This window comes from Ctenopharyngodon idella, chromosome 19 (genome assembly GCF_019924925.1).
Source record: "Ctenopharyngodon idella isolate HZGC_01 chromosome 19, HZGC01, whole genome shotgun sequence".
NCBI lineage: Eukaryota > Metazoa > Chordata > Actinopteri > Cypriniformes > Xenocyprididae > Ctenopharyngodon > Ctenopharyngodon idella.
The window spans coordinates 24718803-24947508 of NC_067238.1; the positions used below are offsets into that span (position 1 = coordinate 24718803).

The window sequence follows — 228706 nt, forward strand, 5'->3', positions numbered from 1 at the left end:
TGTTTTGATTTATTTATCCACCATAAACAGGCTTGAAATCCCTGGAAAATGCTCGATGAGAGAGAAATGAGCCTTCCACCCAATTCTTCTCCCTCATTACTGTTCTATTCATCCTCTCACTTCCAATGAGTATTGATTGGGCCACATTTGCCATGGAGTGTGCACCTTATGCTGACAGGCTGCCTGGTGTGTGTGTGTATTGGTTTGTGTTGGTGCATGAAGGATGTGTGTGTGAGTGAGTTTTGTGGCAGCTGTCAGCTGGTGTCTCCCCAGGATGAGCTCAGCACAGCACAACCCAACTCCAGGACCCTTTGACCCCTGCGTTCTCACCGGGGACCAATAACACGTCCCTTGATTTAGTGCAGGGAGGTTACATGGTACTTATGTTTAATAAGCAGCACACAGAGCTGGGCCTCCCCAGCAGGACTTTGGGGGTAATCACCTCATATCCATCTTAGGCTGGTTTGGGAAGCGAGGACACAGCCAATGAGAGCTCCTGTGGTGGAGGAAACAAGCTCTTTAGGTTATTGGATATTTTATGATTTTGGTAGAAGAAAGTTATTTATGGTCAATTATGGAAATGTGATTAATCCGATTTCATCATCCATTTCCATAAAAGAAGTCTCTTAGAAATAAGTGAGAATGTAATTTGAAGATTGTTTCCTTTAGAAATTGTGTTTGGCTTAATTGGAATTTTTTATGGAGCTGGAATTCGCTGTGTCCCTCTGGATACTGGGATTTATGGAGAAAAAAAACATGGTTCTGAGTTCTTACAACAAAAACTGTCAAACACAATCAGTACATCACACTTTCACTCTGAAATCATTCCCAATCAACTCTGCACTTGTTATCCTCGATATGACCCCTCTTTGCATGCCTCTTAATTTTGACTCTTATTCCAGTAATCATTTTGGTGATTTTTCAATTTAACATACGAATCACTTTTACAGTACTATGAAGATAATGCTTTTATGTGTGCATTTCTATGTGTGCTTTTGTTTATATGTATAGAGAGAAGGTGTTGAGATCCTGATACCTCATATTGTCAGCATTGCCCAAGTGTAATATTGCAGTTTCCTACAGAACTGTCCTAGCCAAGAGATACATATTTTGTCTGATTTATTATATTGTCTCGTTTTTCCTCCATTTTATGAGCACACCATCAGACCTAAGATACTCTCTTACAAACGCAAATATCAATCTTGAATAGATAGATAAATACAGATGGAGACATTTGGGAAGAAAGAGGTGTGGTTTTGTATAATGATAGCCTGACAAAGGTTCAAAGTGCTCTTTCAAAAATTGCAGTCAAGGCAACATTCAGAATTTTTCTGGGCAGATTTTTCTTTTTTTTATTTTAATTATTTGGGTTATATGAATTTTCAGTTCATTCCAATTTTCTTTTCAGTTCTAATTCTTTTTTGCTAAATTTAGGAATTTAGCTGGAATTTAAAAAGCGTTCTCCATTCATTTCGAAATGGTGCACAACTCTCCTACCGACAGCCTTAAAGGTTTACCCAAAAATGTAATTTCTGTCATTAATTACTCACCCTCAGGTTGTTCCACATCCATAAGACCTTCATTCTTCATCTTCAGAACACAAATTATATTTTTGATGAAATCTGAGAGTTTTTTTTTTTATTCCCCATAGAAAACAATGTAATTACCACATTCAAGGTCCAGAAAAGTAGTAAAGACATCGTTAAAATAGTCATCGTGTACTCAGTGGTTCAACCTTAATTATTGTTGTGCTGCTCACGTGAACAGCGTCAGTCAATACTGAGTCGCCGTTATGACGTAGAACCTGGAAGCGCTGAACTGCGTCTACAACGTAAACAGCGTAGGAAACTGACAGGAAAGAGTAGAAATTGTTGAATAAAGTCGTTATTTTTTTTCGTTTTTGCGCACAAAAAGTATTCTCGTCACTTTATAACATTAAGGTTAAACCACTGTAGTCACGTTGAGCATTTTAACGATGTCTTTACTACTTTTCTGGATCTTGAATGTGGTAATTACGTTGCTTTCTATGGGGGATAAAAAAAACTCGGATTTCATCAAAAATATCTTAATTTGTGTTCCGAAGATGAACAAAGGTCTTACAGGTTTGGAACGACATGAGGGTGAGTAATTAATGACAGAAATTTCAGTTTTGGGTGAACTAACCCTTTAACAACAGATAACTACATCTCCTGTTTTAATTTTATTTGCTATAATCAAAAAATATTTTACATATCTTTACTATTGACCACCCTGCTCTCTAGATATCAGCATAGACACTTAAAAAAAAAAAAAACCCATATTGCTCAACCACTAGTTTGTATTTAAGCCCAGTTGCATTAAATCAAATAAACTGCATTGATTGCCACAGGCTAATCAATGCTATGCATCATGCTTAAAACATTAACTCAAACAAGACTAAATCTGGCTTATAAGATGCTGGCTGACACATGTGTAAATACATGGCTGAGACAAGACAAAAGGCATATGCAGCCTTATTAAATGCCTCTTCAAATCCTGACAGGGCGCTGATGTTAAGAAACACCTGCTATCTGCTAAAACACATTACCAAACTCCACTATATATCATCATGAAGACTCCGGCTCCAATTATCAGATGCAAAACCCAGTAATAGCATTAATGAGCAAGATTTAATTGTGCTAGAATAGGATTTATTTGAAGAAATGTCTTGATTATGATAATCATTTTTAGTGTTATGATAAACCTTTTGTTTTTGCCTCAGAGTTTGCAAGAGAACCATTTTATACCTCACATATTCATTATTTGTTGTTTAATTTTGTTGTTTAATCCCAACTATCAAAAACTATGTTCTAAGAATGTTTTGCTATCGTTCACAAGTTATAAAAATGTTATTTTTGAATGTTCTCAGATGGTTTAAAATGTCCATTTTATTTTTTTTCTTGGTTATTCAAACGTTAAGAGAACATTCCATTTTATCATTTTACAAACAATATGTTTCATAATGTTAAGAGAACATTCAAAAGTAACTAGTATAACATTTAAAAAAAAAAAAAAAAAACATTAGATGAACATCCAACTAAAACGTTTCAGGACAAAAAAAAAAAAAAAAACATTCCATGAACAATGTATAAATGTTTTTGTTTAACATTTTGAGAACATTATTAAATATTAGACAACCTTTCCAAAAGGTTAGCCAAAGTTTTGAGATTCTGTTTTGGTTAGCATCAACATGTAGCTTTATATACAGTATTACTGATCAAATGGTAACACATGCCAGTATTGAAGTTGTTGTCCGGAAGGTGTTGTCAGATGCACAAACAGGCTTGTGTATCAGCTCTACTCGAATACACCCAATGTCACCTTTCGCTGAATCCCATGTCAGAGGGGCGGACGCTGGTATGAGGGGCTGTCATACACTGGACAGTTTTGTACCAGTCACCTTGTCTTTTCTTTCAGGAGCTAGTGAGCATTTCCTTTCTCCATGAGTGCCTGTGCTTGGCCTGAGGGAAGCCTAATGATCCTCTGTCTCTTCTGGTTTGTCATGTTGTCTACACCCCTCCCTATCTTCACCAGAAACCAAAGCTTTCCCTGCACCATTTCCAGCTGTAATGCTGCAAATTTGCCTGACCTCTCTGTGCCCTTGAAAAACAGGGCAGTTCAGTTTAGCAGATAATAGCACATTACATTAGAAAAGGCATTATTTATTAATGTCCTTCAAAAAGAATCAAACTGAAAACACAATTTCTATTTGTAATTATATTTTTGTAATATATCTTGAGAATAAAATGCCCCTAATTTCACTTTATTCCAAGTGAAAGACACTTTTTTAGATTTTCTTTTTCTTTTTTTTCCAGAGACAAAAGAATGGTAAATGGGTAAGTGCCTTGAATTGGCGTTGTTAGTCGAGCTCAAATATGCAGATTTAAATGCACTTATTACTTCCATTCTGCTCATTTCAACTGTCTGACTGCACTTAATTAAATCAGATTGATTAGACCTTTCCTAGACGTCCCCCACAATCAAGTAATTATGACAAATAGAGGAGTTGATACAAACTCCGGGTCTGAGGACTTCTTTCCTAGTAACGGAATGGTCCTGGTGTCAACTTGTGCCACTGCAGAGGAGACAGCCAGACAAGCACGTTACATTATGGAAATCTTGCAGTCGTTGTGGTCAGTTCACACAGAATGTGTTTTTGCATTCTCCTGCTCTACTTTTGCTTTGTTTTTTTTATGTAAACATGCTTTAGATTGATGTCTTTGACCGTTGTGTTCATGTAACGGACTAGCTACTGACGCTAGTGGCTTCTGTCTTTAGTTTCCTTGTTAGCGCACCCGCCTCCCACGCCGGAGACCCGGGTTTGAGGCCCGCACAGAGCAGGGAGTGTAGGACCCAAGTGGAGACATTGGTGCCGTGACCCGGATGGTAGTGAGGTTTAGGGGGGTGAGTGTAACGGAGGCCAGACAATAAGAGCTGTAAACCTCATTCCCCTGATCTCAAGAGGCGTGCTAGATACGGCGGTCTTTACCATCATTGTTGGCGCTCCTGCCTCCCATGCCGGCGAACTGGGTTGGAGGCCCACACAGAGCAGGGCGAGTAAGACCTGAGGGGTCACGCTCACTGCTCGCGTCTTTGCAGCATCTTGCGGATAGCCTAACAGTTAAAAAGGCACTCAAGTTAAAATGAGTTAAAGAGGCCCTATGATGCTTTTTAATGTTTTCCTTTACCTTTAGTATTTATCTGTTTGTACATGTATTAGATTTGCAGTTACAAGTTACAAAGCTCATAGTGTCCCACAAAAGGATTTATTCAATCTAACAGAGAACACTGCTCCAGACCTGCATAAAACGCCTCGAAGTCCAGATGTTACTTCCGCAAAAATCTGTCATAGTTTGAAATAATAGCATAATGCCCATCCAAAGGCATGTGCAAAGAAAAAAGGCAAGGGTTCAGTAAATTGTAGTGTTGTCACCATGTTGTGGTGTTAGTTCTGATTGATCTGCTTGATCATCTGCATTTTCAGAATCTGACTCAGGCCAAAACCAGCAACATTTTTTACTGTTTGTGTTTACATTTGCTTAAGAAGCCTTGGAAGCTTAAACTCATGATTATGATAAGTAACGTTACATTTCCGACACACGCCAGAGGTGTTCAGCCAATTATAATGCACTGGGTCAGATGGCCAATCAGAGCATTCTTGGCTTCTCGGAATGAGGGGTTTTGTAGAAACCAAAACTTAATCAGAGCATTTCAGACAGACTGGAAATAGAGGTGCTGCAATAATGTACAGTATGTGAAAAATAATGTTTTGTTCTGGTTTGTAATTGTTTTCCCATGTAAACATATGCAAGATGGGTGTCTGTGACTTGCTGATTTTTCAGCACCATTAATGCAGCCTTTTTAAGGCAACAGCACTAACTTTATTGCAGGTCTAAAGGTTTGGAATGAAGCTGCACTTTCACTGCAATGTGTAGTAACTGTTTTTCAGTGTAAACATATAGTAGTAACAATAGTATTCTAGATGGATAGGCTAGTCTTTGACTATTGTGCCACGAATCACTGCTTTTTTTGGTGTCTCATGCCAAGGTCACACTAGACTTGTGCATGCAAAGTTTCTTCAGGCACTGCAACGGACAAGATTTGACATCATGCTCTGAGGTGCCTTTTTTAAATCACAAATTTAACAAAGCAAATAACATTAAAAGTGCAGTGCTGTAAACCTGAATCTTTAAAATTTGTGTTCTTTTAATTCAGCTAAGAGGTCCTGCTGTAATGTATCAATATGCTATTAATCACACGTCTTCCTTTCATACCACTTTGCAGGTCTAAGTTCACCAAACTTGAACCTTCGCATGCGTTTCCGGTCTAACAATTACAGTCAATGCGTATGAATGGAAGTCATTGGAATGAAAAGTGTTGTTTGACTGTCTGTTTAAAGTTTAAAAAAAAAAAAAAAAAAAAAACTCAGTTGTTATAAAACAGTGAGATTAAATGGCAAGCAAATGGAGAATGACTAATCGTGCCTTTTAGAAGAGATCTCAAAAATGTGTCACTCAAATTTGCAGAGATAGCAAAGTAAAATGTAATGTATCTCAACAAACTCTTTGAAGATTAAATTATCTATTACATTTATTTCTATACTTTTATGTACTGTCATATGTCAACAACTCATTTCTTTCTATTTGTATCTTTCAATCCTTTATGAAAAAACGTCTACTTAAAGCATAACTCCATTAAGTCTCATTAGCTATGAAAGAGCAACACCTGAGCAATACATTCCTCTGGTGAGTTTGAAAACACTGTGTTATGAACCTCACGCATCCTACAATTCAGAATGTCTAGACAATGGTTCAGTTATTTTTATAACTGATACAAAATGTAAAATTTCTGTTATAAATTTACAGCTACTTTCGTGTAATCAGAATAAGGACTCAAGGGTCTGCTCAGTACTTCTGCTCAAGTACTTTTGATGCACACTGTTATTTTTTTGTGCAAAGAGGCTTTGAAGGACATTTATTGTCCTCGAAATAAAAAACGCCCTCTGTTCAGCATCCTTTAAATTTATGATTAAACGTCATTGTTGAGGACATTAACAGGGCATTTTGCAAGACAGAATAAAAGAAAGGATGGGTTGGCAAAAACCAGAGGGATAAAAAGTTCCCCCCTAGGAGCCGTTGAGTTAATATTGTTGCTGAAGTGTTTCGGCAGCTTTGATTGCAATTTTGAGAGGAAATTATCTCACTGGGGGGGTGGCATTGTCCAACTGTGAGTACTGTTCACATTAATACAATCTCTCTCTCTCTACTCGCTCTACGCTCCCTCTTTCTTTCTCGTGTTTTGTCCTAGTCAGACTCTGATAACATCCAGCTGGAGAAGCATGATGATGTGACTAAGTGTTGCATGCCTCGGATATTGACCGCATTCATAAATTGAGCTCTTTGTAGAAGCTCTCTCCTTATCTCCCTACTGCACAGCTCTCACTGCATGAAATGGCCTGATCCACCAGACCAGAGAATAAAAGCTATCTGATAAGAGTCCGAATGCTTTTCTATCAATTCATTCATCGTGTGAGGCAAAGCAATGTTTGCCTGCATTGTTTCACACACTCCACATGTGGTTGTATAGGTATGACCAGATGTGAGTTGTGTTTGCCTTGTCGTTTTAACCTTGGCCCTCAACAAACCCAAAAGGCCTCGCTCAACGAGAAGCACTTGATGATGTGAAGAGTTCATTTTTCAGTCTTTTCCGCCCTCCCCCATTGATTGGACAATAAGAAAATGATCGCTTTGTGAAAATGACTCTTTCAAAGTGGCATGGACACTTGGCATTCATATTCGTTTAATTACCGAGTGCATTATTACCTTCAGAGCATTTTCCACCCTTCTAACATAATGGCTTTTCACCGATTCTGATGACATTTCCTTTCATAGGCGGCTGCACCTCCATAAATTGCTCAGGCTGTCTTTGACAGCTCCAGTCTCTCTGCTCACATGCCTGATCAGACAAATCAGCCATGCCTTAATTGCGACACCATCGTACTGACACAACCTGTGCATGCCACACTACCAGTACAACTCACCTTTTTTCACAGCATTATCGCTCCATCTCTACCTGTTGTCTGCCTAGATCTCTTTGTCTCCTATTTTTTATTTCTTTTTGATTGGATGAATGCGATTTGTTTTTTTAAAGCAAAGTTGAGATGAATTAAACTTATAAATGTAGTCACAGTCCAAATAATACAATACCAAACATTTAAATGATGTATTTATAATATACTGTGATGCCGGGCATGTGTTTTCACTTCAATATGGAATACTATCTTAATATGCTGTGCAGGGTAACACTGTGTACTTCCTACTGTTTTAAAACTGGTTATGGAAACGGTAATCAAACAACATAACGTATATGTGGTATTAGAGTTGTCAAAAGTACCGACTTCGGTACCTATCGGTACTGAGATTTTAAAAATATGACGCTTTGAGCGCTGTTGAGCGGATTTGTAAACATCTCTGATTGGCCGTTGTGTTGACGCGCTTATCGGAGATGTCTGTGATTGGCTACAATGATCAACGCTCGGCAGCGTTCGAAAGCACACAGAAGTGTTTGAATTTGAAAGCAGGAGTGGGAGCGTTTGAAAGCAGGCGTCTATCAGCGGACTGGTCCGCGATAGACGCCTGCTTTCAAACGCTTCCGCGTGTATCTGTGTAAGTGCTTGGTGAAGAGCTTCATTGATGACTATTTACAACGTTTTTACAGCGTTGATCATTGTGGCCAATCACAGACATATCTGATGAGCCGTGAACACAATGGCCAATCAGAGGTGTTTACAAATCCGCTCAACAGTGCTCAAAGTGTCACATTTTTAAAACTTCAGTATCAACTAGACTAGGTACCGAAGTTGGTACTTTTGACAACTCTGTTTGGTATTAAAAGTTTTGCAGCCCATCCTCAACCTAACCACAGGCTCTACTCTTCACCACAATGGCAACCCTACAAAACTAACATAACAGAACTCCCTGTAAATCCCAACATAACACATCATTAAACACTAACTTATGTCTCTCTACGTTGATCTTGTGCAGAAACACACAAAAAAACACTTATTTTCAGCATTTATTTTCCTTATACAATCTGAGGCAAAGCATGCTGGGAATTAGAAATCTGCTGCGAATCAGTCATATTAAGTTCCGCTTACTACAATAAAATGTTGAGTTCACACAATTTTTTTTCTATTACGTACAATGAACTTTCATTATTTGAGTGAAACAAACTAATTTCATTTAATTAATTTCACTGTTCAGTTTTACAGTGAATATGTTTATCATTTGATTTCATTACACTGGGGGAAAATGGTAACCTAAAAATGGCAACATCTAAATTAACTGGTTTTATTCAAGTCAAAAATAGTATTTGATGTTACTGAATCAATCTAAATACATTAATTTATACCAACAAAAAATACATTTGTATGGTTTAAATACCAAGTTCTGTCATGAAACTCTAGATGGCACAGGCTGATGGGTCCTTAATGCAACCTGCTGACAATTACATTGTATACATGGCACGAGCTGATTGGTTCCTGTCGCATCTGCAGCCAGTGAGCTTGCTGCTCAGCATTTAAATAGTTGGTCAGTGTTTGCTGTAACAGTTTGCAGCGTGCTTTCAATCCCTCCACCTGTAAAGATCTTCTACGAGCAATTTCATATGCTATTTGTGCAGCAGCAGTACATGTTGTCAGTAGCAAGTCTCTGTACTTATATCAGCAGCACAGCAGATCTATTCCATGCTAAACTCTTCCGAGAGCTGTCATGATAGAAATCAAATTTAAAAAACAAACAAAAAGCAGCCATTTAGGTTAATAGTTACCACCTTTTACAGTGTACGGTGCTTGATTAATTCAGTAAGTGGTATCCAGTTATCATCTTGGAAATAAAAATGGTATTGGGTATTTTGTGTTTTTAATCCAAATTTTTTTTTTTTTACAATTAGCAATCTGGTTAAATTTGTTAGGATAAGTCAAGAAAGATGCTAGAATTCACAACTGATATTATTTCTGTTTCATGCATCACACTAGAAATTGACTGTCAGGTTGAGACGGACTGTTGAGGCATTGTGGGATACAGTATTACATGCAATAAAAAGTTGTATACTGCGCATTTGGACAAATGTAATAGGTTACCAATGTATTCTTTGCACACAGAAAATTTGCATATTGTGCAGAGTGTAGAAATTATATACTGCTGCAATAGTAAGTTATTCTTTTCTGGACATATACTCCAGTCTGTAGCATACAGTATCTTATCTGGAGTCCCTCTGCCCTCCTTTTCACCTGCTTTCAAATGCATTTCATACAAGTGGGGGGAAGGTAGAGAGTCCACAAATGTGAGCCATTTCCTCCATCAGACAGCAGACAGACGACAAAGGTCTGTGATGGGGTGGAGATGAAGCATTTGTAAAGGTTAAGCAATGATCCGTGACAAAAAAGCTCTTTTCTACATAGTTAAAGCCTGACATCAGATAATGGAAGGACAAGGACAGGGAGGAACATGCAGCTCGGGGAAGTGTCCTCATTTCTGAGAGCAAATTTAGCTTTTAATGTTAACATGAATTTTTTTTTCATTAAAAACAGGGTTTCTGTACAATTACACAGGCTGAACCCAATTTGCCAGTCGCTGTAATTAATGCAGTATTGATCAACTTCAATTGGCACTTTGATGTTATGTGCTCAGACGAGTTTGTTAGCCTGTATGCGTCAGTAATAGATTAAAACGCTAATGATATTGTGTTCAAAGAAGCAGACCAAAGCTGATCAAATATGCTATTATTCGAAGCAATTCACATTTACTAAAAAGGTTGCCGTGCATGTAAGCATACACATGCTTTTAATTGGAGTTTTTAATTAACTGTAGTTAAGACACTCATTTGATTTGTAGACATAGTTGCTCTCAGAATACTTGAAGCAATGCCAAGCTTAACTGGGTAAAGACATTCCCATTCAAATCAAACAAAAGTTAGAATCCTCCACAAATGGTAGTCATGGTTACCAGCAACCACTGTCTCTATTAGATATCCACTAAGGCCTCGCCAAGGTCATAGAAATAAACAAAGCTCTCACATAAAATGTTTGTGAACTCAGTGATGAAAAACTGCAGATAGCGGCGTTGACTTTTTTTATTAGCTGAATTCATAGCTGAAATTGTGTTTTTATGAACTCTTAGACATGGGTGTTCACGCTGTGTTTAAGTATTGAACAATTGCGGTTTTCATAAGTAGCGCTCATTCGGCACAGTCTGATATGGGTGGGTATCTGAGTGGTGCTGTGATGACCTTTCCGTTGTCACTTTTAGTGTTGTGACCTGACTGTACTCATTAAAACCAGTGTAACGGATCATTCCCCCTAATTGTTTTTGTTGACAAATTAGTCCTCAGACTCAAGGCTTCCACAGAGCCTGCAGCAGAGCTCCAGCTAATGAGAGATCCACTATACAATGTGTGTGTGTGACAGAAAGAGAGAGAGAAAGTGACAGATACAGAAAAAGAGACTTTCTTAGCTCTGTTCCAAAACCTAGAAAGTTGTCTCACTGTCAACATAGTCAGCTGTCTTCTATCAGGAAACATCTTAGGAGAGAGTTTGAGAGCACTGACTTGACTTTCAAAAGAGTTTGACATTAGCATGTTGCTAAGCTAACTGCATTTTTTAAAAACAGTGAATGCTCAGTAAAGACGAATTAAACTGATCAAAAAAAGACTGCAAAGACATTTATAATAATAACGAAAAAATGGTTTTCATGGTTTCCGCAAAATATTAAGTAGCAACTGTTTTCAACATTGATAATAATGATAAATATGATAACACTTTAGTGTACAATTCTCACTATTAACTAGTTGCTTATTAGCATGCATATTACTAGGATATTGTCTATTTATTAGTACCTATAAAGCACATATAAATGCCTTATTCTGTATGACTATATTCTACATCCCTTAAAGGAACACGCCACTATTTCTGAAAATAGGCTCATTTCCCAACTCCCCTAGAGTTAAACAGTTGAGTTTTACTGTTTTCGAATCCATTTAGCCAATCTCTGGGTCTGGTGGTAGCACTTTTAGCTACAGCTTAGCGTAGATCATTGAATCTGATTAGACTGTTAGTATCTCGCTCAAAAATGACCAAAGAGTTTCGATATTTTTCCTATTTAAAACTTGACTCTTCTGTAATAACATCATGTACTAAGGCCGACGGAAAATGAAAAGTTGTGATTTTCTAGGCCTATATGGCTAGGAACTATACTCTCATCCCAGTCTGTTCAGCCACACTTTCTTGCCTTTCACGTTCCAAAAGCTCATCTTCAGTGTATTCCGGTTCAAATAGATACAGTTCAGGATCTCCACCGAAGTAAATATCTTCTGAATCGTCTCTCACAAATGTTTCCATGGTTGCAAGGCACGCTCCCTGTGCAAGCAGGTGGTCACGTTGGTTATGTTGACGGAAGTTAGCCTATTTTCAGGCGCTGCATAATATCATTGCGCCTGCTGCAACCATGGTACGGCAGCAAAGTTCCTTGATTATTATGCCGTAATGAGAGTATAGTTCCTAGCCATATCGGCCTAGAAAATCGCAGCTTTTCATTTTCTGTCTTAGTACACAATGTAACTACAGAAGAGTCGAGTTTTAAATACACTGTAAACCCGAATAAGTTGGGCTAACTCAAAAAATTTGAGGTAATCAGTTACATCAAATTTTTTGAGTTATGATGTTTCCAATTTTAAGTAAGCAGAACTATCAAGTTTTGAATTGTAGTACTCATGCATGTTAATATCTCTTTTAGCTAACTCATACATTTTGATAGCAATTAACATAAAATAGTTAGTTAACTTTTTTATTTTGAGTTCTTGAAAATCAAATGAGTTATTTACTTCACTGTAAACCCTAAGAAAATACAAAAAAAAATGCCAACTTGCTAATTTGCTAACATGTTAACAATAGCATGGTGTATAGCACTTAGTGAATGAATACAGCAACTCATACCAAGCTGCATTCGCTACTTGTCACCATGATGGTAACTCTCCAAAACCCACATTAACAGAAACTCTTCTAAATTAGCATAACAAAACATTAATCATTACTAAATCTCCCTTACCATTAAGCTAAAAGTGCTACTGGGCTGAATGGATTCGAAAAAGGTAAAACTCAACTGTTTAACTCTAGGGGAGCTGGAAAATGAGCCTATTTTCAAAAATAATGGAGTGTTCCTTTAATCCTAATCCCTAAACTTAACAACTACCTTACTAACTATTAATAAGCAGTAATTAGGAGTTTATTGAGGCAAAAGTTGTAGTTAATGGTTAGTTAGTGAGAACTGGACCCTAATCTAAAGTGTGACCATAAATATTTTTTGAGCACCAAATCAGCATATTAGAATGATTTCTGAAGGATCATGTGACACTGAAGACTGGAGTATTGATGCTGAAAATTCAGCTTTGACATTACAGGAATAAATTAAAATTTAAAAATATATTAAAATAGAAAACAGCTATTTCAAATTGTAATAATATTTCACAATATTACTGTTCTTAAAGGGTTAGTTCACCCCAAAATGAAAATTCTGTCATTAATTACTGACCTTCAGAACACAAATGAAGATCTTTTTGATGATGGCAACTGAAACTTTGACACTTCAAACAGTTCATAAAGAGATCGGAAAACTAATCTATATGAATCGAGTGGTTTAGTCCAAATTTTCTGAAGAGACACGATCACTTTATATGATGAACAGATTTAATTTAGGCTTTTACTCGCATATAAACATTGATCACCGAACATAAGCAGAAGCTCAACCTAACCTGAATGACGGCGCACAAGAACAAACCTCCGGAAGCTCAAATGTGCTGTGTAACACACGAGAATGAACCTCATTGGTTACGCAGCACGTTTGAGCTTCCGGAAGAGGTTTTGGGGTGAACTAACCCTTTATTATTATTTTTAATCAAACGATTGGTGAGTATATAAGAAACTTTCATAAACATAAAAAAATCTTACAGTCTTCTGAAGAGAAGTGTGTATGCAATGCTGCATAATTAAGTTGCCTACCTTTTAGAACAGCTTTCACATATGTTGCCTTAAAATGCTGCCTCAGTAGGCGGCTAACTAGGTTTTCGAACAGAGCATCTGCGCCTGGTTTATTTTGCTGAAATAAACTGCAGTTTTTTTCTGTGCTTGACTAAAGGACAGTAATGATTATTTATTTGTGTAGGGTTGCTGTGCAGCTCTTGGGGTTCTCAAATCATTGGTATTCAAGACAGGAAGCTGTTTTTCTATCCTCCGCTCTGCTTCAACCTTGCCCTGACTCCACTACGCATGAAGTCACTCCATCTCTCTCTTTCTCTCTCTCTCTTGCATCCACCTGTTCCATGGTCCAGTGGAGGGCTGTGAATGCTATCAGGGGAGAGCGTGGTGCGGTGCAGCCTGCCTGGCTCTAGTCCATCACGGGTGCACTCAGGCTACTTTCCAAGCCCGCCAGAGCCGTGCCGCACCGTATCGGGGCCCAGCTGCAGACCCAACTGCCGCATTACAGCATGACGGATGGCTTCATATCAGGTGTTTAAACCGAGTGGCCGCTCCATCTGCTGAAGGATTTGGGAAGTCTGGAGTTCCTGTGTGATGAATGGTGAGAAGTGATGCTGCCAATCAGGCCTACCTTTGGCAGTGTCGCTCCTCTGCTGTCGGTCTTTCCTTTTCTCTTCTCTTTTCCTCAGCCAGAGACAGCTTTCTCCTCCCAAACAAAGTCTCTGTTTTCTTTGCTTCTCTTTTTCTGTTTCTCCTGTCTACCAGTGGAAAAAGTGCTCTGGCAAGTTTAAAGAGATAGTTCACCCAAAAATGAAAGTTCAGTCATCGTTTTCTCACCCTCATGTTGACCCAAACCTAAATGACTTTTCTTCCATGGAACACTTTTTGATGAATATCCTGGCTACTCTTTATAAAATAATGGAAATAAAAAAAATTTTAAAAAAAAAAATTATTGGTGGTTGATTCAGTTCACAAAATCTGTCTGAGTGATTTGTTCTTTGACTCAGTGGTTCAGATGCAATCGTTAAAAGCCTACTGAAAAATTATCGGAGAATAATGACTTGTAGTCTTTGCCTCACACAAAACTATCGTATGACTTCAGAACACTTGGAATATAACGCGCAATTCATTTGGGCTACTTTTTATGATACTTTAATGATATTTTTATGGTGCTTTTTTGAAGTTTGCCGGTCCCAGTCCTCGTTTACTTTCATTATATTGAGTGGCCAAGAGTGGCTATTTTTCAAAAATTCACCTTTAGTGTTCCATGGAAGAAAAGAAAGTCCAACGTGTTTGGAACCACATAAGGATGAATAAATAATGACAGTACTTTCAGTTTTGGGTGAACTACTCCATTAATTGTGTAGTGTGGGAAGTCTCTAGACTCGAGCGGTCAGATGTTCTCTACACATAAATCGTCTGCAGACTTCATTTGTTCCAATGGCTACTGTGCATAGCCACCATCACGTTAGAGTCAGCCAAGGCAAGTTCCGCCTAAAGACTTGTATTAAATTACATTTATGTTCTTAGCAGACACTTTCTTAGCAAAGCGACTTACAATGCTAGACTGGGAATCAGACTCATGGAGCCTTTAGAACCATGGAGGTCTATAATGCCTGGAGAGAGCTATCCATTGGTATTACCAATGCATCCCAAGGCTTTTCCCATTTTTGGACAATGCTAACTGTTGGACAGTGCCTAACCTTGAATCATAACACTTTATTTTAGGGTCTTTTAACTAGTACTTTATTAGCTTGCATATTACTAGAATATTGGCTGATTAATAGTACTTATTAAGCACATATTAATGCCTTTTTCTACATGACCTTATTCTACATTCTTAATCCTACCCAATACATACATAGTTCAGTCATGAAACTCTAGATGGTGCAGGCTGATGGGTCCTAACACAAGCTGATGATAAATACAGCATTAACTACTTGGCACAAGCTGATTGGCCCATGTCACTTCTGCAGCCAATGAGCTTGTTGCTCACACATTTAAATGGCTGGTTACATTCACTATAGCAGTTTGCAGCGCACTTCAGAGTTCCTCTAAAACCCTCAACCTTCCCCAGCTCCACCTGTATAGATCTGCTATGGGTTATTGATATATACTGTTTGTGCAGCAGCACTATGTCTTACTCGCAGCAGCGTATCGGCGTATGTATTGGCAGTAGCAAGTTCATGTACTTGCTCTTCAACAACAGCAATAATCTACAGGATCAGCAATTCAGCAGCAGCGCAGCAGATCTATTCCGCCAAGACCAAATACATTAACATTGTCATATTCATTACCGTGCTAAAAATCTTCCAAGAGTTGTCATGATTGAACTAAACTTAACAACTACCTTACTAACTTTTAATAAGCAGTAAATTAGGAGTTTATTAAGGGAAAAGTCATAGTTAATAGTGAATATGTGTTCCCCATACTAAAGTGTCACCCTTAAATACCTCTTTTTAAAACCCCTTTCCTCAAATCCCTGACTCCATTTTTGTATGTAACACCGACTTTTCATGTTCCAATCAATTGATGGATAAAGCCCTAAATTTTTTTCTCTCTTTAAATATCTTGTTCCATTCTCAAATATGTCAGATTATGGAATTAAAATGGTTTACAATGTTGGCTCCCAAGTTTTGTGTCTGTTGAGAACCTCATAACATTTTGCTTAATTTAGTTTATATGAATTATGGTAGGCCAAGCCTGTAAACACAAACTCAAAATACTCCCTTGTTAAAAACATATTTGTTAATATCCCTTTTCACTGAGGTGATTCCTGTATGTTGATATCTTCTCCCGATGCAAACAAACACTATTCCAAAAGCGGACCTTAGGTACCTTAAATCATGTTTGTCTAATGTGTCTAATGTTTGTGTGTGTTTGTGTAGCGGGTGTCCTCATATGTACTGTATGCCAGAGTGTTTATGCTTCCTCTTTCTGGCTTCTTAATTTCTCTGCTTCACAGACAGGCTTCTCCTGATGTGTGGGAAATCCATTTGACTGAGAGCACTTCCAGTTGTTGAAACAAGGCAGGTCTGGGCAAATCAATACACTGTCTTTCATTCTCATGCCATGACGACGGGGACGTATTTCATGGAGAGGAGTATAGAAAGACTGTGTGTGAGTGTGTATGTGTGTTTATACATCTGTGACTGACAGGCAGGGCAACGTTACACTTCATATATCTTGTCTGTCAACTTTTATTGCCGATGGGAGCTGGGCTGGTTGAAGGCACTAAGATGTGTTTTTCACATGTGTGCACTTCAAAAAGAACTGTACAGATCCCAGCGCCCAGAGGACGCCCCCAGATCCCCAAACTTAAGCATTGAGAGACTTGTATATCTGCTGCTTTGGACTGATCTGCCTTACGAGATACCTAAGAGCAGGACTGTACTGTATTGCTTCCCTCCATATTTTCATTTACACAAAGAGAGGTCTGTTGGTTGATTTATCTAAGGAACTGTCTGAGGGAATTTAAAATAAAAAACAAGAGGTAAATGTAAAGGCAAGTGTGATTTGTTGATTTGTGGAAAAAAAAGGAAGGTGTGAAACATCATCCAGTAATATACGGCCTTCTGACAAGAACTTGGTTGGAGAATTAGGTGAAGCTCTAGAGAACGGCCCGCTAATTACATTATCGCAGAGGTAGAAGCGCTTGTCAATTTCTTCCCACTTAGATTCTCCCCTTCACTCTCAGGAAAAGGGAGCTGCCAGACGGAATTTGAATTCAATAATATGCCAAGTGAACCGTGAGCCTGCCGTACAGATCCTGCACTCTCTGTTTGCAAGAAAAATCTTTTATGAAGTCATGACTTTTGCAGAAACAATTTTGTATCCGTAGAGTTAACTTGTGCATCCTTGTCAATGATAAATTTCATTTGCTTTGCAAAACATTGGACAGTGCAGTGCAAACTTTAAATGAGCGAAAATAGGACACAACAGTAAAGTGTGCACTTTCAGTTGATATTGACGTTATTTTCCATTAAGGATAATAGCAACTCCAACGGAGGATTAAACTGCATGAGGCACTCTGGAGTTTTAAACGTTTTAAAAATCCAATATTTCATCACTCCGCTTTTATTCTGTTATTTTGTTTTGTGCTCTTTATTGACTAAGATGATGCCTACATTTTTTAAAAATAAATATATTTTTTAAGGGTTCACAGCAGAAATGCTACATGGAGAAAATAATTTTAGGTCCTCTGAAATCTCTCAATCATCATTGTATTGCATTGCATTCTGTTGAAAACTACAGAGCTTTGATTATAAAACTAAGAATTTAAATATTATCTTACTAAGACATAGGCTGAAATTGGGAGATACAGAGTGACAACTGATATTTATATGCATTTTATGTTAGAAGTCTGTTTTACTACTGTTTTAATTTCATTGATCTACATTACAGGATATCAGAATTTCATCTTTTTTGCCCATATCAATCAGAAAAAAGATTCAAAAGAGCCCGCACACTCTACGTTTTGTTCACGTCTTGCTTTTTCTCAATGCCTAATGAAAAATACTCTGTACAGGAGCCATCTTAATATAAGAAGTCATATGGTTACATTGATTACATGATAAAATCACATGACAAACCAAACCAAGACAGAACAACATATAGGGCCAGATTTACTAAACGGGGCAAATTAGCGTGAGAGTGTAATTCCACAAATGCGCCGATGGGAGTGGCAAGTTTTGCGCGTGATCTACTGCTGACGCGCAAATTAAAGATCACAGACGCAGTCAAATCATTTATGTAATGACCAACGCAATCTACCAAGAGCAGTGCAAATTAGCGTTGGGTCACAAATTAGCAGAGCTGATGCTCATCAGGTGCGGGTCGAAACAGGCGCAACTTGTTACATGTAATATACGGATAACGTCTTCCTCTGGCATTCCAAAGAAATTATAGAAAATATTTTCTTCATTCTACGACACGCTCTCTGTTCTCTGCGGTGTCTCCTAGCAGCAGCAATTGCAGCAGTGTCACAAAATGGGTTAAGACAAGCTTTTTTCGGGCATTAAATAATGGCGCAAAAACCAGTAAATTGACTAGCGCAAACATTAGTAAATTGCATTGCGTGACTCATTTAAATACTCTCCTCCCATAAATTTTGCATCTGAAAAGGAAACTCCTACAAATGCATATGCAATAAGGTCAGCCGCAAAAACAACTTTTTTCAGCACTAATTTTGCACTGCTTGTCTTCAGTAAATCCTGACAGTAGTTTTTGAGGGTTTGCACTGGCACAAGCTGTTAGTAAATCTGGCCCATATTGTATTGTATATATTTGCAAGTATTTATTATTATTATTATTATTATTATTATTAATTATTGTTGATTATTTATTATAGTATATCATTTTGATCATTTTGGGACAAATTATGTTGACATTTTGAGTTATAAAATAGGTTGGTGATTATTGTTGTTTGGTTATTTTTGTCTTTCACAACATTTTTTCTTTTTACTTGTAATTTTTGGGAATACTTTATTGATTTTCGTCTTGTTTAAATATATATTGTATTGTGTACTGAGCTTATGTCATGCATTATGTATGTTGTTCTGTTGGTATATAGGTGCATTCACACCATGTTGTAATACCGATTTGGTTACACTTTATTTTAAGATGTTTTTGTTACACTGTAATTATACATTTAAGTACTGAGTAATATTAAGTAAGTACATGTACAGTACTTACTATAGGAATAGGGTTTGGTTTGAGGTTAATTTCATGTAATTATGCAGAATTTATAGTTATTACTATAGTAACTACATGTAACATATGTAACAATGACACTGTAAAATAAAGTGTTACCTGAGATTTCAATTACAGATAGGACTTTTCTGAGAGCTCCTAACTGTACCACGTGACCACTGTACCACCTGACTGCTGCAGATTCATTTAGGCGTTGATAGTGCTACCATAGAAACGCATAATTCCCAGTCCGAGGACGTGAACTGCTCCAAATAGAATGTATTGTGTTGTCATCTTGAGGCTATGGTAATTACAACATGGCATGAGTGCAGCATATCTTGGTTTGGTTTGCCATGTGATTTTAGCCATATGACTTTTTAGATGTGCTGAGTATTGTTCCTTAGGCATTGAGAAAGGTCACAACGTGACCGAAAGGTTTGCTGTTTTTTTGCAGTTTTCTCATTTTTAGAGTGTGCGAACTCTATTGATTCTTGTTCCTGTTTAGATTTTTGGTCTACGCACCTCACTTGGATGATTTTTTTGAGGCGCTGGTTATTCTTCAGTTGCCCATATCAATAACAACAATTGCACCAAATTGTAGATTTTTGTTCAGTTTATGTGTCTAATAAAAACAAATATGAGCTCCATATTCTCAAATATCATACTATATTAAAAAAAAGCCTGTCAAATATAATGCTCAACAAAAACACATATGCAAACTTTTTTTTTGTGATTTTTCTAAAGTTTCAGTAGTTTTTTTTTTTTTTTGACTATTATTTCATATGTCAGGCTTTACAGTGTTAATTCTCTTGCTGTTAAGGATGTGCATTATAAATGTGTGTTGCAACCATAAGGGGTCAAATGGAAGACAACTTCAAATTCAACTTCAATTTCATTTGTAAAAAAGTGTCTGCTAAATTAATTAGTAAATATAAATGAGTTGCACAATGTCAACGCGTCTTTTTTTACTGTTGTTTAGAGCTCCCAGACAGTGGCTTGATTCAGCGTGTTTGCATGCATGCTACAGGTGGCTGACCGGTAGGTGGGGAAATGCAGGAAGTCTGTGTGGCCGTTTGTGTGTGTCAGACCCAGCATGTTTTTCCCTCAGCAGAGGCGAGGTATCCTGTGTGTGTGCGGCCCGTCGCCTAGGGCGGCTAACTTTCAGGAACCCCAGCGGCAAAAACAGCACTGTGTGTTTCCTGGTCTCTTGTTCTGTTATCAGTGGACACGACACCCGCTCGTGCCCCTGCAGGTTTCCTAAACCACCATCCTTTTTGCCTCCGGTGTCAAGATGTTGCCCTGTGATTGCCACAAGAAGCTTTTCTCTAACGCACGCTGTGCACAAAAAAGATCGGATTGAGTCCTTGTGATAACAGAGGGTCGGGTCTGTTTGTGCTGATCTGACACAAGCGCGTTTCATTCAGCCGGCGGCTCGCAGGCTCCCAAATTGAGAGGCATCTCACCGAGTTGTCTTTGTCTGAGAGGAACAAAGGCTCAAACCTGCACATCATGAACTCTGGTGAGAGAAGCCTTGTCAGAATTCCAGACTTTTCATCATCTCTGAGAAACCGTAACTACTCAAATGAGAAAATAAATACCCAGAATTAAGCTCATTCTTTGCAATTACACGAATAAATCCTCATTTGAGCAACTGAAACAAGAGGAAAACATTGAGTACAAGACATCACATTTTGGGCTGTGACCAAGTTAATGGTAGCTGCCAGAATGATTACATAATCTTGTTGCAGAACCTTATTGTTAAATAAGCCCCTCTAGAATATACATATCACATTTGAAGCAAACAACGTATGGGTCGAGTTAGGGTTAAAAAACGAGATTTGAGAGAGAGTCTGCGACGCATTAACTTCATGAACGCCGTCTGTGTGAAAGAGGCTGTTATCATCGGGCTGTAAACGGCGCTTCTGCTTTTCCTGGCTCGGCGGGCCGAGATGAAGTCCAGATGGTCAGGGAAGTGTTTGCTCAAGGATGTAACCAAATATTCCAGATTGAGGGGGGACCAAATGTAAAAGTTGAAGAAGGGGTCATTGAAAAATTCATATTGATTGACAACAAATCTATCTTGTTTTTTTGGCTTGGGGAGATGTTCCATAGCCCTGTTTAAACCTGGTATTAAGATCTCGAATCTCGGGTGATCCAATCACAAGTGGTCAGCTGAGAAACATTGGCGTTTACACCTGGTACTAACATCTGTTTCCATGTCTCCTTTGAACACTTTCGTTTTGATTCATCACGTGGAGGAGTACCTGTACTGAGGAACATTTATTATTTAAGCCCAAAGTGTACTTCATTTTTTTACAAGTACCATTTGCGTACATTCAAACACATAGGCTCTCATAATATACTGCATTTGATAGGCAAATGCAGTCGTCACATGCGCATTAGAAAGTTTCATTGTTTAGTGTCTGCGCTATTTCTCTCCAAAAGTTGTAAATGATAAATGTCTTTGTACTCATTTAAACTAAAGTTATGAGTATCTATTCAGTATTGTTACTGTCTCCAGTAGATTGTTGTTGTTTTTGTTCTGTCTCTCTGTCTTCTGTTTCTTTTTTGACACCGAAACAATGGCCAGTATTACAAATTAGTGTACCAAATTTAAGGATTTTAAAAATAAAAATACACATGCATATGCATACACTAGCATATACATATAGCGTATACTGAAGTATACTGAAACTCATGACTAAATTTAAATCTCTATTTTTTGGAAGTTTCCACCTCAGAGTAAAAACAAGTAATTGCAATTTTATTTCCTCTACCTCTATTTCTCACATTTTTTTATTTTTTACTCTGAAGTGGAAATGGCTTCCGTAGTAGCCTATTTAGTGCTGTCCTAACAGATGTTTATACTAGGTGTAAACAGAGCCTATGGACCAGTGTTTGCCTGAAGACACAGCAAGCTGTGTGACAGAGAGACGACAACAAACCTTATCCATTATTATCCCATCCTTTTTTTTCCATATAATCTCGTTTGGCCCGCTCTATATGCTGTTTATCCCATAAACCTGTACATATTTATATTAATGCCTGTTGTGTCAGGTCCCACCCACCGCTAGAGAAAGCCCCGCCTACTCTGCACCTGGGTTTCCCGCCGAAGCTCGCCGACTAGAGGCAAAGTACCACAGCTTCTCCAAGCAGCCGGGCGAGCGATAGAGGCTCTTCGGAAGAAACCGTTTTCATCACTTCTTCGCTGTTCTCGAAATATTCCTGACTCTTGTCGCACACCAGGATCAAACGTTTTCGTGTGTTTCGTTGTTCATGTACTCGGACAGTTGAAGGAAAACGCCGCACTAAATGAGTTGAGCTCGAGACACACACAGCATCATCCGCTTGTCAGGTTGAGCTTCATCCGAGCCTCGAGCTCACTGCCCTTCAGCACACTGGAGCGTTTCTAGAGCTGTGCCCTGGAGTTTGACGGACACATTTTCTTCTTCGTCTTGGAAGTACACGTTTAGGACTGAGAAACATCACTAATATATCGACCGGAGTCGAGGACAGGAAATTAATTTTTCTTTCACAACGCCGTTACGCATGGTGGGAATTTCTACCTCTTTTCAGTGTAAGTCGCGCAGTTATCTTCATCTTTTTTTTCTCGTGATATCAGATGAATACTTACTACTAGTCTTTAGCCACTGTTATTAATTTTATTAGAATGTTTTATTGTGCATTTGGGTAAATGACAAGCACTTTATTATTTTTCTTTCACAGAAAATTGTATTAATATTCTGTTTTGCCTACATTGCTTAATTTAATATTGTTCACAACGTAAAGCGTGTATCACCAACAATAAATATTAATTTGCAGTTAATACAATTTCCTCTAAAAAGTTAAATGGTTAAATGTAATGGTTCACTGCTGTAAATCTTAACAAATTTGACGTTTAACAGGGTTTGACTGCGTTTAACTCTAATCGTAAACAATGAATAAACAACGCGCATACAAAGCGTTTTATCTCATGTTACGCGTATTAATTTCATCTAAATTTCATATAATGATAACATTTTTCTCACTTTTATTCTGTAACTAAAGGAACAGATTGTGTAAGAGGGGGGAAAAGGCTGTATTTGTCGCTGTAGATTGTAATACTGTATTAAGATTTTTCTCTGTCTACAATCTCACGTGCTCAGTAAATTCATTATCTTAGAGTTTATAGCCTTGCAAATCCAACACAACACTAGAGGTCTTTGTGTATGAATTTTAATGCAGCTTTTAGATTTATTATTCGTCATTTTCTTTTTCATAAGAATGTTTTTATAACAGGCATTTAACTTTATTTCTACAACAATTCATCATAACATCCATAATAATATATAAAGTCAACCAGTCAAACATTAACTGACCATCAGCATATCATCTGTTGACCGAATGCAATATCACCTCCGTCTATAAACACATTAAGGGTCTCTAATAAGCTTGAGGATTGTTTCTGGCCAGTCTGCGAGCTTCTCGCGCGCTGCAAATTCGATCAAATCAAATGTTTGATTACAAGCACAGGTAAACATCTGGTGTGAGACAGGCAGAAAATTGTGACAACCACAGTGGATTTAAAAATCTTGATGAATCAAGTGTGAGAAGACACGTTTGACAATTGGGATATCACTTTGGATTAAGAAGCTGCGTTAATTGTGATAGAACAATCAGTCAAACAGTGATATAATTTGAGAAGATTCATTTACAATTGTGATGTCGCATTTGACAAGTGTGATATCACATCGGATTAAGATAATGTGTTCAACAATTGTGATATTAAATTTATTGAACAGATCCATTGACAATTGTGATGTCACACAAAATTGACAAGATGTGTCTGACAATTGTGATATCACAGTTGATTGAGAAGCTGTATTGACAACTGTGACATCACAATGGATTGAGAAGATGCGCTTATCAATTGTGATTGAGCCAGCTTTTTAAAAGCTGCTCCCGTCACAATTGTCAAGCTCATCTTCTCAATCCATCGTGATGTGAATAGTCCACTCTCGGCGCTTAAGCTCTCTCTTGACTGAAGAGTTGAGTTTCTGAAGTTTAAGGCTTGGTGGTTAAAATGAAAATGAAATGGACGATTTTTTTCCATTGCTCTCAGGGGCAGTCCATGTGTGTATTTAAGGCAAAAAACAAAAAAGATGCTCTCTGATGAAAAATGTTCGTTCTCACAGCTCGTGTTGCTCATGCCACAGATTTATGCATTTTTTTAAACAATCCGAGTTGTCTTGTACACATTCTCATTGTTCTTGTTCAAGTAGATCTCAAGTAGATTGACATTTTATTTTCTGAAAGGCATCATATATATAATTGTGTATATATATATATATATATATATATATATATATAATGATTCAGAAAATGGAGGCATGATTTGGACATCACCTCATTAAAGTCATTGCCCTCTGTTCCTGTCAACATGAGATTCGAATAGGAGACCAAGGGACAGTGCAGGTAGTGAACATACCTTGATTAAAGGCAAACATGGCGTATGGTGGCTGGAGGTGAGAGTTCGGTAAGCGATAAGCACTGTGTGTGTGTGTGTGTGTGTGTGTTTGAAGCCAGCATTAGCAGGCAGCAACATCCTCTGGCTGAGGCCATCTGCACAGCCACCAGCCTGCCTGCCTCACACCTGTTCCCCTCTCCTCCACTCCCACTGGCCTCACACGGGTCAAACGCATGAAACCAGACACTGCCACAGCATAATGAAGAGATGACTCGGCTGCCCACACTAACACGCACAGCTGTGTGCGAGAGAGAGATATGGAAATACTCGTCCATTACTTTCGAATATATCTGGGAGATGTTTACTTGTATTGGTTTAAGCCTATATTTTATTTAATAAATATATTCTGAATGGATGATGCATCATGCATCACTAGAATTAATTAGCCATGCATTAAAAAATATTATCTTTTTTGTTTTGGTCGTGTTCATGAAAGACGAGCATTGCATGTTCCTCCACTGATAAATGTGCTTCTCATTTACCTTGAACACAGAGCAGCGTAAAAACATTTGTAGTTAAGTGCTTACTATGTATTTTAAATGACGAACAGCAGAGGTTCTGGCCGAAAGCCAAGCGTGTTATCATTGCAGTAACTCATTTCATTAGTGATGTCATTAACCCCATACATAAACTGGCAGACATTCTCACCAGACACTTGCACAAATACACAGCATGTCTCGTTGCTTCACAATTTCTCTTTCATGCGCATTTAAATCAAAAACACGCTCTTTGTGCGTAAGGATACAGAAACACACACTGTAAATTTTGCAGTGTGTGCAAAAAGGTCTAATCTGACAGACCATATAATTTCTCTGGATGAATAAAATTGTAATAACAAAAGAGAAGAAAAACGAGCAAGTTCAGTTACACGACATCAGCCAAGTGCATTATATGCGCTCTTAATGTTTCAGCTCTTAAGGGAAACATTCCAAAAATGCATTAGCGGTATTTCACTCACATCTCTTTCCATTGAGCTATATCATGTATGAGGCTCTTTATATTCATTGAGGGCTACTGTTGGACTTGCTGACACACTCAATCTTGCGCTGTAAATAAGCGATGTGAGTTGTTGGGATTTGTCAGAGGGGAGAAAGGCCCCTTATTTGCGAGGGCTGTAGATTTGACTCGACATGAGTCTCTGTGGAGAGCGGGCCATGAATGATTGAGGCCGCCACCATCTCCCAGAATCCATGCCTCGGATCGATAGGGGGCATAATGGCTACAAATTTTTCAACGAGGGGAATTTAGCGTGTGGTTATTGGATTTCATAAAGCATGAAAGTATAATGTGAGAGAAGAGGATGAGTGGTTTTTATTGTATGGTGGGGCTGGAGTGTACAATATAATGAGGCAATATAAAGTCAAGGGGGATGTGTAAGAATTTACATGGGGCTTTTTTACAAATCAAATTCATCCTAGATATTAATTTGTAAAAACGTATGGGATAAAAACAATCCAAGTTGGATTTAAATGTTTGCCCAACCTGCTGGGTAGTTTTATTTAACTCAACTATTGTTTAAAAATTACTGTATTGCGTGCTTAAAATAAACCCAAAATATGTTGGAAATTAACATTTATTAATAAGTTTAATGAATAATAATTAAACAATAAAGACTTATTAAATTGCTTATTAATAAATGTTCACTTTTTGATCATTATTGTTGCCTTTAGTAATTATGTGTCTGATTTTTAATTTCCAACCTATTTTGGGTTCATTTTAAGCCAGCCATATAGTAATTTTTAAACAGTTGGTTTAATTGAAACTGCCCTGCCCACGCAAACATTTAACCCAACATTTTTTTTAGAGTATATATATTGTATTTATAGTAAACTAAATGCATTTGTGGTGTCTTAAAGCAACAGAAGGATTCCTATAAAGTTGGATCTAAATGTGCAGTGATGGGGTCTATTTGAACCTGAGCCGTCTTTGTGGTCCAGACCAGGGTTAACTAAACAAACCACTGCTCCAGCTGACAGGTGTCCAGGCTGCCCAGCCTTGCTCACTATCTGTCTTCCTCTCTCATTCACTCTCTCACTCTCTCTCTGTTAATCCAAGATTCTCTTGCCAATTAACTTCTCTTTCTCTCCCTTCCTCTCTTATTCCAACACATACTCTTTTTCACTCACATCTATCAGCCGCACTCACACACATACACAAATGCAGTCACGCGCACCCTAAACTACCTCTCTGTCTTCTGTCTCTGTCTCTCTCTCGCTCTCTCTCTCTCCCCCTCTGTTTATTTTCCTGCCTCCATCTGGACCAGGCTGATATTGTAATCGCCCTAATGCACATTGCCTTCCCCTTAGACACACACACAATGTGCCATCCTGACAAGCCCCTTTATATTTCAGATAAGCCGGGGATGTGTGTTTAATGAATACAAAGCCGCGGTGTGTCGCCGTGCACTCTGCCAGAAGGTAATCTTATTGAATAGGTGCTTTTCAGCGATGCAGAAGACGATAGCGGTGCAGGAGTGAAGATGTAACCTGTTATCTCATGCCTCCTCTATTTTCCCGTCATAGAATTTACATTTAAAGATTAGCTGTAAAAGGGTAAAAGATTCAGGGTGGTGAAGGTGTCAGGATGGGTATGTGTGTGTGTCGAGTGGTGGGGGGGGGGAATGGAATGGTCGAAGGGAGCATGACTTTAGCAGAAAGGAGTGAAGGAGAAAAAACACAGGGTCTGTCGTACAGGCTGTATCTGGCCTGCGTTTCAGCCTTGCGGCATCGCTATCTCTCTCCAGACCGACTCTCTGCTCCCTGGGAACAGAGATTAGCACATTGTTATCTGTAATTGGGTTTTGTCTGTGGATTCAAGGGCTGCTTTTGCCAAGGAGAAGGTGAGAATGGCACATGACCAACATTACGCTTTGGCGTATCAGTGTAAATGCATGATTGATGGAGAATATGGACTGTGTAATGGCTTCATTAGGGTTTACTTCTTTTTATGAGGTAACAATTGCTAAGGGATGGACTCGGCTCTTGCTGAAAGTCTATAAAGCTCCTCCATAAAAAAGGGTGTTCGTCAGTGACAAACTGCTAAAGAGACATCAGAAAAATCCTTTTTGGTTATCCTTTTGCTTCTTTTACAGTTGCTAGGGTTGGGCGGTATGACCAAAGTCTTTCATGTAACATAATAAAGTAATTTTGCAGGAATTTCAACAAAAAAATGATTTATATATATTAATTAACCATGTCATAATGCATTTTATTAAATAATAAATCTTTATTATTATTTTTTTACAATGGCCGATACAGGAGTTGTCTTAGATTGACACCACCCAAAAGCAAAAACCTTTTCATTTGATCGATTCCATTGTACCTTTAATTACTTAACGAATGAGTGGCACTTCAACTTATTTGATTATTTTCCTTGATGCAAATCAAATGATTCTTAATAGTAATAGTAATTTTTACCGAAACCGGTTACTTTGTGTGCATGAAATAGAAGCTGGCACAGTCAAAATGTGTCATTAAAAAAGTGCTAAACATCACTGTTTTGGTCAATGATTTTGGCCCTTCAAAACTATTCAAAATGAAACAGATTTTTTTTTTTTTTCTGGCTGAATATTTTTGCTTTCCAAAAGATTCAAAACAGAAATACTAACATTATAAAAACAGATCATTCTGACTAAATCAGATCTGGGCTGTTGTGAATAAAAATATATTATGTCAGAAATACACCCAAATGAATGGGAATCAAATCGAAATTTGAATCAAACCAAATCTAATTGAATTTGGGAAATCTGTATCTATACCCAGCCCTACTTACAGCTATTACTGCATTCTCAGTTTACATGGAGCACAGATGCATTAAGGACTACCTTTTTTCTGAAATTTATGGGATCAGAGTGGGAATCTGTCAGCTGTATCTGTTCAGTCACTAATGTTTGATTCATGGGCCGCTCACGCCCATTAATTTTGATTTATGGATTCTGATATTTATTTATGAAAAGGGCACCCACTCGAGTGCCGCCTCTGTGGCCCAGTAAAGAGGAGTGTAATTAAGATTTGTTTTGAGCCTAGAGGCTCAACTCCTTCAAGAGCTATGGATCAATAGGCAGAGACAGTAGACCCCTGTGTGTTCACTACACATATTGACACGCTCAGTCAATTAGAGCTCCCGAGAAAAGGAGAGAGCAAGCGAGCAGAAAGACGGCGAGAACAAGATGGATCGGTAGAATTGTACTCAACGCTCGTACGGTCTGAATAAATGGAAAATAATGTAGTATGCAATTGTGTAACACAGTGATTTTCCAAAGCACACAATGCCATATGGTGTGCATTCATTATAACGTCTATAGATTCTTACACGGCTAGAGAAAATAACACCTGGTATTCAATAGCTTCTTCATAAACTGAGTATACAGACTATTTCAAAAAGCACTGGGGTGTGTGTGTGTTTTGTTGTCTTTGAATTAGTCCAAATTGTATTGAGGCTATAGTTTGGGCTTCCTGTTGTTGGCAGTTAGTGTCACAGACACTGTGGTGGGACAATAGCTCTGTGGTGTAGCACACTAGAAGATTGTGTTGTAGTTGAACGATCAGCAGGTGCCTTCGGGATAAACGCTCTGTGTCAATTATTTCTAGAAGAGGTGATTCATAAGACGGGGCTGAAGTGTAGAAGTAGAGGAAGACAGCGCATGGGGGAGCAGGTAAAGAGGAGCATGGGCCTGGGTGGATGAACCTCTTCGTTTTCAATGCGGCTTCGCATAAAAGAGTCATTTTGTTAAACGTCGTTGCATCTAAGCTTTTGTTATCCATGAATAGCGGGGGCACCCCTGGTGCATTAAAAGTGTTTGGAGCTGCAGAACAAATGGAGAATTGGGCTGAATTACTTGACATTATCTCCCCATGTTACCATCATCGCCATTGGAACGACTAAAGGAGCCGCTTTAACACAAAAGTCAAAATATACCAACATATGAACACTGAAGAAAAAGATGATAATGCATTGATTACTCAATCGCTTTTTTAAACATAATGCTTTTTTCCCCATGCTGAATTACGGCAGCTAAGACAGCACCAGTGGAAGTTTCCTGACAAACGTGCTTCATCTGATAAGACTCTTGTATGCAGACTTCATAGAAGCTGTGAAATGAGAATGAACCTTGTCTCAGATCCTGTTTATGGCCGTATGGATGTGAGTGTGTTTTTTTAAAACAGCTGGGAAGGAATTCACCCTGCCAGGAGCCATTCCTGGTCACTCAGGACTTCCGCCATTAGCAGCACGGCTCCACTGCACGCACATGACCACAGAATGAACCCACAGATGGGCACTGGTCTCAGCTGCCACAGACCTCCAACATGTCAGTCACATTTCAAACTCCTCTGAAATAAGATATTGAAGAAAATCATCAAAGCAGATCAAGTCGAGATAAATGAATTAGTCTTCATGGTTATGTGACTTGTGTGCTGTAGTTATGGAGGAGCGGTTCATTATGGATCAATAGGGTCTGAGTTGAGGGGATCGGGAGAGGAGAGCAGTGATCCGTGCCACTTCAGTTTGTGTGTCATTAATCTTTATGTGTGGGGCACAGCCTCTAAGGACCTGAGATTCTGCCTGCAAGTTTGAATTAATGATGCACCAATTAATTAATAAAATAATTTAATGTTATGGCTTATATTAGAATTCGGTATTATGTCTATAAATGAAAAGTAATGCATTAAATACTAAAATCAATCGTTATAAATGCTACAAGTGAATTTAGGCATCACAACATTATAATGCACAGTATGAAAAATTAATATTCGTTTTGCGCTTTGCTAACAATTACATTAAACGGTCTTGTTAAATTATTAATGTTAGAGATAGAGATAGAGATAAAGATTAACTTTAAGCGAGTGTTTTAAATTTAAATCTAAAAATAGACAAAATGAGCATGCACAATTAAATATCCAATATCGATTGATAAATTAAAAATCTCTAATCACCTACACTGTAAAAAGAATTGTTGGTTTAACTTAAAGTACGTTACCTGGTTGCCTTAAAATTTTGAGTTCATTGAAATTAAAAATTTGAGTTAATACAATGAAGGCAATTGGTATAATCAACAGAAACTCAAAATATTATGTTATCTGAACTACATTAATTATCTAAGTTGATTTGACAAAAGAAAAAATGTTATGATAACAAATCATGAAAATAATTTTTTACAGTGTAATAGCTGATAAGGTACTGATATATTATGTGCCCTTAATTTGTATTTAGGTGGACAATGATATTGACTATTATGATGCATTTGGATTTACAGTTGAAAAATGCCAACATAAAATCAACATTTCTTGGAATTGATTTTTTAATGAATATTCCTGGTTTAATGTGGCTTATCAGTGCATGTTATTCCAAAGGAATAATCTTTCATAAAAATGTAAAAACTTTACACCTTTTCAGGGACGATATTGCTTTCCTGCTGAAATCACCAAGGTCGTGCGGATTATTGAATAATGTTAACCAGAAGGCAAATAGCAATTTAGGCATTGTTTGAGTCCCGCTCAAAATTTTTTTTTGCAGTTTATTCTTTGATATTCTACACCACATATGTTGCAAATGCCATTTTATGTTGACTTTAAGACTTCTAATTGCATGAGTCCCGATGAAGTGGTGATTTTTTTGTATTTTTTCAGTTTGGCAGAAAGGTTTCTGAACAACGTATCCAAGCATATAAAGGGGTGCGTATGGATTGGAATGGCACTATGTGGTATTTCATTGCGCTGTGGTCTCTCTCTGATTTATTCCTTTCAAAATACATTTCAGCGCCAGTTTTTTAAATAGCCTCACGTTGCGGCGAGTGGCGCAGCTATGGCAAAATCAAGACCCCTTTCCGAAAGGGAAGGGGTCTCAAGGAGCAATAAAATGGCAGAGCGTATAAATCCATCTTGCCTTATAAGGTCAGAAATGTTTTAAGTTGTTTCAGGACAGTTGTGTGTGCCAGTAATTGTTCTCCCATCTGTCTTAATGTGTCTTTATCAACATCTGGTTTTGTAAGCTATACTTCAGTAACAAGTATCCGTTATGTGTCAAGGGTTCCCAGTCCTGCTAGCGCGATTAGCCTAGCCTTGACTACCGCTCTGAGTGCAGCTGCATATGATTGCCATTACTCCATACCATTGACAAAATGTAATAACTTTTCAGGGGAAAGATGTGTGCATGTGACTGTTTTTCTTCTTCTCTTCACTTTTTCCATAACTGTAAAGAATTATTTTGGTCTGGTTTTAATGTTCCCCCTGTGACTGGACAAATTACTGGCTCGCAGGACATTTAGGGCTGCATGAGTGAAACGTGAATGGCTCATCCCTCTAAGCACAGCCCTGTCTGCACCTCCCTGCATACCTTACCAACAGAGAAAGCAAGAGAGACGAGAAAAGAAGATGCGTCTGTAACAAACCCATCCCCTCCTCCGAAGCTCGGGGCTCAGAAACGTGCGCACACTTTGGCAGCGATGCAAAGATATGATCTTAATCTGCTATTTCCTCTTTGGCAGTATTAAATTGTCCACATAATAATTCACAGCTGCACTGGGATCAAATATAATGGTGCAGCTGTAATTTTATGTTCGCGAATTTTAACTGTTCTTTCTCTCTCACCGTCTCCCTTCAGCCCCTCCTCCTCCCGGCACCATATGGGAGATGCTGCTACAGTCATATGAAAGGGGTTTGTGCGTACGATATGGCACAGCGTTATATGCAGTTGAAGCCTCCTCGATGGTTAGATTGTGTTGCAGTTGTGCGCAGTGTAGCATGCCCTCTCAATAGAGGGATTAGGAGCTTGTCATGGTTTCATTCACCCTGAGACACTTAATTCCAAACATTTCCATCCTCCAGAGACCTAATCACATCTAGAATTTGCGTTGGCCAAGTTACGCTCTGAATGCTCACCCTTGTATAGCTACCTACAGCTATGCCTGCGGTATTTTTGTTAGCAGTAAGCAAAACAATATATTTTTAAGTTGACTACTAGTCAGAGGATTGTCTGAATGACTAGTTGAGTAATTGGTCTTAAAGAGTTGGTTCACCCAAAAATTTTAAATTCTGTCATCATTTACCCTCATGTCATTTCAAACCTCTATGACTTTCTTATTTTGAAATAAAAGATGCTAAAGATATTAAAACCAAAATTCAGCAAGGTCCAATCGTGTTATTTTAGTGTTATTTATATGCTACTGTTAAAGTATTTGTTCATATTTTTAGAGCTTTTGTCTTTTTTTTTTTTTTATTATTTTCTTATATTTCTATATAGCTTAAATGTATTTTTATTTCAGTTTTTGTTTAAGTAATTTTAGTATTTCAATGTAAACTTATTTCACTTACTGTTCATGTCATTTTTATATTGACACATTTTTCTGAATATTTTTTTTTTGTTCCAGAGAACAAAGTCACACAGGTTTAGAAGACTTGAGAGAGTAAATGATGACAGAATTTTCATTTTTGGATCAACTATCCCTTTAAAAAGTCCTTTACCGTTGGTTCTAGGTTCACCTGACCCGATCAAACATACTATGCAAACCATTTAAAGGGATAGTTTACCCAAAAAATGAAAATGATCCCATGATTTACTCACCCACAAGCCATCCTAGGTGTATATGACTATCTTCTTTCAGATGAACACAATTGGAGATATATTTAAAAATATCCTTGCTCCTCCAAGCTTTAAAATGGTTGTGAATGGGGGGCCACATTTTGAAGCCAAAAAAAATGCATCCATTCATAATAAAAATAATCCATATGACTCCAGGGGGTTAATAAAGCTCTTCTGAAGTGAAGCAATGTGTTTTTGTAAGAAAAATATCCTATTTAAAGCTTTATACATTAAAATAACTAAAATAACTTCCGGTGGACGACTGTACGTATACTGTGCAAGTCAACTTGCACCAAATGAGTAACCCGTGACGCGATGTATGATGAAGGATGTAGGAGTAGCGTAAGCTTAGAAGCCTCTCGCGGTTTAAACAAATAGGGCTGGGCAACAAACTCAAGCTCCTCTTCTCTTATATTGAAATCCTCCACTACCATTATAAAGCTTGAAGGAACAAGGATATTTTTAAATATATCTCTGTGTTCGTCTGAAAGAACATAGTCATATACACCTAGGAGGGTGATTAAATCATGGGATAATTTTCATTTTTGGGTGAACTAACTCTTTAAAGCACAGTTTATCTAACAGTTAAAGCACAGTATGCTAATGAAAGTACCACTGCTAAAATAACTAACAGAAAAAAGATAGACCTCCCAAATCGTTTAGTCAGTTGTTAGACAACTAATCGACCATTGTGATCCTTTCTTATTTTTAATACGGTGTCCAGATATATCCTGGGGTGATTCGCCACCATCATTGTGCACAGCATGGAAGCGTGGAAGATGGCACTCGTCACTGGTCCTTCTGGACACAGCCTCCCTGAGCACTTATTGCCAAAGAGATGATTTGTCATGCACGGCCTCAGGCTATTGCTTTTAATGACAGTGTAAACGGAAAAGTCGGCGGCTGATTAGAGAGCATGCACACACAGCATGCTTATTCAGATCTCACTTTTGGCTCCCGTCTGGTGCTCCCTGTCACTCCGCGCCAAACACGATTCTCTTAAAAGGCCCCTTGCATCAGCTGAGCGCTGGAGGCGCCTGTATGTGTGTGCGTATGCATTTGTGCGCAAGATGGATTAATGCTATAAACAGAGAGTTGGATTTATCTGCGATTGGCACCACGTTTTTCTCCACGCAGGATTTGGAGCCCGAAGAGGAGGAGAGAGAAGAGAATGCCTTTATTCAAAACAACTGTTTGTGAGTAATTAACATATGAAAGGAAGCTTACAGTCTGGCAAATCCCTGCACTTGTTTTCAATTATTTATCCACATTCTGGGAGGGGGGAAGGGGGTGATGGAGGTGGGTGTCGATCGTGGAGGGAGGGTGGTGGGTTATCTGGAGCCATGAAAAGAAAAGTGATTTTTTTCTCTCTCTAACACAACCAGAGGGCCTCTGGGAATATGCTATCAGACATGATGAGATGAAAATGGAGTTAAGCCAAAGAGTGGATTATGAGTCGATGATGAGTGGACAGTAAAATGGAATCAGAGTGGACTAGAATTCCAGAGCTACATGATTATTGGATACACCTTGACTCGTGCTTGCCGTCCCCCTGAGAGAACGAGGCATTGATCTGACAGAGTCGGACGCCGCCGAGCAAAACGGATGGGAAAGACAAGGGGCCGGGGCTACAACTGACCTCAGGACACAAGGAACAACAAAGATAAAGAGAAAAGGACTGGATGGAATAAAGTTTTCACAGGCATTTGTCAGGGTGGGGCCTTCCTGTGTTCAACGATGCCACAGGCTGGAGATTGATGGGAAGGGCTGCAGGCCAGGACTATATCAGCACCGAGCAGGACCAGTCTGGACGTGGCAGAGGAAACCAGAGGGAGGAGGAGATCAGGCAATCCTGTAAGAGACCAGAGAGAGAGAGAAGATTGAGAGTGGAGCTCAGAGCGATTGAACAGACGTAAAGTCACTGTGCCAGATGCCACAAACTAAAAAAGCAGGAAGAAGTGAGGGAGGAATGAAACAGGAGGAGATGGTCTGTACAGCGGCACATTCAGAAGCATCACATAGTATCATGTTTTAATGTGCAGATTTGATTCACTCTTGCAAGCTGTGCTTGTTCGCCCCTAATCACTAGCTTTATTTATGATGGGCTGTGGAATAATGTTATAATCAGATCGTCTCGTTTATGGATAACGCAGGCTGTAATGTTATACTTATACATTATACAGAGCAACATAACTTTACAGATTCATGTCTTTTTTATTAGTGTGATGGTGCAAACCAATGCAAAATGTTTCAGTAGAAATGTTGCATTTGTAGTAGGAGCATGTAGCTGGAGGCTATAGAGAGTTCGATTAACTCCTGCTGTCCTCATTCTCGCAGATCTTACTTGTTCAAAGACGTCTGCTTCTGTGCATGCCGTTCATTTCAGACTCTGACTTTGGAGTGCTTGACAGTGTTATTGATCTGCTCTCTGCATCTTGATCTCTTGAGTTTCAGCAGAGGGATTGTTTGAGTTTTTTTTTTTTTTTTTTCTAAAACACTTTTAATAGCACATAGTTGTGTTGATGTGGAAATGTGTTCACTACCCGCAATTCACATTGCACGTGTCTGTGTTTACTTCACTGCCCTAATGTTATGGATTTTTAGCTGTCTCCAGACTGAAAAATGACTTACTGAATTACTTGGCAAATCCCAGAATCACTGGAAATGTATATTTGATTAAACATATTAATAAAAAAAAATGTCTGTCTGTCACCAATGTTGATTTTTTTAAAATTTAAATAAGTATAAATAAAATAAATAATAAAATATAGTGTCCAGAGAGATATTGATATTTTTTATCATGATAAAGATAAATGTAATTTTATCATAACATAAAATATACACAAAATTAGAGAACATATTGTTACATTTTTTGTTTACATCAGTAATAATATTTGACAAGACAACATATTCTTTATGTATATATATGGCTGTTGGTAGATTTGGTAGGAAATATTACAATAAGAAAAAACATACTGTATATATTATAAATACTGTAAATTGCTGATATATTTTTTTCTGTCACTAAATTATTTGGGAACGAGAGTGTACACAACACAGTAAATATATGTTGTGTATAATTATATAGTGCTTTATATTTGTCAGGTAAGTCTAACAGTATTCAGGTACATAAATTGAATAATCAAATGTAAAATAACACTGCATAGTCTTCACTGTATAAATTAAATATAATTAATCTGTGTTAAAACTACAAAAGTGATTTTTCTCTTTGTGTTTTGTTGTTTGATTAACATTCATGACACAGAAAGTAGCAGGGGCTTCTGTCACTTTAAGACCGAATGCGCAGATCCAAAATAATGTTACACATCCGGTTTTCTTTCTCACTTGTTTAGTTCACCTAAGCCATAAGCAACTGTGTTTACGAGGATACTCAATGTTTTACGTGCATTGGATTACGTCCATTTAAGCATAAATAGACACGGAAGAGCATGGCATTCAGTGTTCACATGCATCTGTGCAGCTCTGTGTGTGTGTGTGTGCACAGAAAACAGCCGTACGTTCAGAATTGAGCTCTATTTTGCATTTTCATGAGCTCAAATGGTTTAAAGTCACTTAAATATTTAAACTGACAGGACCTAAAGCACGTTCAAATGATAAACTTTCATTGTATGATGGTCAAACTTTGCAGTTTATCTGAGAATCACATGGATTTTAAACCGTGGTGTCTGGTCCGTACGGATTAATGTTCCCTATACTTGACATCGCACATTGTGATATCAATGCTAAAACGATATATCGTGCAGCCCTAATATAAAGTGAGAAAAACTCTTTCCCTTTTTTCCCCTCTTTTAACAAAACTTATTATTTGCATTTCTTTATTCAGGTGGTGAGGCTCTTATGTCCCTGGCTTTTCTTGGCTGATAGAGGAATGTAAACCCTGAATTGAGTGAAGAAGTTGTTTAGCCCCCTCTCTCCTTCAATGCCTCTCCTCTCCCGTCTCAGGCTTCATGCCATCTGTGGGTTTGATTTAGTGGCTAAGAGGCTTTCTGAGCAATGGACAAGTGATGTTAATAGCACACATATGCCAGAGGACTGTTTTAGTTTTACGGCTCTGACATGAGACGGTTTTTATTCAAGCGAGGCCGAGCATAACTCATCCACTGCTGCGCTGGTCGCCATATATTTTAATAACAGCAATGAGTTTCTCTTTTTATGTCCTCTGTATCTGTTTCTTTTTTTCTCTTTCTAGTAGTGGTGGTGACTTTATTTAGCATGTACTACACACACAAAAGCACCTCTGCAGGTTGACAGGCTGCTCACCTCACAACATATCTGCAGTGCCCGTTGTCATGGCAACTGCAGCAGCGGGCTTCTGGCGGTACTTTGTGGTCAGAGGTGTGCTGAAGTAGAGCAGTGCTGACCAGAGGGATGCTCGGGGTCTGCCCAGGACACCCAGGGTCAGCGTGCCACAGAAATGCAGCTCTGTCTGTCCTCACCTAGCTGGGGCTAGTGAATATTTCATGAGGATGCTGGGAGTGTTTAATCCTAATCTGTGAGTATAGAGTGTGGACATTTATGAAACCCATTCCATACCTTGAACGTTAAAGTGACGTGTGAAGGCCATGTATGGTAACCCATACTCGGGATTTGTCCTCTGCATTTAACCCATCCAAGTTAGTGCACAAACATTGGGAGTAGTGAGTAGTGAAGTCATACACAGTGCAAACAACACACCCAGAGCAGTGGGCAGCCATTATGCTGTGGCGCACAGGGACCGATTGGTGGTTAGGTGCCTTGGGGGTCAAGAGTCATTTACTGGAATCGAACTAGCAACCTTTGAGTTATGAGTCAGACTCGCTAACCATTAGGCCACGTCTGCTCCTTGAGGGACTTAGTATTGTGTAGAAAACAGAAATAGAGAAAGACATGAGGGTGAGTAAGTGATGACAGAAGTTTCGTTTTTGGGTGAACTATCCCAAAGGGGAGGAGCATGTATAACTTTATGAATGACGAGCATTCGATTTTTGTAGAAATCTGTGTAGTTTCTGCCATTAATTTAATTGCTGGGTGTTCCTCAAGAAGGGCAAGAGTGTGACGGATAGCGGCAGCTTGTTGATGCCCCAGCCAGGGCTTGCGGAAGCCTGATAGCAGGACCAACCTCTCGACCAGGACAGTGGAGGTCAGGCCATGAGCTCGCCCGCCCTCAGGGCTTTCCGACTCTAATTACCTGAGGAGCAAAACATCCCGGCCTGCCGGTGGGGGAAGAGTGTGTGAACGTGGGATATCTGGGCCGCGCAGTCCCGCAGCAGCGACATCCTGCCCGGGAAGGCCGGGCCCTGTCCGTCCTGGTTCCTGACAGTGGGCTATCTCTGCCGGGCCCATGGTTCCTTCCATTCTAAAGGCCATTGTGTGGAGAAGGGCTGGGCCAGGAATGACTGGTTCCTGTTGGGCTCGATCTCTCGCTCAGCCAGCTCCGGTCCCACTGACAGATTCCTCTTGTTTTGTTTTGCTCTCTCTCTTTTTGTGTTAGTCACTCATGAGGATACTGAAAGTAATGTCAGAACTGAGAAGAGGCTGCATTGTGCTGTTTCTTTCCTCTTTCCACAATATGTTTGTATTACATAATCTAAACATAAGCTGGGACAGCTGGTATCCTCACTTTTGAAAAAGTTGACAAAAACGTTCTAAAGCCGAAACATCTTTTTTTTTCTCTTCAGCATTTGCTGGTGAATCTGTCAGTGCGCATCTGGACTCGCCTCTGAAAACCGAACGGCTCGTGATCAGGATTTAGAAATGAGACGTAGGTGTTTTTGTTCGTTACCTAAATGCAGAGCCAGACACAATGAATCTGTCACACTGTACGTGTTTGTGTGTGCGTGTATGTGTGAAAATGTAATATCTGAAGTATGTATTACTAGCACCACCTAGTGTGCAAACACTAAAGGATGTAGGCATCTCTATCTTCATGTCCCTCTCTCTGTTATTATACAGACAAAAGGTATTAATCTCCATTGCCCAATGAAACATGCTCTGTTTTCTGCAATGAGAAAGAGTGGCTCAGCTGTCAGACGGTGCCTGGACTGGGCTGAGAGTCTGGCTCAGGTCCGAATGAGGGGGCTGATTTGTTACTGACGACATGCTTTTCATGAATCAGCACATTTCTCTTTCTAGAGTGAGCCGCACATACAGATGATACTTGGACACATTATAAAGACTGGAAAGCAGGATCATTCTGCCGTCACTGGGGGTGAGGAGGGGGGGTCTCTTTGGACCTGGCGACAGTTGTTCAAATTGATTGGTGTGCACTGTGTGCCACAGTGATGCTGAAAAGGTGGAGTGGGAAAATCATGAATAGCTGTGGAACACAGATCTGGCCCCGGCCCTCAGCCACAGCTTGCTCTGGGACTCGGGGACAGCAGAACGGACAGATGGCTCAGGACTGGACACACACACACACACTTGCTTTTTCTCTTCTTTTTTCATGCAGACCCTCAACACTAAGGTGGCTAAGAAAGCTATAGTGCTTTCACGATACACACAGAAACCAATAGTGATGCACCAAAATTTTGTTTATTGCTTTTTGATTTTTATCATATAGTACCATTTAGGTTGACAGGAAAGGAGAGGGTTAATGGGATTGCTGCATAACATAGGTCATCCATTCATAATATTTCCTGCATTATATAGACAATTTATCTGTGGCTTTATATTAAAACAAGTGCGAATTGACAGCACAAGATCAACATTTCCAACCTGTTTGAGTCTTCATATTTGTAGCATCTGCATGAGATGAAACACATCTTAAATATAATGTTAGCTGAGTACTTTTTTTGCTGTGTTTGCTTCTTGTATCCAGTGTTTTGCTCCTGCAAGGAAATCTTCATGTGGTTTCTGCTGTCTGTTGTGGCTGAGAAACATTTACACTGTGATTCGTACCCTCAGCCGTGCCCTTTGGGGTTTCCTTTGAGAGACATACTGGCTGATCTAATGATCGTCTTTTTTTCCCACAGTTCCTCCCTTCTTCCTCTTCTTCTCTTTTTCTGTCTCATTGCAGCCTCTCCAGCTCAGCCACCCTGCGTATGAGCAGATCATCAGAGAGCTCTAATGACTTCCAGCTGTGTGGAAGATAAAGCCCTTTGGTTTGGGTCGAGAAGTAGACTATGTACCCAAAAAAAAAAAAAAACTAATTTGGGCCCTTTTTTCAGCGTCAGCGTACCACAAAAGACACGTTTCCCCCTGTGTAACCTGGCCTGCAGCACAGGTCAAGGGGCTGAGCATGTGGGGACACTGCATGTGTGCAACTCCGTCCTGCTTTCCCAGTTGGGACCTTTGCAGGAATAGACCCTGCTGTAGAGGTATCTGTTTGGTCACTGGCTTTTTATGAAACTCTTAAGCCCGTCACAAAAAAAATCTGGCACTATTGATTCTTGGAATGCGAAAGAAGTGGAATCCCTTGAGCTCACAGTTTCCTCATTTTGCATTGTCTCGTTCCTGCTCTTTCAGTCTGTTAATGCAGCCAACTCTTAAAGCAGGCCTTTATCAAGCTGGGCTGGAAATATATTCTCTTCCTACCGGCTCTGAAAGGGTTGTCAGATTGGTTTAAGGGGAGGGAGGGGACGGAAGGGACCCACAGAAAAGCTTGAATATTTAGTTTGCTACGTTGCCTCTCAAAAAAATCATAGATGTAGCGGATTTTGAGAAATTTACTCGTTTAGAGGCTAGGGGAATTGATGAATCTGGCTTTGTGCTGAGTGGACATGAAGGTGTGTAAGTGCTGACAAAAAGGAAGTCGAAAGGACATTTTCTCACACACCCTATTGCAGGATATAAATGTAGCAAAGTTTTGTTTTATACCTTGTGGTAAGTGATCATCCTAGAATTGTTCGATTATGTTTACATTTCCTGAAAGAGCTTTACGAAGTTTCAAAGCGTTTCTTTCAGTATAGCAGTGTAATTTTTTCTTATACCTTGTTCCACAATTTGCCTTTTATGACTTTGATAACTGCACTGCATTCTGCTTCAGTATTTATAGCTGCAGGAAAAAGCAAATGAGGAATTCTAGCATTGTTGGAGGTTTGGTAATGTTCGTAATTTACAAGTGAATGCAACCTCTGCCAATTAAAACAAATCAACTTTGTTTGACGCTGTGCCAGTAAGAATTTTCAGAAAAGTCATTCTCTTTTTTTGCTTGTGATTGAACATTTAAGGTACAATTATCCCTATTGTATTATTACCCATCTCTGTGAGACAGTTTGGGTGGTGAATCTCACTGCCATTGGCATTTTAATGTTTCTTCGCTAGTGCTGTTTATCTCAAAAGTCACATTCGGTCCAACCCCCACAGTGGAGAGACAAGTTGGAGGCCAATGCAGAGAGAGAAGATCCACCACTAAATGTGCAAGAAGAACAAATCTGTCTCTCCACCCCTCATCCTTTCCCCCCCTCTCTCTCTCTCTCCTGAGTGTTTCCTCCACATGGAGCTCATCTGCTGTTTAAGGCGGCTAGGAGAAATGCCTTCAAGCTGACAGGGGCTGAAAGCCCAGACATATGTTAATCACATGCAGTGATGGCAGTCTGGGAGGGGAGAGAGAGAAACGGCAAATCTGAGAAAGAGAGCAGAAAAAGAACGTGTGCGAGGGGTGGGGGGAGGGGGGAAGAGCGCCACTCTAGAGACTTAAAACACAGCAGTAGAGGCAGATGCATGCCTTTGTTTGGACTCTCCAAATTGATTTTTCTTGGTTCTAATGAGGTTGTTCCCGCCGTTGCTTGCAAAAAAAAAAATGGTGGAGGGGGCTGATTGATGCAGGCAGTATGCCGGCATTTTGGATGGATCTAAAGCATTTAAGCATCCACACAGTACATTTTTAGGTGGATGAATCAGGAGGTTGATATGTGAATCTGATCATCTGGACATCACAAACATGAGCAAACATGCTGTTCACCTCAGATCTATATTTTTCATCAGCTATGAATGTAGTAGTAAAATATGAAGTGAATCTGGTTAAGCAGAAGCAGATGTGAATGAAATCAGATTGGCCAGTTGACCAGAAGAGGGTTGTTTTTGTAAGACTGCACTTAATTCAGAGCATATGAGAGGACAGATTCACAGCACAAATCTATCTTTCTGTCTATCTTTGTGTGTATATATGTATTTGTCTGTCATTCAGTTGTTCTATCTATCTATCTATCTATCTATCTATCTATCTATCTTTCTATCTATCTATTTCTTCCAACCCTCTGGCTTGTGCCCCCCCCCCCCCGCTCTCTCATACGCGTGCTGTGTTTTGTGTGGCTGCCGCACATCAGTTGGGAGGGGTCAGCGGAGGAGGCGGAGAGCGCGTGTGTGCTCGCATTTGCGTGCGCTCTAGCTGTCATTGTCTCAGTCTGCGGGCTCAGGGAGCAAGCGTGTGCAGGATAGCGCGAGGCCCCAGCGGCCACACGTGCCCTCGTTAGTGCAGGGCATCCCTGGAAGCAGAGCAGAACGAGAGGCAGGTCTCCATCTGTCCCTCTAAGGCTCTGAAAGCAGGAGGACAAGCTGCTCGACTCTCCCGTTTGGACCTGGTGTACCGGCCCTGGGGTCCTGTGCCACCCCCGTACCCCTCGCAGAGCACAGAAAGACGCAAAGAGACTTTGGTTACAGGGAAGCTGGTAGAAATACCCTGGATTATTTGATAAGATCATCTTCATCATCTATGATGCCAGGTGAGATTGGGAAGCTTTGATTGTGTGTGGGAAATTGTGCATGTGCGTTTTGAATGTAAATATTTTGTAAAATTTAGAATTAGACTATTTAAGGCAGCTTTTACTGATGTTTTTACATTTGTTGACTGCTCTTGGAAGAAATAAATGTGCACTAACTTTATTCAGATGATGCTATTTTTTAATATTTTCATTACAATTAATGAATTGAGTTATTTGAGATCTTAACTGACAGAGTTTTTGATATACAGTTGATGACTTTTTTTGATTAGCTTAGATGAATAGTATGTCTGTCTGTGCAAGGGAAACAGGGCTCAATAAGTATTGTTCAGGTCAGTAATTCACATTTCTTTCTTGTTTTCATTTTATTTCACATTAAATATTAAGTTTTTGGTGCCAAATGTTTATAATATGCTGCAAATTCTGCCTTTATAATATAACTTCATGATAGCTAAATCCATCCAATCCTGGAAAATTATCATTAAAACACAACTTTTGTACTTTTTACAACCTTTTTTCAGTAAGGCTTCCAAGACTATAACAAAGTCATTCTCTATGTTAGCCTTATAACTTCACCTCGGTCACTGATTTAAATCAGCACAATTTGCAACATTTCATTTATCACAGAAAATCAAACGTTTAGTATGCATTACATGAAATCTCAAATACAAGCCCAAGAATTGTAAGGTGTATTACCAATACAGCAATGGCCTGACAGTACATCAGCTGGCCTTAATCTTTCTCACATCCTTCTTTTTTGAGCCCTGTTCAGGAAGATCAGAGATCTGCTATAGAAACAGTAAAATCACTGTACAGGAGCATGAAAGTGAAGAAAGCAGACTGAAAGAAAGAAAATGAGAGAGGAGAGTTTCAGAGGGCAGCTGGCATGCTGTGTGTGTGCAGGCTGCAGGGAGATCTCAGTGCTGCTCTTCACAGATGGTGTTGTGAGACAAGCTCTGTTGGCACTGCTGCTCTCCTGTGTGCCATGGCCACTACCTCTCTGCCAGCCAACCCGTCTGGTGCCCACCTCTCTGACTCCCCCTCTCCATGTACCCAGACTCAACTTCTCTTTCTGTTTGTGTCTAAACGTGCAAGTGTAACATTGTTGGCTGTGTATTTGGCTCAGTGCAACTGTGGTGGCGTTTCAAAGTGGAGTTTGAGTTAATATCATATTCCGATTTTTTCTATGGATGGTTGCATCTCTACATTTGTGCTTTATTTAGGAATGGTATATATGGAGCAAAGTGTCTCTTTCATGTTTTTTCTTACAGAACGACGTTGCAGATTTTCAAATGGGCACTTGAAACGTGTTTGTTAACATTGGCCTTTGTGTACAGTGTGTGTTTGTGAATTGTGTGTGCATGTGTAGAATTGTTCTGGGAAGCTCTGGAGGAAGCAGCTGTAAGCAGGCGCGTGTGCCAGGTCAGGGACACTTGAGCAGAACTGACACTGGGTTATTTCGGACACCCATCTGCACTGGAGCTACCGTTCCTCCAGGCCGCCGCCACGGACAATCTGTTCACTCGCTGGCAGAGTGCCAAACACAGTGCCGTCCATCTGTGGCAGGGACTGAAGCTCTCAGTGCTGAGCTGAGCTTGGCTCCTTCCTCTCCGCCTGTAGTTTTATAGCTTTTTTTGTTAGCGAGAGTGTTTTCGTACAGTGTGTTTATAACGCATGTTCTCAGTTTGCAATAATAAGCTACTGTAATGAGATAAAGGTCATTCTGTTGGGTAATATAGAAACTTTTAGATAGCTTTTTTGTTACCTACAGTGTTTTCGTACAGTATATGTTTAACATTTCTTAGTTTGCAGTATTTCATTTGCAAGTTATGCTACTTCAACAAGGAAAATTTTCATTTCCTTGTGAGTATGGAAAAAAAGGCTAAGCGCCTGTACCTTTGTTACTTTTGTTTTGTTTTTGTTTTTTTAGTTAGCAGCAGTTTTCGGATGATGCGTTTTGATAAGTTGAAAGTTTCTTGGGTAGTATAGAAACAAGGCTAAATGTCCATATTTTTTTTTGTAAGCTAAAGTGTTTTTCACCACAAAAAAGTGTTTTTAATGTTGTGGTGTTTTTAATATGCTTTAAGACAAACCATGTGCAAATTCATAAGTCAACACCATTGTTGAGTATTTTCTCTTTAAAACTGCAGTGAACTAAAGACAGTTTCAAAAACGCAGTTTGGAACCACTGGTGTCTGTGACGTCACAAACTACCTTGTAACCAATCACGTCAACATGCCGGCTAGCTTTAGCATATCATTAGCTGACCGCACAAGGGAGTCTCAAAAGTTCCCGGTATATTTTTCTGTTGAAAAATTGGGTAGATTTAGCAATATAGCGGGTGTATTACAATGTTATGATGAACTATATGCCTTTATCCACTGACGTTCTAAGTTGTTCAAAGCATTTATAAGGATATTAAGTTTTAGAAGGCAGCTGTCTGACTCATAGATGGCGAATGGAAACATGGTTTGTGTAACATTAGCAACACATTATTAGCTGTTTGATAACATAGTCAAGCAAAAGGCTAATCATATTAATTACCGTTATGTGTCAGACGTTGTAAAGAGCATACCATTGTGCAGCGTTTACCTCAGTAAGTTGACCAAGTGGATCTCTGAGCTCGTGCGAGTGAGTGGAGGCGGGGCTAATTAGTATATTCACAGATCTTTGTATACTAAATGAAGCAAGGGTGTAGAGCTACATTCAAGCTATTTTAAAGCATGAAGAGTTTTTTTACAGGGGAAAAAATGTTTAAATATGTCATTTTGGTGATCAAAGATGAGTTTTAAGGGATAAAATTTATTGACTTACAGGGGGACTTTAAACATACTTTCTTAGTATACAATATTTCACTTGAAATTAAAGCTACTCTAACATGATACAAATAGTTTTCTTTGTTAGTTTGGAAACAAGGCTAAGCGCCTGTACCTTTTATAGGTTTTTGTGCATTATGCTTCTGTAACTAAAAAAAAAAATTTACTTTCCTTAAAAATTACCTTCTTCGTTCAATATTTTGCTTGAGGGTTAATCTATTGCAATGAAAAGTCATTTTTTGTATGATAACAACAGTAAGTGCCTGTATTTTTCCGTTATTTTTCTATCTATTCTTTTGTTAGCCAGTGTTTTTAACGATAGATAGCACTTTCGCAATATATTGATGGTGCATTATGGTACTTTAACAAAAAAAAAGGTAATTCTCTTGAGCAGTATAGAAAAAGGCTCTCGTCCTGTAGCCTTGTATATTTTTTGTTAGAGACCGTGTTTTTGTAAATTTTTTGATGCACTTTATCAGTTTGCAATATTTTACTTGTGTTATGCTGCTGTAATGAGATAAAGGTTGTTCTCTTAGGTAATATGAAAACAAGTAGTATATTTTTTCCTCTAGCTTTGTTACTGTTTTGTTAGAGACACTGTTTTTGGTACAACATGTTTCCCATGCAGTTTCCCTATTCTTTTGGTTAGTATGGCAACAAGGCTTTTGACCCAAGTTTAAGCATTAAAGACAGCCTCTCTAGAGTGTATTTAGTCATTAAGAAGCCACTCAGTAATGGCAGCCAATCGGTTGAGAGGCAGTCATTGCCTGGAGCTACGCCTCAGTTCCTTGTACTGAAAGCCATTAGCAAACTGTGGCCAGTGCCACAATCATGCGCGCACACACACAGAAAAGCGCTCAGGGTGGAAGTGCCCTGACGTTAGGTCATACTCCACCATCTCCTGCGTCTCCTGCCTGCCAGATGTGACTCGAACAATTTTTAAGGTCTCATGGAGGGAAGGAGGAGGAGGGAGGGAGAGAGAGATAGAGAAAGAGACAGTGTGTGTATGTGTGCAGTAATTGGGCAGGGGGTGGGGGGGTAGTTGTTTTCTGAATCTGTTTCTACTTAGTAAATCTCCATCCAGGACTGCGTTTCATAAATTGTCGACATATTTTTCTGCGCAGCGGACTTAACTCACTCTAATTTTGAACACATGGCTTCTGTCATGTGATATTTTCAAAACACTTGCAGACAGAGGTCCCAGCAGAAATAAACCGTCATTCTGCCGCCAGGGTCTTTCTTTTTTCTCGCAATCGCCTCCCCCCCCCCCCCCTCCTCTATGCCTGTCAGTTATTCTTTTATCACGTAGCTGTGTTTTCAGTTAGCGAGAGCAATATATTATTAGCTCACATCTTTGAGTGTAGTAAAATAGCGTTTTGTTAATGTAAAACATGAGCCTCTTTATTATCTGTCGAAAATTGATTTGGCATCCACCGCCGTGGGCTCGACTCGTCCTAGCATCAGAGACTTTGCCACGCTTTTGTTGCCAAGCGTGGAGAGACGTCCGTTCATAGCTGCCACAGCCAGTGAGAATAAGTGGCTGAAATGAATAAAGTGAATAAGTGGATAAAGGCCTACAATTTGCAGGTTTGAGTGGTGCTGAGGGCAATGAGCAGAGTGCAGAGGTAATTGCAGTCTGCTTGAACTGCAAGAGAGGACGGGAGCTGTATACGGTTATGGATGAAACATCTGACGTGTGTTTCTTAGAATTTTGAGAACTTCCAGGGCTCTCTGTGGGAACCTCATGAAGTTCTCTGGGCTCTTTCAATCTAGACTTCTGTTAGGTTGTCAGTAGTTGCAGATTGTTGATCGATATGGGTTATTTGGTGGCCAATATGTTGCTGAGATATTCTTAATATTATTTAATGACAGCGTACTATTTAAGTTGCTGAAATGATATGGCCACTTAAATGACCAGTCAAAGCTTTGGACACATTTGATGTTTCTCATGATCTTAAAAACACTTTTAATCTTATGCTTCAATGTTTGAAATTAGTTTTGTTAGCAAATACATTTACATATTTACATATTTTCTTTACAAAACTAAAATTTGATTACATAGTTTTATAAAAAGTGTCATTTCATAGTTTCGATGACTTAACTCTTAATTCTAAAATGTGGCCGAACAGTGTTTCCCAAAGGAATATAAGGTTACAAATTTCTTGAACATTGCAATTATGTCTCCTAGATGATATTAAATGAAAAGCAAATGAAAACTTTCTGTCTTTTTCTTCTTTCTTAAAAATTAAAAACGTTAATAATCTTCTAAAAAAGATCTCAACAATGTCTCAAACTGTGCTCAGATTTGCCAAGATACCAAAGACTGATCTAATTTAATCACAGTAGAATCTAATAATGAGAAATGTTTGAGTTCATATTGAAATCTCTGCTTTTTCATCACAGTTTTGGTATCTTGACTAGCTATTGTTGAGATCTCTTCTGAATCTCTAGAGGATTATTAGGCTTTGTCTCTGGATTTAAAAAGTGTAAGGAAGAGACCAAGAAAGTCATTTGATAAAAAGTGTGAGGTCAAGTCTCAAACATTGTTCAGATTACACAAAAACTTTCAAAAACAAAATGTTGATAAGGCTGATTGTAAATTCTGGAACGGACACAAGGGGGAAGTACCACTTCTGTTAATCCACCAAGCAGGCACAGTTATAATCTCAAAATGGCCAAATACCAGTCAATATATATATTGGTCTATCACAAGTTTTGAATGTCTACTTTTTCTGGCCGTGTTACATTCTGTTTATGTGATGTTGTTTTCACCAAACAAACTTTTTTCAATGACAGAGTGTTGCTTGTGGACCAAGCACAAATCCCACGAGGACGTGTGTGACTTTAACCTACACGCTGCTAATGAGGGACACAGTGAAAAACACAGCAGTGTTGGTGGATAGCCAGTTAAAGCCATGTGTCTAGGTGCTGAGCCATATTGCATGTGCCATCTTTCTCTGTTTCTCTCTCTTTCTCCCCACTTTTCAGCTGGCATCTGCTCATGCCAGGAAGCTGAGTGAGTCATTGACTTGAGAGTTGGACGAGCTTCATACTAGCATTTGAGAGCACTAATCTCAGTATGAAAGGCCTTTTATTGAAAAATGCTCTAATTCTGCCTCTCTAGATAAGAAGTCAGTAAATAATTATTTACTGTTTGTTCAAAAGATTCTGAAAATTGCAGTTGTGCTCGTAGTGTAATTGCAAAACCTCCATTGTTCCTATTTCAATTATGATTGTCTGTTTGTAGATGAGGCACGAGAGGAGATTACAAGTGTTTTTTTTAGGCGAGTTCCCCTGTGAGGTCTTACACTCTCACAGCCTTTAAGGATTTATCCTTTTCCTCTCTTTTTTTAAAGTCTGGCAACAAGATACCACACAAATCTCTGCGATTTCAACGGATGCGTAACGGCAACCGTGAATCACTTTTATTGTTCCTCTACACTTGTTTTCCTCCTCTGCGCTTCATGCCAACGGGGCCTTATTTCAACAGATGGTTAAAACAGACGTTAAGATAAATCCATTTTGAAGAAGAGGACGAAAGGAAAAAAGAGTGACTTCCAATATAAAACGCTGCATCTGTTTTATTGGTCAGTCCTTTTTTTCCTTTGACGCAAGACCATATTTTGAAATGGATCAGCAGATGGCTCCCGGCCCTTCCTATTTACTGCAGAAATGCTCCAGGAACACATTATCTCACATTATAGCCACACTATAAAACTAACAGTGCCCACTCGTCAGTGTCCACTTAAGCCAGCACGACTGGCATCAAAGTGGGTAGCTATAGTGTGAAATCACTTTCTTTTAAAGGTTACTGCCATCGGTAACTGATGATGGCATTTATGGTGCGTTTAAGAGGAGGAATGATTCATACATCTGTTGTAATCCAGAAATAACATCTCGGTTGGGTGTGCTGAGGAATGAGCCCGACGGAAGAGTGCAATCTCTTTAAATATCGGAGTGCACAGGTTGCTGTGTGCTGCGGTTGGTGGTTGGGTGGGTTGGTAACTCTTGAGTGAGCACAGACTGATGCAGGTCCCATCAGTGCGCGTCATTTGATGGGATGGAATGGAACGTTGGCACACCACCTGCCGCCGGCCAAGTGGGGCTCAGGAAAACAACTGCGCCTGGGGAGAACCCTTGAAAAGTGAGGGCTCGGGGAGAGAGGGAACGAGATGGAGAGGAAGAAGGAGATCCATAGGGACAGGCTTTGTTGCAGGGAGAATGAGCAGAATAAGTGTTGGGAATGAGTTCCAGGAGGGTGGGGGCATCCATACATCTTCCTTGACAAGCCGGCAGGGTTTGATGGGCCACGCTCTGTGCGCCGTTCCATCTGGCGGAGATGATTGCATGGTGCATCGGCGTGCACAAGTTCATAATGTATTCATACCGACGCAACACGCTCTCCCAGTTCACCCTCGGCCTCAGATACCTGAGACGGCATCTGAATTCCAATTATCCAAAGAGTCGATGTTCTCTCTCTCTCTCTCATTCTCACCACATTACTGACTTCATTATCTTTAATGAACGGTGGCTCTAAAGCGCAGCAGCTGGTTGTAATGCCACCTTCGTCATCTCCTTTCAAGGTGCTATCTGTCCCGCGAGATGTCTCCTGTGAAAGATGCTCTCTATCTTTGCTTTCCTCACCTTGTGACCCTGATCTGATGAGCACGAGGCCACTAAAAGCAGCCTTCTTGTCAGCATTAGTATGCAGCTGATTGGTATCCTGTGGCTTTTGCACGTCATGTTTCACATTACTGGTCACACCTTGTCTCAGAGGAGAAAAAACAATTTTTCTATGGAGAGAAACCCTCCCTGAACTTCCTGCAAACACATAACAGGGGGGATTTATGCATTGCTGCAGGCACTACAGAAATATAAGGCTGAATCATCACAGCAGATTAGGTTTCACAAAGCTTCTAAACTAAGTCTCTAAGTGAATAAGCAAGTTTAGCTGGCATGTGGGAGGATGAATGTAGTTTCAGCTTTACCGTTTTCACAATGACACAAAAGCGGAGATGCACCTACATGATTATGATTTTAAATTCATAATGTGTTTGCACATGGGATGGGCTGCTTCAGAAACACCCTAGGGTTTCTAATACGCAACAAGGAAATGAATGAGATGATTCGTGACCTTCTTTTTCCTCACGTACTGGATGTGTACACAGATGTCTGTTTTACTCACCGTGGAATGAGCCGAACATTACCACTTGTGCAGTGAGTGATGTAAGAGACATGTAAGTCGAGCTATGTGCGTCAAACATATGATTTTTCTGTTTACGTTATCAGAAGAAAAGATCAAATACAGGGTGCATGTATGAAAGGAGCAGACTAAAAGGATGGATAAAAGATGTTTTTTTGAAGACTGATGTTGATTACAAATACGAAAGAATACGCTAGAATACGAAAGTACAGGCTTTAAATTAGCTTGAAGCTTAGAAATGTAATTTGTCACTGTCTGTTAGTTTAGTTTTGTATTTCTGTGTAATATTCTTTGTAGATTGTATAATTTTTAGGCTCAATGTCTAGGCTAGTTGTTTTTGACTCAAATAAGAAAAAGTAAAGAAAATTTGTAACCCATAATTCTATGTATACAGATGGGACCTATGTAGTGTCACTTGTTCAGGCATGTTTATTATTGTTATTATTCAATATAAATACTTGGAAAACCATTAAAGGATTAGTTCACTTCAGAAATCAAATTTCCTGATAATTTACTCACCCCCATGTCATCCAAGATGTCTTTCTTTCTTCAGTCAAAAAGAAATGAAGGTTTTTAAGGAAAACATACCAGGATTTTCAATGGCTACCAACGGGTTGAAGGTCCAAATTGCAGTTTTAGTGCAGCTTCAAAGGGCTCTACACAATACCAGACGAGGAATAAGGGTCTTATCTAGTGAAATGATCGGTCATTTTAAAAAAATAAATAAAAATTATATATTTTTTAACGACAAATGCTCATCTTGCACTAACTCTGTGATGCACCGCGCATTACGTAATCACGTTGGAAAGGTCACACGTGACTTAGACGGAAATACCGAGCAAGTGTTTTCAAAGAGAATATGCAACGACAAAGTCAAACGGCCTTTACACAAAAAAAAAAAAAAAAGTTAAAAACAATGTTAGACAATTTTGAAGTTGGATGAGAAAATGAGATGGAGTTTTTCGCCCTACCTCGGTACTTCCACCTACATGACCTTTCCAACGTGATTACGTAATGCGTGGCGCATCACAGAACAGTGCAAGACTACATTTATGGTTAAAAAGTATATAATTTTTTTTTTTTTTTTTGGAAAGTGACCAATTGTTTCGCTAGATAAGACCCTTATTCCTCACCTGGGATCGCGTAGAACCCTTTGAAGCTGCATTGAAACTGCAATTTGGACCTTCAATCCATTTGAAACTTCAACCCATTAGTAAATTTTAATTCTGAAGTAAACTAATTCTTTAAATAGCCGAGTTGCTCTTTTATTCACCTTCATAGAAGACTGTAGAAATTAACAGCATGCACAGCTGACTGTTTAGATCATAGAGGCGAACTGACTAACTGACCCTGAAGGATGTGACTCAGTTCTGCACCAAATCATGCTGGTCTTTAAAAGTGTTCTAATAAAAATAGTGTGAAAGTTTACGATTTCTCTTTGATTTCTGGTATTTGTTTGTGCATGCAAATTGGTGATTAAAGCACGAAGATATAAGGAGAGCAGCTAGGAGAGCCAGTCACGTCCTTGCAAGATATTCAGTGCCACTGTCAGGTCATGAAAAATGACCAGGCATGGAGTGAAGATGAGCGACTCTGTGCTTTCTAATGCTCAGTTTGGTGTGCCGTTTAATGGCGATCCATATTACTCGAGAGCTCTTTTGAAAAGCAATAAAAGACCTTGGCGAACAGGAAAATGGAAAGCACTTCATCGTCCTTCCTAGGAGCCACATTAAATCTCTTGCTGCATCAATATCCGTGGTGTCCTGCCTAATATTCATCTGTGCCGTTCGTCTGCCAATTTCCCGTTTTGAAAGGCCAGGTAACTGCCAAACAAATGCACTCTGTGCGTTAACTCTGCGCAGATTAACTTTATGAAATCAAGGCAGGATGGATGTGCACTCTGGTATGTTTTTAAGCCTGTTTAAAATGCAAAATTGCTTCTTTTCCACTCCAAGAGGGAACTCATTTGAATTGAGTTATGCATCTCTTTTTTTCCCACAGCATGTTTGTGCAGTCTACCACTTTTAGGTGGGTTTAATGCTGCTTTTGTACAATGCATTTTTATTGGCAATCCTGTTTGCTTTTACTAATAGGAGATAAAATATATATAAAAATTGTGCATATGTACCCTGCACTCCATATTATGTACTGTATATAACACCTAGATTTTATTCCAGTACTCTTAGTCTAATGGAAATAGTGAGATTATAATATAAATAGTAGAGAACCCTTCTATCAGAATGTTTTTTTTTTTTTTCGTTTTTTTTTTTCAGATGGGTTTTTACAGTCATTGATTGTACTTGATGTGGAATTCATCCATCCTGCCAGTATAAAAGTGAGATGTATTATGGTGATTTTATTTCACTCAAACGCTGGATGACGCACACTATGGAAGTGCAGTGCTTTTAAGTTGTCTGATGTGTAATATTCCAGCAGAAAATAGTGAAGGAAATATGAAACATAATGGATATGTTGTGCTACAGATCCTAATGGAGGACGTTCCACATTCACAACACTTTTTCACATTCAGAATCTTAGTGTCCATATCGACATGCTTGTGAACATGCACATGAAAGTGTGCACACAGATTACAGCCTATTCTCTACCTCCTATCATCCATTTCTGTTCGACAGGTAAGGATAGAGGATGAGGTTTAGACACCTCAGGGTTGTTTCTCTTTTCTCGATTCCCAATCCAATCCCAACTTTGACCCAGATGTTAATCCTCAATTACACATGCAGATCCACAAGCTGCTTTTTAGGTTGCCCTGGGCTGCTTCTGAGACCAAAGCCGAATAAAGACTTTCCTGTAGACCTTTTCCATCTTGGACAATTAATATAATTTTTCACAATTTCGTAGGATATTTTCCAATTATAACGATCTGACAGGCATATTGGTTTAGAAAAGCTTTCGCACCAGTGCTTGGGCTATTTTATTCATTTCAGACTTGTACTGTGGCTCTCATAAATTATAGTGCCTGGACTTGTCACGTTGTTAACATTTCAAGGTAATAACTAACCCCATACTGAGATTTTAATGTTGAATCGAACCACTTTGCTTTGCCTCATCCCTTTCACTGACTCAAGAATCTTTCGTTTCCATCATTGTGTTTTTGAATATCGTAGACCGAATGCAGAGTTGCCTTATTAGAAGTAATTGTCACTTTGACATTACCAGTTTTGGTTTATCTCAGTAGTCTGTCCATCATCTCTTCATTCTTTATATTATTTGCTTTTTTAAAATGTATTTATTTATTTATTTATTGACAATACAGATACAGAACTGTTAATCAGCACAGGTGTAGGAGTGGAATAAAGACCCCCGCTCATTATTCTGTCATAAACGTTTAGCTCAGGCTGGGATAGATGGATCTGTAAAACGCTTGAGCTTTGTTTTTAGCACGAGTGACTTTTTATCAATTGGGGAACGGATTGAGAGTGCAAAGAGAGCAAGAATGGGGCACATGTTTAGGTTCTGGTGCACACATACAGCCATAGAGGTGCCTATAGGGAATGGGAGCCATACAGAGCTGAAATTCCCACCCTTTTTTATCTCTTCTGCTTTAGAGCACCCACCTTTCTTTTTAGATCATTCTGCAGTGTGTACATGGCTAGCAAGACAATAGCTGATATCTCTAGTTGTGAAGCATGTTTAAAGGGAGGTATAGCCATTATCAATTGACTGTGTTTAATATTCTTCTGTGGAGTAAGGCGTGCTGAAAAGAGAGCGGTGAGAAAAAGAGAAGGGGAAAGACAGGAGCCCCTGCTGTTATCAGAGTTAAGGGGACACCCAGGACAGTTGTAATCAGGAAAGTCAAGCAACATTTCCCAGATGTAGGACGACTGCTCGCCCTGACACACAATGTTCCCACAGCTGGTACAACACGTACATGTCTGTCTATATGTAAGGAACAGAGAGAACAAGGGTGATGATGGGTCAGTACAGATGCTGATGTTGTAAAACAACTAAAATGAGAGTGACTTTGCTATCATAAGTCTGATAGATAGGCAGGCTTTTAAGGTGCACTGTTATAGCAGCTAAAGAACACCGTGACCCCAGCGTTAGTCATGACCTTCTGGAGTAAACAATGTCTAGATATCATGTTGTGCGCTGTCATATCTAGGATTTTGAATAACAAAAAAAGCATGCACATGCCCTAAAAAACATCACTGTTGCTGCAAAAAACTAAAAACTAAACCAAAAAAAAAAAAATAAATCAAAAGAGATGGTAGAGATGGAGACCTCTTCATCTCTAACAATGACCACTTTATCAAGAGAGAGAGATGCTGACCAGTCTTGTTAGATATTACCCACAATCAGCGTTCTATTTGTTAAATATTTTGCTTTTTAAAAACCTAAATATAAACTTCACATTTTAAGAAGCTATGAGCATACTAGAGCTATTTAAATTCTTAGGGACATGAATGATACTGCAAATCATGCGGTTTATTGAGGTCTACTATTGTTTTTTTAAACAGTCAGATTTTTTATTTTTGTTAACTAACTGACACAAAGTAAATTGAAGTTGAACCATGTAGCAATGCTCTAGAAACCACTCACAAATCCTAGTAACCACATAGCAACACGTGATAACCCCCAAGCACTGTGACTGCGAGTTTTGCACATGCAAGCAAATTAGCTTATTTCTATTATACTTAACCATAATCAAGTGTAGAATGGGTTTACTGACTATTTAATCTGGAGGAACAGGGTATTTTAGACATTACATGTCTGTTGAAGATGCTGGAGATCTCTGTGGGGTTCCTCCAGATTTCTGAAACATTTTAATGAGAGTATTGCCGGTGTCTTTGATCATTAGGGAAATGGTGATGACAGCTGGAATTTGACTGGTGTTACTATCTATGAACTCTCTAAAGGCGTGTACCGTGTATGTAGCTATGTGTGTATATCTTACAGGAGCTCAGGTGCTGTGGAGAGGCAGCTGTTGGGATATCACTGAGGTCTCACAAGAACTGTTCCACTTTTTCTTCTGCAGATCGTACTGAGAAGCGCTCCACCATGCCCGACTCACCTGCTGATGTGAAAACACAGTCCAGGTTAACTCCGCCCACCATGCCTCCTCCCCCCACCACACAGGGAGCTCCCAGGACCAGCTCCTTCACCCCAACTGCATGTGAGTACTCATTCACACTGTGTTTGACCTATTCATCAACACCACGACAGATGACCAATGTATCTGAATGGCACAAAAGTATAAAATATTCTCATAGCAAACCTTTCATACTGAATCCAATTCTGTTCTTTCTTGGAAAGTGTGGATACCTAAATAAACTTCCAGCATCCAAACTAACCAAGTCAGCCAAGCCAGATCATTGCAGTACGTTTTTTTTTTGCATTTGGTTTACAGAGATGCATTATTTCATTTTGAAATAATGATATTTGGACTTCCAATTCATCTTCCTGCATTTCACAGTTTGTGATGTGTCAGAATTGTTGGCTAGTTGGTTTAAAGGAGATGTTCTTACAGAAACTAATCAAATACTAAATAAGTTGTGTTTGTGTCCAGTGGAGAGAAGTACGGGAGCTTTGGAGTTCCTGTCATATGCATATGTTGAGTTTTGATCTGAGCTTTGGGTGCGTAAATTATTTAACAGCATTATTTTTACGGTTAGACCATATGCAACCGCTAGATCAGACATGATGTATACTAATCAAAACTTTGAGCGTGAGGTGAGAATTACCAGTATTTCTGCACTGCAATGTTATTCTTACAAATGTCAGAGAATATAAAGAATATGTAGTTTTGCATTCCCCTCATTACTGCCGTCATGAGTTCACATCGCCTTCTGACCTGCAGATTTTTGCGTCTGCCCGCTGGCTGATGCCACAAAGAGCATCACACATGGCAGCTCAGGGGAGCGCTGGAGTGGCTCACTATCAAAGCCGTCCGTGCCGCAGCCTCCCAGCACCATGTCAGTGTAATTGAGCAGTGGTGTGCTGTCAACAGCAGTAACACATTCCTCTCTCTGATGTTACATCCCTAAAAACAGATCAGTTGGACTCTGCAATTAGCGCTTATGAAAAAAGAGACAAAAAGCAAGCCGGGTCTGAAGCAATCCGGAGCCTTTTTAAAGGCAGACTCTAATTATACATTCTGAAGGTTTAACAAAGCAAGCGCTTTGATTTCCCCTCCATGTAATTGTTACCAGATGCAGCTCAAGTATCTCGTTTCTGTTCTGTTGGAGGGAGGCCAGGCAAACGAGGCTATCACGCAGCCTAATCTCATTAGAGAGACGTTGATTCCAAGCTGCATCCCTCCGCCGCGTATGTTTCTCATCGTGGCACGGGGGGCACTCGACCACATGTATTCTCCTCCTCTGGACTTAATATGTCTGATGTATGGAAGCAAGAACGCACGGCTTCCTTCTCAAAGCTGCCATGGCTGATTCAAAACAAATGTTCCACTGTCACAAGAGCCTCGTTCAAGCACCGTCAGTCACAGGCGTTCATACAAAGCCAGTGTCATTTTTGACAAAGGATCGTCTTGCAGCTTCTTTTTGAGGAATGTTCCTGGCAGTGTTTAATATGAATCTTTTGGGTTTAGATCGTTCAATATACTTGGGTTAAAAATAAATGCCAATGTTCTCTTTGTGGCGTGTAGAAATAATATGTTTCTGTTTTCCAGTAACGAATGGCACCAGTCACTCTCCTACTGCACTGAACGGAGCTCCATCTCCACCCAATGGCTTCAGCAATGGGCCTTCATCATCATCTTCATCCTCACTGGCCAATCAACAGCTGCCACCGGCCTGTGGCGCAAGGCAGCTCAGCAAGCTCAAACGCTTCCTCACGACACTGCAGCAGTTCGGCAATGATATCTCACCTGAGATAGGAGAACGAGTGCGTACGCTGGTGTTGGGGCTTGTGGTGAGTCTGCTATCACATATACTGTGTCACTTGGTGGCTAAAGTCAGCATGAAATGAAAATTCACCCAATCTATCATGTAAATGCATGGTATTAATCTTATTGTGAATGATTAATCTGTGCACAGTGTTGGGGAAAGTTACTTTTAAAAGCAATGCATTACAATATTGCGTTACTACCTAAAAAAGTAACTAATTGCATTACTTAGTTATTTTTTATGAAAAGTAATGTGTTACATTACTTTTGCGTTACTTTTCCTCAGCTGGGATGGGCTTGCTTGTTTGTTTTATAATAACCACTAAAAAAAAATTGGCAAATGTTAAGGCTCTTTCACACCAAAATTGAAATGAATAAGCCTCAGGCTGAAGGAAATACATATTTACACCTGTACAGTAGAAGGCGCAACTCAAACAAACCTTTCAGCTGTGCTGCCGTTCTGGATTAAAGAAGAATACAATACAGGAGAAGGAAGTTCAACGCTCTTATTTCTAAATCTAAAGTAATTTTTGCTTATTAGTATGGTTGAATTAGATCATTGAAGGTCAGCAGCAAGACATTGGTTAATAAAGTGAGATTAAATACATAAAGTATATTTGTGTAATCTAATGTAGTTAATTATTACAGGTTTGCATAAAATTCTGAGATTGCATTTCACTGTTTTTATTAATTTTGAGGAAAACTGAATGTTTTCGTGCAAGTGAGATGCATGTACACATTTAGTCTAGAACTATAAAAACCATCATGTTCACACAGCGCACACAACACCTCTGCACTTTATTTCTCTCAACCTGGGGACAGGAGAGCAGTCAGTCAATAAATGTGAAAAAGTAACTTGCGTTACTTATTTGAAAAAGTAACTTGGATATTTTGTTGTAAATTGAAAGAGTAATGTGTTACTGTACTAGTTACTTCTGATTACATAACTCAAGTTACTTGTAATGCGTTACCCTCAACACTGTCCATGCATTTGTTTTATTTTTTAGTTCTGATAATTTTTAATCAAAATGTTAAAACTCGATTTTACTGTGAAATGACAGACTTTTTTGTGGTGATGTATGCCGGACTTCTCCAATTATGGATCTTCCTTAAACCCTGTTTTTGAGGACAATACCCATATCTCAAAATCCAATCGGCTACCAATGAATTGAACCATGTCCTACACTTGTTTTCTTTTTCGATAAGCTGTTACACTCGGATGTACATCAAAAAACAGAAGAAAAGGTCTGCCGCTACTTCTGTTTCATCATTACCTTAATGATTTTCTAACAGTGTATTGTTTATATGACTAAAATTCTTTAACTAAAAAAAAAAAAAAAAAAAAGGTTGTCTCTGTCAGGATACTAGTGATTATTGTGTCTCCTGAAAAGTTCACAGATAGCTGAAAAGGATTTGTTTTGCTTTTTTGTCACCAAAAAGGTTTTGCCACCAAATTTTATTTGGCTTTTATCATAGAAAATAAAAGCTTGTCCAACACATCTGTTGCTAAGGATAGCAACATAACTGTGAAAAAGAAAGAAAAAAAAAACGATCCACTTGACAAGATGTGCACCATAAGCTGTACACAGCATTATTTTCATTAATATGTAGTTATGGAATAAACAATGGTGAAATAGCAGCCTGTACTAGAGGAGGGCTGCTTTAATTAGCCATTCCAAAGGAAAGCTCTTTTTTTCAGCGGGCATTTGTTTATTTTTCGCTATGTCTACATGCAGAGGCTTCCTTGTGTCCCCTTGGCTTCCATGGCTCTTTTTAATTCGCTCCCCACTCTGCCTTATTGAAAAGAGTGACACACTTAATTAGCGCCGCCGATGCTGGAGAAAAGCTCAGGAGGCTTTCTGGCTGTCAAAACAGGCCGCTGCAATCTGGCCGAACAGATGTAAGCCTAATGTAACAAAATTCAGGTCTGGGAAAAGAGAGGAGGAAAAAAAGCCTGTGTATTTTTCTCAAACGTACGACTCTCCGCCGTCCTTCCCATCTTTCCTTCCGCTACCTCTCTTGGAAATAACATCTAGAAAATTGAAAATAGTATCCAATCCGTTCTATCAGTCTGTTAAAAGATGATAGAGCTGAGAGCAGGAGAGATAGAAATTAGTCATTTCTCTTTTTTTACACTGCCAAGTTTAACAGGGGTGAGATATATGTCAGTTAGGTAGGGAACAAGACATATTTTTTTAAAGCCGCATATCTTCTGTGTGCGTTATGATGTTTATGCCATGTCTTATCTCGGAGAGCAAGCTGCCTGGTGTAATACTGCATCTGTAGTTGTGTTTGCTTACGTATTTGTGTGTGTTTGTTGATGCAATGATGATGCGGTCAACGCGTGCACATGTAAAAACCACCAGATCAAACTTCCCCATACAAGGCCTTTCACCACAGCCATCCATATGCCTCCCATTACAGTCTTCAAATCATTCAATCTTCAGCAGGATATAGTTTTGCCTCCAATAAGTAATATTATCACATAATGTTTTCCACATGTATTCATGCGTGCACCGTCTTTTTTCCTCTCTCCCTGCAGAACTCCACTCTAACCATTGAGGAATTCCACTCCAAACTGCAAGAAGCGACCAACTTCCCACTCCGACCTTTTGTCATCCCATTTCTGAAGGTATTGCACAAGCAAGCAATCTGGAAAACATTTAAACAACTGAGGCACAGATGTACATATTTCTCCCAGCTCTCGATTTTTTTTTCATCCCTCGCTTTTAAATGGCCTAAATGGATACATGTTTTCCTCATGAGCAAAGAGGCATCAGATTTCTTGGTCACTGGGACCTATTTTTTAGTTTCTCTTTGGAAATACTTGATGCGAACACACATTACTCAGTGTAACAGCTCCATACGAGACCGTCCCACAGCACAATGTCTCTTTTTATTCATACGTGTCGATGGACGCCCTTGTTCGACCGTTGCTTTTCTCACGCTGAATTTCTAAGGGCAGGGCACATCTGAAACCATTACCACAGTAAGACGATCTGTTGTCTGGGAGAATATCAACCTTTGCCCTCTCTGCCGCCCATTTGTCACTACAGCCCTTATTTCATTACAGTTAAATGTGTCTCTGGGCCTGTTTATGTTGGAGCACTTAACATGAACCGTTCAAATAAACACTCTGCATATTATTCTTTCGACTAAGGGAAGTATTTGAGTTACACATGACACATTTTTGTATCACATTATCATGTTCGAGATTAAAGTGATTGTAGCCTGCGGAGCGAATGTATAATTTGTTAATTTATGACATATGTAGCAAATAGACATCAGCGCTTGATAGAGATTAAATTCTCATGAGCTTTGATCCATATGGTGACTGCTGTATCCATCCACTCTCAATCGTTAGCCATTCGTTTTCATCTGCTAGTAAGTGACAGCTATTACGCACGACGCACCAACCTACCCTTTCCCCTCCCTCTTTGTCTAACCTTCACCCCCTCCCCCTGTTTCCCATCTTTCTCTCTTGCTCTGCTTTCCTCCATCTTCCTTTCCATAATAATAAAATAAGCGACCGGTGGAGATGGATCAAATCTGTGTTGTTTACTCCATTAGATGATGATGGAAAGGGGTCCGTCGGTTTGATGCTGCTGCCGTTCTCGCAGCGTGCCATTCGAAGGCATTTCATCTTGTCCACTGCTTGTCCTGGCTGGCTCTGTCATGCAGAAATTGGTCCCATTAGGGGTTGCGCCGGCCGCTGACGGATGCAGAGAAGCATACAGGGACACTTCCCTGACTCGCTCACTCTCACACAACTCCACGCCATATGGTTACTGTATCATCCAGTCAGGAGGGGTGGTATCAAAGAAGCAACTTGTGTTTTTTTTCTCGCTCCCTCTCTCCCTCTCGTCTAATTTTAGTGGTTTTCCTCAAAGGAGCCTTTAATGACAAATACCATATGGCTGTGGGAACAGGGGCTTTTATAAGTGTGCAGAAGCGCAGCTGCAACAATGTGCATTAGCAGCATTTTTTCATTAGGCTAATGTTGTCTAGCGACCCTCCCGTCAGAGTTGGGTTTTGCGGGGAAGTGTTTACAGGAAGGGCAGCGCGCATCACGCTAATGATGTAATCCGAATTTGACGCCAGCTGACGGCCTTTGTGCTGATGGCTTTTGTTTATGATTTCTCCAAATGGATTCCTCATCAGATAAATTTGTAATATTTAGCCGCCGCTTCGTTCAGCAGGCTTCATAAAGCCTGTAAGCACATGTGTTCCTCTGCGGCTCTGTGCCTCATTGCTCAGAGACGTACTCAGCGTGACATAGTCGGCGCTTCACCACATGCTAGCAGTGCAGAGGAAGTGAGGATTACATATACATGGCAAACTGCTTTGCGGCTTGTGTTTGATATGCTGGTTTCCAAATAGCTGTGTGCTAATGGACCACACAGGAGCTGGAGAACACACTCAGACATAATCGAAGCAAACGTCAAATCACTGCATGTTTATAAAGCTACAGGATTGTATTATGAAAAATACATGATGATAAAATTGTTTTTACCGCTATTATCCAAAATGCTTTTATACGGAGTTGCACACAACACAAATTAGACTGTTGTGTTAACGTTTTCTGATGAATAAGCTTTTCTCATTCATTGTCTGGAAATACATGGCAAATATGATTTTCTTCCTCATTATTTTGTCTTGTTAAATATCTAAACATTCTTTAAAATCAAGATGAATTAAGATAAAAGCAAAATGACATATGCAACCCTGCACAACAAAACTAGTCATAAGGGTCAATTTTTTTAAATTGAGATTTATACATCATCTGAAAGCTGAATAAGCTTTCCATTGATGTATGGTTTGTTAGGATAGGACAATATTTGTTTGAGATACAACTATTTGAAAATATGGAATCTAAGGGTGCAAAAAAAAAAAAAAATATTGAGAAAATCGCCTTTAAAGTTGTCCAAATGATGTCCTTAGCAATGCATATCCACTCACAAAAATTTGTGGTAGGAAATTTACTAAATATTTTAATGGAACATGATTTGTACATAATATCCTAATGATTTTTGGCATAAAAGAAAAATCGATAATTTTGACCCATACAATGTATTGTTGGCTATTGCTACAAATATACCCATGCAACTTATGACTGGTTTTGTGGCCCAGAGTCACATATTAGATCTTGTTTTCTTAAAAAATATATATACTTAAAAATTTGTTCACTTCATAATTCAAATTTCCTGATAATTTACTCAGCCCCATGTCATCCAGGATGTTTATGTCTTTCTTTCTTTAGTCAAAATGAAATTAAGGTTTTTGAGGAAAACATTCCAGGACTTTTCTCCATATAGTGGACTTCAACGGCTACCAACGAGTTGAAGGTCCAAATTGCAGTTTCAGTGCAGCTTCAAAGGGCTCTACACGATCCTAGCCGAGGAATAAGGTTCTTGTCTAGCGAAACAATAAAAAAAAAAAAAAAATTGTATATTTTTTGAACCACAAATGCTCGTCTTGCACTAGCTCTGCGATGCGCCACGCATTACGTAATCACGTTGGAAAGGTCACCCGTGACGTAGGCTGAAAAGTGTCGAGCAAGTGTTTACAAAGCGAACGTACAAAGGCTAAGTCAGACGGCCTTTATATATAACTAGGATGTCGGACAATTTTGAAGTTGGAGGAGAAAATGAGATGGAGTTTTTCACCCTACCGCAGTACTTCGGCCTACGTCACGCATGACCTTTCCAACGTGATTACGTAATGCGCGGCGCATCGCAGAGCAGTGCAAGACGAGCATTTGTGGTTAAAAAAAAGTATTCAGATTTTTATTTTTTTTTACAAAATGGCCAATTGTTTAGCTAGATAAGACCCTTATTCCTCGTCTAGGATTGTGTAGAACCGAAGCTGCATTGAAACTGCAATTTGGACCTTCAACCTGTTGGTAGCCATTGAAGTCCACTATATGGAGAAAAATCCTGAAATGTTTTCCTCAAAAACCATAATTTCTTTTCAACTGAAGAAAGAAAGACATAAACATCTTGGATGACATGGGGGTGAATAAATTATCTGGAAATTTGAATTCTGAAGTGAACTAATGGTTTAAAAATATCTCCCAATGGGGTAAAAAAAAAAAAAAGTTAATTTTTTAACCCAACTTTATATCATGTCATTTTACTCCTCAAGAAAATGTATCTTGGTATAAGAATGTTTCGATATTCATACTGGAAAGCGAGACAAAATACTGAGTAAGAAAACAATTTTTTACAGTGTTTTTTAAAGCCACTGTATATGAACTGTCACTAACTATGAGAACCTCCATTTAATGAAAGTCTAAGGTCACTTAGGGTCAAAGCAATTTCACTGCCTCTGGTAATTATCACCATAAACTACTAACAGACCATTACCTCATACAGCTGGCGACCAAGAGGTCCTTTATAAACAATCCCAATCATTATCTTCATTAAAATGAATCAAAATAACTTTTATTTATTTACATTTATTGCGTTTTACTTTTTTGATTTTTGGCATTTAATCTGTATCATGACCAATGGCTAAATTTTTTGCCATGCTTCCTTTAAAGTCTATGCTTTCATTGTGTTTCGTTCAATATTCAATCAACGCACTGCTCCTAATTTTAGCCATTACATCACTGAAAAGGCACACTGTGAGAGTACTCTGAAGAATATTCCAGAGCTGAAAAGATGTCTGATTATAGTCTTAGATCAGAGTCACAGGCCAGAAAGAAAGAAAGAAAGAAAACAGAAATGAAGAGAGCACAGAAAGAGAAAAAAAATAGACATCATCCTCCAACTAACACCTTGCGCTGTTTAGATGCTGCAATAGTCCAACTGTTGTTGGATGGGGATTCACAAAAACCTTTCATCTGCCGTGAAAATGCTCCTCAGTGTGTCTTTGAAGTGGCGAGGCCTCCAAGTGCTTTCGGAGAAAGCCAAGCCAGCTAGTAATCATGACGGAGATGCAGAGGAAATGAGACAGAAAGAAAGCAAACGTTGCCCCCCCACCTCCAAACCATCTGCTTTGAAGATGTCACTTTCTATGTTGACCATGATTGCTCATATCAAGGGCCCAGGGCACTAATGCATGTTTCAGGTCACAATAGAGTGCTGCTCGAAACGGCGTGAGAGTGTCTTTATTTTGGAAGAATGTACCTGTAATAATAATAATGAGTAAACAAAAAACGGTGTTTAGAGCCTCTGGCTGTGGACAGCTTCATAGTGCCACATCTGCTCAGCACAACCTGACCGCTATCTCCCCCTACAGGCCAACCTGCCACTACTGCAAAGGGAGTTGGTGCACTGTGCACGGCTGGCCAAGCAGAACCCGGCTCAGTATCTCGCCCAACATGAGCAGCTCCTGCTGGACACAAGCACCACATCACCCGTCGACTCTTCTGAACTCTTAATGGATGTCAACGAGAACGGCAAGAGAAGAACGCCTGACAGGTGAGCCAAACAGTAAATTGACATCATTATCAATTAGTTTTGTAGTTTTTTTAGACAGATACACTACATTTTCAATTGCCCCTACACAAAAAAAAACAAACATTTTATTTCCTTTGAGAGAAAAATACAATTTATATTTATATTTTTCTATAATTTACACAATTATAGAAAAAAAAATACTTTTTTAATGTAATATTACTGTATGTATTCTTTTATCAAAATTTACAGCAATCTAATTAATGTTTACAAGGCTAACAGAAGTCAGTCGGATAAGTGTGTTCAATTCATCACACAAAACCAGGTGTATAAGTTTCCAAGGAATAAAAACACAATCAAGTAAGTTGTAAAGATGATGCAAACTTTCTCATACTGGCTTCAGGTCAGTGGGCCTTTTCTTATTGTTGAGCCCAGATAACGAAACAAAGAGCTCATAGTAATTAAAATCTTTTTTAAAAGTTATCAAATATCGATACGTTTAATAGAGCATTTGTTTGGTAGTGAGTGGACTTTAGGCACCTAAATATATAGACTAGGAATACATGCTTGTAAAACAGCTGGAGGGATGTAGAAATGTTGCAGCAGGTTATGAGTGTCTATATTGTCATGCGTCATTTGGATTCTCATCCTTTAATGGAGCAGAACCTAGAGGAACCAGACACATCTGGAGAATGCAGATAGATTCTTTGGAGACTTCCTGTTGAGATGGACATGAGTAAGAATTAGCACTGTAAAACCAGAGCAAATCTACAGTCTGTGGACTGAGAGAAAAGCTATATAAATATAAAAGCTTTTATATATCAGTTCATTTCCAGGAGCTCAGAATTATTTCTTTTTCAGTGAAGAAACATCATTTTTAATATGCAATCTTTTATGAATACATATCAGCTCAGGTCCCCGTGGTTATTAGGGAAGAATATACAGCTCTCTATTTTTCTCTTTCTATCTTTTTTTTTTTTTTTTTAAATGTAATACCTGCATTTTTGCGTGAGCTCTAATGTATGGCTAGGTGAGCCTGGGGACATGGCTGATAACACATACAGATGAGACTCAGCTCAGATACGGCTGGCTAAGCGCTTCTGTTTCTGCTTAGCTCGGCTCGGCTCAACTCGACTCTCCACACTCAGAATGAGGAGGTGCAAGAGAGAGAGAAAGCAATATTGGAATTTGAAAGGGAGCTATGCTGTCCTTAATCACGGAGTACAATATACGGTCACTTCAGTCTGATTAATATCAAAGGAATCAGGAAACTACGGCTACAGAGAGGAGCGCACCCTACAATGCATTCTTAGTACGCTCTCCTCATTTAGAAGAGAAATGTGTGCCGAGACTTATTTGAATAAAATATTCCATTGTGCTGCACAACCCCTATATATTTGAAAAGCAAAAAAAAAAAAAAAAAAAAGGTGTTTCAAAATGAGGTTCAGATTCAGTTCACAGCTTTCAGTGATCCTCAAAACCTAATTTAAGACATTACCTGGGATTTTAAAATGCTTGCACGCAATGACTATCAGTGGGATCTTACTTGTACACTACTGTTAAAAAAAAAGTTGTGGGTTGGTAAGATTTTTTCAGGTTTTTAAAAGAAGTCCCTTTTGCTCACCAAAGCGGCATTTGTTTGATCAAAAATACAGTAAAACAGTAGTTTTATATTATTAGTAGTAATAATATAAAATAAAACAAATTACAATGTAAATAAATAAATTTAAAAAAAGAGATTTTAAAAAATGCATGTTTTGTGGATGGGAAAAAAAAGTAAGATGGAGAATTACGTGAAAATCACATACAGTGTCTGAATCAGAGACACAAGTCCATGAAGAATGGATAGAATTAGAATTGGTATTAAAATGTATGAGACTAGGGTAAAATAAAGGCAGCTGTGTTTTGGAGGTGTGGGTGGAGGAGAGAGTTTGCTTTGAGGAGCATATGGACGGTGATGGATGCACATTAGCAGCTCATAAAAGCAGCTCATTAGGAAGTTCAGTCTCTTTCAGAGGTAACCGAGGGACGACCGCCTCACAACACACACACAGTGACTCACACGAGTACCAGCATCTGCGAACACCTGGACCCGTGACACATGAAAGTGAAGGGCAGAGCAATGTGAAAGCCCCAGGGTTTAGGTGCGCAGAGTGAGTCCTGTAAGTGCACATCTCTTATGGTCCTCATGTGCTCTGTCAAGACCTCTTTTTATGGACAACAAAGTGCTCGACGGAGCCATAGTAGCTGCTTTTCTACTTAGCACATTAGATGACAGACTCTTACTGCCTCAGGAGCAGTTTCACATTCTCCCCTCGACCAACAACGAAGGAAAGTACATTACATGAACGAACACACTGTCCTCAGAAGACATCTCAATGTCAGACAGTGTCTCGTTGGAGTGGTTAAAAAAAAAACTAGTGAGTCAACATTCTCCCTGACATGGAAAGACAACCAGTTGTGTAGAAGAGGAAATAAAAAGTGTCTGTATGCCTAACTATCTATCTATTCTATCGTTTAACCTGTCTGTCTGTCTATCTATCTATCTATCTATCCATCCATCCATCCACCCACCCATCCATCCAGAGCCGGTCTTCCCTATACACAAAGTACACAAGTACCTCCGAACCACCAGGGGGCCCCCTTGCTCTCAAGAATGATTTAATGACTAGAGCTGTCTTTCAGTTTCGTTTTTGATTTTGGTTTCAAACGGTTGTGAAATCACGATTCTGCGTTCCTTTCCTTTAAAGTGGTGCACTGTCACCCTTACACCCAAATCAGTCAAATCATGTAACGTGTAAAAGCGTATTGAGCTGCGAAACAGACGCTGTTGAGCAATTTGATTTGTACAAAAAATTTACGGTTTTCAAATAAACCTCATTATAAAGGAACACCCCTTACCCCGCCCTAAACCCTACCCATCACTGGGGTTTAAACAGATCGTATGAAAGTGTACAAATGAGGTTGTACGAATTCACACAATTTAGCCACCAATTCAGCAAAATGTAAAATAGTTGCGAATTGCTGTGAGATTGTGTTGGGTTTTTATGAATGCACTGACAGGGGCCCCTGACAAAGTTTTACTTAGGGCCGCTAGAAGTCTAGGACTGGCTCTGTATCCATCCATCCATCCATCTACATTAGTGTAACCTCAGTGCAACACCTCTCCTTCCTTCCTGTCCTCACTCTGAAATCTTCTTTCTCATTCCAGAACCAAAGAGAACGGCTTTGAGCGGGAACCACTCCATCCCGAGCACCCCAACAAGAGGCCCTGCACTATCAGCCCTGGCCAGCGTTTCAGCCCCTCCAACGGGCTCTCCTACCAGCCCAACGGCCTGCCACACCCCACCCCACCCCCTCCACAGCACTACCGTCTGGACGACATGGCCATCGCACACCACTACAGAGATTCCTACCGCCACCCCAACCACCGCGAGCTCCGCGACCGCCCTCGGCCTCTGGGTAAGAGAGGGCAGATTACAGCAGCATCTGGGGACAGTCATTAATAAGAGCGTTACTGTGCTGTGAAAGATTGTTAGAGCCCGAGACATGCAATATAAGCCGCCTTCTCCACGGCTGCGGTCACCAGTGCCTCCAATCCCCAAACTTTGTGAATAATATATTCCATTTTGATGTAAGACCTCTATAAATTTGGAGGGTAAAAACAAGTTTCAAATAAAATGAGGCTCAAATTCAGTTTATGGTTTTTAATAGACCCCAATAATATAGAAAGTCATGAATAAAATGTCTTTCTTAGAGGAAAATGTGCACTTGATTAAACTGTAAATTAAATAAATAATAACAATAATAAAATAATGATAAGAGTACAGATGCAAAAACCGTCTGACGTGTTTTCTTTTAAATGAGCATTTTTTACCAGGCTACTATGTTTAGGTTCAGTAATTTCACTTTAATGGCAATGAAAAGGTTATTAGTCATTTATTGAAATGCCTTATTTTCAAAAATGTCACTTTAGTCAATTCATTGTTTTTTAACAATTTTGACTGTCTTTTGCTGCAAAACTCCATGTGTTGCTTTTTTTGCAAAAACCTCTAAGTCCAACTCTTTGGACAACAAGACATAGTAAAATGTCTGTTTCTGTCAGTTTTACAGTTTTACGAAATCCTGTCATTGCCACTGTAACGATGGACAAAACATGATAAAAACTTGCAGCTCTGCAATTGAAAGCCGGCTTATTACCACACCATTATTCATCTTGAAATCGTATGATTCGATTTGCGTCTTTTGATTGGTTCTTCTGTGGACTTAGAGGCTTTTGCTGACAAACGGAAATGCCGTTTAGCAGTTTCTGCCAACGAACCGGTATTTCTGAATGGGCTGACAATGGGATTTACGAATTTGAAGCGGACGTATTTGATGAACGTATACTATGTGCGGAGAGCATTCGCTTAATATCATTATCTCATTTTTGACGGAGGTGGAGTTTAGCGGCTTTTGCATCTGATCTCTTCATATATATATATATATGTAAATTTGAAAAAAATAAGAAATGTGCATTTATTATTTTAAATAAATTTTTCAAGTTAATTTAACACTAAAAGCAATATGAGCCCCATTCTCCAAGGCTGAGTTTGCCAATGCCTCAAATCCTCAAAAGTCCACTGCGTGCCGCTCAGACTCTTAGAAGTTAAACCAGGCGAGACTCAGTTGGATCAGGAACATAAACTCCTTTAAAAATGATTTGAGGTTTACATAAAGCCAACTCGCCATATCAGGTTTAAATGTGCTAAAAATACTCAAGCACGTTAGCCGGTGATATATGCACAAGATATGCATGAGCCTGGCAGCTCTGGTGCGGTGTGGAGAGAGGGAGAGAGCGTGCCCGCAGGCAGCACGGGAGAGCGGAGTGAGGGATGAGAGCGTGTGAGGAATGAAGAGTGTGTGAGCAATGGAGAATGTCAGGAAGAGGGTGAGCTATGGCTGTGAAACAGACGGGCACGACATGCCGCTGAGGGCAAGCAAGAGAAATGGAAAACCGAGGCCCAAATAGTAACACGTTTAACACTCGCTCTCTCTCTTTCTCTCGTTCTGTGTCAGGGATGCACGGCAGCACACGCCAGGAGGAAGTCATAGATCACAGGCTCACAGACAGAGAATGGGCAGAAGAGTGGAAGCACCTTGACCATGTAAGAAAAGTAATAACATTTTTTATTACTATCCAAAGTGTGTGTGTGTGAGAGAGAGTGAGAAAGAATACAGCACGAGAAGTGTGTTTGCTAGTACAATTCTGTGTATTTGCATGTTTTTTTGCTTTATTACAAAAGTGCTTCTCCTAGACAGCAATGACATTATATTGACCTCAAATGGTGATTTCAAAATGTGCAAGATACCAAAGTCTGGAATAAAAAGTCAGAGAATTTTAACATGAATGCAGACTTTTTTAAATGTTATTAAGATCAAAATTTTGTGAACGATTGCTTATTTGTGTCTAAAGAGTTTCAAGAGGAACAACTGAGACTGTTGTTATTTAAGTTGTTAAAAAAAAAAAAAAAAAAAAAAAAAAGAGCAACCTCAGAACATTAACTTTTTCTCAGGGGTTGGCATCAGTGTTTTAATGACTGTAAACATAGAGATATGTGAGTTAGTATTCAATGTAAGCCTTTTAACTTGATATTTTTATATCTAAATTTGACCAATTCTATTTAGAGGAGATGTTGTGTTGATAACACTCTGCCTGCATCTCCCCCACAGCTCCTGAACTGCATCATGGATATGGTGGAGAAGACACGTCGCTCACTGACGGTGTTGCGGAGGTGCCAGGAGGCCGACCGGGAGGAGCTCAACTACTGGATCCGTCGTTACAGTGATGCTGAAGACCTTAAGAAGACCAGCAGCTCCAGCAGCAGTCAGTCCAGACAGCAGAGCCCCGCCAGCCAAGAAAGCAATGCTTTAGGTAACACATATTCAGCACAAGATGTGTGTCTGTATCACCCAGAAAGCATCATTTCCTATTCAATTGACCTAGTCAGTTGTCTTGATGACAATATAATGATCTATCAGTTATTCTGACTGGGAAAAATTGAGTTCATTGTAAATGAGGTGTCCTTTGTTTTCTTTTTTACAGATATCCATAGGGAGCTCCTTCACAGGCCAGTATCTGGATATGTACCTGAAGAAATCTGGAAGAAAGCCGGTTAGCATGCTGTCTTTGTCGTTTTTTTAAACATGTACACATACTCATAAGCACAGGTGGAAAATCAAAGCTAAATTATTCACACAGAGCTCTTTCGTCTGTGATTTAAAAGCTCTCTGAAATTCAATCAGTCAGTCAGTTAGTTGTATGGAGAGTCAGGTGGGAACCTAGTCGGTGTCACACCAAACTCTGGTTGTTTTCCTGAGATCGAGGCTGTTCTTGAGAAAAATCAGGGGGAAAATGTAATGCACAACAAATGATGTACATAAAATTGCAGGTTAATCTCTTGGCAAAATATATACATAAATATATATTAAATAAATTGACCCATATTTATAAATAAATGAACAAATGATAAATAAAATATAATAAATTAATTCCTTTAATGCTTTTAAAAATGCTTTTTTTAAACAGAATTGTTTCTCTTTCATGCACATTTGAGATGACAATAAATATAGAAAAAAATATTATAATTTTATTTTAAAAAAATAACATTTTATTAAAAATTTACATTTAAAACCAACATTTAAAAAAAAAAATCTTCAGAAGCACAAATAACACTTGGAGTTTAGTAGGTCTTGGAGCTGTAGAGTGAGTTTTGAAATGTTTTTGCATTTTGTTTGACTCCTGTAATGTCCCTGAGTCGTGTGTTGGGCAGTTCAGTGATTGGCTTTCACTGGAAGCACCTCTACACATTCCAACAGTGATGTCAGATCATAAAGCTCTTTTATTGCTCTGGCTGAACAGGACACATAAGTGCTCCCAGCCTTTACAGCACTTCAGCACTCTTGCCATTAGCTGTGCAACAGGCTCTCAGCTCTCCACAGCACTCTGTTTTATCACAGCAGAGGAGCTGGTTAAAAGACGGATAAAGATATTAAAAGGCTTTGTTTAAAGAGCAGTTGATCTGTGTGAAATATGACAAGTGATGGATTCTGTAATAGCAGATTGTTTACCTTGGCTTCGGCTCGCTACTACACGACAGACGCATCTGCTAAAGCAGTTTGTGTTCACTGTGTGGTCTTACCAAAGGCTTTATAAAAGCAAACAAACCTTGCCACGAAAGTGACGTTACAAAAGACGTTCGTTTCAGCTAATACATTGCCTTTGCAACACAACGGCGGTAGTAACACCCTAAACAAATCACCGCAGATTGAAATTCCATCTGAATAGTCAAGTATAAATGCAGTAAAACATATCAGGGAATGTGGTGCATTTTCCGTGACCTCAGCCCATCAAGAGGACGACTCTGTGCACCAAACCACCATGGTTTTACAATTCAGTCCAGTCTTGATGAAAATGTCCCTGGCTCTATAATCCTTCATATTTAAGACTGGGGTCTGCACAACCACAGCCATCCATTTCTGCAAAACAAGAGACTGCAATGACAGTTTAGTCTATTAAAACTCCTTAAGAATAGTCTTTTTGTAAGCTATTGTACACCTCTAGTGATGGTTACACAACCCAAGCTAAAAGTGTTTAAGAGTCAGAACTGCCTTAAAGCGGTCTTCACAACTTGCCCCAGTGTAAGTGGTGAATGTCCTTTTTTTTTTTTTTTTTTTTTTTTTTAGAAAGACTGTGTACAGTAGGTGATGAATATTCAAACCCTTTTCTCGCACAGTGCCATATCCTGATCTGCATGGTCCTTTGGGGGCGCAATTGAAATGCATAATTTAAATATAAATTGCCCGATTTGCATATGCAATTAGTCAGGCTGCAGCCTTGAACAATGAAAACAAACAAACACAAAAAATCCCTAGTCTGCTCTTGAGATGAGTTTTCCAGCCAGAACTATTTACGGTTAATGGGATAACAATGTAAAAGTAGAGATAAAATGCAAGTTCAAGGAAATACATTTATACTTCAGAGGGAAAAATATCAAGGATTACCTGTAATCTGTCTTTTGCACTACAGTAGAGTCTTTGGTTTGAGGCTAAACAAAAGCATTTTATTATTGTTTATTTGTATTCAGCAAACACAGAGTCATCTGAGCACATTCAAATAAAAATTGATGTTTCTAATTAATCCCCAGATTAATCTCTCAGCTGCTTTTGAACAAAACAAACCAATAGGATCAATTAAACAATGTAAAAAATAGTTTTCCAAATGCACATTAATTAGCTGTTGAGTTACTTTGAATGAATAAAAAATGTCAGATACTATTGTTTTTAAATTAGAATTTGTATCTATTAATTTAAATTTTATATAAATATTTTAATAATTTAATTAAGAAAAAAAACATTTTGGCATAAGCTCTTTTGCTGAAATTTTTTAATGTGCATGAGACACATAACAGTTGTTTTTGCAACCATTTGTGCGGTTTTCAGTTGTTTTTTATATAAGCATGCCATAGACATAATCTTTGGCTGTGAGATGTTATGTCAACAGTTTAACATGTGCAGTTGTTACCTTAAAGCGTTAGTTTGCCCAAAAATGAAAATTCTGTCATTAATTACTCACCTTCATGTCATTCTAAACCCGTAAGACTTTCGTTCTTCTTCAGAACACAAATTACGATATTTTTGATGAAATCCGTGAGCCTTCTGGCCTCCGATAGACTGCAACACAATTACCACTTTCAAGGCCTAGAAAGGTAGTAAAGACATCGTTAAAATAGTCCATGTGACTACAGTGGTTCAACCTTAATGTTATGAAGGGACAAGAATACTTTTTGTGCACAAAAAACCCCAAAATAACTACTTTATTCAACAATTTCTTCTCTTCCCTGTCATTCTCCTACGCTGTTGATGTAGTGTAAACAGTGCAGCGCTTCCGGGTACTACGTCAGAATGCCGACTCATTATTGGCCGGCTTCTGCGTCAGCATCACATGCATGCGTTGTGCTGCTCACATGAACAGCGTCAGCCAATACTGAGCAGGCGTCTTTACGATGTCTTTACTACCTTTCTGGGACTTGAAAGTGGTAATTGTGTTGCAGTCTATCAGAGGCCAGAAGGCTCAGGGATTTCATCAAAAATATCTTAATTTGTGTTCCAAAGATGAACGAAGGTCTTACAGGTTTGGAACGACATGAGGGTGAGTAATTAATGACAGAATTTCCATTTTTGGGTGAACTAACCCCTTTAAAGAGCCATTTCTACCAGGTCTGACCCTTCAAATTTACTTGATGTAACACAATGTAGACAGGTTGATTAAGTCATATAAAATAATAATTGACTTCAATAAAACCAGTTAATTTCAATGTCAATGTTTTAGGTTACCTGTCACATTTTCTGCAGTTAGCAGAGCTGCAGAGTATATATGATCCATACATCGGTTATTCTTTCTGCACTATTTCTGTTGCTCTGCTATGGACACTTAAAAGCACTGTGCTCTTTCTTTCAGAAGAGGCTGTGAATGAGGTGAAGAGGCAGGCTATGTCTGAGCTGCAGAAAGCTGTGTCAGAGGCTGAGCGCAAGGCACATGAGATGATCAGCACAGAGCGAGCCAAGATGGAGCGCACGGTGGCCGAGGCCAAGAGGCAAGCGGCGGAGGACGCGCTGTCAGTCATCAACCAGCAGGAGGACTCTAGTGAGGTAACAGCTTGTACGCCTACCGCACATTGTTATTATATTAGTGAACAGCTGCATCGTTCACATACTGCACAATGATTCATTGGGATGGTAATATATTCCATAATTTATTATATTTTGCATTAGATATTATCTTGGGGATTTTCTTATATTTTATATGATTTGTACATGACTGATTTACTTGGTTGGGTAGTTTTATTTCCATGACTTACATTTGATCTCCTTAGTATGGAAATCTGTAGGAAAACATGGAGATCATATGAAAAGCACAGGGGGAAGAGAAAGTGTCCCAGATAATTCCTCATGCAAGCTGGTGTCACGCAGAGCCGAGGAATATAACATTGCATTTATCACCTCAGGCTGAGCGGTGCTTTTCCTCCACTAAATGAAACATGTGGACAGTTAAGGTGGTACTGATTTGGATGAGGGAAATTGGGAAGGGAGCGCCGAGTGTCTGTGCACAGCGGGGGTACGGCTCGTTTAATCAGTTAGCAGAGAAAGGCGGCACGCATCTGAGTTTAATTGTACGAGCCATGTTTATGCACGTCTCTCCGGAGGATTGCATCGGTAGCCGTTTATAACTCCAGCTTCTCGTCTCTGGGACACATTTGAGACTTTGTGATAATTGCTCTTATTTGGCCCGGAGACAAACACAACGAGGCCACAGTGGTAACCTGAGTTTCTGTGTGATCTTTGAGCGTTTTGTAGTTAACCTGTTACAAATGTGTCCTCACATAGCGCCATGTGGAACTGGGTAAAATGACTGCGTTTTTCCCCAGCTAGCTCATTATTTCCATGTTTTCAAAGCAGGGAGATCCAAAGAAAAATAAAGCAGAATTCTCTATTTACACTTAAATTCAAATGGGAAATGCTTGCTGCTAATGAGCCGAGACTTTCGCTCACTTTTCTCAAAGGTCTATGCATCTATTATTTCCTAATTGGGATAATACCCATGGAAAGAAGTGCACATTTTTTGAATGTATCAGAGCTTAAAGGGTTAGTTCACTCAAAAATGAAATTTCTGTCTTTAATTACTCACCCTTGTGTCGTTCCACACCCGCAAGACCTTTGTTCATCTTCGGAACACAAATTAAGATATTTTTGATGAAATCCAAGAGGTTTTTTTATCTTGCAGTGCAGAGCTTCCATGTTCTACGTCATAACGTCGACTCTGTATTGGCTGGCTCCTGTGTCAGCATCACACGAATGTGTCGTGCTGCTCACGTGAACAGCGTCGGCCAATACTTAGCCGGCGTTCGGACGTAAACACAGAAAAAGCACACAAAAAGTATTCTCGTCGCTTCATAACATTAAGGTTGAACCACTGTAGTCACGTTGACTATTTTAACGATGTCTTTACTACTTCTCTGGACCTTGAATGTGGTAATTACGTTGCTTTCTATTGGAGATAAAAAACCTCTCGAATTTCATCAAAAATATCTTAATTTGTGTTTCGAAAATGAACGAAGGTCTTGCGGGTTTGGAACGACATGAGGGTGAGTACTTAATGACTCATTTTTGGGTGAACTAACCCTTTAAACCTCCCTTCCCTCTCTTTCCCATGTAGAGCTGCTGGAATTGTGGGCGCAAGGCGAGCGAGACCTGCAGCGGCTGCAACACGGCGCGTTACTGCGGTTCCTTCTGCCAGCACAAGGACTGGGAAAAGCACCACCACGTATGTGGCCAGACTCTGCAGGCACAGCAGCAAAGCGAGACCCCCGCCACCGTCAGCTCCTCAGCCACCCCCAGCAGCGGAGCTGGCAGCCCAGCAGACACGCCGTCCGCCGCCACTCCCCGCTCGGCCACGCCCGGCACACCCTCCGCCATAGAGAACACGCCGCGCTAGAGTCAAAGCGGATCGTTCCTGATGCCTCAGCTGACTGGGGACTGACTCACCTGCCTCACTCGCTCCAAAATGCTAAAGCTAGCGCACTAACAAAGAAAGAAGACTGTACTTAGGGCGATCACCCACAGGAGGTCCATTTCGGGTCATATTGACTTGCCATGATAGAGAACGCAAAGATATTCTTTGTTTGAAATTCTCATTGTTCTTTATTGTTACTACAGCTATTATCAATTACTGTTGGTAATGTCCTTTATTGTTGTTGTGGCTCTCTTGCATTCTTGTAAATAAGAAGACAAATGGAGTAGACAGCCGGGACCTCTTGATGAGTATAATTGACCTCCCCTTCATTTTTTTTTTTTTTCTCCTTCGTTCTGTTCTCAAAGCTCTTTATCCAGTAGCTGGGATATGAAACTATTTGACCTCATTCAAAGACACTTTAAATGACAAAAACCAAGGAAATATTTCATAGCTGATGTAAGCAGAGACTCTGAATATTATTAGGACAGCGTTCCTTGTAAAGAAGACAACGAAACCTTGTTGAGAAAAAAACATGCCATGAAGGGCATCTGTGTCGGACGTGGTGGAGTAGACGGCGGACGGCGTTTCTGGCTCACGCGCTGAACTCTGCAGATGTGCAGCAGATTGTGAAGGAACGCAGATGTTCGTCCCTCTTCTGCAAGATAATATCCAGGTCAATGGTCTGAGAAATAAAAAGCTGTTTCACTGAGGAATGTAGGGGCGAGGAGGGCCCATGCTGGATGTTGAGTACCACACGGTGTAATGAAGGATGCGCTCTGAGCCCTGATCCCAAATGCACTTCATCAGCTCCCAAAACAGGACGTGACGTCATCAGCCAACCAGAGCAGGACTGTCAGAACCTCACTGTGACAGCCTCTGGGAAACAAAGGGCTGAGAAATTACCCATAAATCACTGGCTATTGGAACCAGTCCAGAGCCCTCTCCTGTCCTGCCTATCTCTAACCCCGCCATCAGTCCTCGTTCTGCTTCTTTTTGCCCTTCTAGATCTCATTGTGTTAAACACTTGTGTCCTGTGCCGTCTCCAATGGTTATTTATTGTACATGTGCTGGACAATTGTGACGACGCATTAATAGTTTAAACCAGAGTCACAACTTTTTAGTCTTTCTAGGAAGAACATATTTTCTCTTTTTTTCTCTCTCGCTCTCTCTCTCTCGCTCTCTCTTTCTCGCAAGCTGCTTTTCTATTTGTATGTGTTTGTGCTAGTCCCCTTGTAGTTCTTTAAGAAGAAAAAAACACTTTTCCCATTGTCCTCGAAAGACAAACGCTATCTCTCAGAGCTGCTACTTCAGTCTCATTCAGATGTTTTTTCTGAGAACTAGCATGTTACATGGAATGCTAACATAAATGTTTTTGTACATGGGAAGTACATAAATGTATTTGCACTGTCACGGTTTCTCTCGGCATGCTTCTTTTGGCAGTTTTTTTTCCATAGGGAGCCTCACTTCATAGGTTATCTTTGGAGTGCTTCGTTACATATCTGTGATTTTCATTTCTTGTTAAAAAAAATGAAGAAAAAAGTATGAAAAAAATGAGCAAAAATGAAAAAAAGACAAAACAGAAGTATCACAATCTGCTTTTGTTAACATTTTTTTCTAAACATTTTGCTTTGAATAGTTAAGGACAGTGCATGCACATGCATACTGAACGCTATGGTATATGTTGTTTTTGTTTTCTACAAAAAAAGAAGAAAAATGTACAAAAAAAGACACTAAGAAACTAACTTTCCAAATGCAGAGGTGAAAAACAGACAGCTTTAACACTGCAGAGCACCAGGATACACAGTATTACAAAAGAATTAACATGGAAGACAGCCAAAGACAGACATGAAGGACCAAAACCTGATTTTATCCAAGATTTAAACATGACAAAAGAGACTCACTCCAATGCATTCTTGTTTTCTCGACGTGTTTATCAGGGGAAGCCACATTGAGCAATGTTTCCATTCAAAAACCTTTAACTCTCCCCTGTCCCGAGCCAAGACCAGCCCTGTTCAGCTCGTAAGGAGGAGGAGACACTCAAAACCATGTAGCAGGTCCTAAGGAAAGAGGGTTTCACGCGTGGATGATTGAGCAATAACTGAAAAGTTGGATCCCATATCTAGATCCTCCAGGGCGAGGTTTTCACAACCATTGTCGTTCTTTTTCTTTTCGTATCATTCCACGAAACAGATCCGTTGTAAGAACGTCACCCCAAAAGGCTACCTGCCCGATTGAAGCGAAGCTCTTCTCATTCACGAACGGCGCATAACCAAACCTTCAAGTGTTTCAGCTCAAGATTAAAAGCCATGTGAGAAACTAAAACTAAACGAAACAACCTCGCCTATGGCTTAAGAGGAAGAGGGGTCTAAACGAGCACTTAGCTGCACTCTGATGACTCACGTCCCCCCAAACCATGGTGCTAAACGCTGTGCATTTGACCTCTTAGGAGGAGGGGCTGGCCCTGGACGTACTCCCGGCCTCCTCCGGCATGCTACGGTTAAATAATCCAAAAAACAACGGTGTAAGACACCTGTCCACATCTCCAGAGAACCTGCCAGCTAAGCTGTCTTGAAACACTAGTGTACTATTTTTGAAAAATACATACAGTTAGTGTAGTAACTTCGATCAGGGTGACCTGAATAAAATAAGCATTAAGAAACTCCTCCTTCCCACTCTAGTACGTCTGTTTTGCTACAACCTTTTTTCCTCGGTGGCAAAAAGTCTCACTCTACCTCTGACAGCACGTTAGGAGCACCAGTCGCCGAGCGGACACTGGTCTAGTCAAACCAAATGGGCACATGAGAACAGGACTTAAACCCAAAGTTAAAAGCTCATATAGCTGCAAACCATATCACTACTTGGTAACAATGCAGACCTCATGAGAAAAAAAAAAAACTTAATAAATAGAATACGTAAAATAAAAAAAAAAATTAAAAAAAATGTTATGTTCATTTTAAGTTTGTCACACGTACAAATCACTTTGAGTCAACTCGAAGTTAAAAAAAAAAAAAAGATTGCGGAGTGTTGACTCCATTTGATATACACTATAATTCAAAAAAGATGAGAAATGTGATATATTCCTATTGCCCTCCTCTTCTCCTGCACCCCTGTTTATGTCTTCTGTTGTGAGACACTTGGCCGCTCGTCAATGTCATTTAGGTTCGTGTTAATGAGGGATTCGCACCAAACGTGAGCGAAAAGTAACGGCTGGTGAATTTGCGCATGCCTTTTTTGCCAGGTGTTCTTACGTTTTTGTTTTTTTCTCCAGTTTGTAAAGTTAAACTTTGGGATAATAAAGGGACAGTGGAAACTTAGTGAAATGAATTGGTGGGGTGGGTTCAGGACGGGCAGTCATAGGGTTCTTCGAAAATCTTTATTGTGAAAAAAAAAAAAAACTCATGAAAGTTGTTGTGCAATACTTAACGGAAACATGAACCACAGGTTATAGGTGGGCTGGGAGGGTGTGGTCTCTCATCACACCATTTCAGTATACTCTAGGGTTTTTTAATCTACTATGTCAGAACTGTGGTTTCTTGTTTAATCTGTTTTCTTTATTTTATTCTCTCATTTTTGGGGGCTGTAGTAAATGGTCTGTCAGTCTGTGAATCTTTGCAGTATGATTCTGGTATTGTTGTACTCTTTACTGTGTAATAAATATGTTCATACCTGCATTGGAGGCTGTGGGTTAATTTTTGTCTTTGTTTAAAGTACTCTAAAATCAAAAGTACAGTACCTGTTGCATGTTACAGGACAGAATGCTTTCTGTTTGGATTCATCATTTACATTAACGTTTGTTAATTTAGCAATTTAGAAAATGAGAAATACAACAAAGTAGTTTGTCCTAAAGATGCAGTAACATGAGAAGTTCCAAGATTGTTCAAAGGAGTAGAGACTAGAATGTAAAAAATCATAAAAGTATAGAGATTTTTTTTTCATTATTTAACAACTTCTTTAATTAACATGAACTAAGAATGAACAATACTTTTACAGCATTTATTAATCTTAGTCAATGTTAATTTCAATATTCAAAATATTGTATTTGTTAACATTAATGCACTGTAAATTAACATGAACAATGAACAACTGGATTTTTATTAACTATTAACAAAGATTAATATGTTAGTTAATACATTGACTAATGTTAAATGAGACCTTATTGTGAAGTGTTATCTTTATTTTTTACATTCTTTAAAATGACAGGATTCACATAGTTATGTAAATCATAATTATGACATGAAAAGTCAAAGTTAAGATAGAAAATCATAATAATGATGAAAGTCTAAATTGACATACTAAAATCATTTTCAGAATTTCAGAATTAACTTTTGTCATCATTTTGACTGAATGTCATATTTGTTTTTGTCATAGTTGACCCTTCGCAAAGACCCACTTAGTTACTGTTGCTTTGTCCGACAAGCCATGGCGCTGTCACGTCACACAGAGTGAAAAATACATCGCAGAGTAAAGAGGACACTGACAACACGTCGACAGACAAGACAGAGCAGGTTACTTATGATATTAAACAAAGTCCCAGCTTTCGAATTGTGTATTTTTTTTTTTTTTAAGAAATTCGAACAATAAAAACCGTTTTGTGGCTCTGTAATGTGTCGTGACAGATTGCTGTAGCGCCTCAGCTCAAGCGGTTCGTGAACCGATCATCTCTTCCTACTAATTAATTTATAGCATCAAATAAACATGAATGAACATCAGAAGGAATGTTGTTTTAAACGCGGAAAGACATCAGTACACACCATTTTCCAAGTTCAAGTCCACCGAGTTTAATCTTCTAACTCCTGACTGCTTTTTCGGACAAAATGGTGGATTCGGCGTTATGATTGGTTAGATCGCTTGTCAATCAAACTCCCGGCGATCTTTTTGTATCATAATTGTCATAAATGTCATAATTATGACTTTTTATCTCATAATTTCACATTTTTTTCCTGTAATTATTTTTATGTCATAATTTTTTACTGCTTATCCTATAATTGTTTTTGTCACAACATTTACAACATTGAGTTTTTTCTCAATTTTGTCTTGTCATTGACTTTTTATATCTTATATCCATGTCTTAGTATCTCATCATTTTGGCTTTTTATTATAATTATGATTTTTTTTTATGTCAATTATGATTTACCAAATGATGTTTTATTAACAAAGTTCGGGAGGAGCACTTTCAAATGATCTATACAATTAACTCGTCATCAGCAATTACCATGTCTATCCTATCAGCATGAGAGGAAGCCTATAGTACATATATACACAGTCGACTCACCTACATTCCTCCACAATTTTCAGCATCCCTCCACCACGCCGACTCCTCACTCTTGGCTTTTCCTACCACAGCCAGGAATATGGGGGGAGTACTCTGGGTTCGGGCCAAATACCGAACTCGGAGCCCTCTCCTCGGACAGCACGCCAAATATGCATACCATTTATCAATCTGACTTATTTGTAAGTGTGAACTCGTGAAGCATGATTTGGAGTGACTGGAAAAGCCATGGTTATTGGTCAAAAGGTGTGGGAATTATAGACTTGTAAGCATTTCTAAACTCAAATGGCCTTTTTTACAAAAATGTGTCCAAAACTAAAGCTATACTGCAAGTAAGAGACGTACTGTTAAAGGTTGAGTAAATTGTGATTCGGTATGTATGTATACATGAACCAAGAAAAGCTTGAAGTAAAATTATGCTTTGAAAGGCCATTTTAAATGCCTGCTACACCCAACATAAGTAGCCTTGGGAACTGAAGAGTAAATGCTCTCTGAAGGGAAGCTATTAGTGTGGAAGGTCTGTATTTAAAGTGTCACTTAATTCCCATGTCCCCCATTTTACATTTTACCTAATGTTGAAATGTTAATATGTGCAATATTCAGCCCACTTTGTCCTGAAATGTGACAGCAACATTGACAAGGCAACACATTTAGTCCAGCAATTACCTTCGTCCTGGCCAAAAGGCTTTATAAATGCGTCCGCCCCCCCACGCCAAAATGAACCCTGGGATTCGGCGGTCGCTCAGCCGTTACAAAACCTTCAGAGAATCACACGACTCTTCCAAGAGGTCTACGCTTTTGTGAACCTCTTACGCCCCTTATCTGCTTTTATTACCATTTAAGAGATCATAAAGCTAAGGATAAGTTGAAACACTGTGATATTCCTGCCATTTACCACCTTTCGCGTTTCAACTCACGTTTTTTATCAAGTGGCGAGAATTGACAGACCCTCAATTAAGCAAGGTCTGGAGAACTGTTCTCCGCCGATAACAATACAAATGGATTCTCTCAAACAGAGAAAAACAGCTGTCTCTATTATTTGAATGCTTCACCTTTCCCCGCTCCATTAATTGGGTCTTTGATCACAGGCAGAGGTGCAGAGTGCCTGATAAGAAAAAGGTTATTAGTAAAGTAGCCCGGAGGACCAAGCCGCGGCCTAGCGCGGGCTGCGCGAGATGAGATAAGCCCATAATGCCCGTGTGTGCATGTGCTCGTGAGCGATAGGGCCTCCGTCTGCCCTCAAAACGCTCGTGCGAGGAAAAGAGCAATACTCTGACGAGCTAATGCAGGATATAAATTCGGCTTCCAGGGATGGAATGCAGGATTAAACTCCATAAAGAGTTCGCCTCTAAATGGTTTACATTTTTTGCCTCTAAATCAAACTGTGTCGCAGAATTTCACCGTGCTTTTTTGAACCCGATATGCGGCGAGGAATATTACTGTAGGCCTACAGTGACGGAGGAGAAAATAACGCTCTGCCTTTGAGAGTCGGGCGAGAGTGTCTCTTTGATATGCAGCCGAGCTAAATTTGAGGATTTAAATCTGATTTCATCTAAGCCTGTTTATAGTCGCATGTCCACGGATGAGGCACTGAGTGATTCGAAACACCTCATTGAGGAATCTTTGCGAAACTCTCTTGTAATAGGTTTTTTTTTGCTCCGCAACCACAGAGGAATACAACTAGGGGGTACGAGAGCATATTAGGCCTGTTATGGTGGGGGCAAAGTGACTCTGGAGAAAACATTTTTGATTAAATTACAGAACACAAGGTTATCTTTCTCCAGCACATGCCTCACTGCCCCGGGCCTGGATAATCTGTTAATACCATTCAAGCAAAATGACATTATTAAGGAAGTGGAGTACTGCATCTCCACCCAGGCCTGAATGATGCATGTAGTCGACCCTCCATCATCTTAGACAGAGGATGTGGGCTGTGATGGAGAGAGAGAGAGAGAGAGAGAGAGAGGCTGCCTGGCAGTGACAAAAGCACTGCTTAAATGTCAGCTAATGGTTCCACGGCACCCTGCTGATGAACAGGGCAAAAGAGAAAGAGAAAAAAGAACAGAAAGATATCTACCGTTTATCTCCAGGGGCCGAAGAGCTCAAGCCTATATTTATCCAGTGAAAAATAAAACAACACTGCTCTTTCTCACACCATCTTAAAACCTGCTACACCGAGAAAATGTGTAATCCATTATAGTTCTTGGTGGACTTATAAACTCTGGTTTCAAAAATGTGTAAATCTAGGATTTAGGTTGAGTAAATAAATTGTTAATCTAGGTTATAAATCTACTGGAAGATACGTGTACAGCAAAATCAAATAATTTCTTATTTTGGCGTCATAGATAGGCTATATAAATCTTTTTATTAATATGTAATTACAAAAATAATGTTGCATATCTGCTTGGTTACAAATATTCTTCCAAATATCTTTCTTTGTGTACTATATACTGAGAGAATTTCTGGAATATATTGAAATAAAAAAGAAACAGTAAATCAGTCTATGGTTACCCCATATGACGAAGCATGCTACTAATGGGGTGTTACATATGAAAACTTAACCCCACTGGTTCTACTAGCACTGCTCCGAGTACGAGGTGGGCATGCTATCAAGGATGCTAAAGACCACAGCCTCTAGTGTCAGTCGCAAGTGCACCTCGAGGCCAGAGTAGTGAGGTTTACTCGCACAGCTCTTTACTATCTGGCCTCTGTTACACTTACCCCTGTAAACCTCATTCCCATCCGGGTCACGGCACCAATGTAACTGGTCCTACTCGCACCCGCTCCAAGCAGGATTCGAACCAGCGTCACCAGCATGGGAGGCGTGCACTGACAAGGATGCCAAAGACCACAGCCTCTATCATCGGTCGCCAGTGCACCTCTTAAAGCTAGGGGAGTAAGGTTTACTCGCACAGCTCTTTACTAGCTGGCCTCCGTTACACTCACCCCCGTAAACCTCACTCCCATTTGGGTCACGGCACCAATGTAACCCCTCCGTAACCGCTCGCACCTCGAACTGGCGTTTACGGCATGGGAGGCGTGCGCGCTAACAAAGACACTGAAGGCCGCATCATCTGGTGCCAGTCTCAAATGCGCCTCTTGAGGGCAGGAGAGTGACGTTTACCTGCACAGCTTTTTACTAGTTGGCCTCTGTTATACTTACCCCCGTAAACCTCACTCCCATCGGGGTCACGGCACCAATGTAACTGGTCCTACTCGCACCCGCTCCAAGCAGGATTCGAACCAGCGTCACCGGAATGGGAGGCGTGCACTAACAAGGATGCCAAAGACCACAGCCTCTATCATCGGTCGCCAGTGCACCTCTTAAAGCTAGGGGAGTGAGGTTTACTTGCACAGCTCTTTACTAGCTGGCCTCCATTACACTCATCCCCCTAAACCTCACTTCCATCTGGGACACGGCAACAATTTAACCCCTCTGCAACCCTTCGCACCTCGAACTGGCGTTGAGGCCAGGGGAGTGAGGTTAACCTGCACAGCTCTTTACTAGCTGGCCTCCATTACAAAAACAACACATGAAGCAGTTCAGTATTTCTCAATTCCAGTCCTTGGGACCCACCTCCCAGAATGTTTTAGATGTCTCCCTATTTAACAACACTAACAAGCTGATTTGAGAAACACTGACCTAGATAGTGTGCATAAATGAGGACAGGTCAGGAGTGGAAACAGCGATGAGAATGAGATGAAACTAGAAATGCAGAGATTAGACAGCACAGGAGAATCACCTGCAGGCCCCCTGAAACTGAACCGGAGCTGGTTTGCGAGAAAAGTGCCGACATGCACACTGCCAGAAGCTCAGAGCTGTGGGTCTTACCCAGCTGAGATGACTGATGGCTAATGAGAGCAGAGTGAGGACCAGGCCGACTGCTACCCACTGTGTGTTTAAAGCGTGATTGATGCTTTTCATGGCTCCCGAGCCCCCTCTTCACAGGAACAGCTTGCTCTAAACACACAGGGCAGCACTTGCTGACTTAAATACAAACTTTGTGTTTACGAGAGCCAGCCTAGTGCACAATAAAACTTTAGGAGGCATATGGAACCCACAACTTTCAGACCTCACTGGATGTGCTCTGCATACTGTCAGTTGGCTAGGCTAGAAACTAATGAAGCTGTAAAACAGGCACGTGGCTCATCTTATGACCTTGACGAAGAATCAATGTAAAATGAAGAAATGTGTTGAGTTGAGGCCTTGGTAGTAATGTTTCGATCAATTTTGGGGCCGTTGAATCATCATAGTTCCCCACCAGGATTTTGGCACTAGAAACGTCTGAATTCATTGAGTGGGACTGTGTTATCCATCATTCTGCTAATATAGTCTTCCACAGAGGATTTCTCATGTGAGATATCACACCAACACGATCCAGGCTGCCATCCTCGGAATATTGCAGCCAGCTGATACATTTTGGTAATCTGTTTTGTAAACTGTTTTGAGAAACACTGCTAAAGAGATCTCAGCGGGCAAGTTTCAGAGTAAACAGAGATGCCATACACTGTGTTTTTCCAAGTGCTTATTATGTTGATAAATGGTTCCAAATAAATGTGACTTTCCGTTTGCCAGCAAGAGGCGATACAGCTGAGCAGCTGGGTCAGGTGCTGCCCGACATATGTGTCCTCCTCTTTTGGAGCCAAATGTAAGTTTTATTGTAATATCTGAAATAAGCATTATTTACTCCTCTAATTGATTTTAATTATATTTTTGATATGATTTTTATACAATTATTAAACGTAATTATTATTAAACGTGTACTTATTATACAAACAGTTAGTTCTGCGGCATTCCGACAGCGCTGAAGTGATTCTTTTTTGCAGGTTACATCTTTAAGGCTCGTTCACACCAAGAATGATAACTATATTAGCTCCCACAAAGCATCTACTGCTTTAAATGCTCGATATTTTTTACATTCGGGTGAATTCTAAATTGGCTGTCAATGTTTTTATCATTCATAAGCTGTAAAAAATTGTTCTGATATGATTCCTGTGTCTTTGCTGTTATAGCTTTGGTGTGAATTTTTACTATTCTCACAGAATTAGAATGATTATTGAAACTTTGTAGTTATAGTTATCATTAAAGTTATAGTAATGAAACTCAGAATTTCTTGAACTCTGTCATGGAAACTATGTACAAACCTTAATTAAACAATTTATTAACCAATTAAAAATAATTTATACCTGTATATTACGGAAAATGGATGGATGATTCAGCTGCGGACGCTATCTTCTGGCGAGACACTGGAATTTATTCGGCAAGACCCTCACAGTGCATTATGGGTATTCATAGCCATTGAGTGCACTCTATAACATCCACTATGGTTTCAGACACCACTACAAATGGCTGTTCTCTCAAATAGTGCCCTATTTAAGGGTATAGGGGGCGATTTCGAACACAGCCATAATGAATGTGTCATTGAATCATTCACCCAAACGATTCCTTCAAAAACAATGATTCATTCAGGAAAGAAACTGAAAAGTTAGTTACTCTATTTTAACGTTTTTGTTCATTGAACTATTATTGTTTAAAAGCAATATCACATTCGCAGTCGTGATGTTAGTTTTGTTTATAAAGAATCAAACAAACTTAAAGGAAAGCATCTTTATCTAAGTTATTACACTATTTCCTGTGAATGTGCAAGACTTCCAGTTCATTATCCACTATACAGTAGGTAAATAACTAATGTATAGAATAACAAAGTGAAGTAAATGGTAACCATATTAGTTCTACAAACCAGTGTGTTGATGATAAATAAAATAATATGATAACAAATACTAGTTTCAAGCAGCATTATGGACTGTTTTTGTACAGATATAAATAACTTGAAGTGGCTGACACTGGAATCTTCATACCGCTTCATATGTTTAAGGTGGACAGATTGTTGGGTTGAATTTGAGAGCAAGTCAACCACAAGTCTACTTCAAAAATAGAGTGAATTGGTCGGTCTTATATCCTCATTGGATCCTTACTCAAGTTTCCTCTCTGACACACACGACTGCACTGATCATTTAGGAAATGGAGGATGTGAGAAATTCAGTGTGGCGAAGCTGGTGATGTGCCTTTCATTCCACCAAATAAACAACCAGAGAGAGGTCATAAATCAGTGGGGCTCCGTCTGGCCTCCCCCACCCCCATCCTTCTCCCTACTGAACGCACAGAGTAACGGCATGAGGAGCGAAAGGAGGAGGGCAGCAAATGAGAAATATAGAGCAAAGGAAAGCTAACGTAGAAGAGAGAAAAAGCAAGAGAAGGATTGGAGGTGAATAAGTGCAGCTGACGGCCAGAGGAGTGACAGGACACACCTGAGCTCCTGCGCATGATTAATAGTGCTAGAGAGACACGCCGGTGTTAAGTACCCAGAGTTCCTGCGCAATTTATAGCTCCTGCCGCGCTCTCTCCCCGTCCTCATCTCTACCGTCCCCCCACCACGGTCTTCCCCAGCTGTTCCACACCTGGACGTGGGCCCGGGAGAGAGACGAGCCATCCATCTCTCACAGGCCACAGAGGGAGGGGTGAGGGAGCGTGAGCACCCAGCAGGTGCTCAATGGAGTTAGGATGGAGAGAAAGCATCAAAAACGCACAAAACAAAACAGCATTGCAGGTAAACGTTGTTCAGGTCTCATTGCGAAATGCAGCAATCACACATCTGCTACATTTGAAATTAGCAAGCTCTCAAAGTCGGCTTATCAGGCCCCCCAAATCATATTTCATGCTGACAAGTGTCATAGCTCAGATTCCTATGGAGTCTCCGGGAAGCGAATAAACCGCCTCCCTCAGTCACACTTTGATGAGATGTGATAAAAGTGGCCCCTGTTGGAATGGGAATCTGTATGGATGGCCGATGTTTCAAAATGTGGAATTGATTTTTCAGTAAATTAAATTTTTTATAGCGTTGAGACTTAAAAGGCACCTTATCTTCACATGGGAATCCCACCCAAGACCCTCAGATGATTTGAAATCACACTGAAATATGCATCTGGGCTCTGGGCCCTCTAAAAAAAAAAGGGGGGAAAAAGAATTAATTTCAAGCTGCAAGATCATCGAGAGCAGATGAGCAAGACATGTCAAGATTGGCACAGTGTCGCCCTATTCACACTCATCTTGATCAATCCGGTGGCAGCGATGACACCTCATGAGACAAACCCAGTCTCGCATGCCACAGTTATTTCATCTTCACCTTCACGAGCATAGATGGATGATTTCATCCTCCAAAACCTCAGAGGGCCAAAAACTACTGGATTTTTACATTTTCTAATGGAAATGTGAGTGGTACTGGTGCAGAACTCACTTGAACAATCCTAGAGTGGTTGCTTAGTGGCAGTGTTATAATTAAGCCAAAAGTATACTTTACTATACACAAGTACTATATGCGTACACGAGGGTCAGCATGTACGCGCACCGCCGGGTATGGAAGGCCAAACAGTTCAAAAACACTTGAATTTTAATGTCAACAACACACAAAATGTGTAATGAATGTGTATTTCATGCGTTTCTAACGTGTATTTCACATGTATTTAACACGTATTTCACATTAAATACGTGTTGTTTGCATGTGAAAAATCAGCATGTCAAATACACGCAAATAACATGTATTTAACGTGAAATACGTGTTAAATACATGTGAAATACACGTTAAATACACATGAAATACACATATTTTATGTGTTGTTGACATGTTAAAATTCATGTTTTTGAACCTTTTGGCCATCCATAGTCAGATTTTTTAACAGGTCGCACATGCACATTTTTTTTTGTTTGTTTGTTTTACAGTAATTAGTTTGTCCACAAGGTGGCAACCGTGCCCTGGGCGCATCGATTCACAAGGTAGTCGAAGAAAACCTGCATAAACAGAACAGACCGGAACGCATGCAAGCTACAGCGACAATGGAGGCTTATATAGACGACAGATTGTGCGAAGAGGTTAGAAAGTACCCTCATTTGTACGACTCTATCATGAAAGAATACAAATATATTTACATGGGTTGTAACTCGTGCCGAGAGATTGCTCAAAATTGCGTATGTGTCGAACGCCTGTGTATGCGTACGTATAAAAAAAAGTAAAGTATACCCAGGGCTTTAACTAAAACAACAAAATAATTAAAACATTTTCCTTAACTGAAATAAAAATACAACCTAGGTGAAATTGGAAAACTGGGACTAAACTAAAATACATTTTCAAATCTAAAATCTAAGACTCCAAATCTAACTAAAAAAAAAGTTTTTTAAAGTTTTAGTTTAGTTTGATACAGAATATTTTGTAAAGTTTTTAATTTTTAAAAATCATCTGCAGTAAACATAACAAAAACACTAGACAGCCCTGGGAAATTTAATGCTGCTAATTTAATTATAATTTAACACACTTTACTTTGGCAGCACAAAAATATTCAAACTTAAAAAAGAAAAGAAAATTATAAAACACTGAAAAAAAATAGAACTAATAACAACAGTTAAAATCAATGACAACCAAACAAAATTAAAAGGACAAACTGAAAATTAAATAGAAATAAAAAGAAAACAAGTATAGAACCCACCTGGTCTATATGGCTTTTTTGTGGGGAATTATAGGAACTACTGTATATAATTTTATTTCTTATTTTTTTATCATCTTTTTCATCATCGTCTGATTGGTTAGAAAAATTATTTAATACTTAAAGTTGCCATAAAATGTAAATTCACTATTTTATAAATGCATGCTATAGATATTATGGTAGCACTTTATGTTCCTGTACATATGTACTTATTAGTTATTACAATAACTGGGTAATAAGGTACTAACCCTCAACCTACCCCTAAACCTACTTACCTTATATTAACAAATACTTTCTTAGGTAAGTACACCTAAGTAAACTGTATCTTTTTTTTTCAATAATCCATTACTCTTGGATGTACATCACATTACTGAAGAAAAGATCTGTCTTATGTTTCATCGCAACTTTAATGTCAGGGATTGTGAAAATTGAATCATAATGTCTCATCTGCATGTTTAAGACATTGTAACAGATCACAAGCTGTATTCTCATTGGTGAGGAAGAAATGCAAAACATACTGTGGCATACTTAGTACATAGTACCTGTAGGCAGTGTAGGTCTGCAGCTGTATTCAGTATTTGCCCTACGGATACAAGATAAATGTGTGACACTAGCCCATGTAAATGAGACTCTATGTGCCAACTAACCCATGTTCCGTTCTCTCCCCTCGGGCGGATCGTAGCTGCACCCTCACATTCAATGTCATGCTTGCCTTAATCATGCAGATTTACTACCCTCTATAATTTCTTCAGCATTATACATCTTTGTTTTTCATACCCTGCACTTCCCTCCAGCAGTGATCGCTGGGCTCAGCAGTGAGATTTCCTCACCCTCTGTCCCAGCCATCCATCTACAATGACTGATGCCACCCAGATCTAAAACAAATGTTTGACCAAGCTGTTCCACTGTATTATTCAGCTGTGTGAAGAACCTGACACATTTGACATTACACATTTGCCCGTTTAATTATATAGATTCCAGATAAATATTTACAGACGGTCTTTTGTCTGTCTCAGCAAGAGTGATTTATTCTGATGTGCCGAGGAGGTTTCTGCCACCTTGACTGGCTTGAATACATCATGGATGGAACATGCTGGAATTTCCTTGTGCAGATTTTTCCTTTCCGCTGATCATTTGTGAGGCATACATCAAGTTGGCATTTCAAGACAGCTGTATGGAGATGATTAGAATAAGGATCATTTTTTAAATCAGGATTGTTCACACACTAAAACATGATTTGATTGGCTCTGCAGCATCTGATAAAAAGAAACACTTTCTGAACTTTTCTATTTACTCTTCCAGTAAATTTTAAAAATGGGGGGAAAAAATCAAGAAATGAATGGTATCACAAAGCTAGTTAGCCAGGTTTTTGGAAATATTCCAATAATTTGATCAATTCATAGATCTACTGTTGAGTAGTTTGTACAAAAATAAATAAATAAATAAATAAATAAATAAATAAATAAATAAAAATATTAATGAAATAAATACAAAATACTAATAAAAATAAATATATATATAAATAATTTATAAATATATAAATAATTTATCAGTATTTTAAGTCCTTAAAACAAAATAATAACCCATCATTTTAAAGGGTTAGTTCACCCAAAAATGAAAATTCTGTCATTAATTATTCCCCCTCATGTTGTTCCACACCCGTAAGACCTTTGTTCATCTTTGGAACACAAATTAAGATCTTTTTGATGAAATTTGAGAGCTTTCTGTCCCTCCAATGACAGTCCATGCAACTACCACTTTCAAGCCCTAGAAAGGTAAAGATATCATTAAAGTAATCCATGTGACTCCACCTCAATGTTATGAAGCGTCAGGACATAATTTACCATTTTATTTTAAAATATTAATCTCCAACGCGCGTTCACAAGAGCACCACAATGCATGTGTGTTGTGCTGACGTGAGAGTAGATTAATATTTTGTAAATAAGGTGGTAAATTAAAGCAATAAGCCCAGTGAAGCTGTGGTTTACAGTGAATTTATAACAGCTAAGGGGCGTTGTTGTGCGGAGTGGAGAGCCTAAAACCCCCTTAGCTGTTATAAATTCACTGTAAACCATGGCTTCAATGGGCTTTTTTGTTATGAACATAGGACTGACCTGAAGGAAATAAATCTGAATGCAGGTAATACACTCGGTCACTCGATATCTCTCTCACAATACTCTTCTATATAATGCAGTAAGCTTCAATGAACAAAATCAAATGAGAACAAACATGTTTATGTTGCTAAGAGTGGTTGCTAAGACAGACGCAGCAAAATACACACTTAGTGGCGCAGCGATATTTATGTATGATATTTAGCTCCATTGATTTGGCTCAACCAATCAGAATCAAGGACATTCACGTTGCTTTATAAAATTGAAGTTAAACCACTGGAGTCACATGGATTACTTTAATGATGACTTTACTACCTTTCTGGGGCTTGAAAATGGAAGTTGCGTGGACTGTCAATGGAGGGACAGGAAGCTTTCAGATTTCATTAAAAAGATCTTAATTTGTGTTCCGAAGATGAACGAATTCCTTACGGGTTTGGAACGACATGAGGGGGAGTAATTAATGATAGAATTTTTATTTTTGGGTGAACTAACCCTTTAAGATCTATTTTCATATAATATATCTTGAAGTCTGTCAAGTCTATGTTATTCCATTTTAAGCATATAACAAAATTTTGTGAGGTTTATGCTTATTTGAAAATGAACAATGAATTTTCAAAAAAAATTTAAACTGGTTTTAAGGATATTTAGATATTTTTACTGAAATACTGAATAAGTTTTTTTTTATTTTGCAGTGCAAGAGCTTTATCTGAAATAGCCTGCTGTAATCATAGACAAAACATGAGTATGCTCATTAATCACATCATAAGCTTTAGTATGCTGTTACTGTACATCAAAGAATGTATTCAATTATATTACGTGCTTTAGCTATTAAAGAAGGAACTTCAAAACCACTTCAATGGTGCTTAACCCTCCCCCATTCAGGACGTAATAATACAATAATTGTTCAAATGATTCATTAGTCAAAAAGTTTCCAATCAGTCCATGTCGGAGCAGTGACCTACTGGTGAGCAAGTCACATTGAGTCATGGTGCTCATGTGGGTGACATAAGTTTGGCACAGTTTGACATACCTTTGTTGTCCCCTATAATTTTAATCTGTTGAGGAGTAATAATTTAAAGTGACAAAAAGAACAAAAAGTATTGAAAAAAAGGTTCTGTCTTAGTCTATTCTAATGTGGTATGGTGTAATCATGAGAGATGTGGAATCATCAGCTCTCTTTAATATAATAGCCTCAATAATATCATCTAACCAGAATTTCTTTTTGCCACTAGTTCCTAACTAGACAGTCTGAATATCAGTCTCAATGGGTCACAGTCTTCATCGTCTCATTTTAGAAATGTTCCTTGCATTAACAGAGCGCTAGCATTAATGGGTGGGTTGAGGAGGTTGACTTAAGCCAGGTGCTTCAATTAGGCTGGCTGTTTTCCAGCACATACGGCTGCAGTGCCGTCCGTCACCAGCATTCGGAGCGCTTTCCCTTCCACAAACACACCTGCTGAAGCAAACTCAGCCTTTCCATATGCTGCACTAGACCAGCATCATAAGATCTAATAGATTCATAAGTATGCATATTCTATATTCAGATTTATTAAAAAAAATAAAAAAATAAAAAACAGTCCTGGTTATGACTGACATTGAATGAACTACTGTGCAGTAAGAGAAAAGGGAGATTGATATTGTCTTTAAAGATGCCATATTATGCCCTTTTACAAAGTCTTGATTTTGTTTTTGGGGTTATCTAGAATAGGTTTTCATGCTTAAAATACATTATTTTTCACATATTTGACATTGTTGCAGCACCTCTCTTCCCAGTCTGTCAGTAATGCTCTGTTAAGTTCCTGTCTCTATGAAGCCCCTCCTTCCAAAAAGCGCAATGTGCTCTGATTGGTTGGCTGGACCAGCGTGTTGTGATTGGTCAACTGCTTTGAGTGTATTTCAGAAATGTCACGCCCCTTACCATAACCATGAGTTTCAACACACTACTAATGCAACTCAACCAGACCTCGCCCCTTTTTTGGGGGGGCGGGAATTATTTAAATGAGGAATTCTGTACTACTATGTACGTTCCTGGAAGAAAACTCAAGACTACAATCGATGTGTTTCAGGGAGTTCAGACACAGAGAAATAGCAACCTGATCTCACAGCAATTCATATGTATTTTACGAGGTGGCTAATTCGTATGAATTCATACAATCTCACTCATAGGAATTCGTACGTTTTTTGCTAAATTGTCCATATTTTACGAGTTGCCAAATTCGTATGAATTCATACGAATGACCTACCCCATTAACCCCGCCCCTAAACCTACCCATCACTGGGGTTTGTACGAGTGATTGCTGTACGAATTCGTACGAATTAGCCACCTCGTAAAATACGTACAAATTGGCCGTGAGATAGCTTTGGATGTAGAGAACTCCCTATAATACGTCCCCTTTAATATATCCGTTATGCATGTAATGTCAAAATCCTGTTGTCATTTTAAGTCTAATCATGAGTGCACATATGAGCCAGACATATGGCAATGTGATAGGGTAAATGTAACATATGATGGGGCAATGACTGATGCTGTGGTGGAGAGTTACTGAAATAGAGAGCGAGAGAGAGAGATTAATGAATACAGCGGACATATTCCTCAAGGACGTTGCTCCTGTCCCTCCATATGAAACAGATGTTGTGCCGGTGGAGGTAGAATGCCACAGGCGTGGCATGTTCCAGAAAAATCCTGCGTGCAGATGCCTCTACCTGGGTCGCGCTGGTGTCAGCTGCCTCTCACATTGAGCATGCTCCTCGGGCCATGTGAACCATCAGGGAGTAATGGGGAAAACAGACCCATATTACTGAGACACAGACAGTAGACGGCACCTACACTGGGATGGTCAAGACATTATGCTGACTGGCAAAAATGACATACGACACTTCCACGAGCAAAGGAAACATTTATAACAAATGTAGTGCTATTTTTAAACAAATTTTAAAGGAACATTTCACTTATATAAGTGTAAAAGTCAACAGTGCAACCCATTTTACAGTATGTCATGTATCTTACAAAATGTGAAAGAATAAGGCTTTTAAGCTTCACAAGCATGAGGAGTGTAGGTCTATTGACAATGATTCTTTATATGAAAAATAATATAAATATGATGACAAGCAAAAATGATTAAATATAAATTTTTTCCCTTTGCATTGTTTTTGTGTGTGTGGACATCTTCGTGGATTTTTTGTTGTGTATTTTATTTTTTTTTTCTTTTGAACTTTTGAACTGTTTATTTGATATACTACAGGGCTGTTGAATACTCAAGTCTGATTGGTTAATGAATGTTCTAAGGCAGGGGTCTCCAAATTTGGTCCTGGAGGCAGTGTTGCCAAGTCCGCAGTTTTTCCGCGGAACTGGGGTACTTTAACACTGTTGCCAGCACGTTGAAGTCCACGGCAGGTTGAAGTGACCCCAAATAACATGATATTTAGCCCCTGGAATGCAAATTTTACCAGGGGAACCCCGCCAAAAACGCGTATTTTACCCCCCGAAATGCGATTGGGCTAGTTTTGAGAGTAGCAATTGGGTAGGTTTTGTTGTGAAAACCTGGCTGGCCACTGTCCTGCAGAGTTTAGCTCCAACTTGCCTCAACACACCCGCCTGGAAGTTTCTAGTATGCCTAATTAGACCTTGATGAGCTGGTTCAGGTGTTTAATTGGGGTTGGAGCTAAACTCTGCAGGACAGTGGCCCTCCAGGACCAAGTTTGGAGACCCCTGTTCTAAGGTGTGCAATTATTTTCTGGGAAATACATGGCTGAAGTAGTTCTAAAGTAGTTCGCCAAATGATTTCAGTTGTTTCAAAAGATCCTTACAGCCTACAACCACAAAAGAAACAAAACCCACAACGACACCAACCAAGCAAATTAATATAGTAAACAATAGGATAAAAATGACAAATTATTGTCATGGTTTTTACCACAAAATATGTTTTTTAATGTCCTGAAAGCGCTTACTCTCTCTCACCAAACGCACACACATACAGTACGGACTCACACATAAACTTCGCTTCACGTTGTGGCCACATTACCACCTCGGGTGTGCATTATTTTCGAATAATTCAACGGCGTGTCGTCAATTATTCCTTACATATTCTTCAGTAAAACTCCTTCAGTAAAAGTCCTCTCAGTGAATCTTGAACTTTAAGACTTTAAGAATCTGATTTGTAGTGTGGATAAACATACCTGATTTTTATATATATTTATTGCCATGGAACTTTTTGTTAGCTTTGACTTTAATGTGACATATTTCTAGGTGAAGGATATTCAAGGAGAGAGAAAAAATAGAACTCGGAGGACTACTTTCATCCTGAAACACCAGTGACATCCACCTTTGAGGAGGTCAAGTTCACGCTCAAGAGCATCATGACGTTCCCCAGCAGTAACACTTCTTTTTGAAATCGATTGTTATTTGCTGTTACCACTGTATAGTAGTTTATCACATTAATGTTAATAAGTATTAAATAACTAATGGCTCGCATGCCTAATGCCTATAGACAAGTGGTATTGATTAATATTATTTATTTGGGCTTAGGTGACTAAAAAATAACCAAAAAGTCATTATGCAAATGAAAGATTACAAAGACAACATTTTGAATTGTTTTGAATAATCTGCACTGAGAATTATGCACAATGTTTAAAAAAATTCAGTTTTGATCTCATATCTAGGCTACTTTAAATACCAAGATGGACTTACAGAAGAAAATCATCACCCTCAAATATCATCCTCAGTGTCTGTGCACACAATTTGCTGACCTTTTTTCCCTTTTCTTTTTCTTTCAACCAAGGCGCATCAAAGGATTGTTTGGTTCAGTGCATCCGCTGTAGTTTGTCTCAAATTACAAAACTTGAAAACCAACTTTCCGAGAAAAACAAAGCCTCTCAAAAGTATGAGAGGCCCAGGTTTATAATTCCCTATGGATAGTCTACAGTCATTATTGTGACTACTGAAACTCTCAAAGAGCACAAAACAAGATTAAAGCTTATTTGCTCTTTGAAGTTTTTTGCTTCTTCTGTGTTTTCTTGCTCTTAACAACATGAGGTGTTTTTACACTTGGAAAAAGGGCCGAATGACCCAAAACTGCCACAGCAAAAGGGCCTTTCTGTGGCGCTCCAGCTAATGAGGAGAGGGCCAATGATGGCATAGCCTCATCTTCACCTCAAAGCCTCTGCGCTTCACTCTGTCTAACACTTACTTTCATATGCTCTGAGCCAAGACAGAAAAACAAAGGCTTACATACATGGCTGGGATTCTTCTGTCTTTTTCTTTCTTTTAAGGAAATCAATATAGCCTACCAAAAGAAAAAATGTTGCTGTGGAATAATATGAAACATTTGATGCACATTTTCTTTAAACACCAAGCTCTGGCTTTGATTTGAGTACAATTATATCTGAGAATAAACGTGACAATCTTCACGTCAGACCTTCAGTCTTTTTGGACTAAAGCAGCCTGAAATATCCTATTGTCAGTGTTCCTGATTATTTTCTGGTTACATTTTGGCACATCTCCAGTCCTCCTCAGCCATTTTGTTTAGTGTATGGTATTTTCATCCTCTTAGATGCTTTCACAGGCTCTGCTTCAATGCTTTTCAATCCTGAGCGCTGTCGAGACGTTTACCAGAGAAACACAGTGCCCCCTAGTGGCGCCTAGAAGAAGTGTGACAGATTGATTGTGGAACCATCATGTTGACAACGCCTTGGTGCCATGCCAGCAGCTCAATAGGAGAGCCCTCATTCAGCATAAGATGCGAGACAATAGATTTCCCTGATTGGAGAGTGCTCTTCGTAGCTTGACAGTGGTTCACTGCGTGGTATTGAGTAGCTGTTTTTCCCCTTCTCAGAAGCAGTCCAATACACCAATCAATGATGCTAATTTTAATACTTGAACACAGAGGATAACAGGTCTGGTTGTAGGACTAAAAATCGACCCACACCAGTCATATTCAGAGGGGTAGGCCTATTCTCCCTAGAGATTTGACATATCAAAGAAATGAAAGACAAGTATTGATGTATAAAAGTAATGAATCATTTTAGAATGCCAAGAAATAAAATATATAAAGCCATCATTTTAAATGAGTGAAGATAAAACCTTATGACATTCAAATGATTTTTAAATAGCGTAAGGGTGAAGATTTGTCACAAGAATTATTTACATTTTCATATTGTCTCCGTTGTGACAAAGTGTGCTTATATGTAGAATTCAGAAACCCTTAGGGACACCGGTGGCCATTAAGTGAACTGCAGCCAGCAACGTATTGCTAGTGCTCTCACTCGTGCACGTGTATTGTTCAAGAGACTGACGCTGCTGAGAGCGACGTTTATGAATATGTAATGTGCTGCGTGCCTCTCAATAACAAAATAAACACACAACAAAGCGGTGAGAAATCAGCAGTTAAGAAAGCATCTGATCATACTAATGTGAATATGACCAAGCTCTGCAAATCGCCTTTATCATGTCGACAGAGGAGGTAATTAAAATGACTGTGTTATGATAGTTTGATTTTAAAGTAGGCCTATATTTGAGACTGTATATAGATCTGGCTATATGATTCTATAGTTTGAATTAATCCTTTTTCTTTGCATGACGCATTGGCACTATATAGAATAGCTCTTTCGGCATTGTTATATTATCATTTGTGTCATAGAACAAACATCACTTCCTTTTGATTTTCCCGGCAAAAACGTCCCGAGTCCTTCACGTTAAAATCACTCTACCAGGCTTATGCTGTCTTCACGTACTCTCGGAATTATCGTAAATACTTCCTAGGTAAAATATATATATCACATGAACGCCCTCAAGTCGAAACTTGAATGAGATAAGCTTATAATCATGACTTTAGAAGTGGGAATTATCACATTTCCTATAGCACGTGAAGGCAGCATAAGACAACCTATGGAGTCAGGGAAGGTCTTGTTTTTAAAGTTTCCTTACAAGATGTTCACACACTGGCAATAAAAAGTCGATTAATACATGAAAATTCTTGTAGCCCCTTTAGGTTTCTGAAAACAATACATTCAGGCTCAGCTCGCAAGTATTCTAACAAAGCATATGATTAATAAGCACTCTTTTTAACAAGGGCTGTTATATTTAATATACCATTAAAACCCCTTTTTGTGCTTTTCTGTGAGGCAAGGTGAGATAAAAAGAGTAAAAAAGATAAACAAATATATAATAGTCTCTTTTAACCCAATGCAATATTTCAATGCATATTCTTACAATTACAGGGTCCGATTTTCTCACCAGCACACAAGGACATTCAGGGGCATAAAGAGACCGGGCACGGGTAGGAGAGATGAGCAGGGATGCCTCGGGCAAAAGCACAATCAAAGCAATATCATTCCAGTTACTTGAGTGTTAGAGATTATGAAAGCAATATGGTGCAATGAAATCTTGTTTGGCTGATCTGCCAAAGTCCAAGGCGACAATAAAGCCCTCTGAATGGCATCTTATAAACAATTCATGTTGCATAAGCTCAATATAGTGACTGCAGGTAAATAAAGTAAATACATTATGCAACCTATTACTGCTGATTTTTAAGTGTGTAAAACCCTATTTTACATTATAAGTGATGCCTTGATGCATTACGCTGAAATCTCTGAAACGGGTCAAACGAAACCCAATTAAAGAGATCTAATCTGTAACGTAGCTACTGAAGCATTCTTAATGTGCGTATGTTTGTGTGTAAGGGCTTGATAGGAGCTTAAATAGTCTGACAAAGGAGAAATGTAATAAAGCTCCGGCTTTCCAATAGATCATCCTGAGTGAATTTGCCAACATTACTCTTCCCGTTTCAAGGCTAGTAAATTAAAATTTATGCACACCTACTTTATCTTCCTTTACGTTCCCCATGAGGTGGCAGGGAGATATTCTCACCATAGGCAATATTCCCTTTCAGTAATTATATCAGTGTAGACTTCCTAATTAACATATGGCATACATGTTCAGAGTGTAGAGGCATAATGCACTCAGTTCTCCACAGTGTCTCCCACTGTGTGATATTTTCTCCACTGACAGATATTCTGCATTGCTATTAATGTCAATCAAACACATTCTCTCTATTCAGGCAGCACAAATGCCCACAAATAGGGGATCGGGCACACCAGACGTGTCGTGACATTCCCACATCGTTGATGTATGAAAACAACAGTGGAGTGTTTGTGTGAAATGAGGTTAGCAAAACAAGAGGAAAGGCTGGGCTCTGTTTTAACAAAGTGGTCTGACAGAGGAGAGCTGCTCACGCACATATACACATCCGCAAACACACACACGCTGACACCAGACAGGGCCCGAGGCGGTCCTGCTGCTCCAGGACCCCAACATCTGCTCTCTGGAATAATGCATGTTTCATTTCAGATGCTCCCTCTCTTTCTAAAATGGAGCGGTGATCTGCCTGTAATGCAAAGGCCACAGATCATGCGGTAAACTCTGCTCTGGTAGCCTCGAAGCTGTCCTCGGGCACTCACAATCCAGCTACAGAGATGGAGGAGACTGGTGCACCATTTGTTTCCAGTGCACTGAGTAATGGCTGCCACTGGGCTCTGCCACAAAGGCAGACTGTTTCAGTCTAGACGCACAAAGAAATACACAGGCTGGTGTGCTTCCTAATGTACACACAAATGTAAATTAACACAAACAAATTAACAAAAAACCCTCTAGCCTATATGTATTTTTTAATCTTACAAAACGCACTATAAAAATATAATGTTGCACTGAGATTTATGAGTTCTCTCAGTAATTACCTTAATAATTGCCAAATGTCATTGCCATACAACAAATAATTAACATTATTCAAACAGTTTGTTCTGTCGAGTTGTGTTCACTGAGTGCTGATATACAGTCTAACAGCACTGGGACTTTTCACTCAGATACAGTTTGTCAGTCTGTGCATTAGTGATCAGGATTTTTTAGTGACTCTTTTTGCTGTTTACAATTTGTCACTTTCTTGGCATGATCGTGTACATTTCCAAAGGATTATAAATCATGACTCATGATAAGAAAAAGAAATATTGAAATATATATAAGATATATAATATTGTAATATTATTATAACAAGTAACAGTAAAAAGGCCTATTAAAATAAAGTGCTAAGTAATGAATAAAATAAGATAAAAATAAAACATATGTATATAATATAGAATAAACATTATGAATAAAAAATTCTTTAATATATGTACAATGGATCTTTGATTATACTGATCAAGGTTATACTGCAGCTAAAAATAAATTAAAGGGTCTTCCCAGAGTAACATCTGCATTTGATCCATTTTGAGAGTTTGAGAGTTTACAGAAGTGTTTCTCACCTTCCTTTTTATATTTACTTACCACAGTGAAGGAGAAAGTGTGCATCTATATCGACCGCACAATGTTTGCCTGTGTCTTGTCTTTCTCGTGTCAAGTGAGTGAGTCACTGAATCATTCACTCAAAATGATTTGTTCGAAGCACTGATTCATTCAGTATAAACACCACTGCGGTGTTACTCGGAACACAACATTTAATTCTGCTGTCGCTTCATTTGGAACTTATTTGGAAGAGCACAAATAGACGAGCTAAACAGAAATATGTTGTCTAACAAGTAAGTAAGTTGCTGTCACATTACCGAAATTTCGCAGGCAAGAAGGTCTATTGTCTATTGTGTCAGTGTAGCGATGTATGAGGTACCGTTCACACAGAAATAGCTTTCAAACCAAGGACCATGTTGGTCCAATTCCCGATTGAGTGGATTCCTATATAGACCTTATGCGCCAGAGAAACAAGCCATCTTTAGAATTCTGTTTGAATTTACGTTTTTGCGGTAGCTCTGTATATTCTATGGCTTCGCTGTCGAAGAGTAATTAGCTGGTTAAGTAGATTTACTTATTGCAGAGTTACAAAAAGTTATCATGAGCATTGTAATGTTTGAAGCGGATGTCATAAGAAATGTCAGTAGACTGGGATTTTAAAACGAACAATTCATTCATTAATCCGTAAGATCTTACCTTCATGCCGCGTCCCGTGGGGAAAAATCTGCATTTTTTGGCGGGATTCCCCAGGTAAAATTAGCATTCCAGGGGCTAAATATCACGTTACTGGGGTCGCTTCAAACCACGGTCATGTAAAACAACCCGCGGCAACACTGTTAAAGTAGCACAACGAGCTGAGCGCAGCGCTGAAAAGGGTAGATACAGTCTAAAGTAATGACTGGATTTCGCCAGCCAAAAATTTGCCTTACAACGGTAAATGTGATAGCACCTTTACTCAACTGTTCTATAAAATCAATATCACACTCAATTACTGTTCTGAATAGCATCATATCTGTGATTACATATGGCCTCGTGCCATGCATTTCAATAGCATCACTCTTGTTGTGATTCTGCGTAAACAGCATGAAAAAAGCAACAGCTAAACAATAATCTTTTAATGGTAACTGCTTAATTTATTCATGCATGTTGAGAGCCCGAAATCAAAAAAGAAATCAACAACATCCTTCAATATGAAATTGTTGGTTCAAACAACAATCTAAGACTAGTTGGGTTTACATTTGGGAGGAATATAGATGGTCTAACAAAGGTAGATTCACATTCAAGTCATTCACATTTTGAGTATTTGTGACTCCATCAACTTGCATGCTGGATCAAATGTAACTGATTTTTCATCAACGTGCCAAACCATGAAGAAAAGGTCTGATGATTTACAAAGACAGTTGAGATCGTAATACATGGGATAGTTCAGGAAGTGCTATATTGAGAGCCTTGTCTTTTGGTTGATTGATTTTGCTGACGTTTGAATACAATACAGTCTTATCATGGCCGAGCGGGCGGCTCTCCTGACAGCTTTCTGCTTGTTGGTGCATTTGCCTCCAAAGAAAGTAATTTAGTAACATCAGACTGAAACAGACTTGTTTACACTATCTCCTCTCCTCCTTTCACGGGGAGTCCATATACCATTTGTGAGGCGCATTAACGCCCGCCAAGTGCACAATCACTTGGAAATTGAGGCAACTGCTCTAGAATAATGGCTGAGCTTGACTGAGGGCTGTATAATAAATGACTGAGTCTCATGGCACTTTTCAGTGGACATCCACACAGTCACCATTAGTTTCCTAAGTGCACTTTTCCCCGCACTTCTAAATTGATTGAAACAAAATGTCACAATTATGCCCTGTAGCTCAAGCTTTAATTATTCATCAATTAGCGTTTTCTCCCCCCTTCTTTTTTTCTGAACTGATTTTTCATTCAGTTTGCAGAGATGTATGGTTCCCCTGCTGTTAACCAGTCCAAAGTCATTAGTTTCTGGCTTTGCAATTAAACCTGCTGCATTATTCATCAGGCCCAACTCGGTAGACTCTGCTCTGAGCTCAGGAGGCCTGCATGAGAAATTAATTTGGAGAAATGAAGTTTCCTCTCAGGTTAGAACAGATGCCATTGGCCCAAACAGAGGGTAGGTAAGGAGTGCATTCATTGTAGGGAATTATAATGGCAAGCATAAAGCCAGACTATAGAAAGGACAAAAATACTAATGGAAAAAATAGCAAAATTGGGCATAGCCTGTGGCAGAGTGCTTCAGATTACTTAAAAAATCAACTCGGGGAAATGTATAATGACTATCAATAGTCATATTGTGCACTTAAAGGATTAGTTCACTTCAGAATTTAAATTTCCTCATAATTTACTCACCCCCATGTCATCCAAGATGTTTATGTCTTTCTTTCTTCAGTCGAAAAGAAATTATGTTTTTTTAGGAAAACATTCCTGGATTTTTCTCCATATAGTGGACTTCAATGGCTGCCAACGGGTAGAAGGTCCAAATTGCAGTTTCAGTGCAGCTTCAAAGGCTCTACACGATCCCAGCCAAGGAATAAGGGTCTTATCTAGCGAAACGATCGGCCATTTTCTAAGATAATTAAAAAATATATACTTTTTAATCACAAATGCTTATCTTGCACTAGCTCTGCGATGCACCACGCATTACGTAATACGTTGGAAAGGTCACGCGTGACATAGCTGGGTCTGCCGGAAGCTGCATTTAAACTGCAATTTGGACCTTCAACCCGTTGTGCCCTGGTGAAGTCCACTATATGCAGAAAAATCCTGGAATGTTTTCCTCAAAAACCTTAATTCCTTTTCGACCGAAGAAAGAAAGACATAAACATCTTGGATGACATGGGGATGAGTAAATTATCAGGAAACTTTAATTCTGAAGTTTTTTTAAAATGTGAGGGTTAAGGAAAAAGAAGTGCATGGCATGTTAATCTAGTATAGAAGGATATCTATGTGCATTATTGTGAGATATTTACAAAAGAAATTGACTGGAATGATTCGCCTCAACAGATCTGACAGTCAGATCACAGAATGTCAGTGATCAAATGTTGCCATCTGCTGGTGTATTGCGAAAACATCAAATATTCATTCTATATAATAAACAGATATTTAGATCATGATCAGTCATGGGGTAAAATAAAAAGACATTTTTAATTTACAATCGTACAAGCCCATAGTATTGGTGGTCATCTCTGTTGAAGCAGTTGTAAGAGCACAGCAAAACTCTCACTGGAATAGACTGTGAGCTTTTCATCCCCATGTGCTGTTCAAAGACAAAAGAACAGATTCAGATTATATATTCTCTTGTACTTTTATTGACATGCAATGTGGATCATGCAGAAAAAAAAAGTAGAAGCAAGTAATATTTTGCCATTGTTGTTCTTGCTAATATTCAATTATCGGGGACACAAGTTTAATTGTGACCCTGTTAATCTGTTGATTCAAATAGCAAATGTCATTTATGCGCCTGATGCATATTAAATACATAAAATATATTAAAACTCCTCATCAAAAATCCGTCCAGCCAGTCTTTACTACGGCACCACTTTTTTGCATTTATTGCCACAGGCACTGAATGCTGAACACTGGTGTTATGGTAAAGTGATGCAGAATGAACCGATACCTTCTTGGTGTTGATGAACTGCACACACTCCAGCCAGGTGGTGAGGAAGGGTTGTGAGCACAGGACACACTGGCCCCACTGAGACAGCATGTCCTGCAGCTCTGGGTACATTGGCAGAGCTCTGGACACCACTGAGAACCTGTTTGTGCTCTCCTGGAGGATGAGTCTCGCTGAGAGTTCCTGAACACATTAAACTACAATCAGCACCCGTATGGAAAAGTTATGGTTAAAACTAACAATTTTTATTTCATTTATTGATTTTCTGAGGGGGAAAAAAGGTACCAGGGTTATTATAGTTAACCAAGGGTGTGTTCACACTTTTGTTGTTTTGGAAAAAAAAGAAAATGACACACTGGTTCGAAGGAACCTAAAAATGCAAAACAAACAATAGCAAAAAAAAAAGCTTTTAAGATGTACATTTTGTGAAGGAACTTACCGAACATCCAAAACAATGTTGTGTGCTAGGCTAAATGTGCTTGCTGTATGTGCGTACATGTGATGGTATTTTTACCAGTTAAGAAATCACAAAGAGCTCATAAAATGTTTTAAGGGATCAAAACAGAGCCAGGAATTCCTCTGTTACACGTACAAACGAAGATCTGCTGCATGGAGACGTGGTTCCGACACCTGTACCGAACTGTAATGGGCAACATCGCGACTATGAAAAACCAGGGCTGCATCCGAAAGCTTGCACTTTGACTTTGCAGGCAGCATTTGTGCACGTAGGTACCTCACGAAACTGATTTCAGACAGACTTCTGAGGCACTTCTGTAATGGTTTAATGATCTACAACAAAATAGAGTTTTGGTGATAATTAAGCCCATTTTTCATGCTAGAAATGACATCAAAAGTAGACAACATTGGTAAAAAATGAGCATTTACTGTACACACAAATTGACCTCCAACCAAAGCCTTCAGACGCCATCTTTATTTTTTAGCTCAACTGTCATGGAATGGAACACACAGGACTGTGGGATATCAAAGACACTGAACAAAAATCAATCAGATGACGGTATCTCAGGAGACAGGAAGTAAAGATAACTAACTAGTGCCTTGAAGCCTTGAAATGTGCATCCCCCGAAGGCTTTTCAGCTTTCGGACGCAGCCCAGGTATGCTTGAACATTCTGTCCTTTTTAGGATCGCATCTTGTGACATCATCCTGTTTTTGGTTCGTTACTTTGGTCCGTGTTGCACCCATATTTCAGTCGAAACGTACAAGAGCTCATGTGCAAGCGAACTTGTTTGGTGCGCACTAGGGTTTGGATGGCAACATTCACACTTATTCAAATGAACTGCCCTAACAGAGCAATCGCACCAGAGTTTGTTTTAATTTAAACAAACCTGCCAAGTGTGAACACAAACTAAAAAACCAAAACCATAAAAAAACATTTTCGTTACTTGTCAAGAACATAAAACAAAATTTAACTAAAATTAAAATGAAAACTGGAAATATAAAAATAAAAACAAATTCAAAATATTAATGAAAAACATAGTAGTATCTCAATGATACTAAATTAACACTGCAAGGTGCAACATACCATAAACATGGTAGAGCAGTACAAGGCACTGACATTGTTCATCAACAATCACTACTCTTAAAAAAGGTAATAATAAAAATCATAAAAGTTACTTTTAATGAGAGGACTTCTTTCTCTTGAATGGACTCCATCAGTGTGAATTGAACTAAACTGTTTCCTTCAAAAAACAGTTCCTCCAATGTGAGAAACTGAAACTAAACATTAAAGAGAAAAACATCATTAAAATATTGAACATTGAAAAAATATTATAAATAACAAAAACAGCTGAAATGGCTGGTAATTTGTCCAAATAACTTACACCAACTGGAAACACTGATAAACGATTTCCGGCAACATCTAAGATCTTCAGATTTTTCCAACCAAGAGCACCCTGAAGCAAAGAACGGACACATATTAAGCTAATAGACATAAGAATGGGTTAAGTATGATGAAAATCATCGCTCTTGCCTCTGGTAGTTCTGTCAGGTGGTTTCTGGCCAAGTACAACTTCCTCAGCTGTAATAAATTATAGAGCTGCTGTGGTATTTGAGTCAGTTTATTATTAGTGAAGTTAATCTCAGTCAAACTCTTTATCAAGCCCAGTTCAGCTGGAATCTGCTGCAAATAATTGTCTGTGACACTGATGCTCTTTAGATTACATAGTCTGTAAATAAACAAATGTTTTAAAAAATCAGATACCATGCATGATAATCAATTATCAAAGTGTGAAATATGTCAAAATTCCAACAGACTTGATTCATCTTACTTTTTAATTTCTGCAGGAATGACTTTGATTCTGTTGTGGTTCAAATTGAGAAGCACGAGGTTTGGTAGACCCTCTGAAAATACATAAAACATAGTACTAAAACCCAGTTCAAAATTTTTTATAAAATAAACCTTAAGAGTTTCAACTTACCAAGCACCTCTGATGACAAATGGCTGATATTGTTCCCATATAAATAAAGTTTTTTAAGACAACAGAGGTGTTTTAACACAGATGGAATCTCCTCAAGAACATTATTTCCCAGATTGAGCTCTGTCAACTTAAGATTCACATTAATAATGTAATAATAATGTACTAGATTCTGGCTTTGTAATAATTCAGTTGTCATGGTCTATCTAATTACACTGTTTTACTGTTGGTTAAACTTGTTTAACCTATTCTATGCTCAACATTGGGTCACTCACAATTATGACTAGAAACTTTACAAAAATGGTACGTTTTGAACACATTTTTTACTCTATCACCGATTAATGATATATTATTGTTAAATCAGTGCTACTGTATAGATGTGTCTGAACTCACCTTCTGTAAACACACCAGTTCAGATGGCAGACTCGACAGATTATTGTTATTCAACTTTAATACAACAATCCATGTAAGCCTCTCAAAAACTTCTGGAAGAAGTGTAATTTTCCTAGAACTTAAATTAAGCGAATTTGATTTCGTTTTTAAAGCTCTGATAATTGAATCATTAGCCATTTGACAATGACATCGTCACCTTGAACATTCCCTACGTTTCCATGGAGATGCACCGCAACTTGACTGAGGCCACTGGCGCCGCCTGACGGACTAACATGAGTATAACATGCTGTCATTGGCGCCTCGATACTTATTGCAGAAAATCAACAAGATGTTTGGCACGTTCCCCGAATATTATACAAAATAGGTTATAAAACGCTTTTAAAAAATTCTATCTTTCAGAAAATGCTCAGTGAAAGGTTGTCAACCTTCCTGACAAAAATATTGTTAAGAAAATTAAAAAAACTAATTGTATTAGCATTTTTATTTTCTACTCATTTTCTATCTAGGGCTTTGCGATTTGTATATCCTAAATGGCTAAAGACTGTTAGATCCCTGATTTGTGTGATTACATTACTGCATTTTTTACGGAATTACATTTCATCATGCTTTTAAAAGTGTCCAAATGATGTTATTTCTTCATAATTGTAAGGAATTTTCATTCTTTTTTAATGGGAGAAATCATGCATTTACAGGATTATGTGCAAACACAGCTAAATATTACATTTTTAATCATTAAAATTAACATTTGCCAGGTCAATGTAACAAAACTAGCCCAATGGCTAATCAATAAATTGCCCAATGACCATATCCCAAATATCAAAACTCAAAACATGTCATTCTCATATGTAAAATACATTACAGTGACTGTTATGCAAAATGAAAACCACCATTTTGTAGTGATCACAAAACTTAACATCTAGCACAGTTTTATCTTTGGCAGAATATAAAATATTTCAATACAAGAATTTCAGTCAAATTTAATTTACGGTCGGCACCGATAGCCTCGTGGGCAGCGCACTGACATATAGCACCGTTGCGCTTTGGGCAACCCAAGTTTGAGTCCTAGCTTGCGGACCTTTCCTGATCCCGTCCTGTATATAATGTATGCAATATGTCAAACCTTTAACCTGCAGCAACAATTTAAAAGTAGCCAAATTCTGCAGGGAAACCAGTCTTGGCAACCCTGAGATTGCGCCTTAGTTAAATTAGGACATTTAAGTAGCTTTTATAAACATGCCTTAGAAAAAAGAAATTATGGTGTGCATTTTGAGACAAAAAATGGCACTGACATAGTTTAAGATGTCAGTGCAAGTTGCTTTCAGTTAAAACAGCTCAAACATGCATTTTAGTCTGAGACTAAGCTTAAGCCTTGTCTGTGAAACGAAGCACTAATGTGTTTTCTGTTGGTCCAAATCCCTGTTTTAAAGAGGGAGACTGTATTTGTCCAATGTGCTGTGATTTAAGACAGAAGTTTGTTGACTTTGAAGTTCTTTTTATTCAATGAAGTAAGCATGACCATGATCATGTTCCAAGAACCTCTAGGAGCAAATTACTTGCAGATATGCAGTTTTAACACAAAGTACATAGCAGTTTATTCATAAATAACACTGTCAATCCAAAACATGTACTATTTCATTAAGCATGTGTTATTTCAGCATCTTCTATGAGCAACCTGACTGAACAACCTCAATTCCGCTCATCCTAGCAAAATGGAATCAAACTCCAGAAGGTCCGTTTCTACAGGGTAATTATGCACAGATGCATATATTAATGTGTGTCAGTGACTGGGTCAGCCCTCTTCCTCATTTGCCAAATCTTTCAGAGGCTCCACAGAGTTGTAGTGCTCACCAAGTCCATAAGCATGCCGCATGTAACTGAAAAAGACAGTGAAACAAACTTTAGTACAGCAGTAGAGATTGTGCAGAATACACAGAATATTAATTTTAAATATATAAAAATACAACTTGAGTTATTTACATTAGTGTGATTGGTGGTTTGTCATATTCTTCACCAATAATAATAGAGGGGGATTCTGCCTGAATGACTTCTATCGGTAGCTGGAGGACCTGCGAAAGGGCTTTTAACTGTCATGGAGAAAATATAAAAAATATTAATCAAAAAATAAGCAAATGGCTGGTGGATTATGACTTGTTAATGTTTGTTGTTGGGATAAATGGATGGTATTCTTACCTCTAACTGTCCACCCCAAGCAGCTGTGTCTGCAATATCATTGCAGTATTTCTCAAACTCATCTAAAATAAAAAATAATCTTCAGTTAGCAACAGAATGCAACAACAAGCATTTATATATATTATAAATTATATAAATCATGTCAATCAAAAATGACATACATTATATAATAAATGCTGTTATTAAACTTTATATTCATCGAAAAATCCTGGAAAAAAAATCAGCACCACAGCTATTTGCAACATTGATAATAAGAAATGTTCCTTGAGCATCAAAATAAACATATTAGAAAGACTTCTGAAGGATCATGTGACACTCAAGACTGGAGTAATGGATGCTGAAAATTCACATCACAGGAATAAATTACATTTTGAAATATAAAATAGTTAAATTGTAATAATTTTTCATAATTTTAGTATTACTGTATTTTTGATCAATATCTATCTATCCATTGAAGTGTATGGCAGAGAGTATGGCATTTACCTGCAGTGTACATGTCTCCTGAATTGGGGTCAGTGAGGAACGGCAGGAAGTCATCTGCATGGCTCCTCATGTACTGAGCTGTTTGAGCCCGAAGCTCTTTAAGGCTGAGAGAGCCGCCCCGCTCCGTCAGCTGATCCTCCACAGCGCGGTACATGCAGTGACCATCAGAGGAGATCTCTTTGATCTGCAGGTGCCTCTCCACTAGCTTCTGTCTCAGCTTCAGACCCTCCTGATGACGGGAGCCTCTGAGATTCTCCACTTCTGCTTCAGCAATCCGGACCTCCCGCTCCTTCTCAAGAGCAGCCTTTTTCTCCTGAAAAACATGGGATTTTCAGTGTTTTTCAAAATAGACTTAAGTACAGCCACCTAATATGACAAAGAACTCACCCGTTTCTTCTGGGCTTTAGATGTCCGACTTTGCTTGCTCGGATCCGTTTTTTCCTCATTTGCTAAACTCACAGAATCCAATGCATTTGAAACCTCCTCCACCTTGGAACAATCCATGATATGTGAATGAGTGAGCTACAGTCATGTGTATCTGGTTGATGTATCTGGTGTCTAGGTAGGATGTTTTAACATCTAACAACATCTTCATCATTTTACTTACCGAGGAAGAGTTCTGAAGTTGTTTGAGCTCATTTTCGTGTTTTTGATTGAGTTCAGCCTCTAGTTTGGCGATGTCTTCTGTCAGCTGTTTCCTCCTCTTCTTATCATTTTTGGGAACAGCATTTTTCATAGTTTGTATTTTTGCTATGACATGAAAAATACATCTATATTTGGTATTGTTTCCAATTTTGTGTTTCGTTTCTTAACGCATACAGTGTCATGCAATGCATTTTGTGGTATTTCAAAGGGAAATTTCTGAGGCATTAGTCTAGTAATATTTATATAATAGTGACATGTTGTCTTACCTTGTAGGTCTTTCTTTTCCTTGCGATGCTGTTTAGCTAACAGCTCCTCTGCTGTCTCCACTTCCTCCATGTCAAAATTAACTAAATATTCAGAGCAATAAAATACTTACTAAAATGAATCTAAACGATAAACACATTACTCGTTTCCATCAGTTTTACTTATTTTCCAGCAAGGACTGAATTGGTTTAAGCTCATAGAAGTCAGCTGAATTTCATTTCAATTGATCTGCAAGTCAAACGCATGGATTCTATGGGAACACAGAAACTAAACACATCCGAAAATGTCGCATTTCAAAATAAAAGTCTTGGAGAGCTAGACCGTTTTTCTTTTGGTATTTGATATAATGGTATAAAGTGACAGAATATAATATAACCAGAAAGTTACACTAAATTAAACCAGTAATTTACACAGTACATTAAAACTGTTTTATTTTGCACCTAAATAATTATTCACCTCAATTTCTTGGTAAATGCAATTACTTTGAAACCACTTTAGTGTTGCTAGAGTGTTGCCATGACTGCTTATTATAAGCAACTTGGCTCTTCTTTATTAAAAAAGTCACTTATAAAAATAGATTCTCGTGGGTTGCGAAGTTTTGGGGGATAATTTCAAGAATAATTTGTGATGTGATTAGTCGCTTTTGGGACTTGTTTAGTCAGTCTATGTTGCTTGTTTTTCTAGTGAAATTCGGCAACACTGCGAGACGCAGCTAATCGAAAATGTTCGTTTTAACAGCGTCTGCGACTGATCGATACACTCGGCTTATAATGTCTGACGTGCAATTCATGTTGACAGTTCTAGCATGCTGAATTTAACTCCACAAATTAGCTTCAATAAGGGATAATTTTGTAGTAGGAGCGAGATTTCTGCAGCCTTGCAGGCAATGTTGGGAAGCCAAGGGATTCAACCTGTCACTCTGGTCTTCAATAACTCCAAGAACTGCTTTCTTCAGCTGTCATCAAACTTCGCCACTCATCTCTGTCTTCATGAGGTTCGTGTCTAGCTAGCTGCTTACATGCATTACTACTCCGCCACTGTACTGTATGTTTATGTTCCATCATATGTAAGGTTCTGAATGTTTTAAGAATCATGTATCACTAATGTGATGTCAGAACCAGATCCTGGAGCTGTCATGGGGTGTTTCTGCACCCGTGTTCCTCAGCTGGACCAGGTCCAGGTCTTCAGGTCCAGAGGACAGAGTTGAGATCAGCAGACAGCTGGGAGAGAAACTTGGGCTCAAAGAGGGAGAACAGGTTTGTCACTGGTTAAGATATGTTGCATACGAAGCATACGAGATGTGATTTGATGGAGTGTGGCTGTAGATCATTGGTTCTCAACCAGGGTCCGGGCCCGTAAGGGGCCCTCAAGATGATTTAAAATAAGACCAAGCAAGCGTTAAAATAAAACAACTAAAAATGAAGATATTTCATATTTAAGATGAAGATATTTCATATATTGCTGTGGACTATGAGGGGCCTTGGAGTAAAAAAGATTGAGAACCACTTATGTAGATACATGTAACATGGTTGTGATGTGTTTTAGGGGTATCTGCGGCCATGTCATCAGGTGCAGTCAGTGCAGCAGGTGTTCGTAGAGCCTCTGTCTCCAGATGACTGGGAGATCCTGGTGAGCCACAGTGGAATCAATTACCTCTGTCTTCAGTCCCTCGCAGATGTTTAGCTGATATATAGCAATATATGTCCATTATTTAATATAATTAGAAATTACACATCTTTTAAAGCCTACTTGAAATCTAAATGGACCCTATTTTCTTTCATAATACACATTACTGGCTCCATTTTGGTATGAAACGTCAACATTTCTTGACCCGATCAATTCCATGCTGGATAAAAAAAAAAGTCTCGTCCTATGTTTGTTCTCATTGAACACCCTTTTTTACTTCATACAAATACATTAGATCAAGTAAAATGGGTTGTGAATGTCTTTTCAGTAAAAAATTTGATTGAACTTTGTTCCAGGAGCTGCACAGCATTGCTCTGGAGCAGCAACTCCTGGATCAGATCCGAGTGGTCTTCAGTGACGGTGTGTTCCCTGTATGGGTGGACCAGCACACTGTCATCTATATCAGGATAGGTCAGTTAGCCCTATTTTAAAGGTCTGTCATATTGAAGTTGTCATTGGGAATGAACTGATTCTTTTACACTAATGATTCTTATATTTTTAGCATCCCTATCTCCATCTGTTCCTTACGGCCGACTGGAGCAGTTCACTGAGCTCATTGTCTCCCCAAAACTACATCCAGGAAATGAACAACTCCACCAAACTCGATCAGTGGAGCCAAGCCAACATCTGCAACACCAGAACATTGATGTCACATCTTCCTCCAGCTCAATCATCCATCGGGAAACCCTCGGTGATCATCTGGAGAGTCCGAATGAAGGCCATTGGGGAGGTATAGCTGATCTGAAAAGCTTGGTTAGATACCTGTTTACAAGAGGATTTGAGCCTTCAAAGGAGAATCTCGCAGTTCCCACAATTCCCACCATCCTGAAAGACTGTATCCTCAGAACATGTGGAACCCCTCCTAGCTCTGTCAGCCATTTAGGCTCATGTCATGGAGATGTCCATATACTGCCATGGAACCTGCAAGAACAAGAGAACTGGAATCCAGGGCAGTCTGCCTTAACATACGGTAGACTTTCAAAGATCCTTTCTCCTAAAGAACTCAGGGAGAAAGTCAAGCAGGCCATGGAGAAGAAGAAAATCAGAGATGGACCTCACAAAGGGAACGACGCAGAGGAATGTAAGGAGAACGCTGTTGTGGTCAGGATGCTTTGTCACAATATTAAAAGGCTGCAGGAAGACCAGAAATTCAGTAAATGTGAAGAAATTTACTCTGGGAATGTTTGGGTGAGTTATTGCATTCAAGTTCAGTTATAATGTTTCATAGAAATATTCTTTATTTTGAATTCAACCAATACAAACACATGAAAAAAAAAAATATATAGGATAATAAACAATATAGTACAGATATATTGTGCATCCCTAGTACAAATCTAGTTAAATTTTTTGTCGTTGTAGATCCCAAAGGTGCTGCAGAGGCGTTTGAGGATAGAGCCTCATTCGGCTGTAAGGATTCAGCCTTTGAAATCATTGCCAAGAGTAGCAGAAGCAGTCATGGTTCGAACATTGCAACCGTTGGTAAGTTTTTCAGACTAATGCTTTATGTTGTCAGGTAATGAAAATATTGCATCGTAAAATTATTCCCTTTTTTGTCTGCAGGCAGAAAGTGAAAAAGAAGAAGATATTCAAACTGCATTCCTCAACTGGCTGCATGCTCAGAGCCATCAACCTTTGACCTGTCTGACAGGACGCTCTAATGTCATTCTCTTACCCTGTGCTGAAGGTGTGAGGAAGAACCATCAAAATGTATGTTTTCGATCATAATACAATTATTACAGGCTATTCTGGAATTTTCTCTCTTCTCAGGAAAAGAAGAGTTTGTCTTGACCGTGCTAAAACCAGAGCAACAGCAAGAGGATGAGATGTTCTTTCTATCATCCAGTTTACTAAAGAAAACAGACGTGCAGGTATAAAGTCAATATCGTTTTTAGAATTATTTTTCATTTTCTCAACAAACCAGCTTAATCTCTGTTTAGATTGTCAGAGAGCCTCAAGATTCTGACCACAGTGGCTCTGATGATGATAATGAAGATCTGTTTCTTGGCTTTCCTTCCCTCAGCTCTCTTGGGTATGCTTGTATTCTTTTTAAAAACAGGAAGTACCAATTTGTTTTTAATATCCATAGCAGAATTTACTTTCTGTTGAGTCAGTTGCTGTTTGTGATATTTGAATCTGTTTGCTCAGTGGGGTAGAGGACATCAGCAGGTCTGCTTTCGAGCACATCTCTCACGCTCTAATGGGAGGTCCTCTGTCGCGTGAGCTGGTCTCCACAGGACGTGGACTGAGGGGTGGAGCTCTGCTCATCACAGGTGCAAAGGTAACCTTCACACATGTATGCTGTGGTCCTTTCAGAGTCAGATGTGGGATACTTCTACTTAATATAATGCAATATTTGTTTTTGCAGGTGTACGATTATAACCAGAGAGCATTTATTAGGATCATACCGATAGCTTTGCTACTGTTCAAAAGTTTGTCTAATGTTTTTAAAATAAGTCTCTCATGCTCACCAAGGCTGCATTTATTTGGTTAAAAATACAGTAAAAACAGTAATGTTGTAAAATATTATTACAATTTTAAATAACTGTTTTCTATTTTAATATATTTTAGTTTGTAATTTATTCCTGTGATGGCAAAGCTCAATTTTCAGCATCATTACTCAAGTCTTCAGTGTCACATGATCCATCAGAAATCATTGTAATATGCTGATTTGCTGTTTAATATTTTTGTGGATACATGGTGAATTCTTTGATGATTAGAAAGTTTAAAAGAACATCATTTATTTCAAATAGAAATCTTTTGTAACATTATACGTAAATGTATTTACTGTCATTTTTGATCACTTTAATGCATCCTTACTAAATAAAAGTATTTATGTCTTTATAAAATCTTACAGACCTCAAACTTTTGAATGGTAGTATACAGCTGCATCAAAATTCAGGGTTAAACATTTCTACATGAGTTGTTAGTTCAACTTCGGGTGGCGTTCTAAGTAGGAATTTTAAAATTTCACATTGTTGAGTGGAGAAATGTAGCAATCGCTCCAAAATTTTGGTCAAATTTTGTAACTTTTTTGGAAATTCAGATAACAATCAAGGACATGTGTTGACTTATATTGTGAAAATAATGAATGAATGAATGAAAAGGGTGTATGTGATAAATTTCCTTCTTTTCTCTGTAGGGCAGTGGAAAATCTTCTCTATCTAGAGCGCTGTGTCGAAAAGCCAGTGAAGAGCTGGATGCCCACATTCAAGTTGTGGACTGCAAGGCACTGAAAGGTAGGCAAGAAAATTAGACTGACCTGTTCTTTTATCAATCATATTTCTCGATTATTATGAATGAATTTGTTAGGCAAGAGAGCAGACACAATCAGACAGAGGTTGGAAGAGGTTTTCGAGCAGGCAGTTTGGAGACAACCCTCAGTGGTCCTGCTGGATGACTTGGATCACGTGACCGGTGCTGCGACCTCACCTGAGCATGAGCATGGGCCAGAGGCCGTACTGCGGCAGCACATAGCACAGAGTAAGACATCATAACAGACGTGCCTGGCTCTACATGTATCTCTGTGAGGAAACATCTGATGGACATCTTTACTTTGTGTGTTCTCCTCAGTTCTGAGGGATTTGGTGGATGAGATGGTGGTGCGCTCCAGCCTCATAGCTCTGATGGTCACAGCACAGAGTGAGCATTCCCTTCATCAGACTCTGACTGCGGTGCAGGGTTCACACTTCTTCCAAAGCTTCTGCAAGATCCAAACACCAGATCAGGTGGGTTCATGAAACTGCAATCTAGGATTGCGCGATTAGGGTACAAAAATCGAATTGTGATTTTCCTGAGAAAAATTGCAATTGTGATTTGAAAAGTACCAGGTTTACTGTGCTAGGGCTGCACAATTTGGCCCAAAATGTTGTGATTATATATCAATATGACTATAATAATTATAAATATAATAATTATATTCAACAACAACAACAATAATAATAATAATTATTATTATTATTCCTAAATAAATATATTAGACGAAATAAACAAATTACTATTGTAATATTTGACTGTAAATAAAGTACTAAATATTTAAGAAAAAATAATAATGATGACAATCATTTTAAACTTTAAAATTACAATACTTATTCCTAAATAAAAATATTAACCAAAATAAACAAAATGACTACTGTAATATTTCAATGTACAATAAAGTACTAAGTATTTAAGAAAAAAAAAATTAAAAACATTACTATTACAATACTTATAATTATCACTGTCTTACTTTCTTCATTTTTATACTAAGCTATATCTTGATTTCAGGTTATTTAGATTAATCATGCAGCCCTACTGCAATATAACAAACAATTTGGACTTGCATTCCCAGGTGGCTACAATGATCACTATTTAAAAGAGAAATTCACTGTATTTGCTAAAGTTTGTGATGTTCCTGTTATTGAATCCTTGCCAAAACAAGTTGCAGTGTGGACCAGACTTTATGCCTATAGTGAAAAATCTGACCACACAAGACTAGTTTTATTCCTGTATGCTTTTTTTTGTTTTTTGAAGGAAAAAAAGACTGTAAAAAGATGGTTTCTCTTTATAGGCTCAAAGGGTTGAGATTCTGAGGTCTTTGACAGTCATCCAGGACTGTCAAACTACTCTTGACCTGGACAGTGTTGCCAAAGAAACAGAGGGGTTCATGGCACGAGACCTGAACCTGCTGCTCGAGAGGGCCATCCATGCCAACACTCTGCACAGCAGAAACAATGGCAACTCTGAAGGCAAGTGCTTAATCTAGTTATATCTTTCTGTGATTCAGCTGTTTTTTTTTTTTTTTTTTTTTTTTTTTTTAAATCTAAGCTTTCTGGTTCAACAGATTTAAGCTATAAGGACTTCAGACAGGCCCTTCAGGGCTTCACCCCACCCTCCCTCTGGGGGGCTCAGCTGCAGACTCCCACTGGGGCCGGCATGGAGCGTATTGGGGGACTTCATCAGGCACGTCAGCTCCTGATGGACATCATACTGCTGCCAGCTAAGGTATGGCAGCTATTGTGCACAAAATGTCTGTTTCAGAGTAAGAAACAAAATACAAAAAAGGAGTGAACATCCAAAACCGATATTGGGCTCAGGTGCAGGATAAAAAGATAATAATAACTAAACAAAGAAAAATAATGTTCGCACACTGAAATTACAGCTTAAATTACAGCTTGTTCCTGATGAAGACCTGACTGGTCAAAACGTTGCACTGTTTATAAATACATTTTGAAAAAATGTATTTATAAAAAAAAAAAAAAATCTTAAGTCATGGAATTGTTTTGATTCAAAGCGTTTCGAGTTGTGCCCTGCTGTAGAGAATTTTTTGTGACTGCGTGTGTTGCTAACAAGCCATGATGATAATAATGGTCTATCTGTTCTCAAATCTTAGGACCAGTGTCATTAACATTGACTAAAACCATAAAAAAAACTTGAGCCTTCAAAGGAGAAAAATTCCATTTCTTAAAATAAACATTAACTGAAATAAAATGAAATATAAAATAACTAGCTGCCAAGGAAACATTTACCATTTTTATTTAGTTTTACCTGAAATACTAAAATAATAATCTAAATAAACTAAAACTATTAAATAAAAATGAATAAAAACTATATAGACACATTTAAAAAATGTGACATGAATGTTAAAAAATGACATAAACACAACAAAGTTACTAAAAGTTTAACAAAAATTAAAATTAAAACAAAAAATATATATATAAAAATAAATTCTAAAATGAACAGAAAGTGTAATAGTATATCAATGATACTAAAATAACACTGCTCAGGCCGTTTTTTTAGTGTTATTCGAGACCCTAATAAGTTGAATTGTTTAAACCCACTAATTCAAAATATTAATTCATCAATAAATTCATAAATACATTCAATAAACTGATTTCTACAACAGAAACCATTTACCAGTAATCATAATGAGTGGGACAGACATAGAGTTCACAGTTTTAACCAAAGAATTTCTATTATATATCCCTATTCATGTGTAGTTGAAGTAATAGTCTGATGTGTCATGTTGTGTCCAGTACCCGCTGCTCTTCTCCAGTCTGCCCTTGCGTCAGTGCTCCGGTGTGCTGCTCTATGGAGCTCCTGGAACAGGCAAGACTTTACTGGCTGGAGCTGTGGCCAAAGAGAGCGGCATGAACTTCATCAGCATCAAGGTAAGGAAAAGTGTACATACAGTATGTGTATTGACAAAATTTAAATGCACTGATGTATTGTGATGTCCTATGTGTTTCTTCAGGGTCCCGAACTCCTCAGCAAGTATATTGGTGCCAGTGAGCAGGCAGTTAGAGATGTGTTTCAGAGGTCTGTCTGAATGCTCTTCTTTATGAAATAAAGTAGCAGTTTACTAGAGTCATCATTAACACATGTGTGTCTGTGTTGCTGCAGGGCTCAACAAGCTAAGCCGTGCATACTGTTCTTTGATGAGTTTGACTCTCTGGCCCCTCGAAGAGGACATGACAACACAGGGGTCACTGACCGTGTGGTTAATCAGCTACTTACTCAGCTGGATGGAGTGGAAGGACTGACAGGTACATCAGGACTGAAGATCAAACGCTCACACTTTTACCTAGGGTCAACCTGAGTTTGTTCCGTTTTTATCTGCTTCATGCTCTCAGTTTGTTGATCTGTGAGTAAATGGGTAGTTGACAAAATAAAATGTCCATGGACTGTTTTTTTTTTTCCATTCAAAAGATTTTAGGTTGAGGTTTATATATACGCCACTGTTCAAAAGACTGGGGTTGGTAAGATTTTCTTTTTGAAAGAAGTCTCAAGAAGAGTCTCAATCTGAGTCTCAGTCATTACTCCAATCTTCAGTGTCACATGATCCGTTAGAAATCATTCTAATATGCTGATTTGGTGCTTATGAATCATTTCTCATCATTTTCTCAATGTTGAAAACAGTGCTGCTTAATATTTTTGTGGAAAGACGGTTTTCAGGATTCTTTGATGAATATAAAGCTCAAAAGAACAGCATTTATTTGAAATAGAAATCTTGATTAGACTTTATTTAAGGTGACATAGTTACATTGTACTTACTCAGTTCTATTAATTAACTACATGTACTTACTATAGAGTTACATTTAGGTTTTTAGGTTAGTTACTTGTAATTATGCATAATTTACTGTTATTAATATAGTAAGTACATGTAGTAACATGCTGTAACCTTAAAATGAAGTGTTACCGAAATCTTATGTAACATTATAAATGTTTTTACTGTCACTTGATCAATTTCATGCATCCTTGCTTAATAAAAGTATTAATTTTTTTTTTAATAATTTTTTTAATCATACTGATCCCAAACTTTTCAACGGTAGTGTATGTATATGATAAAGTCACCAAGTTTTTCCACCATTTTAAATCAACCTTTTGCTTAGTGGTCCTGTAGTGTGACAAATTAATTTTTAAAAACATAAAAGTTATTCTAATAAAAACTTTGTAATTATATTACAATTTAAAAAATTATAGTATATAAAACCACTGAACACTGTTAAAACTGCTTAAAATGTCAACTACCCAAGTGCTTAATGTTTGCATGTAATGTTCATTCGAGGAGAACTGTGAGAAGTTTCAGTTTCTTGCTTTTAATTCTGTTGTGGTTATTGCTTATACTGTAGCAACATCATCAATATCAGTAGATTAACTTAGATAAATTATTTTGCTACCATCTAATCCTAAATTTAAAAAAAAAAAAACAGTTTGTTTTTTTCAATCACAAAAACACCAAGACACCTGAGACTGTAGAGCAAAGCCAATTGTGTGACAGAATTGTTGTTCAAGGTTGTTGTGAAATATCTGGAGTAATTTTTTGATACTTAAAAGATTGCATTGTTGTTTTTGTGAGATCTCTAAAATCACTGCATAGTTTCTTATTTCCAGGGGTGTATGTGTTGGCTGCCACCAGTCGTCCTGACCTGATTGATCCTGCTCTCTTGAGACCTGGGAGACTGGACAAGTCTCTCTACTGCCCTCCTCCTGATCGGGTCAGCATGTTGTTTTGGCACACTTCAGTACACCTAAAAGATCTGCAGTATTAATTCACTGAAACATATCTGTCCTTCAGGAGGCACGGCTGGAGATCCTTAGGGCTTTGACTCATTCTGTGCCACTGGCTGCAGATGTGGACTTGGAGCAGATTGCTGTGGCAACAGAGCTGTTCACTGGAGCCGACCTGAAGGCCCTTCTCTATAACGCTCAGCTAGAAGCGATCCATAGCAGCCTGGGGTCCAACCTTCTGCATGTATGTTACACAAAAACTCAAACATTGACACATACATATGCAAACCTATCCACATGGTTAGTGGTTGACCTACATGGGTTGATGTCCATATCTAAAAACCAGCGGCCAATGGTCAACATATACACTAATATTCAATAGTTTGGGGTTGGTAAGATTTTGAAATGTTTTTGAAAGGAGACTCTTATGCTCAAAACACAGTAAAAACTGTGATATTGCAAAATATTATTAGGAATTAGTTAAAATAACTGTTATTACGAATTATTACAAATTAGTTAAATATATTCTATTTTAATATATTTTAAAATGTAATTTATTCCTGTGATGGCAAAGCTGAATTTTCAGCATCATTACTCCAGTCTTCAGTGTCACATGATACTTCAGAAATCATTCTAATATGCTGATTTGGTGTTCAAGAAACTTTTCTTATTACTATCAAAGTGGAAAACAGTTGTGAAAAGAAGTGTTGAAATTAACATGTACACAAAATTCAAAAAACATAAAATCAACACTGATAATCTCAAAATGCTCCGATATCATCTGGATAACTGGCCTGGTCGATATACGAGTCTATAACTACCCTAGATATAGAAATGATATAAAAAGTAGTCGGTACATCAGGGCTAAATTTACAGCTTGTGTGTGAATCAGACTCTCTCTGCTGTTTTATAGGATTTGGGCTCAGGGTCAGACAGTGATGTCAGCCTCTCCTCCCTGATCTTCCTGAACCATAGCAGCGGGTCAGATGACTCAGGCTGGGGAGGGGGACGCAGGGCTGGAGCACTCTATGGTTCTGCTGGACCCCAGTGAACTTCCACCTGAGGACCCACGTCACAACATCTGGCGCCTTTACTTCGGTAGCTCCTTTGAGTCTGAACTGGATAACCAGTCTCTGTCTGAATTGGTGAGATTCTAAATTTACAAATGTTATATTTACAAATAATTCATTATATGTCATTCCAACTACTATGATTTAATACTTTTGGGCTTCTTATGAGACTGTCACATTCTGTTTGTTCTATTCTCAGAATTCTCAGTGCCTGTCTGGACCCAATTCTACTGCCCCCGACCTGACAGGGGCATCAATGAGGGATCCAAGCTCCTGTCATGCCCCCGTTTTTATGTCCTGTCTGCAAGAAGGCTTTCAGGAACTGACCCATGAGCAGTCCGAACGCCTCCGAGCAGAAGTCAGCACTGTTAAGAATAGTTACCGCAAAAACACGGTCAGTTACCTTCCTCGTACATTGTCCATCTATCCATTTATCAATTTAAAACTAGTTTTCCTGTCTGTCCATCATTATATCCATCTAGTTTACCCATTCATCCATCATCTATTTATCCATTCATTCTGTCTAGTTTTCCCATTCATCCATTCATTCCTCCATCCATTCATTCATCCATCTAGTTTTTCCCCTACATCCATCCATTATTATCTAATTTTCCCATCCATCCATTCAGTTTTCCAATCCATTGCTGTATCCCTCTCGTTTCCCTACCCATCTATCATCCATCCATCCATCCATCCATCTATAAATCCATTCATGATTCTATCTATAGTTTTCCCATCCATCCATCCATGATTCTATCTATATTTTTCCCATCCGTCCATCATTCTATCTAGTTTTCCCATTCATCCACCCATCCATGATTCTATCTATATAGTTTTCCCATCCATCCATCCGTGATTCTATCTATATAGTTGTCCCATCCATCCATCCATCCATCCATGATTGTATCTATATAGTTTCCCATCCATCCATGATTCTATCTATAGTTTTCCCATCCACCCATCCATGATTCTATCTATATAGTTTTCCCATCCATCCATCCGTGATTCTATCTATATAGTTTTCCCATCCACCCATCCATGATTCTATCTATATAGTTTTCCCATCCATCCATCCGTGATTCTATCTATATAGTTGTCCCATCCATCCATCCATCCATCCATGATTGTATCTATATAGTTTCCCATCCATCCATGATTGTATCTATCTAGTTTTCACAGCATCCATCATTTCATCTACCTAGTTTTCCCAGCCATACATGATTTTATCTATAGTTTTCTCATCCATCCATGATTGTATCTATATAGTTTTCCCATCCGTTCATCATTCTATCTAGTTTTCCCATCCGTTCATCATTCTATCTAGTTTTCCCAGCCATCCATCATTCCATCTACCTAGTTTTCCCAGCCATACATGATTTTATCTATAGTTTTCTCATCCATCCATCCATCCATGATTCTAGATATATAGTTTTCCCATCCATCCATCCATCCATCTAGAAGACTGTGTTGGAGTGTGTAGCTGCTCAGTAGATGAGATCTGCTGCTCTTCTGTGTTCATAGGATGAATCATCTCTGGTGCAAGCTGGCCCCAGTAAGCCTGGCTCTCTCATATGCCAAACTCACCTGACCACTGCTTTGGCTAACACTAGAGCATCTGTCAGCAGAGAAGACTGGAGGAGATACACTGAACTGTGAGTTCACTGTTTTTACACATTTCACAAACACACTTTTGCTTTACTCAAATAAATCACCTGAAATATACTGTAACCTCATTCACACCACTGCATTGCTAAATCACATTTTTGTGTTGGTTTTCTCCTTCTGTTATGCAGATATGAGTCTTTCGGAGCCTCAAACGAAGGCAAGAGAACTGCTTCGTTTAAAGCAGGTCAGCGTGTGACCTTGGCGTAATGAGAGTCTTGGATAAATTAATACAGCTCAGGGCATTAGAAGGCAAATTTTTTTGCTGAGATTTTGGTGTGTGTTACTGTCAACTGGTATCACACATTCTGGGCTTTTCTACTTTTCGCCTCAAGAGCAAATGTATACTTACAATGTTTTCTTGCTAAGTAGAGGGATGTATCAAGAATTTGACTTAAATTCAGTAGCACTGAACAAAGAATTTAAAGATAATTTTGAAGTTTATCAAGTGACATGTTTGCTAAATTTGCTTAGCTGCTTTTGCAATATAATCTAAAGAAAACAAATGTGTATATATGCATTAAATATGTAATTAATTAACTTTTTAATAAATGACAATTCTTGAAATTATGATGCCTGTTTAATTTCTCCAGTGCCTCAGATACATTGCACATGCCTGAGTATATGGATGGATGGGACAACTATAGATAGAATCATGGATGGATGGATGGATGGATGGATGGGAAAACTAGATAGATAAAATGATGGACGGATGGGAAAACTATATAGATAGAATCATGGATGGATGGATGGGTATATCCAAAAGTAAAAACCAATAGATAATATAATTAATTTGAATGCTAGTTAGTGTTTTTATGTGACAATGTTGTTGCTGTTTCTCTAGCATCCCTATCAAGGTATACTTACCATAACCAGTTGGTGGCAGTATATTCCTACTATCCGAAAGCCAATTGTTGTGTTGAAAAGTCCTACATGGATACTTTTCAATCTGTATTCAAAGACCTGTGTGTCCTTCCCTTTTTAGAAGAGAATAATCTTTTATTTTATCAACCGTAAATGCCTCCGGGTTATTCTGTGGATAACTGACATCTGCAGACCCCCAGGATCTGAGTTCTCCTAAATTGAATTTTTTCATACTCTGCTTTAGTCCCCCTTAGAACTTGCCTTGGAGCTACAGCTGTCTCTGCACCTTTGATTATCATTAATTTTCCCAGTACATTCTCAGTTTTGTGCTCACGTGTGAACTAGATATTCCTCTCACAAATCGTTAAGCTGAATCCAGAGTTGCCGCAAGACGCGCCATGGCCTTTACATACACAGCCTGATGCAGCAGTTTCTGCTGAGGTAAATATAGACAGCCTTTGTTCTGGCCCCTGCTGTTAGTATTGTATAGGCTTACGCGAAGGACCACAGGAGCGTGGAAGGCCCATTGAACCATATCTCAGCCACAACAGAATGAATACAAGTGACATCATGGGACTAGAATAGAATAAGTTGCGGTACTGGCATCATGGAAAAAATAAATGAGACAAGCAAAATTGCTTTCAGCAGGGCGCATCAGTTCAGTCTGTAGATCCAGCCTTTATTATACACTCTAGATAGTATCACATCAGTATCAAGTATAAATCTATATTAACAAGTTATGATTTAAATTCTCTAAGTACAACATTAACATAAAGGATAAACAGTTCAGATGCCTCGTGGAGTATCCAAAGAATTAGGAAAGCTAACTGTTCCTCCTGTTTTTCCTCAGTTTATTCTTGATCCTTCCTCAAGCTGCTTATTGAAGCAAACAGCCAAAATCTGCCTTCCCAAATAGCAACTTTGTGTTTGTTTGCCAGATCTGAGCCACAAGCAGGCCATAGCAATGCCAAATGTTAACCAAGGGCAAAGAAATAAACCAGAACTGGGCCTTATCTGAGCCACGAAATTATATTATTTATAGAATCATCTTAGCCTGTTAACAATCAGAATCACTGAAGGAAAGAAGAGAACAGAAAAAAGAAACAGAAACACAAGAGCTACAACTGACTTCAGCCACAGCCTTAGATGAAATCAACTGAAGACAAAAGAAGACATTAAATCTCTCCAGATCTCAGCAGAGGAGGTTTAAACGGCTCCACAAACAGCATTATAGCTTCAAATAATACTATAGACTTTATTTCTGTCATTCATCTACAGAAGTTCTTATTGAGAATTAACAGAAGTTTTACACTAATGTTTGTTTCATTTGAAGTCACCATACTTCACTGGCATTTCCATTAGTTGGGCTCATAATATGTTTGTCTTCTCTGACTGCTATGACAGTGTGTTTGTTAAACACATTTGCAGTAGCAAAGAAAGCTAAAATGTGATCAAATTATGATTTTTAGTTATTGATGGTTTTATAATCATTGTGAAATAGCTGAATCATTGATGTCATTTGATTGTAATAATTGTGATGTACCATTAATATATTTGAATTACAAACCCTGTTTTACTGCAACATGAGATCACACCGTGTTGCTGAAATCAGTTAAAAGATTGAACATAAAAAAAAAAAAAATCAGATCAACTCTGGACCACACAAAAGCTAATAAAAGACAGAACAAAAACCTCAGCAAAAAAAAAAAAAAGCAAATAGTTAGAATTAAAGAAAATAATAGGACAATTCAGCTGCATAATTTTTTCATGCTGTAAGGCATGCTGGGAGTTTTGCACTATTGTTCCCAGCATGCATTGCGGCATGACACTTTTGATTGTCACCTTTGATGAGATTTATGTGCTGATTCTTGATGTCTTTGTGTTTCATCTTAGAACAACTTTTTGTGAGTGTTTTTTTTTTTTTTTAAATCTTCTGATTGGTTTTGTTCCATTATAAGATTTCAGTGACGGTCAGTTTCGTTCCTTTATGAGATCTCAATGACTGTCAGTTTTGTTTTATTACGAGATTTCAATGACGGTCGGTTTTGTTCTTTTGCAAGATCTTAATGACAGTTGTTTTTTTTTTCTTTACAAGATTTCAATGATGGTCGGTTTTGTTCCTTTAGCCCAGGTGAAAAAATACTAATGTAAATACTATAGTCGTGTTTTTGAACCAATTGTATTATACTGTATACATTATAGTATTTACAACACTTTGTTAATGAATGCTACAGCATACTGTAGTATTAACTATAATGAACTAACTGCAATAAATACTGTAGTATACTTTAGTTTTTACTACAGTAAACTGTAGTGTATATTATAGTATAATATACCCTATAGTTGTAGAAAACTTAGTACAGTATTGGGTAAAGTAATTTGTTTATATTTCTATAGTTGTTATGTTACCATAGCAACTATAGAATCTATACATCGCAACATAGTTCTTTTACAAGATTTCAAAGACAGTCAGTTTTGTTCCATTACAAGATTTCAATGACTGTCAGGTTTATTCAGTTATGAGATTTCAATGATGGTTGGTTTTGTCCCATTCTAAGATTTCAATGATTTTGTTCTTTTACGAGATTTAAATAATGGCAGTTTTTTTTTGTTTGTTTTTTTTTTTTTTTTTTTACAAGATTTCAATGCCACTTGGTTTTATTTCCTGACAAGATTTTAATGACAGCTTTGTTTCTTAACGAGATTTTAATGACAGTCAGCTTTGTTTCTTAACGAGATTTTAATGACAGTTGGTTTTGTTCAGTCAGAAGATTTCAATGATGGTCGGTTTTGTTTGGTTACGAGATCTCAATGGCAGTCGGTTTTCAGTGTCAGTCGCTTTTGTTCTTTTGCAAGATTTCAAAAACAGTTGATCTTGTTTCTTTACGAGATTTCAGTGATGATCGGTTTTGTTCCGTTACATGATTTCAATGTTGGTCGATTTTGTTCATTTATGACATTTCAATTACGGTAGGTTTTGTTCCTTTGTTTACAAGATTTCAAAAATGGTCGTTTTTTATTTTATTTTATTTTTTTATGAAATTTCAATGATGGTTGATGTTGGTCCTTTACTAAATCTATTATAAGATCTTGACAATGTTTGTTGTTTTTTTTTTCATTACAAGATTTCAAAGTCAGTTTTATTTTGTTATAAGAGCTCAATGATGGTTGGTTTTAATTCTTTACGAGTTCTCAATTACGAGATTTCAAAGACGGTCGGTTTTGTTTCTTTACGAAATTTCAACAATGGTTGATTTTGGTCCTTTACTAGATCTTAATGACAGTCAGTTTTGTCCCTTTACAAGATCTCACTGGTTGACGGTTTTGTTTTGTGATGAGATTTCAATGACGGCCAGTTTTGTTCAGTTACGAGATCTCAATGACAGTCGGTTTCGTTTTGTTACAAGATTTCAGTGACAGTCGGTTTTGCTCTTTTGAGAGATTTCAAAGATGGTCGGTTTTGTTCAGTTACGAGATTTTAATGACATCATTTTTATTCGGTTATGAGATTTCAGTTACAGCCGGTTTTGTTCAGTTACGAGATCTCAATGATGGTCAGTTTTGTTCCTTTACGAGATTTCAATGATAGTTGGTTTTCATTGTCAGTCAGTTTTGTTCTTTTACAAGATTTTAATGACAGTTGGTTTTGTCGGTTTTATTCGGTTATGAGATTTCAATGACGGTCGATTTTGTTGGGTTATGAGATTTCAATGACGGTCGATTTTGTTGGGTTATGAGATTTCAATAATGGTCGGTTTTGCTGGGTTATAATCTGAGAAACAGACGTTCGCCAAAATAATAATGTCCCGTATTTATTATTAATGAAATAGACTTCTATATCTAAAGAAATAGACTTCTATAATGAAATAAAGTTCTATATTACCACAAAAACACAAGATAGTTTAAACAAGATAAAATAATGTTAGAATAACGTTAGAATAATGTTAGAATAACGTTAGGGGAATGTTAGAATAACGTTAAGGGAACGTTAAAATAACATTAAAATAATGTTAGAATAACATTAAAATAACGTTAGGGGAACGTTAGAATAACGTTAAAATAACATTAGGGCAACATTAAAATAACGTTTAAATAATGTTAGAATAACGTTAAAATAATGTCAGAATAACGTTAGGGGAACATTAGTATAAGGTTATAATAACATTAGGGGAACGTTAAAATAATGTTAAAATAATGTTATAATAACATTAGGGGAACGTTAGAATAATGTTAGAATAATGTTAGAATAACGTTATAAGAACGTTCGGGTAACGTTAGAATAACGTTATAATAACTTTAAGGGAATGTTAAAATAATGTTAGGGGAACGTTAGAATAATGTTAGGGGAATGTTAGAATAATGTTATAATAACGTTAGGGGAATGTTAGAATAACGTTAAGGGAATGTTAAAATAACATTAGGGGAACGTTAAAATAAAATTAAAATAATGTTAGAATAACATTGAAATAACGTTGAAATAACGTTAGGGGAACGTTGTGATCAAATAATTTTGTTGATGATTTCGTCATCATACAGTGGCCACATTCACTGTTCTTTGAATACTGTATACCTTTCATGTTATTGTAGCTCTACAATGCATAAAATCCTGTCCTGCTTTGATATTTTGAAAGTTTTTGTTATGCAGAAATTATTCAGACAAGATCACGGAGACACACACAGACATCAAGATTCAGCATATGAACCTCAACAATGGTGACAAAATTTTCAGATAAACAGATTAACTCTGAGCATCACAAAACAAGCTACTAAAGTCACAAAGATTTTTGTTTATTGTCACCATTGTTTTGGTTCATACACTGATTCATGTCTGTGTCTAAAAGACACTGCTCAAAACTCTGTATAATGAATGTTAAAATCTGAACATTTGACTGTCAAAAAAAGACCAAATTAAACACATTTAGAGTTTAGACTTAGAAGAAGATCAGTGAACCACCTAAATAATCAAATTCAGCTGATCAGAATTTCTTTAACAATTTTTGCTGTAAAATTTAATGTTAAAATGTCAAGAATCAAGAGCCCAACTAAAGCAAACGCTCACCTCCATAATGGTGACTTCAACCTAATATTTTCTATAAAACGTTACAATCTAACCTGTCATCTGGTAACATTCCCAGAACGATCAGACGGTCACGATGTGGAGTTCTTTGGGGTTTGGGGGACGTTATTTAGTGGACCTTCAGGGAACATTCAGGACGTTTTGGGAATGTTTAGGGGAGTATTACTATAGGACGTTCTGTTAACTTCCCAAATGTCCTCTTTGTAAGGTTCTCGCACGACTAAAAGAACGTCCCCCTATTTCATATCGGGAACGTTATTAAATGGCAAACAGAGGAACGTGTGGGAACGTTCTGTTAATGTCCCAAATGTCCTCTTTGTAACGTTCTTATGTGACCATAAAATAACCAAAATGGAACGTCCCCCTAAAGTCATATAAGGAACCTTGAACTGCAGCACTTTCATTACCAAAAGAGGACGTTTTAGGAACGTCCCTAATGTTCTGTAAAGGTTCGGAATTTTCGTCACCTTTAGAGAACTTTTAGGGAACGTTGCGCAAGGTCACGAGAACGTCGCCTTTTACGTTACGTGGGTAAATAAAGGTGACTTGACTTGAATCATTCGTTCAAATTCGACAGCGCCATTTCTGAGCTTTGATAATCCGTGTAACGACTTAAATTTCGATCTGATTGAATATAATAGCGCGCGATCATGTGGACAACTTTTAAGTTGTTATGGGGATGTTGCTGAGGCTTCAGTCACTTGTTGGAAAAGACGATCTTATTAATCGTTATCCATCGTAAACATTTTTGTAGAATCTATTCCCAAATAAAGCTTTATTGAGACGTCATTTTATTAAGACATTACACGTCATTTATAGTAAAGCCACAGTGAACCGAATCACTGCAATCACTCATTGTTCTGTTTCTTCATTTAAATAGTGAAAAATAAATATAGCTGTATTTTCAGAAATAGTGAAGTCGTTTCTCTTGCGCGATAGGCCGGTTAGCTCAGTTGGTTAGAGCGTGGTGCTAATAACGCCAAGGTCGCGGGTTCGATCCCCGTACGGGCCAGATTCGTTTTTCCTATCCATACAATTTGCGAAATTCTACACTAGTCAGTATATTACACTAGTCAATATATATGTACATATATGACAGTAATGTTAACAGTTTAAATGTTAATATTACCAAATTGAAAGTAGTTGGTCTGGTCTTGTAGGCCTATTTCAAATTGGCACAGGCTTTTTTGAAGAATTTTTGAAAGTGGGCTTCCCCTAATTATCTACTGACAAATATTCATTCCCTATTTACAAGCCCTGACATTCTTTATTTTAGTGTAAATTAGTGTATCTAGTTAATTTAGTCTACAGTATCTAAATTATAGACAAGCAGTGGTTTAAGATATCCAGGTGAAGTTTCAACCCACTTACAAACATGTTCCCAAACATACACATCCATAACATTTTCTAAATATTTATGCTTCTCCTTTTTTTGTCAGTTAGTTTGGCAGGTTTCTTTTTTTGCCCACAAGACCAGCATCCCAGAGACTCTTTAATGTTGTAGATAAACCTGCTGAATATACACACTATTCAGTGTTCAGTAACAAAATTAAGTTGTCCTCTTGCACAAGTTCATCTGAGCCTTCCACTTCTCCCTTTGTCCAGGTTAAATCTAGTTTACTTTCATATTAAGACAGTAGTGTACACATTCATGGTATAGCCTTCATCTATCAGCAGAGGGCAGTACAGTTAACTCTTTCCCAGCCATTGACAGAATTGACAATGCTTCTCCGCCACCCAGGTGAAAAAATACTATAGTAATTTATAGTAAATACTATAGTGTTTTTGAACCATACTATAGTAAATTGTAGTATACTGTATATATTATAGTATTTACAACACTTTGTTAATGAATGCTATGCATACTGTAGTATTAACTATAGTGAACTGATATGAAACTGTAATAAAAATTATAGTATACTTTTTTAAGTTTTTACGTGTATATTGTAGCATTATATACCCTATAGTTGTAGAAAACTTATTATAAAATGGTTAGTTCCTGTCCTTGATTCTGATTGGTCAATAGCTGTGTTTTATTCACGATAAAACACGGCTATGACCGCTTCACCCAACGGTTCTGTGTATCACTACACAACACCCTTAGCAACCACTCTTAGCAACGTAAACTGTTTGTTCTCAATTTATGTTGTTCATTGAAGCTTACTGTATTATGTAAAAGAGTATTGTGAGAAAGAGATGGAGTGAGCGAGTTTACTACCTGCATTCAGATTTAGCATTTTCCTTCAGGTCAGTCCTATGTTCATAATAAAAAATCTGTTTAAATGTCTGATGTATTATCTTGTTCTTTTAAGGGGTTTTCCGTGACTGACAGCGCTAGTCAAAGCATTTGTCAGTTGCGTCTTGTTCCGTGTTCACAACAATTCAGTCTTTTCAATATAAAAGTCTTCGCTACTGACTGACTCAACGCTAAGACAGTCTTTGCCGCCATCTAATGGCGTAATAATGTAACTTCTGTTGCTGTTCACGGTCAAGGACTATTTTTTTTCTGGCGGAAGGAAGGCTTTTAGTGACTTCATGAAAGTTGCATTGATACATATTTTTGGCTTTAATATTTGTATTGTGTGGTAACCGTTTTATAAAAGCAATAAGGTACTCGAGGCTAGTGCTGTATCGTGAATAAGTCAGGGCTGAAGGGCATTGTTAGCTTTTAGTAAGCATTGATCAGATTCAAGAATGGAGACCTTTTTAAATGTTCAAATATAGCATATGCTTGGAACCTTGCATGCTAATACATACAGTAGATGAATTGTTGAGGTAGAAACAGCCATCAGGTGTTAAAGGAGATTGCAGTGGCAGTGAGGAGGAAGAAGTCACTGTAAATGCTAGTTACACAGACCAGCAGACTGCAGATTATTGCCAACCTGGCCCTGTTATTAACACTCACAGCTGTGTAGAACACTCCTGGACGCCCTGAGTCAGCAGAGTCAATCACTGAAGGCGTGTTGGCCAGTGGTTTTGTGTTTGTGGGTAGTAATCCATGTTCCTAGTTGTGTAATAGGAGAGGAAAGGTATATACTGTACACTTCTTCTGGAGACCACTACTCATAGAAGGTGGTTCCCACAAATACATAAAGAATACATTAAGAAAAATATAAAATACAAGAAAATATAAAGTATAATACATACAAACGAGGGGAGTCCAGTCCTGTTTCTGCAGGGCCACCTTCCAGCAGATTTTAGTTCCAGCCTTGATTAAACACATCTAAAACCAGTTAAACTCAAAACTAAACTCTTCTAGAAGGTGGTCCTCTAGGAGTAGGATTGGTCACGCCTGATATAAAGTATGCAAGACAACATGATAAGGAAATGCTGAAACTAAAAACTGAATTGGAATCCATCTTTAATGTAAACAGCAGGATGTTGCATTCTTAAACCTATAACAAACATGAGGGGAGAAAATCATAAATCATAATTATAATACCCACAATCTTAAATTAAATGAATCATGAAAGTTCAAACGAAATTTGACGGCCCTGAAAAACAAAATTCCTTAACACACAGAAATGTATAATACTGACTTACTTGGCAGCAATCACGAATATCACAAAAGTTTATACCAGCTTACAAAAACAGAAGCTCAATATTGCTTTGGAATGTTACAGCAGTCTGCCATGAGTCTGGTTGGTGTCAAGTGAAGGAAAAAGCTATATCTACACGCCTGCGTTATAGTCAGACAATGTACGCACAAAGCAGGTATGGTTTAAGACAAAAAAAGGCAACCTCTTGCATGAAGCTGCCTATTTAATTTAACAGTCTACAGTATAAGAGGCGTGAATGGGATACTTGGAGAAATCATTAAGAACAAACTTGGACTTCGCTAGCAATATAGCTGCCGCTTGTTGGAGTGAGAAACATACTACAGTGAGTGCTACATGCCACAATCCCCTAGACTTTCTGCACACTCTACAGGGAGCATCCCACTCCGAACAGCCAGAAATTATGATGGGACGAAAATTCTTGACAACCATTTTTTAACCAGAGAAGTGGGCTTGTTTGAGGAATGTAAAACTGTTTGAAGAGATGTCTGGAAATGACTGCGACAGGACTAAAGTGATTTAGGACCTGAGGACCAGTTTGTGGTGGTTCTTCAACCAGACCAGATGGTTCATAGGCCTTGCAAGCCAAGTCCATTAAGTTCAGCAAATCCATTATGATGAGGCATATTAGAGAGCCAAGTTTTAGCAGGAAAGAGTTCTCCGTTATTTTCATTTCTGTAACTTTTTGTAAATGTCTTTATTCCAGTATGCATTTACGAAAAATCAGTCAGTCCAGTGAAAGGGGATTAGTTGCAGTCATAAACAAAGTCATAATTGCTTGGCTCTTTGGGGATTGGGGGAGGAACTTCAGGGATCTGGATGTTCTCCAGGTCCAGGAGGCGGAGCTTCATTTCCATGTTGAGAAGAGTGTCCATGTCTGAGCGAGTGAACTCACTGGTCATCTCCTTCCCCAGCAGTGCATTCAGCCCATCTGTCCATACACAGTACTGAAAAACAGCCAGAAAATATGACATTAAACCACAGCATGCACAAAGTCCAAATCACACCAAGGAGGTGCAACAACTACCACTTTGTAGCTTGCAGTTGCTGGTTGCTCACCTCATGCTTGTCAGGGGCAATGAAGTTAAGATACTCATCAGACTCGTAGAGGACAGAGAAAGCCAGCTCCAGCACCTCCTAAAGAAGGAAAGAGAATTGACACCGTCTGTCAAATGCTAATGGGGCTGCTGTGTTTGTGTGCCTCCTATTGCGTGACTTTTGCAGATCCTCTCCGAACATATTATGACAGCAGATGGTCCAATCTGTTGTGTGTGTGTGTGTATGTATACAGGCCTCTCCTGCTGGGCACCAAGAGACAGCAGTAGGATGATCAGCACAGGAAGTGCATCAGTGCTTTACCATAACAAGATACTTCAGTCTCAATGACTCAACTCTACACAGAAAATACATGGAGTCGATTTTGGGGTTCCTGTCAGGAAAGGTATTCAATGCATTTGGCAATTGTGTTTGGTAACAACCTTGTCAAAACTATGGACATGCCAGCAAAGTTACCAATTCAAGAAAGAAGAGGACTCCTTGTTCAATTGACCCTTCGCCGGGAGTTTGATTGACAAGTGATCTAACCAATCATAACGCAGAATCCGCCATTTTGTCCGACAAAGCAGTCAGTTAGAAGATTAACCTCGGTGGACTTGAACTTGAAAAATGGTGTGTACTGACGTCTTTCCGCGTTTAAAACAACATTCCTTCTGATGTTCATTCATGTTTATTTGATGCTATAAATTAATTAGTAGGAAGAGATGATCGGTTCATGAGCCGCTTGAGCTGAGGTGCTACAGCAATCTGTCACGACACATTAAAGAACCACACAACAGTTTTTATTGTTCGAATTTCTTAAAAAAATTACACAATTTGAAAGCTGGGACTTTGTTTAATATCATAAGTAACCTGCTCTGTCTTGTCTGTCGACGTGTTGTCAGCGTCCTCTTTGCTCCGCAATGTATTTTTCACTCTGTGTGGTGTGACAGCGCCATGGCTTGTCAGACAAATGCCATGTTTTTAAGAACGCCGTGGAAACAATGGAAAAGTAGCGCATTGGAATGGAAAACTTGTTCTGTGTGAACAGCCTTTCTATGGCACATTTGAAATGTCTATACCTAGATCTTATCAATAGACCCCTTGGCCTTTCTAGAGCCCACAGACCTGGCTAAACGGCAGTTACTTGTAGCGTAGGCCTACCTTCATATAACACAATAACTGTACCGGATCTCAGACCAGGACTTTTTTTTGTTCAATCGTCAACTACTTCTACAAACCAAGTTTGCTGTGCCAGGCTTCTTTTATATGACTGACACAATATCAAATTCATTGACCTTATTCACAACTGTGATGAGTCTGAATAGATGCAGGAGGTAAAACAAAGTGTTTAGATGAATCTTTAACAACCTAGAGTTAAATGCTCTAGGGGAGTAGTTCTCAACCAGGGGGCCGGGTCCCACTAGGGAAATACTGCTCTAGTGCAGTGGTGGTGGGCCTTTCTGCAGAGTGTGGCTCTAACTCTAACTAATTAAGGTCTTCAGGATTATTAGAAACTTCCATGCAGGTTGGAGGTAAACTCTGCAGGAATCTGGTTATCCAGGAGCAGGACTAGATACTTATAATCTATGAAAATAACTCAGATAGATCATGTGTGACCAAAGTGGAATCAAATTCTTCATAATAATAATGTCTTGGGATGATAAATGAGACAACGAAAAGGATGTACTTTTGCAGCAAACATAGTTTACCACAGGCATTACTGGTGCAGTGCTTCTCAGTCTTTATAAAATCTGCCCTCACATCATCTCTAATACCCTTTTTCCACCAAGGCAGTTTGAGTGCTGGTTCAGAGCCAGAGCCTAGTTTCAAATCAGTTTGTCTTTCAACACCCAAAGCACCAGCTCTGAACCAGGAAAAGTGGTTCGTAAGTAGCTCCAAAACATTGCTGGTCTAGAAGTAAGAACTGCTAGCATCAGGGGCTGGGGGCAGGGTTAACGTGACCAACAAGACGAACAGAAACTTGTGACCGGCATTTTTGAAATAGCAGCTATTTGAGCTAATAGCAGCTTGATTGTAATCTCCATCCTATAGAAATTATGGCGAGCTGCAAGAATTAGTTGGATTCGCAGTGATTGGATGCCGATTTAGGTTCGCAAAGCCATGAGCATCAACAGTAACAAAACGTCCGCCATTGTTGGTTGGTGTGTTTGTGTTTGGCGCTGCTGGGAAAGATGTCACTGTATATGTCTGATAAGACCTGGCTCTGTAGCCCATGGAAAGGCAGACCGGTTCTTAAAAGGCTTGTTAGTCGAACCAACTCCGAACTGGCAATAGCACTAGCTCTGAACTTGCACCCGGTTCATGCTGGTGGAAAAGGGGTATAAGTGTCTTATTTGGGCCAACTAACCTAAAAAACAGGATTGAACTGGATCATCCAAGCAGCTTAAAGCATCATTGGATGAGAGCTACATTATTCACATCCAAAATGAGAGCAGACACAAACAATTCTGACCCCTCACATCTCGCCTACGCAGAGATGAGATTACAGACAACCAAGACAATCGGAATAGAACAGTCTCTTTTCAGCAGTTGATGAGGGAATTGATTTTTCAAGTCAAAATCCTATTAAGATAAATGTTGCTTAAAGAAAGTACAAAAAAACAATATTGATACACATTGTTATTTTAGAGTCAGTGTCATCAGGACTAAGGGGATCCTTATGGCTGTGTCAGAAAATTCCAGCTATACTTGATATGTCCTCAAGTTTAATCAATTTGGTCAACAGGGAGTCATTTTTTTAAAGTTGTGGCATAAATTTGACATTGTCTGCTTTGTTCTGTGGGAAGAAGAAAGAGTGACTTTGAAACTGAAGCGAGCTGATGTATCATTACTCACAAAGCTCAAGGCATAACTAATGCATCCTTTGTCACCAAGCCACACACCACTGCATCAAAGGAAAATTTGATCTTTTGATATTCAAGATCATTTTTGCTCACCTTGTTCTGCTTCAGAGCTCCCTTTTCCTTCATGTGTGGACAATCTTTACCAGTGACAACAGCTTTGATGTCAGCCACAGGAACTGCAACAGGGAACAAAGAATAATTAATAAGATCATCTTAATCTCATCTTTATAGAGTCATGCCACTACACCATGATCAGAACACAGGCTGTACTCACGTTTGTCCTGTAGGGAATCATGGGGTACCTCTCCCTGAGGGCTCTCCTCTAAATCCCCATAGTGGAGAACTTTATGATTGGGCGACAATCGACAGTACCAGAACTTGTCTGTAAAGAAGCAGAGCAGTGGGTTAGTCTTCCACAATGTAATGCTAGCAAGTTGTCTTTCATTCTAGTACAATACTTAATATGCTTTGGCTTTTCCTTGCGGATTGGGTAAAGCCGTGACTGGCAATTTTTTCCCCAAATCACTTCCCAATGCTTCCTGTGCTGCGCCAAAAGCAGACAAAAATGATCACTGCCAGGACTGCTCACATTTAGTCTAGAAGGCCATGGCTGGCACTCAACTCTAGTGCCTGAATCCAAATCCTAATAGCTGGGAATAGCAGTTTGGCAGATTTAAAATCATTGTGGATGTAGAATCAAAGAGTGTCCTGGAGGGTGGCACTTCACAGGCTGCATACACACACCCAAAGAGATAAGGAGTGTGCAGTAAACAGCTTGATCCCTGTACTCTTTCTATAGTTTCAGCTTACTAACAAACCAGCTCAAAAGGCTGTTTATCCACCACTACAAATGTGCAATGAACAACCAGTGGATACTGCAGCCAACAGCCATCTGTGAGCCCATTCTGAGATGTCAGAAGAGATATGTGCAGAATCGTTTAATATGCATGCAGTGCCACTTGCATGATGAAAAAGAGGCTTCCTTTGTACATGGCTTTCCTGAATTTCTATTCTAATTGATGACATAAACAAGTCATGAGACAGGGAGTGATGTGGATGAGGAAAGAATTGATTTTTATTTGCCCGATGAATGCTAGTGCTGTGGTGCCCTTTCCTCAGGCATCATGCATGTACTTAAACCTGCATCTGAGAACATAAGATCTCCTTAACCTTAAGGTGAAACTGCAACCCAATCTACATCTATCAAATGCAGAGATGTACAAACTGGTGTATTGCAATCTAAAGTGAACAAACACCTACTGTAACCGGTAAGGAACCCGGGTCAGAGCAAAAACATTTCATTCAAATCTCTCAGAGTTTAACTCAATCTGCTCCAAATCTAAACCTGTAATTCTGAAGATTATCTAGTCCAGGTTTTTATAAACTAAAAGTTGGAGCTAGATTCTTAAAGGGTTAGTTCATCCAAAAATGAAAATTATAGACGTATACAACTCTCTTCTTTCAGACAAAAACAATCGGAGTTATATTAAAATATATCCGGGCTTTTCCAAGCTTTATAATGGTAGTGAAGGGGGCGTGAGATTTTGAAGCCCAAAAAAGTGCATCCATCCATCATAAAAGTAATCCATTCGGCTCCAGGGGGTTAATAAAGGCCTTCTGAAACGAAGCAATGACTTTTTGTAAGAAGAATATCCATATTTAAACTGCATAAACTAAATAATATATAAACTATATAATAACTAGCTTCCGGTAGACATCCGTACGCATTGATTTACGCCAAAAGAGTAACCTCTGACGCGACATAGGATGTAGGAGTAGCATAAGTTTAAACGCCTCTTGCGGATCAAACAAAAAGGGCTGGGCAACAAACTCTAGCTCCTCTTCACTTATATCGAAATCCTTCAACATTTCGCTTTAAAAATTCTTGTTTTAGACTTCTAACTTGTGACCAGTGTTTTGTTTTGCTCAGGTCAGGCGTTAAAATGAAAATAATGTCATTTATTACTCACCCTCATGTCATTCTACACCTGTAAGGCCTTCGTTCATCTTCGGAACACAAATTAAGATATTTTGATTAAATCTGATGGCTCAGTGAGGCCTGCATTCACAGCAATGGTACTTCCTCTCTCAGGATCCATAAAGGTACTAAAAACATATTTAAAACAGTTCATGCAAGTTCAGCAGTTCTACCTTAATATTATAAAGCGACGAGAATACTTTTTGTTCGGCAAAAAAACTAAATAACGACTTTTCAACAATATAGTGATGGGCCAATTTCAAAACACTGCTTCGGAGCTTTACGATTCGAATTAGTGATTCGGAGCACCAAAATCACGTGATTTCAGCAGTTTAGCCGTTTGATAGGAGATCCGAATCACTGATTCGATTCGTAAAGCTCCGAAGCAGTGTTTTAAAATCGACCCATCACTTTATTGTTGAAGTTGCTATTTTGTTTTTTTGCCGCACAAAAAGTATTCTCATCACTTTATAATATTACGGTTGAACCACTGAACTCACATGAACTGTTTTAAATATGTTTTTAGTACCTTTACTGATCTTGAGAGAGTAAGTAATTTAATCAAAATATCTTAATTTGTGTTCCGAAGATGAACAAAGGTCTTACGGGTGTGGAATGACATGAAGGTGAGTAATAAATGACATTATTTTCATTTTTGGGTGAACTAACCCTTTAAGTCTTTTGCCGTAAATCGATGCGTACGGCTGTCTGCAAGAAACTAGTTATTATAGTTTATAAAGTTTTAAATATGGATATTTTTTTCTTACAAAATCCCATCGCTTAGCTTCAGAAGGCCTTTATTAACCCCCTTGAGCCGTACGGATTACTTTTATGATGGGATGGATCCACTTTTTTGGGCTTCAAAATCTCAAACCTCCTTCACTACTATTATAAAACTTGGAAGAGCAAGGATATATTAATATAATTCTGATTGTGTTCGTCTGAAAGAAGAAGTCATATACACCTAGGATGTCTTAAGGGTGAGTAAATCAAGGGATAATTTCTTTTTTTGGTGAACTATCCCTTTAAGGATGGCAGGATTGTTCGCTGTCTAAAAGAGAACAAAAATCTATGTTTCAGCGAATTAAAGGCAAAGAAGAATTCAATTTTAACATTATTCAGAAAGCTCAGCCCCAGGCAACTTCTGCAATACTTAAGATTCAAGGTAGGAACTGGACAGCTCATTTTCTACACCATAAGAAGAGAGCTCTGCTATGGGGCAACAATAGGGAATACAAATGTCAATGTAGCACCTGTCAAAATGAAAAACCACAGGTGCGCTTCCTTCTGTCGTTTAAGAGCAGTCCTTAAAAGCTTGCTGAAAAGGTTAGTTGTTCACGGACAAAAGCAATGGTCTGACATTGGGTTATCTTGGGATTAAATATATCTGAGTTTTGGTGGCTTCATGTGGTTGGTGCCTCCTGTGGGGAACCTTATTCTAAAGATTGTATTAGGAAGTAGAACATACCAGAATGTCATGACGCAAGCTATTGAAATGGCGCAAATACATTCAATGTGATTCAGCCTTAAATGACAAGTAAATGACATTATCAAGAAGGTTACTATAACAATAATAAATAAAATATAGTAAGAACCTATCAATGTCACTAATGAAAACCTGATATACATTATAATGCCACATACCACAAACCTGGACATGGGCAAAGGTAAATATTCAATGCTATATCATGTGGGGCGTTCACACTGACAAGAATGAGTCGCTGAACTATTGGCTACTGGTAGGTATTCCTCCGTTACTGCTGTATCCAATCCTGCGTTCCTTACAACTTGGAATTCTCCCACCTCCTACTTGAAAATAAGTTGGGATAGATCAATAAGGCGCCATTCCATTTGGTTATTTTCAGTGGTTGTTTCCAAATTCTGAGAATCCTGAGTCAAATTATGAGAGGGTGCCATTTGTCATATTTAACGCCAATGGCTTTTGGCAGATAATATAATAGTTGATTGTGAACAAAAAAAATTTTCATTCACACAAATGAGGTTCATAATAGAAGAAAACGATGTCAATAAAACAGGCAAAGTGTGACAATTCTCAAATGAACAGAAAAAAAGAGAAAAGGCCAGAATGAGAGATCTAGTGGGAAAGTGGGGACCCTAAGAGAGAGAAAGAAAGAAAGAAAGAAAGAAAGAAAGAAAGAAAGAAAGAAAGAAAGAAAGAAAGAAAAGAGAAAGAGAAAGAGAGAGAGAGGCAGGCAGAAGGATGCATAGCAAGAGACAGACAAGGTGTCTAGTCTCAGAATGATCTAATCCTGTAGAAGTGTGAAGAGTGTTAAATTTTCCAGGCTAACTGATAAAGCCTCCCTCTGAGCTCAGCAGACAGCCCTCCTCTTCAGCCAGCCCGCGTAAAAAGCGATATTACATTTGACGATCCTTCAACTCTCCAATCTGCGCAGTAAGCTTTATCACACCCACCACTCAGCGCTTGTTTGAAATTGGCTCCATACTTCCGCTCTCTCAGCAACGGACAAGGCTATTTTTCACACTTGCTAAATCATGCTGTCGGTTTAATAATAGCACTCAAAAATATTATTCATAGGACGTATAAATTTCAGAGTGTTTATGTAAGATAGTTGGCTATCGTGTAAGACATTCTAACATTACATTATTATACTAAGAGATTGCTGAAGTGTAAATAAAAAAATAAAAAAAATCCAAAAATTCCAAATTTTAAGGGGAAACTGAAGGCGAAAATGCTGCGTTACACATGTATTTTAATTTATTTCTGTGCTGCTTCAGCAAACGGCATCCTTTTTATGGTTCTCCTTAGGGAACCTTGAGGGATTTGTCATGCAATATCCTATATTTCTCTACTACCACAAGCAATCTCTCTCAGGCTTGCCAATATATAATGGATAATATACATGAGGTGCAGGATTGCCGCTCAATGAATTTTCTGTGTGGGTGGGAAACGCAGAAACAGAATCAAGCAACAGACAAAATGTGTTGTTCATAGCTGCTGGATAGGACAGAAACTTGGATTAACAAGAAAGAGGCAGCTTCTATCACTTTTAGTTTTGTTGTGCCACTTTGTTGCCTTGTGACATGGTGTTTGAGTCTTTGGAGCCAAAACTATTTTGAATCTTTATGGACTAAAAATGGTAAAATAAACTTTGTTGAACTTCCTCACATGTATGTTTAAGTGTGTGTGTTTCTTACCCTGTCTCCTTCGGCTGCTGATCTTCCTGAAGCAGGTGCCCTCACACAGGCGATTGAGGCGTTGCTGTTTGATCAACTCCATGATCTCTGGCTGGATTTTCTCCCTAAGCTCCCTGGAGAAACATCAGACAAATGCAGTTTAAAGTACTGATCCACCACTTTACTGGCAGTATACACAATGAAAGACTCAAAAACATAATTGTGACATACAAACTTGGTCTTTACACATTTCTTTTTAACAAGCCCAGACAAACCTCCTTTTATCTTGTGGTTTTGCTAATACTACTGCCAAATTTACTGTGTTTAGCTGCTTTAGATCTAAAGCTGAGAATTTTGCAATATTAATGAGCCATTTAAAGACTTCTTTAATGTAATTTAACCAATGCCCAGAGCATTGTAATTCATGAGAAAACAATATTTTGATCACATTCTGTGTTATTGAATTGGCTTATCTGGTTTTGATTTTTTGTTTTTATTATTTTTATGTTTCATTTTGTTAGGGATTACAAAGTTGCCCTCCTCAACATCATGTAAGTGGGCTTTTTTTAAATGAACAGTAATTTATTAATGATTTGATTTAGCAGTAATAACCTAGTTAATACCACAGGAACCATATTTACTACTGTTAAAAAAAAAAAAAAAAAAAAAAAAAAAAAAAGCTAAAGAAAAATCACTGGTCAAAAATGTGGGACGTTGTGTATACTATCAAAAACCAAGCTGATAAATTGATATTCCTGTTATAGTGAAAAGACTGAACCATGTTACATATTTCACATTGACAGAACATGAAATCATGAGTGATATTTCCAGCATTTCAGTACAAAAAAGCTCTGAAAGTTCAACACGGACATTTCCATTTCACTGTTATATTAAATGTTGATGTAATAGACCTCTGCGATTGTACATTCCAGCTCAAATGACACTACTGTAATGCAGTGGGTAATTTATTTAATGGAGTCTCCTCTTAGTTTAATTAGTTATGAACCATTTAAAGGCTTGTTTTCAATCATGAGTGGGACACAGGTGCAGTACACATGGACCAAAACTGGGGGAGTCTGATTGTGGGAACTGAGTGCTTTAGATAATTGAAGAGCTTCCAGTGACTCACAGGATGGGCCGGGATTGGAAATCCTCCTGGTTCATCCTTTCGGACTGGCGCAATTTGAGGATCTCAGTGTAGCTCAGATTTTGCAGACGACTTTTAAACTGATCCAGAGAGTTAGGCTTGATCGTGAGAGCACGAGTGATCTGTTCCTTCACCACCTGCATCACCTATAGCACACACACACAGATTTAATCATTTAGGACATCATTTTATGCATTCAGAAAGACAAACTTCTCATTCTTATGTCTTGCTTTTACTTTAGTACAGTTTTTGAATCAAAGACAAAAGATCAGACCATTGATTGAAACTGTTTCACGATCATGACAGCACAAGGTCAGTATAACTGACATAAAAAGACAACTTTCTTGACAGGTAGTGTACATGCTAAGTGTCTACATACATTCCCAGACAAAAGGTTTCTAAAAAGACAAGGAAAAGAGTGAAAGTTGGACAAGGAAAAAGAGTGAATGCTCTCTAGTGAATGAAAGGAAATAGTAAAAATTGCAATCTATTTAAACAAGAGTCTTTGGTGTAGAATCTATGAGCATTGGCACCCAAATGTACACACACACACACACATTGAGTTTTCATGTTTTGTGGGGAAATTTCATAGACATAATGGTTTTTATACTGAAAAAACTGTATATTCTATCCCCTAACCCTGACCCCTAAACATACCCATCACAGAAAACTTTCTGCATTTTTAGATTTTCAAAAAAACATCACAGTATGATTTATAAGCTGTTTTCCTCATTGGGACCAAAAAATGCCCCCACAACGACAAGGATTTAGGATAATGCCATCTTTGTGGGGACATTTTGTCCCCATGACATGGGGTATACCTGAACCACACACACACACACACACACACACACACGTTGGGTTTTCATATTTTATGGGGACATTCTATAGACATAATGATTTTTAAAACATCCCCACAAGACAAGGATTTTGGATATTGCCAACTTTGTGGGGACATTTTGTCCGCATAACATAAGCTATACCTGAACAATATATTGCAAGATGATTTGGTAAGAAAGAGGTTGCTAATAACATAAACGTATTAGCAAACTCTTTCTTACCAAATCATCTTACAATATATTGTACAAAATCAAATTACTGGCAAACACTTGGGCAGGCATTCACACACTTATTAAGCTCCAAATGAGAAGCTTCTAACACTGTCGATACAATACATCCTTGAACAAAGATCAGTTAATACCTACCCAAGACACTACTGTACATGCATCTTAAATTAGACTCCCTAATGCTCCTTTAATTACTGTCTTTCAAAAGGTGAAACACAGTAACTGCCAACAATGGAATTGAGCAAAATGGCTTCAGAGACTTTGGATTTAATTTGGATTGATCAGTTTTCATGCTGAATCTCTGTACAATTCATCCAAACCCTTCTGATTTATAAAATGACAAATGGGATATCACAGATGTGCTCGAACACAAGCTACAAGACTACAAATCCTCATCAAGTGCACCATTTGGGGCAGATTTAATGACTACAGGGTATGAGCAGTGCATACAGTTAACACTGTATGCTAACATATACACACTTTGTGTGCGTTTGTAAAATGTGATGTCTACTGTAGGATGGATGAGTTTTGAGGCTTTGTTCTCACATGTATTGGTTCCACCACTGAAAAGCATATATTAAAGGGTTAGTTCACCCAAAAATGAAAATTCTGTCATTTATTACTCACCCTTGTGTCGTTCCACATCCGTAAGACCTTTGTTTATCTTCAGAACACAAGTTAAGATCTTTTTGATGAAGTCTAGAGGTTTCTGTCACTCCATAGAGATCCAACGCAACTACCACTCTAAGGTCCAGAAAGGTAGGAAACTACATCATTAAAGTACTCCATGTGACTCAAGTGGCTTAAACTCAATTTTATGAAGTGACGTGAGTGCTTTGTTTGTGCAAAAAATAAAAATAATTTACCACTTTATTTACAAAATAATATTATCCAAAGCTTGTTCACACAACAATGTCAGCTTGCATGTGAACACAACACGCATGCCTCGTGAAGCTCTTGTGAACACTCGCACGTGTGTTAAGTTGACGCGTGAGTCTGAACACAACATGCAGGTGTCGTGAAGCTCTCGTTGAACCACTGGAGTCACATGGAGTACTTTAATAATGTCATTTCTACCTTTCTGGACCTTGAAAGTGGTAGTTGGGCTGGATCTCTATGGAGGGACAGAAACCTCTCAGACTTCATCAAAAAGATCTTAATTTGTGTTCTGAAGATGAACAAAGGTCTTACAGAAGTGGAACGACTTGAGGGTGAGTAATAAATGACAGAATTTTTATTTTTGGGTGAACTAACCCTTTAAGAAGTTGCTCGGAAGAAACTCTTCATGTGGAGATAAGTGGAGGCCAACCAAGCACAGTCATGAAAGCCATCTTGAAGATTACTGTCTGATGAAGAATCAAATGCAAACAAACAGAAGTGACAGCCAGCAATGGACTATGACAAGAATTCACCCATATGCAGCACAAGAAGACAGCTTTCCTTTATCCTCAGATACCGAAACGGCCAGCTGCCATAAAGCCACAGCTTTCCTGACGATGCCTGAATAATGCACAGCTCGAAACCGCAAACAGAGGGTTGATGTACGCACCGAGCCTTGGGCTACAGATCATATGCTGTGATTAGCTGGGGAGCACAGCGACGCATGAGCTGGGAAGCTGGAACCGAGTCTAGCAGCTATTCACGCATACATCCCCTCCCAGTCATCCAGAGAAGCAGGTGCCGCTGGCTCGCACAGCAGGATTAGATGAGGTTTAATTAGTGATAAGACTGGGCCAAGGTCAAGGCCCCCTCCCAAATCACTAGGCTGATATGTCGGTGCTTGAAGAATGAGAGAAGTGATTGCTGGAGGAATAAACCAAGATGGCTCTATTCAAACAGCAGAGTAAGGTTTAAAGGGGAGGGGCATTGACAGCTGCAGGTGGGAGACGAAGAAGCGAACGTCTCCACTTGAAACAATCCCTTATGCCGGAGGAAGCAATTTTCTGAGCACATTTGCAGATTTTTCACGGTTCGAAATTAATTAATCCAAGGCGCTCTCTCACTTCCTTTTATCAGCCTCTTCAAATCAAGTCGTGATGTCTGAAATAGAAGCAGACCTTTTATTTGTGAGGACGAAGTGATATGGGGGAACAGTGGAATTTCAGCTGCTGATGTAGTGGGCGGTGATATTTATGAATAAAGCGGAAATGGACCTTTTTTTTTTTTTTTTTTTTTTAGACAAACGCACGCAAGTGTGTCACAGCCTCAGCAAGAAGTGTGCGAGTCTTCAACTGCCCTGCCATGCTTATTGTCTTTCTCTCGCCTCTCCTCTCTCGAGCATCTAAATGCACAGAACACACTCGCCCACTGTGTGTCAGCCTGCAGATAATACAGAGTGACATACAGAAGAATGAATGTGCAAGTGTTTGTGCGCTTGTGAAAGCGCTCTTAAGACCAAGGCTGTTATTCTGCACTGGACTATATATTTTGATTTATATTGATACATCAGAGCTATTATTATACTCTCTAAGGCGCTTGCATTATTTAATACATCTGAATGTCAAAGCTATAACGCCATTGAACGCTATTGCTTCCCTTAGGCACAACAAATGAGGGATTAATCTTAATATTAAAGTGTTTCTGAATCATCTTTGGAAAGTGAGTGGGCTTGTGGGATCATGCCAGTGCCATTAAATGCCATGAAGAGAGTTGTGCTATGACACAAAGTAATATAATATATAATATAAAATGGCAGAAAACACAACAAACTTTCATACACTCTAAAAATGCTGGGTTGAAAATAGACGAACAGTGATTGGGTTGTTTTAACCCAGCGGTTGGGTTAAATGTTTTCCCAACCTGCTGGGTAGTTTTATTTAACCCAACTATTGTTTAAAAATGACTATATGGCTGGCTTAAAATGAACCCAAAATAGGTTGGAAATTAAAAATCAGACACATAATTACTAGAGGCAACAATAATAATCAAAAGGTGAACATTTATAAATAATCAATTTAATAAATGTTTATTGTTTAATTATTATTCATTAAACTTATTAATACAATGTTCATTTATTAAACATATTAATAAATGTTAATTTCAAACATATTTTGGGTTCATTTTAAGCAAGCAATACAGCAATTTTTAAACAAAACGCTGGGTCAAAACAACCCAGTCTCTGGGTTTGTCCATTTTTAACCCAACTTGGGTTGTTTTTAACCCAGCATTTTTTAGAGTGTATACTGCAGTCTTGGATTATAATGAGGAAACAGATGTAAACAAATCCAGATTTTAGGGCCCTTCAAGACGAGTGCTGTAAAAGATATTTATATCCCTTCATAAATTTTTACATCTGATAATCTGGATGCTGAACAGCTGGAAAAAGATAAATTTATTTTCTGGATGATTACAGTTTAAAACTAATTTGTCCTTTGGGGTCTAAACCAATTCCAAACAAACGTCTATGATACACAAGCCAAACATTGATGAGAAACAGACAAACAATCCAACTATAGTTAACTAGGCTATCACATGCATCAGTAAGACAAATAGTGATGCATGTGCATTAGGTTTTCCTGTCATTTTATAGGCAGATCATAAGCAGTGCAGTGCAACTAATGCACATCCAAATGTGAAAGAACAACCATCAACAGAAACACACACAACAAAACAATTATGAGAAAAGAAACCAATCCATTATGAATGTGTTATTTGTTTGTTAAAGGTAAAACTCATTTAACTTTACAATGCATCTGTCTGGCCTATACACAGACCAACATGCAAAAAATCACCATGACATAAGTCGGTGCTATTCCACATATGACCCATAAAAAGCACATTACTTCTAGTAGCATTTAGTGGTTTACCAGCACTTTAATGCTTTTTTTTTTTTGTTTTTTTTTTGCAGCTCTGGCAATTTGCTTACTTCCCTCATCCAGGCAGCCAATCAAAGCACTGTTGTGCCTCCAATCAGGGCAGGCAAGATTTATCACTCCCGTCCAATTTTAATTACAACTTTGCACAGCTATCCATCATAAATTCACAGGTATGCCTCTCTGTTTTACATACCAGCACATTATTAATAGTCCTATTTTTTTTCCTACCTGTAATTATGCAAAGGCTGTTATTTAGTTACATCAGAAGACTTTTTTATTGATTTAGGAAGATAAATCACATATAAGTTTATGAGCAGCGTTGCTGTAAACAAAGCCTAGAAGAGGATTATCTTTATTCATGATCCTGACATTTTATATGACTAATATACACAGGAACTGTCATATTAAAACACTCTGCATGCGATGCTAAAGCGAACCTCGGCAACAGCCACAGGACTGTCTTAGTAAAGCTTTACACTGTGTCCTAACTGGATGTGATGCGGTAAAATTTTACCGACAAGCAATTTGTCTGTTCACACCAGACGTGACATGACTACAAGATCAATCAAAAAAATCACAGCCAATCAGAAGAGCATGTGGGAGGGCTCTCTTTGCAAGTGCACTGCATTCTCAATGATCCATACATTTTAAACCTCTTTACCTTAATTAAAATACATTCTGAAAGACTGATACAATCTTTGTCATGGAATATACTTGAGTTCACAGTTTTAACATTCATTTATTTTCAAGGTCTGAGGTAAATTATCCATTGTTGCTTTCAGTATGGCTCACACAGACCCTTTTAAACTTGAAATAAAGTAAATAACCAGTGCCTGAGATAATCATTGTCATAGTTAGCATGTTGTGGTACTAGCAGCAATGTTGCAGAAATAGAAACTGTTTCTAAAATAGAATCCTCTGATAAAGGGGTCGAGGCTGGTTAGGACAAAAACTGATTAACACGGCAAAGATACCTTTCATCTGGTTAGGACAAGTTTTAGGATCAAACCCAAAGGCTTCCTATTGGCCAAAGAAAAAGCTGCTTAATTAGCCCAGGAAGTCACACCAACACACAAGTCTTTGCCACAACTGCAACAGTTCATAATTATCATTTAAAACTTGTCAATCATTCAAATAATGTTTAGATAATAAACTTTAAATCCGAACTTTTGCAGGCTGGGTTTGCGTATCTTGCACTTGCCTCTATCATCCCTCTTCACATTCATTTTGCTTGTTATGGTCCGTAGACCCAATGGGGTAATCAGGCATGAAAAAGAAATGGGGCATTTATCCATTCCACAATTGACATGCTAATTATGCTCTTTCCTCCCCCATAATGATTTTTCTAAGAGTTAATAATGATTCACATCAAAGAAATGGGCATTACTTCAAAGAAAATAAATAGATATCATTAACAGAAAAATCATTTGCTGGAAACACTGACCACAAAGACCATGTGATGAATTCAGATGCATTACAGTCTGAAGTAATTTTTTCATAAATGCTGAAGGTAAGCCTATGAATAACAAGTGGAGTAGACAACGATAAAACACCTGTGCATGCATATGCATGCCAAGAGAGAGACCTGCAGTCTTGAATGCAATAGGATGCTATGGGTATAGGATGGCTCTGCACAGGTCCATCGAATCTCTTCCACTCTCTTCGATAAATCTCTGACCTGGCCAGGGTTACATTGAGGAGAACCTGGTGTGTTAGTCGTAGAGCAGGATGCTGGATTCTTGCTGGGGTGTTGAGACGAATGGCCTGACACCTAGTGATGTATCTGCACTTGACCATACAACCTGAATAGTCAGTGTTTTATGGTGTACAAGTAGTGGTGCAAAGGATCACAAAACTCATGGTTTTGATCATATTACGTTTTTTTGAGTTTGAGTAATGGATTAGGTCATTTCTCGGATCAGCAAAACAACAAAACAAAACAAAAAAATTGTGTGTGTGTGGGGGGGGGGGGGGGGGGGTAACTTTGCTTTTTATTTAAGTACCCACTTTAAGTACTTCTATACCACAGCAAAAACTACTAGCTAAAACTAATAAAGTTCAAATATTATTTAAGGCAAGTGAACAGCCAGTAAAAAATAAGAACAAACACATGTACACAAATTAAAAGCATAGATAAATACAATATAACAAAGTTACAAATAAAGTAAGGCCTAACAGAAATGTAATCATTAAATGTAAAATAACACATAGTGTTCACTGTATAAATAAAAAAATAGATTAATCTTTGTTAAAGTTGTGTTTTGTTGCTTGATTAACATTAATGACACAGATAGCAGCAGGTATTTATAGGCTGCTGTCACTTTAAGACCTAATGCGCTGATCCAGTATAATGATACACATCCGATTTCTTTCTCTAAGGTTTACATTCACTTAAGACATAACTCATTGCGTATACGAGAATGCTTGCCGAGGCGAGTATTTTAACATAATTTTGTGTGCATGTGTCTGTTCAAGAACAAGGAGATGCAAAAGAGGAATCAATTTTGTGTTCACACACTTCTCTCTGTGCATCCCGATCACATGAGAATGCATATCAATAGTACGCGAGTGTAATCTCATAGAATATTTACATCAAAATGAGTTTTGCCGTGCATATTATACGCAGTTTTTCGCGTGCATATAATACGCTTGGTAGTCTTGGGTAGGATTAGTGGTGTGGGGTTCGTGCCTATTGTACGCCATAAACTGCGTATCATATGCATGACAAAACTAATTTTGGCGTATATATTCTATGAGATTACATGCGCGTACCATTGATACGCATTCTCATGAGAATAGATTCCTCTGTGTGCGTGCTTCAGGTGTGTGGTTTAAAATCACTTGAATGTGTAAATTGGCAAGAAAACACATGCAAATGATAAATTTCACTCTATGATGCTTAAAATTAGCAATTAACCCGCGAATCACATGCGTGCCAAACCGCGGATTAACTGCGATCCGTTGCACCCCTAATCATAAGTGTGTAGCCTCCAATAGTTGTTGAAGTATTGAGGATGACCACACAGAGAAAGACACATGAACAAGCATATACATGGCCAAGTGCATGCAGGCACATTCTTAACACGCAAGTTCTGTCTGACAAGGGAACTTTTCATAACACAGGATTTTGAAAAAGCACCCCAACAATGGAGTAATCTAGCAGGTGGCGCTCAACTCTCTCAGGATCCAGCCACACATCCACTGGCAGGAGTAACTCTTTCTCCAAGGGCCAGCATGAAGCATGCTGAAAGCATCCAATGCATTAAGGTCACTTAAGGTCTCAGGAGACTCAGCTCATAGCTTAGAGTAGCACTGGTTTTGTGTGCGAGAATGAAAAGGACAAAAGGAAAGGAAAGGAAAGGAAAGGAAAGGAAAGGAAAGGAAAGGAAAGGAAGAAAAAAGTACGAAAGGAAAGGAAAGGAAAGGAAAGGAAAGGAAAGGAAAGGAAAGGAAAGGAAAGGAAAGCATTAAAGGTGAGGAAGCATGAAAGGAAAGGAAAGGAAAGGAAAGCATTAAAGGTGAGGAAGCATGAAAGGAAAGGAAAGGAAAGGAAAGGAAAGGAAAGGAAAGGAAAGGAAAGGAAAGGAAGCATGAAAGGAAAGGACAGGAAGCATGAAAGGAAAGGAAAGGAAAGGAAAGGAAAGGAAGCATTAAAAGGAAAGGAAAGGAAAGGAAAGGAAAGGAAGAAGGGAAGTAAGAAAGAAAAGTACAAAAGGAAGGGAAAAGCAGAAAGGAAGGAAAGATGGGAAGGAAGGAATGAAGAAGGACAAGATGGAAGGGAAGAGAAGCCAAAGAAGAAAAAAAGGAAAGAAAGAAAGAAGAAGAGAAGGAAAGGAAAGGAAGGAACAAAGGAAAGAGTGACGAACGGAAAGAAGAAATGAAAATAAAAAATCTTGCTCTGCAAGGGGAAGTAGGGAATTGTGGACCGGAGGCTTGGGTGCGGATGCTGAGCACGACCAAACAACACCTCCAGACATCATTCACTTTATGAGATCTTGCAGATTTATGCTTTGAAAAAAAATGCTGCCTGCGATATTACCGTAATCAATCAACGCTAGGAGCTAGCTGACAGCCCATCACAGAATTCAGAAGTGCTGGGAGATTTTTAGTCTTTTTGATCATCCACAAAAGGTCAATCCTGTGAACACTGTACCAACAAAGAATTCACAAAGGACAAGGCTGTATACAAAAGGGATTAACCTCAATACAAGCTTTCCCTGTAAAAAGAGTAACAAAAAATGCCAAACAGACATCTCACTACACGCCTATGTACACGTGGGATACATGCACAAATAATTCAAACTTAATGAACAGCCGCACAGCAACGAGAGCGACTAGAGGTCAATGTGCTATGGAGAAAGGAGTGATGGAGAAACGACACATTAAAGCGCTCATTCATAATAAGTACCCAAGGAGGGGCTGGGCTATGGAGGAGCGCGCAGGTTGGAGCGTTCGCTCTGGATCGCTTCCTCTTTAATCGCTAGCTGAAATCTGCCTCTAACCTGATTACTACAAGCAGCTTCACACAAAGCCTGCTCCATCTGTGCGCCTGTTTTATCTCTTGTTTCCCATCAGCATCCAGGCAAAATTGCAAATGACCCTTCATCCTTTTCAGTCAGTCTACACCCCTTTTTCCTCCATGCACCCGACGCGTTCTCTTCAGCAGTACTCACATGCCATTGTCACCTCCATGTTTGGGAGCGTGGATCCACGCTGGTCCAACCCAGTGTAGCAGAGATGAACCCTGACCAGGTGCAGGGACGATCGGATCGCCAGAAGGAAAATAAAGAGTGGTGGCAGATGGTTCCTGGGTTGTTTTGTGTGTGTGTGTTGCTGATGAAAACAGACCAAGCTTTAGCCAAAGGTTGCTTTCGTCTGGGCGTTCATGCCATCAGCACTCTGAAGTCTGAAAGCATCTCCAAGCAGCTCAGTTTATGTCCATTTCAGCGCTTAAGCCTGATTGGCCAGACGCCACGGCTGCTTCAGCCAATTGCGTTCCGGCAACATGTATCACATGGTTTGTATACAAGGGAGGGCGTCTGAAGAGGGAGAGATTGGAAGGGGGAGGGGTGGGGGTTGTGCTAGCTTAAACAGAGTCACTACATCACTACTACTGTGCTTGGATGCACCGAAGTGGCCATTTTAAAGTCAGGTGTCATAGCTGCCTTCGTCAGAGCTGATTGGATGGAGAAGACAGCTGTTTATGAACCAAAAACACACGCACACAATAGCTGTTCTATGTTATTGTGAAGCGGGAGAGGGAGTAATTAGAATGTGGTTGCCATGGAAACAGGCAAACCATTGCCCGTCAGATTTTTTTTTTTTTTTTTTTTTGCCCCAAGAGCATCGCTGAGAGCAGACCTACCTCCTGCTTCTCGTCTCCACACCTCTCTCTCTCTCTCACACACACACACACACACACAGATGGACAGACAATATTTACAGGATGTGACAGGCCTATCACGAAGAGAGTGAGGCAGTGGGGGAGGAGAAAAATAGCATGTGCGTATAAAAATTAGATGGTTGTGTGAGAAGAGGCAGAGAATGGTGAGGTGCAGTCATCCGAAAATGGTGGAGGTCCATCAATGCTGTATAGTGACAGCGAAGCCTCATAATCATTTTAATGCGTGTCTGACTGGATCCACCAAGACAAAAGAACAAAATGGAGGACATAATAAAAGACTTGTGGCTCACATGCCACTAAAAAGCCACAAAACCATCCACAGATTCAGGGGTGTCAGAACCTACATACATTATTCCTCTCTCTCTCTCTCTCTCTCTCTATATATATTTATATATATATATATATATATATATATATATATATATTATATTATATATATATATATACACACAGCCAAAGTTTGGGAGATTTTTAATGTGTTAAGTCTCTTATGCTCATCAAGACCGCATTCATTGAATTAAAAAAAAAAACAAAACAAAAAAACAGTAATAATGTGAAATATTATTACAATTTAAAATAATTGTTTTCTATTTAAATATATTTTAAAATGTAATTTACCCCTGTGATGTAAATCTGAATTTTCAGCATCATTACTTCAGTCTTCAGTGTCACATGATCCTTCAGAAATCATTCTAATATGCTGATTTGCTGCTCAAGAAACATTTATTATAATTATTATTAATGCTGAAACAGTTTTGTACAATTTTTTTTAGGATTCTTTTTTTTTGTGCACTGTAAAAAGTAATACACTCTATCTACTCAATAAAATTGTAGCAACAGATTACAAGAAATATTATTAATTCAATTCAACATATAAAAATTGAGTTAGAATTAATCAAATTAATTCCTTAAAAGTCAACCATTTAAAATTTTTATTTTTTAAAATTTAAAATTAGCAAACACCATTACAAAAACCCACAAACTGACATAAAAAGCAAAGAGTCAAACTGGCCGACTAAATTAAACACTGATCACCATAATAGTGACCAAATATTTTCAATAAAATCAGCATCAACATCTAAACCTTTGATGTCTGTCTGTTATTCAGATATTTTTGTTTAAATTTTATTTAAATTTTTCTAATTTTAAATGGTTGACATCTAAGGAATTCATTTGATTATTTCTAACTCAATTCTACTTGTTGAATTTAATTAATAATATTGCTTGTAATCTGTTGCCAAAATGTTATGGAGTAGATATAGCGTATGACTTTTTACAGTGTGTGTGTGTGTGTGCGTGCGTGTGCGTGTGTGTGTGTGTGAAATAATGTACAAGGATTATGTACATTTACAAAACGTAATTATTCCTCACTTAATTTATTTTTATTAAAAAAATAGATAAATTAATAATAATAATAACAATTTAATAAAAAAAATAAAAGAAAGTATCAGAGCAAATGTAAAACTGGCTTTAAGCCATGCTTTAAGAGCTCAACGAGAGTGCAATGAGCTCAAGGGAGGCAAAAAAAATAAGACGTTGCCTATCTTTGAACCTTACAAAAATGTGTACTTGCCTCCTCTGAGAAAACATGTAGGAAACATATATTAAACTGGGGCAACGAGGTGTTATAAAGTTTATACTACTTTATTAGAAGTGAGAATTCTATAAGGCTTAAAGAGTTATTTATTTATTCTGGAGGGATAAAAGACCAACATGTAATTAACAACTGTCTCTTAAACTTTTAAGACACTATAACACTTTAATTTCAAAACAATGCCAAAGTTACATCTACTTGAGAAGGCGACATCTGAACAATGAAGCTCAGAGTTATTCCTCTAAGTCTGTATTAAGCTCCCACAAAGGTGGGTGGAGAGGTGGGTCTAATCTTCTTCAGTTCGATCAGGATTGTGTCCACACACGACAAGTAAACACAACCCAGGGATGTCGAGACTTAGGTGTTAAACTAATTTTTTTTCTCTGAAAAGAAAAAGGATTGACTATACAACTCCCACTGCCATGATTTCATATCTAGTGGGTGAAATCACATACAGTCGTTCTGCTGATGACGTGATGGTCTTATTATTCTATGTGATGGTTATATATTTGGAGGGAATACAGGCAAGCATCACAAACCACTAATGCAAAAGTCATTCTATAAAAATAACAGCTTGAGAGGACTAAAGTTTTGATTAGTGCATTTCACCACCTCAACCTTCTCGCTGCCATCAAAACAACCTGAATCAAATCAATCTACCGACAGCAACTTTTCATCCCTCCTGTAAAGTTTAAGACAGAGACTATTTCCATGTGTGCCAGACAACTGTCAGAAAGAAACAATTGGGAGTTCTGATCACCAGATTAAACAGCAGTTTTATCTCTATATTCAGCAAGTCTATTTATAATGAGGCAGGAATACAGACAAGGGGCAAAAGCGAGCAAGTTTTCTCAGATGTGCTGCTCATGTAAGAAAACAAAGGATGATGAATTTAATCACAGTGTCCAGGGAGACATGCTCCAGGGAGATATTTTAAAAATGAGTTTTCATGTCCATGAATCTTAATTAAGCTCAAATATACAGCTATACACAAGATGGTCTTTTATTCTATGCTACAACTCGGGGACAAGTTTTCTGTGTGATTATCATAATTACACAAACAACAGCCTAGCAAATCTCAACCGTCTCTTTTACCAAAAAAAAAAAAAAAAAAAAAAAAAAAGATTGTCTCTGCCAAGAGCTTGGAACAGCCATCATCCCCCTGCAAAAGTCCTGCATTTCCAAGTAGTGTGAAGTAGTGATAGACTAATTAATGATAAAGAGCCTGATTGGCCGATATGGTGAAATGTTACTAACAAATTTAAGGGCTGTGTTCAGTAGCATACTAGATTTAGCTATGGTTTTTACTCATTTTACTGATAATGTTATCCACTGCTGAAATTTTGGTATCATGACAACACTATAGCATTGGCCAATCACAAACCCATATTGGTTGACCACTAATGTGAGAAGAAGATGAGAGAACAACACAAAACTCAAGTAAGAGAAAAAGAATGAGCAAAAGAACTTGAGGAAGAGAGAGACTGAAGTAGAATTAGACACAGGTGCAGGGTCTCAATCAAAAAGGCTGCTCTCACCTTATTGAAGTCTTCAGAAGTGGCTCTCATCTCTTTCCAGGTTTTGTTGAGTAGTTGGATACAGTTGCAGAAGAACTCCTCAAACGAACGGTCGTGGGTGAAAAACATGGGGTGGAAGTCATGGCAGTTCTCGCTGGCTGTGAACAAACACATGGGACAAAGTGAGCGTTTTGTTCATTTGTCAAATATCGCACCCCAATCCACCTGAGGAAAGTTGATTTATCAGGTAAAGCATCAATATCCATATCACATGACAAAGCAATGCCCTATATTTAGGTTGATCTGCACTGGAGTCTCAAGAGAACTTCTCACTCTCCGACTGGGACTTTGAGCATGAACTTTTAAGGAGGCTCACGTGTCCGTTTTCTTAGCCAGCTTCAGCCCTCACGTGGACTGCTCATGCACTGATACATCAGATATGGCTGGGAACGAATGGTGCTACCTCACGACGCATCTCTCTGAAAGAGCCTCTTGGCAGAGCAGACGATTATTCTCAAGCATGAGAAGCATGCGCTTGGCTCTCAGGACACCTACACATTTGAAGTGAATGTGAACAGTCGGTTAAAAATGGCAATTTTATAGCTGTGTTTTCTTTCAATGCATTCCCTTGCCAGCCAGTCACTGGTCTTGATTTAGAAATTCAAAAAAACCTTTAAGATTCTCAAGAACCTCTTCCAATCCCCACAAAAAAGGACTGACATCATGCTGTACTAGTTTGTGTTACATTAAACTTGTGACTCCAGAGACTCTAGAGTTAGGGTCTTGATTTTGTGGTCTTGGTTTTGGGAACTCTCAAGATCACACAAATGTGGTCCTTCTCTGGATTTCATTACTTAGTTTCTTGGTCTGGTCTGAGTTTTAAAACTGTCGTTGGGCATCTGTCGGCCTAGTTTTTGCAGTGTGTTCTGCACCTATGGCAGTAGTTGGTGAGTGAAATTGATACTCTTTTTTTTGTATATTCACATTCCTAGCTCTTCCCATTTGACACAACAGTTGACTTTCGTCACCGCCTTTATAGTCTCAGGTCTGGATCTTCCCAACAGAACAGCTGAATCCCACGTTCCTCTTAAAAAATGCCTAAAGACTCTTCTGTGAACACTTGACTTACAACTGTTAAGGCACTTACTCTTAAAACTTTCTTGTAAAGAACCCCTCTTAATTCTTTTTCTGTTGTCTCATGGTATCCCATACTTTTGTTCTTTTCTGAGCAATTCTGGAACTTCTTATCTTCGCTTTTTGTATCCCTTATGTCTTAGTCACTTTGAATAAAAGCATCTGCTAAATGAATGAAAGCGGATCTAGGTCTCATTTTACAGACAATAAATTCAGCATTTCTCTTTTTCAGTTCATAAAATGCTTTTTGGACTGGCAGGTCTAAAGGGATCTAATCTTGGTCCGAGTCTCTGGGGTCTGATATTGGCCTGGGTCTTAAAGGTTTTTGCACTTCTTGACTCTAACTAGCCTCTTACTAGGCTTACAAGCACACAACACATTACGTAAAAGCAACGTACAGACAGCATATAGATGGATGTGATGTTGGCTGATTACCCTCATAAGAACGATAAGAGAGAGACTTGCTCTTCATCTCGCCACTTCATAAATGATCCTCAAAGATTCCCCCCCCGGGATATTACTAAAGCAGGATTATGGAATGAGAGCTCTATGATGATCTATCGTGTGAGATTAGTGCTTTATAAAAAAAGCCTGAATCAAATCAGAATGGCTGCGTGGGAAATTAAAGTCTGGGTGAGCGCTATAAAAACTGAAGGTGTTCATAAACAGCAGCAGTCAAGGTGAAAATGAAACTGAGGCTTTCACCCTGAGGCAGCACGCACCTATGTGTGTGTCAGCTACGCCACTTTAATACAAACACTACTAGAGTGGAATGGTGCTTTGAATGAGAGCCACTGTTTGAGATTCTCATTTAGGGGAATTGAAGCTTCAGAGAACCGCCAAAGCCCCTGCAGAGGGCCAGTAATTGCATTGGCTTGGTCAAAATTGAAACTTCACAGCATAATGAATGATGCCTGAAGGCGCAATGGGGCTTTCATTGAGAGTGACGTCATCTGACCAGTCAATCTGAGGCTCAATCCACCCGACCGCCCAAGCCACAGAGCTTGGTCCTTTGGGATGGCTCCAACTGATTCATTGTAATAGTTTCCTTCTCCTTCAGAAGTCAGAGGAGTTCAAGGGTGTGCTGAAGGGGAGGGCAGCACTATCAGCACCCACCTGCTGAGGAATGAAATGTCAGAGTCACTTTGGCTCTCGCCTAAGCCCTGAGCTCACAGGTTTGGACAGTATTAACAGTCTGATGCAACTCTAAAAGTCTAGCTGGCAGTCACGCTAAATGGAGGAATCTCATTAAATCAGGACGTTCTCTCATATTGTAACTAAAGGATCCTCAAAGATCTTTCTGACCTTTTATCTTCAAAGCGGTGTGATTAACACAATCCATTCCTATTTATATAGAAGTCAAGGGAATTTCTGCAAATATATGCATACACACATATTGTATACAACACTTTGAATAATAATAATAATGAGTATATTTTAATATTTTAACAATTTAATGCAGCTTCAAAGTGATTAGTCACATTGCAACTCAGGTGATTGGCTCAAAAAGTTGCCATGATGAAAAAAATGGATCCTGCACCTGCCAAACAAAGGGAATGTTTGTGCAGCTATTATAGACCTCATGTATCCATTATGTCCACACTTAAAAGCACGATTACATCATATAACATCATTACATCATATTAGTCAGTTTCTCATGACTGACACATAACTGAGGAGGCAGAGGCATTATGTGCATGGTTTGAGTATTAACATGGGCTTTATGCCCTCCAGCTAACAACCACAGCACAGTGCAAAGCTGCAGTGTAAATAGCTTACAATTCAACATGTCAACTGCTTATTTGGGTAAGCAGAAGGGCTGTCAGAAAAGCGTTAAAACCTGTTGCATGACCTTAATCCGTCAGCACAGTCACATCTGACCTCCTGTACTCTCTTCCATGAGCCTGTCATGAATCAGCATCATACTAGCATTCAATGTAATTATCATTCCTCTCATGGCTTTTCTCATGGAATCCTTCAACATTTGATGTCAGTGCATGATAGGTCTGCCAATTGATTTTACAATTGGCTTTACAAAAGGGGTTTTAGAATCAATATATTGTTACTTTTATTTTCTATCTTTTAAAATAATCACATCTATCTATACAGTACATGCAGGGTTTTCAAGACTCAACACATGGAAAAATAACTACAGCAAAGTCTTCGACTTTAACTTGTCTATTGTTATAGAGAAATTATGTAATGGTGTGGCAATCTGTTGATCCCTCAAGTCAAATGATGAGCCATAATATGCTGAAGTGAATCATCTACGGCAGGCCAACAAAAAGGACAAGCCATGTGGTCTAAAGTCTGTATAAGACACTGCAGTGGAGGACACGTGCGGCTAGGGTTGTCAAAAGTACCGACTTCGGTACCAAGTCGGTACTGAAGTTTTTAAAAATGTGACAATACCAGCATTTCCCCCTAGCATTTTGAGCGCTGTTGAGCAGATTCTTAAACTGCTCTGATTGGCCATTGTGTTCATGGGCTCAACAGATACAGTATGTCTGTGATTGGCTACAATGATCAACACTTCAAAAACATGTTGTAAATAGACATCTTTGATGCTCTTCACCGAGCGCTTAGATACACACAGGAGCTTTTGAAAGCATGCATCTATCAGCAGATCCATCTTATCAGCAGATATATTAGACATATCTGTTGAGCAAGTGAACACAATGGCCAATCAGAGGTGTTTAAGAATTTGATCAACAGTGCTCAAAATGCTAGGGGAAATGCTGGTATTGTCACATTTTTTAAATTTCAGTACCGACTTGGTACTTTTGACAACCCTATATGCGACCAATTCATACAAGTTGCATGAAGTAGACTGAACTCTGAGCAGTTTGATGATTGAACAATGGTTCATCTTTGAGAATCTGGAGGTCATCACTAAGAGCTTCCACAACTTGAGCTAGGAAGCCTTATCCTCTGGAGTACAGGCTCTGCAGAGACTTGTCTGGGTGGTCTTTAATGCAGACATATGATCTTCCCACGTACTAGGAATCTGCCCAGGAATTTTACCCATATGTCCATATCCTTGTGCATCTTCAAAGAGGTCATAGGATTGTAGGACTGGCAGATGCCTTGGCCACCCTTGCACCTCTCAAAATATGACATGATCATCTCACGTCTTGATGATCTGCCACAGATAATTATGGAAGACAAGACGCATCTTAGGGGAAGAAAACAACGAACAAACTAAAAAAGCAAGTACAAGGCTAAAAGCCCCAAGGATGATATTCAAACCTCACACAGCAATCAATGAGACGTCAAGATGAGATGACAGCTGTGAGAGGTCATCTTCGAGGCAAGAGCTGTGATGAACTGACGAATCTACAGTGATAGATGCCACCCTGGCTCTCAAATGCAGAGGGAACACTCTTCAAGACACGGAGAATGAAATAATCATTGCCATTAGACAAAGTACGCCCTGTGACAACTCCAGAGGGAAATTAAGTCCAAAAAATCTAGAAAGCCATACTACATTGGTTCTGCCAAAAAAAGAAACTTTCACATAACTTCTGAAGACTTGGAATTTACTTTTGACCCTGTAAAGTCTGACATATGGAATATTAGTCAGAAAAATAACAATTTATTGAAACTTTAGACAAAATATTTTAAAAAAAGTTTTTGTTTAGTATCATCTCTGATACATCAAACTTTTTGTTGTTTAATCTCTTTAAGTAAATGTTGGAAAATTGAGGCAGGAGAATCTTTAAGCAGGAGAATTCAAGGAGAAGTATTACTTGGGGCAGGTTTGCTAACATGATGTAAACAACTGACAATACATGGCAGATGAGACTGCTGCCAATCTGTTCACTTGTCTCATACTCAAACGTCTATCCACAAACATTCATAAACACACTTCAATCCACAAACTATAATACGCACGTCAACAAATTATAATACACACATCAATCCACTATCATAAATGCTTGTCAATCCACAAACTATCATACATGCACTTTAATACACAGACTATTGATTTCCTTTGTAGATAAACATGACTAGCATCTATTTCATCACACACATACCTATCTTGCTGTGTAATATAAGCACAGCAGATGTTCTACTGGACCTGCACCTCTGTGTTTGAATGTGGGTGAGATGCTGACAGCAGCTGCATCTGTTCACTCATCTATTTTGCATGAGAAAACTTGACCACACCAATGGCACAGCTGTCTATCTTTTTTAATCCATTTTTTATCTATTCATTCTATCCTGAAAAGACCTCACAGCAGTCTGACATTTCATACAGTGTTCAGAAATGAACCATCCAATTGTCGTCTCCAAGACCGGACAACTTTAAGCTTAATTTCTACAGGGAATCTATGGCAATAATGCAGGGGGTTCACCAATTATTGCTGGATTTAAATGAAATTTTTCTGCAAAAATATAAAAATATGAGTTAAATACAAATACAATATTTAATGGTATAGTTCACCCAAACCAGTATGACTTTATAGATATTTTTAAATTTATGTGTGTGGGTGTGATGCGCGGTTCAGGTATTCCCTACATTTAAGATAGTAATACCAGAAATCTCTGACCTTGTGGGGACCTTTTTTGGTCCCTATGAGGAAAACGGCTTATAAATCATACTAAATGATGTTTTTTGAAAATGCAAAAATGCAGAAAGTTTTCTGTGTGGGTTGTGTTTAGGGGTTATGGGATAGAATATACAGTTTGTACAGTTTAAAAATCATTATGTCTATGGAAAGTCCCCATACAACATGGAAACCCAACATTTTTGTCCATTCAATGAAAGGCAATGATGTCCAAGAATAACTATAATACAGGTTTAAAACAACATGATAGTGATAGAAAGAATTACATGACCAATTAAATTTTTGGATCAACTATGCTTTTAATTTAACTTCAACCAAAGTTAAGAAGATAATATTCAGCTTCTTAGTTAAAAAGCTAAAGAAATGTTTCATTGTCCCTTCCACATTAAAATGTGATAAATTAAGTTTAAATGATATTCTAATGGCTCTGCAATGTAAACATCAAAACAAAGTATGTTAATACAATGATATGGTATATACACATTATTAAAGGCCAGGCTTAAAATGTAACACCCAATACAAGAGTTCTCTGCACCGCCTATCTATTCACAAAGTGGTCTTCGGCCTCAAAACTATTCAAGACCCCTGTTTTCAACTATTCTTTACTTCAACTAGATAAAATACTGCATGTAAGTGGTTCTTTTGAACCTCTTTGAGCTGCTAATGGGACCTTATAATCTGAATCAGCCGCAGGGATCACTTCAAAGGCAGTGTAAATTTCTATTTAACTCAACTTAGCTCTCTAGCATCCATCGTTCACTCCATGTAATTGCCCACACTGTGTGCATTTTTGTCAGCATTTGTGCATTGTGCCAAGAGAGGTCTTATTACTGAGTGCAGTTGAAGTGAAATTGAAGAACTCCAATAGTACGGTCTGTCAATACCGACATCCATATCCACTAACTTCTGTACAGAGGAGAAAAAGAGCCTCAGTGAATACTGAAGCAGAAGATGTTCCTATGAGAACATTTCCCACTAAACAAATAAACTTCAGTGGTTAACAAGACATGCGGGAGCTCCTTTCTGTCAATATGCAGAAAGGAGCACTTTTTTACACATTGTATATTTTCTTCCCCTGCATTTTGGTAGCAACTAGAGCAAACAGAAGAACGGTCTGGTTTCATCCACGGACTTAAAGTTGATCCCTGAGGCATTACACAGGCTTGACCAGGCATGGAGCCATGTGCCCGTCTTAAAAGTGTGCCATATCTCAGTAGGGAGCTCATGATTGAGCAGCAGGGATGTCAAGAACATCATCTTAGAGGTGTGAGATAATACGGACAGTTACAGACAAGCCTATTCCTGATGCTGTTTGTCTGCGGGGAGCTGAGGATCATCGATGCTCGTGGGTGTATTAATGAAATCAAAAGCCATGGACCTCCAGGTGATCTGACTGTGACATGCTCATTGTGATAGTTTTACAAATCATAATACAAAACAAGATCCGAATTTGCAATCCGACCCACATGGCACACATGTGGTCCAGACATACATTTGATGTGCGCAATAAATAGAACTACTGTTTTACATTGCAAATGCAACTCATGTTGGCTTTAGATAAATGTAAAATGTAATTTTTAGGGCATTTGCTTAGCATCAATATGTGACTAAAACAATCCTGATTAGATGCTAAGTTAAATTGATTTTTGGAAGATGAAAAAGTTCACAAAGATGACCAAATTTTCTGGTTCGCATATATTTACTATATAGTTTTTGATACAGTTACTACATTTCAACTCTATAGTTGGCCAAATTATTCACAGTTTTGAGCCATCATTAGTATGTTATTTCAGTCATAAGATGGAAACACACTACTCTCTTTCCTCTGTAAAAATGCAATTACACCATAAATCCATAAGCAAGGACATTTCTGCCAGTAGCCATTTTGATTCTCCTCATAAATATTAGATACACCTTTTTAAAGGCTGAAATAGGAAGCCATTGCGTGGCGCCTGACCACCGCAGATTCCATTAAAGCTTTTGCAGGAAAAACATGGACAGCTATAAAACTTTCAGCGCTTCTCTTGAGAGGAGGTGAAGCAGGGACACCTGGACTCCTGATAAATAATTCATGACTGCTGACGGAAGTGCCGGTCGAACAGAAACTCTTGTACCACAGCTAGATAAAACATATTTAAATGTGATGTGGGAAATGGCATTAAAAAAAATCTGTCACCGGTAGGGTCAAATTGACGGTATTGGGAGATGGATGGCTCAGGAAGAATTGTTTGCCCCGCAACAGTGTACCGTGCCAGCATAACTGAAGGGAAATGATGGCCTGAAAGCTAAAACAAGTGTTGGGAAACTCTTATTAACATAAAATGAGCAATCATCTGCAGCACCGTTGCAGTCTCCAGAGCTTTCACAGGTGTGACATGGCTTAGACCTCTTCCTGGATTGGTGAGGGCACAAACTGGCCCATCACTGCTGAAGTTAGGACATCAAAGTGAGTCATATGCATCAAAATAAGATGCATATGCCTAATTGTAAAATACACCAAATGAAAAGAGTATAGCAAGTAGTATGGCATAGTAGGTAAAGATATGCCCCCCATCAAAACAAGCTGTTCTACATCCTTCACGGCCACGTCAAATCAAACATAGCATCTACCCTGACTTAAGTCCGTAAGTGCACTATAAATTGCTTTGAACAAAAGAATCTGCCAAATGGAAACTTATTAAAAGAGTATGTGAAAGTGTTCTTCTCCTAGTTAAAACAGCAGTGTCCTCGCTCAGCCCTGGCATTAAAAGGCACGTATTACTTTTTAAATGAGGAATTACATTAAGCTTTCTCAGCAAGTTCATTTAATTAAGTTTCCGATGACAGGATGGTAGAGCAATCTCCACTGAGAATATACTTGCCGTTCAATAACACCCAATCGCTGTCAGTGAGGTTGTGCTAATAACCTGCTAACTTGAATCAGAATACCAAATGGAGTTTTTAAACAATAAAATGCTTTGCTGGCTGCTCATTACTCTCTCAATATTGTGCTTAATAAATGTGATGAATCACTCCAACTGTGCCACATTAAATGGTGCGTGACTGAATATAGCAATGGATTTACAGTTTTTTGTGATTCCTCAGCACTCCAGAGACGGATAAAAAGGAGATTCTTGGTCTTAGACCGACCGTGGGGTACAATTTACTGATGTGGGGGCAGAAACTGTTATTCAAATAAAATATCACTAGAAAATTTCTTTACAGTGAGTAGATGGATATGTTTTTTATTTTGTAGGTTTTTATTTATTTATAATACTTATTATTATTATGAAATCATCTTTTTAATTCATGGTTTAGATTTAAAGTTCAGGGTTTAGGAAAAACTTCAACTTTGAATTATTTAGTTTAATGGGTTGTGCACTGGACACGAATAAAACCACCAATCATGCAATAAAATGGATAAAATGGACAAAAAATGACCAAAATGTCATGGGAATGGGCTCTTTGACAGTAAGGAACCACCTAGCAACCATCCAGAACACTAGGGTTGAGTTTTTTTTATTTTAGCGATTTCAATTTCAAATTCTGATTCTGCTTATCGATTCCCAGTTTCAATTCCAATATGGTAAAAAGAGTAAAACATAGATATTAAACATATTTATTCTCTGTCTTTTTGCAAAACATTCTGTTGCAGCTGATTTCCATGAACAAAAATCAGCAGCCTAAAGGACAACTAACTAATAACCTAGACTAAAATAAATTTCAAACATTAAAGACAAGTATAGTCAGTAATACAATAAGAACAAATAAGCAAATTAGTAATAGCACAAATAAATACAACTGAACAAAGTTCAGAAATTGAAATCAAGTGTAAAACTTGACACTGCACAGTTCCTTTTATAAATAAAAATATAGACTAATCCTTATTAAAGTTGCAAAAGTTATTCAGTTAAGATCAGTGAGTGATTTCCTTTTTCTTTTGCTCTTTGATTAACAGTAATGACACAGACGGCAGCAGGTTTATTAGGTTGCTGTCACTTTAAGACTTAATGCACGGTTTCAAAATACTGTTACGCATGCGTTTTCTTTCTCAACTGTTTACGTTCACTTAAGACATAACCGACTGTGTTTACGAGGATATTTTTACATACTTTTGTTTTGTATTTGTCCATTCAAGTGCAAGAAGATGCCAAAGAGAACTCAATTCAGTATTCGTGCACTATATGAGAGACCGCTTTCAGCACGCAAGTGACAAATTGAGCTCTCTTTCACGTCTTCTTGCAATTTAATGGTTTAAAACCACATTAAAATGAACACACGGGAATCGATAAGCAGACTGCTCACCTCCATATATCTCTGCCACTTTCCATTACTCTTTCCTCTATGTGCAAGGTCGAAACAACCTAACCAAGCGTCCTGCGTTGAGTTTGAGTCAGACTAGTCTAAATCCTCATGCATTAGTTGTTGCAGCCTCAACTTGAGACATAAAAGCAAGTCTTAAAAGCTCAGACACTGCAGAGGTGGAAGAGGGCAAACATTAGGCACTTTACTTCATTAATTTATGAACTCCTCTACAATTATAAAGTCTAATATTGCCTTTTATCTTCACTGCTTGCAACTGTTCAATCTCAACATGTGTGTAAGAAAAACAAAGACAAAACAACAACAAAAATGATTCTTTCAAAAAAGAAACTCGATGAAGACATCTGGCACATGTCAATGGTAAGAAGACGTTTTAAAATAATGGCACTTACGAAGTTCTCCGACTTTGAGAATCTCACACAGCATCTTCGTCAGTTCAATGCTACTGCGACCGAATGGACACTCATGTTTATCCTCACGACTGCTGTTCTCCAGTACAATCTGTAACATACACACAGAATTAAAAGGCAGCAATGCCAACAATTTTTCTATCAATCTGTTAAAGCAAAATGCTTTGTAGAAAAAAAAAAAAAAGATACACAAACTGCTTTTAATTTTTGTGCAACCTAGTTAGAAATTATTTTCCCAATTTCAAAAAAACATGTAATATTTATTAAAATTGTGACACCCATGAAAAAAACCTGGATTATTCTCACAGAAAAACAAAATAAATAATCACATTCCAATTTCACTTAATAATCACTTTCCCTGCCATTGGCGGAATTTTCTGTCATTTATGACACAATGTTTCCCCGCCATTCAATATTGTTACTCATTCTGACCAAGTTATTTTATTTTATTTAAATGGATAGTTCACCCAAGTCTTATTTTTCTGCAGAATACAAAAGATATTTTGAAGAATGTTGTTTTGGACTGCACTGACTTTAAGTACAGACAAAAACATTCTCGAAAATAACTTGTTTGACAGAAGCAAGAAAGTCCAATTTTTTTTAATTTTGGGGTGAACACTCTCTTTATTTGGATGTTCATTTACTGTTTATTGCTAGAAATAACAAAAATAACACCAAACAAGTTTGTAAGCTGTATTTCAGTGTGGGAGGAGCTGTTGTCAGTCCCAGATACTGTGATGAGGGGGCCCACAAAAGTGTCTTTATACTGCTAAGCGTTTGGGCGCAGTGTATTTTAGTGTTTATCGGGGTATCGCATGAGAACAGTGATGAGCTGCAGAGTCACAGCACACAGTTGCAAAGGGCAGTGAAGTGGAATAGTACTGTTAAAGAGTAATGTGAGGAGACAAGGAATGTCCTCATTCAACTCCACTTCACTGTCCTTACTATAGTCTATGAGTACAAATAGAGGGGTGGATGATGCATTTTGGAGGAGAATAACAGACAGGCTTGGCAGTGCAAGTATCACTTGTGACTAAAATATCTAATATTCTAGCAGGTCTTTAAAAAGTTTTTAAAAAATCAGTTTTATGATATTTAAAGTCATAAAAAGTCTTAAATATCTTAACTGGTATAACAAACATCTTAATTATCATTTTAATAGGTCTTAAATGTGGGGACAGAAAAACAGGAATCACGATACAGCCTAATGTGATGATAAAACATCAAAAGGCTGAAAAAAACATAAGCGCTGCACATTTTAAGTAAAAATGAGGCTTCAGAGCAGTTAGTATTCATTGAATACTGCACATTTATTCCAACAGATTGCTTATGATGTGCTGTTAATTATAACAATGTTAACTTAATGAAGTTATACAAGTTTATATTGTAATATGCTGTAGATTGTTGCAAGAGTGCATATTTTATCTCCCTCATCTTTCTAAATGAACAGCCAGCAATATTACAGCATAGACATTTCAAAATAACAGTCCTGGCTTGTTTATAATTAAAAGTCCCACATTATTCATTCATTTTTTTCTGATTAATAATGGTATTTTATTTAACTATTTTATATAAATTAAATCATTTTGCTTGTAATTGTTTTCTTGTATTCCTTTATTAAGGAAAAATGCATTATTTGATACATTTTTGTCGCACTCCTGAAGTTTTTTAATGCACTCCTAAACTTTTCAACTTAGGAGCTTATGTGCTCCTTGGGAAAAAAGTAAGCATCAAGCCCTGAGAGAAAAAAGTTTTAGCAATAAACAGCAAAGAAATCAGACACAAAATCAGATCTTTCATTTAGAGTTCCATTTCTCTTCCACAAACTGTAAAATAAATGAGATTAAAAAGGAAGATAAATAAACCAAATGGCTGGTAGTTTAATGGATTTAAAGGTCCAGTGTGTAATATTTAGGAGGATCTATTGACAAAAATGCAATATAATATACATAACTATGTTTTCAGTGGTGTATAAAGACCTTACATAATGAACCGTTATGTTTTTATTACCTTAGAATGAGCCATTTCTATATACATACATCGCGGGTCGAAGTCGCCATTTTTCTACAGTAGCCCTAAATGGACAAACTTCTCATTGCTTGACTGGCTACTCTCTGCTGTCTCAGATGACAACATCTTTTTCCTGTGTTCGCCACCATAGCTTCACTATGTGCTTCGAAAGCGAGGCGTGAGCGGTGGACTGAGCCATTGGTTGCAATTCGCAACCTCACCGCTAGATGCCGCTAAAATTTACACACTGAACCTTTAAAGTCACAATGAAATGGATCAGTAGCAAAAGATATTTTCTTCCATAATGTGACGTACATCCAAATGAGTATACATGATAAAACGATACACATGGATGAATTGTTCACAATAACATGCATTAACAAAAAAGAATTTCCATTTCATGCCAACTGTAATATGACCTAACTTAATGTAAAAGACTCAGGTCTGCAGTGGTGAGGTAACACTTGACTTTAGAGTTGATAATTGAGCACTAGTCAGTTTATAAATAAATACAAGTGTTTTCTCATTTCAACACCTATGGAAAGTGAACGTGTCTTACCCTGATATAAGCATCCTGATGGTGCCTGGCGAAATAGAGCATGTTATCCAGAGCCAGCATCCCAGGAGGAATCTGAGTGAAGTCCACCGCAGGATTCACATGATTCTACACAAACACACACAAACAAGCATGATCAAGAGGAAACACACACTCCAGCCGTGACTCCATGACTCGCATCGTAATCACGCAGAGAGTCTCGCATTGCATTTTGAGTAGTTGAGTCGAGATAAGACGAGTATTAAATTGGTTCCACTGCTCGATCTGCTGAAAGAGTCCGTGATTCAGAAACAGGCCTGTATATCCCCGGTGGATGACAAAGGCCCAGCAAGCTTTCTGCAAATGCTACGACTGCGATATCGGCTCCCTCTGCTCGACCGTCTACTTCAAACTAATCTGCGCTTTTCAGAAAATGTGAGATGGTTGGCTTTGAGGATGAGGGCTCTCTGTGGCTGCCTGACTGGATTTAGGGTTGCCAATTATGCTGTGTTTGAAAGTTCTTGCTTTCGGATGGACCCTGGTCAGTCTGAGGCGCTGAAAAGAGGAACCACAGAGTAAAAACGTGGTTGATTACAAACAGAGAAACAAAGCGAGAGAAACTGAGAGGGTATGCTTAGAAGGGCGTACTAACTTGGTACATTTGCAGTTTGGAGTATGTCTACTGTGCAAAAATGCCAATTTTTGCATGTATGGAATAAATAAGGAGTTTGTAACCAGAACCAAATTCTGTATCCCACAATGTAATATCCTCAACTTGACATTACATTTCAAATGTGATGAAAGAACCACAAGTAATATCAATGATTTTTGGCACCCTCTTCTTAAATCATTAGTTAATAGAATGTTAATGAAGCTAAAAGAATATCTAATCCCAAAATTATAATTTACAGCAATTAATTTCATGTTGTTCCACTTTCTTTTTTTCCATGGAACACAAAAAGAAACATTTTGAACAATGTTCCAAATTTCCATACAATGGAAGCATTAAGAGACAACTGGATGTCAAAAGCTTGGTATGGGGTCAGTTTGATTAAAAAAAAAAAAAAAAAAAAAAAAAAGTCTCTTCTGCTCACCAAGACTGCATTAATTTCATCAAAAAATACAGTAAAAACAATAATATTGTGAAATTGTGTTCCATCCTAATATATTATTTCTGTGATGGCTGTGATCATTACTCCACTCCAGTCTTCGGTTTGAAATCGCCGGTGTTCCTGATGTCACAAACTACCTTGTAACCAATCATGTCAATGTGTGATCGTCAACGAGTGGATCTCTGAGCTAGTGTGAGTGAGTGGAGGTGGGGCTAATTTGTATATTCATAGAACCACGTATGCTAAATGAGGCAAGGGTATAGAGTTACATTCAAGCTATTTTAAGGCATGAATAATTTTTTTTCAAGGAAAAAAACATTTAAATATGTCATTTTGGTGATCAAAGACGAGTTTTAAGGAATAAAATTATTGACTACAGGGGGACTTTACATGTCTTTACTGTTACTTTTGACCAAATTAATGCATCTTACCGACCCTAAACTTTTGAGCAGTAGTATATTATATATATATATATATATATATATATATATATATATTATATAGTGCATACTGCGTATACTGCAGTATGGAGTATGCAAAACACTAATATTCCATTCTGAACACAGTCAGCAAGAGACAAAGTCCACCGGCAGCCCACAGTACTTAAAAACATGTCAGTGGCGAGGGCACTGGAGACCAATTTCCCATCCATCAATGTGACAATGCCCTGAGAGAGTTGGAACACAGCCCTCATTAGCAACACTGTTGTCTTAACACATTCTGCACAGCTCCCTAACAGCAAAACTCCATGCTTCTCCTAAAACGCTGTGAAAATGGTGTCTAGACCCTCAGAGCTACCTGTCATTTGACATTGGTGGCAAGGGAAAACAAGTGTGTAATCTGAGGAGGTGTTAACACTGCAGGAGGAGTTTAGGGAAGGTCTTATCTTCAGACAGCACACGACACTGAGAAAGGGGTCTTGGTGAACCTCAGAAGCTCACAGGAGCTTGGGAGCACATGACAACTTCAGTCTTGCCCCCTTCAGGCTACTGGCCGCAGTATGTTTCTGCATATGGGCCTTTCCTTCACACCTGCCTTGGCCTCTCCTTCTCCCTCTTTCCTGCTGCTTTCTTGTTCTCAAGTTGATACCAGGTTAGAAGTATAGAAGGCTTATCTACACATTTATTTATATATTTATAAATAACAATAATAATAATAATAATAATAATAACAACATATATGTATGTTTTCATTATATTTGACATACAGTGGGGGAAAATGTTTCTCTTTTTCGTTTTTATAATTGAATCATTTTTTATTAAAAATTATATTATCAGAATTAAAATTTGAGTGAAAATCTAGCAAAAAAAATAATAATAGTAATGATAATAATAATAATAATCTGAATATTTGCCAACAAAATAATAAGGAATATATATTTCATTCATATTGCCCAGCCCTTGATGTCACTGGCGAAATGATGAATTGATGAAACCTGGCTGATAATCTCACATGAGAAAAAAAATATAGTGTCAAAATATGACAGATTGACTGGCGGCATCTCTGCCATCTGGGCATGTCTGATGATTTGACCTGTTTGATGTGCAAAGGAGAGAGCGCTGGATATTTTGTTACAGTGAAACGTGTCAAACAAATTTGATAAAAGAGCTCTGAATGTTCTGAGCTTAGCCGAGCCTCAATGGATTCAGACAATGCTTTGAAATATGCAATCATAGTGATATTATTTGGGGACAAACAGCTTTAGCTACATAAACAAATATGTCAAAAACAATTCTAGGTCATAGTTTATGAAATGAACTTGAGGCTTTATTAAATTTTTGGACCTAAATGAGACTTTCTCGCTTGCACCCACATACTGAAATGTATTTTTACCACTGATTCTGAGTTTGCTAAATAAGCATAGAGTACTATGAAAAACATTTTGATTTTTTTCCAGTACCGTCAAATTAGAGTTAGCGAAGCGTATAACAACATAATGTATGAAAACTTACGATGAAGCCCAGTTTTTTGTAGTCTCGTGTGTACATGGACTTGCGCTTCTCAATGCTGCCGCTGTTGTTGGACTCACACTCAACGTCAAAAGCAATCCTGCGCAGCTCGAAGATGATGTCCCTCTGAGCCTTCACAAACACAGGTATAAAACCATATTATTGCACAGATCTCTGCAATACTTGATTCTGAGTGTTCAGTTGCAACATTCTGTCGTCAAACTTAGTTATATAAATCACTACTAAATGCTACAATAGGCCAACTGATTTTATTAATAGTTATATGTTTCTCATATCATCCTGGTCTCTTTCTTTCTCAACATAGTAAAATAACTGAAACTCAAATCAATATGTAATGTCCATTTATTTATTTAGCAAGCAGCTGTATAATAAGCAGGACTGAACATTGTCTACAACTGTAATAACTGTTCAGTGATAGAGATTCACCTGGTCTTGAGGGTCCATCTTCGTCATCATGCGGTCCTCCAAAAGGTTAAAGGTCAAGACTTGTAGCACATAGAGCTGGTGTGCCATCTCATCATTTATGGGTTTGTTACTCCTGATCACATTCTGACAAATGAGGAAGAGAGAGAAAGAGGATGTTAGTAAGATGGAAAACGTTTGACTGCTGTGGAGATGGTATCATGACTTTTCCAGTCAGTATGTTATTTTGCATGAATTACAGGAAAACAGAACCAAAGAGAGAGGTTTATTCAGATTGGCATACTGCCGTAGGACTCGTACTATTTTTGTAGTATGTATACTGTGTACTTACACTGAGGATGATTGAGCGCAGCTGCTTCTGTGCTAGAATGTGAGCCATCTCCTACAATAAAAAAAAACATCAAGTCACCTTAAATCTCACACACTCATACTTATTCGCACATACACATCTTTAATAACCTCTTTAAAAAGTATAGCTCGGCAAAACATACGAAACAGTGATATCACCTACAGAGGGTTCATCTTAACTAGAGAGCACTTACTGTAAGAGGACAATCAAGGATGTTCACATTGTCCTCATCAAACTACCATTACGAGCACAGCAAGGGGAAGAAATAATGAGAGAATGAGAGAAAAAGAGAAGAGAAAAGAAGCAAGAGAGAAAGCAAAGGCATTTTGTTAGTAGCACAGAAATGAGAGGTCAGCAAAACAGCCCTGGAGAAACTGTAAATTGACATTTAGGATATGAGGCAGTTACATGAGCCCGCTGTGACTCTTAAGTCACTCTCTTACTTAAAGCTGCTGTAAACAATTTTTTTAATACTTCACATAAAATGTCCAACTGCCTGACAAATATCACAAAAATAGGTGTCTTGAGAAACCACACAGCCCTGGGCTCTGTAATCAGATAGCATGTGTTAGCTAATCAGGACACTTGGAGTCTCTGTCTGACTCTGTCTGTTAATCATTTTGCATGTTCAGGTTCTACTGACGTCAGGTTTTCTGACATATCTATGGAGAGCAGGTGTATGGTCTAAGTCTAAGGGAAGTTAGCAAGGTGGTTAACGTTGCTTACAACAGCTTTAACTAAAAAGTATTCTTCCGTCACTTCAGTTTATCAAATTAAAAACTACATCACTGTAAGTACTGATAACAATAAAGAAAAATGGATTATTAAGGTGCAGTCACATTAGTGAAATTTCATGGCCAAAAAAGGTCAATTGTCTATTGTCATTAGTGTAGCAATGTATGAAGCTTCATGAAGCAGTGTTTTAAAATCGGCCATCACTATATAAGTCGTTATTTTGTTTTTTTGGCGCACCAAAAATATTCTCGTCGCTTTATAATATTAATATTGAACCACTATACTCACATGAACTGATTTAAATATGTTTTTAGTAAATTAATGGATCTTGAGAAAGGAAATGACATTGCTGGCTATGGAGGCCTCACTAAGCCATCAGATTTCAACAAAAATATCTTAATTTGTGTTCTGAAGATTAACGAAGGTCTTACGGGTGTGGAACGGCATGAGGGTGAGTAATAAATGACATTATTTTGGGTGAACTAACCCTTTAATATGCGTGGAGGAAGTAGAGAAATGATCTGAGGTGAACAACTAACACATTGCACACTTATAAACACAGAGACACTCAAGCACATACAGGTTAAAAAAAAAAAAAGACAAGATTATGCCAAATTAAGTGACTTGCATGACTTTTCACAAACAGCACTTCTTACACTGTATCCTAACCAAGTTACCAATGTCAAACAATTTTTATGTTCGAACTGAAACCAAAATGCTGCATGAAATAACAAAATCTTAGCCAATAACAACATTTGATGTTTAACATGCAGTGATGTGGAGTAAGAATTTGGACCAATGAGATTTCACCATGTGCAGGGCTACCCAAGATAAAACCGAAGGAATGACAAAAATATATCTAGTTCAGTCATGAAACTCTAGAGGGCACAGGTTGATAGATCTTTTACTTGCAGTCTACAAGCAATCACATAATTACCACATGGCCCAAGCTGGCTGGCCTCCGCTGATCCTGCAGCCAATAAGATTGCTTGCTCAACATTTAAATAGTTTAGTTCAGTGTTTGCTGTAGGCTAACACTGAAACCCTTCACCTCCCCCAGCTCCACCTGCTACAGGATTTATGTATGTCTTTTTATGCAGTAGCAGCATATCTTACATGCTCACAGCAGTGTGTCTGTGTATCTGTTAGCAGTAGCACGTCCATATGTGCTCTGCAGCAGCAATAATCATCATCAACAGAAGCAGTAGCGTAGCAGATCTAGTCCGCCAAGACCAAATACATTAGCATATGTCATATTCAATAACATGCGATTTCGAGAGTTGTCATGATGTTGTCTTGAAATAATGTTATGTGACACTGTTGACAGTTGCGGCTTGTTAGAACAAAAATTTAGACAAACATGGAAGACATTCGGGTGACATTTTCTCACGTCTTGCTTGATAAAGACACAGTGTCATTATTTAGTCTAGACAACAAGCAAATGGAAAAAGCAGAAAAAATGGGTTTGTGTGTTTGCTGTACCTGTCTTTTCTCCTCAGGGGCTTTGAGGAACAATGCATTAATCACTGCGATAGTGTAAGTCTGAATGTCCTGATCCGTCCTGTTGCCAGAGAGAGAGAAAAAAGCAAAAATCTAAGAGAGCAACTATTAAAGGTATAGCTCACCAAAGATTATCAACATTTACAACAAAAGCATACAGTAAACAAGGGTTGTAAAGCCCCAAATGCTTGACGCCCAGACATGCATATTCAAACTTGGCTGGATGCACTAATGATAGAGCGTTATTGTAATTTTTGGAGCCTGACAGTTACTACATACTTTCAATATATGGAGAAGAATACATGACAAATGGGTATGAATAAATGGATAAACTTTTCCTTTAAATAAACTGAGTTATCAATTATCCCTGCTCCATACCCTTGCAGATGAGGGATGAGCTGGCCAATGGTGATTTCTTGAGCCACCTTCTGGTAGAGATCTTGACTGTTGAGCACCATTGATTCCAGGATGGCTAGAGATCTCTGGAGTACAGCAGTGTCCATGGCAGATTTACACACATAACTGGCAATCTGAGGATGAAATGACAAGTTAAAAAGGATAGAATATATAGAAATGGGGATTTTAAATGTTTAAAACCTAGAGTTTCATCAAAATAGAGCATGAACACAGTATGGTTTAGTGTCTTATGACATTGAAGCCCCAACTCAATGACAACATTTTTTTATTTTATAATGTAAATTTATATTTATATATCAGTTAATTGCACTTCCGGGTCCATCGTCCCAAAGTCAGTGGGTTTTTTGATTAGGTTTTTGGTTAAATGCCTGAAATAAGATCACAAGCTCAAGATATTTTCGGGTTTCATTGGGTCCATACACCCTTGTATTTAATTTCAAAGCTTTTACTTGTCTTGTAAAAGGACATTGCTAACAAGTGTCTAAATGGGACTACAGAGGTTGTCAGGGACATTAAACATCATCACGTCAATCACGTAACCTCATCAACTCACCAATCCGCTTTCACAGCTTCATTGTGTTTATAATCACACTTTTGTAAACTATTCTAATTCAAACTTTCATGGAAACTGTTTCTTAAATAATGACTGAAAGAGCAAAATGGTGGTGATGTTGAAGTTATGCGACCGTGATGTATTTATTTTATAGCCTACGTTTAGTTTTTTACTTCTGACGGTTTTATTTATGCTTCAAAATTCATTGTGTTGTGTTCATTTCTGAAGATTATCATGATAAACAAAATATATGTAAGAATCATAAACTTTTCTTGGTCACAGAGCTTATTTTCTGCAATAATCCAAAAGCCAATGGAAAGATCCTATTGTTTTTTTTTGTCGAGGGAACAAAATATATCTTCATTTCTGAAAAAACACCCATTGATACCCATGTGAACACACCTTCTTGATGAAGGCCACAGAGAAGGTGTCCCAGGAGACAATGCCATGGTCCATGAGCTCCACGAAGGCCGTCAGTGTGAAGGAGAGCAGGTCACCAAAGCTATAAAAGACAAGACAACAGCCACTAGCCACGTCTCTACCGCTCACCTGCACTGAAAGAACAGCTAAGCCTCAGCTTTAGAGCGATAGTGAGTGAGAAGAATCAAGTAGTGAAGCTGGAGAACAGGAGGACATGGAGTCAGCCCAGCTAATGTCCCTGTCCTTCAAAAGAGCAGCCAATACCAGAGAGCTTGGCAGCAGGAGCAGCAGCAGCGGAATTACACTGGCAGAAATGCTCAGTGGTATCATGCAGCAGTTTGTTTGGGACATTATAGTTATGATGACTGGACACACAATAGCATACGACAGTCTTCAAAGGAATATTGTAGGTTAAATACAACTTAAAAAGATTTTATTCAAAAATGATCATTCTGTCATTTGTTCCAAACCTGAATGACTTTCTTATTTTTGTGGAGAGTTATTTTAGTTATTTGTTTTTTACTACTATAGTAATTAATAATAAATAATAAATTAATTAATAAATTAATTCTCAATTCTTAAGCTTTTCCATCTATTAATTATATTTTACTTTAGCTTTATATTGGTTAACAAAAACAATTTTTAATAGTTTTAGTTAACAATAGCAACACTGGTGAAACATGTTTTATGTCCACAAAAATACATACAGGTTTGGAACAATATGGGAGTAAGTAAATGATGACACAATTTAAATTTTCATGTTTAAATTAACTTCCATAAACAGCATCTGTAGTATACTGTTGATTAACACAGAAAATAATTATGTAGAATTAATTTGAAGGGAGAAAACAAACAAAAAAAAAAAAAACAGGACCTTTACTGGCCAAACATAGTCATACAACCATGTCACTGATACTGTCGATAATAGCATAATTTGTATTATACCTCAAATATTCCTTTAAGTAATAAGACAGGTACTTAATTCAGTGTTTTGAGTAAAAAAAAAAATAATAATAAATTTTAAATCAATTAGTTCTATCTAAAAATATAATTCTAATTCTCATTACGGGTGTTTCTCAATCAGAAGGTTGCGTCCAAGTAAGGCGGGATATTATCTCGGCTGCCACTTTATCAATTTCCGAAGTTCTTAAGAACGTTCCGTGCATATGGTCAATTGGGGTTGGAGCTAAACTCTGCAGGACAGTAGCCCTCCAGGAGAAAGATTGGACAACCCTGTACTAGAGTGTCTCATTCTAGCATTTAATGCTGAAGAAGAATCAAGCCTACAAACCTCCAAAGGACTGGACTAGGAAGGACACAGCCTCACTAAGATGCAGCTTTTCATTTAAGAAGCACCCTATGTGTTTTTAATGAATAACACTGCCCCCTATTGTCACAAATACCTCAGTTCATGCCTTTTCATTATTTCTCGTAACGAAAATACAGGTGGAACAAAAAAAGTTACAATAAATAAATAAATCAGGCCAAGAAATCTGGAGTTACAAAAACATAAATAACATTTTTAAAGTAACAGAACATAAAAGGCAGAAATGAAACGAAATTATTTAAAGGGATAGTTCACCCAAACATTAAAATTCTGTCATCATTTACTCACCCTCAAGTTATATACATTTCTTTCTTCTGCTGAACACAAAAGAATATATTTTGAAGAATGTCAGTAAACAAACAGTTGATGTGCCCCATTGACTTCCATAGTATGGAAAAAAAAATACAATGGAAGTCAATGGGGCCCATCAACTATTTGGTTACTGACATTCTTCAAAATATCTTCTTTTGTGTTCAGCAGAAGAAAGAAACTCATACAGGTTTGGAACAACTGGAGGGTGAGTAAATGATGACAGAATTTTTGGCTGAACTATCCCTTTAAGTTGCCTGCACTGAGCTTGGTGTTGAGTATTTATATAGCAGTGAGTTAATACAGCGTAAGTTAGACCTCATAATAAAAAGACGTTAGTTTGAACAGCAATTCATAAATATACCACTTGGAGCAGGAAGTATTTGCAGCTGGAATTGGGCAAAACCCTACAAAAAAATGTCCACGGTGGCACTGAGAGATGACAAAATATCACAAAGGGATATTTAGTGTTGAGTAAAGCAGTTTCTGGCTGTTTATGCCAACCAATCATTTTAGAGGGATCCTGGCAACAGGATTTTAAGGGGGGAAAAAAGCAGTGTTTTGATCAAGTTTAAAACGAATAGTCGACGTTACAACTATATGGATATGTGAGCACAGATTCTTGTCAATGAGTGGGAAGAAAAAACAAAAAGGTCTCCCAAAAGTGATTAGTGTAAAGCTTCCCCTAAAGCACCAATGTTGCCCAATACCACATGCAAAAGAAAGAAAGACAGCTGATTTGGTTACATGGAAACAATCGTCCAAACAAAACCATAAAATCATCAGAAAAATGGTAGTGACTGCAGCAGTTGGCAAGTGTTCCCATCGCTTTGATTGGTTTTGAGCACTGAGGCCAGAGCCCGATCATGCAGAGACTCAGCCCGGAGATTAGAGGGTAAGTGACAGGGGGTTATCCGGCTCGAGTGGCTTACCAGGGTTTCATAATCTTTTGGAGTTTCTGGTAGCGTCTGAAATTTAGGGAGACAGAAACACTTACATATTCCTTTAAGAACCCATTATGACATTTACATTAGGAAACTCTGTGGAAAACCTATTGTTATGGTTACACAAGGTTTAAAACAAAGTACAGTATATCTTAAGCATCCAGTGAGGCATGAGCTGAGAGAAAAACATAGCTGAACATAAAAACATTTCTGAGAGACACAAAGCATGCAAAGCAGAATTGTGGGAGAAGCACACTGCAAATAAACACACTGCCTTCACACGCATTTAATGCACAACATGTGCTTATCTCCCTGAGGTGGTTATGAGCAAGTGTGAAGGATTACCAAACGTATCCATTACAAATCATCATTGCATTCATTTATGACTCAAACATGGCTCTTGTTTCCTCTCATGGTCTTGTCAGCAGGGCTATAATCCAGATATTACTCATCATGTTTGATCATTAAAGATGAGGCACACTGCCTGTTTGCCATGTAATTTCTGACCTAATGACTTGCATTGTACTTTTAAAACCCATTTAATCTCACCAGTTAAATTTGTGACCAGTTTTTGTTTACAGATAAGGGTCTGAAAAAGGGTTGTTGATTCATTTTATGCAGAGTTGTCAGAGTAGTCAGCTATAAACAACTAATGCAATAGATGCTATTTACACTAAGTGCAAATAGAGATAGATGCTATTTACACATTTATTTTTACAAGTAAAAATAGCATATTTTATTAGTGATAGATGCCATTTACACTAAGTGCAAATAGCAATAGATGCTATGTACACACTGAAAATAGCAATATATTCTATTTACATTAAGTGTAAATAGCAGCTTTTTCTTGGCTATATGTTATTTACACTAGATGAAAATAGCGACAGATTCTATTTACACCATGTAAAAGTATCAGTTCTTTGCAATAAGAGTAAAGATGCTATCTATACTTTATATTGGCCGATACTATTTGCACCTCAGTATTTTTGTACATTAACAGGATGCAATAATATCATAGAGTGTAAATGATTATAATTATTAAATGGATGCTGCCTTATTGGGAGAATAAAAACCCTCCATACACCTTCCCCTAACCCTAACCAATAAACATTATTAAAACACTCGTTCGCAGTTTATTTACACTTTTAGAACATTATTTTCATTTTTTTTAGAAAATAATTGCAAACTCAGCAAAAGACGGATTCGAACCTGCATTGATTCTGCGGCCTTACTCACTACTGCTGCGCCACTGAAGACATTAAAATCTGCGTGCCTTTTTTAAATCTTGAGTGGCCCAACCACACATTGGTGGGCATAGCTAGTGTAAATAGACACTCCGTGACTAAGAAAGTGCAGACTGTCTTGAACATACTTTCACATGGCTGGAGTAAATAGTCACATGATCCAGACTGTTTGGCCCCTTGGAAGATGATGTCTGGGTCAAAGCTCCAAAACACAAGCAACTAAAATTTATTGTTTTCAACTTTCTATTGGATCTTATTGATCAACTGTGCAAATTTTGATTCTGAATTTTCCTACGGGTTACTATTGTTACCACAAATAAATCAGTACTTTCAACTTTTAAAACCTTTAATGCAGTTTGTTTCATCGGCCAATCCAAAAACTAAAATACATATGTACACTTAGCTGGGCATAATTTTGGATTAAATGGATTAATAATCAACTGGTATAATAATAATCAACTGCTGTGTGTCTGACAAATATAATAATTTGATATCATTAAGCTTTACTAATAGCACAAGCTTAGAGATATCCGAAATAATTTCTGATTTAATCAAAACAGTGGTACTAAGCAGAGTGCCACTGTGGCACATGACCAGTAGAGGGAGCCACTACACCACTAACCCCTCAACCCTCCGACTGGCTACATTCATCCCCCATGATGTCAGAGTACTCACTCCGTACCCTCAAGAGTGCCGTCATGCTTAAGTCTTTTGAATAATCATTGCTTGGTCAGCGGCTAACAGGAATCCACGGCAAGAATGTGAAACAGTGTGTACTTGTGTGCATGTGCGTGTCCACTTGGATTCTTAATGGTATGAAAGGACTGCATAGAAACCCACACATAGGCTCTTTGAGGTCAGGAGCTGTTGACACAGAGCTGCTTTATATAAAACATACCCATGGAAATGATTTCCATGGTCAGCTCTTCAGTGTACCAAAATGCTGAAACACCTCAGCTGGCGGCGCAGAGCTCTGATAAGTAAAAACGCAGCTATTGATTCAGTGAAATAAAACTAACATCCCAACGGCAGCCTCATTTCACTCAACCGGCGGAGCACCAGAGGGAAATCACTTCTGCTCATGCAAGAAAATTAATGTATCGGGCAATTCAGATAAATCTTCTTCCACAACTACATGAAATGTGAAAAGAGCCATCGGAATAGTATGACCTTGACAAATGGAGCAAGGACAGGCATAATTAAGTTAGCATGTAACGGAAAACAAAAGCACAAGCCTGTGAAGTTGACCAGCCGTAGAGGAGACATCCAGTTTGACAGACAACCATGTCTTTTTTTCAAACAATTTCTATCCTCTAGCTGTTTTGAAAGTGTATATATATCTTCCTAGCCGCCTTTGTTTCTTTAGTGCATTAATATTCCTTGACTCTGCCTCCAAGTGTGTTTCTCCAGTCCCAGTTTTCTCCCTCCATTTTTCTGCGCTCTGTCTCTCTCCTAAAGCGGTTGTTTCTGTCTGCTGGCAGGACTTGGCCTCCTCATGGGACCGTCCGTATAGGAGTTGAAAAAGTGCCAGCTCAGCAGATAGTCTATCTCCGCTTTAACCTTCAACTGAGATGGTCAGGCCACACGACTACTTTATTTCACAGAGGAGACTGGAGGAGGGATTGAAATGTATACACTTCATTTATTATTAATAGACCAGTGTCTGATAGAAAATATCTGCAGTTTATTTGGATGATGCATCTCTGATGTGACTGAGTTGTGTTATATTGGAAGGCACATTGTTTGTGTTCAGCTTCAAACAAAGCACTACAAAATGTCCTCAATCACAACATGTGCCCTAAACAAAGTGTGATTAAACACAACAAAACAACAAAGTGTGATCAAACACAACAAAACACAACAGTGTGATTAAACACAACAAAACAACAAAGTGTGATCAAACACAACAAAACACAACAGTGTGATTAAACACAACAAAACAACAAAGTGTGATCAAACACAACAAAGTGTGATCAAACACAACAAAGTGTGATCAAACACAACAAAACACACTCTCAGACACAACATTGTGGCCTCAGTGTTGTATTGTTTCTGAGAGCACGTTGTTTTGTGTTTAAGGACCTTGTGTTTGAAGGCACATTGTTGTGTTGTTATGTGATTAAAAGCACATTTTGTATTTGAGGGAACATTGTTATTTGTGTTGTGATTGAGGACACTTTGTTGTGTTGGGTTACAGTGCACATTTCTGTGTTGTTTTGTGTTTTATACTCTTAAAAAAAAGAAGTGCTATATAGCACTAAAAGTGGTTCTTGGCTCGTAATCATAGGGGAACCTTTTTTGGTGATATGTAGCACCATATCTTTAAAGGTCCTCTACAGCACCTTTGTCAAATGGTAATATAGAACCCATAAGAGGTGCCATATCACATTTTATTTCTTCAACAAAAATGGTGCTAAACAGCACCAACAGTGGTTCTTTGGCTCGTAAAGAACCTTTGAAGGGGCTTAACAGGTTCTTTGTACAGCAGTACACCCCAAAACCACCCCAAAGAACCACTGAAGAACCATACAGGGGCTTATCAGGTTCTGTATATGGTAGCGGTGCTATATAGCACCTCAGTCATCCCAAAGAACCAGTGAAGAACCGCTGAAGAACCACTGAAGCACCAAGATTTGGTGCTATACAGCACTTAAAGTGTATTTGATTACGAGCCAAAGAACCACTTTTAGTACTATATAGAACCATTTTTTTTTAGAGTGTGTTATGTTTGAAGGTGAGTCGCTGTGTTGCGTTTTAGGGCACTGTGTATTATCGATGCTCTCTTTAAGAATAATGCACTAGCGTTCAGAAGTTTAGAGCCGGCAATGTTTTTGAAAGAAGTTTCTTATGCTCACCAAGGCTACATTTATTTATAAAATATACTAAAACAGTAATATTGTGAAATATTATTACAATTTAAAATGACTGTTTTCTATTTTCTATTTAATTTGCTCATTTCTTATTATTAACAATGTTAAAAACAGTTGTGCTGCTTAATATTTTTGTGGATGAGGATAAATTTTATTGAATTGTTTAAAATAGTAAAAATATTTATAATGTTACAAAAGATTTCTGTCACTTTTGATCAATTTAATGCATCCCTGCAGAATAAAAGTACTGATTTCTTTAAATTCCCCCCAGTAGTCAATAATTGCTTCCCTTAAAACTCATCTTTGATCACCAAAATGACTTATTTAAATGTTTTTTTCATTCATTTAGTATACGCAGTTCTATGAATATGCAAATTAGCCCCGCATCCACTTGTGCACGGTGGTCTTTTGCGGCTGTTCGAACACTTTCGACCATGTGGGCATCTACACCACGAATGCAATCCGGTCGAATGCGTTTTCGACTACCTCTAAAAGTGGTCAAAAGTGGACAAGCTCAAAACGTTTTGCACCCCATTTACACCTGTATTTAGCTTCGACCACTTGTGATCCAATCGACCAAAATGCATCTTAATACCAGGTGGAAACAGGTCAAGTGATCCACTCATTGACAATCACAATTTGATTTAAATTTAATTTGATTTTAGCACATTAAAAACACCACATAGACATATAAACAACATTAAAAACTTGATTTTCTCCACAGGGGGACTTTAACAAAAACATCTTACTGACCCCAAACTTTTGAATGGTAGATTATGTCTAACTACAAGTTTAGTTTATTGGGATTTGAAACCTCCTATTGAACAACACCTCAGAATCTCACTGAGACATTTGAATGGGCTTCATTCACAGTGTAAAATGCAAGTCACTGGCCGTGTCTTTCGGGTTTTAATTTTTAATTCAGGATTTAATTTGCTTAAGCCCTGCTAAGGCAATAAACCAATGAGTGAATATCAAGAGCACTGTAATGAAAACAGAGACAGGAGGAAAGGCAGCCAGAGGAACAAAAACAGTTACTTACTCTGTGCCGCTCTCGACCATCTGTGTAAGCAGCGAGATGCCGTCAAGGTTGATGAACTCCTGAGCAAAGGTGATGTCTCGTGAAGAGTTGGCCAGATCCTTCAGAGCGTCCAGCTTCATGTCCATGCTGGATGACTGGATGCGCTCGTGCAGCTGCTGGGCCATCTGGGCCTGTTACCATGGCCACAAAAGAGGTGTGTTAATGAAGGGGTGACAGATTGTCACGTAGGAGGTCAGGCCTTTTAGTCACACAACTCAAGGAAGAAGGCTAGACAACACTTCTCTAAATCATTGCCTCGCTGAATCCACAATGATTCCCTCATTCAAAAGGATTTAGCATGTCAGTGTGTCAGCTAATGGTTTTACATACTCCATTTATCCTAAGATTCCACAAGTTATATTCAAATAAATTAAAAGCTAGTTTATTCAGTATCAATTTCTGCATTTGCAGTGGCCCTAAAACGTATATGGACACTTAAGACACGCTTAAAAAAAAATTGCATCTGAGTACCAGTGTTATTTTTAGGGGTTCAAGCACGCAGTGCTGAAACCCTATTGTAATTGTAAGGATTTTTATTATTTTTCTTCTGCCGTAAAACTGATCCTGCAAACCAAACCGTAAGGCCTAGAAACTTGGCCAGATGATAGTTCTCAGTTTGGGGAGAGACTGACAAGGTATGACCCAGACTGGCCAATAGGTGATGCTACAGCAATCAAAAACGCAAAACTGCTCATAACTCATAGACCGTTTGTCTTATATCATTGGAATCCTTGGCTCAAAATGAACAAAACAGACATCTCCGATTTTATTTCTACATGGAAAAATTTTCCGCCATTTTGAATTTTTCTAAAACCTTCTTTTGCGAACTAGTCCTAGGTTTTTCGACCGATCGGAACGAAACCAATGCAGAAATGTTCTCTGGAGACTGAATATCAAAAGTTATCAAAAAAAGTTAAAATTTCACAGTTGCTAAAGGGTGGCAAAACATTCTAAGTGGGCGGAGCCACTTTTACTAAAATGGCTATAACTCTTGGATGAAATTAGATATTTTCACCAAACTCGGTACACATATGTATGAGCTCAATCTTTGGTCACAGTTATAAAAAAATAAAATAAAAATAAAATATTCGACGATTTGACACTTGGTGGCGCTATAACATGAAAAAACACGAAAACAGCTAAAAACAACTTCTCAACCGTTAATCTGATTGACTTGAAAATTGGCATGCAGTGTCTTGATTCAAGGAGCCATGATTGTCTATGAAGACAAAAAAAGTATATCTTGGCATATCTTGAAAAACATGGCCGCCATCAGCCAATTAATTTTGAGCACCTTTAAGACAAGGTTAATAGAGGCAGATCGGAACGAAACTCAGTGGGCATGCTCGACTCATGGTCTTAGTGGTCTGTAAGAATTTTGAAAGAAATCGGCCACTAGGTGGCGCTAACAAGTTTTACACCTCTGTAATCATGTGGTTTTTCACACATACACACAATATTCATATTATTTGATATATCTCATCATGCTGAACAACTTTGCCTCAAGAACCACTGCTGTCAATCAAATTGTTCATTAAATATTCATTATTAAATAAAAAAAAAAACTTTTGCAAACTAGTCTTAAGTTTTTTTGCCTGATCGGAACCAAATCAGTGCAGTACAATTCTCTGGACTCTCTAGATCAATAATGATAAAAAAAAAAAAAAATTGAACTTTACCCTTTATGTAGCTATAACAGGGTCATTTAGAAAATGAGCATGGCAAAATACACTCAAAATCCTAAACGAAAACTCAAAACTTCATGAAAATAGGGGAGAACTTTAAGTATATGATTCTAAAGAAACATGCCAACTTTTATGGAGATTGGACCACAGGTGGCACTATAACTGTTAAAAGCTTAAAAAACATATTTCCTATGGTAAACTGCCTGTATTGGCTATAAATAGTCTTTTCCATCTATGAATGAGATTGCTACATGCTTGCTAAATGAAACATAAAAACATTTTGCGCAACTGCTAAAAGACCTTTAAAAAAAATAATAATAATAAATAAATAAAATCGCTTGAACCCCGATAATTGCTGCTCGCAGCTATATATATATATATATATAATTGTAATATATCATAGATTTTATTAATATTTTTAATTAGCTTTTATTCTAATATTTTATGTTTTCATTTTAATTTTAGTTAAAGCTTCAGAAATTTTGTTTTTGTCAATTTGTCATTTCAGTCATACTTCAACACTCTCACTTCAACACTTTCAACACTTCGATTGCACCAATGTAACTGAAAACAGCATCAAAATATGCTTCATCATGAACACTATTGCTTTCTTCTGTGAAACCTAACGAAACCATACAGAGCACTGATGACCGTTAAATATCAGTGGTGGCTGGTACAGAACATCACAGGAAGAGAAACAGCCATTGTTGTCATTATGCTGGAGGGGACGGTTTCAAATGTCACAGACATCAGCTTTAAATATCATCATCCCCAAGCTGCAAATTCAGATGGGTCATAAGAAAAGCAGTTTCTGAATGAAATATCTATTCTAATGTAATGTGCTTCCAAAACGACAATACATTTTTATAACAAAGAGCCGATCCCGACATTTTCTGTAACCGGCAGAGAGAAAAGAAATGAAAATAATGACAGCTGGGTGCATTTTACGCATTGACAGGTCACACAAGAATGTTTCTCAGCTGCTGCCTGACACTTTAGGAAGCTTTGGTAATATAACCTTTCACCCCTCACATCTGAAGGATTACAGGCCCCAGCTGGATGGGGCAGGGCTTCAGAGGATAAAGGCAGGTTCCTCCTGCTGATGTAGCCTTTATATACAGTATGTACTTCTGGCATCTGTAAACTCAAATGTGCTACTCACAGCAGATGTAGTAAGCCGCAGAATGGAGCCATTTTTGATGTTGTTGCGATTCTGTGTTTAAAAAGAAAAGAGGAAAAGAGGTATTGTTATAAGGAATATTTTAAACTAATGAACTTAGCAATACAGCTTCTTTTCGAGATTTTGCATTGAACCTTTTCGGTGATGTAGAAGTTGGTCGAGTCAGCATTCTGCAGGGCATAGGTTTCAGGGTTTGGCAAGTTCCACCTAGTCAGAGAAAATTTAGACAAACATCGAAGATTGCTATACAGTGATGTTTGCTGCTGTGTAACAAAAACAATATCAAGAAAATGTGCATACCTGCAAACTCTGACAGGAAAAAAGGTAATGGGAGTTGGGGTGTTTTTCTTCTCAAAATTTCTTGGAATTAACAGTTCAAATCGGTTTCAGAAAATTCTGATATTATAATAGAGCTATATGCTGTATAGTTCTATTATAATATCAGAACTACATATGTATATATATTGTTTATACTGTAGTTTATACAATGTAAAGTTGTATAAACTACAATATAAACAACTTTACAGTTCAAATAATGCAAGTTTTGACAAAAAAATGCTCTATAAAATGATAAATCTCACATTTCAGCATAATTATGTATGTTATATATATAATTAGTATGAACCAAAATGGCAGACGTTAGGTGGCGTATACGGAAAAGTAGAAATACAACGGTTACCCCTGTACACAAAGCAGCGCTGCGTTTATAAACACTATGACAATGAGATAAAAAAAAATGCCACTGAAATGGTTCCCTTCAGATATACATTGACAAATAAAAACTCCTCGGATTTGCACGGATCACGTAAATGGCCTATTTCAATGTCAGAATGGCGAATTTTGCCAAAAGACGACAAGTTTGCAGGTATGAATGCATAAAACTTAAAAAATAAAAAATAAAAATTGTTTGTTACTTACCCGTCACACACTTCTTTAATGATGGCTGAGAGGGGCTTTTTCTGCAGCAAACAAAACAAAACAACAAGAAAAAGGTTTTTACCTCTAGTCTTAGAACTGATATTCTACCTTATTTCTTTATATATAATAAACATTCTTCATATCCAATAAAACTGCTGCATTTACATCAGTTTCTATGACTTTTGAGCAAATATTTGGTTGAGTCAAGTCAGGAAAACAGAAAAGAGCAATGAAAAATGAATGAAGAATTTCAGAATAAAGATGAATGATGAAAAAGGATTTATCCAAGGTAAGTCTCAATAGTTTTTCTATCACAGCACTGCAGGGCCTTTTCTCTCACATGGTAAAGGAATAGTTCAGTGAAAACTGTATTATTTATTCACAATGTTGTTCCAAACTCATATTCAGAAGATATTTTTCTGTGGAGCAATTACTGGGCACTAGGGGTCCCTTATTGGTGTTGTGTTTTCTGATATCAACAGCCGTGGTCATGAAATGTCATTGTATGGAACATTCTAAGGGGTTTAGAATGACATGAAGCTGAGTAAATATTGACAATTTACATTTTTACATGGGCAAAAAAGCAGCCACACACTTCTGTAAGATAATTATGCATGCATATACAAGCATATATGGAGATATAGGCAGCTATAAGAACTGACCTGGTCAATCTCCATAAGTTTGGGAAAGGCCCCCGGCCACTCGATGGCCACCTTCACAATGTCTGCTGGGGGCGGCATGGCTGCGCTGATGGAGGATGTGGCCTCTCACTGCTGCCTGGCTGTCATCCAAGCCTGTAGAGGGAGACATAGGGAGAGAGCGAGGGTCACACTATGCATACTAATTTATCAAACACATCTCTTTTCCAGAAATCTGATTAGTACAACAAGGGATGTCAAAAGTACAAATAAGTAAATTTTATTCTATACAACATTCTCAAGAGCACATCAGACATTTTCTGCTGGTACTGAGAATCGAACCCGCAACCTTTGGGTTACCAGTCTGACTCTAACCATTAGGCTATGACTGTTATCTATATGAGCTTTTAACATCCATCTCCTTCCTATCTGTTACAGCAACTCAACAGACTTCCATATATTTGGTTAAAAAGCATGTTAGACCTCGGGGTCAGAACAGAGAGTTCCTTCTGTCCCTAGATAATTTGCTGCTAATGTGCAAAAGCTGACACTGAGGAATTCTTCTGGAAAAACGTGAAAATGTATTTCAGGAATGCAAAGCTTTGACTGGTGCAGTGTGAGAGATCCACTCTGAACAAGAACATTCTTCCTTTGTGATATCTGATACTTGACATTTTAATTGCTGCAGTAAGATCTACATACTTAAACACTTTTATTATATTATGTCTGAACTTTGCTCTTAAACTAAAACTATGGAGATCAACTGACATCAGACAATACACATCACCTATTCATTTCAATAAAACCTGGTGGTGAACAATTTTGAATTAATGTTATAAAATTAAGTAAATCTACAGCAAAAAGGATTAAAAAAAAAAGCCTGATGCTTTAAAAAAAAGTTATGAAACAAATTAATGAAAACAAATTATGAAATCTACAAGCTACATTTATACCCTACTAAAGGTTATAGGCTTGTAGTAAAGTATTAACTAGTAATTAACTAGTAATTAACTAGTCAGTCTTATTAATTAGTATATATTGGTCAAGATGTGCTATTCAATCCAAACAAACAACAACAACAACAACAACAACATACTAAGTTGCTTCTTATGTAAAAAGACAAAAAAATATTTTGATACAGGACCTTTATACAATATCTCTGACTCTTAGAATTTTGCAACTGTACCTTTAAAGGAACACTCCACTTTTTTTGAAAATAGGCTCATTTTCCAACTCCCCTAGAGTTAAACAGTTGAGTTTTACCGTTTTCGAATCCATGCAGCCGATCTCTGGGTCTGGCGATACCACTTTTAGCATAGCTTAGCATAGTTCATTGAATCTGATTAGACCGTTAGCATCTCGTTAAAAAATGACCAAAGAGTTTTAGTATTTTTCCTATTTAAAACTTGACTCTTCTGTAGTTACATCGTGTACTAAGACCGAAGGAAAATTAAAAGTTGCGATTTTCTAGGCCGATATGGCTCGGAACTATACTCTCATTCCGGCGTAATAATCAAGGAACTTTGCTGCCGTACCATGGCTGCAGCAGGCGCAATGATATTACGCAGCGCCTGTGACCCCCTGCTTGCACAGGGAGCGTGCCTTGCAACCATGGAGACATTTGTGAGAGATGCTGCGTAATAAGACTTCTATACGAAAACGACTTCTGTTATGGTTGGCTTGCCTCAACGTTTTTCCGTGGGCCAAGTTGCCGAGTCGTTGATGTAAACAAAGACTGTCATATATTAATGTGCTCATGGTTGTAACATCATAATGATGAAAATTTGACATGTTGACAAATGGCTCATTTTGGCAGTTTAGTTTCTACAAATGGTCTTGGTGGATTGCTGAGGGAGCTTTGTATTGTGATTAGAGTATGTCTACACAGTATACTGAACTCTTTATTTCAAAATAGCAAGAGAAATGTTGTTTTCCATGATATGGACTATTAGCCGAAAGTCAGTGGACTTTTTCTTTCAGCCCATTTCAGACAGCAATACGGAGTACCAGTGTGACAGTGAAAAGCAAATATTTCTCTCTAAAGCACATTAACAAATATAGTCATTTGCACTTTAAAGATAGGCTTTTCCTTTATAAGTGTTATAGTCAAACTAACATAAGTTAATTCTAGTTCAATTTTCCCTAAGCATCTGGCCTGCAAAATGTACTAAATAAGCATTTAAAGATAAATAATTGTCTGAGGTCTCATAAAAGGTACAATAGAAATACATTAAAACAGTAAACCCTCTCCAAGAAAAGGTTAGGTGAGCCGATAAAGATAAATTGACATCCGCTAAAGCAATATGTAAATTATTTAGTACTCCTGACACTCGGGACATCTTTGGTCCTTGTGGATAAACCCGGTTACATTTTTAATCCCCCGTTCCATAATGCATGGGGTTTGATTCTTGGAGAGAAAACAAGAACACACGCAGCCTGTGAAACAAGCATTCATTCAACCCATTCAAACAAGCTGCCATGTCACTCTGCCATGACTCATCCCATAATAATCTCCAAAGACACTACCCAGGCTCTGTTGCTATGGCAGCTGTTCCATCAGAAGTTGCATCTTTCCAGGGTGGTTCTCTTGGAAATGTTTCATTCCTTATAAGAAGTTTGCCCATTACAGATGGCATGGATTTCAGCTGACAGAAGTCAATAAATCTCAGTACCAGGTTTTATGTAAAGCTCTCAGCTGTCGTTCAAATGGACAGAATAGCTGCACTTTTGTTTGAAACAGAGTTTAATTTTTAATCCGTTGCGGTTATATGATTTGCAATACTGTAAACATAAATTGAGAGAAACAGAAGCTAAATTTAATGAGTCGAGGCAACTTTGGTACACAAGAGCACAAAATACCCTTAATTTATTTTCCACTGGCAGCTGAGCATCCCCCCGTGAACATTGCACAATGCATACTAAAGATGAACAGGGTGTGTTCACACTTGGCAGGTTTGGTTAGAGTAAAACAAATGCTGGTGCGATTGCTCTGTTAGTGCGGTTCATTTGTGTGAACTATTGGAACCGTGGTGCGCATCAAACAAGTGGACTGAGACCCAACTTTTTGCTTCCAAACAAACTCTGGTCCGTGCTGCGTTCATATTTCAGTCAAACGCACCAAAGACATCTAAACAAACCTAAAAAACATGACACAAGGTCACAAGATGTGACCAAAAAGGATATACCTGGTACCTCTCGTCATAGGAAATAGTACAAGCGGTTTTATTCCACACTGTATGTTGACAGTAAAAGTATGAACTGCTGGATATGTGGATTAAATAAAGCCAGTGGGACACAAGCAACAGCCATGTAAGGTGTATTTTCAGCTAAAGCATTCGCATTTCTTGTCGATCGAAAGTTCTACAAAACAAAAGCCCAATTGATGTGAAACAAATTAACATTTTTGATAGACATGGTTTCTTAAACCTACACAATAATGCTGATGAAAAGAACCGAGACAAAAACAGACTGACAGAATGGATTTGATTTCTTCAGAGGGCTTAATAGACCAGTCAGATAAACAGGCAGGCCTAGAGATGTCTCTGTCTCTCTGATGGGGGGCAGGAACACACGCAGCATCATTTCTGGAAAACCTGTTGAATTAATCAATCACTCTGGCCAGTGTCCACATCTACCACCAGTTTCCACGAAACATCCACTGGGTAAACGTGAAGTTGAGGAGCACTTTATACTATACCGTCTTTCTCATTCTGCACAATAACAGTTTTCTAGACATGCACCATACCAATGATTTCGGACATGATGTCAAATCAACCGAATTTTAGAAACTTCCCTAGCTAAAATTTTTGATTTGTTAATTTTTTTTTTCATTTTGATAGAGGGAAACAAGATATATTTCTGGTTTTAACATTATTTGTTCTTCACACATTCTTTAAAAGAAAATAAGTTTTAGCTGGCATTTGATACTTAGGCTTTCTTCTTCATTTATGTATTTATTTCAAATGAAAAAAAAAAAAAATGAAATCAAAATCCAATTTCTTTTAGCCGGGGTTGAGTTGGCACGGAAGGACCCACATATACAATGGCAGTACCATTGTACCATGTTATTATCATGTTTTTAGGACATTTACCATGTTTAAGACACATGCGACTACAATACCATGGTTCAAGGATATGTGCCATGACAATATCATGTTTTTGGACATGAGACATGGCAATACCATGCTTTTGGGCATGTACTAAGGAAATACCATGTTCCTTTGAACATATACCATGACAATACCAAGTTTTTGGACATGTACTAAGGAAATAGCATGTTTTTGGACATATACTAAGGAAATAAAATGTTTCTTTAGACACATACCATGGCAATACCATGTTTTTGGACATGTATTAAGGAAATAACATGTTTCTTTGGACATATACCATGGCAATACCATGCTTCTTTTGACACATACCGTGGCAATACCATGTTTTTGGACATGCACTAAGGAAATAGCATGTTTTTGGACATATACCATGGCAATACAATGTTTCTTTGGACATATACCATGGCAATACCATGTTCTGGGGCATGAACCATGGTAATACCATGTATTAGGACAAGCACCATGGTATTTTTATGTTTTAGGACATGTACCATAGTAATACAATGATGCTTTAGGACATGAACCATGGCAATACAATGTTTTAGGACATGGTACATATCCTAAAAATCAAAATAATACCATGGTACAAGGCAATTCCATGATTTTAGATGTGTTTGGAATACCATGTTTTTGGACACATACCATGGCAATAACATGCTTTTCGACACATACATCATGGTACATATCAAAGTACCATGGTATCGACATCAGATAATATCAATGTACCGTGATACAGTCACAGTACTTTTTAATTAGAGACAAATTATAGCAATAACAATAACTGCAGTAATTGCAAGCCACCCTGAAGCATAATTACAAACCAAGCAGCCGACATTATGTTTCATTAGTATTACTCAGAAGTTATGTAAAGATCTAACTGCACTGTAAAATGATCAGTAATGTAACATATGACCCACAAGAAAACACTGGTACAGGATCAAACTAAAACAGCCTGTTCATCCTTGCAGTCAAACAGAGACTACCTTTACTAGATGCTGAGCATCATGGACGGTACAGCATGTGGTTGTCAGTGTGATAGGCCCAGTGCCGTTTAAATGTTAAGACTTCACTCCTGCAGAGAGCACAACACTACCAAACCGAACAGCTGCAGTCCATCAGTTGTGAGAAGAAAGTGAAAGAATGCTCAGAAGTTCACATTTTCACCAGGTTTTGCTTCCCTGGATTGCCCACGTCCTGTATAGATTTCAAAAGAGCCCTCCAGTGATTCATCTGACACCTCTACAAAGGGCCCCAGAGCACAGAGGGCCCACACCGTCAGGGGCTACAAAGGATCAGCGAGCTTTATCTGTGCTGAGAAACAAAGACACGCGAGACAGCTACTGAGTTATTGCTACTCACGTTCTCTCTTTCGCTGAGCCAGTCTGCTCTCATTTCTACCCTGCAGGTCTGACCTGTGCCATGTTCCTACAAATCTTCTGGAGATGATATGGAGAGATATTCTGGAGAGACAAATCTGTGGGTCCAGTCTAAGACACGTCCCGTTTTGAGACACATATATCTGTATTTCCATTGGTTGCTATAGTAATGATGTAAATATCAGCATGATGCCAAGAGACATTCTCATACAACAACTGAGCGGAGCTGTCAGTGTGGAAGGAGAGGATGGGAAAATCAGAGACTTGGACTCTGCTCACATCTAACATGACACCTCGCCTCAGCGCTGAACTCAAGAGTATGACGAACATACGCAACAGGCATTTTACACATTCATGCATGTATTGTGCAAAACCACTGACTCATTCACTATTCATAGTGAATGTCACACCATTCACATGAGTAAAGTTTGAGTGAAAATGAGTGTATTCAGACACAGCTTCAGACAACACTGCACACTTTTGTATGTTACGTACGGGTCATATCCTGAAAGACCAAAATTTCTCAGATTTGACCATTCAGACGGACACAAAATAAGATAAAATACAATAAAATAAAGAATTTTATTAAAAAAAAAAAAATGTAATTATATTATTATTAGTAGTAGTAATATTAATAATGATAATAATAATAATAATAATAATAAATATTAATAGATAAAAACAAACAAACTATTGTTATTATTAATAATACTAATACTAATAATAAATGAATGAATACATAAATGATTATTTTTAACATTATTTGTATTAATAAGAACAACAACAATCATAAATATTGAGCATTGGCATGTTACCATGTTTTTGGACATATACCTGTCATGTTTCGAGTTTGTTTTTGATCTGTTTCTCCCTCATGTTTGAGTTTCTTTGTTATTCTTTGAGTCTGTTAATTAGTTCAGTTCTCCTCTGTTCTCCTTGTTTGTATCCTAGGTTACTCATTTGATTGGTGTCCTCAGTTCAGCTGTTTCTTGTTAATTAGTCTCATTTAGTCCTTTGTTCACCTTGTATATAAGCCCTCAGTTTCTGTCTAGTCCTTGTCTAGCTTTGATTATGTTACGTGGTGTTAGTAAGTTACTTTCCTGGTGATTTTCCCTGTTCCTTGTTCCTAGTACTCCATTAAATCGTGACAATACCATGGCAATACCATGTTTCTTTGGACATGTACTAAGGAAGAAGCATGTTTTTGGACATGTACCATGGTAATACAATGTTTCTTTGAACACATACCATGGCAGTACCATGTTTTGCGGCATGAACCATGGTAATACCATGTATTAGAACAAGCACCATGGTATTTTTATGTTTTTAGGACATGTACTATGGTAATACCATGATGTTTTAGGACATGAACCATGGCAATACAATGATTTAGGACATGGTACATATCCTAAAATCAAGAAAATGCCATGGTACATGGCAATTCCATGATTTTGGATGTGTTTGGAATACCATGTTTTTGGATACATACCATGGCAATATCATGATTTTCAACACATACATCATGGTACATATCAAAGTACCATGGTATCGACATCAGATAATATCAATGTACCGTGATACAGTCACAGTACTTTTTAATTAGAGACAAATTATAGCAATAACAATAACTGCAGTAATTGCAAGCCACTCTGAAGCATAATTACAAACCAAGCAGCCGACATTGTTAATAACATAAATATCATGTTTCTGGACATATACCATGGCAATACCATGTTTTGGGGCTTGAGCCATGGTAATACCATGTTTTTGGACATGAGCCATGGCAATACCATGTTTCTTTGGACACATACCATGGCAATACCATGTTTTTGGACATGCACTAAGGAAATAACATGTTTTTGGACATACACCATGGATAGATAAATAAACACAAACTATTATTATTATTATTATTATTATTAATAAATCAATGAATACATAATTGTTTTTCATATTAATTGTATTAATAATAACAATAATAATAAACATTAATAAACAAATGAATGAATGAATGAATGATTTAAACTAATTCAGAATTCACATTATTTATAATCACTGGATTTCATGTTTTTGTTGTTCATAAAAAGTTTTTAGTTTGTGTTTTTTTTTAAGAAAATTTGATGCGAGTTGGGTTTAAAAAACTTTTTTTTTTTTTTGCTGTCTGTCTAAATAATGCGTTAGAGGGGAATATGTGAAATGTAAGAGAAGTTTGAAGTGTTTTTAACCATATTTTTTACAAAAATACTACAGTGAGGGTATTACTTAGTAATATAATGATACTATGAGACCATGGTACTGAATGATTACCATAATCATGCCCAACAACCATAGTAATACCATAATTCAATGTCTAAAACAATACAGTAGTTCCATACTTTTTTCTTAGTATAATCTCTGTTTGGGAAACAATAAGAGATGAACATCAGCCAAGAATGATGTTTTGACATAAAATACATGTTGTAAGTTACAATCAAACACTTAAAACAACTAACCGTTTCCTCTCCTAACAATGATCTGTTAAAAAAGAGAAATATAAAGAAATATTATGTCAGTCAAGAGATTCTGTGTTGGTTTCTTTCAGTCTGAGCCACAGCATGCGCCTAGTATCAAAAACAAGTCTTCTAAGTCTCATGCAGTAACCAGGATATCCTGTCATAGCTAAGCAACAGTTTCCACATCTTCAGCTCCTTGCATTTGCATCTCACTAGTACTTACAAGGAAACTACACTTTATAGTAAAAATTACCCTATAGTGAACTTGTAATGATCAAAGTGACAATGTCAATACAAACATCCACCCACAAAAAAAAAAAGGTATGTACTAAAAATATGAATGCATTTAGTAGTACAGTGTAGATAATGTCACTCAACAGGACAAAAACATCTCAAATCGAATCTGAATTATACATAAATTAAAAGCACATTCAAGAGTCTAAGCCGGCCGATTGCCTCGACTGCTGGTTGAAGACAACTCAATGAAGCAAACAGACCAAACTAAAAGTTTCAACGTATGTAATGCATTTAGATTTTCAAAAAGAAACCTGCAGCCTGGTTCACAGACAGATTTTTAGTGATATATTAGGGGTCGCAGAGCTGACCCCAGTGGCCGAAGCCACACCCTGAGCGGCCCGGACTCATCCTCAAGCATAAAGAAACTTACCCGGAAACCTCCGCAACTAGCAGCTGTTGGAACAAGTCGATGTTTCCAGCTCTTTAAGCCGATTATTCTTCAGCAGTACAGTATGCTGCCTCTGCACCGAGGTGCATCATCAAAAAAAAAAACTTTCAAAATCAAGACTATACCTGTATTTATCACACGACTTTACACAAACCTCGTCTTAACCAGTGAGAAAGACAGAGAGATAAAGAAAAAGAGGTGAAAGAGACGGAGGAAGTAGGCGTTCATCACGAGAAGAGGAAACTGCTGGGCCACAGTTACACAAAAAGGCGGCAAATTTCAAAGACGCAACACAACTGAAGACGTGAGGAGGAAACAGACCCACGGGCTCCATGCTCGACTTATCTGAGAGTGTCGAACAATAACAGGAAATATGGAGACGCACTGATTGCTTGAGATAAAGTGATGATTTGGTGCATGTATTTAAAAGGACAAATAATCTGAAAATAAAGCTGTGTGGTCATTAGGTAATAGGAAGTAGTTTTCAGACACGTATGTATGTCTGTAAAAGAAAAATGAAAGAAATTATACTTCACATAAAGATAATGAAACCTATTTTAGGACTATTATGATTTTTTTTTTTACAGTAACGACTTTCATGGGACAAATTTTCATTCATAATTCTCATTACTGTAAAGAATGTGTGACAACAAATTCCTTTAATACAATAATGAAAATCACCCTGACATAACTTTTTTCCCCCCATTAAAATCAGAATAAAACTCAATAAACCATGATTTATTAATACTGTGTTTACTAATTCTTTTTTTTTTTTTTGCATTACAGTAATGAGAATAAGCAAAAATCTGCAGATCCTAAAAATATATATATTTTAAAAAAATAAAAACAATATAAAATATAAAAATAAAAAAAATATAAAACAAATAAATAAATACTTAAAAAAACAAAATAAAATAAAATTAAATAAAATTAAATTAAATATTAAATAAAATTAAAATGAAATTTCACACTCAGTTGAGTTTAATAAATGCTTCTGCATCTTAAGGAGTACAAATAATATGACATGAAAGCAATCCAATGTGTAAAATTTCTTAATACAAAAAATAAAAAAATAAAAAATAAAATAAATACAAATAAATAAATACATAAAAAATAAAATAAAATAAAAATTTCACACTCAGCTGGGCATTTAATAAACACTTCTGCATCTTAAGGAGTACAAATAATAAAAAAGGAGTGACATGAAAGCAATCCAATGTGTAAAATTTCAAATAATCCCTTTGATTTTTCAAAGAACTCATGCGTCCTCTGCGATACATGTGCGGCCCACATAAACAAAGTTGACACTAGACTGACACTGACTCACAATGCCATGGTAACAAAATTAAAAAACAACCCATCAAGAGAAAAATAACATGCTCAGATTATGACTAGCTGGGCAGAATGACATTCCCGGAAACTGATGCCTGGTGCAACACACAAATAGCTCTAATGATCAGTGTGCTAACTGTCACAATGGCACATTTTAAAGGATTAAAAAAGGAAATGAGCACAAGAGCTGCTAATTACAGAATGGGACGGCCACTCTCATTTCCCATATTTGCTCATCCTCTCACATTATTTCGAGGAGCATGCTCTGTTGCTCCTGATGCAATAGCACCAGCTGGGTGGCAAACTCAGGAACTGCTAACATCTCATTACCCTTTAAAGGTTCAAGAGTATGATGGCTAAATTGGCTTATTTCAGTGAATGAGAAGGAGCATATGTCGGTTCCACCCATTGTGGGCTCCTGGGGACCGACAGGCCCTGCTCTCACAGCTGTTGAGGTGGCTCTGGGTTCCCTCGAGCTATGAATAGAGATCAGTGGAGAGCTGGTCAATGAAAAATGTTGGGTCTGGCCTAGATTCATGCGTGGTCGAGTACATCAAACCATTGCTGTTTAGACTGACTGGTAAAATTGGTCAAGGTCTCCGAGACTTGCTAGAGAGAAAGAGAGACAAAGGAGGAGAAAGAAAGAGAGCACATTTTTCCAGAAAATGAACATCTAAAATTAAACAGTGTCCTTCTTTTGGGGCGTTTACTGTGATAAATGAATGGCAGCTCCACTTTCAGTACAATGTGCAAAGTTCAGATGTTCTCTATTAAAAGTGTACTGATGCACCAAAACCTAAATAGAAGTTTTCATTCAGTGAAATGAGTTGTATATACTGTAAGCATTTAATTTGCACATAAGGCAGTTTTTATATTAACTTTTTAAAGATATAATTATGTTTCTACTAATTTTTTTTGTTAAAATAAAAACATTTAAACAGTGGCTAATAAAAACTTGTGTTTGAGAGATTTATTAAAACATACAATAAATAATGAATATGTAATATTCAATGTGGTTGAAACAATGTCTGAGCGATTACATGAGACATGATACATTTCAGTTGTACTATATCTTTCAAAATACCTTCTGATGTTCATTCATGTTTATTTCGTGCTTTAACTAGTAGTAAAGCTGAAGAGATGGAGCAAATTATGTGCATCATATGCACACTTCAAAATCTCCCCAGAAGTAGTAGGTCATCTGGGGTACTCTTTGCATACTCTTTTATGAGTACTGTGAATTCGGACATACTTCATTTGTCACATACTGTTTTTCACCTACTACATAGTAGGTTGACTTTTATAAGGTGTTTGAACACAGATGTGCACACTGTGTGTGAACAACCAGCCTATAATGGTAAAAATCCACCTACTTCTTTTTTTAAGGTTCCCTTTAGAGATGAAAATTCGGGCATCATTTACTCACCCTCATATTGTTTTAAACCCGTATGACTTACTTTCTTTTGTGGAACATAAAAGGAGACATTTTGCAGGAGTTTTAAAGGGGACCTATTTTGCCCCTTTTCACAAGATGTAATATAAGTCTCTGGTGTCCCCAGAATGTGTCTGTGAAGTTAAAATATAAAGATAAAAATACCCCACAGATAATTTATTATAGCTTGTCAAATTTGCTTCTATTTGGGTGTGAGCAAAAACATACCGTTTTTGTGTGTCCCTTTAAATGCAAATGAGTTGCTGCTCCCTGCCCGCTTTCCAAAAGAGGGCGGAGCTTTAACAGCTTACGCTTTGGTTGCTCAACAACAACAACAACAAAGCTGGAGAATCTCACGCAGCCAAAATGACAATTGTCAGTAACGGTGTTCAGCCTTACATTGCTCAAACCGGAGTCGGACACTGATGGAGAGAATCAGGAAGAAGTTACAACTTTTAGAATGCAACTGGACATTTCTGAATGGTTAGTGGATACATTTATGTAGTTGCTATGGAGTTGATTCAACTCATCGACTAGCATGTGCCGTCATGTTAAGCTTTTGTGCAAAACCCATATGGACACCCACATAGCATACCTGTTTGCCAAACAGAGCCATACACACCAGGCTAACGTTTATGATTGCTATCAAATGCTGTGAATGGTCTAATATACTTTCTTTAGCAATTGAGCTTGCCAGAGTCAACTTGCAGGCTATCCAAACTTACAAGACTTTAAATAGTGTTCTGTGCTCATTTGTGCAGCCAACAACAGAACAGTTAACATGCTTTGCTCAAACTTTTGTCACGCCCTTAGAACTGGTACACCATTTTCGCTTGCAAGAACAAAATGACGGCACCATGGGTGGAAACGTGCAGATTAAGGGGTGGTAATATTACAATAAGATCCCCTTCCTACATCACAAGGGGAGCGAAATCTGAGCAGCTCATTTTTTCACATGCTTGCAGAGAAAGGCTTGCCAAAACAAAGTTACTGGGTTGTCCTTTCTCACGTTTTCTGGGTTGGTAGATGCATCGGGGACCCGATTATAGCAATTAAACACAGAAAAGTTCAGATTTTCATGATATGTCCCCTTTAAAAGGTTTTGCAGAATGTTCATGCTGCTCTTTTGCAAAAAAACAAAACAAAACATATTACAACCAACTACTGTCAAGCTCCAAAAATGTCATGAATTAAAGCACCATAAAAATAGTCCACAAGTCCATATATATTCACCCATGAAAAATAAGTACACAAACTTCTCATCTAACCTTAAATCAAAAGTCTCCTGACTAGAGAAACAAACACAACTGACCTAGAAGCGATGTTCCTGTCTTGGTGGTCGAGGAGCCAGCTGTCTCCTTGGAGATCCATGTATGATACGCTGTGTTCTAATTAGCCCTTCCTTGTGTTTGGTACCTAAACCCCTCCCTAGGAGCAAAGAGACCCCCTACACGCTGTACTGCCTCTGACAAACCTGATTAAATCACCCAATCTAGCCCTGGGAGTTAGTTTGCCAAAAGCAGACACAGGCTGGTGGTACTCACGAGCAGAGCTGCCAACCACCTTTGCACATGGAAACACTTGGTCGGGATTTATTCAGGCTCATCTCACTTTGGTAATTTAATCCATTTGCTGCTTCCAAACTTTTTAAAATCACTACGTCGTGTAAAAATTTATTTTTTTAACCATTTTTGCATACAATCGAATATAAAAAGTTTTTAGTTGCAGCTCTAGTTATGTTGCTATGTTCCACATAGCAAAATCTTTTTCAATTAAATCAATGAAGCATTCAAAGATCTTTTGATATACACCAGATTCAAATTAAAAAGCACCAGTGCAGATGGGAAAAGAGCCCAGCCACCCATCCAAACACTACCACAGTAATTGTAATCATCTTTAATCTACATGGAAAATAGAGCTTTTAAAAGAGGACAGTAACAGATGTACACTGCTGCAAGATTATATAAGATATATGCATTAGTGCATTTTCCCTCTTTTTAAACCATGAAAATCAATTTGCAGCTTTTCTTTGCTTCCAATAACAATATGAAATCAAATAGCTCACTAAGAGATTATTCTGTGAATAGGATGAAATGCTATTTCCCAACTGTAATATTCCAGGAATGATTACTTATAACTAAAGTTAACACTGAGAAAATGATAAACGTCTAAATTTAATGCAGCGTAAGCCGAGAGTTTGGTCAAAGTGACATTTATTGTCAAGCGAAGTGGCTTGTTTTCAGGTCTAAGACATCTAAAAAAAAAAGTCCTTACTTCTAAAAAAAGGTTTTGCGAATGCAAGACAAGAGATGGAGGTGGGGAGAGCATGATTCAGTCACTGGCTGTGTGACCTTCTGCTCACAGACTCCTCAACCCAGTAGGAAACACTCTAAACAGGTCAGACCCATGACAGCCAATATACATGAGACGCTGTAACCACATTCCCACACTGAGAGAACGGAAGACACCCAGAAATCTATACCTGCAAACAGAAACGTCTTTCTCACAACCCAATTACACTGCAAAAAATTGCATTTATTAACCAATAATGGAATTTGTATAAAGTTAGAAACCAACAAAAAGGCAGAATTCCAATATTCAGCTGATAGGTTTTAAAATAGATACACACTCAAAAAATTAAGCTCCTTTTTAAGAATTTCGAATTTCAGTTGTATAGTAAAATTCCATCAAATTGAATTGAATAATCCTTACATATTATTCATAACGGATTAAGAATTTTAAATGACTAAAAAAAAACTAAAGCTTAATAAAACATTTTGTATAAATCTTAAAGGAACAAGGTATTGGACCATTTCAGTTTATGTGATTTGTATGTTAAATTTACTAATATGAATCACAAATACTAAATGGTCCATTCTTGTTCCATTAAGATTTATACAAAAATACAGAATTTTACTATACAACTGAAGTTCGTAAAAAAAGAAAGAAAAAAAGTGCACTACCATCCAAAACTCCCTCTTCCCTCTTTTTCCACTTCGCTTTTAAATCGCTTACGGTGTGTGTCCACTGGTGTAGAGCAGAGCGAGTGTTTTAAATTAATTACTCTACTTCCATTGGAATGAACTGAAAACTTTGCTCCGCGCCAGTGGACAAGTACCATTATGCCCGTATGGCCGTGCGGATTTGATTTTCGCTTCGAATTAGTGGCAGTTCTGGGGCGGCAATTGCTTGAATGGTGGGTTCATTATTATTCTTAATGAAAAACTTAAGCTTGCTTAAATAGGTGATTTTACATTTCGCTTTGAAACCAAATCTTCCGGCATCGTCTTGTCAGTCAAGTGAGGCGAAATGTGCGAAGTGAGGTGAAATCTGACTCCTGCTGCTGCTGATCTGTGCTGCAACTCTTGTTTGGCTCATGCTGAATTTAGAAGGCGCCTTCAGTTTTTAATTGTAGTGTCTGTTCTCTAACTGAACTAAATGGTTTTTATTACTATATAAAAAAAATCAAAACGACGGTGGGGGGTGGTGCCGCGGTGGGCAAGTGATGTAACCGGTGTTGCGGCTGAACACCGGTAACACCAACTATCGCAGCAAGCCTAACAGAAAGTTTTTTTTAAAAAAACAGCATTTATTTGAAATGGAAACATTTAATGCCATAATAAATCTCATAACTGTCACTTTTGATCAATTTAATAAGTCCTTGCTGAATGGAAGTATTCATTTCTTTAAAAAAAAAAAAAAAAAGAATTCTTACTGATCCCAAACTTTTTAACCATAGTTTATATTGAATGAAACTATAGCCTACCACTCAATGTAAAATAGTGCTAATCTGAACTTTATTATAAAAATACAGTACTATGAAAATTAAACTTTAGAATCATTCAATAAAAAAAAAAAAATAAATAAAAAAAACAGATGATTCAAAACTGAACCAAAATGTAAAACTTTTTGCAAAAAGTAAAAAAAAAAAAAAAAAAAAAAAAACAAGTCATCATGAGCAACTAGACAAAGTATTCAAATAAACTGTAGAATGTTGATTATTTTATGGATTACAGTTTCCGCAAAAATTGCCTTAAGAGCACTAACATGAACCACTTCTGGTAAGTCACTTTGTGCACATGTGCCAATGCACACAAACACTAAAAATCACCATGTTGACCAGCTCCCACCCCCTACACCACATCCCACAAACTGAACTGGAACATTTAAGGACTCTTAAATCAACCCCCACCTCATTACACTGGTTTCTCTAGCTAAATTAAAACTAATTAGTAATGATGGGATGGGATGAGAGAAATTCAAGCAATTTCCTCAAACATCCCCACAAGATCCTGGCCAGTGCAGCTCTTGGATCTGATACATGCCTAACAGACATAGCAGAGAGATTAAGAGAGGCTTTAGAGGCATCCAGCAGTCAGTGATGACCGAGGAGAAGCTCTGTTTCAGGATTGCAACATCAGTTACTAATTCAGCATCCAACACTACTTGGATCTCATACTGACGGCTGTAAATTTCACTGCAAGTGAAGCAAAGTGCACAGACACCAAAGCCAGTTTTCAGTGCTTCTAGTGTCACTAACTGGAAGTGAAAATATAATGGTATGCACCCGGGAGCAGAGTGACAGCAGTATCCTGCAATATATACTAGCTTTATAGTAAAATTGAACAATGTTTTTTTTTAATAATTATTAAGTACTTTAATATTTGCACTTAACTCTTTCCCTGCCAGCATTTAATGTGGGTAAGTTTAATTTAAAAACAACAACATTTCAAACAAAAAAACTGAGACAAATAGAGGTTTTGTCAAAGATTTTGTCTGGATCGGATTCAGAAAGATGATCAAAATATACATTGTCCATTAACACCTCCAAAGCTTGCACAGTCATGTACACGTAGGTTCGACAATTTTCTCAGTAATGTATGCAGTTTTAATTTATGCTGTTGCATGTTTGGGGAACTCATTACTTATGCGCAAACAACTCCAACCGCTCCTTTTGGTTTACACAGATTTTCTTCTTTGATTGTTTTTATATCTGGAGATGCTGTACTATTTCAGAAAATCCTTAACAGCACCCCCCACAGTATAACAGTGAAAACACGGATTGCCGGAAAACCTCGTCAATGGCAGGGAAAGTGTTAATTATACTAAGTCATTTATATATAGAATAATTAGTATTACACACACACACACACATTACCCTAATATATTATCTTAAACTTGTCTTGATGTTAACAAATAAATAATTTTTTTTTTTTTTTTTTTTTTTTGTATTTTAACCACATTTTTGGGCCTGTTTGTTTTGATAAATACCTAAAATTCAGGTCTCCTATAAATCTGCAAAAGGTTATTACCACTACATTTTAATTGCTCTCGTCACATACTTATTGTCAAATTCTTATTGTTTGCAATATTAATCTTTGTAAATAATACAATAACTATAATCAAATTCCTTCTAATATATAAACTCATTGTGAACCTTTTTTTTTTTTTTTTTTTTTTTTTTTAATATGCATAAATCTCTGAACATGTAAACAAAGCATGTCACAGTAATTCAGGCTTCTATAATCTTTGATACATGAGTAAAAGGAAACAAACAAAACTTTCAACTGATCACTTAATGGGAATACAATCAATGAACACGTCTCATGAATGAGTTCTCTTTTCAGAAAGAGGAACAGCCCATGGGCGATCCATGCTGAAAATGTGTCACTGACCTCTGGCTGTTGAAAGCATCACACAATGGTAAAAAAAAAAAAGGAAGTCTCTGACCGTTTGACACAAACCCTGATGGATAGACCCTGTTTGGGAAACCATGGGAACCATGTTCATTTGTATAGTCTCTCACATGAAGATGGCCTCAGGCTGAGGAGATGGAAGAGGTGTGGGTCTCTCCAGGGATAAGCACAAAACCTTTATTTAGCAGCAGCAGAGTCTAACTGTTACAACCACTGATGAATGTTAAACGCAGGCGATGTGCTGCCCTCAGGAGCACTTACCATAGAGTGGGATGGAGTGGGCAGCATTGTTCATAAACTGTTCTTTCAGAAATAGTGAGAGCGCTATATTTATATATATAAAGTACTGAATAACAAACACGTGGGTTATGAAACACGCTCTTCAATGAAAAACAAGCATTAGATAATCAGATTTAAGGAGAGCTTGTTTAACAATGCTTCTCATCTTTCACTAACAAAAAACTAAAGACAAACGTACAACCATGACATTGTTATGTTGTGCTATGCTATGCTATATTATGTTATGCTATGTTATGCTATGCTGTTATGTTATGCTATGTCATGCTGTTATGTTATGCTGTTATGCTGTTATGTTATATGCTATGCTATGTTATGCTATGCTATGTTGCTGTTATGTTATGTTATGCTATGCTGCTATGTTATATGTTATGTTATGTTATGTTATGCTATGCTATGCTATGTTATGCTATGCTGTTATGCTATGCTATGCTATACTATGCTGTTATATATACGCAGTGAAGACTATGCAATGTTTTATTTTTACATTACATTTCTGTACTAATTCTATAACTAAATGTTAAATAAACCTATTGTACCTGAAAAACATAATTAGTTTAATTCATATTTTTGTTATATTGTATTTGTCCTATTGTTTGTAATTTGCTTCTTTTTTCTTATGTTTAATAACAGAAATGAGATCAAATATATTGCGATATATATCGTGATCGTGAAATAAAATTTCTCATACAGTGAAATAAGAATATCGCCGACCCCATGTCATGTTATGTTGAGCACCAAATCAGCATATTAGAATGATTTCTGAAGGATTATGTCACTGAAGACTGGAGTAATGATGATGAAAATTCAGCTTTGCCAACACAGGAATAAATTACATTTTAAAATATATTAAAATACAAAACAGTTATTTTAAATTGTAATAATATTTTACAAATTACTATTTTTACTGCATTTTGATCAAATAAATGCAGCCTTGGTGAGCATAAATGACCTATGACTTATAAAACTTTTGAACAGTATTATTTTTTATTTTATTTTATATTTTATATTATTTTATTTTATTTTATTTTATTACAATTGCCAAAAGTGCCATGGTACACATAAACAATTAAATAGTAACGCCCTAGAAACCACATAGGAACATGCTGAAAACAACTTCAAAAGACTATTTAAAAAGGACTAGCCTATTCAAAAGAGCCCAGCAGCCCACCCTTAAATCTGAGGCATCATTGATGTCTATCGCACAAACGTTGTGGGATAAGTTACATGCAAAAGTTTATTCCTCAGGGTTAAGGCTTTGTTCAAATCACAAAAGAATTAGTAATTCGCAATAGTGATGCTAGCTGTAGAATACACAAATAGTATATTAATAATTTAGCAAGAAGATTTAGCAGTCATTAGGAACCACAGGAGAAGCTCGTTATCTCTTAACATCTGCAATGCATTTGGACAGTTCCCAGAATAGCCATCCAAAACACAATATCTGTGATTAAGCAATTGTGGAAGTAAAACAAAAGAGGTTTCCAAGTCGGTTTTATGTAAACTTACAAAAGAAAAGGGAAGTGGAAGAACTTGTTTCCCCTAGCATATAAATAAATGGGAGGATGGATCCACCATCATCAAGGCTCTATTCGTGTCTGTCGAGGTGGGTCATGTCAACGCTCTCTATTCTCGTCTGTTTAGATCATAAATTCCTATTTCCAAATTCCCACTCATGAAAAATTGACAGAAACACACCTGAAAATGATGCATCACACCAGTAGTAGATACACACAGCCGTTCTGCTCTCTTGGAATGAATGAAATATTACAAACGGTTTGGTCACATGATTCTTTGATCATCTTGAGTATGTGCACAATGAGAGTGACAGTTGAGAACAAACCCAGTCTAAAATCTGGAGAAAAAATTATATTATTGGGACAGGTATTACTGGGAAAAGATATCTCGCTACTTCCGTTTCATGGCGACTTCAAACAGATTTTCCATAAACATGGAAACCCTCAAAATAATGACAAGTTTCCCAAACATTCCATAGAGACAGAGTGACACGCGTCATAATCTGAAAACCATGCCCACCGGGGGGGGGGGGGGGGGGGGGGGGCAATCCAACCGTCTCCATTGACTTTGTATTATGTGAAGCTGCCTCCTTGTCATTTCTGACTTATAACAAAAAACAGAACAATGTCTAAAAGCTGCTGTGTGACAAGGTGTGACCGAAATGCGCTCTGTCTCTATAGGACAGACAAATATACAGCCCTGCCCCCAAGCGGACGGCATTGGTTGAGTCAATGTTGCCATGTAGGGCTGATCAGGAAGCTCAAACAAGCAGAAAAATGATTTGAATTGATAGTGAACTCATCCTATCAATGGTTCACCAATGGTCGTCTCTGCATATTAAGCTGATGGATGGATGGTTGGATGGATGGATGGATGGATGAATGGATGCTAATTTTGTCAAAGCACTCCTGCTTTTCCACTGAGGTTTCATTGAGCTCAGTTGCGTATATTCACACCTGAGAAGCATCTCTAAACAGTTCTAGATTATTCTGCTCAGAGGATGATGAGAGTTCTGCTTCGAGCAGTCGGCCTATAGTACAGCCAGATGAGAGGTGATTTCAGGACATGGATAACAGCAGGAGTCACAGACATAGAAAATAAACAGCAGCTGGACCAGCTCAATTTTACACGGTATCATAACATGAATAATCAGTCACGCGATGTAAAGATTAATGACATCCGTCAGTTTGCTAATGATGTGGGGTTCCCAGGATCTCTGCTGGAGGGGTCTGTAAGTATGCATACTTGACATCTGCAGTCTGATTCATCAGCATACTGTGAATGACACCACTTTTCCCATTGTGATTCTCATCTACTGGCAACAAAAAACCTGAAGATCCAGTTTAGTTTGAAACCTTTGTAGGGTCAATACAGTTCCATCCTGGATTTGTCTAAAGATTCAAGTCAAATTAAATTCAGCTGTCTGAGTTTTGTTTTTTTTATACACACAACACTGGTCATCTTCTTCAGCTTAGGTAATGGAAACATGTTCCTGCAGCTATTGAATTGATTAAAACATCTGAGAAAACATGCAGGGAGACTTTCTGACAACAAATCAAAAATGGATGGGTTTTGCACATGCACATTTGCAGTCACAATGCGAGGGTGTTGTTGTGCAGTTGCTAAAGTGTTTTTTAGCATTTCGCTGCATGGTTGCTAAGGTGTATTTTATCATATTGCTGTCAGAACGTGTTAAAGTATTAAAAATTGTTGTCAATTTGAATAAAGATGGAACAAATTATAAATACGACCCAAAAAACTTAAATGAAAATGACAATTCCAAAAAAAATACCAGTTTGCAATAACAAGCAGCATAACAAGCCATTTTGCAGAGTTAAAAATAACTAGAAGCGAATGACAGTGGAAGCTAGACACGTTCAATTTAAAAATGGCCGCGCCCACTCTCGTGCCTTGTCGGGGCTTCCTTGGGTCCAATGGCCAGTGTTTTTTGGTCCACCGAATACCTTGGTCCAAAGCGGGCCAACAGGGGCTTGAGGGGTGGTTATGAACAGAGGCGGAGTTTGAGAGTCAACACCACTGCTCGTTTCCCATGTTTTCATATCAGGCTAACAGCTAACCTCAGCATTAAAGACATTTAAAACAATTTTCAGCTCAAAACTCACTTTCAGACGCCATCGAGCGTGTGAAATAACTTCCAATTGCGATCCAATGGGGATTCTGATCACAGTATGAGGCAGAAATATATTTATATGTGATGCTAAAATCTACTTATGCTAACCATTGCCATAATATAAATACACATTTGACCCTGGACCACAAAACCAGTCATAAGGGTCAATTTTTTTAAATTGAGATTTATACATCACCTGAAAGCTGAATAAATAAGCTTTCCATTGATGTATTGTTTGTTATGATAGGACTAATATATGGCCAAGATACAACTATTTGAAAATCTGGAATCTGAGGGTGCAAAAAAATCAAAATATTGAGAAAATTGCCTTTAAAGTTGTCCAAATGAAGTCCTTAGCAATACATATCCACTCACAAAAATAAATTTTTGATATATTTACGGTAGGAAATTTGCAAAATATCTTCATGGAACATGATCTTTACTTAGGCCTAATATCATAATTATTTTTGGCATAAAAGAAAAAAAAAATTTGATAATTTTGACCCATACAATGTATTGTTGGCTATTGTTACAAATATACCTGTGCAACTTATGTTTTTGTGGTCCAGGGTCACATATGATTATAGAAAATACCTGAGACTGCTTGAAGAACTTAGACAAAGCATAAATGATTATAATCATGGATTTATATGTTTCATCTGTCTCTTCCCTGTACCTTTGTTGATACCGGACTTCAGCACCTGTGATTCCACGCATGTCATAAATTATGTATACTCTGGTTAACTCAGTGAGATAGGAGAGCTTGCTCAAACATCCTCAGATCACATAATTTCGCAAAATTAATAAAAAAAGCTTATATGTGATGTAAAATATGATATTGTAATAGTATTTTTCTAAATGTATAGGCCTTTGGTCTTAATGGGAGTTGTTTTGTGCATTGCTGTGATCACAAATAAACTGAATAAGTATGTGTGTTCTCTTTCTATGTGAAAATGATATATACAGTTTGATTCAGCATGTTTGATGTGCACTCACAATCTAGTTAGTTTTCAGTCTGCTAGCTTCCTTATGCTGGTGAAACGGTGGGGTTGTGTGACGTTGTTCTATAGAGGCATGTTAAGGGCGGGTATTAGGGTTGTGCTGTGGGGCTACTGGCCCAACAGTGGAAAAGCAGCTCAATTTTGGCCTTGCAGTTCGAGGTCCAAGGCTACTGGCCCCGCCTGGCACGCTCTGGCCCAACAGTGGAAAAGCGGCTAGTGATTCTTGTCTTAGTAAGCCCTTACTAATAACACACATGCACATCTAGCAGGGATAAGTCTAAAAACCCAACAAGGCCACTATGACAAAGCAAATTACATACTAAACTCACTGTAAGGGGTTACGTTTCTACCCATTTTAGACCAGCAATTCTAATTCTTACACACTGAAAATATAGAGCAACATGTCACCGCAATTCCTGATGGGTTAATTTATCCTGAATTGAGACCTGCAAGAGCCTGGAACATTCCGTGATTGATTTGATGCTATTTTTACGCGCCCCACTTCAAGGATCTGGTTCAAATATATGGTCCATTTAAGTACAAGTACAGAAAGTCTTTTTGAGAAACGAGACTCGCTCTGTAATCCCCAGCACAAAACTACATGGCTTTACCCGACAATTTGACAGAAATTTTCCGCTAATATCTTACCATTGGTGGAAAATATTCTTGAGAGCAATGAAAATAAACTCTCCAAGTTACACAAACAAAGTGTTTCAGGGTCAAAAGCAATGCCTTAACCTGCACAGAGCCATGACAGGCTAGATTTTCTGAAGATCTCAAACATCTCAAACCCGAAGAACTATCAATTCAGTGGCAGTAAAGTTTAGGCTTCCATACCAAGCATTATAATATATATATACATAATTATCCCAAGCTCTGTAATTTGGGCAATAATAGCATGCTATGGAAACACTGTGGGAGTGCTGGCATAGATTATTGTCTGCTGGGCCTTCTAACCTTCAAAGCATCTTCCCTGTAGTGTGCAGCCGTTCTGTAGAGTCGCCAGGCTGTTCCTGAACCTGAGGTGCCAATGAACGGCTGTAGTCTTAAATGATCCGGTCGGTGCCAGGCGGATGGGGAGGAGAACAAAGAGACACTGTGCTTAACACACACACACAAAGCCAGCTGTCCCTTGCTCCTCACTAACCCTCAGCTGTATCTGGTCTTTCACCAACCATCCCCCCATCATCACAGACCAAGACTAAACACAGTCCTTTCCACTGTCCATTTTCAAGATCTTCTCCTCAGTCAAACCGCCTTCACTGGGAACGCCCATTGCAATGCCAGCCTTCATTATGTGTGTTGTACGAGTGTGTGTGCCCACACGTGCTTTCATCTCTGGGACTCAGCCCTACCCTACCCATTCATTGGGGTTGCTTTGAGCTGTTATTCTTCATGGTGGTAACACTTACATCACTCAGGACGTCCTTCAATTGATGTAGATCTATTATAGGCAAGGGCATGGCTACCTTTTTTCTTTTTGTTTGATTTTGGGACAATGACAAATAAGAATGACCATGATATATAAAAGAAAATATCTAGTTTAAAACACACGGGTGGAATAATATCAATGTTGTCATTTGCGATGCAGGTGCAGGTCAGGTAGGGGCAGACTGTAGGTCCAAGGTTATTTTGACTCAGTTTGGTTTATGATAGGCAGCTGTCATCAAACAGCCCCATGCCTATTTATATTCAAGCTCTGAAGACCGTCAAAGGTTTCTATTCACAACGCGTTTTGCAGCGTTTTGAGCATTGTAGCCATTAGTGCTGAGCTGAAGAGATTGGCAGCTTCAGTGATTATATAGGGATCGTTTCCGTTTTGCTTTCTGTATGTGGCGTGAAGCAGGGCGGGGCCGAGAGCCATGGGATCGGAGCGAGTGTTAATGAGCGACGTCTGTGCCATACACCGGTGTCGAGTCACACGGAGGAGCTCCGGAAGGATAAGAGGAGGAGTGATGACAGTGAAAGATGAGAGAGGACCAAGCCTGGGACACTTTAAGTTGTTGTTGTTTTGTTATGTTTATATGTGGCCTGATGATTTGTACTACCCGCTCAGATTGTGCTACCTCCCATTAAAACAAAGAGGTAGCACATTACGATAGCAAAAAATGCTACCTATCAGATTGTGCTACCAGCATCATATTCATGTGGTTTGAGGCTTTATTAACATCCATACCTACCTCTACCCTAAACCTACCCTTAAAACAATGCAAATATAGTGTTGGTAGCATAATCTGACAGGTGGCATTATTTGACAGACCACCTGCCGTGAGGTGGCTGCCGCTTACTTTCGTTTTGTTGTTTGTTTAGGCCTATTTTATGATTAAAAGTTACATTTTTAAAAGTTACATTTTTAAAAGTTACGAGGCTGGTTCCCACCTCCTTCTTCCTTGAGTTAACTTCGGGTCGGGTATGCTGTATATGCTAAAATAACAGAAAAACAGGGGCGCCCAATCCTGCTGCTCCTGTAGTGCCACTGTCCTGCAAAGTTTAGCTCCAACCCCAATTAAACACACCTGAACCAGCTAATCATGGTCTTACTAGCAAAGCCACTTGAAGGCAAGCCTGCAACCTTTGCAAGAAAAAGCATAACACCTGCTAACGCTGCGATAGTGAAGGAGACAAGAGGCCAATTTTTTTTAATGGATGTCAGTGGAGGAGAGGCTTAACTACACTGAACAAACCTCTTTTGTGAGGAAATAGCTTATTTAATGAATCGACAGTGCATTGGATAATCTTAAAACATCTTTGCTCTTAAACATTAGTTTTGGATTGATCTATTTTTAGAGTTTACACTGAAAAAAATTCTGTTTTATAAGAGAAGTCATGGACAATTGCGTGACAGGTATGATTCAATGTTGCGCAACTCTGAACACCAAGTTAGCCCTTACGCTTTTTCCAATGGTAAAGCTATGGACCCTCATTGTTTTATCACCCTTATCTTTTTACTTAATACCCAATGATAAAAAAAAAAACATGAAAATATTATTAATTTTAATGTAGAAATTAAAAACATGCTCATTATAAAAAAGGTGTCATGTCATTGCATGTATGAATTATGTATTGTTTAAAAATGTACCTATCCAGATAAAAATAGGGAGCATCACGTTATGGACACTTATCTATGTAGGATGAACCAGAACAATTAAAATATTCATCAGAAAATGACCTTCCTCTGTCTGCCACTGTTCTCAAAATGCTGAAGATTCTCTTATTACACAATTGTTCATATTAAATCCATTACATCAGCGATAAAAGGCATTCTCAGGGTTCTGTTCTGGCCATGGAGAGAGTAATAACCCTCTTGAATGTCATTATGATGCGATCAAACATCAAACAGGAAAGAACATAATACTCATCTCTGGAAAAACATTCTACATGTCCGTTAGAGCAGGAAATAGATGAGAGCGCACTGTAGGCGGCACAGGAAGCATCTCACCTTACTTTTTTTACTCAGATTTCCTCTCCGCTGAGGACGGATGTGCAATTTTTTGTTTTGTTTTGTTGTTTTTTTCTGATACAGTCGCACTAACGTGACTCAAGTTCAATGATTTAAACACACAAAAAAATGCAACAATAAAAAGACTCAGGCGACTGTTGAAATAAAACCAAGCCTGTCAATAGATTTAATAATTCAATTCATGTCAATAATTCACTATTTATTTCAATTTAATTTTATTTTATTATTACATTATATTGTGACACTGGACAGAGGTAGATTTCTCACACACATGCCTTATAGAAACAGGCCTGTCAGGGGTCAGACTGTGACAATGTCTACAGCAGGTGGTCAGCAGACAGATGGACCTCCTGCCAGAGTTCATAGCAGCCTGACAGAGAGTGAAACAAACTGATAGACATAGAAGAGTGAGAGAGAGAAAAAAAGAAAGAAACAGCAGAACAGTAGTGAAGAAAACCACCTGCAGAACATTCCTAGCTGAACAGTAGCACAGGTCAACTATGTTTTCAAAGGAGACATTCCAGTACCTCCAAAAAAAAAAAAATATATATATATATATATATCTCTTTTTCAGCCATTTCTTCACAAGGCCAACTTCAGCAAATGTGCATATCTTCTTCACCAGCCCCAGATTTTGATAATTATGGCCGTAAAAGACGCAACCTACTACATTTAGACAACAGTATGTTATCACTAAGCTGAAACTGTAGACATTCAAAAATCGGTCTAGTGGTCTAGCACTGCTATCAGCTTTATTCTCACATACGGGTGGCACTAGATACCCACCAGCATGTTCACAGATGCATGCAGAAGGTTAACCAAACAATCCTGGAGCTTTTCACACTGAGGAAGAGTGGAGGAGGGGGGGAACACACTATGATGAATAAAAATTTTGATTATTTCATTTAGAAGTTTATTTGTTTTGTTATTATCCTTGGAGTAGAAGATACAAAATTATTGATGGTCCATTGAATTACTGAAAATTAAAGCTCTCCTGACAAGGTCAACTTCTATAAACAATTCAGGTGTAAGCATTCAACAGTTTTATACTAGTAGTATAATAATAATAATAATAATAATTTTCAAAAAATGTTTATAAATTAAAATAAATTATTATAAATTAAAAAAAAAAAAGTAAGTTACAATTAATAAAATAAAATAAAATAATAAAATGGGCAATTAAATTAAATGGTGGGCAATGGATGATCAATGATGCTGTGATTAACTGACCAAAATTAAATTAAATTAAATTAAATTAATTGGTGGGCAATGATGCAGATTAATAATAAAATAAAATAATAAAATGAGCAATTAAATTAAATTGTGGGCAATGGATGATCAATGATGCTGTGATTACCTAATAATAATTAAATTAAATTAAATTAAATTAAATTAAATTAAATTAAATTAAATTAAATTAAATTAAATTAAATTAAATTAAATTAAATTAAATTAAATTAAATTAAATTAAATTAAATTAAATTAAATTGGTGGGCAATGATGCAGATTAATAATAAAATAAAATAAAATAAAATAAAATAAAATAAAATAAAATAAAATAAAAAATTATATTGGTGGGCAATGTGTGATCAGTGATGCTGTGATTTACTAACATTCAACAGATGAATAAAACTGAGACTGAAACACATAACAGAACAAAGTTTGTTACATCTTTTGTTTCATTGAATTACAGGCCATCCACCCTGGAATAAATTTAAGAGTGATATGAAGCATCACCACAGAAATCATCCCCAAAGCGACTGAAAATCCAGAAAGTGCACCAACAAAGGTTTTTATATATCTGTGAAGCTCTCTATATCTGCAAATGTGACTATATTTAAACTGTAGTGTACACTCATCACTTTCTGCAGTGTATGCTCAAACTCTAAAGAGCAGCTTCATTTGTGTACAAGAGACACCCGCTGTTTACTGCTACACATTCACAATCACATTGTAAAAGGGTCTCATCATCTTGATAAGCACTCTAACAGTGAATAAAAGTCCTTGCTAACACATTACAGCCTCCGAGATCTTTATCCAGAGCTTAAAGTCAAAGCCAGACAGCAATGACAAATTCAGTGAGTCTATATCCACACTCCTCAAATTGCAACCAAATGCAGCCTAATACTGTCACAAAAGGCACAGGCTGTTCTTGGTGAAACACAAATCTTGAATGATGAATCAGCTGTATTTAAATGAAACCTTGTGAAGAATAAAAGAGCAACATACAGTCTGTCCGCTAGAGTCATATAGCGCATGTCTGACACACCCAACACAAACATCTCCACTGGGGCTTGATGTAATTAGTCGTAATGACACTCATCAACAGGAAGAAAGCCAAAATGGGGGTGCAGCATTTTCCTCTTTATGCAAACAAACATGTTAGGAATGGCATGCGCTGCTGTTAGACCTCACTAAACCTGAGAAAGAACAGGAGATAGACAGGAAAAGACAAAGAAACCACGAGGTTTCATGACAACAGTGCAATGCTCCTATAGCATCCCATCCAGACTTTCACTTCCACTTCCTCTCCCTCTTAACCATATTTACATACTCTGGCAGACAGATTTATCCAAAGTGACTTATACTGCATGCATAGAAGAGATACATTTCTTATGTCGGTGACATAAGAAAAGGGGGGGAAAAAATTAAAAATCTAGTTTAAAACACGTGTAAGTTTGTAGACATGCACTCTGTTTTCATGTTGGTTTCAAAAAACAATTATTAAGTTTTCATGAAACATTTCAATTTAATGAATAAGAATTTAATTTAATTATTTAACTTAATTTAATTTGTAGGTAGAGTGTGATAAATGAGGCTGTGATTAACTGACATTTCAAAACTTTTCCTGGGTAAGTGGGACATTGCACCAATCCATTTTGAGAAACTCATAACATTTTCAATAGAGGTGCACAAAAAAAATAAATAAATAAAATTCGCAATCTCGATGCAAACACCCAACATTCTAATCTGTATTGGCGCTGCCGCTGACTCAGAGATAGCAGTTAGGCTATCTAGGTATGAAACAGCTTCACAAACAGTCTTTTCAACCACACAGTATTGTTATTTCCATGTGACAAATATTCAAATTATAACGGAAGTACTGGAATAAAATTTTATAGTTCAGATATAAACACTGATGTCTACAGAAGCGATCAAAATAGAGCAGATCACCATTTGAAAGTAACTTGGTGCTTTAAATATCGATTGTATCGATTACATTTTAAGCCACTAGGTGGCAACAAGTGACTGTTAAAAAAATATATATTTGTCATTGAATCATTTATTCAATGGATTCGTTCAGAAACCCTGATTCATCCAGTAATGAAACAAGTGAAATATTTATGAGAGAGTCATTGAATCATTCATTCAATCCGATTTTTTAAAAATAATTTATTCAAAGTAATTAAATATTTTAAATACACTGCAGCAATTAACATTTTGTCAGAACTTCTAGTAAATGTTATTTTTTTAGTTGTCTGTTCAGAATTGTGGGAGAATCGTGATCTCTATTGAAACAAAAAAAAAAATGATTCTCAATTTATCCAGAATTGTGCCGCTCTAATTTTCAAGAAATGTTTCAATATAATGACTCTAATGTCATGTGGTGTAACCATCAAGTAAAAAGTAATAACATTTTTTACAATTTGACTATATGTGTATACAGATCTAAATTAAAAGTTTTTAAATATATTTTTCAAGGTAATACAATTAACAATTAATTTATACATATTATGTTTTTGGGGAGTTGCACCACATTTTCACATAAAAATGTCACATAATGAAGAAAAAAAGTTTAAAGGCAATGTCTACAGCTGTTTCCCTGACATTTTTCACTTTATGCCCCCCAAAATTATCTAAATTATTTTTAATTAAGACATTAAAAACCGTAGAAGAGATGTATTCAAGTCATTGTATGTATAAACGGCACTTTTAATGTATTTTTGAATAAAGAGTTTAGAGTAATGTAGACAACAAAAAAAATTGTCATCAACCCATTTTCACTCATCTCGATGCCACTTACTCAGCAAACTAATTGACTTTAAATTATGTAATTTTGCACTTGCCTAGCTGATCCCAGCATCCAGTCTGACATGTAGCAAAACAGATGATGGTGCAGGTCAGTATGTGTTAACAGCCAGTGAATCAGTGCTATAGCAAACACAGCAAATCCAACAGCTCACAACAGGAACAAGACGAATCTTAACCTAGATGAAGTCCTGGCAAAGTAGATCAAGATGTGGGCCATTAGCGCTCAACTTTAAAGCCGCATGATCCACGTGGAGAGGATCAAAGCTGGATTTGTGTTGATCCCTACACATCAACACTGTTAATACTGTCATCCCAGACCTCTTGCTCTTTTAATGGGGTAAGTCTTGGCTAAGTGACGATAACACCACTAGGATGCAGTTTGAAATGCTCACCAGAGGGATAGAGCCACATGTGATGCTTTCCAAGAGAGAAAGTTTTTACTGCAAGTGCACAGCTGGAGCGCACAGCTGGACCGATCGTGAGCGTGCAGCTGCGATGACCTGAGGCTCACAAAGACTATCTGTGCCCGCTCAAAGACAACGGACTGTGCCAAATCAGTACCAGCCGGGCCAGTTCAACCAAATGTTAGTACATACAAGCGGCGCCACAGGATCACTGGCTTCCCGAGAGCTCAGGTGCGAGGAAAAGCTTCAAAACCCGGCCAACATTGCTGGCACGGTCTAGAGATGACGCCCAACCCAGTCACAGAGGACATCCAGACAAAAGTGAAATCATACTTGGTGTGAACACAAGAAACTGGGCTTACTTTAACAGAATATAGAAGAATGTGTTCTACACAAAGCTTTCTAGTGACCTGGTTTTCTTCTCACATTGATATTCATCATCCAAAGCAAGGAAGTAAGCAGAACAGTTTCAACCCCAAAAAAACTAAGACAGCATCACAGATTCTCTTTACACTTTCATCGACACTTATTAAGCAACTGTAACACCTTCATTTAAACCTGTCTGCATCTGTAATTAATGTAATGCCAGAAGCAATAATTACATGCACTGCTACATTATCAGCTAAAGCAGGAAATTGATCTAGGCTGGCAATGCTGTGGGGCAAGCGGGGTGATGATATCTGGTTCCATACGGAACAACAGCAACAGGCAGCTGGTATTAGCAGGAGAGATATTCTCATTCTAGAAAGCATTTTATTAGGCAAATATTTGGATACTGCACATCTCTTAAAGGATTAGTTCACTTCAGAATTAAAATTTCCTGATAATTTACTCACCCCAATGTCATCCAAGATGTTTATATCTTTCTTCAGTCGAAAAGAAATTAAGGTTTTTGAGGAAAACATTCCAGGATTTTTCTCCATATATTACTGACTTCATTGGGGTACAACGGGTTGAAGGTCCAAATTGCAGTTTCAATGCAGCTTCAAAGGGTTCTACATGATCCCAGATGAGAATTAAGGGTCTTGACTAGCGAAACGATCAGTAATTTCCAAAAAAAAAAAAAAAAAAAAATTTATATACTTTTTAACCACAAATGCTCATCTTGCACTAGCTCTGCGATGTGCCATGCATTACGCAATCATGTTGGAAAGGTCACATGTGACGAAGGCGGAAGTACTGCGGTAGGGTGAAAAACTCATTTTCTCCAATTTCAAAATCATCTGACATCATTGTTTTAACGTTTGACTTAGTCTTTGCACATTCTCTTTGTAGACACCGGATTGGTACTTTCGCCTACGTCACGCGTGACCTTTCCAACGTGATTACGTAATGCGTGGCGGAACGAAGAGCTAGTGAAAGACGAGCATTTGTGGTTAAAAAGTACATACATTTTTTATTTTTTTTAGAAAATGGCCGATGGTTTCACTAGATAAGACCCTTATTCCTCGTCTGGGATCTTGTAGAGCCTTTTGAAGCTGCACTGAAACTGCAATTTAGACCTTCAACCCCTTGGTAGCCGTTGAAGTCCACTGTATGGAGAAAAATCCTGGAATGTTTTCCTCAAAAACCTTAATTTCTTTTCGACTGAAGAAAGAAAGACATAAACATCTTGGATGACAAGGCACTATGGTTAACTAATCCGTAAAGTGCAAGAGCAATATTTTTCCAGAAAGAGAAATACTCAAGTGAATTGTAAATATACTACCATTCGAAAGTTTAGGGTCCGTAAATTGAAAAAAAATTGAAAGAAAGAAATTAATACTTTTATTCAGCAAGGACGCATTAAACTGATTAACAGTGACAGTAAAGACATTTATAATATCGTACAAACAATTTCTCTTTCAAATAAATGCTGTTTTTTCTATTCATGAAAAAATACTGGGAAAAAAGGATCATGGTTTCCACAAAAATATGAAGCAGCACAAGTGTTTTCAACATTGATAATAATAAGAAATGTTTCTTGAGCAGCAAATCAGCATATTAGAATAATTTCTGAAGGATCATGTGACACTGAAGACTGGAGTAATGATGCTGAATTATTTTAAATTCTACAAATATTTTACAATATTACAGTTTTTACTGTATTTTTCACCAAATACAGCCTTGGTGAACAAAAGAGAATTCTTTTAAAAAACATTTAAAAATCTTAAACTCTTGAACGGTAGTGTGTATCTGCTAAAAATTAAATTTGGCAACATTTACACTAGCGAATAAAGCTATCAGACATGGACTAAATCCACAAAACTCAAGTGTTGATTTAAAGGGGTCTTTGAGTGTGTAATTTCTGCGCCACTTAAAATTAGCGATGCAAAGGGGCGGAAAATGTCCAAAATTTCCTGAAAGTTTCCAAAAATTCTGGAAATTTTCCACACCTTTGCATCCCTAATTAAAATTGCAAAAATGATTGTTTCCAAACAAGTTTTAAACTAATTCCTATTAGCATTGTTTACAGATAAAATCAATAGATCAGGGGCCTCATTTATAAATACTTGAATATAATGATCCTAAATGTGAATGTATAACAGTGTCTTATATGTTACTTTGAATGATTTATAAACGTCTGTATGTACAAAACATATTGCTAATACATCTCTCTTTTAAATATCAGTTCATCTTAAATTCAAGTGCAATGTGCAAAAGCGCACCAACTCCAACTACAGAACACCCACAAACACCTCCTTATGATTCAGAAGTACGATACTCATCATTAATGGACAAGGAAATACAAGCGCATTCTTAGTAAAGGCATATATTATTATTATTTTCAGGAACTTGCTAATATAAATGAATTCATTTCAGTGACATAATTATCACAAAGCATCTAAAATGCTGCTCATTTGTGCATATAATTATAATAATGCATATTGTGATTGCCTATTTATCTTTACATTTTCATAAACAATGTTGAATCAATTGAATTACTAAGTATACATTCAGTCGGCATACGCATAAGAACATTTTTCAAGTCAGTTACAAACCCCAATTTATTCCTTACTTTTGATGTAGGATAAAATCTATGGGATTTAGGATCAAATTCAACCATATGTGCATTTTATAAATGAGGCACCAGATTCCTCAGTCTATTTTTTCAAACTGTCAAAATGACAAAAATCGCTTTAATTATCCATTAATGTTTTTAAATTACAGATCATTTTCACATAACAACTTCTGATGCCATTGGCTTTTTCAAATTTGCATGGGTAAGTGAGATAGTTTCTCTATACGTCCACACCGGTGATGCACTCGAAGAAGAGATGTTTGTCACCAAAATAAGACAAAGCCAAAACATCTCGCATATTTTGGTGGTAAGGAAGATAAGAGGAGACAGGAGCGAACACATCAGACAAGGAACAGTTAAGAATCCCCTGTGTAAGTGAGTTTAGATGTGAGATAAGGGAGCTGGGTGGTGAGAAGGCTATAAAGGGTGGGAGAAGAACAGGGAGAGAGAGAATCACTTGCAGTCAAGAACTCATCATAAATTGGCAAGGTTGCACTCAGAGGTGAGAGACTGAGAAACTGCAGAAAGTAATTTATATATACATGCCGCACATGTGCAGAATTTCAATGAGCCGCTCGCACAGTGACTCCGTAAACTTCTGACTCTCTTAGAAGAAAACTCATCTGATCTCAGTTACTGCCTCCACCGCACACAGAGACAATGATAAACCCCCTGACTCCAACCCAGAACTGAGGACAATGAGAAGCAGAAAAGCATTTGTTACATGACTGAAGACGCTTTCCCTTCATGAGCTTATGACGCAAACATATTAAAGAGAGGATAAGTAACTGAATGCATTGCACACATTCATTAAACCTCTGTGGCCTAGCAGTACAAACTCTGACACATAATGTCATGGTGCTCGTTTGGGCTTTGTGGGTTCGAGTCCGGCTCGCAACACTTCTCCTTCCACACTCTACCAAAGACTACAGAATAACACAAGACACGTCACTCGTATTGTTTTGAATGGGAGAAAGTGCATCGCGCAATATGGCGGAATAAGTCCCGCCTTCTAAATAAGAGCCAATCGCCGATCTGTAAAGTCATCACGTCCCTGCAGCGGCTGTTAGAAGCTCCGGTTCCTATAGAAACAGTCAGACGCGCACCTCCGAAATGAGGCACAAGAGACGCGCATTTAGGACTGCGCATGCGCATTAGCTTGATCCATCCCGAAAAATGCAGTTTTTTGTCATGATTCGAGCATTTAAAAACAAAATTTATGAGACAGCTGTTGTCAGATTTCATTGGTGATTTCAAATATGAAATTTAATCGAAAGCTTGGCAAACAGCTTTGGAGAATTTGATGTTTCCCCATTCAAAAAGATAGGAGCTGCACTTGAATGCCCGAGAGACGTTTCAAAGATGGCCGCCGAGTGAAATGACTTGTCTTAAAGGGACTTTGGCTCTACTCACTGAAAATGCCGTCCTATTTCTCACTTACTCAACACTACTAAAAATAAAGGTTCCAAAAGAGTTTTTTTACAACCTTTCAGTGAACGGTTTTTAAAAGAACCTTCATTTTCTTAGTGTGAAGAACATTTTAATAACCTAAAGAACCTTTATCTACTGTAAAGAACCTTTTGTGCAAAGGACAGGTTCGATGGAGGTTAAAGTTTCTTCATGGAACCATTAATGCCAATTAAGAACCTTTATTTTTAAGAGTGTATAAAAAAATAATATCTACATAGTGGTACCCAACAGAGGGCATAGTGTTTACAACCAAAACTATGCATTTGACATTAATGTTATGATGTGACTCAATTATTTCTGACCCAGAAAGCACGCTACATGCCGCATAACATACACTGGACATGCTTACGTTTTAAGACCAAGAGCGCGTGCATGCAATCTGAAGTACCAATGGGGCAAGACGCTGAGCTCACACTTGCCTCGAGACACAAAAGTGACTCAACGACATGAGGATAAAGACTGTCACTGCAACAAAACACATTCTCATCTGGACTCCACAAGACCCGCCCACATGCATCAAAGTCAAGGAAATATATGCATGAAAAAAATGATGAGTTTGAGCTTCTGATAGTTTTTTCAAATGAAAAAGAAGGAATTATTTCTTTCCCAGAGGGCATGGAAGTCTCTACTACTTACAGATGTCATTTCTTCCTCAATTTTTCACAGCTCTTCAGAATAAACCACAATATATAAATACAATATATCGGTGTACAGAATTGTTGGTAGATCAAAAGTCTCATTTAGAACAACTAATTCAATGATAAAATTAGTAAAAAATTTATTTATTTATTCATGATTTAATGCCATATTAGCAACAATGGCTATATTCATGGCAATATTAACAGTATTTTTATTGTAATTCTCATTACAATGTCATTTGAATACATTATTTACAATAATATAAAATTTTTTAGTAAAAAATCTACAGAAGTGAATCTTTATGGTAGATGAATCCTGAAATCACAGAATTAATCTGTGTACTACTTTAATTTTAAGAAGATAATTATGGAAATATTGGTAACACTTTACAATAAGGTCTAATTTGTTAACATTAGTTAATGTATTAACTAACATGAACTAACAAAGAGCAATGCATTTGTTACTGTATTTATTAATCTTTGTTAAAATATTGTCGTTCATTGTTTGTTCATCATGTTAGTCCACAGTGTATTATCTAATATTAACAAATACAATTGATTTTAATAATGTATTAGTAAATGTTGAAATTAACATGAACTAAGATTAATAAATGCTGTAGAAATATAATTTATTCTTAGTTCATGTTAACTAAAGTAGTTAACTAACTAATGAAACCTTATTGTAAAGTGTTACCAAAATATTACAGGAAAGTTTGACAGTTACAGAAGCAAAATGTGGGCATCACTAAATTCTGATATTACTGCATGACTTTCCCTTGGTAATGCTGACTAGAGCACAAAGTGTCAAAAATTCATAAAACTGAACTATATGAATAAAATGCTTCATATTTCAATCTCTGTTTTTTCCATGTTTGTGTATTGCTGTCATCCAGTGTTTTCATTTGACATGCTTTCTTTGTAACCATCAATTTTTGTATGAGTCATCTTAATAATACAAAGGCCATACATAACTTTCTTTCATACATTTACATTTCACAGCCTTACACAAGATAATTTCATGGTTTCATTCAAATGCAAAAAAAAAAAATAATAATAATAATTAATTAATTAAATTAGTCTTATTAATTCCATTATTCGTAAAAATAATCGATTATCAGCACTAATCTCAGGATTTAAAGGGACAGTACACACACACACACACACACACACACACACACACACAAAATGTAAAATCTGTCATCGTTTACTCACATATGTGGAACACAAAAGGAGATGTTAGGCAAAGACAAACTGTCAAGCTTCAGTCACCATTCACTTTCATTGTATCTTTTTTGCCTACAATTTAAGTAAACGGTGACTGAGAATGTCCCTCTGTCTCACATCTCCTTTTGTGTTCAACTAAAGAAAGAATGTCATATGGGTTTGTAACGACGGGAGGGCGAGTAATGCGCTTTATAATAACGCCATAGAGTAAAAGATGACAGAATTGGGTGATCTGTCCCTTTAACTGGACATTTATTTCACTCACACAGTCGCGTGCCATACAAAACCAAGCAAAGTATTATACCAAAGTCTACGAGGATCTTAAATTAAATTTAAAAAAATTAAGAAAATCGTGGTATGAGCAAAATAAGTTTCAAAGAACATTAAAGCTTTTGCTTTTCTATTTTTCTAATCTTTCCTAAAGAGACAATAGAGAAGTCATTGTCATTGTGCAGAACTCTCTAATGCACCTTTCTCGACATAAACAGTAAGTATCAATCGTAAAAATACAACCACTGATGTGTGAGACACTCTTTTGACCTCTTAGTCCCCATGTTTAATGCGTATGTGGAATAAAACACGCACGAAGTAAAGCACAGTCATTGATGCACTGAGCTCTGTCAAACTCTCCACCCGCTGCGATCTGTCTGTTCGCGCTCAATAGAGGGTCTATTCACGAATCACGACTGTCTTACAACTGCACACTACAGCGCTTAAACTTCAACCAGTAAGAATGAAACAGCACGAAGTGGCCTGTGATCGCGCCGATAACAAATTATCATCAGGGAAATCGGCTATGCGTAATAAAACGTACTAACCTGAAGCGGCGAGGCGACTTTTCCTCCTTCCAGAGATTGATGTTTGGGAGTTTGTTGCAGTCGCTCGCTCCCTCCCTTTCTCTAGCGCACTAGATAGATAGTGCTGATGTTGTTTTCACTTCCTCTTTCCTCCTCCTCCCGGCTGCTCATTGGCTCCGCTGTTTCAGTCATCCACCAATAACAGCACAGTAAATCCTGATCATTCAATAGACCGATAAAAGCGCATCAATGTACTTTCTCAGCCTAGTCTAGTGGATATATATAATGTTTGCTTTTGCTTCTTGATATGAAATATTGTTCGGCATGATTTAAGTGCATAGTATAACAAGACATAAGGACTTCCACAAAAAGCTAAAAGCTTCCCTGTTACACATTTGTTAGGCCTATATATTTACAAAATAATAACATTACTACATTTTAAGGTGTTCAAAAGGTCATAAAAAAGGTAGAAACCAGTTAATAGTTCAAATTAATAAAAAAAAATATTTAAAGGGTTAGTTCACCCAAAAATGTATTAATTACTCACCCTCATGTCGTTCCAAACCCACAAGACCTTTGTTCATCTTCAGAACACAAATTAAGATATTTTTGATGAAATCCGAGAGTTTTTTTTTTAAATCTCCCATAGAAAGCAATGATATTACCACATTCAAGGTCTAGAAAAGTAGTAAAGACATCATTAAAATAGTCAACGTGACTACAATGGTTCAACCCTAATGTTATGAAGCTACGAGAATATTTTTGTGTGCAAAAACAAAACAAAAATAACGACTTAATTCAACAATTTCCTCTCTACCGTCATTATCCTATGAAGTTCACGTTGAAGACACATTGCAGCGCTTCAGTGTTCTACCTCAGAACGCCGACCCTGTATTGGCCGCCTCCTGCGTCAGCATTACACACGTGTCGACCAATATTGTAAACAACGTCGGCCAATACTGAGCTGCCGTTCGGACGTAAACACAGAAATGCTGCGCTGCGTTCACTGCGTCAACTGCGTAGGAGACGGACAGGGTAGAAAAGAATTTGCTGAATAAAGTCGTTATTATTGCTTTGTTTTTGCACACAAAAAGTATTCTCATCACTTCATAACATTAAAGGATTAGTCCACTTTCAAATAAAAATTTCCTGATAATTTACTCACCCCCATGTCATCCAAGATGTTTATGTCTTTCTTTCTTCAGTCGAAAAGAAATTAAGGTTTTTGATGAAAACATTCCAGGATTATTCTCCTTATAGTGGACTTCAATTGGCCCCAAACGGCTGAAGGTCAAAATTTCAGTTTCAGTGCAGCTTCAAAGGGCTTTAAACGATACCAGACGAGGAATAAGGGTCTTATCTAGTAAAAAGATCGGTCATTTTCTAAAAAAAATAAAAAATTATATACGTTTTAACCATAGACGCAGACGCAGTGAACTGCGCTGCGTT

The 228706-nt window shown here is 38.0% G+C and overlaps 5 protein-coding genes and 1 non-coding gene across 15 annotated transcripts; 3 read left to right on the forward strand and 3 right to left on the reverse strand.

Moving 5' to 3' along the window:
• Positions 1-22358: 22358 nt before the first annotated feature.
• On the forward strand, positions 22359-80482 carry runx1t1 (RUNX1 partner transcriptional co-repressor 1). 4 transcript variants are annotated; one of them, XM_051873101.1, is made up of 11 exons: positions 22359-22814; positions 55995-56132; positions 57645-57886; positions 60403-60492; positions 65103-65284; positions 68472-68722; positions 70319-70416; positions 70973-71174; positions 71346-71414; positions 74763-74950; positions 76515-80482. In XM_051873101.1, exons 1-11 carry the CDS (start codon positions 22787-22789, stop codon positions 76791-76793), a joined length of 1767 nt encoding a protein of 588 aa, XP_051729061.1. In that variant the 5' UTR covers positions 22359-22786; the 3' UTR covers positions 76794-80482. The 4 variants fall into 4 exon arrangements, with proteins under 4 accessions (XP_051729061.1, XP_051729060.1, XP_051729062.1 ...); XM_051873100.1 differs by having other exon boundaries at positions 22360-22814; positions 74760-74950; XM_051873102.1 differs by having other exon boundaries at positions 22360-22814; positions 70319-70407; positions 74760-74950.
• Positions 80483-105146: 24664 nt separating this feature from the next.
• On the reverse strand, positions 105147-108673 carry lrrc69 (leucine rich repeat containing 69). Its single transcript, XM_051873090.1, has 8 exons — positions 108462-108673; positions 108072-108198; positions 107922-107994; positions 107624-107819; positions 107475-107546; positions 107269-107370; positions 105638-105817; positions 105147-105277 (listed from the first exon to the last, which is right to left on the reverse strand). The coding sequence occupies exons 1-8, from the start codon at positions 108636-108638 to the stop codon at positions 105170-105172; spliced, it is 1035 nt and encodes a 344-aa protein (XP_051729050.1). The 5' UTR covers positions 108639-108673; the 3' UTR covers positions 105147-105169.
• A 1259-nt stretch (positions 108674-109932) lies between these two features.
• otud6b (OTU deubiquitinase 6B) lies at positions 109933-112319 on the reverse strand. The gene is made up of 7 exons (XM_051873345.1): positions 112046-112319; positions 111742-111884; positions 111522-111623; positions 111135-111447; positions 110652-110713; positions 110439-110545; positions 109933-110335 (listed from the first exon to the last, which is right to left on the reverse strand). Exons 1-7 carry the CDS (start codon positions 112113-112115, stop codon positions 110251-110253), a joined length of 882 nt encoding a protein of 293 aa, XP_051729305.1. The 5' UTR covers positions 112116-112319; the 3' UTR covers positions 109933-110250.
• Positions 112320-112537: 218 nt separating this feature from the next.
• pex1 (peroxisomal biogenesis factor 1) lies at positions 112538-125017 on the forward strand. The gene is given in 25 exon segments (XM_051873344.1): positions 112538-113037; positions 113159-113299; positions 113589-113672; positions 114026-114140; positions 114232-114917; positions 115089-115208; positions 115290-115413; positions 115497-115597; positions 115667-115758; positions 115875-116007; positions 116869-116965; positions 117039-117209; positions 117300-117454; positions 118276-118453; positions 118549-118709; positions 119741-119875; positions 119959-120023; positions 120108-120250; positions 121599-121702; positions 121783-121959; positions 122629-122709; positions 122711-122860; positions 122985-123179; positions 124307-124437; positions 124579-125017. Coding segments are annotated over 25 exon segments (3726 nt in total). The 5' UTR covers positions 112538-112929; the 3' UTR covers positions 124658-125017.
• A 6309-nt stretch (positions 125018-131326) lies between these two features.
• trnai-aau (transfer RNA isoleucine (anticodon AAU)) lies at positions 131327-131400 on the forward strand. Its single transcript has one exon. It is a non-coding gene; the product is annotated as a tRNA-Ile (tRNA).
• A 2332-nt stretch (positions 131401-133732) lies between these two features.
• Positions 133733-227440, reverse strand: elmo1 (engulfment and cell motility 1 (ced-12 homolog, C. elegans)). 7 transcript variants are annotated; one of them, XM_051872362.1, is made up of 24 exons: positions 198807-199049; positions 198140-198161; positions 190187-190318; positions 189525-189565; positions 188741-188813; positions 188589-188639; positions 185703-185872; positions 180535-180570; positions 177949-178048; positions 176955-177106; positions 176559-176637; positions 174535-174576; positions 174324-174374; positions 173996-174118; positions 173552-173680; positions 170512-170616; positions 167925-168033; positions 157547-157683; positions 144111-144274; positions 143003-143115; positions 138122-138229; positions 137941-138023; positions 135005-135082; positions 133733-134892 (listed from the first exon to the last, which is right to left on the reverse strand). In XM_051872362.1, the coding sequence occupies exons 3-24, from the start codon at positions 190262-190264 to the stop codon at positions 134692-134694; spliced, it is 2223 nt and encodes a 740-aa protein (XP_051728322.1). In that variant the 5' UTR covers positions 190265-190318; positions 198140-198161; positions 198807-199049; the 3' UTR covers positions 133733-134691. The 7 variants fall into 7 exon arrangements, with proteins under 7 accessions (XP_051728322.1, XP_051728320.1, XP_051728321.1 ...); XM_051872360.1 differs by lacking the exons at positions 198140-198161; positions 198807-199049 and adding an exon at positions 227279-227440; XM_051872361.1 differs by lacking the exon at positions 198140-198161 and having other exon boundaries at positions 198807-199063.
• Positions 227441-228706: the final 1266 nt, after the last annotated feature.

Bases quoted from the DNA above. Each gene is read 5' to 3' on its own strand.
- elmo1 (XM_051872360.1), bottom strand. From the start codon at position 190,264: ATGCCGCCCCCAGCAGACATTGTGAAGGTGGCCATCGAGTGGCCGGGG. The intron at 180,571-185,702 runs GTAAGTAACTGT...CCTAAATTTCAG, and splicing joins ATGGTCGAGAGCGGCACAGA to ACGCTACCAGAAACTCCAAA. The intron at 173,681-173,995 runs GTGAATCTCTAT...GTGTTTGTGAAG, and splicing joins AGATGGACCCTCAAGACCAG to GCTCAGAGGGACATCATCTT.
- runx1t1 (XM_051873100.1), top strand. From the start codon at position 22,787: ATGGTGGGAATTTCTACCTCTTTTCAGT. The intron at 22,815-55,994 runs GTAAGTCGCGCA...TTTCTTCTGCAG, and splicing joins AATTTCTACCTCTTTTCAGT to ATCGTACTGAGAAGCGCTCC. The intron at 68,723-70,318 runs GTAAGAGAGGGC...GTTCTGTGTCAG, and splicing joins CGACCGCCCTCGGCCTCTGG to GGATGCACGGCAGCACACGC.
- lrrc69 (XM_051873090.1), bottom strand. From the start codon at position 108,638: ATGGCTAATGATTCAATTATCAGAGCTTTAAAAACGAAATCAAATTCG. The intron at 107,995-108,071 runs GTAAGTTGAAAC...ATGTATTTTCAG, and splicing joins TTTGTCATCAGAGGTGCTTG to AGGGTCTACCAAACCTCGTG. The intron at 107,547-107,623 runs GCAAGAGCGATG...TCTTTGCTTCAG, and splicing joins ACCTGACAGAACTACCAGAG to GGTGCTCTTGGTTGGAAAAA.
- otud6b (XM_051873345.1), bottom strand. From the start codon at position 112,115: ATGGAGGAAGTGGAGACAGCAGAGGAGCTGTTAGCTAAACAGCATCGC. The intron at 110,546-110,651 runs GTAAGAATACCA...TCTCCATGACAG, and splicing joins CTTGGGGTGGACAGTTAGAG to TTAAAAGCCCTTTCGCAGGT. The intron at 110,336-110,438 runs GTAAATAACTCA...TGTCTTTTTCAG, and splicing joins AAACCACCAATCACACTAAT to TTACATGCGGCATGCTTATG.